This window comes from Peromyscus eremicus, chromosome 1 (assembly GCF_949786415.1).
Source record: "Peromyscus eremicus chromosome 1, PerEre_H2_v1, whole genome shotgun sequence".
Classification (NCBI taxonomy): Eukaryota; Metazoa; Chordata; class Mammalia; order Rodentia; family Cricetidae; genus Peromyscus; species Peromyscus eremicus.
The window spans coordinates 61,348,659-61,584,752 of record NC_081416.1 but is presented as its reverse complement, the minus strand read 5'-3'; the positions used below and the strand labels follow the sequence as shown (position 1 = coordinate 61,584,752).

The 236,094-nt window shown below is 50.1% G+C and overlaps 13 protein-coding genes, 2 long non-coding RNA genes and 1 other non-coding gene across 28 annotated transcripts; 8 read left to right on the top strand and 8 right to left on the bottom strand.

Moving 5' to 3' along the window:
• Positions 1-1,514: 1,514 nt before the first annotated feature.
• On the bottom strand, positions 1,515-13,122 carry Rnh1 (ribonuclease/angiogenin inhibitor 1). 3 transcript variants are annotated; one of them, XM_059264645.1, is made up of 10 exons: positions 12,990-13,122; positions 6,827-6,931; positions 5,583-5,753; positions 5,050-5,220; positions 4,359-4,529; positions 4,113-4,283; positions 3,858-4,028; positions 3,445-3,615; positions 1,896-2,066; positions 1,515-1,770 (listed from the first exon to the last, which is right to left on the bottom strand). In XM_059264645.1, the coding sequence occupies exons 2-10, from the start codon at positions 6,910-6,912 to the stop codon at positions 1,683-1,685; spliced, it is 1,371 nt and encodes a 456-aa protein (XP_059120628.1). In that variant the 5' UTR covers positions 6,913-6,931; positions 12,990-13,122; the 3' UTR covers positions 1,515-1,682. The 3 variants fall into 3 exon arrangements, with proteins under 3 accessions (XP_059120628.1, XP_059120627.1, XP_059120626.1); XM_059264644.1 differs by lacking the exon at positions 12,990-13,122 and adding an exon at positions 8,934-9,064; XM_059264643.1 differs by lacking the exon at positions 12,990-13,122 and adding an exon at positions 8,832-8,945.
• Positions 13,123-29,116: 15,994 nt separating this feature from the next.
• On the bottom strand, positions 29,117-31,079 carry Hras (HRas proto-oncogene, GTPase). Its single transcript, XM_059249884.1, has 5 exons — positions 30,987-31,079; positions 29,962-30,113; positions 29,585-29,763; positions 29,274-29,433; positions 29,117-29,179 (listed from the first exon to the last, which is right to left on the bottom strand). The coding sequence occupies exons 2-5, from the start codon at positions 30,070-30,072 to the stop codon at positions 29,117-29,119; spliced, it is 513 nt and encodes a 170-aa protein (XP_059105867.1). The 5' UTR covers positions 30,073-30,113; positions 30,987-31,079.
• A 1,043-nt stretch (positions 31,080-32,122) lies between these two features.
• Lrrc56 (leucine rich repeat containing 56) lies at positions 32,123-51,373 on the top strand. Its single transcript, XM_059264642.1, has 13 exons — positions 32,123-32,356; positions 32,930-33,000; positions 34,058-34,245; positions 35,347-35,434; positions 36,774-36,834; positions 46,811-46,907; positions 46,988-47,188; positions 47,670-47,853; positions 48,309-48,470; positions 48,551-48,615; positions 48,823-48,959; positions 49,153-49,292; positions 50,720-51,373. Exons 3-13 carry the CDS (start codon positions 34,063-34,065, stop codon positions 51,064-51,066), a joined length of 1,665 nt encoding a protein of 554 aa, XP_059120625.1. The 5' UTR covers positions 32,123-32,356; positions 32,930-33,000; positions 34,058-34,062; the 3' UTR covers positions 51,067-51,373.
• Lmntd2 (lamin tail domain containing 2) lies at positions 51,313-57,158 on the bottom strand. 4 transcript variants are annotated; one of them, XM_059264639.1, is made up of 14 exons: positions 57,050-57,158; positions 55,388-55,594; positions 55,148-55,300; positions 54,726-54,813; positions 54,450-54,605; positions 53,918-53,989; positions 53,732-53,820; positions 53,116-53,390; positions 52,804-52,894; positions 52,497-52,686; positions 52,296-52,415; positions 52,018-52,214; positions 51,604-51,856; positions 51,313-51,527 (listed from the first exon to the last, which is right to left on the bottom strand). In XM_059264639.1, the coding sequence occupies exons 2-14, from the start codon at positions 55,573-55,575 to the stop codon at positions 51,396-51,398; spliced, it is 2,004 nt and encodes a 667-aa protein (XP_059120622.1). In that variant the 5' UTR covers positions 55,576-55,594; positions 57,050-57,158; the 3' UTR covers positions 51,313-51,395. The 4 variants fall into 4 exon arrangements, with proteins under 4 accessions (XP_059120622.1, XP_059120620.1, XP_059120623.1 ...); XM_059264637.1 differs by lacking the exon at positions 57,050-57,158 and adding an exon at positions 55,958-56,030; XM_059264640.1 differs by lacking the exon at positions 57,050-57,158 and adding an exon at positions 55,958-56,030 and having other exon boundaries at positions 52,825-52,894.
• On the top strand, positions 51,492-60,141 carry Rassf7 (Ras association domain family member 7). The gene is given in 9 exon segments (XM_059264641.1): positions 51,492-55,609; positions 55,784-56,109; positions 56,872-57,110; positions 58,181-58,311; positions 58,473-59,185; positions 59,358-59,489; positions 59,563-59,593; positions 59,596-59,644; positions 59,732-60,141. Coding segments are annotated over 6 exon segments (1,119 nt in total). The 5' UTR covers positions 51,492-55,609; positions 55,784-56,109; positions 56,872-57,110; positions 58,181-58,187; the 3' UTR covers positions 59,802-60,141.
• An 8,906-nt stretch (positions 60,142-69,047) lies between these two features.
• Phrf1 (PHD and ring finger domains 1) lies at positions 69,048-102,824 on the top strand. Of its 3 annotated transcripts, none has more exons than XM_059264636.1 (18): positions 69,048-69,362; positions 71,840-71,955; positions 73,247-73,369; positions 79,220-79,425; positions 81,453-81,536; positions 83,229-83,356; positions 86,839-86,936; positions 87,379-87,554; positions 88,648-88,777; positions 95,167-95,294; positions 96,193-96,374; positions 96,466-96,597; positions 96,979-97,133; positions 97,790-100,456; positions 100,708-100,862; positions 100,961-101,293; positions 101,497-101,625; positions 102,488-102,824. In XM_059264636.1, exons 2-18 carry the CDS (start codon positions 71,862-71,864, stop codon positions 102,629-102,631), a joined length of 5,064 nt encoding a protein of 1,687 aa, XP_059120619.1. In that variant the 5' UTR covers positions 69,048-69,362; positions 71,840-71,861; the 3' UTR covers positions 102,632-102,824. The 3 variants fall into 3 exon arrangements, with proteins under 3 accessions (XP_059120619.1, XP_059120618.1, XP_059120617.1); XM_059264635.1 differs by lacking the exon at positions 69,048-69,362 and adding an exon at positions 69,431-69,623 and having other exon boundaries at positions 73,250-73,369; XM_059264634.1 differs by lacking the exon at positions 69,048-69,362 and adding an exon at positions 69,432-69,623.
• A 427-nt stretch (positions 102,825-103,251) lies between these two features.
• Irf7 (interferon regulatory factor 7) lies at positions 103,252-106,796 on the bottom strand. 2 transcript variants are annotated; one of them, XM_059249861.1, is made up of 10 exons: positions 106,727-106,796; positions 105,975-106,387; positions 105,728-105,890; positions 105,224-105,431; positions 104,859-104,914; positions 104,593-104,788; positions 104,306-104,401; positions 103,716-104,102; positions 103,512-103,630; positions 103,252-103,438 (listed from the first exon to the last, which is right to left on the bottom strand). In XM_059249861.1, the coding sequence occupies exons 2-10, from the start codon at positions 105,986-105,988 to the stop codon at positions 103,283-103,285; spliced, it is 1,395 nt and encodes a 464-aa protein (XP_059105844.1). In that variant the 5' UTR covers positions 105,989-106,387; positions 106,727-106,796; the 3' UTR covers positions 103,252-103,282. The 2 variants fall into 2 exon arrangements, with proteins under 2 accessions (XP_059105844.1, XP_059105853.1); XM_059249870.1 differs by having other exon boundaries at positions 104,593-104,671.
• Positions 106,797-108,861: 2,065 nt separating this feature from the next.
• Cdhr5 (cadherin related family member 5) lies at positions 108,862-117,247 on the bottom strand. The gene is made up of 17 exons (XM_059255376.1): positions 117,160-117,247; positions 116,904-117,079; positions 116,518-116,568; positions 114,683-114,775; positions 114,441-114,542; positions 114,218-114,328; positions 113,957-114,127; positions 113,317-113,407; positions 113,139-113,236; positions 112,836-113,027; positions 112,597-112,710; positions 112,435-112,519; positions 112,105-112,338; positions 111,585-111,927; positions 110,129-110,139; positions 109,649-109,809; positions 108,862-109,335 (listed from the first exon to the last, which is right to left on the bottom strand). Exons 1-17 carry the CDS (start codon positions 117,245-117,247, stop codon positions 108,862-108,864), a joined length of 2,595 nt encoding a protein of 864 aa, XP_059111359.1.
• Positions 117,248-118,843: 1,596 nt separating this feature from the next.
• On the bottom strand, positions 118,844-119,576 carry Sct (secretin). Of its 2 annotated transcripts, XM_059249847.1 has the most exons (5): positions 119,503-119,576; positions 119,309-119,410; positions 119,076-119,180; positions 119,022-119,023; positions 118,844-118,971 (listed from the first exon to the last, which is right to left on the bottom strand). In XM_059249847.1, the coding sequence occupies exons 1-5, from the start codon at positions 119,574-119,576 to the stop codon at positions 118,844-118,846; spliced, it is 411 nt and encodes a 136-aa protein (XP_059105830.1). The 2 variants fall into 2 exon arrangements, with proteins under 2 accessions (XP_059105830.1, XP_059105840.1); XM_059249857.1 differs by lacking the exon at positions 119,022-119,023 and having other exon boundaries at positions 118,844-118,955.
• A 10,067-nt stretch (positions 119,577-129,643) lies between these two features.
• On the top strand, positions 129,644-132,673 carry Drd4 (dopamine receptor D4). Its single transcript, XM_059249834.1, has 4 exons — positions 129,644-129,919; positions 131,412-131,524; positions 131,612-132,198; positions 132,354-132,673. The coding sequence occupies exons 1-4, from the start codon at positions 129,644-129,646 to the stop codon at positions 132,554-132,556; spliced, it is 1,179 nt and encodes a 392-aa protein (XP_059105817.1). The 3' UTR covers positions 132,557-132,673.
• A 2,698-nt stretch (positions 132,674-135,371) lies between these two features.
• On the bottom strand, positions 135,372-166,446 carry Deaf1 (DEAF1 transcription factor). Of its 3 annotated transcripts, XM_059264621.1 has the most exons (13): positions 164,859-165,586; positions 162,604-162,693; positions 162,142-162,239; positions 161,108-161,237; positions 160,711-160,857; positions 160,073-160,212; positions 159,204-159,269; positions 155,043-155,169; positions 154,509-154,637; positions 153,928-154,056; positions 149,770-150,017; positions 141,271-141,360; positions 135,372-135,816 (listed from the first exon to the last, which is right to left on the bottom strand). In XM_059264621.1, the coding sequence occupies exons 2-13, from the start codon at positions 162,617-162,619 to the stop codon at positions 135,712-135,714; spliced, it is 1,425 nt and encodes a 474-aa protein (XP_059120604.1). In that variant the 5' UTR covers positions 162,620-162,693; positions 164,859-165,586; the 3' UTR covers positions 135,372-135,711. The 3 variants fall into 3 exon arrangements, with proteins under 3 accessions (XP_059120604.1, XP_059120593.1, XP_059120614.1); XM_059264610.1 differs by lacking the exon at positions 162,604-162,693 and having other exon boundaries at positions 165,581-166,446; XM_059264631.1 differs by lacking the exon at positions 164,859-165,586 and having other exon boundaries at positions 162,604-163,495.
• LOC131912121 (uncharacterized) lies at positions 139,987-141,874 on the top strand. Its single transcript, XR_009379536.1, has 2 exons — positions 139,987-140,419; positions 141,040-141,874. It is a non-coding gene; the product is annotated as an uncharacterized LOC131912121 (long non-coding RNA).
• Tmem80 (transmembrane protein 80) lies at positions 166,443-173,872 on the top strand. Its single transcript, XM_059264633.1, has 5 exons — positions 166,443-166,565; positions 170,602-170,621; positions 171,331-171,424; positions 171,507-171,599; positions 173,208-173,872. The coding sequence occupies exons 1-5, from the start codon at positions 166,547-166,549 to the stop codon at positions 173,411-173,413; spliced, it is 432 nt and encodes a 143-aa protein (XP_059120616.1). The 5' UTR covers positions 166,443-166,546; the 3' UTR covers positions 173,414-173,872.
• Positions 173,873-176,569: 2,697 nt separating this feature from the next.
• Eps8l2 (EPS8 like 2) lies at positions 176,570-198,534 on the top strand. Its single transcript, XM_059264588.1, has 21 exons — positions 176,570-176,732; positions 179,706-179,829; positions 180,022-180,077; positions 180,907-180,971; positions 191,239-191,400; positions 191,936-192,085; positions 192,156-192,235; positions 192,359-192,507; positions 192,596-192,666; positions 192,809-192,935; positions 193,107-193,195; positions 193,296-193,370; positions 193,601-193,749; positions 193,846-193,978; positions 194,287-194,399; positions 196,616-196,721; positions 197,297-197,416; positions 197,668-197,740; positions 197,844-198,024; positions 198,109-198,241; positions 198,380-198,534. The coding sequence occupies exons 2-21, from the start codon at positions 179,786-179,788 to the stop codon at positions 198,452-198,454; spliced, it is 2,151 nt and encodes a 716-aa protein (XP_059120571.1). The 5' UTR covers positions 176,570-176,732; positions 179,706-179,785; the 3' UTR covers positions 198,455-198,534.
• LOC131912083 (uncharacterized) lies at positions 184,379-193,772 on the bottom strand. 2 transcript variants are annotated; one of them, XR_009379515.1, is made up of 3 exons: positions 193,590-193,772; positions 191,221-191,508; positions 184,379-184,618 (listed from the first exon to the last, which is right to left on the bottom strand). It is a non-coding gene; the product is annotated as an uncharacterized LOC131912083 (long non-coding RNA). The 2 variants fall into 2 exon arrangements; XR_009379514.1 differs by having other exon boundaries at positions 191,221-191,490; positions 193,590-193,770.
• On the top strand, positions 190,126-190,232 carry LOC131902828 (U6 spliceosomal RNA). Its single transcript, XR_009377114.1, has one exon. It is a non-coding gene; the product is annotated as a U6 spliceosomal RNA (small nuclear RNA).
• Positions 198,535-236,094: the final 37,560 nt, after the last annotated feature.

The following is a 236,094-nucleotide window of genomic DNA, read 5'->3' as shown; positions in this document are numbered from 1 at the left end:
CTCTGCAGACCCGGCTGGCCTTGAACTCACAGAGATCTGCCTGCCTCTGCCTCCCTAATGCTGGGATTAAAGGCGTGCCCCACCACTGCTCGGGGCTTCACTTGATGTTCTTGATGTTAACCCTTGGGTTATAGTTGGCACACATGTCACTGGTACACACAAGTAAGTGTAATTTTAGCTGGTCATGGCAACAATTCAGGATGCAGGAGGTTGGTCTCTTAAGAGGCCAACCAGGGCCACATAGAGAACCTAGCTTTAAAAGAGAGAAATTAATCTGGGCACTGGAGATGACTCGACAGTTAAGAGCATTTGCTTTTGCAGAGGACCCAGGTTCTAGTTCCAGCACCTACATGGCTTTAACTCAGTTCCAGAGGATCAGACACTCTTCTAGCTTCCTTAGGAGGCACACGGTGCACGGGCATACATACTGGGAAACCATCCGTACACATAAAACATAAATACATTTGCCACTCAGAGACACACACTTTTAATCCCTGCATTTGGGAGGCAAAAGCAGGCAGATCTCTGTGGATTCAAGGCCAGCCTGGTCTATTTAACAAGTCTGAAGTCAGCTGATACATAGTGAGACCCTGTCTAAAAAAAAAAAAAAAAAACCAAATAAGTAAGTAAAATAATGGCTGAAGAGGTGAATCAGTGGTTAAGAGCACTAGCTGCTCTTACTAAAGACCTGGGTTTGGTTCTCAGTATCCACAGGACAGTTCACAATTGTCACTCATGCTACATAAAATACAAATCTTAAAAATAGCTAGACGGTGGTGACACTCAGGAGGTAGAGGCTGGCAGATCTCTTGAGTTCCGGGACACAGAGAAACCTTGTCTCAAAAAACCAAAATAAGTAAGTAAGTAAGTAAATAAAAGTAAAACCCCAAAGCCTTCATATTTGCCACATCACATAGCCAGTCTCTTCTCCAGAATTTGACCAGGCACCCTTCTCTCATTAAGCATTAAGTCATGGAAATTACTTTGGCAGTTTCACTTTGAAGATTTCAACCTTTTATAATTTGGGGGTTTTAAACTTTATAGAGATTTTGATCTCTTGGGGTTTGTTCTGTTTTCAACCCTTTTGTACTAGGAAGAGCTCTACCACTGAGTCTTACCCCAGTCTCCTGAGATTTCAGGTATGAATCTTCCAGAGTCATGCTTGACCATTGCAAGCAGAGATCATCCTCACTCACACTACTGGGTGTGGGCAGGAGGAAGATTCCACTTTGAAAGTCCCTTTAAGACCTGTCTTGGAGCAAAGTGTAAAGCACATAGCTGTACAATGCCTGTAGTCTCAACATGCAGGCAGTAGAGTATGGCCAAGTTTCAAGGCTGTCCACGACTACAGTAGCAAGACCCTGGATTTTTGGAAGGCCGTATTAGAGATTGAATAAGGACCCACTGGGCTGAGCATGTGAATGGACTGCCCCATACACAGGAAGCAGTCCTGTGTCCATAGCATCATGGGTCCATAGAACAGCTACACCAGCCCACAAAGAATGACAAGGACCTTTCTTGCCAACAAAGTACTTTAATAGTTATAAAGTGTCTATAAAGTTTTCTGCTGAAATAAGATTACAATGTTTATCTCTGGTCAACACTAGGACACCCAGAGCCAGAGATCCTGCTGGCTGCCCCTGGGGCTGGATTAATGTTGTGTGTCCAGAGAAGTGCACATCTCAGGAGATGATCCTCAAGGATGGCCTTTCCTCCTCCAGGGCCCGCAGCTGGTCTTCCACCTCCCCCGTCCAGTAAATGTCATACAGGCTGTCACAGACAGGCAGGAAAGAGTGAGTTGGGGTGCTCCTGTTTACTCATCCATTCCCACCTTCCTGCCTGATTCCTCTGGGCTCAGGCACCCCTGTCCCACCACCTTCAGCACATCCACTTACACTAGCTGCTGAAGGGCACAGCTGGGCTGTTTGAGGCTCTCCATCAGTTGCAGGACACCTGAGTCACCCATGCAGTTGTTACTGAGGTCCAGTTCCCGCAGGCTGCGGTTGGTCAGCAGGACTGAGGCAAGGCTGCTGCAACCACTGTTTGTCACGTCACAGTCCCCCAGCCTGGGTAGAAAGGGCAGAGCTGTTCTCCATATCTGGGCTTTAGCAGGAAGGCAGCCCCTCCATACTTCAAGTGCAGCTAAGCTTCCCTCAGCTGGATACAATAGACGGAACCCTAGCTTCCCCTGACAGGAATGGCGCACAGCCTCAGAGGGCACATGCATCTCTTTGAGCACCAAGAGTCTGGCTAGGTCAGAACCCTGTGCACCAAGGCCAAGAACATCAGGCTGCCTATAGGAAGTGACAGGGTAGACAGGTTCCAGACTGAGTAAGACTGGGGTACAGACCAAAGGAAGAACAAGTGCGCAGGGCCAGTATCCATGCTCATCAGCTAGAACCTGAGGAAGCCAAAGGCACTGGGAGTTAAGGTACAGGTAGGCTAGGTGACATCAAGAAGCTGCTATGGCTGGCCTCCCCAAGGTGTGTCTGAGATCAACAGGACCCCATCTGTAAGTGACTGCAGCAGGCCCCAAGACTCCTGGGACAGGACCCTCAGACTTCAGAGTGTCCTATGGCCCTGGTGTCCCTATCCTAAGGCCTGGTTGACCCTTCAGCTAGTGCCCAGTCCAGAATGACCAGCAGTCAATATGTGCCACTACATAAGGCAGGGCAGAGATAAATGGTAAATGAGACTCTGGACTGGGTAGAAAATGGGGAATGTCTAGAAATGCGAACAAAAACTTGAGAAAGTGAGGACAGGAATTGAACTGCCCTTAAAACCTGACGACTGACTCCAGGACCCTGCAGACAAAGGAATGGAGAAGGATGAAGAGAGTACATGACTTCTCAGGACCAAGGCCCACACAAAGGCAAATCAATAGTCCAGAGCACAATGGACAGGAAACTGTAAAAGCTGCCAAAGAAGGCTGGCCCACTTGCTGCCAAGTTCAACCACCTGAGTTCCACACTTGGAACCCCAGGGTAGAAGAAGCAACTCCTGTAAGTTACCTTCTGACCTTGACATGCATGCATGGTATGAGCTTGGGGGCACACACACAAACAGAAATGTGAAATAATAACTTAAAAATCTGCCAAAGAGAATAAGGAGGCACACAGGGAATTTGGGACAGCAGAATCCTCCCTGGAACTAGAAGAAAATGGGAGGAATGAGTAGCTCAGATTCCACATCTAGCTCAATGACCAGGATACACGAGGTTCTGTAGAAGATGTGTTTCTAGTACTCATGGAAGCTGCTAGAATGTGACTTAAGAAAATGAAAGAACCCAGGCTTGGTGGTGCATGCCTTATCTGAAACAAACACTATCAAGAGGCGGAGATAGGATGCGGAAAACCCATGCCTACCTGTGGTTCCTCACAGGAGGAAGGTGGCCAGACGTGGAACTGCACCTACCTCCCAGCACATGCCCACCTGCACACTCACCAAAGCACACGCAGCACAGTGTCTGGCTGGCCCAGGGCCTTGCACAGTTCCAGGACTCCCAAGTCCCCCAGGGGATTGCTGCTCATTTGCAGCTCCAGCAGAGAACGATTCTTGGTCAACACAGAGCAGAAGTGGGAACAAGAGGCAGCTGTGAGGCTGCAGGTCTTTACCCTGTGGGAACAGAAAGGCTGGAGCCAGTAGCTCCAACTAGCCCTTCCCTTGGAGGTCCGTAAGGAACCCAGGTGGCACACCCACTTCCCCATTCCTCCCTCATCCTCTGTGGACCTGCACCTCAGCTCAGCACTGTCCTCTTCCTGAGTCCCTCAGCAGCTCCCAGACCTCACTCCACTCTAGCCTTTCTGCGTGTCTGCCTAGTCTCCATTCTGTCCTAGAAGAACCTCAGGCCCCCTCACCACAGCGACTCCAGCTGACAGCCAGGCTCCAGCAGGCTCTCACACAGCAGCTGGGCACCTTCATCCCTCAGCTCATTGCCAGCTAAGCTGAGTTCCTTCAGGCTCTGCTTGGCCCTGAGGACACGGCACAGGTCCTTACAGCCCTCTGCGGTGATATCACACTCCCACAGCCTGTGGGACATCAACATTCTTGAAGGACGGTCCTCACTCACCATGTCCTCCATCCCCATGCAAGGAGGCTGGGAGCTGACTCACCACAGAGTCCTGAGCCTGCAGCTGGGGAGCAGCAGTCCTGAGCACAGAGCTGCAATGCCCGCATTACCCAACTTGTTGCTGCCCAGGTCCAGTTGCCGCAGTGAGGCTTTGGAGGCCACGACATCACACAGATCCTTGCAGTTAGCTGACGTGATACCACAGCTCTCCAGCCTAGAGACATAGGACATAATAAGAGGAGTACTGGTGCCTGCCCCTACCCCTTTGCCCCTGTGGCCTAGTACATACTTGAGTGACTCCAGTTGACAGGCAGAGTCTTTCAAGCCCTGGCACAGCATCTGGATACCAGCCTCGTGGAGGTCGTTGTTGCTCAACACTATCTCCTTAAAGTCAGGTTTCACCCTGAGCACTGAAGCCAGGGGCTCGCAGCTGGTAGCTGTGAGGTTACAGTATTCCAACCTGAGGGCAGGCAGGGGTCTCAGTACATCAAAAGGATTAAGGGTGGGCCTAGAAATTTGGCCTCAGGGAAACAAGGGATTGCTGGTATCTCATTTCCCATTGCAACCTTAGGCTTCGTCTGGTCAGGCACAGTGAGCTCCAGGAGGACACCAACATCACTCAGGAAACCGTTACTGGAAAGAGCCCCACCTCAAATTCTGAGGTCCTCCCAGAAGCCCCACCTCAAATTCTGAGGTCCTCCCAGAACCAGCGGAAAGAAACGAGTTCCTACTGGAGAGTATCTTCGGCTCATCTGAGGTCACACTACAGAATCAAACCAGACTACCAGTATCAGTTCCCCCTCTCAGAGGCTCGGCCAGCTGCCAGCACCTAGCAAAGGAGAGCCCCTCAAATCTTAGGAGTCCCCTCCAAAGTTCTTATCCACTGTGCTGGTGTGAGGCTTACTGAGAATGGCTGGATGGCTAGGCTCTGGGTAGGGGGTGGCAAGGAGCTCAGGGATCCTGGCAAGACAGACACTCACTGAAGCTTCTCAAGGCGGCACTGGGGGTCCAGAAGTCCTTCACAGAGCAGCTTCAGGCCTGCATCCCCCAGAGGGTTGTCACTGAGGTGTAGCTCACGCAGGGTAGGCAAAGAGCGCAGCACGTTAGGCAGGACCCCACAGCCAGCTTCCGTCAAGCTGCAGTTCTGGAGGCTGAAGCACATGCCATCAGCAGCAGTGAAGAACAGACTCGGCCCACGCCTGCCAGAGCTCCAACCACACCCCATAGGGTTAGGACACTACTTTCCCTCTAGATGGGGTTCCAGGCCAAAGGAGGACACCAGTGTGGCTCAGCCAGATTCTCTCTTGGGGCTGGGACCTGGAACACAGCCACAGTGTGGCTTGTCCCAGCACTGCACACTACACCTGTGTTCTGGATGGAGCTGTGAGTGCCTAGTGCCACAACCTGTCCCTTCCTATGTCACCAATGTCTCAGTGGCTTTCTACATCATGGCTGCCTATCTGCCCACTTGAGGTTCTGCCCTGAACAGGCTGGGCTGAGCCCCTGGACTTACCTCAGCTTCTGGATCTTACAGGTGGGCTTCTGCAGGCCCTGGAGCACCAGGCACACACCAGCATCCCCCAGCTCATTGGTGCAGAGGCTGAGCTCTATGAGGGTAGGGTTGGCCTGGATCGCTGAGCTGATGTCTTTGCACCGCACCTCAGTGAGGCCACAGTCATCCAACCTGCAGACAGGACCCCTGGGTCAGCATGGCGCTGGCCTCAGACCCAACCACCATCCCACACAACAGGAGCCAAGAAATCCAAATGTGGATTATAACTACAATGTTTAAACTTGAAACAGGCATTTATGGTGACAGGTGGATCACTAAGCTCCAACACAGTCTGGGCTACACCTACACAGTGGAAGAAAGCTTTCTCAAAAAAAAAAACAAAAAACAAGAACTAGAGTTGCCTGCCTCGCTTGCACCAAGCTCCAGCACTGAGAGTTGGGGGTGGGGAGAGCAGGAACGGATGTTGATAGCAGGCAGAGGAACTCAGACCTGGTCAGAGCTGCAGCAGCATGAGGACGTGCTGAACCATAGCAAGTTATGACTCAGTTATGTCCACATGGACACAGTGTGGGAGGCCACACCCACAGTCTCTCCACTCTCTCCAAAAGCACATGACCAGCATGAAAAGCCCTCAGACCAGCCAAGGGGACATGTGCAATGTATCCAGACTCAAAACTCAGGTCACTAGGACAAGAGGAAGAGGAACCCTACAGAAGGGGCTATGAGCTGATCAGTAGAAGTCATGTGGGAACCTAAGCAACTAAGGATGGGGAAAGTCACAGGGCAAAGACGGAAACCCATTTCTGACTAAAAGTGCTAGGCAGCATGAGAGTCTTAGGACATGGTCATGGGAAGCTGTAGCAAAAAATGGCCTTGGGCTTCTGATCCTCCTGCCTCCACCTCCCCAGTGCTGGGAATATAGGCTTGTACCATCATGCTCATTTATATTTTGTTGGAAGTCGACTGGCTAGGCAACTACTGAGCTATGTCCCTGTAGCCCAATTCCTTGGCCAGTATGGGCTACAGAGTGAGACCCCTGTCTGATAACAAACAAACAAAAAGGTTGAAGTAACATCTCATGAAGATTATGCAAAACATCTTTGTGTCCATGAACAGCATGCTTTTGGAACACAGCAGACCCATTGGGTGGCTACAAGCTGCAAGAACCACCCATCTCCACAACCGAGTACTACCCTCCCAGCCAAACCCAACGGTACCCACAAGGTCCCCAAGGCTGCCTCTACCTGACCACTTGGTATTGCTGGATCAGGGGAACGAGCTCTGTCCACCTGGCATCACTCAGGTGCTCACACTGGATATCAAGACTCATGGTGGGTGCACAATGTAATCTGGGCAGAAGAAAGAAGGACGAGAACTCTTGAGGAAATTTCCATAGCTTGACAGGAGAGAATTTGTAAGAGGATGAGTCCAAAAGCCAAAAGAGCACATTTTTTTTTCCAGTAGGGGCCCAGCCTCTCCCCAGCAAGTGTGTCCACACATTGAGTCTCTAGACGTAAACAAGGTATCAGGAGAGGGTGCCTACATGGTACCCCTAGCAAATACCACTAAGAGCAGAAGAACATAAGGGCCAGCACTGAGATAGTCTGAAGGACCCCAGCCATCCTGGCACCTCCTTCTTGCTGAAGACAGCATCGGGACACCAAGTCTGGCCTAGAACTCCCCTGCCTCGTATGTACCTGAGCATGGCTGTGTCTGGAAACCCCAGCAGGGGAGCTTCCTGCTCACTCAGCTCATGTTCTTGGAACAAACTGGGTGGAAGGCAGCACCATACTCTACTGTTGCCAAGCCATCCACAAAGTCAGATGCCAGGGAGCCAGGATCCTGGACAGAAGCAACCAGCTGAAGGGTGGGAAGGCACAGGACTCTGGGAGAAAGGGGAGTATTGAAGGGCGGCCACTGAGGCACTTGCTTCCATGATTTCCTTCTGAGGCTAGGGGCTCAGACCAGGCCAGGACTATCTTCTGCAAAACCCTCAGCCAGTTCAGGCCCCACCCACAGAGGATCCAGGCTGTCCATCGGGCTGAGAAAAATGAGACCTATATCCAGGAAAGCTGGGACAAACTGGTCACAGGCTCTGACAGGGATGGGCACAGAGCCTGAATAAACAAGGCTGGCACTGGCTGTGGAAGGATGTTCCTGAGGCCTGGGGGACAGATACCCATGTCCCCACATTTCCTGAGCATCTGTTAAGCAGGTAGTTTGGCCAGCATGTAGGTATCCTGGAGGGCTCCTTGGAAGAAGTGGTCTGTGCTGTGCTGCTAGCACAGAGGTGGGAGAGGGGAACTGGGTTCTGTTTAAGAGCAACAGACATTCACTCCAGCTGCCCTCTCTGATGGTCATGACAATGACCACAGTTCTGTGGGAGGGACCAGTGCCTGGCACACCATGGCCTTGCTAAAGGGGCCTTCCCTTTCCTTCTCAGAGCTGGGAGAATAACCCTGTAATGCCAACCAGGGAGAAAGATTCACGTGACACACCTTGACCTAGGGTTAGTGACAGGGGAAACTGATGCAAGGCATGGATACCTCACTGCAGTCCTAACAGCCACGACACGGAGCAGCCAGTTATCCCACCCCATGAGCCGGTGAGTAAAAGCAGCACAGGCTGGATTCTAGGGTGTGTCATCCAAACACAGTCATTGCGGGAGCACTAAAGGTGGGGTGGGGCAGCTACCGGACTTCTCACAGCACCATCCCCAGGCCCAGGCCCAGAAGTCTGTTCTCTTTTGCGCTATAGACTAGGGGATCCTAGAGTGTCTATCTTCAGGGAAAGTACAGGGCTGGGCTTTGAGGCAGGTGAGGCAGCCAGTTCTGACTGATTATCGGAGGTCAGGGACAAGGGATGTGAAAGTACCCAGGCAGCTGACTCTCCTCCCACACTCCTCCCCTGGCTTGGCCTTGGGACTGCGCCCTTGATCCTTTGGCTGTAGGCCCTGGGAATTCACACAGGTGATGGGAGGACCCACAAGCCTAGTCTGGGGGCAATATTCAGACCTCAGTTTAGCTGTGACTAGGGACTGCTAGCTAGCTGCTCCTAATTAATCCTGGGATCTGAGGACGGCCCCCTTTGGGCCAATAGGCCGCTGGCGACGGAGACATGAGCTCGGCCTTCAAGCACGGAGAAAGGATCCTCCTGGGCACATCATCTGTGCCTCCCTACGAAGGAACAGGCCTCTGAGGCTCGCCGGGCCGGCGACCCCACCCCCGCCCTATTTTTGGTCCCTCGAACCTTCTGGTACAGACGCTCTGCCACGTATTAAGAGGGCCAGGAGGGGACTCGAGAAAAACTCTCAGGGCCAGCCGGGCGCCCCGAAACATGGCCCTAGCTCACCTGGCTCTGCTGCTAGAGGTCCCAGACGTTCCCGTTCCTTCCGCCCAGGGCGGGGCCTCGAGACACTGCCGGTCCTCTCTGGCCCCAGCTAGCCTTTCACTTTGCCTTCAGGAAACCGCCCACCGGGTCTGCCCCTCCCACACGCAAGCTGCACTTTGGGAACAGACTTAAACAAACCTGAGTCACTTCTTTGGGGCCTGACTAAAACTATGTGAAATGATTCACAGCTGCCGCGAAATGGGTGCGACTGAGATGCGAGCTTCGGGCACAAAAAACAGCACACAGTCGCGTCTCTGACAGCCGACGAGGTCTGCACGCATAGAACAGTGTTCAAAATATTTTTTATAAACCAGGCCTGGTGGCCTACACTTGAATCCCTGGGCTCGGGAGGCAGAGGCAGGAGGAATCTTTCTCCCTGGTTGGCATTACAGGATTATTCTCTGTGAGTTTGAGGCCAGCCTGGTCTACAGAGCGAATTCAGGACAGCCAAGGCTCTATTAGACAGAAAAACCCTATCTCAAAACATGCCCCCACCCCCCCAAAAAAGAAATCCTTTATGGCCCAGGGATGTGGCTGCGGGTGGTAAATAGACATCATCTTATGCATGAGGCTCTTGACACCCCAAAAGGGCAAGCATTTTGTCACTGTTTAATCACTTCAGTATTATTTTTATCTATTTTATTTATGTATATGAATGTTTCATTTGCATGTATGTCTGTGCATCGTGCCCAAGAAGGACAGAAGAGGGTATCAGATTCCCTGGGACTGGAGTTATACATGGTTGTGAGCCACCATTCAGGTGCTGGGAACTGAACCTGGGTGCTCTGGAAGAGCAGCAGCCAGTGCTCTTAACTGCTAAGCCGTCTCTCCAGCCTGTGTTTAAACTTTGTAACATACTCCCACATTATGGGAATTGTTTTTGGTGTTTGCATTTTGAAACAAGGTCTTGATGTGTAGCTGGCCTCGAACTTCCAGATTTGCCTCCCGAGTGCTGGAATCCTAGCACTTTGGAAAAGGTCAGCAAAGAGAGTTTGACTGTCACTCAGGAGCCCTGTTCTCCTGCACAGATAGCCACACGCTTGTCAAGGAATCAGCATTCATCCACCTATTTCTTGAGCACCTACTGTGTGCCAGGCACTGTTCCAAGTCCCAGCCCTCCTGGGGCTTAAGTAACACAAGAAAAGAGGACTCCAGCATGCTAACATAGGAGGTCAGGGATTGTCTTCCCAAAAAGACCTGGGGCAGGGGGCCCTGAAAAGGGAAGGGAGGCAAAGGGGCAGGCAGGAGGTAGACTGGATTTCAGCTTCATAAACCCTGCATCGTGGTCACTACAGACCTAGCTTAACCTTCTTGGCGGCAGGAGCCATGAGAACTCAAGACCACAGCAACTGTGAATTAGGGGATCCATTCTATGGGGAAGGTAAAGGCTTTGGCCAGGCCAGCCCTTTCTTGTTGCTGCTGGGAGAGCTCCTGATAAGAAGCTGTATCTACAGAGACTGACTGATTAGAATTTCAGTGCTGTGGAAAGACTGGAATGGTGAAGTTCCAGAGCCTAATTACCTTATCTTGGGCTAGTTCTAGCCCTCCCAGGCAGCCTTTTCTTGCCCATCTCTGTTGGAACTAACATCCCGTGACTGATAGATAGAAACCTTTTAGAATCTTTAATTTAGCTTCCACTAACCCCAAGCTGAGAATGTCATCAGATAGCATCCTGGACCTATAGAAAAGCTTCCCCATCTTTCTGTACCTGTCTCTCTGATGTACCCACCAATGTCATTTGAACTTGCCTTGATTTATGACTTTTTTTCTGCAAAACTACAAAACTTCATGACACCTCTTCCATGTTGGAACATGGAATTTGGGGCAATCTAAATCTATGTTCCCAGGCCATGGTCACTAACAATAACTCCAAAGTAAACTCTCTCTTCTTCCCTGTAAGATGAGAGCTGTGTTTTTTGCATGGGTACTCTGTACTCACATAGGGCAGGGGCTACCAACTTGGGGTCCTGGGTTCCAGGCAAGCGTGTTTCTAGCACCTCACCAGGACCTCGGGACAAACTGTGAAGACAGTGAGCACCTCTCTTCCTGCCACATGCATGAAAATGAGGGTTTCTATAGAGACCACTTGCACTGAGGGAGGGTGAGAAAGGAGAGAAAGAAGGTGCATGGGCTCCCTGGGTATGCTGAGTTTCCACCAACTACTGGATGCTGTAAGGGAAAACTAACAGGGGTGGGTCTGGGTAATCATGAGGATCCTCTTTTTTGTTTTTGTTTTTTTGAGACAGGGTTTCTCTGTGTAGCTTTGCACCTTTCCTGGAACTCACTCTGTATCCCAGGCTGGCCTCGAACTCACAGAGATCTACCTGCCTCTGCCTCCTGCATGCTGGGATTAAAGGCGTGCGCTACCACAGCCCAGCGTCACATGAGGATCCTCTTAAGGAAATGGCAGAGATAATGGGTGGAATGGGCAAAGAAACATTTGTCTTTTGGAGGCTCCAGAAGGAACAACCCACAGACACTTGATTTTTAACTCATTTTGAACTTCTCTCCAGAACTGCAAAGTGACAAATGTAAAGTAACAAACAGATTTGTAATTTTGTTACAGCGGATATGAAACTGGTATTTTTACAACTATTACAATTCTGAGTGTTTAGTTTTCCTTCTAGACGGTCTCACTGTGTAGTTCTGGCTGTCCTCAAGTTTACAGAGATCCACTTGCCTCTCTCTCCTGACTAGGACTAAAGGCATGCACACTACACATAGCTCTGTTTTTTTTTTTTTGTTTTTTTTTTCTTTTTTTTAAGCTGTGGTCTTGCAGCAGGACGTGGGCTGCCTTTAATCCCAGCACTCTACTCTGGAGGCCCAGACAGATAAATCTCTGTGAGTTCCAAACCAGCCTGGTCTACATAGTGAGATCTTGTCTCAAAACAAAAACAAAAACAAAACAAAAGAAGATACAGCCTTGCTATGTACTGTAGTCCAGGCTCACCTTGAACCACGTATGTAACCTCATCGTCCTTCACGCTGAGCTTGGAAGCCTGTGCCACCACACATAACCTACTTTTTCTGTGTACAAACATAAGGCAGCCCAACCTTTATGTTAGTTAATCCCAGCACTTCATCCAAAAGGCTGGGCCAGAGTATCAGCATGGGTTCAAGATTAGTTTGTGTTACATACTGAGTTCCAGGCTAGGCTGGGCTACAGTGTGAAACTTTGTATTTAAAAAGAAGAAAAAAAATCATATATACAATGGCCAGACTACTGAGCAAGACCCTGTCTCAAAAATACGTATTTAAAAAAACAAAAACGTGTATACAGTGCAACTTTCCTCTGAGTACAATTATCTGTTTATGTGGCTGAATCAATCATCCCTCTGGTGGACTGTTTTCAAATTTTCACTACCCTGTAAGCAAGATCTAGTCGGTTCTAAGGTCCTTCCCAAACATGGCCAAAATGACAAAAATTGCTGCAGAAATCTAGCTGTCTGCAAACACAACCCCCACGAGGTGCGGAACCAGTTCCATGCCCTCCCACGGGAGCGGCTTCCACTTCCCCTGGCGTCCTGGAGGCCTAGGGCTGGCCGGGCTGCCTGTTTCAGGCCCCACTGTGGGTCCGCCGTTCTCGGAGGACCTGGACGATCGAGCGATCCTCCCCTCCAGAAGTCGCTCCATCCAGGCCCTCCACCTGCTCCTCGAATCCCGAGGAAGTGCTTGGGGGTGGGGGTGCCGAAGGCCAAGGGCTGCTCGGGGAAGGAAAGCAATTCTAACTGGGCGGGCCCTTGCTTCGGTGACCTGAAGGAGAGACTACGCACGCGCACCCTGACGCGCCAGGACCCCACCCACCCCACCCCCAAGGCCGACCGCGGGCGGGGGCGGGTGTAACATGGTGCGATGACGTCATCCACGTGCGCAGACACCGCCTCGTTCGTCCCTCCCCCCTCCCCCCGGCCCCGCCCCACCCCGTCCCGGAGCGCCCGTTCGCTTCCGGCTCTTCACCGGCTGAGCGGGGCCCGGACAGCTGAGTGACCACAAGCGAAGAGAGCGTGTGAAACTGACCTCGCGAAGACGGAGGCCTGGAGACCCGGGGCGTGATGGCGGCCTTCTGACTGGAGTGGGCAAGGCGAGGCCCTGCGAGGCGTGTCAGCACTGGGGGGGCGGGGTTTGTTGTGGAGGCGGGGCCTAGCGCGTGGGACTTTTGCCTGGTGAAAGGATGCTTGGAACCAGCCCGACTACGGGAAGTCGGTCCCGAGTGGTGGGCGGTGTAGCAGTGATGCTCCAGGGGTGGTTGGCGCCTGCGCTGGAGCTCACGCCTTTATTGTGACGGGTGTTGCTGGCCGATTTCTGGACCTACACGATAAATATTTCCCGAATTTTGCCAAAATGTGTTGGAGAATTTTTTGGTTTGTTTGCTTGCTTCTTTGTTTCAGAGCTAAGGTCTCCTTGTATAGCTTTTGACGGCTTGAAACAATTCTATGTAGCCAAGGTGGCCTCGAAGTCAAGTCCATCCTGCTGAACTCAGCCTCTCTGGGTTCTGGGATTACTATGCCTAACTTGCTTGATATGTTTTTTAACAAACTCTGACTATGTGGCCACCACACCTGACCTCTGGGTTATATCATCATCATCATCATCATCATAATCATATTTGTGTGTGTGGTTTATGTATACTTACTTGTCCAGTCCTTGGGAGGAGGACATCCAGTGTCCTGCTCTATCACATTCCGCCCTATTCCCATCAGACAGGGTCTCTCACTGTCTTTCTACTGCTGTGAGACATCATGTCCAAGGCAAATTATAAAAGAAAGCTTTTAATGTGTTGTGTTCCAGAGGTGAATTCATAACCATCATGGTGGGGAGCGTGGCAGCAGGCAGGCAGGCAGGCAGGCATGGCACTGGAGTAGTGGCTGAAAGCATATATCCTCATCTGCAAATAGGAGGCAGAGAGACCTAACTGGAAACAGTGTGGTGGGGTGTAGAAACCTCAAAGCCCACCAGGCAGTGTGGCACATGCCTTTAATCCCAGCACTTGGGAGGCAGAGGCAGGTGGATCTCTGAGTTCAAAGCCAGCCTGTTCTACAGAGTGAGTTCCAGGACAGCCAGGGCTACACAGAGAAACCCTATCTCAAAAATAAAAAGGCAACCTCAAAGCCCACTCCCAGTGACACACTTTCTCCAACAAGGCCCATATGCCCTAATCTTCCAAAAGAGTTCCACCAACTGGGGACCAAGAATTCAAACATATGAGCCTCTGAGGTCCATTCTCATCCATACCACCACACTCACCAAACCTGAAGCTAGACTGGAACAGGCAAGACCTAACAATCTGCCTGTCTCCTCACCGCTGTGATGTTCCAAGTGCAGAGGTGCTGAGTGACCAGGCAGCCTCCTCAAATGCACATGTCCATCCCACACACCCTCCAAAGTCAAGGCTTTCTGATACAATACTAGGAAAACCTACCCACTTTATAAGCTGGAAATTGATTTTCTTTATTATCTTAAAAGAAGTCATTCATTATAGACAAACTGAAGCCACAGAAGCAGAGTAGTATCTACAGATAATCCTATGATCTAGATGAAAACATTGGCAAGCTGGGGAGATGGCTTACTGGTTAAGAGCACCAACTGCTCTTCCAGAGGACCCAGGTTCAATTCCCAGCACTCACATGGCAGCTTACAACTGTCTGTAACTCCATTTCCAGGAGTCCTGACACCCTCGTACATACAGACATACAGACATACAGGCAAAAACATCAATGCACATGAAATAAAAATTAAAACAAAAAAGTTGGCATTTTCACTGCAGTTACTAGTATTTGTTGTAGACCAGGATTATCTAAAGAAATGTATTGTGCCCACAACTGTGATGTAACAGGACCCAAGAGCAGGAAAACTTATGAGAAGACTTCAGAAAGTGACTGCCCAAATAGTAAAGCCACCGTTGTCAAGTCTGATACCTGAGTTCTCTTCCAGAAACCCACGTGAGGGAGGGAAGAAGCCAGTTCCCCTTGGCTGTCTCTGACTTTCACTCACAGGCTGTGGCATGCCCACATCCACACACCCAAACACAAATAAATACACGTTAAAAGGGAACTAAGAAGAAACAGGTAAAAACTCATCTTTATTTAAGTCAGTATGTCCAAAACATCATTTCAGCATGTAATTGGTATCTTATAAATTAAATTGAACATGATTGTTCACATTCTTTAATACTCAGTACTCAGGCCCTATTGTTATTTTGTTCATGGACATCTCAGTTCAGGTGAGCCCTATTTCCAGTACGCAAAAATCTCATAGGACTTCTTTCTTTTTCGTTGTATTTTTTTTTTCTTTCTTCTGGTTTTTCTAGACATGGTTTCTAGCCCTGGCTGTCCTGAACTCATTCTGTAGACCAGGCTGGGCTCGAACTCAGATCTGCCTGCCTCTGCCTTCTGAGTGCTGGGATAAAGGCATGTGCCACTACCACATGGTGGACTTTTTTCTTGATGTGTATGTGTATGCACGTTTATTTTCTTGGTGTGTATGTGTATGCACGTTTATTTTTAAATTCTATGTCATCTGTTACATTCTCATAATTTGAGGAAGTAGATATGTATGGGCAGATAAAACAGGTAGAATCCAGCCGGGCGGTGGTGGCGCACGCCTTTAATCCCAGCACTCGGGAGGCAGAGCCAGGCGGATCTCCGTGAGTTCAAGGCCAGCCTGGGCTACCAAGTGAGTTCCAGGAGAGGCGCAAAGCTACACAGAGAAACCCTGTCTCGAAAAAAAAAAAAAAAAAAAAAAAAAAAACAAAACAGGTAGAATCCAGAAATGAAACAGGCTGCTGCAGTGATCCCTCTCTGAGATTAGTGAAAGCATTCACCAGCAGGGCCCGCTGTGCAGGGTTCTGGCTCCCTCTAGTGGACACAGCTGGCAAATCCACCTGGCTGCCCAGGGAAGAGGTAATGCTAGGAAGAAGTCATGGAGTTACCTCCACTGATTCATCAGAAACCACAGAGGATCCACAGCCTGACAGGTGAGTGGTACACAGAGGCCAGGCAGCGCTTACCAGCTGGCCGACAGATGGCTGAGCCTGAGTGATGTTTGCTATAGAGAGGATGGGGAATTCTAGAGATGAGGGAAGATTTCCTTCAGGAAAGCAGAACATACCTGCCCTCAGCACTGTGGGGCTATTACCTCCTGAACATCTTATAAAATGACTTTCTTAAAAACCATTTTGTTGTTGTTTTGTTGAGACAGGGTTTCTTTGTGTAGCCCTGGCTGTCCTGGAACTCAATCTATAGACCAAGCTGGGCTTGAATTCAGAGATTCACCTGCCTCTGCTGGGATTAAAGGCATGTGCTACCACTGACCAGCTCCTTAAAAATCATTTCTATAATTTTTTTCCTCAGGTAGGAATGGTACACATGCTAGAATAAATCTTAGAGCACACAGTACAAATAATAAAAATAGGAGCCGGAGAGATGGCTGTTAAGGGTGATTCCTTCGCCGGGCGGTGGTGGCGCACGCCTTTAATCCCAGCACTCAGCAGAGGCAGGTGGATCTTTGTGAGTTCGAGGCCAGCCTGGTCTACAGAGCAAGATCCAGGAAAGGCACAAAGCTACACAGAGAAACCCTGTCTTGAAAAAAAAAACAAACAAAAAGAGTGATTCCTTCTCTTGCAGAGGACCCAACTTCAGTTCCCAGCACCCACTGAGGGCAGGGCAGCTCACAACCACCTGTACCTCCAGCTCAGCTACCCCATACCCTCTTCTGACTTCGAAGGACACCTCCACATATGCGGCATACATTCACATAGGCGCGCGTGCATGCACACACACACACACACACACACACACACACACACACACAAACAAATATAAATAAAAATGAGGGACTAAAGAGATGACTGAGTGGTTAAAAGTGCCTACTGTTTTTCCAGAGGACTCGGGTTGGCTCCCAGCACCCATGTCAGACAGCTCACAACTGCCTAAAAGTCTAGCTCCAGGGAATCTGACACTTGAGCCTTCTTTAGACACCCGCACCTATATGCACATACCCACAGGAACACACATATTTACAAATAACAGAAATAAATTTTTTTTTTCCAAGACAGGGTTTTTCTGTGTAACAGCTATGACTGTCCTGGAACTTGCTCTGTAGACCAGGCTGGCCTTGAACTCATAGAAATCCACCTGCCTCTGCTTCCTGAGTGCTGGGATTACAGGCCTGCACCACCACTGTCCTGCTAGAAATAAATCTTTTTATTTATTTATTTTTTTTCATTTTTCACTTTTTCAAATTAATTTATCCACCTTTCTATTACCAGCTTGATACAGTATGTATTCCCATCTTAATTGTAAAATGTTTCATTGAGGCTTGCTCAGTAATTGAGTAAAACCAAAACTTATTATAAGCCACAGTCGTCCTAGGGTCCCCCATGAGATATATATATAGTCTCCATGGTTCTGTGGGTTGTAGTCTGATTGTTCTTTATTTTATATCTAGAATCCACCTATGAGTGAGTACATACCTTGTTTGTCCTTCTGGGTTTGGGTTACCTCACTCAGGATGATTTTTTCTAGTTCCATCCATTTGCCTGCAAATTTCATGCTTTCATTGTTTTTCTCTGCTGAGTAGTACTCCATTGTGTATATGTACCACATTTTCTTAATCCATTCTTCAATTGATGGGCATCTAGGTTGTTTCCAGGTTCTGGCTATTACAAATAGTGCTGCTATGAACATAGTTGAGCATATATCTTTGTGGTATGAATCAGCATAGAAATAAATCTTTAAAAGTTAAAGTTAAGGGCTGGAGAGATGGCTCGGTGGCTAGGAGTAGTTTTTGCTCTTCCAGAGGATAAGGTTTGATGGTGGGTCACAACCGTCTGTAACTCCAGTCCTAGGGGTTCGGATGCCCTCTTCTGACCTTAGGCACCAAGCATGCATGTGATGCACAAACATATATAACATGTATGTAAAACACCCACACACGGGATTGGAAAGACGGCTCAGAGGTTAAGAGCATTGGTTGCTCTTCCAGAGAACCAGGGTTCAATTCCCAATACTCACATGGCAGCTCACAACTGTAATTCTTGCTCCAGGGGAATCTGGCACACTCACACAGACATACATTCAGGTAAAACACCAATGTACATAAAAATAAATCTTTTTTAAAAGTCCATACACTGGGCTGGAGATGTCTTAGCGGTTAAGAGCACTGGCTGCTCTTCCAGAGGTCCTGAGTTCAATTCCCAGCAACTACATGGTAGCTCACAACCCTCTGTAATAAGATCTGGCGCCCTCTTCTGGTGTGCAAGCAGAACACTGTATGCATGATAAAGTCTTTTTAAAAAATCCGTACACATAAAATAAATCTAAAAATATTTTTCTAAAAATGAATAAAGTTTTAAAAAGAAATTTAAAAACCAACCATAGTCTCATTATTCTATTGGATACTTCTTCCTCCTCCTCTTCCTCCTCCTTTTCTTCTTTTTGAGACAGCATCTCTCTACATACCATGACTGTCCTGGAACTCCCTCTGTAGACCAGGCTGGCCTCCAACTCACTGCCTCTGCCTCCTAAGCTCTGGGATTAAAGGTATGTAGCACCATGCCTGACTCCATACATTAGGTTCTTAAGTTTTAGTGTACTAAGGCCAAACATGGTGATGAAGCCTTTAATCTCAGCACTGGGAGACAAGAGTTAGGCCGAGTTCTGTGAGTTCAAGGCAACCCAAAGCTACATAGGGAGAGCTTGACTCAAAGATACTTTTTTTCAAGAAAAAAAAATTGTGGGCTGGCACACACATGAGCGTTATTGTATATTTCAAACATGTAAAACTTATGCATATGTTTATATGTTTGTGTGAACATGTATCTCACATACATGTGAGACTGGAGGACAGCCTTGGTGTCCTCAGGAACACCATCAATCTCAGGTCCTTGCATTAATAAAGCAAGTGCTGAGCCGGGCAGTGGTGGCACACACCTTTGATACATGGTAGGCAAGCACTCTACCAACTGAACTATATCCTTAGCCATTTATTGTCTTGTTCAGAAAATCCCTGCCTAAGAGATTCTCCCATTTTCATATCTGTCTGTCTGTCTGTATGGGTGAGATGTTCATGGGTATCCATGTTTTTGCATGTGTGAGAGCCCACATGTGTATGTATGTCTATGCATGTGTACATGTGCATGGGGAAGCCTGAGGTTGCGTCAGGAATCATCCTCCATTGCTCTTCCACCTTATTCACTGCAGGCAGACTCTCTCAATCAAACCCAGAGATCTTGGATGTAGCTAGTCTCACTAGCCATCTTGCTCTGGGGATCCCACCTCTGCCTTCTGAGGCTGGAATTACAGGCAAGACGCCACACTGCCTAGAATTTAGGTGAGTTTCTTGGGGATCCAAACTACAGTCCTCACACTTGAGCAGCAAAGGCTTTAACTGATGAGCCATCTCTCTAGCCCTGAAAAGATATCCTATTCTAACTATTTTTAAAATGTGATTTATACAGTCAGGTTTTCAACCCACATAGACTTGAGTTTGGAAGGAATGGCTGCAAGTAGAAATGCAAGAATACAGTTCCTAGAGCAACAGCTCTTTATGTGAAGAAGTATCAAAATGCCAATTTTTTCTGGGCTGGAGAGATGACTCAGTGGTTAAGAGCACTGGCTGCTCTTCCATAGGACCTGGATTCAATTCTCAGCACCTACATGGTAGCTCACAACTGCCTGTAATTCCAGTTTTAGGGGATCCAATGCCCTCTTCTGACCTCCTCAGGCACTATGAACACATGTAGTGCACATACTTACATGCAGGCAAAACATCCATACACATAAAATAAAAATAAATTTTATGTGCATTGGTGTGAGAGTGTCAGATTCCCTAGAACTGGAGTTACAGACAGTTGTGAGCTGCCATGTGGGTGCTGGGAATTGAACCAGGGTCCTCTGGAAGAGTAGCCAGTGCTCTTAACCTCTGAGCCATTTCTCCAGCCCAAAATAAATCTTTTTTGAAGATACAAGTTAGGGGGCTGGCAAGGTGGCTCAGCCAGTAACAGTGCTTACCATCGAGCCTGAGGACCTGGGCTTAATCCTTGGGTTCCACGTGGTAGAAGGAGAAATAAGTAAATGTAAAAAAAAGTAATTTTAGCAGGGTGTGGTGGTGCACGCCTTTAATCCAAGCACTTGAGAGGCAGAGGCAGGCGGATCTCTGTGAGTTAGAGACCAGCCTGGTCTACAAAGCGAGTTCCAGGACAGCTAGAGCTTTTATACAGAGAAACCCTATCTTGAAAAATGAAAAAATAAAAAAAATAAATTTAACACAATTTGGGAACTGGCAAAATGGCTCAGTGAGTAAAAGCATTTGATGTCAAGTCTGACAACCTGAGTTCAATCCCTGGAACCCAGCAGAAGGAAAGAACCAGTTCCCACAAGTTGTTCTTTTACCTCTACACATATACTGCCATGGCACATGCACACAGCCTCCAATAAATAAATAAATATAATTAGAAGCATTAAAAAATTTAAACAGCCGGGCGGTGGTGGCGCACGCCTTTAATCCCAGCACTCGGGAGGCAGAGCCAGGCGGATCTCTGTGAGTTCGAGGCCAGCCTGGACTACCAAGTGAGTTCCAGGAAAGGCGCAAAGCTACACAGAGAAACCCTGTCTCGAAAAACCAAAAAAAAAAAAAAATTTAAACAGAGTATCCAGAATGTTTCACATAACCCAAATGAAGGCAGGAAATGGTAAGTGGATCCAGCTTATTTTGAGCACAGGCATCTTGAGCGTAACCACCGTGATGCTCTGGGTAACCCTGGTCCTCTTTCCCCATGGTTTCCCAGCAAACCATAAACATATAAGCCCACTACAGAGGTGTGCTTTCCTCCCGGACCCTGCCTGCTCTAGTGACACACCTGACTTACTATTACCTTAACATAAACCAGGCATGTTCTGGCAAAATGATGTCACCTCTTTCTCACCAGTATGCACACTTGGCCTTTGACCCTAATCACAAGGAGCCCAGGGCCTTGCTGCTGCCCAGCACCACCCTTCTGCCAGTGAGTACTGTATAGCCTTTACCCTGTGCAATCCTTGATCTATCTTTGTTTCAAAGCACCTTGGAACCAACCAGTGTCTAGACCCTGGGACCAGACTGTTTTGCAACAAAGTGGAAACAGAAATTAGAAACAGCAGAACAGAAAGCAGTAAGATGCTGGAACTAAAGCCAAACATCTCAATAGTTACATTAAATTAAAACAAAGACGGCACATCAATCAAGAGAAAGATTGGCAGCATGTTTCCAAAACTGTGTATTAACTGAGCATGACGGCACACACTGCAATCCTTGCACTCCGGAGGCTGAGGCAGGGGGATGGCAAGTTCTAGAGCATGGGTAGTCTTTGGCAGGAGGGTCACTGAGCAGGACTCCATCCCTAGGGACCATTTATGCAGCTCAGGAGTTGCTGCCTCCTAAGATCCAGTTGGATCTCAAGATTCTATGGCCTGAAGAATGGAAGGTGTGTCCCATGCCATAAAATGAAGCCACCAGCATGACCTGGTCGCCTCAGTGCTCTAAGCAAGAGGGCAAAGTAGTGTCCTAGGTCCTCCCCAAGAAGGAACAACTCAGCTAATGCGATCATTTCTCATGTTCTAGCAAAACTGATGGAAGTTCAGGTACAAGGAAAATAGCTAAGAACTGGAGTCAGTACAGGAACAGCAAAGGGTGAAGTGCTGAGCTGAGATTCCCTCAGACCACCTGTTGCTGTCAGGGTGGGTATTACTTCTATGGCTCTCGGAAAAGAAAGAACATTGTTTTGACCTTGAGGACACAGGTCTTGGTTTCCAGGTTTCTGCCATTCCTGCAATGTCACCTTGATGAGGAAGAACCTTACTCTAGTTCAGGGGCAATGGTGCCACCTGATGGAAAGGAGGAATCGAAGTTCAACTCTGAGCCCTTGTCCATTCTTTAACCATGGGGGCAAAGTCCAGTTTCAGGACTGACCTCTCCTGGGAGCCCTGAGTCAATATGATCTCCCTAATCCCCACACTCTGGTCCTTCCATGATCACCCTAGACCCGCCACTCAGGATTATTATTCTCCCCACATACTTCTCCACGGGTCTGCTGAAGACCCACGGAAGGTCCCTCTTCTGCTAGGGATCCAGAAAGCCAAGAACCAAGGGAAACACCAGACACTATCTTTGTATCCTAGGCAGGAGCAGCAGGAGTCTAGGTCTCCCACTAACCGGGGAGGTAGACAAGAACATGGCCAATTTCATGTTCGGGACACCAGTCCTGCCCTAGTGGCAGCACTACCTGCTATGGCTCTGCCTGATGTTCCTCCCAGGCCCACGTTCCTCATTTTGTGAGAAGCTTGTTCCCAAGTCCATCCCACACTTAAGATAAAAAACTGAGCTCCACCTTCCCAAGGGAAGAACATTAAATGTCAGGGTTGGAGAAGAGCAGGAGCAGGGGCAGCAGATTCCCAGGAGGTACCATGAACAAACTGGGTTAGCCTGGCTTTCTCCTCCCAGGACCAGGCACAGAGTAGCCAATGGCATGGGTACAGCCTCCCCGACCACCCAACACAGGGATAGTCCAAGGTAGCCCCAACCCTGCAGCCTCCCTGGGTATCTGAATTTTAGGAAGAGGTTTACAAATGGAAGATGTGTGTGTGTGTTACATTAAATTAAAACAAACAGAGCACATTAATCAAGAGAAAGATTGGCAGGATGTTTCCAAAACCGTGTATTAACTGAGCATGATGGTACACACTGCAATCCTAGCACTCTGGAGGCTGAGGCAGGGGGATGGCAAGTTCTAGGGCATGGGTAGTCATTGGTGGGAGTACAACCAATGTACAACACACACACACCCAACATAAACAAACAGACAAACAAAAACAGAAAAGAGAAATAAAAAGATTCTTTGGACGGGCAACATTAAAACTGAGCTTCAACTAGGTATAGTGGCACATGTCTTTAATCCCAGCACTTAGGAGACAGATCAGGTGGATCTCTGTGAGTTTAAGACCAGTCTGGTCTACACGGAGAGCCCCAGGCCAGCCAGAACTATGCAGTGAGACCCTGCCTAAACAAACAAACAAACAAACAGATGGAGGAGCTTCTCCCAGCCTGATTTGATTTGCAGATTTGGGAGGTGGGGAGCAACAGGCCAAGCATTCTTAGGGACCCAGAGCCACAGCCTGTCCCAGGAGGCCTGGAGGGAGAGGACAGGGGCATGGGTCCCTGAGTGTATAGGGATATCAGAAGGGATGGGAGTCCCAGGAGGACAAGGGAGGAGTCCTAAGCAAGATTTAGGAGTCCAGAAGGAGGGGTAATACTACCAAAGGACCCTTCCTTATAGAAAGTAGCCACAGCCCTCTGCTGAGTACTGCTAGGCATCAAGCCTTACAAGAAGGGCTAGGACCCAGGTGGCACCCAAGGAGAATACTGGGAAACAAATAATGATGCATGGTGAAAAGCACTCTCCAAGACTTATGCCCTACAGAGAGGGCACCAGGACAGGGCACTCCCGGGCCTCCATGTGCAAGGAAAGACCTATGAAGGACACAGAGCTGACCTGCTAGTGAAGGAGCAGGGTTAAAGGGCGTGACACAGGGGTTGAGGATTTAGTTCAGTGGTAGAGCACTTGCCTAGCCAGTGCAAGGCCCTGGGTTCGGTCCTCAGCTCTGAAAAAAAAAGCCAGGGCGTGACACAGAGCTGACCTGCTAGTGAAGGAGCGGGTTAAAGAGCGTGAATTGCCTGTTGTAGGAAGAAAGTACTCGTGAGGGGAGACTAGGAACAGACCAGAGAGTGGGCAGGGACGCCAGAAGTATGGAGACCAGGTATATGGCTCCTCCATCAAACACCTCCTAGGCCTCCTCCTTGGAAGACCCTGATTTCTTACAGAGCCAAACCGATGACTACCACATGGCCTAAAAGGCTCTACGCTCTGGTTCAAACCTGGGACAATATATTCCAAGGACTGAAACCATGTGCACAACCAACCAAAACCACCAGAATGAAAATCAAACTTCACCCACTGGACCCCTGACATGGTTTACCCTCAAATGTACAAACAGCAGTGCCCTGGGAGACTTGCTGCCTGCTTGGTGCATGGGCCAAATTCAGCCTGGGTTTCTGCCAGGGACTGTCATGGTACCAGTGGGCATGGGCACTCTCTCTTAGGCAACAGCCTTACTTACTACTATGGCCCTGTGACATGGGTCACACTGTATGAGCATGGGTATGGGTGTCCCAACACCATTGTTGCTTCTAGGGTCTGTTTCCTAGTCTCCCTTAAACAGTACTTCTCTTCCTCTTACAGGAAGTGGTTCATTTCCTCCCTTAGGCCTGCACCTTCACGCCAGGCTTCTCTGTCACCATACAGGCAGGACACAGCAGTGAGGATTAACTGCCATCACTGCGGTGGGTGCGGCAAGGAGCTAGGGCTTCCTGGTCTAGGACAGGGATTGACAGGGTGTGGGGGTCCTAGCTCCTGGTCTCCCCTGAACCTCTTTCTTGAGCTTACCCCAGAACCCCACAAGCTTTGCAGCGCTGCAGCATGCTATCCCAGAAGCACGTGGCAGGCTACTGAAATACCCAATGGACGCTACTGGTCCTCAAGCCTGGATCCTGCAAGTGCCATGTGACTACTCCAGCCTAGAGGTTTCTAAGTGCCTGGACCCCATAAGACAACAAGACCAGCAGGCAGTCCCCAAAGTGGCTGCTCCCCTCCCCAACCCAATTTCCAGACCTCCTTCCAGAGGCTGTCCACAGCAGGGCTCCCTGTCCTCTGGCCAGAACTCTGGTATCAGAGGCTACACCTTGAATTTCCCTGGGGCCTTTGGCAGCCTCCCAGGGGACCTCAGCCCCCTGCGTGATCTCCTCCCACAATGATTTTGACTCCTGAAAGCAGGGGCCACTGCCTGGGCATGGGCCAGGTTGCCACTGTCCTGATCATGGTCCTCAATATGGAAGATGCCTTTTGGGCACTGGCCCAGGTGCCAACCCATTAATGAGCCGCATACTGTCCAAGTAGTCAGGTTCTCATGACACCAAACAGCCTGGCTGGGTGACAACCACACTGATTAGTGATGGCGATTTACAGCCATAGCACCTTCCCTTCCCTCCTTCTGAACCACTGCACTGTCTGCTGTAGTCAAGGGACCCCACCATGTCCCTTGTCAGCCAAGAACCCTCTATGCATAAGCAAACCAGGTGACATGTTCCAGCTGGTTGTCCTGCAGCTCTCACCATCTATCGCCAAAATCCAGGGGACAGCATCAACCTATCCATGTCCTCTCCTGATCCTGAGCCCAAGAGGCAGCCACCAACCTCCATCCCTGTCCCTGTCCCCTGCTAGCTTCATGGGCCCAATAGGCTACTCATACCCTATCCACCACAGTCTTTCCTCTGCCTCAAAGGCTACCCTGCCCTTCAGGAACCAGGACACAGTAAGGCAACAAGTCTAGCTGGAACTTGTTTGGGTGTTCCTGCTTCCTTCTCTGGGGCTGCAAATGCCTAATGGAGACTCAGAGTGGGATGAGGGGGAAGTCTCAGGTTCCCGGGACACCTGCTACTGTCCTCAAGCTATGGCTCCACCCCTCTGGAATAAGTTCTACTTGTAGGTTATAGGCTCTCAGGATGCTACAAATGGTTCCAGCCACTGCCTTTCAGCTCCCAGCTTAGGAGAATGAAGTAAAAAAGTGTAAGGGTAATGGAAGGGACTTGCCTCATCCCCAGAGGCACTGGGTGGGACCTGTAATAGAGAGGTTTGGGGGCCATCATGAGCAGGAGACCCCGAGTAAAGCAGGACTGTGAGGAGATACCAACTGTCCAGGGCTTCTGCAGTGTTATGGCAATGAAGTACAGACAAGGAGGGACCTTCCTTGATCCACAGTGCTAGCTTCCCAGCCCAGGGGTCCCAGGAGCTCTCCCACCTTCCAAGAAGGCCAGGAGAGCCCATATCCAACAGATGAGCTAGGCCCTAGACCTCCTGTCCTCCTGCCACACAACCCACAGCACAGGTCAGAGTTTGAGTAAGTGCCACTGGCAGAGCAGGCCAGGCCAGGAGAAGCAGGGAAACTCTGAGTCTTGGCAAGCCCCTGCTAAGTCCAGCCCTGAGCAGTTACAAGCCTGATAGCAGCCTCATGGAATCACCTCTACAGAGAACCCAGAGGTTGTGTGCAGGCCATTGGTCCCACCTGGACAGGTGACACCCTCTCTTGCCTGATGCATTTGCAGACCTCAAGCCCCGCCCCGAAGTTCTGGGATGTCTATATCCTGGAGGATAAAGTTGTGGTCATGACCATGGCAAAAAAACAGCCCTCAAGATACATGGAAGTCACTTCTCAGATATCCAATACAGACCTTGGCTAGCTGTGGGCCATCCTCAAACCAACCATTTGTCTACCTCGCCAGCCCAGAGTGAGCCAACCACAAAGGGTGGGCCAGGCCAGCTGTGGTCAGCTAGGCAGGTGGCAAGGTATTGTCCCAAGCACTAAGCCCATCCCCCATACCACAGATAAGAGTTGAGGTTGCTTTCCTGGCAGGATCTCTCTTTGGCTATGGTCTTATGTATACAAGACCACAGGCTGGTGGCGATGGCACACGCCTTTAATCCCAGCACTCGTGAGGCAGAGCCAGGAGGATATGTGTGAGTTTGAGGCCAGCCTGGTCTACAGAGCGAGATCCAGGACAGGCACCAAAACTACACAGAGAAAACCTGTCTCGAGAAAAAAAAAAAAAAAAAAAAAAACCAAAAACCAGAGTTAGAAACAGAAGGGTACAGTATCCTTAGCAAGACGGACCTAGGAACAGGCAGGTCTTGGGCAACAACCTTTCCCAGGGCCCAGCAGAGTCGAACTCCATACCTTTGAAAATCTCCCAAAGCCTCTCTGTAGGACATGCTGCTTCAGGCTGAACTATACAATGCTGAAGTACCTCCAGGCCTCCATTGTGGTGTCTTGAAGGACAGAATGTGACATTCTTCCCTTATTAGCTCTAGTTTGAGGTCCATTCCTGGGGCAGGCATGTCTAGGCCCCACGAGCTCTGCCTCCATGTTTCCCACCCTACTGCTTCCAGCAGGAACACGAAGCTCCTGTCCACCCTTACAATCACAGCCCAGAATGTGCCCAGCCTACTAAAAACCCCCAAACAGGGCCAAAGACAACTATTAGCATAGCAGGCCCTGTCTCCAACCACCTTCATGACCAACATGGCTCCTAAGGAGCCACTGAAGCCTCAGACGATACCTCAGGAGCCTCAAATACAGTGGACAGGAAAGCTGAACTTTTGGCTGCTGTGGAAGAGGGCAGGAGTGGTGTCTTCAACCACTCAGCAGCAGGCCCTACATCATGTCTAGAGGAGCCTCCTTACATTGCAAGTGTCCTCCGAAAGAGGCCGTTCACTCAATTCCACTTCAGTCTTGAGAGGGTAAAGCATAGCCACCAAGGGCCCCAGCAGCCAGGATGAGGACCAGGATAAGGAGATGGACCCTCCTGTAGTCATGACCTGTGCTAGAATGAGGCCCTGGGCATGGCACGCCCTTTGGGAGCAGTGAGCAGCTACCTGGCCAGCATGTGCCTCTCAAGATGGTACTGGTGACTTGGAGAACAGAATCTGTACACCTCAGAGAAGTGGTAGGAACTGGTAAGGCAGCTTCTAGCTTCTCAGGGTGTTGAGATTGCCAGGCTCTAAGCACTGATGGGACAGAGGCCTGCGGCCACACAGAAAACATTGATGACCTATTTCCAGAGTTCTAGAATCCCCATCACTGGTCAGAGGGCTGAAGGATGTTGGGGCAGCTCTATTTCATGGATCCCAGAATGCAGGAAATGTGTTTCCTGCTGGAGACAAGGGATACCCCCTTACTCTTCAGCCCCCCTCCTTCCATTACTTAAAGGACAATAGGTCACTTTTCGTATCACCTGACTATTCTTTTGTTGCCTATAGCTTTCTGCAGGAAACACAAGACAGCTGGGGCAGGCAGAGGGAAGGGCTACACAGTCCAGGATCCCAGGCTAGTCTCCCCAGCCTCTTCTCAGGAACAGGAACAAGGCAGATGATGAATCCCAGGTTCCCAGTATCTTCTGGGAGGTCACAGGCACTACACCTCTTACTCCCAGCCAGAGACAAGTCAAGACCATCAAATAATTTACTGTGATTCAACCTGTGCCCCAGAGGCACCCAGAGGGAACGGAGAGGGGTTGAGGACTGGGGTGCCAGTGGCAACAGGGACAGTTCATGACAGTCTGTTCAAATTGTCCATGCGAAGGTCTTGGTCACCTCTGTCCACCATCCCTGGACTGGACCGGCTCCAGCATCACTTCCTTCCTTCCTTCCCTGCTCTTTCCTTCCTTCCGTCTGCACCTCCTCCCTGCATCCGGCACCTCCACGTCCTGAGCCTGTGCCGGGACGGGCACAAAGGACACCACTGACCGTAGGCAGGGGGATTGGCAGAATGGGGGTGGGTGGGAGCAGGGACATCAGAGTGGATATGAAGTTCATCTGGCCAGCCGGGGCCACTGCCCCAGATGTCTGCTGGTCCCTGCCTCACCTGGCGTCAGGACAGCACACACTTGCAGCTCATGCAGCCGGGGCCGCTCTCATCGGGAGGGTTCAGCTTCCGCAGTTTGTGCTGCCGAATCTCACGGACTAGCGTGTAGAAGGCATCCTCCACACCCTGGGAAGAGAGGGAGTGCGTCAGAGGGGACTCTGAGGACGAAAGGGGTGCTGTCTGGGTAAGAGACTCCCTGCCTGGATCAGGTAACACCCCAGCCCTGGAAAATAACCCTTCCTCGGCCGCACAACCAGCACAGACAGGGAGCTGGGCTCTGCACAACTGAAAGGCACAGGGCCACTCTCCTTAAGCAGGCTCACTCCAGAGTATCCTTGAAAATCAGAGCCACTCAACTCGGGTATAAGTCTCCCAGACCCCCAGTATGGCTCACGTATGAATACCCTGAGCACACTTAAGGGCTCAAAACTCACAGGTAGCCATAGGACACTATGGGGACAGGAAGGACTAGGCTCCTGGGTCACCGCTCCGGCCTGGCTCAGGGCAGCTCTCTCCACGGACCCCCTCCTACCCTGGCGCTGTGTCAACCCAGAACTGCAGGGCATAAGCCCAGACCCTGACCCTTGCCTCCCTCACAGCCCTGCCGTCTGGGAGACTTACAGCATGGGGGCCGCTGGGTCACATGGGTCCCGGGGGGTCCCAGAGGGTCCCGGAGCTGGAGCCAGAGCCAGAGCGGCTGCCCTGTGTTGAGGGAGAGGGGCGATGAGCTCTGCTCCCTGGCTGGGGTGGGGTGGGGTGAATCCCTGACTAACTGTGGAATGGGGAGCAAGCTCACCTGCCGGGTCTTGGCTGATGTTTCAATGTAGGGGATGCCATAGCTGCGGGCAAGGTCCTGGGCCTGCCGAGACTCAACAGTACGAGCGGCCAGGTCACACTTGTTCCCCACCAGCACCATTGGCACATCGTCTGAGTCCTTCACCCGCTTGATCTGCTCCCTAGAGGGAGATGGAGGGTATGTAAGCCAACTAGCAGGCTACAGGCATGGCGGTAGCCAGGACATTTGGGAGAAGACATAAAGCCTCAGTGTGCACACAGAACCTTGCTCACCTGTGCCCTGGGCTCATGGGCTAGCCATAGATGGCTCACCTGTACTGATGGATGTCTTCAAAGGACTTGGTGTTGTTGATGGCAAACACACAGAGGAAACCCTCCCCTGTGCGCATGTACTGGTCCCGCATGGCACTATACTCCTCTTGACCTGCTGTGTCTAAGATGTCCAGCAGACATGTCTCCCCATCAATGACCACCTGTTTCCGATAGGAGTCCTGCAGAAGAACATAGCTTAGGGGTCCCACCTCTCCTCAGACAGAAGTCCACAGAGCCAGCCTACCCTTGCACCTCTCATGCCCTGATGGATCAGGTTGGAGCCAGACCCACACCACCTTCAAGATTCAGCTGTGTGGGCCTGTCCTGACTCTTACCCATGACCACTGCCAGAGCCCAGGCAGGTAGCTAGAGCTCACCTCTATGGTGGGGTCATACTCGTCCACAAAATGGTTCTGGATCAGCTGGATGGTCAGGGCACTCTTTCCCACGCCTCCAGCACCCACCACCACAAGCTTGTATTCTGTCATCGCTTCTATAGGGACTGTCACTCCAGGAGCTCCTGCCCCACCTGCCAATGAGAACCACACTTAGCCAGGTCCGGGTCACTTGAGACTGATAATAGGTGCCTGGCCCAAAGGCCCTCTCCAGCATTGAGGAGGCAGGCCAGCCACGACAGTAGCCCAGTCACTCACCTGTGGCACCTCCAGCTGGGACAGGGAGGCCCCCCCACCTCCTCCAGCAGCACTTAATGGCTGTGTGAGGAAGCAGGGAGAGGCCCCCAAGGCAGGGCTGACAGCTGAGAGCTTCTCCCAACCACGCACCCAAATTAGAAGTCGCTAGGTAGGCAGAAAGCCTCAACTGGAGGCGCCTGAGGGCTGAGGCCACCCCCCAAAAACAGGTCCTGCCACGGCGGCCTCAGCGTGCCCAGGCAGGCCAGTGCCAGCCTACAACCGGCTCCGGCCCGCCGGCATGTGGGTGCAACCGACAAGTATTTACTGAGCGCCTACTGCATGCCAGGCGCGGTCCTGGCAGCGGGGGAAGGGTAGCTGGAGAGGGACCCTGCCCTCCACTGAGAGAGACCTTCCACAAGGGGCCAGGGAGCCTTCAGCAAGCAGTGGGGGAAAAGCGGCTGAGGGTGTGGGAAGCAGGTGACTGCGGGAAAGACTCACAAGGGGCACGAGGGGTGGCTGGGGAGCAGAAGGCCCTGATTGGGGCTCGACGTGGGTGTCCTTGTAGCCCCGAGGCCGGAGCGTGATGGCCGCGGGGTGCAGAGTCTCCGGAGGCCCGGGCGGCGCCTCGCCGGGAGGGCGGCCACAGGCGGGGCGGGCCCGGTCGGGCCGCAGAGGCGGGCAGCCGGGCGCTTAGGCACGCTGCCGGGCTAAGAGGAGCAAGGAAGCACCGATCACCTGCGCCCCGCGCCCCACCCCGCGCCCGCACTCACCGCTTGCTGGAGCGACTGCCCCCGGGGCCGGGGCCGGGGCAGGGCGGGGGCGCGGACCGGCGCCGGCTGGGCCCGCGCATGGGCTCCGTCCGCGGCGGGTGCGGCTCAGGCTGCGGGCGCCGGGCGCGGACGGCGGGGACTCGGCCGGGCCCGCGCTCGCCCCGCCCCGCCCCGCCCCGCGCCCGTCCGTCAACTCTAGACGGCCGGTGATTGGTCGAGCTCCGGCTCATCTCGACCTGTTGTGGTTGGCTGAACAACCCATCCGTCAGGAGCCGCAGCTAGGCGGGGCTTCCTGGAGTGGCAGGGAGGGAAGTGTGGCGACCTGGGTACTGCACTCAATGAGCGACGCCTAGTTCCGAGGTGCGGAAGAGAATGTGAGGGTGACGGTGCTTAAGAGGCCGAGATTCCTCCGCAGAGAAACTGGCGTACGCTCGGGTTGGGTCGCAGGGCCTGCCACAGAGCCCCCACCCTGCAGCCGCACCAGAGGCCCAAAGGCCCAGGGAGCGGAAAGGTCATTCCGACGGGGACCTGGCGTCGGGGACAATCAGCACCGCGGACGCGGGATACCAGAGGAAGGCAGAGTCCGCCGGAACCCCAAGCTGCCTGTTCCCGCAGGCTGAGGTGGAGCGAAGGTCCCATCTCCGGGCAGCGTCGTCCCATCACACTGTGCTCCTTGTACTTTGGAGAAGACCCCCCCTGCCTCCCCCAAACTCGAGGTCCCAACCCTGCAGCAGCTCATACTGCGCCCCATTTGAAGAACGACCCCAGAAGTCAGAAAAGTTGGTATTAGGGCGAAATGAAGTGTTCCACACACTCAAGCAAGTAGGGTACATCTGTGTCAGACGCAAATAACATGTTTTCAACACTTTTTGAAATTTCAAAGAAACGAGTAAGCACGTCCTTCTCAGAAAACCGACAGGGCTTTACTCAGATGATGCAGGCCTCGGGGCGCGCGCTCACGTGTCGCCCGGGGTCCGAGCTCGGCTCGGTCGATGCGGCCAGCAGGCAGATAACCCAGAGCCTGCCAGAAGCCCCTCACGGGGCAGCACTCGGAACCACTGTGGGTGTCTTCTCTGCGTTCAGAGGTCCCGCTTGCCTCCCTTACTCTGGGGAGCTCTCCCACCTCATCTGCCGCGTGTCCCGGCAACCGTTGCTAGGGGGCGGGGCTCATCTTGCCGCCGCCCTGGATGCCCGGGGCTCACGAATATTTGGATATTCAAATGAGGCCCCGCCCTCGTTGCCATGGCGCCAGGGCCGCAACCCCTCTGCGGTGGAAAAAATAAAAAAGCCCTCACTTAAGAGAGCGACCTCCACGGTGGAGGGGCCTAGGGCTGCGCCCCAGATCTTGGGCACCCTGGCCCACCCCTCAGGTGAGAGCTGGGCACCGCCTCTCCATGTCCCTTATACTAGGGGAAACCTGGGCCAAGGAGTGGGGCCTACATCTTGTGGGGCAAGACACACTGGACTGAGTAAGTAATAAATCATGAAGTGCAGTGGAAGGAGATAACTCTTACTAGAAAAATGTATCTGGGAAAGATAGGTAGGAAGTGCAGGAGTTAGGTGTCGGCCAAACCCAAATGGAGGTGTAGAGGCACCTGAAAAAACTTCTCCAGAGGTATGGGAAGGAGTTCAGGAAAGGTGGGCCTACAGAAGATTAGGAACCACACACCCAGGATCCCCTTTAGGAGCAGAAGAAGCAGCAGGATTTGGATGAGGACCGTGTCTTAGTTTCCACTGGGTGACCCAGAGGAACCCTGACTGTCTTCCTCATTATCTGAGCCTCATCCCCCACTAAAATGGTCACAGGCGGTTCAGGACCAAGCCCCCAGCTAACAGCACTCCATTCTTGTATCTGCTTGCTTCTGAGCTGACCTTGGCCAGCTCAGCCCATGTGCTACAGAGCACAGTGACAGCCAGGAAGCTAATCTAACTCTCTCTTACAGGTGTTACATGTAGACACATGTGGCCCTCTTGCCCGGATGTTTGACCTACAGCAGGAGCCAGCTACCTGCAGGTGGGGCCTCAGTCAGAGAAGTGGGTGGTTGGAGGGAATGTCTGCTATTTTGATTCTGAACTTAGACTCAAGAGATCACTAATGAAGAAAGATCCACAGCCAGGGTCTGGGGCAGTGCAGGAAACTGTCAGTAACAGCTGCCTGCTGGTCGGTACAGGCATCTTGTCCAGTATCCCTAGTCTCATTCTTTATCTTATATATTTGTGCCCGTGTGTGTGTGTGTGTGTGTGTGTGTGTGTGTGTGTGTGTGTGTGTTTGTGTACCACAGAGCACAAGTGCCCTCAGAGGCCAGAAGAGGGCATCTGATCCCTTGGTTACAGGTGTTTGTGAGCCATCCACTATGGATGCTAGGAATCAAATGCAGGTCCTCTGCAAGAGCAGCCAAGTGCTTTTTAACACCGAGCTATCTTTCCAGCCCCAACTCACAGCCTTTGTGAGGCCCAAGATGGCAAAGCCTGGTGCCAGTACTCCTTGCATGGACACTGTGGGAAGCAAATACAGAACCAAATGAAGGAACGGGGAGATAGCTCAGACAGTAAACTGTTTGCTTTGTAAGCATGAAGACCTGAGTTTGATCCCCAGAACTCACATATAAAATGCCATGCATGGTAATACGAGCTTGTAATCCCAGCACTGGGGAGACAAAGACAGGCAGGTGCCTGGAACTTGCTGACCAGCCAACTTAGCCAATTTGGTGAGCCACAGGCCAGTGAGAGACCTTATCTAAAAAAACAAAACAAATATGCACACACACACACACACTAACACATACACACACAAATTATACAACGGATAAATACATCTCTTTTTTTCCAAAATACAGAAGCAAATGGAGAGAAGTTATTAGCACAAGCAGGGAGTTTGAGTTGAAACTAGGGGAGTGGATATGTGCTGTCCAGTTATCTAGACCGCTGAGGTTGCCCAGGGCCTCTCAGGGCAGGCCAAGTCAGGCTAGGATGTGGGGAGATGTCAGAGTTGACCTAGTAGCTTTGTGGGCCGTTGATGTGAAGCAGAGCCTTGTAAACTAGGAGATTTGGCCCTCTGCCTCTCCTAACAGGTTGGATGTGGATGGACCCAGCCTGGGATGGATCCCAGGGGCCTCGGCCAAGCACAGCTAGTGTCCGGGTACGGGAGCTGAGCTGGCAGGGCCTAAACAACCCCTGCCCACAAAACAAGAGACTGGGCAGCCATGGGGATATCCACAGGGAGCAGCGGGTGGAGGAGCACCTTTCCCCTGCTCGGCTGGTAAGTGACTGGGGCCTGAGGCTCCACCATGGGCCTGCATGAGGTGACATACTGGCACCCTTTCTGCTGATATCCAGCTTTCCCTCTGCTGGGTACCCTCTACCTTTCCACCATCAGGGTCCCTGCCAGCAACCCAGTGACACAAGCATCCCCAGGCATTGAGATCACTGGCACTGTTGGGGCCAGGATTCTGTAACTATTGGCTGAGGCCTGTACTTAAGCAGACAAGAAGCCTCTTACTCAAGAGCTAATGTTGTAGCAAGGAGGACTAGGAGATAGCATATTGGGATGCTGGAAGGGCATGGGTACATGGCTCCCCTCCCAAGGCTAGAGTTCCTCAGTCTACTCTCAACCTGCTTGAGGTAGGGTCTGTCCTTGGTATGCTGACTCTATTGGTAGCAGGTAAAGACCTTCCTCCAAATCCAGTAGGAGAGCCCATTGGTGTACCCTGTCCCTGAGTCCTAAGGTTTTGTAGAGTCCATCTGGGCAATCCTGAAGCCCCCAGGACTTAGAGTTTGCTACCTACTCATGGTTGGCCACTATGAAGGAGAGAATATGGATAGATGGTATTACCCAGGACCTCCTCAGAATAAATGTTTGGCCTGCTAGGCCAGTACCTGCACATGTTCCCCAAGGTGTCCCCTGATGCCATAGCAGGTGTGGCCCAGGGTCCTGAGAGACCATGCTTGCATTTCACATACAAGAAGGTCTTGTCTAGTCCATCTACAAGAACAGACAGACCAGTAGGGCTCCCACCCCTTGACTTCCAGCATGAGTGTTTTTCTGTGTCCTCTGGTCCAGGTATGCTGTGGCTGGGTGCTGCTCAGCAGGGCTCTGGGCTCCAACTGCATCACTGAATCTGTTCTGAAGGTCTCATTTGGAGACTGGCACCCCAAGTGCAGGCCCTTTCCTCTCAGCACTCCTTCCCTGATAGTCAGTTACAACCTCTGCTCATGTCATGTCCACCAGCCAAACTGTTATCGCAAACTCCACCTGGATGAGGCAGGGAAACACTTGCCACCTGCTCCAGTAGGCACCTTTACAGAGTCCTCAGCCAAAAGCATGGAGAACACTGGGAGTGACACCTGATGATTTCTGCAGCAGGCCCTGGCCCGGGTAGATGACCTCCAACTGGTGAGGGTGCTGGAGATGTGTGTGGACACCCGTAAGAACAGCCTGGGGAACTTCGGTGAGAGCCGCTGGTCACACCCATGCCCCTGTGACTGTCACAACTAGACCTTTCCCTAAGCCAGTTGTATTTCCTGTTGTAAATGAAAAGCTAGCAAACACCTTGGATAGTATGTCCCTTTCCTTAAGATTGGACTATAGAACTAGGATGTATACTCAGTTTAGAAAGAAGTTTTAGGCCAGGATATATATTCCAGGGACCACACCCAAAGACCAGTACCAGTATGGCAAGATAGCAAAGGTACTCTGCTCCCGTACAAGGTGCTCCCAGAGCTTATTTGTAAAGGACTTGGAATTTATAGACACATTGCACAAATGTTATATTGATCCCTCATGTATTCTTCCTCCAGAATCCCCCTCTGCAATTGTCTTACCATTCTCTCGCTTTCATGTACACACACACACACACACACACACACACACACACACACACCCCTGAGACACTTGTTTTTTTAATCTGAGAGACCATTACACTTGTTCACCAATGCCTCAGTGCCTGCTTCCTAAGAAGGCACTTGGATAAGGATCCAAGTCAGAAAAGGATACTGATAGAACACTCTTATCTGTGTCACAGACCTTGTTCAAATTTCACCAACCATCCCAACAGGAGAGATTCTTGCTGTTCAGGATAGTTGTGCATTTTGTTTGCTTTTCTCTGATTACAAGCGAGGTTAAACACTCCCAATCCTGGTTAGCTTGGTTTTCAGTTTTGCATTTAAGTGTTTAACAGCTCAGTGCAGCATCTCTGTGCACCTGTGAGATCAGGGGACACAAGCTCTTCCCTGGGGCCTTATAGGCCACCTTGTACCTCTTTTTTCATCATTCAGGGATTCTGTCTCATCCTTAGGGCCAGAGTCTCACCCTAAGAAGCTTTGAGAATGGGGGCCTGGAGCTTTAAGGCTGTGCAGGACACTGACAGGGCATTCCTGAGGCTTGCTATCTAATGTTGCATGTTGAAAGACCTCCAAGGGGGTGCTTCAGGCCCTGGGGGCCAAGGAGGGGATATGCTCAGGGTTCACCTTATCCATGCCAACCTGGTTCCCTCCTCAGGTTAAGTCCTTGCCAGTGTGTTCGCCACCTTTTTACCGGTTTTACCTGTGCTAGGCTGCACGTGGGTGGAAGGACATGCAGCCCTACATAGCAAGGGGAGAGAAGGTTCAGAACACCTGGGCCAGATCCTGCAGAAGCCCCTAGAATCAATCCCACTGTGAGCCAGGAAAGGCCATATGCCTGTGAACAGCCCTTCAGATGTTGATGCCTCTCGGGGGTGTGGGGAGCACTGCAAAGAGGTGGGCAGTGTTGTCGGGGCTAGGCCAACCTCTCCTTCCTGTGGTCCACAGGAGTGCACCTCCCTAACCTGATCCAACTGAAGCTGAACCACAGCTGCCTGGGCTCCCTCAGGTGAGAGCCTGGTCTAGGGCAAAGAGGGGCTGGGCCTGGAACTCAGCTGCTGCAGGCTGCCCCTCCTCTCAAGACTCTGCTCCACCCTGTTGACCTTTGGAGGGTGAAGGCTGCTATCAAATGGTTTAGAGACATTTATTCAGGTGTGGGCTCCGTGGAAGGGAGAGAGGGGAGACTCCAGGGGAGGATCCTTTATGAGTGGGTCCCAGGTGTCCTGCCTTCCAAGTATCTTGGAGTCTCTGGCTCCTGTTTTGACACCCTGCAGTGAGGCAGGTCCCTCTTCTCACCCTCAGTGGGAAGCCCCGTCTACATGTGAATGATACAGAAAACCAAAGCCGGTGCTGGTCAAGGTGCTGGTCATACCAGGTCCTGTGGCTGATAAACCAAATGTATTCCCTGACCTTTAGCAAAGTGAGGGGTCTCTGGCAGACAGCCCAAACCAGTCTAGACTTGGAGGCTCCAGAGATCCCTTGCCTCACACTGCAACCCAGGCATTAACTACACCCTAAAGACCAGAAGATGGAGGGAAGTGGCTAGTGTCCCTAGGAAGAAGAGAAGGTAGGAGCTGCCTCCAAGCTGACCGTCCACCTGAAGCCAGACCCAGCAGAACATGTATCTCCTGAACAGGACTGAAGTGACAAGGAAGCTTGATGTTCTCAGAGTTCTTAGGAACTGGCTTAAAAGATGACATTCGAAATGCAAGGCCACCTTGTGGTTCTGTCACACTGGACTAGAAAGAACAAAGCCAAGAGAAGAGAAGACTGTATCTGGTAGTTTGAGCAAAAGGCGCTTTGGGAAGATGCTGCTTCTTCAAGCCTAGAAGTGTAAGGCAGGCAAATTACAGTTAAAACTCTAGAAAGAGGCTGGGATTCGGTTGGTAGAGTGCTTGTCTGTCATGTATGAGGTCCTGGATTCAATCCACAGTAATTAACGTGTGTGCGCACACATGCACACACACACACACACACACACACACACACACACACACTCTGTCTCCGTCTCTCTCTTTCTCAAAAGTTCTTAACTATCTGAATTGGACTCCAAGTGTAGCATCCAGTTGTTTTCAGTTGATTTCCTTACATTGCTATTTAACAAATAAAGCACTAAACAGAATTTAGCAAAGCAATGAAGATATACAAATGCAGGCAAAGACAAGAGAGCTGATGTTTCAGCAGAAACCATGGAGGGACATATGTCAAGGAGCCACCTGGTACTGAAGTCCAGCAGCCCTTTCTAGGGATGACACGGGACATACCTTCTTCCCAGCTGTGCACCTGGAGTCACATGATGTTCTAGCAGATGGCTCTTCCCCCAGATGAACAGAACGTTTTCTAGGTCTGGGTGAACAAATAATCTCAAGGAACAATAAAGGTATATTTTTAAAGAGCACCTAAAATAAAATAAAGGATGGCGGGCATGGTGGCACACACCTTTAATCCTGGCACTCAGGAAGCCAAGGTAGTCTGATTTCTGTAAGTTCAAGGCCAGCATGGTCTACAAAGTGAATTCTAGGCTAACCAGGGCTACACAGTGAGACCCTGCTTCAAAAAACAAACAAACAAACAATAAAACAATAAATTATGGAAAAATGTGACAGAGAAGTAAATGTATTATAAAACTAAGAAATAATGAAACTGGGTATAGTGGGGCAGGCCTGTGACCTCATACTAAGTATCAAAACTTCAAGGTCATCCTTAGCTCCATAGATAGTGAATTCAAGGCCAATCTGGAATACATGAGACCCTGTCTCAAAACAACAAAAACCTGAAGAAATATAAGCCCAGTGGTGGTGACTTGCACCTTTGATCCCAGCACTTGGGAGGCAGAGACAGGCAGATCTCTGTGAGTTCGAGGCCAGCCTAGTCTACAGAGCAAGATCCAGGGCAGGCTATAAAGCTACACAGAGAAACCCTGTCTCGAAAACAAAACAAAATAAAACAAAACAAAACAAAAAAACAAGCATAAGATAGTACTTGTAATAAAACAAAATAATTCTAAAGGAAATATAGTCAGATTGCAAATGTTTCGAAAACACCCTGATCAGTTTGGTCACAGCAAGGAAAAACAAAGTGAAATTTTGAGTTCTTTCAGTTATCTAATCCTGCAACTAGGCTAGTTGGTAGTTACCACCTGGTAATGATTGAAAATGAATAAATATTTGTAACAGGAAACTGATTGAATAACAGCATCCCATAAACTGCTGTTGTAAATGTAGATGACTGCAAAGATGAGCATTAAATATTAAAATCTCAGGCAGTGTTACAAGAGATGGGAAATAATTTTAATGTAGTATCTATCATTTCACCCAAAGCTGAGATAATTTAGCCCCTGAAAATAACTGCCAACATGCACACAGATGTTCTAAATACATGGGCTGGAACTGCCACCAAATGGCTTCATGCTGGCAAGCCTGGGGCAAGCACCTTTTTCTCAGTACCACTGTGTGTGAAACTCCACCTACCTACATGTTCTGATGATACTCCACAGACAATTTAGAAACTGTTAAAACATATTTGGATGCATCCATTTCATACACCTTCATTGCTCATCATTCCTGTGCCATGTGCTAATTTAAGGATGTATCCTCTTCTCTTGTTGATTACCAGGAATTATCTTTTATATCCTGGTGCATTTTCAGCTTTGCAAGACTTCTCAGTATATCCTTTCAGCCTAGAGGTGACCACCTATGCAAGGCCCTTTGTTTTGAGTAGTTCCAGTCCAACCAATTCTGGATCATACCTGTCTTCTTATTGTCTGCAAAGCAATGTCATTCCCACTGAACTATTTGTCTGGTCCGTCATTTGCAAAGACCATGCACCTATGTTAGGAACTCTGGATCATTAGCTGGTCTCTTGCCTCAGTGCTGTGTTATCTGTATCACTTCGGTCTGTGCTACACTTTCCTCTGTTGTCCTTACTCCAGACTGACCTTGACTCTCTTGGGCTTTACTTATCCTTGCACTTGGATTTTATAAGTCAGTCAGGCCAGTGGGCCTCATACACTCATGCATACTAATCTGTGATTTTAAAACTGGAATTTAAAAAGATTTATGTATTAGTTATGGGCATATACTTGTTAGGTTAAATACATCCATGCATATGGCCTCTTTCCATCAGTGTATTTTATGTATTTAAATGGAGTTTTAGACTTTGCTGTCTATAGTGTGCCAGTTAGCATGCTCACAAACAGACTACATCAGCTTACTTCATATCAGCTTAAATTAGAGAAATTATTTCATGCTGCTACCCTAGAGCAAAACCCAGGAACACCTCAGTGAGAAGACATCGCTATGACCTGCTTGCTGTGGTGACCAGAAGCCCTAGGGTGGGTTAGTTCAGTAGTCAGACTCACAGCAAAGGCCCAGGGAGCCTGTAGGTGAAATATGACCCTTTGTGACTTTGCCTGTGCTATCATGGGGCCATTACTACAGCCTTCAATACAGGTGGCTAGGACAGTATAGCCATTTTTCTGGGGCCACTATAACAAAGGAAGGCAAAGGGGGGCACTTTATCTACAGCGGGCACTGTTTCCCCTGGAAAGTATAGGTGATGTGCCCAGAACCCTTTTCCATACCCCTTGTAAGAACTGTACCTGTCACAGTCTCATCCACCAACTATTATCTAGGAGATGGGAGTTACAGTTGTGAAGGACCAATCAGCTCCCCCACCAACCCCTGCCTCAGGACCAGGCGACACTAGACTGCTTGACACTGCACAGTGGCTGTGGTTGTAAATGCTATCTTGTTTCTGGTTTTTCATTGTTGTTTTTTCTTTTTGGGTAATTATTGAAAATGTGAAGAAATACTATGCTGCCAGGTGTGGTGGTTCACAACTGTATCTCAACACTTTGGAAGCCAAGGAAGGGGTATTGCCATGAGTTTGTGGCCAGACTTGGCTACAGAGTGAGTTCTGGCCCAGCCTGGTCTGCAGAATGACACCCTATCTCAAAAACTTGAAAGGAAGGATGGGAGAGAGGGAGGAAAGGAACGAATAGAAAAGCTTTTAACTGGCAGAAATTGGGCTGAGGATATAGTTCAGTCAATAGAGTACTTTCCTAGTGTGGACAGAGCTCTGGTTAGATCCTCAGCATTGTATAAACCAAGCATTGTGATGCATGCCTATAATCCCAGAATGTGAGAGTTCATCCTCAGCTACATATGGAATTTGAGGCCAGCCTGGGATACATGAGACTCTGCCTGCCTACTCCTTGTGTTAGAGAGAGAGGGAGGGGAGAAGGAGGAGGAGAGGAGGGGGAGAGAGAGAGAGAGAGAGAGAGAGAGAGAGAGAGAGAGAGAGAGAGAAAGGAGGAAGAGGAGGAGGAGAGGAGAGAAGAGAGAGGAGAAGGGAGGGGAGAGGAGAGGAGAGAGAGGGAGAGAGAGAGAGAGAGAGAGAGAGAGAGAGAGAGAGAGAGAGAGAGAGAGCAGAAACACTAGTAGTTATCCTTCGTGTCTTTGTGTATCTGAATTCTTCACAGTTCTCTCTCACACACACACATTGCACCATCAGCACATTATAACAGATATATGCTCTGTGTGTGTGTGTGTGTGTGTGTGTGTGTGTGTGTGTGTGTGTGTGTAAAGCAGATATAACAGTCTTGCCTCCTCGTTGCCAACCTTTATGCGATTCTTTTTCTTGCTTTATAGTACTTGTCAGGACCTGGTAGCCAGAACCTTTTTAAACAGCAACAGTGATAGCAGCCATCCTTATCTTATTCCTGCTTTTGACTGGCATGTGTCCAATGTCTCTCTCAAGGATGATATAACTGAACTTTTCCCTTTAGTCTTATTAATGCTGTGTTCTCCCTTAATGAGTTTTTTTGTTGGTGATCATGGTGGGTTTTTGGTTATTTTTGGGTTTTTGGTTTTTCAAGACAGGGTTTCTCTGTGGGGCCTTGTCAGTCCTGGGGCTTGTTCTTAGACCAGAGATCCGCCTGCCTCTGCCTCCCGATTAAAGGCGTGTGTCACCACCGCCGCCAGTGTGGATCATATTTTTTATGTTTTCATAATTTTTTATGTGGATGGGTGTTCACCTGTATGTATGTCTGTGTATCAGGTGTATGCCTGGTACCTGAATAGAGCAGAAGAGGTCTTTGAATCCCATGAAACTAGAGTTACAGACAGTTGTGAGTGCCGTGTGGGTGCTGGAACCCAGGTCCTCTGGAAGAACAGCTAGTGCTCTTAACATCTGAGCACTCTCTCAAGCCCTGGCCTCCAATTTTCATCCTCCTGCACCTATCTAAACCTCCCAGGTATTGGGATCATAGACCTGTGCTACCTCAGGCTAGCCTAGAATTCTGTGTAGCCTAGGCTATACTTAAACTCATGATGATCCTCTTGCCTCTGCCTCCCGAGTGCTGGGATTAAAGGCCTGTGCCACCATTGCCCGGCATCACCAGTTTCATAACATACTTTTCAACTTGACTCAAACCAGGAGAGTCCTACTTTCAAATCAGGTTGTTGGTGGTGGTGATGGTGGTAATGATGGGGTGGAGTGTCTGTGTTTGTGCACATGCATATACTAGTGCCCTTGCCCATGGATACACACGTGGAGGCCAGAGGTCAACATTTTGAATGGCTTCCTCTCTTCACATTATTTTTTGAGAATGGGTCTCTTATTAAACCTAGAGCTTGCTGTTCCAACTAGCTAAGGTGGCCAGTGAACCCCTGGGAGCAGCCTGCTTCCTGCCTCTTGCCTCCCAGTGCTTAGATTATGTGTGTATGCTGCCATTCCTCATTCTTGCACATCAAGCTTTTAGTCACTTAGCCACCTCCCATGCCATGAGCCAAGTTTTCTGTTTCTGTTAAGTGTCACTCTTGTTAAGGCTTAAAGCTGTTGGTGCCTGCTTCCTTCATACTGGTCTTTTATCATCTTACATTGCTGCTATGGCCACCTTGTTTCTCTTTTCAGATGCATTCTATTTGTAATCTATCTATCTGTCTGTCCGTCTGTCTATCTATCTATCTATCTATCTATCTATCTATCTATCTATCTATCTATCTATCTATCTATCTCTGGCTCTTCGTCAGTCTTGCCAGTTAGAAAATCACCCCTGGACTGTTGTCCTTCTCTGACTGTAACAGGTTCATCCTTGTCTTGGCCTCCTTTTTCCTTCTTGGCTTTTGTTACTCTTCTTTCTCCTGGAGCTGAGTGCTTGCCACAGTTGTTCTAATCCTCCAGCTTTTTTCTGTTTTTCAGACAGAGTCTCAAGTAACCCAGGCTGACCTAAAACTCACTGGATAGCCAAGGCTGGCCTAGAGTTCCTCTTTTATTATTTTACTTATTATTTATTTACTTTGTGGATAGGTATTTTGCCTGCATGTGTGTCAACGCACCATGTGTATGCCTGATACCCTCAGAGTCCAGAAGAAGGCGTCAGATTCCCTAGGGCTGGAGTTATGGTCAGGAGTTGCCATGTGGTTGCTGAGAATTGAACTCCCATCCACTGAAGAATAGCCAGTGCTCTTAACCACTGAGCCATCTCTCCAGCCCCTGGTCTTGAACTCTTCATCTTCCTGTCTCTGCTTCTACTTCTCAAGTGCTGAGAATACAGATGTGAGCCACAGTGCCTGGCTTTTTTTGGGCGGGGGGGGGGGGGTTGGTGGAGCAGGGCTTTTTGAGACAGTGTTTCTCTGTGTAACCCTGGCTGTCTTGGAACTTGATTTGTAGACCAGGCTGTCCTTGAACCCAGAGATCCACCTGTATCTGACTCCTCAGTGCTGAGATTAAAGGCATGAGCCACCACATCTAGCTTGTTCTAAGTGATGGGGGTCTCACTAGGTTGCCTAAGCTAGCCTTGAACTGAGGTCATGATGTTGTTTCCTTCAGCTTCCTGAACTTCAATACAGGTATACCACTACAGCAGGTGTGGTAGTTTGAATGTAATTGGCCCCCATAAGCCTATAGGGAATGACACTGTTAGGAGGTGTGGCCTTGTTGGAGTAGGTGTAGCCTTGTTGGAAGAAGGGTATCACTGTGGGGGTGGGCTTTGAGGTCTCCTTTGCTTAAGCTCTGCTTAGTGTTGACACTCAGTCCACTTCCTTTTGCTTCTGATCAAGATGTAGCCAGCACCATGTCTGCCTGCACGCCACCATGCTCCCCACCATGATGATAATGGACTGAACCTCTGAACTGTAAGCCATCCCCATTTAAATGTTCTCCTTTATAAGAGTTGCTGTGGTCATGGTGTCTCTTCATAGCAATAGAAACCCTAACCAAGCAAGACACCAGGCTAGTCTAACTTTTTGTAAGTTCGTATACAACTTCAGACATTCTTTGTGTATTATAAGACTCTACAAAGGGCATGTGCTTTGCCTTTTGCTCTCAACTCTAAGAATTTTATACTTTTCCTGTCATTACAAAGTATGGAAAAATCTAATTATTTCCTGATACTTATTCCTCTACAACAAGAAGAATCCATTTTCAGCTGGCTATGTGGTCCACCAAAAGAAATGGAAGTTGCCTTACTCCCTCAGCACTCAGTCCAGTCATGTGACTCTTCTGAGCTACCAGTGACGAGAAGAAAGAAGTGGGCGAGCTCTGAAAAGGAACAAGAAACACCTCGGGGACAAGACAAAGTGACGGAGACCCCTGGAAACCAGTGTGATCTACAAAAGACTAACTGTCCGTGACAGAGCTTAAAAGAGAGAGAGCGGTGAAGAACGCTTGCCGCTCTCCCAGAGGACCTGAATTCGGACCCCAGTACTCGTGTTAGAGGGCTCACAACCATCTTTAACTCCAGCTCCAGAGTAGAAGGCTAAGCTTCTTCTGGCCTCCCAGGATACCTTCACACACTGCATACACTCAGATACACATACACATAAACAAGTAAATCTTGTTTTTTTTTAAGATTTATTTATTTATTATGTACACAGAAGAGGTTGCCAGATCTCATTAAAGATGGTTGTGAGCCACCATGTGGGTGCTGGGAATTGAACTCAGGACCTCTTGAAGAGCAGTCGGTGCTCTTAACCTCTGAGCCATCTCTCCAGCCCCAAATCTTATTTTAAAAGGACCACAAAGGAAGGACAGAACCAGTTCCAACAAGTTATCCTGTAACCTCCACATGAATGCCATGGTGTCATATATACATGAGTACACACACACACACACACACAGAGAGAGAGAGAGAGAGAGAGAGAGAGAGAGAGAGAGAGAGAGAGAGAGAGACAGAGAGACAGAGAGAGACAGAGAGACAGAGAGAGAGACAGAGAGAGACAGAGAGAGAGAGACAGAGAGACAGAGAGAGACAGAGAGACAGAGATTGCTGGTATGGTGGTACACACCTGTATTAAGAGGCTGAAACAGGAAAACTGCCTCAAGTTCCAGGACAGCCTAGACTACAGAGTTAGACCATCTCAAAAAGTAGGCGGGGTGGTGCTGGAGAGATGACCTGCCCTTCAGAGGACCTAGATTCAGTTCCCAATACCCATGTCAGATGACTTGTCACCACCTATTACTCTAACCCCAAGGGATCTGATATCTTCTTCTGGCCTCCATGAGCACCTACACAAATGTGGTGTATAATCACAGACACTGATACACACACACACACACACACACACACACATACATACACACACACACACACACACACACACACACACACACACACACACAAGAATCTTAAAAAGAAAAGAGGAAAAATGGTGATTTAAGGCAACTGATAGGGTAAATGCTGAATCTTTGCAGCTGAAGGACAAAGACTGAAGTAAAATGTACAGCCTAGAGCAACAGCAGTAAATAAGCCCCAGACAGGCTACATAGTAGATGAGTCCTTGCCAAAAAAGACTTAGGGCCGTGGAGAAATAGTGCCAGTTCATGAAGCCTGAGGTCAGATGGCAATTGTACTAGGGGGCAGAGAGCAGTTCGGCGGCGCTACAAGAAGAGCATCACAGCAGGGAGAGAGCAAGGACCGGTACTCAAACACAGTATCTGTACACACTGCCGAGAAAAGAGGTCCAGGGGTACACAGGGACGGACACCAACAGGGAGCAGGTACAGGGTGCACGTAGGGCTGGATCAAGGCATCAGGTTGAAGGCAGCTCCTCATGGTCAATCTGTATGCCTCAGGCTGGCGCTTGGCCCTTCCAACAAGGTGTGGGTGCTGAGCACCCAGTCAACATGTTTGAGAAGGGACCTCCACACTCCAGGGACCTCTGTGCCCACAGACGAGTGGGCTCTCCAGGGACACATTTTAACCATGCCTAGGATGCCACAACACTGAAGTTAATAGGGATCTCTGGAGCCCAAAGCTGGAAACCACCACAAGCAAAGTCACAACTATCCCTGCACCCGCGGGCAGCCAGAGTGGGTGGTAGCTTGGCATTGGCTTTTGTTGGCTAAAGACAGAACCCTCAACTCCATGACAGCACCAATCACTTACAATAGTAACTTTTTTGGGGGTGGGGGTTTGAGACAGGGTTTCTCCGTGTAGTTTTGGTGCCTGTCCTGGATCTCGCTCTGTAGACCAGGCTGGCCTCAAACTCACAGAGATCCGCCTGGCTCTGCCTCCCGAGGGCTGGGATAGTTAAAGGCGTGTGCCACCGCCACCGCTGCCCGGCTAGTAGTTACTTTTTATTGTTGCTGCTGTGCCTAAATAACTGGCCAGAAGCACTTCACGGAGGAGAGGTTTATTCACGGTTTCGGGGGTACAGCATCATGGCAGGGAAGGCATGACAGCAGGAGCAGCTCCTAGCTGTGGAGTGGAAGCTTGCTCACACCTAAGCAGATCAGAAAAGAGAGACAAGGGAGTGCCAGCCATCTTCTGGCTTTCTCCTTTTCCCTATTCTATTTTCTTCAGGATCCTTGCCCATGAGGAGATGCCACCCACATTCAGGGTGGATTTTCCCTCCTCAGTTAAACCTTTCTAGAAATGCCTTCACAGACACATGCTCCAAATGTGTCTCCTAAGTGATTCTAAAGCCAGTCAAGTTGGCACTGAAGATTAACCATCACACCACTCTGCCTGCCTTCTGCAGAGACCTGGGCACTTCTCTGGGCCACCTGCAGGTGCTGTGGCTGGCTCGTTGTGGCCTGAGTGATTTGGATGGCATTGGCTCCTTCTTGGCACTGAAGGTAAGTCTGTAGCACTTGGGGTCAAGGAATGGAGGAGATCAAGTTAGACTCCAGCTGAGATTCCCCCATGTGGTCCTCAGGAACTTTATGTCTCCTACAACAACATCTCAGACCTGAGTCCACTGTGCCTGCTCGAGCAGCTGGAGGTGCTGGACCTTGAGGGCAACAATGTGGAAGACCTGGGGCAGATGCGGTACCTGCAGCTGTGCCCACGGTTGGCCACGCTCACATTGGAGGGGAATCTGGTGTGCTTGAAGCCAGACCCCGACCCTTCCAACAAGGTATGGGTGCTGAACACCCAGGCAGCATATATCTGGAAGGGACACCCCCCCCCCAGAATGGGAACCTCTGTGCCCACATGCACCTTCTGGCTTGTTGTCTGTGAGACAGAGCTATCTCTTCTGTCACTGGACGCCTAAACAGCCTAACTGTTTGGATATATCAGGCATATGTAAGCTCCTTTGCAGCAGGTAAATCCACATGCACTCACAAAGGCCATGCATGCTCCAACCTCACTGTCCACCTCAATACCTGTTTGATGTTGACCTATAATCAGTTCCACATGCTAGAGGGCATCCCTGAACCTTGGCTATGGGCTTGGGGGGTGAGGGTACCCATAGGCTACGGTAGGATGAGGCAGCATCACTACCCTGTCTCCTCTGTCCTGCACCATCGCAGTCTGGAAGAGGAAGCCCCAGGAAACAGCTGGTCTGCAGGGCCCACCAGACCCAGGTCTGCTGTCCCCCTCCCTCTACCCTTTAGGCACCCCAGGACTACAACTATAGGGCAGAGGTAAAGAAGCTTATCCCCCAGCTCCACATCCTAGATGAGGTCCCCACCACATGCACCAACCTGCCTGCTCCCCACAAGCTGAACCAGGACTGGCTGATGGTGAAGGAGGCCATCAAGGAAGGCAGCGTGCTTGACATTCTCTTCCCTCGGCTGGGTAGGCCAGACACTTACTATGGACCTCGATACTAAGCCCTAACCCCTGACTCTAGAAGAGACCTTCTCCAGCCCTCCAGGAAGACAGGCTTCTACCAGTACCCCAAGAGGACAGGCCTCCTTCATCCCCAGGAAAAAAGACCTCCACTAGTTCCCTAGGCCTTGTAGAGATGGGTGTCTGCATTTCATTCCCTTTCCCAGCCTTATCTCCCAGAACCATGCAGATTGGCCCCAGGTCAGGATATTCCCATTAGCAGCACCAGCTTGCTTCCCCTTTCCTACGTTGAGGGAGAGGAGGGTCTGAGGCTGAGGGTCTTTCTGGAAGGAAAAGGAACCATCACAGGCCAGCCCCTAGGTCACACAACTTGTTGAGGGACAGGGCTGTGTTCTGTGGTCTGAGTTTGAAACATGCTGGCTAGCATGAGCCCAGTGATCTCTGGATCTGACCCTGGACAGATTGTTCCCATGGAACCACCCTACGGAAACTTGACCCAACCTTGCCTGTGCCTGAGACCCAGCCATGGGCTCTGTCCCTGCTGGTCCCTGAGGTCCCCTTGCCTGAAGGTCTGCTTTCTGAGAACCCAGCCACAGAAGACCATGCCAGCAACCTCACCCATGGTAACTGAACCTATTTGGCCCAGAGCTGACCCTGCAGTACCTTGACCCCAAACCAGGCATAGCCACACCCTCTTCTTCAGGTGCTGGTCAAGTTCTCTGTGGGAACCCTACCAAAGGCCTGCGGGAACGTAGATACCAGTACCAGGTATGCCTTCCCCACACTCCACAGTGAACTAGGACTATAGCTCTCCTTCCCAAAGTGGACCATCACCTATTGCCCTAACCCCACAGGAGACCATTACCTAGATTCCTTCCCCCACCATACATCAGTGTTCAGGACTACTGCCATGTCCATACTCTGGCTCTCCCATTCCAGGGTCAGGGTCCCTATACCAGCCCTTTCCCTTCCTAGGAATGGGCACCCCTGGAGCAGCTGCCCCCACATAGGCCTGATCTGGCCACCAGCCCCTCCACCCCAAGGCCTGACCCTGCAGAAAGCTGTGACCTGGCCATGACTGGGCTTCGGGCCTGGAGGGAGCCTGGCCTGCGGTTGGTGTCCCTCACCCTGCCAGCCCTACCACCTTTTGTCTTGTCTTTGGGGGGTGGGAGCTGGGCTGGAAGCTGCGTTGGCTGAGCAGCCATTGGTCCCCCAAGATGGCCACAGAGATCCATCCCAGGATGATGACCATTTGGGACTGGGTCTGAGACAGACGTGGTTGCAGCTCTGCCTTCTCCACCTCAGTCCCCTCCTCCACAGGCAGCTGGAGTTCCAGCAGGAAAGGCTTGCTCAGGCTCCAGCTCAGGACCCACAGAGGGCTTCTGAAGAACAGGAAGACCAGACTGGACCAAAGACTTCCCTAATCCCCCCACGCCTGACCTCAGGTACACTACCTCAGTGTCTGAGAGGAACCTGACCTCCACCACCTGGGTATGGATGTCCCCACCTCAGATCAGTGTAATATAGTTCAGCCCCTTCCTTTGCCAGGCTCTGGGAGGGGCTACATGAGACAGTCCTCTTCTTAGCGGAGTAGGGGTGGGTGAGTTTCACAGCCTATGGATGGTCATCCCAGCTTCTCGTCCATGCCAAGGACACCTCAAGGGCACCTGGGCTAAATGAGAGAGGGAGGCATTCCACAAAAGGATACAGGGCAAGTCCAGAGGCAAGCACCTGTTAGGAGCCTCATGGTGGCCAAGGGATCCAGAAGCAGACACCAGTTGTCAGGAGAAACTGGAAGGAATCCAGGGGTAGGAAAGTGGCCAACAAAACCACCAGGATACCAAGGCAGAGAAGGTTAGGAACATTCAGTGGCTTCAACCCAGGCAGGACTGACCTGTGCTGGCATAGGGATGCAGAATGAAGCCAGCTAGAACCCTTTCCAAGGAAGCCAGAGTGACTGCTGCCTCACTGGAGAGACCCTTACCCAGCAATGCCTTAGAAAGGCACACTGTGGCCATGGACAAAAAGGCTGATGGTATAAAGGTTGCCAACCACTGTCTCTGAAGGACCAAACAACCACACTTTTACCCCTCTGTAGACTGGCTAATGCTCGAGGCAGTGGGCGGGAAGAGGGCCCTGAGAGTAAAGCAGGACCAACAGCAGGTCCTCCAGTGGACAAGAATTGTGCAGGTTAAAGAACAGTAGGAAGGTGACCAGCAGAGAGTTGGCTGGAATGGTGTGTAGCCCTCTTGCTACAGATGTCAGGCCTAGAGGGCACTGGATGACCCTAGCCACCCACCTCACACTATTACAGAAGCTTAAGAACTAGCCTGGAGCTACCAGGCCCTCAGGGATGAACACATTCTCAGGGATGGAGCTTAGGTGACCCAGAGCCAGAGCCCAGCCACTTTGTTTGCCTTAGAGCAGTGCTTCTCAACCGTCCTGATGCTGTGACCCTTTAATACAGCTCCTCATGTTGTGGTGACCCCCAACCACAACATTATTTTCCTTGCTACTTCATAACTGTAATTTTGCTACTGTTAAGAATCATAATGTAAATATCTGATATGCAGGAGGTCTGATACACGACCCCTGTGGGGATGGTGACCCTCAGGTTGAGAACCACTACCCTAGAGATAGCCACAGGGCTGAAGCCATATTTTCTCTGGGAAGCAGATGAAGCAGAGCAAAGGGATGTGGCCTAGTGGAACAGGTTCAACAAAGGCCACTGAGACTCTCTCTACCTGTGGTTGCACTGTCCATAGCCTGCCACCATCTCCAGGCTACAAGATGATGGGTGGGCAGCAGCTGGTACCCTCCACCTTGTCGGCCAGGTCCCCTCTGACATGCTGTTTTCTTCCTTGCTTTCTAGAACTTTCCAGGACATCGGGCTTTCACCTGATCCCTTCTCCCCCGAAGTACCCAATGCCCCCCGAGTCAGGCAGCAGCCCCTCGGGGAGACCTGCAGACCTGCCCTTCAGAGGGCGTAGGCTTAGAGTCCTGGGTAGCTTAGGGCCTAGCCTGGGTGAGGGGTCCGGCCTGGGTGAGAGGTTGGCTGCAGTGACCGCCCTGAGAGCCCTGGAGGTGTCCTCAGGTCCCAGCCATCGAGTCCAGGGATGTCCAGACCCAAAGCCAGCACTAGGTCCAGCAGCTTGCTCTCCAGGCCTCCACTGCCTCCATCACCTGAACCCAATCCCTCCAGCCCATTCTCTCCCTTAGCATAACCCTCTCTTGGCCTGGATGGGACCAAGGCTGAAGTGGCTGGGACTGGGGCTGGGCTCTTTGGATGCCCCAGGACTCTGGTTCACCTATGTGACCCAAGTTCTAAGCCTGCTTGTCCTTAGCCTCAAAAGGGCACAGCCATCCTGGGTGGATTTGCAGGTTTCCCTATGTGGGGCAGTTCCTTTCTCTTGGGACATCATAGACCCTCTGTAAAAGCCAAGTGAATCATTTTCGACTCTCAAGTGTGCAGAAATGTGCTTTACTTTGTAAGCAACGGTTGGTTCAATAAATTCTGCAGCTGGCACTGCCTGCCTGGCCTGGCTGCCCTACAACCGCCGGGACAAATCCTCGGTGATAGGAGGGTAGCAGAGGAAGCGGAAGCCATATCTGCTCTCAGCTGTGCTCTGTACTGACAGGGCCACCATGGGGCAACTCAGGTCCACGCTTTTCCGGCACACCTGCAGAAAACATTGGGGCCGAAGAACTTCGTGGACTGGCAGACCCGAGAACCCGGGGCAACAGTACCACACTCACCTGGACCTTCCGCTCCTGCCTACCCAGCGAGTCCTCGAGGCACATTCTTGAGGCACACTCTGGGATTGCAGGGAGGAGTTCAGATGTCTCAGTCTTCACACCTTCCTGCTGTGCAGGAACTTCCCCAGGGTAAAGAAGCTTGCGGATGCTCAGGAGCGGCAAGATATCCCGTGTCTCGTTGGGGCGAAGAGATCCTGAAGTCCTCTGTCCGTTAGTGCTGGTGCGGGAGAGCCTTTGCTGGCGAATACCTGGCCTGGAGATGTGGGAGGGGCCTGAGGAGTATCCTAGTCAATCAGGGCAAAGGTGGGTGTAATGCAAGATAGTTTGGGCCAGGGTAGTTAGCAGTCCTGTCCAAGGCGACGCCTAGGGAAATAGGGGATGGGTTTCGAGAGGCAGAATCGGGCTTGCACCTACCCCAGCTTCTTGCGCCCGGCCCCAGCACCCCGCACCCTGCCCTTGTGTGGGGATGGAGGACGACGCTGCTCTTCGCCAGGGTCAGCATTGGGCTCGGACTCTGAGAGCGGGAAGCGGTCAATGGACCAGTCAGTGTTGTCTTTGAAGATCTTCGAGCCCAGGGTCATGCAGGGTGCAGCTTGATGCTCACTGAGGACCTGAAAGGCCATCAGGGTGTGTGGTTAACTCTAACCCAGTCAGGTCGGCTCCTCAGCTCCTTAGCTAGGATCAGCACTGACCTGGCCTTGAGGGTTGACTAGTACTGTCACACAGCCTCGACTGGATTGGAAGTACAAGGGGTCCTGGCCCGAGGACACTGGCAGCTGCTTCTTGGTCCTGCTGGTTCCTTCGCCCCATACCTAGGAAAAGGCTGGGTGGTAAGTGAGGAACAGTGTAGGCTGGGGCAAGACAATTTGAGCTGGCAGGCAGCAAGGGTTCACCGTGATATGGTGCTGTGGGGCTAGCAGAGTACCAGGCGGGAATCGGTACATGCACACAGGGAAGTCCCTCACAAGCTGCTTCAGAACAAAGCCACCCAGGTCGACAGTCTCTGCCTGAGACTGGTTGAGGATACGGATGAACTTCTCTCGGTGGCTGACGGCAGCGATCTTCAAGGAGCAGCCAAGTAGGCTGGACAGAAAGGAATGCTGGGTAAGGAAGAGGGGCCCTATCCACCCAGAAAGCCCACCCACCACGCAGTCCTCCCTGATTTTTTTTCTGGTGTGCTCATGGCTGGGCAGCTCTCACTTCAACTGGGGCCTTGCGTACTGGTGGTGAAGGTCTGTACAGGACTCCAGAACAGTCTTGCTAAACGACGCTGAGCCGCTCTTATGGGGATCTAGAAAAAGAAGTCCTTTAGGGGAAGGAGAACACAATAAAGAGTCCAGTGGGGCAGTTCCCCAGGAGGCCCGACCAGGGGTCTGCATAACAGGGAAACAGCAGCAGGGTTCAGATCCTGGGCAGAAGCAGCTGGACCTTGGGGGCTGAAGAACCTGAGTAGGACTTTGGGCAGAGGTGAGAGGTTGCTCAAGGGCGAAAGGGAGATGCACCCAACTCCACCTTCCATGTGTCCACTGAAGCTCCTAGTGCACTCCTGAATCTGCTCAGAAGCAGCTAAGTCTGTTCCCTGGGCCGGGTGGCCCGACACCTTCTTTGTTCCAGAATGCCGAACTATCTGGTAGCTGTTAGAGTCAGAGTCGGTCCCCCCTGAGCTGCTGGAGTCTACCAAAGGCAAGGCGCTCCACTCCAGGATTTTTCCAGGCTTCTCCATAGACTTGATGGCACACTCCGAGTCCCAGGTATCCATATCGTAGGACGGGTGGGGCTGGAGCAGCCTGGGACCATGATATGTTCACTGGCTGCTTTGGCTCCTAAACCCAGGACCCATGCCCCCAACCCCAGTTTGCCTCCCCAAGGCAATGGGTACCCTGGTTTGTGTTCCAGGATCTCCAGAGTCAGACCCAGCTTATGGTAAATTAATGAAGGGAATGATGACCTTGGAGCTCCTCCCCTTGTCTTGAACCCATTCCACATATTACATATCAGAGCTGAGGCTTGAAAGGGTTACATGACTTGTCTGGGAACACTTAAGGATACAATGGGAACTGGTCCACTTCTGTCAAGCCAAATCTTCCCTTCCCCTGACCCCTGGGAACTCCCTGTTCAATGCAGTTACTTTTGTTCTGAGTGGAAACTCATGTTGGAGAAGAGGTTGGGATATCGTTGGGCAACGCTGTTCCAATCTACATCCTCCAATCGGAAACCCTAGCAGGAAAAAAAGAGGTATGTGCCTCCCCGACCTTGCAGGGCTTGAGAGACCTTATCATACACATGGAATGCCTCCTGTGGTAGCCTTGCTCACCTCCGTGCCAGAGGGAACCTCAACATAATCAGAGGAGTCAGTAGGGTCTCTTAGAACCTCTGCAGTAACCACCTGAAAGAAGGAAACACAGGGGGCTGGAGAGATGGCTCAGAGGTTCGGAGTGCTGGCTGCTCTTCCAGAGGACCCAGGTTCAATTCCCAGCATCCACATGGAAGCTCACAATTGTCTACAACTCCAGTTCCAGAGGATCCAGCACCCTCACACAGGCATATATGTAGGCAAAACACCAATGCACAAAAAATAAAAATACATAATTAAAAAAAAAAGAAGAAGGAACCACAGACTAGCTGGCAGGGAACTTGAGGGAGGACACCTTTCCCCAACAGGGCCTCTCACTTTTGACTTTAACAGCACTTTATGTGAACTAGATGAGGAGGATGCTGGTCATATGATTCCTTCTTGTGGAAACATCCCAAGGAAGACAAGGTTTCTCAAGCATGCTGGCTGCCCAAGGAGTGTTGTGGGGGAGTGGGGTTGTCTGAAAGGTATTGGGCCAGGGGCACAAACTCACCTCTACACTGCCAGTCTGAGACCGAATCACGCGTCCCACCCAAGAGGAACGGGCCAGCTGTAGAAGGCATGATTTCTCGAAGGTCTGCAGCTCGGCCTCCATCTGCTGCATTGTACGGAGGTTCTGGCGAAGTTTCTCCTCCAACTGCTCTTTCTCCTGATCAAGAATGCCTGCCAGTGAGAGAGGCCTCCAGCAGCCCCTCCTTTCAGACCAACCTTAGGTGGGTAGCTACTGCCTGCCGAGGCATTGCCCTGTTCCCTGATCCCATGCCCTCACCAGCTGAGCGTGTTCCTTCTGGGCTTTCAGCTCCAGTGTAAGCTTCTGGACCTGGTTCTGCAGGAATTTGTCTTGGCTTTTGGAGTGCCTGGTAGGAGGGGCAATCTCAGCCCTTCTGGATCAGGCCAGGATTCCTGAGAGTAGGTCAGCAGTAAAGGATGCCCCACAGCCACCAAAGCCTGAAGGCACACATTATTGCAGGCCAGGGCAGAATAAATCCTAACAGGTCTGGGCAGAGGTCTACATGCTCAGGGGTAGGGTTACATTTCCAACACAGTAACTTATTCAAAAGTATGTTGGGGAGTCAAATCATGCAAAGACTACAGATAGCAGCAGTCAGGTCGAGGGCTCGGGGTAGAGGTTGGCGTCAGACAGAAACAGCAGAGTAGGACCTGAGTTGGGCTGGGGGTTTCGCCACTGACCGCTCAGGGGGAATCCCTGCCACCTCCTGCAGGATGTGGTAGTATCGGGCATTCTGGCTATTCTGGACAGCCCACCGAAGTGCCTGGATCTCTAGTTCTCTCTGTTCCCATAACAGCCTCAGGGTACGTGGGTCCAGGGTTTCAGGGGCTAACCTGTAATTCCAGTTCCATGTGGTTTGATCAGGGCTGGGTCTTTGGCTGACCCAACCCAGGAGGCTGCCCCATCCCCTGCCTCCTTACTGCTGCTTGAAAGAGCAGCCTACTGGTATGGATGCGCAGTAGGGCTTACTGCTCTGGGAACGCGAAGGAGCCACTGTGTCCATAGGTGTGCCAACTGGGGACTCTAAGTCACTGCTGTCTGGCTTTACACCTGCTGGAGCTGGGGACACCTGCTCATCTTCAGACTCCTGGCAAGACTTAGGGGCCATGCTCGATGTTGGTCAGGAGCTGGAAAGGAAGGAGGTAGGATGGAATCTGCCCTGTGTCCCAGGTGTGGGAAACTCATGGGGCTCTCTTTGGGTGTCAGAGAGGCCCAGGCAGCATTTGCCAGTTCTCTCTGAGGGGATCTACACATGTGCCTACCCAACAGGACACAGGACTGCTGGTCATATGAGTGTCCTCCTCTGTATGTTTCAGGCTAGGACAGCAGGTCACCTCCCAGGAAGCACGTCCCAAGTATGTACATATATTCCCTGATGTCTCCTCTTTGTCCCCCTAAAGCTCAGCCTAGAGCTAAGATCAGAGGTGCTAAGCTTTTGCCTATAACCCTTATTCATGTGCTCCAAACCAGAAACTCACCCCCACACTCACCTGAGGCCTAAACCCACAGAAGGCCTAGAGAGGGAAGTGTTCTATACTGTTGCCATGGATTTCTGCACCTGGGGGGAGGGTGTCTTGTTACCAGGAGCCTCCAGGGAGACGCAGGGCCATGAGTGCATTCTGTGCCAGTGAGGTTTAGATATGTAAGCTCAGCTAAGCCCTGGAACCCATCCCTAGCCAGTGGTGATAGGCAGGTACTGGGGAATGGTGTCCTGTGAGTGAATTGAATATGTGTGTGTGTGTGTGTGTGTGTGTGTGTGTTAAGTGTGTAAATGGGATCTGAGATGATTAAGGGAGCAGTTGAGGATGGTGGTTAGAGACTGGAGTGGCTGTGCTAACTCTAGCCTATAAATGAGCCTGTGTCTGATAGCCATCTACCTAACCCTTGGAAGCCTTATCTTCCTCTGTCTATCTCTGTACCTCTGGGCTCTCCCAATGGTGGTTCCACTAGTGAGCCCTGGGGGACACTGCTTCTGCTTCAGAACAGAAGTGAGACCCAGGAGAGGCTCCTTCTACCTAGTCTCTTCCCCAGCTCCATACTTCCAACATTTGCTTCCTTATGGCCACAAGAGCACGAGTACCTCCTCCCACAGCTCTCTGTGATTGGGACGTGGGGCTGGACTGGCTCGATTTAGCCCTTTGAGACACAGGGAAGACGTTAAGGCAGGGGCCCACTTCAGGGAGAGAAGGGCTGCTCTGGAGGGCACTGGGCCCACTGGGGGAGGGGAGAGGATGGAGCTTCAAACAAAGACCCCAGGGTCTTTGTCGCAGGCAGCCTCAGGAACGGTCCCCTCCCCCACCAGGGCTACAGAGCCCACCAGGTCAGCCGGCCCCTAAACCCCACCTCCCTCGGATGGCGGGCGGGAGACATTCACGTCCTCTCTAACTGGTGTTCTCGGCTAGAGATTCCTAAGAAAGCAGGGATGGAGAGGCCTAGCCTACGGGGCTGGTGAAGGAAGGGCGAATGTTGCGCTCGGGTACATGTCAGAGTGGCAGGGCTCCAGTCAGGATCCCTCTCGGTGGGCGGAGACCAGTCACACTGAAAGTCTGTTGAGGAAGTCCGCTCTGGAGCTGGGAACACACCTGGGCTAACCAGCCCAGAGCGAACGCAGCTGCCGACGCGCTTCCGCGTTGATCACCGGCGGTGAGCATCCCCGGCGCCCGGGTCCTGCCCCTACCCACTCAGGGCCCCGCCCACACCTGGATGCCTGCGGGCGGGACAGAGTAACGAGCCAATGGGGCGTGGTGGGAGGAAGGCCGCCAATGGGAGTGGGCATGGGGCGGGATGCACACGCCTCCGATCTAATGGGGTGTCGTGGGGCGGGGCGTGCGGGCCGCGAGCCAATGAGGCCGTAAGGTTGGGCGCGCCGCAGCGCTGGGACAGCAGGTTGAGGCGGCGCTGGAGCGCCTACGTCCCGGAGGCCAGCGGGCGCCCAGGTGAGCTGTGCCGGGTTCTCGAGCCTCCTGAGCCCTGGGCGCGGCACCCGGGAGCCGTCTCCTTCCCGGGAGAAGCGGATCTGGGCGAAGGGGCGCGCGGTGGCTGTGCTGCACCTGCGTCTGCCAGCTGCGGAGTGGGGACGTCTGGATCCCGCGCGGCCGGGATCAGCCGTGAGGCGGGCTGTGTGCCCCCAGCGGGGCGGGACCACTGGAGCCCAAAGTGCTGGCTGGACGGGAGGGACTGCAGAGGCGGACCAGGGACTGGCGGGGGGCTGCTCAGATCTGGGGTCGGTTCGGAGATGGAGGTCTGTCTGGGTCGTAACTCTCAGCTCCTCCCGGCCCAAGACTGTTCCTTCCCTGGGGGCGGGGGGGGGGGTGCGTTCCCATGACTGTGGACGGCGTCGTATTTGCTTATGGTCGGTGTTAGGTGCCTGGGGACAGCCGCCTGCGTGAAAAGGGTAGTGAGTGGCCCTTGAGCCAGGTGACCGGGGGACAGGAAAACTTGGACCTGGTTAATAATTTGCCCTGTTCCTGGAGTGGGGTGGGTGGGGCAAGAGGAGGCTGGTGCAGAAGGGGACGCCTCAAAATGCTCAAGAGGGCCAAACTAGTTCCCCTGCCACTCCAGGAATGTGTGGCCTGCGGGTGGGGCTGGGCATAGGAGGGCAGGGCTGAAGGGCCATAGTCCTAAGTCAGTTGTGGCAAACCAAGAGAAGAGGAAGGCCAGACTGTGATGGAGGCAGGCCTGGCCTGATCTTATGGCCTGTGTCCTCCCCACAGGACAGGGATGGTCTTGGAGCTTGTGGTCATGGAGCTGAAGGTGTGGGTGGATGGCATCCAGCGGGTGGTCTGTGGGGTCTCAGAACAGACCACCTGCCAAGAAGTGGTCATCGCGCTAGCCCAAGCTATAGGTGAGTTCCCCGGGACGGAGAAGCAAACCAGTGGGGCTGGAGTCCAGCCCTATCTTCCCTCCCGAGGAGGGTGGGGTTGACTCCACCCTTTTACTGCTCTATTCCTCAAGCCAGGTGGATAGAGAGGGGTGATATAGACTGACCCTGTCTTTCCCCCACAGGCCAGACAGGCCGCTTTGTCCTTGTGCAGCGTCTTAGGGAGAAGGAACGGCAGCTGCTGCCACAGGAGTGTCCAGTAGGAGCCCAGGCCACCTGTGGACAGTTTGCCAGTGATGTCCAGTTTGTCCTGAGGCGGACAGGGCCCAGCTTGTCTGGAAGGCCCTCCTCTGACAACTGTCCACCCCCGGAACGATGCCCAGTTCGGGCCAGCCTCCCCCCAAAGCCATGGGCAGCACCAGGCCGTGAGCCACACAAAGCACTGACCTTCAACCTAGGATGTCCCAAGCTGGTCCCCAACCCCTCGATCCCTGAGCCTACAGCTCTGGTAGGACCCACGCCAGACTGCTTTGCAGACCTGCAGGGCCTAGAACTCAGGATACAGAGGAATGCTGAGGAGTTGGGCCATGAGGCCTTCTGGGAGCAGGAGCTGCGAAGAGAACAAGCCAGGGAGCGTGAGGGACAGGCACGCCTCCAAGCACTGAGTGCAGCTACTGCCGAGCATGCTGCCCGGCTGGAGGCCCTGGATGCCCAAGCCTGTGCCCTGGAGGCAGAGCTTCGTCTGGCTGCTGAGGCCCCTGGCCCTCCTTCAGCTACCGCATCTGCTACTGAACGCCTACGCCAGGACCTGGCCATCCAGGAGCGCCATAGTATGGAGATGCAAGGCACCTTGGCCCTGGTGAGCCGGGCTCTGGAGGCTGCCGAGCATGCTCTGCAGGTGAGCCCAGGAGATCTGGACCCCTGTCAATGCCCTGCCTGCTACACAGCCAATTCGTCAACACTCCATCTGCTGTCTAGGCAGTTTGGGAGTTTGATCTAAGACCAGGGAGCATGCGGTATGTGGGAAAGAAGGTCATGGGCTTGTTCCTGAAGGTCCCGTGTGCCCCCAGGCTCAGGCTCAGGAGCTGGAGGAGCTGAACAGGGAACTGCGACAGTGCAACCTGCAACAGTTCATCCAGCAGACAGGGGCTGCATTGCCACCACCTCCTTCCCAGCTGGACAGAAGCATCCCCGGCACACAGGTCAGAGTAGTTCTGGGAAGAGGTAATAGTCCAGGGGCCACCCTAGTTCTCAACTGACCTGCTTTCCCCACAGGACCTTCTGCCTCCAGCCAGAGAAGAGCCCCTCCAGGGAGTCCCCCAGAGCCATATCCTAGTGACCAGCCTGAGTCCCGAGGGTATGTTTCTCTCCCTACCCCTACCCACAGTCCACAGGAAGGGCCCAGCTCTGGTTTCAGCCCATTCAGCCTGTGTCTTTCTCACAGTTCCCCCCATGAGGCAGAGCTCCTGGAGGTAGCAGTTCCTGCTCAAGTAGAGGACACTGAGGACAGATGAGCCAGCACAGCTGGAATGAGCCACCTGGACAATGGGAGAGTATGATCACAGGATTCTTTCCCTAAAGTGGGGAAAACTATAATGTCCCGGGGTTTCTGCTTCGGGGGCGGGAGTGCTAGTGACATGTTGTCCTAGTCTTCTTCAAGTCTCCCAAGTCCCCTGAAGAAGCAATGGGCACAGTTCAGAACTTACCAGGCCCCAAAGGCCACTACTTATCGGAGGAGTGAGAAGTGTGGACAATGCATTCATCCTGTGGGTATGTGTGCCTGCTGTTCACTCCACAGAATGTGTGCTGCCTTCCTTGCCCTGACAAACCTTAATAAACTACCTTTCAAAGGTGCTTAAGTATGTTCTGACGTTGTGCCACTGGGCAGTGTCTGCAGTTCAGAACTTGAGGGCTGGGTTCCTGAGAAAGCAGTGTTTTTAGAGGCCAGTACTCAGTAGGGTCCAAAGCTGGGGCTCCCAGGGTCCCGTGTTCTGACTTCCTAGGGGTATTTATTTGTAACCCCTAGCCTGGTGAGGCTTGCCAGCTCAGCCCTGGCCTGGGTTTTTATCTGGACCCTTCTTCCCTGGCTTTCCTTGTTTGGCCTGTGTGCCACCAGCAGCAGGAACTGAGGATGCCAGGACAAGCTAGACCCGCCAGTCAGGTTTGCTGAGAACTTGTGGGGGCGAGTCCTGGACTCCTGGGTCAAGTCTATGACTTCTGGGTTGGCCAGGCTCAGGGAGTTTTCCCTAGAAAACTTTGCCAGCCCCAGGGTGGATATGGGCATTGAATGGTAGGGGCTGTCCCTCTCCTCCTATAGTGGGTGTGAAGCCTGTTTATGAGCCTCCAACTTGGACACTGGGGCAGGGATGCTTCCACAGCCCAGCCCAGCTACTGCTCTGGCTCCTGAGCAGATAGTGACCACTTCCAAAGTCCTAGTTACCCAGGCAGACCACATGTTCTGAGTTCCTGGGGCTGGAAATGTTTGCAAGGATCAGAACTATGGGTAGAATTGGGTGACAAGATGGGGACACCATAGATTATGAGGGTCTTTATACCATATTGAAGAAGACATTTGGGATGGGCTCAGCTTTCTCTCTGGCTGGCTCCTGAACTAGGTTCAGTGCTCACTATTTCTTCTGGGGCAGACTAAAAAGGGACATGGAAGTCCTGTGCTGGAAGAGCAAGTAAGACCATATTCTTGGTGTGTGTGTGTGTGTGTGTGTGTGTGTGTGTGTGTGTGTGTGGTTTTTCAAGACAGGGTTTCTCTGTGTAGCATTGGCTGTCCTGGAACTCACCCTATAGACCAAGCTGACCTCAAACTCGGAGATCTGCCTGCTTCTGCCTCCCAAGTGCTGAGATTAAAAGCAGGTGCCACCACCACCCAACAGACCATATTCTTGCCTGAAGCAGGAAACAGGGAAGGGGAGAGGCCAGGCAGCAGAGGGAGGCTCCCGATCTGGTGTCAGCGAGCCAGAACTTCCAGCACACTACTCCTGTCTGCATTCCAGCCTGAGCCTGCTGCAGCCTAGACCTGCCTGACCTGTGGCCCCAGACAAGCAGGGTCAAGCAAAAGGTCACATAGAGTAGATCCTAGAGTGCAAATGCCACTACAGCTGTATCCTTGGTAGGAAGACGGGTCTGAGGAACCTGCTCCCCCCACCTAAAGCCCTACCCACACTCAGGAGAGTTGAATAGACGATCTCTTGGCACTGGTCCTGAGCTCATCATGGTTCATCTCCCAGGCTAAGCACACAGTCTAGTGGATGCAATGCCAGGTTCCACCCAGAGACCACCCTACACAAGAAGCTAGGCAGGGGTAAGCTATAGCCTCCCCATTTGAGTCTTTCACATGCTCCCTGTGTCCTGAGGAGCACCTGTTTCTCCTGAGACCTCTGCCAGGTCAGGTCCAGTCTGTAGTATGCTGTTGCTGGTGGCACGGAAGAAGCTACCAAGCCTTCTTCACGTGGCCACTATGCTTTGAGGGGGAAGGCTGGTAGAGATCCACTGCTCATCGGTGGCTGTTTCAGGTGGACAGACTCCCATACTCCAAACAGTTGCTAGACTGCTTTGAACCACCAAACAAACATCTGAGTTGATGAAAAGTTTACTTTGGAACTTGCAACTTTACTTTGGAAACAATGGTGTGATGTATGCTGAAATGAGGAACAGACAAGCTGCCCACAAATGTCTGGTCTATGACAGGGCAGAACCTGGCCAAGTGAGCTACCTAGTCTCAGTGGTCTTGTTCATTTCCAGTACAGAAGTGGAAGAACCCTAGTTCAGAGGATCTCTCCAGTAAGTAGCTGTCCAGCAATGAGTCAGTTTTGCAGTTTCTTAACCCAGAGGCTACATAACACCTCCTCTCATCTGCAGAACAGAGTTTGATACCACTGTGGTGACAAAACAGGGTCCCCTTCAGAGGCCATATCGGTTTGGAGAGGTCTGGACTGAGTCTGTCCCTCCATCTGCAGGGACTGGATCTGCTCCAGATGTCCTAGCCCCGTAGCCTATAGCTTCCCTGGATAACCCTTTCCCTTTCTGCTGGACTTGAGAACACCCAGCAGGAATGTCCCTGGGAGAGGCTTGTCCCAGGAGCCCACAAAGAGGTCCATGGTACAGAAACAGGCAGAAGCATTCAAATTGTCGCTGTCTTCCTGTAGGAAGTTCCAGAGGTGGCCCTCAGGAGGTGGGTCCTTAGGCTCTTGCCCTGTTGGCTGAAGTTCACACCAGTGCCTGCCCAGAGATTCCTTGGATGACTTCAACAGTGGCTGTTCTGGGGATGTACACCACCTTGAACCCTAATACACATAAAAAGAAAGTTTCCTCCAAGAGGGTACCTGACCCAACCTTAGTCCCACACGTGAAGGGCAGAGAAGCCCCCAGTGTGCCCTCAGCCCAACCTGTCTCAGCTGCGCTCCCACACGCAGGCCTCTCTGTAGGTGCAATCCTCTCCTAGTGGCCTGCTACCCTGACTCTCTGAACCCAAGTGGCGCCTGCCTGCCTCTGCCAGACCCAGGTCACTGAAGGGCCAGGGGTTCGCGCTGCCCAGGGACAGATCAGCCGCTGTCACACGCACAGTGGGTCCGGAGCAACGCAGTGTGCTGTGGGCAGTGACTGTCCTGAGCCTGGAAGAACTGCCCCCTCTGGCCTGCAAGTGGAGGGGTCACCCTCTCTGTCCCCGCCCCCGTCCCCTCCAACTTGGACAACAGAGCCACTCCTCTCTTGTCCTGCCCAATCCCCATATCCCCCTGGGAAGGGCAGCCTCGAAGATGCTCCCCCATCCGCCAACCTTGTAACCTTACTGTTTCACCTGCGAACCCGGCACAGGGCCATCGCCAGCTCTTGAATCAACTTCAGTGGCGGCGGTGGCCACTCTCACACCCAAGGCGGGCCCCAATCGGGCCCAGTTACCCCGCCCCATATGCAAATAATCTATCCCTCAGCCAATGGCCGGTCGAGTAGGGCCCACCCTGCAGGGCTGCAGCCAGTGAACACGAGGAGGAGGCAGTACGCCCCGCCCGCCGCCGCGCAACCCTTCGCGGGCGAGGCCGGCGCGTTCCTTTCTGCACGTCGGCTTGGGGAGGGGCCGCCACCTGCTGGGCGGGGCTTGCGGGACGGCATCGCCGAACGGTGTGTGCCGGTGTCGGTCGTTGGTACAGTCCAAGGCAAGTCCCCTTCCCTCGAGCGGTGGTACCGTCCGGGCTTACTGCATCTGGGCCTGGAGTTGGGACCGCTGCCTGACAGTGGAGTGCTTCCCCGGCCCAGCGCGAGGAGACAGCTGGACAAGGCGGGCCCTTTGAGGCAAAGCAGCAGCTGCCCCGCCTGCCAGCCTGATGTTAGGGCGGACCGGTTATCCCCGCCCAGTCTAAGGACCGCCCCTCCGCGGGAACTCACAACACTCCAGGCGCACGTAGTCCTGGCAGTTACCCAGGAGTGGCCTGGATGGCCAGGCACAACATGCCCTCGGGAGGCACGTAGGCCCCTGCCTTTCTCCAACGCCTGTAGATCTTCAGAGATATGTGGGTCCGTCTGGCTGTGAGGAAGGGGCTGTTTCTGTCTGACTTGCTTGGAGATTGCCTTTGCCGCGACCTAAAGGACCAACTCTGGAGGGAGAGTTCCGCGGAGCGCTGGGCTCTCAAAGGGCTTGCCCCTACGTTTTGAAACATAGGCGAGAGGGGCTGCTTGGGGGGACTGTCACCTTCCTTAGGATAAGTTGGGCCAATTATTGGACTCCTAGGAGGAGATCCAAAAGGGTGGGATGAGATACAGCCAAAAGAGAGTTACTTCCCTCCCTACACACCTCCCTCACTCCAGGTCGTTCCTGCGGTGGAATCATGTGACATTTAAAAGCTCTTAATCACTCAAGATGCTGCCGCTGTTCTTTTGCTTCTAAGGCAGAGATCCTTTTTTCTTTCCGCTTTCCCGTCTTCCTCAACCAGTTTTCCACGCTATCCTCAAAGATAGTCTCCCAGGGGAACAAACCTTTCCTTGCTCTAGGCAACTCCAAAGGGCTCTTTTGTCCACCACAGATACCCTGGTCCTTGGCTCAGGGGTTGTGATCTATTGTGTACCCTAATAAAATTTACCTTAAGATCAGAGGACAGAGCAAGCCACTAGATTGAACACAGAAGCCAGGCAGTGGTGGCACACACTTTTAATCCTAGCACTCAGGAGGCAGAGATCTGTCTGGATCTCTGTGAGTTCAAAGCCATCCTGGACTATATGAGATTGACTCAGTCTAGGAGAGAAACAGAGCCAGGCAGTGGTGGCACACACCTTTAATCCCAGTATTTGGGAAGCACACACGCCATTAATCCCAGCACTAGGAAGGAAGTGATGGCTGATCAGAGAAAAGTATATAAGGTGTGAGGAGACAGGAACTGAAGCTTTTTCAGGCTGAGGAGTTGGGAAGGTAAGAAGTGGTGGCTGTGGCTTGTTCCTTTGTCTCTCTGATCTTTGAGCATTTACCCCAATATCTGGCCCCGGGTTTTTTGTTTTGTTTTGTTTTGTTTTTGTTTGTTTGTTTGTTTTATTAAAAGACCATTTAAGATTCAAGCTAGAGGGGCCGGTCTTCTCAGCTCAGCCTCCTGTCCTTCAGCCCTCTGCCCTGCTTTTGTCCTGTTTCTTTGGCCTCCCTATGTCCTGAATCTCATAAAGTCTGGGCTGGAGCCTGCCAGCAGCCATAACCCAGCCTAGTACTGAGGCCCTATCAGGGAAGTATCTGACCCAACCCAGACCTCCAGGGCCTGGAGCCAGGGACACAGAGAAGCCAGAGGATCAGAAATTGAAGGATCAAGTTGGATGTGGTGATGCACCCCTGTTAGCCCAGCAGAGAGACTGATTACACCCCATAACCTTGATCAGAGGCAGAAGCAGGAGGATACGACGATGCAAGTTTCAGGCCAGACTTGAGGGGGTGTGGTTTGAAGGGTCAGCAAGACTTGGCTCATGTGGATCCTGAAAGAATTCCTAAGAGTCATTGGGAATCCTGAAAAGGTTCCTATCTTGAGAACAAGGCCTAGGTTCAGAGGACAGATGTCAGGGACTAGGGAGAGAGAGGGGAAAAGTCTGGTTCCTTCCTGGCTTTGCCAGGATGCTTCCCACATGTGCCTCAAAACTTCCCATCTGAAATGTACTCCTGCCGGGCGGTGGTGGCGTACGCCTTTAATCCCAGCACTCGGGAGGCAGAACCAGGCAGATCTCTGTGAGTTCGAGGCCAGCCTTGTCTACAGAACAAGATCCGGGACAGGCACCAAAACTACACAGAGAAACTCTATCTCAAAAAAAAAAAAAGAAAAAGAAAAAAATGTACTCCTTATCATCCTGTGTGGTGGGTCTATTGTACCATCCAAAATATTTGTCCAAATCCTATTATTTATAGCCTTTAATTGTGACTTTACAAAAGAAATGTGTGTGTGTGTGTGTGTGTGTGTGTGTGTGTGTGTTGGGGGGGTGTCTTTGTAGATGGTTAAGAGAAAGATTTTCCCCTTACTTTACTATTTTTAGACAGGGTCTTATTGTACATGGCTGTCCTCAAACTCACAGAGATCCACTCACCTTTGACTCCCAAGTGCTGGAATTAAAAGTGTGTACCAGGGGCTGGAGAGATGGCTCAGTGGTTGAGAGCACTTGCTCCTCTTCCCGAGGACCTGGGTTTAATTCCCAGCACTCACATAGTGGCTCAGAATCGTCTGTAACTCCATTTCTAGAAGATCAAACGCTCTTCTGGCTTCTGTGGTTACATGCATGTGTCAAACAGACAAACTTGAAGACGAAACACACATACACACAAAGTATACTCCAGCATGCTAAGCCAAGACTGGATTTTTGAGACCATTATGAATGAACTGGGAGGCCCTAAACCCAATGACAGTGTCTTATGACAAAAGAGAGAACACAGGGGGCTGGAGAGATGGCACAGAGGTTATGAGCACTGACTGCTCTTCCAGAGGACCCAGGTTCAATTCCCAGCACCCACATGGCAGTTCACAACTGTCTGTAATTCCACTTCCAGAGGATCTGACACTCTCATACAGACATATATTAAATAAATCTTTAAAAAAAGAGAGAGAGAGAGAGAGAACACAGATACAGAGGAAAGTCCATGAGGAAGTGTAATGTTGCCAAAGCCAAGGGACACCTGGAGCCCCCCACTGAGAGGAGCAGTAAAAACTCTCCCCATGCCTATACAGGGAGCAAGAAAGACCCTGGCTTACTTAGCTTGAACGCTGACATCTGGCACCCAGAACTATGAAAGAATAAATTCTTTTTCTTTTAACCACCCAATTTGTAGTCAAAGAAACAGCTGCCTTGCCTGGTCTGAGGAGGCAGCTCCTTGTCTCTTCATCAGTTCTGGGAGTTTCAAACCCCTTGTTCTTACTCAAACCACACTCACTACTGCCCTTGCTTCAGCTTCCTTTGGGAATCCCTTGACTGTTCGGCATTTTTGTTGCTAGGGATAGGGTAGGGCCGAAGGCAATGCCTAGGCTCAGTGTTCACCCAGCCCTGTGTTGTTTGGTATTCAGGTGACAGGGGAAGGGGCTAAACCCTCTGAGAGAGGCTGATTTGGACTGGACAGAATAGAGGCAACACACAGCCTCGTTACAATGTTCTATGTACCCAAGAATATGCATGCCATTTTTATGTCTGTCTATGCATGCATGAGATTGAGCAGTGTGTGCCAGCATACATTAGGAATCCAGTAGCCACCTACTGGTGCAGGTCTAGGTGAGCAAGTTGCATTCCTGTGTGTACACTAGCAGGAACATGTGAGAAGTGGCCAGTAGACAACTCATAGCAACTCATAACCAGTAGGTAGGTCATAGCATTGATGTGAAGGTGGGGTACGTATAACAGTCCACTATATGCTGACCGGCAATGTTTGTGGGGACAGGTGAGAAGTTGTTTATAACACCGGGGGTTTTTTTGGGGGGGAGGAGGACGTCAGCAGGTAGGATGTAGAGATATTTGTCTATGTTCTCAAGAGGTACTACTACCTGTGTTACCTGTACTTTATGGGTAGATGCACAAAGATTGGGAGTTCAAGGCTAGCCTTGGCTACATAGCAAGTTTAAGGCCAGCTTGGACTGCATGAGGCCCTGTCTCAAAACAAACATGAAAAAGGTACTATCGTTGCTGGGTTTGGCCCAGTTTGGCCATGGGCAGCTCCCTGCAGACACCTCTTCTCCCATGCTCGATGATGAGCATGGACTGGCATGGCTGCATAGGTGGTGTACTGCTCAAAGACACCGAGGAGGAGTTCTTCATGTCTCACTATGGCTGCATTTGCTTATTATAACAGCTTTTCTTATTTTAGCAGCTGCCTCCCCCAACAAAGGCAGCTGCAGAGGGAGGTAAAGGGGCTGGCTTTTGTCTAAGGGGGCTCCAGGTTCTTCGTAGGCTGCCTTAGCCCTTCCTCGGAGATTCAGTGAGTGTTTACAGGTGCTCCTATATCTAACAATCTCCACCAGGTAGGCAATGTCTCCACATAGGGACCAACACATGTAGAGAGTCAAGCTGGGAGGGAGAAAGAGGTGTTTGGTTCAGGGTGAGGGTGGCCTCCCAGGTTCTTTTTTTTTTTTTTTTTTTTTATCATGCTGGACCCCAAATGAAGCTTTCTCCCTGTATTCACCCAACCAGTCCTCACAGTGGCCTCTGAAGCAAGTATGATCAACATCCCTGTCTTGCAGCAAAGGACCCTAAGACACAAAGAGGGTAAGAAGCTCACCCAAGGCTACATAACTGAGAGCCAAACATACCTGAGTCTAGATCCCCTTCCAACTGGATGGCCCACAGAAAGGAGAGGTCTTGTTCCAAGGGAACCCTCTCTGACTCCATCCTTTCTTTCTTGCACTCTACCAGTAGCAATATTTTTTAATTTATTACTTTTAGCTGTGTGTAGTTGTGTGTGTGTGTGTATACACATGAGTGCAGGAGCCCTTGTGTGTGTGTGTGTGTGTGTGTGTGTATACACATGAGTGCAGGAGCCCTTGTGTGTGTGTGTGTATACACATGAGTGCAGGAGCCCTTGTGTGTGTGTGTGTATACACATGAGTGCAGGAGCCCTTGTGTGTGTGTGTGTGTGTGTGTGTGTGTGTGTATACACATGAGTGCAGGAGCCCTTGGAGACCAGCGGCATTGAATCTCCTGGAGCTGGAGTTGAAGCAGGTTGTGAGCCACCATGTGAGTGCCGGGAATTGAACTCTGGTCTTCTGGAACAGCAGCAAGTACGCAACCATTGAGCAATCTCTCCAGCCCCTGCCAGTAGCAATATTAATGTTTCTCCCACTTTAAACTCCTTTGAATTGTCTCTTCTCAGCTCCTTCTACTTATCTCTCCCTTCCCAGCAAATCCACTTCAGTTACTGTGCTGCTGGCTTTCCCTGTTCAGTCTTCCTAGTTTCTCTATATTGCCTCCAGACAGCCTCTGCCCTTGATAGGGCTGATACTCTCAGAGCCTCAGTAGCGCCTCCTCTCGCCGGACTGAATGAACCGGAGGAGACCGCATCTACAGAATCCACCCTGAGTTACAAGCATTCTCCTGGAAGGAAATGGAAGCCCCAGGGGATAGCCAGAAGCTTTCCTCCAGAGCTCCTGCAGCCGCCGGCAGCACCTAAGCACTGCAGCCAGGAGGTGGCGCTCACGGGAAGGCGGGCCAGTCGGGGGCGTGGCCCTGGGGCCGCTCGCATTCATCCGGGCGGCGGATGGGGAGCCGGACCGTACCAACTGCCCTGAAGTGGAGGGCACAGCGTGACCCGGTAAAGTGGTGATAGCTCGGACAGCAAGTGCCCTGCAAGACACCGGTCTCCTCTCTGGGACAGTACTCCTGCGGTAGTCACTGTTCTGAGGGGAAAGGGCCGTTCCGACGTCTCGACATCCTCAGCCGCAGGTTTCTCCCCGTTTTGGCCTCAGTAGTTTCCACCAACGGGCAGGGCGGAAAGTTCCGGAAGAGTGTCGATGCACTTCCGGGTCGAAGAGCTCGCGGCGGCGGCGACGGCGGCTGTCCGGCCTAGTTGCGGTCGCGTTCGGACAGAGGCGGGATCGTCTAGGAGCGTCTGGGAGGCGCGAGGTTCCCGGGTACGTGCAGTAGCCGCTCCGGTCCGGTGTCCCTGTCGCGCCCGGCCGCGCGGGCTACTTACGGTGGCCGTGTGCTTTGTCTGCGGCCTTCGGGGCGGGCGAGGCCTATGTCGCGCTGGCCGTGGGTCGGTCCGGAGGACGGGAGGGCGGCCGAGGCCTCGAGCCGAGCCCCGGGATGCCCGGCTGCGGCCGAGAGGCCCCTGGGCGTGGTGCTGGCCACCTGTCTGGTCGTGCGAGAACGTGGCCTGGTGCATGGGAAAGGTGTGACCCCTAGGTACCTTGTTCTCTGTCCCGATGGCCCTCGCCCGGGTCAGCACCATCTGCACTTGCCCAGGTTGTGGTTGGTGTCGCGGTGATCATATTCCTTACTTCGAAGAGCCCCCACAGCAGCCTCGAGTGGGCACCACTGCTTGTTGGGGTTTTACAGTCGGAGTTCAGAGAGGTGAAGTAGTTGTCTGTGTTACACTGCGGCAGAGTGGCAGAGCCGACATTGCTCTTTTAAACCTTCTGTGGCCTCTGTCCTGTGTCAGAGACCCGTGTTGCCCCGTCGAATCTTACAGTAATGTGTCTGAGGGGATGTCATTTTGGCCGCTGGTTGGAAGCACAGGCTCTGAGTTAGAGATTGGGCTTGACGTGCAGCTCAGCAGTCCTTGATCCTTCTTTCCGTCGACCACTCGGTGTTCACACCTTTGGGAAGAATGTTGAGTGAGAACAGCAACATGTGACTCTCTCAGCCTGAGAGAAGCCTAGAGCTGTATGCTAAGGTTCAAAGAGTTAGTTATAGGTCCCCTTTTCTGAGAACTGGGGCCATGCTCTGGGTCACCCCACAGGAAAGAGGTCACCATCCTGAACGGGCCATAACTCTGTATCCCAGTGTATCTCAATCTGCCTTTTTATATAAGAGATAGTGTTTGACAGGAGTCTGTGGCCAGGACTCCTTTCCTACTTGATTAATTCACCAAGCATCAGGTGAAAGTAAGAGAGCTTATCAAAACTCTTCTTACTTTACCATTCCCAACGTGTGACCATTGACATTCCTTAAGTTATCATGCCCTCACTGTTTAGAGAACATCAGCTCTTCTACTGGGCCTTGGCAGTCCTGGCCCTGATCTGGCCTTTGTCCACTTAAAGAAGGGTTGCACTTTTCCCTTTGGCTTTGAGCATACAGCCCATGTATTCTCTTGAGGCTGTTGGAGACAAGTAAGCTTGTACCTGTAGGAACCAGAAGTGAGTCCCCCACCCCATCTCAAGCCCTACTTTTCATTTTTTATGCTGTTTTGGGGGTTCTTTTTCCCCCTTTCTTCCTTCTGACTGTGAACATTAGGCTTGTGGGAAGCACATGGTGCCACAGCATAGGCTGATGAGTTCTTGAATGAATTCCCTGTGAGAAGGGCTTCCTCTGGAAGCGACTGGGAAAGACCATGTATATGAGTAGGTTCTTAGTTGGAGGACCAAAGTTTAAGAGCTTGGTATAGAAGGAAGGTCATGTTCAGTGACATTTATGAAGTCTTTTATACAGGTATTCCACATTGTTCTTACAGTGGCTTGCAAGGGAGTACTAACAGGTGTTCCCACAGACAAGCCAGGAGAGGGACAGCCCCAGCATCCTCTGCCTTTCAGCCTGGGGCATGGGAATTCTATAGTCCCCAGGAACTTCATCCAAGCTTTATAATCTGATGGTAGCCAGCTGAGCAGAGGCCAGTGGGCCAGCATTGGCCAAGAGTGACTTGCCCACTTGGTGACAGCAGGCGAATGGGCTACTGGAGTCCTTGTGATGACTGGCTCTCAGTTGAAAAGCATTGTTCTGTCTCAGCTCAGATGTCCATTTGGCTCATCTTTGGTATTAGGACTCTCCAGGAATGCTCAAGTGAAAATATTGCTAGTCCTTAGGAATTAAGATCCTCCTTTGCATATGGCTCTGGAAATGAGTCACTCTCTTTTTATGAGGATATTGATATCTTATAAAAATACTTTGTATATTTATTTATTTATTTATTTATTTTTGGTTTTTTGAGACAAAGTTTCTCCATGTAGTTTTTGGTTCCTGTCCTGGATCTTGCTCTGTAGACCAGGCTAGCTTCAAACTCACTGAAATCTGCCTGGCTCTGCCTCCTGAGTGCTGGGATTAAAGGCATGCACCACTGTTGCCCGGCTTGTTTTTGTTTTTTGAGACAGGGTTTCTCTCTTTAGTCCTGGCTGTCCTGGAACTCACTCTATAAACCAGGCTGGCCTTGAACTCAGAGATCCACCTGCCTTTGCCTCCTGAGTACTAGGATTAAAGGTGTATACCACTACAGCCCAGCTATATTTTCTACTTTTTATATTTGCATATGACTTTGTGACTAGGTCTTGTGTATGGTGTCTCACAGCTCAAATTCTACATGTGTGGTGATGCTCGTGTCACTAGGGAAGTTACCTTTCAGAGGGGACTCTGTAGCCAAGGAAGTTTGGAGTTATTTGGCTCTGGTCTCTTTTAGAGCTGAACTCCAATGTGTAGCCATGGATGACGACAGTTTGGATGAGCTTGTGGCTCACAGCCCTGGACCAGATGGACCCCCACGAGTTGGCCCCTCAGAACTGGCCAGTGATGCTGGTAAGCCCCCCACTGATGGCAGGGTATCTGCATCTTTTGCTTTCTCGAGATTGCTAGCTCCCCTTGGAAGCCTGAATGTCAGTTTTTACTTTCAACCTTATAAAAAAAAAAAAAAAAACAAAAAACTGATTAAGTTATAGAAGTGTACTACATTCATTCTTTTTGTCTTTTTGTTTGCTTTTTGTTTTGTTTTGTTTTTGAGATGGTATCTCACTGTATGGTCCAGACTGTCCTTGAACTTCTAGACTTAGGTGATCAGCCCACCTCAATCTCCCAAATAACTGGTAGCTAAGACCACAATCACGTGTCATTATATTGGTCTTTCCATGGGGAAGGAGGTGTGAGGGATGGAACTTAAGGCCTTGTGTATGCTTGGTAAGAGTCTGCTGCAGCCAGGCGGTGGTGGCGCATGCCTTTAATCCCAGCACTAGGGAGGCAGAGCCAGGCGGATCTCTGTGAGTTCGAGGCCAGCCTGGACTACCAAGTGAGTCCCAGGAAAGGCGCAAAGCTACACAGAGAAACCCTGTCTCAAAAAAAAACAAAAAACCAAAACAAAACAAAAAAGAGTCTGCTGCTGAGCTGTATTCTCTATTTTTTGAAACAGGGTCTTGCTGTGTAGTATAGGGTAGCCTTTAACAGCAATCCTTCTGACTAAACCTCCAGACTGCAAGGATTGCATGTTTTGTTTTGTTTCGTTTTTTTGTTTTTGATTGGGTTTCATGTATCCCAAGGCTGGCCTTTTTCTTTTTGGTTTTTCGAGATAGGGTTTCTCTGTGTAGCTTTGGGCCTCACTCTGTAGCCCAGGCTGGCTTCGAACTCACAGAGATCCGTCTGTCTCTGCCTTCTGAGTGCTGGGATTAAAGGTGTGTGCCACCACCTCCCGGCTCCAGGCTGGCCTTTAACTTAATGTATAGCTGAGGATGATCTTGAGCATCTGATCCTTCTGCCTCCACAGCTCAAAGTGCTGAGATTTCAGATGTGTACCACTATATCCAGTTTTGTGTGGTGCTGTGCTGGAGATAGAAACCTGGGGCTTCATCATGCTAGGCATGCACACTCTACCAGCTGAGCCGTATTCCAAGCCCCTGTCTTATTTTTGATAACAAACAGCATAAGTTACAGAGTAAGAGGACTCATTTTTCCCATCATATGCCTCTCTAGCCTCCCCACCCTACCTCTGGTAGCCTAGCAGTCCTTATCACTACCTGTACATTCCCAGCAGTTCTGGCTCTTGGATGCTTAGGTTGTGACAGTGCCCTCACAGGCCTGTGCTTTTCACCCTGTGATCTAGAAGAAAGCAGCGATGGCCACAGTGGAGACTCTGAAGATGACACAGGCAGTGAGCATGAAGATGACACAGATGAGGAGGGAACCGAGGGGCTGTCTGAGGAGGAAGACCCAGAAGATAGATCTGGTAAGAGTGTTGGCATTTGAGCCAGTTCCCTTGACTTTCCTAGTGAGGAGACATCCTGTGTTAGAACATCCACAGCTGTCCACACAGGCTGTCACCTGCCACTGGAACAACTGACCTCCGCCACAGGTTTTAGTGTTTTTTTGTTTTGTTTTGTTTTTGTTTTTTTTTCTTTCTTTCTTTCAGCTTTTTTTCTAGACGAGATTTCTCTGTGTAGCCCTGGCTGTCCTTGAACTCACTCTGTAGACCAGGCTGGCCTCGAACTCAGAGATCCACCTGCCTCTGCTTCCCGAGTGCTGAGATTAAAGGCGTGAGCCACCACCGCCCAGCTGTAGTTTTTAGTTTTAAAGTTAAGTTTAGTGATAGGATTCTGTGGGTATCTCTTCTGGGAGAGACAGAACATGAACTATCTAAGAACATTGAGCGGCATAAGCCATGGGATGATGTAGGTAGACTGGAATTCTAAGATGATGAGCAGGAAGGTCTTGGTAGACCCTATTCATCTCACAAGGGCCAGTTGCTAGCATTATAGGTGCTGGACAGATTAACATGCCATGAGGGGCATGTGGCCTGGGACCTCATTTAGGATATATATAGTTCCATCTTGTGGCTCGTTATCTGCTTATTCAACAAGCTCATTGTGTGGCATTATTAAAAAATTCCAGGCTTATATACACTGGTGAAAGTTTGTGGCGTAACTCCTGTAAACTCCTGCAAAGAACAGTGCTTGAATGGCACACCTCTACTCTGAAAAACCTTCATGGCCACCCTGGCCTGTAGGCAGCCTGTGAGGACTCTACGTGGTTGATTTGGCCCCATCCACCTGTGGCCCCCCTTTTCAAAGTGTCTTAGGGTTTCCATTGCTGAGCTGAAGCAACCTGACCAAAAGCAACCTGGGGAGTACAGGGTTTATTTCATCTTACAGCTTGTAGTCCATCATCTAAGGATGGTAGGGCAGAACTCAAGGCAGGAACTTATACAAAGGACATGGAGGAGTGCTGCTTACTGTCTTGTTCCCTAGAGTTGGTTCAGTCTGTTTTCTTATAGCATGCAGGACAACCAGCCCAGGGATGACACTGCCCACAGTGAGCTGAGCCCTTCCACATTATTAATCAAGAAAATGCCCTGCAATCTCCTCAGTAGGACAGTCTGGTGGTTCATTTTCTCAACTGAGGATTTCTCTTCTCAAGTGAATCTAGCTTGTGTTAACATAAAACGAGCCAGCACACAAACAAAGGGCTCAATTGGACCAGGGTTCTGTTCATTTCAAGTTTCCTTCTGACGTGGTCCTCAAACCAGGAGGTCACAGTCCCGTAACACCCACTCTGACCTGAATATTAGCCTTTCGTTATATGCCTATGGCTGTTAGTGTTAAAGTGGTCCAGAAAGGTAACCACTATAATTGGAGCAGTATTCATCACAAAGGATTAGAACTGATTGGGAGTTAGTAACTTTGTAATTATACTGACTTGAATTCACTCTATAGCCAAAGCTGGGCTCAAATTCCTGGCAATTTTCCTGCCTCAGCCTCCTAAACAACTACGATTAGAGGCATGTGACTACCATGCTTGCCCAGGTGTGTGTGTGTTTTGTTTTGTTTTAATTCTGAGTGTGGACTAGAGAGTGAATCTGTACTGGGTTGAAGTCACAGACATGCTTTTCTACCTGTTTCCAGCCTTGAGGTAGGCTTGTTATATCCTCAGCAGGATTGAACAGTGCTGATGCTGCCAGAGCAGGGGGCAAAAGATGTCAGGCACTGTTGGGTGGCTCCGGCATCCTTTCCTGAAGTTTGGAGACTAGATGCCAGAAACTGATTATGGATTAGATTGAAAGTGGGGCCCACTCAGCCAGGATTCCTGGTATTCCAGAACTCATCATCTAGAGGGAGAGACCAGCTGTGAAGCAGCAATCAGGGCTAGATGCCCAGAGTGTAATATGGGTGGTGAGGAGCTTCAACAGATAGAAGTAAAAAGCTTTTAGAGAAAGAAGCAGCTAAGCCACAGCCTAATTTACAGGAACTAACTATATAATGTCTTATCACAGAAACAAAGTAACTAAGACAGTATCCAAGGGAGGTGCTAACAAGTGCTAGTACCAACAGTGCAGTAGGCAGCTAGCCTGGAAACTAGGTGTACCTAAAGCCAGTCTGACTGGTGAGCAGAGTAGAGAAGGGCTGTCTTGGAATGGAACCTTGGTCCAGTTGAGCCCTTTGTTTGTGTGCTGGATAGGTTTTTGTTTGTTTGTTTGTTTGTTTGTTTGTTTGTTTGTTTGTTTTGAGACAGGGTTTCTCTGTAGTTTTGGGTCCTGTCCTGGAACTCGCTCTGTAGACCAGGCTGGCCTTGAACTCATAGAGATCTGCCTGCCTCTGCCTCCCAAGTGTGCGTCACTACTGCCCGGCATGCTGGCTAATTTTATGTCAACTTGACACAAGCAAGATTCATTTGAAAAGAGAGACCCTCAATTGAGAAAATGTCCCATTATTGTAGAGGTTGGGCTGGGAGCAGAATATTAGTGAGGAACAGATGATGTAGAGACCGCAGCCTCAGCTGAGCATTGTGAAGGATGTGGAGAAGGCCCATTCTGTTCCTAGTGCCACACAAGAAAGTAGCCAGCATCTGGATTAGCTATCAGGAGATGCAGTAGAAGGCAAGGAGAATTGTCCAAGAGTCCTGGGTTCCTTCTTATAGGAAATGTTTTTTTACTCTGCCTCTTACTTTTCCCACACTGTGTCCTGCTGCTAAAGTGTACCTGCTTTTGCTGCCGTTTGTGTGTTTCCCAACTTGATAGGAATAATCTCTTAATATCTTATTCTAAGAAATGAGAATGACTGGGGCCTCGTGCTCAGCACCCATTTTTCCCAGCTCCCCAAACAGTGTCAGTTATTGCAGTGTGTATGGATTGTTTTGAATGCACAGAGCCTTCCACAGTTGCTCTGCTCCAGGACAGTCCTTCTCTACTCTGCTCACCAATCCTGTCTCTTTTCAGAGTGGACATTATTTGAGCCCTGGCATTTCCCCCACCCCCCCACCACCCCCCCCCCATCCCTATTTTTCAAGACAGCGTTTCTCTGTTTAGTTCTTGCTGTCCTGGAATTCACTTTGTAGACCAGGCTGGCCTTGAACTCAGAGATCCTCCTGCTTCTGCTCCCCAAGTGCTGGAATTAAAGGCACCACCACCGCCGCCGCCGCCCGGCCAAGCCCTGGCATTCTTAGAGACTCTGTCTGTAGGTGCACCTAGTTTCCAGGCTAGCTGCCTATTGGCACTGTTGGTACTAACACTTGTTAGCACCTCCCTTGGATACTGTTTTAGTTACTTTTTCTGTTTCTGTGATAAGACACCATGACCCAAAGTAATTTATAGAAGAAAGAGTTTATTTGGTGCTTACAGTTCAGAGGGTTAGAGTCCATCAAAGTGGGGAGCAGGGCAGTAGGCAGGTCAGCATGGCACTGGAGCAGTAGTGAGAGCTCACTGGTAATGATGGTCATCTTTTGAAACTTCAAAGCCTGCTCAGAGTGACACGCTTCTTCCAAGGAGGCCACACCTCCTACTCCTTCCCAAACAATTCCATCAACTGAGGAACAAGTATTCAAATAGATGAGCCATTCTCTTTCAACAACATATTTTAAGGGCATTATTTGGCAACCTAAATGAGAGTTCAGTGAGGGAAACTGCTCAGAACCTTGGCTGTTTGTACCTTTTTTTCTCTATCTTCAAGTCAATAGGACCATTGTTATCAGCATGCAAAGCATTGCTCTGTAGACACTATGGAAATCGGGCCAAACAAGATGGCCAGTTCCCTACCTTCAAATTGCATAAGAAGAATCAGCTTACCTGTTCGATTTTGCTGCCATGAGCCTAATTACACAGAAAAGCTGAAGTTAATCATTCTGTTATGTGCTTAGTAATATTTCAAAATATTATGGACATCTCTTTCATCAGTTTTCCTCTGTGGTGTAACAAATAGCCACAAACTCAGGAGCTAGGAATAGTATGTTTATTATGTGTATGTTTCCATGGGTCAACTGGGTCTCTTTCTCTCTTGGTTTTTCAAGACCAGGTTTCTCTGTTTTTTCCTGGCTATCCTGGAACTTTCTCTGAGTAGACCAGGCCAGTCTTAAACTCAGAGATCCTTCTTCCTCTGCCTTCCAAGTGGTAGGATTAAAGGTGTGCACCACCACCCACTGGGTTCAACTGAGTTTCTTATTCGGTATCACCAAGTAGCTTCACAGTGTCAGACAGGCTATGCTTCCTTTCTAAGCTTCAATCCTTATCCAAGCCCCCTCCCTGCCTGCTGGTAGATTCCTCATGGTTTAAAAGAAAGGAGCCCTATTTTCTAGTTGGTTGTTGACAGATCATTCTTAGCTACCAGGGTTATCAGCTCCCTTAGGAGTACATGTTAGCAATTTGTGTACTTCTAACCCAGCAAGAGCAGCCTCTCTGACTTCTCTCTCTGCCAACAGCCGGGGAGCCTCTGTGCTTTGAAAGTGCTCACCTGTTGCCTACCACTTGGTAGGTAGAGGCAGAAGGATCAGAAGTTCAGAGTCATTTCATCTACATAGTCACCTTGGGATACATGAGACCCTTTCTCAAAAAAATGAACAGTAGCAGATGGTGAGATTGCTAAGTGCTTGCTACTAAGCTTGACAGTTTGAGTTCAGTCCCTGGAATTCACTTGGTAGGAGAGAAACAATTCCCATAACTTACCCTCATCTTGCCCAATAAGTAAACAGATTTTTTTTTTTTTTTTTAAAGAGTTCACCTGGCCGGGTGGCAGTGGTGCACGCTTTTAACCCCAGCACTTGGGGGGTGGGGGGGGGGCAGAGCCAGGTGGATCTCTGTGAGTTTGAGGCCAGCCTGGTCTACAGTGCGAGATCCAGGACAGGCACCAAAACTACACAGAGAAGCCCTGTCTCGAAAAACCAAAAGAAAAAAAGAAAGCAAGCAAGCAAAGGGCTCACCTGGTGGGATTTCAGCCAGCTAGAGATAGTTCCCCTTTATGGGTTGGCAGCAGGGCTCTGGAGAAGGGGGCCAGCACCTTTGCTAGTCCCACCCACAAAGAACTGAATTCTGAGGCCTAGTGAGGATCTGCTTCTCTAGTCCCTATGATTTATGTGTTTAGTAGTTCACAGGAGGATGTTTGCTAGCTGTAGTGGTACATGGAATGCATCTTAAATGTTTTGCTGGTCAGACCCCTGCTTCATACTGCTGAGAAATTGACCACATCTTTTAAAGCCATATCTTCTGGCTGTATCCCACAAGGAAGGAGGTCTCATCTGATTACAGATATTTGTTGTTATTGTGTTGAAAGACTTGTGCAGCCATGCAAGAGGTGTTGTTCCAGGGAGGCATTCTTGGAGGTTTAGTCATTAGTTTGTCATGTGGCGTGTTCCCCCTACCCTCCAGAGCTAAGAGCTGAGGACTGAACCCAAGGCCTTGCACTTGCTAGGCAAGTGCTCTATTGCTAAGCTAAATCCCCATCCCCTTGTGGCTTAGTCGTTAGCTCCATCTTCTTTGAAGCCCATGATAGCTCCTGACACCTTACTTCTTGGATGCTCTGTCTTTACTCTGAGGCTCAGTTGTGAGGACTTAGCCAATATCCCTGTCCCCTTAGTTCAGAGAGCTATGGTCAAAGAGGATTTGGGTAAGAAGACGTGGTTAGCTTGGCTACTCAGAGTGGGCACTTGGTGAGTGTGGCCTTGCAGGTAGATGGGGAGACATGGCCCAAGAGGAGCTGGGATTCTGGCTGGCTAGAGGCTGCTTTCCTGGGTGCATCCTGAGTCTGATCAAGGCTGGTCCTTGAGTATGCACTCGTTCCTGTATTTACTAAAAGTAGAATGCTTCTCTTTACCCAAGGTTCTGAAGATTCAGAAGACGGAGTAGAAATGGCAGCGGCAGCAGTGGAGACTCAAGGGAAGCTAGAAGCCAGCAGTGCCCCCACTTCTGATGATGATGCAGAGAGCTGCCCCATTTGCCTCAATGCATTCAGGGACCAGGCTGTGGGCACCCCAGAGACATGTGCCCACTATTTCTGCTTGGACTGCATCATTGAGTGGTCCAGGGTGAGTTGGCTTTTCAAAACCTGTAATTACTAGGCCTGCTCCTCTGCAGCAAAGCTCAACACAGGACTGAGTCCTAGGCCCTCAGCACTGTCGAGAAGGTTTACCCTGGGGAATGTGTCTATGGGTGACAGGGCTCCAGAGAGGACTGCGGGTTTTTTGAGGATCAGGACACAGATCCTGAGGCAACCTCACATAGTATGAAATGGCCTCTGTAGATACTAAAATACTGTGAGATACTCAGTTCTGACGGCCAGTAATGAAGAGACAAAATTACATCATGCTGCCTACGTCAGAGTGAACTTTTAGAAGCATTGCCTGACTCTTCTCCCCCTGGCAAAGAGCTTTATGTATGTACAGGTGCACGGTGTGTGCTCGTGCTTACCTGTAGATGCTGAAGGATGCATGTGTCCTGCTCTGTCACTTTCCATCTTGTTCCTTTTGAGACAGGATGTTTTACTGAAGCTAGAGCTGCATAGGCAGCCAGTAAGCCCCAGAAATTCTCATTCTCCGTGGCATTGGCATTAAAAAGTCCATGTATAATCTTGACTAGGGAAGCTCCTTGATCCTTGCACAACTATAGTGGCAGGACATAACAGGGAGGTGGCAGATCAGGGTGACCCTTCAGTTTATACATTTATCAAAATGTAGTAGAGTACACAGCTAAAGAGATTGTGTTTTATCGTATACAGTAAAATATTTGTAGCATGAATCTGATCCAGCGTACACTCAGAAAACAAATGCTAAAAATATGCTAGAGATGTTCAAGGTCTTGTGTGTAGTTCACAGAGGTTTGAGAGAGAATGTGGGATAGCAAACAGGCCGAAATGCTGACCACTTGGTCTTTCCTTCCCTCTGCTCCTTTTCCTTCTCACCAACATGCCACCTATTCGGAACATACATCCAGCTTGCTGACCCTTCTCCCTCACCAGCATGGTGGCTTCAAAACACAGACATGTTGCCGGGCTGTGATGGTGCACGCCTTTAATCCCAGCACTCGGGAGGCAGAGGCAGGCGGATCTTTGAGTTCGAGGCCAGCCTGGGCTACAGAGTGAGTTCCAGGAAAGGCTTTAAAGCTACACAGAGAAACCCTGTCTTGAAAAAAAAAAAAAAACGAAACAAACAAACAAAAAAAACCACAGACATGTTTTCTTCACCAAGTTCTAGCATCTTAGCATAGGAACTTAGCCAAGACCAAGGCTTTCAGTAAAAATTTCTTTGTAAAAGGAATTATTATTATCTGTTTATTTGTTGTTGTTTGTTTTTTTTTTTTCCTTTCCCCGAGACACGGTTTCTCTATGTAACCCTGGCTGTCCTAGAACTCACTCTGTAGACCAGGCTGCCCTCGAACTTGAACTTAAGGAGATCCACCTGCCTCTGTCTCCTCAGTGCTGGGATTAAGGTGTGCACCACCACTGCCTGGCTAATAAAAGGATTTTTTAAAATTTATTTTTTTTTTCTATGCAGTGGTGTTTTACCTGCATGTATGTCTGTGTATGGGTGTCTGGGACTGGAGTTACAAACAGTTGTGATCTCCCATGTGGGTGCTAGGAATTGAACCTGGGTCCCCTGGAAGGGCAGTCGGTGCTCTTAACCACTGAGCCATCTCTCCAGCACCTAATAAAAGGAATATTTTTTAAATTATTATTATTATTATTTTTTTTTTTCTGTTTTGAGACAGAGTTTCTCTGTGAAACAATCTTGGCTGTCCTGGAATTCACTCTGTAGACCAGGCTGGCCTTGAAATCACAGAGATCCCCTGCCTCTGCCTCCCAAGTGCTGGCATTAAAGGTATGCACCATCATCGCCCGACCAATAAAAGGAATTTAAAAAATTTTTTGAGACATACTCTCTGTAGATCAGGCTGGCCTCAAATTCACAATCCTCTTACCTCCCAAATGCTGGGATAATGGGCAGGTGCCCCAACATTTAGCTTGAAATTGTTAATAAGTAAATTCTTTATTTTGAAGACAGTAATGATAAATGAAGGTGTTTGTGCAGGATTCTGATATAATCTTTATTTCTTACAGAATGCCAACTCCTGTCCAGTTGATCGAACAATATTTAAATGTATTTGTATTCGAGCCCAATTTAATGGTAAAATCTTAAAGAAGGTAAGTGTAGTTGCTGCCTACCCCTGCTTGTGTCCTTGTAGGGAGGACCATGATCTTAAGTCGTGACTGACTTCTCTCAGTGAGGAGGTTCTCAGGTCAGTTAGGCTTACAAAGGAGTAACTGAGGCACCCATTTGGGCCCTGAGCAAAGCCCAGGCCTAGGGCTGTCCGTAGTTTCTGGGGCACAGCGTAGGAGTCCTGGTGGAGACGTTAGGGTTGCTGGGTTTCTGTCCCTCACCCCTCCTACTCCAGAGCTTTTCTGCGGCCTGCTCCTCAGCAGTTGCAGTCATGGTAAGGAGAGGTTGTCCTAGGATGGACCGTGAACTGGGGTTTGGAAAGGGGGCGTGGGGCGGGAAGGAAGGCGTTTCCTCCTCTCTCACATAAATAAAGCTTTGCAGATTGGTTATCTATTGTCCCTCCCTTCCTCCCTCTCCTATCCCTTTCTCTACCCTACCTTTTCCTCCTCCCTCCACTCCCTCTTCCTTCCTTCCCTCCCTTCCTTTCTTTTCTTTCTCTCTTTCCTGTCTGTCCCTTCCCCTTTCTCTCTCTCTTTCTTCCTGCCTCTCTTCCTCCTTTCCTCCTTTCCATGGATCACATTCCAGGCCTTGTGCATCTAGGCAAGCTAGACAACTAAGAGCTACATCTTGAGCCCGGTTTGGTTTGGTTTGTTTCAGAGAGAGTCTTACTATGTAGATCAGGTTAGCCTGGAACTCACTGAGATCTTCCCGCCTAAATCTCCTGAGTGTTAGGATTAAAGGTGTGCACTACCTCATAGCAGCCCTGTTTTTAAGCAGATTTTTTGTTTTTGTTTTTTGTTTGTTTGTTTTTCAAGACAGGGTTTCTCTTTGTAGCTTTGGAGCCTGTCCTGGAACTCGCTCTGTAGACCAGGCTGGCTTCGAACTCACAGAGATCTGCCTGGCTCTGCCTCCTGAGTGCTGTGATTAAAGGCATGTGCCACCGCCACTCGGCCTGTTTGTTTGTTTTTAGAGCAGGGTCTCTATGTAACCCTGGCTGTCCTGGAAGTCACTCTGTAGACCAGGCTGGCCTCAAACTCAGAGATCCGCCTGCCTCTGCCTCTGAAGTGCTGGAATTAAAGGCATGGGCCATCACTCCTGGTCGGTCCCTCGTGTAGCTCTTTTATTTTTCTCTTTTACCTGACACATGCAGTGGAAAGAACATACAGGTCACCATATGTCTTAGTTAGGATTTCTGTTGCTGCAACGAAACACCATGACCAAACACAAGTTGGAGAGGGAAGGTTTTATTTGGCTTACACTTCTGTATTGCTGTTCATTGTTGATGGAGGTCAAGACAGGGACTCACACAGGGCAAGAACCTGGAGGCAGAAGCTGATGCAGAGGCCATGTAGGGGTGCTGCTCATGGCTTGCTCAGACTACTCTTATAGAACCTGGGACCACTAGCCCTGGGGTGACACTACCTAATAGTCAGTGGCAAGAAAATGCCACCCAGGCTTGCCCATAGGCCAATCTGGTAGGGTTATTTTCTCAATTGAGATTTCTTCTTCTAAAATGATATATGTAGTTTTATGTCAACTTGACATAAAACCAGCCAGCATAGAGTCCAAGTAGATCTTGGGCCAACAGATTTACTCTAGATTAGATACATGTTGTCCTTTGAATTGACCACTCAGATCCTGAGGGTACATTCAGTGACCAGCAGTTCTGTCTTCAGATTCCAGTGGAAAACACTAGAGCCTGTGAGGATGAGGAGGCAGAGGAGGAAGACCCGACCTTTTGTGAGGTGTGTGGCAGGAGTGACCGTGAGGACCGACTTCTGCTCTGTGATGGCTGTGATGCTGGGTAAGGGGAATGGTGCCTTCTACCTGCCTTGCAGGCTGTTAAACTGGTCAGAAGAGCAGGGTGGGGAGGACTGAGGGCTCCACTGGTGTAGGGCCCTAAGAGGGCGCTGTGACTCATAGACAGTGACACTGATACCGCTGTGGCCCTTGTATCTGTACTTCCTTGAGGCTGCTCAAAGGCCATGCAGTTTATCAAGACCAAAGAAAAGAAAGACAGGAGAGTGGGCTTGCCTTAGGAGAGAGGGCAGACAGGCTGAGGGGTTGCCTTACTACATCATCTTGGCTGCTCTGGCTCCTTGCATCTTTTTTTACTATTACTATTCTTTTCACTGTGTGTGTGGTTGGTATGTGGGTATGTGCCTGTGAGTGCAGGTATCTGTGGAAGCCACAGGCATTGGATCACCCTAGAACCTGGAATTAAAGATGGGTTTAAGTTCCTGAAGTACCCTTGTACCCTGCAAAAGCAATATATGGTTCTAACTGCTGAGCCATCTCTCCAGCCCTCTCCATTCACCTTTTCAATATAATGGAAGTCACTCCATCACTCCCAGGACAGCAGGAGGGGAGAGTCAAGAATATCTACTGTGTGCTTTTGACCCTGTCTTCTGGGACCCTGCTCTTTGAGTTGAGAAGGAACTGGCCTCCTCAGCCTCTTGCTGGGTCTTTGGCTTTTGGTTAGAAAGGTTTTTCTGCTATAAAATTATGACTAAAGAGTTTATACAAATACTCTTCCCCAAGTGGTGAGGCTGGTAAATCTGAAATGTTTCTTAGGGCAGGAAATAGCAGTTTTAAGGTTTGTGCAAGAAGTTTTTTCCTATCCAGCTGGGAGCTGTCTTCTGAACTTGCCCTCACTCCTTTCCCTGGAGTTCTTTCTGTCCTGCCATTTGTGCTGGCTCCACTGGCTGTACTGCTGTGTGTGATGCACACCACAGGAACTGAGTTCCGTCATCGCAAGGCATGTGGCCGCCTGTTTCCTCCCACACCTGTTCAATACCTCACAATACTTGGGCCTGCCTGCTCTCAGTGCCAATACTCCATGGATTTGGTCTTCCTCCTTCCCTGAAATTAGTTTGAATCCATGTTTTGCCACAACTTCCTGAATGTCTCTACCTTACTGAGTATAACTCTTCAAGAGTCCTACAAGCATCCATGGCCTCTTTCCTCTTACTTTGTGGATTATTTATTTATTTTGAAACGGGGTCTGATTATATAGCCATGGCTTGCCTGGAATTGTCTATGTAGATCAGGTTTGCCTGCTTCTGCCTTTGCATCCTAGAATTAAAAGCATCTAGCACCTTGACTGGCTTGTTTTACTTGAGATAGGGACATAAACTGGCCACAAACTGTGTAGGCCAGGCTGTGTTGTAACAGTTCTCTTCTCTTGTGGGCACTGCAGGTGTGAACCACTGGGCCTGGTCTGCTAATTCCGTAAATCAATGTTTTGTTTCTAGTCCTAGGAACTTTTATCAGGGGTTTTCTGTCTTCATTAAGACAAGTAACAGGGGGCTGGAGAGATGGCTCAGTGGTTAAGAGCACCGACTGCTCTTCCAGAGGTCCTGAGTTCAATTCCCAGCAACCACATGGTGGCTCACAACCACTTGTAATGAGATCTGGTGCCCTCTTCTGGCCTGCAGGGCACATGCAGGCATACTGTTAAATAAATGTTTAAAAACAAAAAAGACAAGTAACAAGAGTTACTCATTAATTTATATATTTCACTTAACAGATAAAACAGTGCAAGCAGTCCTGTTAGATCTAAAATATTTAAATTAAAACATATTAGTGATTCTCATACTTCTAAGCACTTAAATACTGTTGATTTTTTACAGGTTTCTGTATCTTCATAGTTGTGTTTCAACTCACAAGTCTTAAACTTTCTCATTTCCATTTTGACAAGGAGTCACAAGGCTTTCTATAGATGCTCTGGTTTCTGTGCGTGTATATATGCTTGATAGTTTACACAATAAGGTAAAGATTGTCTTTGAGTTTTAAAGAATTACGGCTCACTTTAAAGGGCCATGTTCACAGGGAGACTGGAGAAAGTGAGGGAAGAGCTTAGGATGGAATTTAGTTAGGTTTCTCTATGGCTTTTCAAGCTTTGTGTTGGCATATGAAGTGTTTGAGAGAAATAAGCCAACTCTTTTTCTGTTTGTTTGTTTTGTTTTTGTTTTTGTTTTTTCAAGACAGGGTTTCTCTGTGTAGCTTTGCGCCTTTCCTGGAACTCATTCTGTAGCCCAGGTTGGCCTCGAACTCACAGAGATCTGCCTGCCTCTGCCTCCTGAGTACTGAGATTAAAGGCGTGCACCACCACCTCTTGGCATAGGCCAACTCTCTTATATATGATATCCCAGTGAGTGTCATATGCCTAACTGCCCCTTGTGGAGTAGGGTTTGTAGAGGAGTGGGTTTTCTCTGGTTCAGTGCTGTGGTCAGTACAGGATAATTACGTCACATTGAATTCAGGGTTGGAATTTCAGAAAAACTTTAATTGGCTTGTGCATTTGTGCTCACCTCGGGGCCACTTGTGTATTCTGCTGTATAGAAAGGTAAAAGGTTAGGACTAGAGAGTTGGCTCAGTGCTTAAGAGTGCTTATTCCTCTTGCAGAGGACCTGGGTTCGGTTCCCAAGTCTACAGCCACCTGGGTAGTTTAAAATCACCCATAACTTGCAGGCATTCACGTAGTACACACTTACATGCATAATATAAATCTAAAAAGAACTTTTTTTTAAAGGAAAGAGAGGTAGAAGTTGCCAGCACAGCACTTCTCAAAGTTTATTGCTGGAAAGCTTGGTGGAAAGAAAAACACCTGAAGCCAGGCATGGTGGCTCACACCTTTAATCCCAACACTCTACGAGTTCCAGGCCAGCCAGGGCTACATAGTGTGATCCTGTCTGAAAAAGACAAAGGCTATAGACAAAGAAAAGCCTAGGGTGAGGTAGAGGATGAGTGTGGGGCTTCTTAGGGGACCCTCTTCAAGAACTCTGTAGCTCAGCTCTTTAAAGCTGTCAATGCCCTGTCCTTGAGGGTCTTGAAGGAGACTTAATGGCATAGTATGATTGAAACATGGACAATTGGGCTGAAATGTGATTGGACAGGCAGGGATAGCCAGTGCTTCAGGCAGCAAAGCCTCTGCCCAGATTTGCATGATCCTCTCTGCAAGCATGAGGCAGGACTTTTTCTAGGAAAGTGTTCTCTCCCCAGCCCCTTAGAACACTCTCTGAAAAGAAAGGTGACTTAGTCATCTGCTGTCAGACATAGTGGCTCAAAGAGTTTCTGTGACCCACCTTCAGAGTGGGAATTGGAGGCAGGGACTATGTTCAAGGACCAGGATATACTGAGCATCCCATAATGTGGGGATGTGGTTCAGCCATTGGCAGGATGCACTGTGGACTGGGTATATGTAGATGCCATCTTTGCAACTTGGCTTGTTGTGAGACTTGAGGTTCGAGGTTAGGACTAACACTGTACCTCTTGTTCCCATAGGTACCACATGGAATGTTTGGACCCTCCTCTCCGGGAGGTGCCTGTAGATGAATGGTTCTGCCCAGAGTGTGCGGTCCCTGGTGTTGCTCCCACTCCTGGTAATGTGAGATCCTTTCCTGCAGAGCACTTGGGTCTTTCTTATTGTCAGTTTTGGAGAAGGACCATGGAAAAAAGCTGGACTTGTTATATAGGGAGTACCTCCATCAGGGGGAGGGTTCTCTCTCTGTGGACTCCTAGGTAGGAGCTGGAGTTACTAAACCTTTGGAGGCCGTGGCAGGTTGTCTTTGTTTTTTTAAATTGGGGTTTGATTTTTTGGGATATTTTTGTTTAAGACAGAGTCTCTCTGTGTAGCTTTGGCTGTCCTGGAACTTGCTCTGTAGACCAGGCTGGCCTTGAACTCCCAGAGATCCTTCTGCTTCTGCCTCCCGAGTGCTGGGATTAACATGTTGTCAATTTGGGGCTTTCAGTTCTTAAGGCCTGTTGGGGAAAGCCTATGATGTGTAGTGCTCATGACCCAGCAGCCTATGGCTCTCTTCCAAGATGCAGCTCCTGTGAGTGATGAGGAGATCTCCCTGTTACTGGCGGATGTCGTGCCTACTACCAGCAGGCTTCGACCTCGAGTAGGCAGGACCCGGGCCATCGCTAGGACACGACAGAGTGAGAGAGTGAGGGCAACTGTGAACCGGAACCGGATCTCCTCTGCTAGAAGGGTCCAGGTAGGTGGCTGGCACTAGGCTGGGTCTACGAAGGGTGGTCTCTTTATCTGGGAACTGGACTGATGAGGCTCCGCTGGCAATAAAGGGCACATAGCATTCTCACATGCCAGGCCTAGCATGCATGCAGTCAGCCTGGCAAGAGAGCAGGTGAGTGCATTGGAGGCACCATACTTCTCCATGTGCCAGCAGGACCAGTGGGACTGCCTTCTCAAACACTTTGGTGGATGGGGTGATGATTTTCCAGAGGAAATTCCCTCTGGTATGAAAAAGGCCACTCACTGGCTCTTCACCTCTTCCATGCACAAGAGATTTTCCTCCTCGTGCCTGGCTCCTGGCACTCAATGTTAGATGTCTGTGGCCTCTGTTCTAGGTGCTGAGGAAGCTTAGAAGGTCTTTCTATGAAGTCATATTCCCGTGGTCAATATAGTGACATCAGGGTCCAAGCTCCAGGGGTTGGAGGCCTGGGGACTATCTCCTGTCCTATGCCCTAACCCTGTAATCTCCACTTTGGCACTTGACTCTGAGCTTATGCTTGCCATTCCTCTTTTGCTTTGTGCTCTGGATGCAGGACAGTGTTGGGGGCTGCTATTTCTCACTCACCTCTTTGTTTTCTATCTGCTGGCTCTTTCCTATTCCCTGCTAGCCCCTCATCACCACATACCTGCCTCATTTGGGGCTTTCCTCTTCCTCTTGACTCACCCCTGCTCCCTTCCTTCTTCCTGCTTGGACCTCCATTTGCTCCTTCATAGCAGCTGAATGCCCCATTTCATTTTTTTTCTTTGGAGCTGAGGACTGAACCCAGGGCCTTGCGCTTGCTAGGCAAGTGCTCTACCACTGAGATAAATCCCCAACCTCGCCCTAGTCCATTCTTGCCCTGACCTTCCCTCCTAGAAACTGCCAGGAACCACTGTCATTGTGATCATGCTGTCCATTCTTGGTAGAAGTGGAGGGAGGTGGTTCCAGTGCCAAACTCTTCTGCTTTTCTGGTCAATTCGATGAGTCTGCACTGACTATCTACTCACATGGCCCGGCTCAGTGTCCCATCCATGGAAAGGGTGGTCACCCACCGAGTGGCTCTGTGTCTTGTGTGCAGCATGTGCCAAGGTACCTCATGTCTTCTCTGCTGGATGAAACCATCGAGGCTGTGGCCACTGGTCTGAGCACTGCTGTATATCAGCGTCCCTTGACACCTCGTGTCCCTGCAAAACGGAAGAGGAAGGCAGGTAAGTTGTGCTTGACTCCCGCCGGGAGCTCTGTTCTGGAGTCCAATTGTGTGATCGTTTCTGATTGCTCCTGCAACTTTCTCAGCCAGAAGTACAGCACACCCTTCATATCTGTGGCTTCCACGCTGACAAACCCATCTAGACCTAGCTAAACAACACTAGGGAAAAGGAAGCACATCTGGGCTGATGGGAACAGATGTGCTGTTGTCATTCCCTGATTGAGGCTATATTTGCTGTTGACATGGCTTCTGCATTTCCTAAACCTAAAAATACCCAGAGCTAGTGTAAAGTGTAAGCAAACACTGTGACACATTGTAGAGGGGACCTAGAACCCTGAGACCACCTCTGCATCCTGATCTTACTGTACTGACCTGACCCTCTGCTTCTGAGTACTGTTTGATGCTTCTAGTGGGCTCAACTCAGTGTGGACTTAGGGATTCCTGCCTCTAGGTGGGTCATAATTAATCTGTAGTCTCTTAAAAATATACTTTAGCCGGGCGGTGGTGGCGCACGCCTTTAATCCCAGCACTCGGGAGGCAGAGCCAGGCGGATCTCTGTGAGTTCGAGGCCAGCCTGGTCTCCAAAGCGAGTTCCAGGAAAGGCGCAAAGCTACACAGAGAAACCCTGTCTCGAAAAACAAAAAACAAAAAACAAAAAACAAAAAAAAAAAAAAAACTTTATTAGGCTGGCAAAATGGCTGAGCTGGTAAAGGTGCTTGCTGCCAAACCCGATGACCCAAGTAGGATCCCTGAAATCTACCTGATAGAAAGAGAACTGACATGTACAAGTTGTTCTTGATAGGCTGAGTCTATGTGTCACGCGCACAGACATACATACATTTTTAAATTAAATTTACTTTCTTGATATCTGTGCACAGTGAAGTGGGTGCACCCACATAAGTGCATAGTTACAGGTTTGACAAATGAGGACCTTGCCAATGTATAGAATACTTGTAAGAGGACATTCCCTCCCATTCCACCCCGACTCATTGGTCATCAGTCTGGGTTCTCACAGGATTCAACGGAAGTCTCTGGTCTTGCTTTGTTTACTAGCACAGACAGCCTTTAGAACATGTGCACTATGTGTGTCTTTGCATTATCAAAGACTCTGTTAATGTGCCAGTTTGTTTACTTATTTTTTGTTTGTTTGTTTTGGTTTTCGAGACAAGGTTTTTGTGTGTAATAGCCCTAGTTGTCTTGAAGCTCACTTTGTAGACTCACAGAGATCCACCTGCCTCCGCCTCCTGAGTGCTGGGACTAAAGGTGTGCGCCGCCACGCCTGGCTCAGTTTGTTTACTTCTTACTTGGTGGTCTCACTTGGGTTATTTCCAATTTAGGTGGCCTAAGGAGAAAGCTACAGCTGGGTATGGTGGCATATACCTTTGATCCCAGCACTTAGGAGATAGAGGCAAGTGGATCTCTAGGAATTTGAGGACTCCCTGATCTGCATAGTGAATTTCAGGCCAGCTATGACTGCATAGTGAGACACTGTTTCAAAAACTAAAAAACAAACAAACAAACAAAAATGATTAAAACTGCAGAAAAGTAAGCAATTCACAACCCCCTACCCTTAGCTTAGGAACTATTAACGTTAGATGGCTTTGGGGGAAGGAGAATGGTCTTCTTTAAAGGTGTGGCCTCTGAGAGATCTTGCTCTAGTGGATGGTCCCCATACCCCTGCAGCTCAAATTGAACTTGGTGGATTATTTAAAAAAAGAAGAGGAAGAGGAGGAAATCATGATGTTGAGAGGGATTGGGAGATAGGGTTTGGTCCTGGGAGGAATGGGTATGAATTTTATTAAAATATGTTATATGCATATGTGAAATTCAAAGAATAAAGCTGCCGGGCGGCTATGGCACACACCTTTAGTCCCAGCACGGGGGGGGGGGGGGGGGGGGCAGAGAGAGAGACGGATCCCTTTGAGTTTGAGGCCAGCCTGGTCTACAGAGCGAGATCCAGGACAGGAACCAAAAACTATATAGAGAAACCCTGTCTCCAAAAACTAAACAAACGAAAGAATAAAGCTGATGGAAACCTCATGCATGCAGTTTATTTTGTGAGCAGATATTTTCATTTTTTTTTCTAGCAGTATGAAATGGTGAAGAAGTTAGATTGTCAACTTATGTTTAACTTTAGAAAAAAATACCAAACTTGCTTCCAACTCAAAATGCTATCTCTTGTATATCTAAAAGACCTAGTTACTCTGCATATTATGAGTGCATTCTCAGCAGTACTCATAACAGTTGGGTTTCAGTTTCTGCTCACCAGAAGGTAGGGGTGTGTGTGTGTGTATGTGTCTGTTTGTCTGTTTGTCTGTCTGTCTGTCTGTCTTTCGAATCCTCTTCAGGAAGCCCCTCCTTTCATCAAGAGCGGAGTTTAGAAGCCATAGCCTTCTCTGTTTTCTGAGCAAGCAATTGGTCATTGTCTAGGTCAGTGACATGGTCCTTCTTAAGGCCTCACACCTGCAGCTGAGGTTTAAGGTCAGGCTTTCACTTCCTGTGTTGCGCATCTGTGCCTCCTGCTCTTCCTGTCACATCCTGCTTCTCAGTGCTGGTTGTTAACAGCTCATTTGCTTCACCAAATCATATAGATTGTGACCAGCATTTGATTAGAGGTAGGAATTTGTTTCCTCTTTAATCCCATTAAGGACATACAGTCGGGCACCCCTCCTTAAAGGGTCTTTTAGTTTTTATTTTATGTGGATGAATGTTTTATCTGCCTGTATGTGTGTGCACCACATGCATGCCTATTACCTACAAAGGCCAGAAGATGTTAGGTCCCTTGGAACTGGAGTTACAGTTGTAAGCCTCATGTGGATACCAGGAACCTAACACTGGTCCTCTGCAAGAAGTGCTTTTACCACTGAGCCACCTTTTCAGCCTTGGTTTTAGTTTTGTTTCTGTGAACTTGTTTTCTTTTCCTCCTCCCTTTCTCTCCCCATTTCTTTTCTTCTTTCTTTCTTTCTTTCTTTCTTTCTTTTTTTTTTTTCTTTTTTTTTTTTTTTTTTGTGGAGACAGGGTTTCTTTGTGTGGTTTTGGTGCCTGTCCTGGATCTCGCTCTGTAGACCAGGCTGGCCTCACAGAGATCCGCCAGCCTCTGCCTCCAGAATGCTGGGATTAAAGGTGTGCGCCACTGCCGCCCCGCCCCCCTTTTCTTTTTTAAAACAGAGTCTCTCTTTATAACCCAGGCTAGCCTTGAAACTCACATCATAATCTTCCTGCCTCAGCTTCTTGAGTGCTAGGATAGTTTATTTGGGGCATGTGGGGGTGGGGAGCCAGGAGGATCAGGAGCTCAAGGTCATCCTCAGCTGCATTGTAAGTTTGAGTCCAGCCTGGGCTACAAATGAAATCCTGTCTCAGACTAAAAATGAAAATGCTCATTTGAATTAAGACTCAAGTCAGATTCATGTTGGGGTATGCATGTTTGCCCCTTCTCTTTGCTCTTCACTGGCTCCTGCCTGCAGACTGTATGCTTGAGCTCAGACATCTGTTGGGCCTGATTATGAGTTCAGTGTGTTAGATTTTTGTGTTGCAAGAGTATTCTGTGGAGCTGGGTGATGGTGGTGCACAGCTTTAGTCCCAGCACTTGGGAGGCAGAGGCCAGACTAATCTATATAGTTCCAAGCCAGTCAGGGCTATGTATTTAACAGTCATAACAATGCCCTGTAGTAAAAGCTAGGTGAGCTCATTCTTCCAAGTGTCTTCCATTGTGATGATGTGAGATAGTGCAGTGCCTCTGAGAAGAGAGGCAGTGGATGGCCCAAGTGCCTGGGCTACTTCATAAGGTTCCCATGAATTAAAGCATTGCAGTCCCAGGTTGTCTAAGAACCAGAACCACAAAGTGAGCAATAGGGGTTGACCCATACCTACACTCTAGGCGAAGACTGATTCCTGTCCTGGACAGGGTGGGCTAGGATATAGCTTGAGATTTCATTACATTACTCCAAACAATACAGTTTAAAATGGATGGATTTTTTCTTCTTGAAGTTCCCACTTGGTATTTTATGGTTGACCATAGGTTATGGGAGCCACAGAAAGGACAACGGGGGAGAAGAGGCACGGTGTTCTGCTTACGAGGGTTTCTGTGGAGGACCACTAACTGCCCTGGTTCTGCCCTCACATGTGCAGCGTAGCTTGCAGGGGCAGCAGGACCCAGCAGCCTTTCCTTATTTACCTGATCAAAAGCGAAGGAGCTTCCAGTTACCTGTTATTCTCTTCATACCCTGCCACATCCTGGTTGAATTCATTCCTAGCTTGTCAGAATCCTAGAAGGAAGTGTCATAGCAGCACCTTTGAGGGTGGGTTTAGAGCACAGCATAGGTGCTTTAGCAATTGACGTCTGTTTTTAGAGTATCTCCAGAAGTGTTCAGAGTGCTTGCTTGTCTTCCAGTCTCTAGGGGAGCTCTCTGTGTTTGGACCATGAAAGGTCATGTTATAGTCGTTGTCTTCAGCACTTGGTTATTGTGTTTTTGTTTTTGTTTTGTTTTGTTTTGTTTTTAATTTATGTAATTTATATAATGGTTCTAAAGTCTGATCTACTCAGAGTAGTGGAACCCCATCCTTGCTTGCTATTTGGATCCTCCTTCCCCCAGGAACACATTACTTTTCAAAATGTTACAGGCTTATTTCTCTAGTTAAAATTTGCCAAGCCAAGCCAAGCCAGTGCTTGGAGCCCAGGCTGCAAAGAAGTTGGCACATACCTGTAATTCCAGTGTTCTGCAGGTGAAGGCAGGGAGGATTAAGAGCTCAAGGTCATTTTCCACTACACAGTGAGAACATGCATCAAAAAAATGATGGGTGAGATATCTTAGCGGATAGAGATGCTAGCTAACAAGCCTGATTTCAATCTCCAGATTGCACATGGTGGAAAGAAAGAACCAATTCCTGCAAGTTCTCCTCTGACTTCTATAACACATGCACACACACATACACACAAATTTTAAAGGGGGGGTTGTGGTGGTTTGAAGGGAAATGACCCCCAAATGAAGTGGCATTATTAGGAGGTATGGCCTTGCTGGAGTAGGTGTGGTCTTATTGGAGGAAGTGTGCCACTGTGAGAGTGAGCTTTGAGGTCTCCTGTGCTCAAGCTACTCCCAGTGAGATAGTCCACTTCCTGTTGCCTTCTGATCAAACACCATGTAGCCAGCACCATGTCTGCCTGCACACCACCATGCTTCCCACCATGATGATAATGTACTAAACCTCTGAAACTGTAAGCTACCACCTCAATTTAAATGTTTTCCTTTGTAAGTGTTGCTGTGGTCATGGTGTCTCTTCACAGCCATAGAAACCCCAACTAAGACGGGGTGCTGGGAAGATGGCTGAGTAAAGTTAAGAAAGAGCACTTCTTGCTCTTGGAGAAGACCTGGGATTGGTTCCCAGAACCCACATGACTGCTCATAACTGCCTGTTACTCCAGTTATAGGGGATCCCACACTGTCTTCTGAATGCCTGAGTATTACACCCATGTATGCACATATAGACAAAGTAGATACACACCCAGAAATAGAATCTTCAAAAAAAGTTTTTTTTAAGTGAGGCATGTGTAATCTTTGAGAAGTTAGGTAGAAGATTTGCCATGAGTTCAAGATCAGCTACAGTAAATAGGGCCAGAGAGATGGCTTTGCAGTTAAGAGCACTGACCATTCTTCCAGAGAACTTGGGTTCAATTCCCAGCACCTACATGGCAGCTCACAACTGTCTGTAATTCCAATTCCAGGGGACCCAATACCCTCACACAAGACATACATGCAGACAAAACAACAATGCACATAAAATATAAATAAATAATTAAAAATCTTGAAAGGAAAAAGGTAAGTCTTTTAAAAAAGTAAATAAATTTAAGTTAAAAAGTAGTAAACCAAGCATACAGTACTTGTGAAACAGAAGGTCATCTGTAACTACGTACTGAGTTCTATGCCAGCCTGGGTTACATAAGACCAGAGTCTGTCTCAAGAAATAAAAAAGTAAAATCAGGAGCTGAAGGGATGGCTCAGCTTAAGAGAAGTGCTTGCTGCTACCCAAGAGGACCTGAGTTCAGTTCCCAGTACCCACATTGGGCAGCTCATAGCTACCTATAACTCCAGTTCCAGGGGTTCTGATGCCCCTTTAGCCCTTCACAGTCACCCACATTTGTGTGCACACACATTGGAGCACATACACACACACACACACACACACACACACACACACACACACACACACAAATGAAAAAAGAAACTGCGTGTATTGTATGTAAAAGTCAAGGCAGCACACAGTCCTGAGGTGCCCAGACCCTCTCCCCAGCTTCCTGGACTCTGCTCCAACCAACAGTACTCGGAGGATCTGGTCCCCCGGTCAGGAAGGGCCCTGCAGATACTGAATCACAGACATTTAATGTTGTCTTTTTAGGGAGACGGAAAAAAGTGCTGGGAAGAAAGAAAACCCGGTCCAGGTCATCTGTGAAAAGTAAGAGTGGGGGTGCAAGAGCCAAGAAACGGCAGCACCGTGTGAGGAAGACAAAGGGGAGGAAGCTGAAGGTGAGGCTGTCCCAGTGTCCATCTTAGCCAGTCTGGTTCCCCATGTGGCTCTGCAGCAGGAGCAACAACATGGCTGTTGGCCTGCTGCTCTGGTACAGTTCAGAGGTGGGTGGGTATGCTTTTGGGTCATTTGTACTGGGCTGTGTTAAGAGTTGTGTATGATGACCCTGAAACATAGAGGCAGAGAGGGAGGACTGGCAGGGCTCAGGAAGGAGGGCTGAGCCACCTTCTTAGTCACTGGCTGGTCAGATCAAAAGGTTCTCAGTCTTACTTTAGGAGCAAGTATGGGCATACTTGAGTTGAAGTCCTCAGGGCAGATAGCCTGGGTCCTGGGGAAGTATATACAGTTGTTAACTGGACATAGTCACTGTCTGTCCTGGGGAGCCTCTCGTCTGTGAGTGAGAAGCCTATGTCCACTGAGTAGTGGTGGCGCATGCCTTTAATCCCAGCACTCGGGTGGCAGAGGCAGGAAGATCTCTGTGAGTTCAAGGCCAGCCTGGGCTACAGAGTGAGTTCCAAGAAAGGCACCAAAGCTACACAGAGAAGCCCTGTCTCAAAAAAAAAAAACAAAAAGGAAAAAGAAAAGAAAAGCCTATGTCCAGTGGACTCATCTTAGGTACTGTGTTCTCTCTCACTTAGCCCTGCTGCCAGGAGACAGATTTGCTACTTAAAGACACAGGAAGCTGAGACAATGTGTTTCCTGTGTTTTTATGTGAATTTATACTTGTTATCCATTGCCTGGTAACTGTAGTATATGCTTATGTATAAAGACATGGATAGCCAGTAGTTTGAACATCTGTTCTGGAGAGTCAGAAAGTCCACAACTGTTCCTTATGTGGCTGATCATGGGCAGGATGCCGCCAGTCATTCATTGAAATGTTTTCTATCACTGATTTAGAATGAAGTCACAGCTCGGTCTCGCATTGCACGAACACTAGGCCTCCGCAGGCCTGTCCGCGGCACCAGCATGCCTTCAGTGTACAAGCCAGTGGACCCCTCTCTGGGGCTGATGAGGGCAGATATTGGAGCAGCTTCTCTCTCTCTGTTTGGAGATCCCTATGAGCTGGACCCTTTTGACAGGTGACTACAGTAGTGACTGTCCCAGTGTCCCAGCTCATCCTCAGGTTTGCTTAGGCTGCGTGTGAACTTACAGAATGGTCTGCTTTGTCAGTGTCCCCTCCAGCAATGAAGAACCATCTGTAGATCCGCCTTCCCCTTTGAGTGCCAAGAGGAGAGTGCTGTCGCGCTCAGCCCTACAGTCTCACCAGCCCGTGGCCAGACCTGTCGCCCTGGGGCTCTCTAGGTATGGGGCAGCAGGAGCATCTGGGGTGGGTAAGGACACTGAATTACTTATCCTTTCTGTGTGGCCCTTACTGATGTGGCTGAGCAGCTCCTCTTGCTTTGATGTGCTTAAGGTTGGCTCTGAGTGCTACGTAAAAGCTAGTTGTCTCGGGGTCAGTTAGCACAGCTACTGGCCACAGTCTCTGAGAGAGTAAGGGTCCTTGAGCAGGGCAGGAGTGCTGGTCCACAGTCAGTTGTAGAGATACTCTCCTGCCAGCTCTTGCTTACTGGTAGAGTGGGTAGACATACATTATAGATGACCTCCCTGCTGAAGGGTGGGGGTTCGGGCCAGAGGAGTGCAGAGGGACCAAGCTAGCAGAGCCACTCTGGTCTGTGTCTACAGGAGGCAGCTCCCTGCTGTGGCCCCAGAGCCCAGCGTGGAGGAAGCACCCGTTCCTGACCTCTTGGGGAGCATCTTGTCTGGCCAGAGCCTCCTCATGATGAGCAGTGCGGATGTTGTCATCCACCGGGATGGCTCTCTCAGTGCCAAGAGAGCAGGTGAGCTCCTGGGGGCTTGCTGTCCTTATGGATTTGGAAATGTAAAATCACAGTCCTAGAAATGGATGAGTTGGACAGGTTCTCAGGCTTTGCTCTGAGTTGGGGCGACACTACTAACAGCATAACCAGTGTGAGTTTCTGTCAAGGTCCTTCCATGACCAAGTAGTTAGGTGAGTGTGGCATTTCCAGGACAGTTCACAGATCGAACCAGCAGTGGTTAAGAGTGGGCAGTACCTCCATCTGCAGCCTCTTGTCTGTGTCTCACTAGCTGGGACTCAGTTGAACCATAGTCAGGTCTGCAAAGAGAAAGACTACATGGCAGTGAGGGCGTGTGTGTGTGATCCCGCAGGGTGGGTAGTGGTCATGGCAGTGTGTGTATATGTGTGTGTGTGTGTGTGTGTGTGTGTGTGTGTGTGTGTGTGTGAGAGAGAGAGAGAGAGAGAGAGAGAGAGAGAGAGAGAGAGAGAGAGAGAGAGAGAGAGAGAGATCCTGCAGGGTGGGTAGTGGTAGAGCTGAGCCCATGATACTCCTGTTTCAGAGTGGCAAGTGTCCTCTCTGGAAACAACCATTTCGGTGTTACTTCCGGTCATACATGACAAATGATTGAACTTCTTACAGGAGGTGGGAAGGGTTGCTATCTGACTTTTGTTTTTTAGCTCCTGTTTCTCTTCAGCGAAATTCTGTGACTCAATCCAGAGAAGAGTCCAGGCCCAGAGACAACCTGCAGTCTGGGGCACTACCCTCAGGGAGCGCATCCAGTGGACTCATGGGAGACAGGCAACAGAGCTCAGGGCTGAGCTGTGGGGACAGAGCAACCTTACGCTGTATCCCTGGCCGCACAGTGGAGACCCCTGTAAGGTTGGACTCATCAGTGACCCCGCGTTCAAGTCAGCCTGGGAATCTTTCGAATGAGAGCAGACCTACCTTGAAGCAGACTAACAACCCCCGGCTTAATGGCTCCAACACACGGCCATTGCCTCTTGGTTCTGCCTCATCTAAGATGACTACTCACTCTAACTTTCCGTCTAGAAATGCAGCTCTTGTGCGTCCCCAGAAAACAGATCCCAGGAGACCTGATTTCTCAAAGCTACCCAGGATACCAAAGATCCACAGGGACCGCAGTGACGGCACACAGGACCAGGCCCCAGCCAGTGGGCAGACTGTGGAGCTCCCCAGCACTTGCATCAGCCGCCTGACGGGCAGGGAAGGCCCCGGGCAGCCAGGGCGAGGCCGGGCTGAGAATGAGCCCAGCAGCAGGGGTCCCCAAGAGACTGGCTCACACACAGGTGGTTCTCGCCCTTCTGCCCCCAGCTCCCATGGCAGTGTGGCCCCCCTAGGGCCCTCAAGAGGAAAGGGCATTGGGTCTACCTTTGAAAGCTTTAGGATCAACATCCCTGGGAACACCGCACATTGCAGCCAGCTGTCCAGTCCTGGCTTCTGTAACACATTCCGGCCAGTAGATAGCAAGGTGCAGAGGAAGGAGAACCCTTCACCCCTCTTCTCCATCAAGAAGCCAAAACAACTCAAGAGCGAAATCTATGACCCCTTTGAACCCACTGGCTCGGACTCCAGCCCTCCTAGCAGCAGCCCTGAGAGTCTTGGCCCAGGCCTCCTGCCCTCTGAGATCACCAGAACTATCTCCATCAACAGCCCAAAGGCCCCAGCCTTCCAGACTGTTCGCTGTGTTACCTCCTACAGGGTAGAAAGCATCTTTGGGACTGAGATGGAACCTGAGCCCCAGCCCCCCGATGAGCCTGTGTCTGGCATGCTGGAGTTCCTGGGCAAGGGACCTGCTGAGGGAGCCTCCGATATGGAACAAGAAGGACACGGGGAGATGGAGTCTACGGAGATCCAGGGCTCTGCAGCCCGAACTCAGCAGCCATCCCCACCAGACCCTTGGGATGATGAAGATGGAGTGTCTTGTACACCCTTCTTTGGTTCTGAGGAACGGACAGTGACATGTGTGACTGTTGTGGAGCCAGGTGTTCCACCGAGCCCAGATGCTCCCCAGATAACCACCCACAGGATTGTGGAGCTCAGGGCCCCATCCCGTTCCCGTTCCACCTCCAGCTCCCGCAGCAGGAAGAAAACTAAGAAGAAGAAGGTTGCCAGAGAGCACCAGAGGACACGCTCCAGCACTCGTTCTGGCTCCAGGGACAGGACCTCACGCTCAGTGTCTCCAGTGGCTGAGGAACACACCAAGAGGCACAGAGCCAAGGCTAAGAGCCGGAGGTCTTCCAGTGACCGTGCCAGCAGCCAGGACAGAGCAAAGAGGAGGAGGGACAGGGACAGAGAGCGGAGGCGGGGCCCCTGGGGTCATGGCAGGTGCTGGAGGAAGTCCAGGTCTCGCTCAGGGAGTCCTGACAGTTCTTCCTGTGAGCGCCATGAGAGTAGGAGACGGAAGAGGCACCATTCGGGGTCCAGGTCTCGAGGCAGGGACTGCTCACCCCACAGTAGCCTGGAGAGGGACCGGAGACACAAGCATCGGGAGCGGAGCCGAGAGCGGATGGATAAGAAGGAGAGTGTGACTCGGTCCCGGGAGAAAAGGAGGCATCGGTCTCGGTCACCCAGCTTGGAGCATAGGCCACGGAGGCCACGTTCCCGTGAGAAGCGGCCCCATTCCCCAGAGAAGAAGGTGACTGTGAGGGAGGTTTCCCCAGCCCCTACTCCACAGGGGGAACCAAGGCAGGATGGAAACCACCCTGCCAAGCCTCCAGTCTCAGAAGTGAGTGTCCTGCCAGAGGTGGTTGTGGCTGACCTGAAGCCCCCAGAAGCCCCTCCTGTCCTGGCAGAGCCTGTTGAGTGTGTGCCTGAGGACCTAGACTATGGTGATTCTGTGGAGGCAGGCCACGTCTTTGAGGATTTTTCAAATGAAGCCATCTTCATTCAGCTCGATGACATGAGCTCACCTCCTTCCCCTGAGAGTACAGACTCCTCCCCTGAGCGAGACTTCCCATCAAATCCCCCAGTGCCCCTAGCCAGCCTTCCACAGGACAGTGCTCTACCTACCATCCAGAGGGAAGTGTTACTGGTTCACAGTGACGATATCTCAAAGCCTGCTGCACCCCAGGCATTGACCCCTTCAGACCAGTGCCTGCTCAGGCAGGACACTGTAGAGGCCACTGCTACAACTCTTAGCACCCCGGGTGTGGTGCCCATGGGAAAGGACAATCCTTTGCTAAGTGGGAGAGGATGTGAAACAGTCAGGCCCAAGGATGCTGTGGCCCAGGCCCCAGTGCTGCGGTCCAGAACCCTGGTGAAAAGAGTCACCTGGAACCTTCAGGAAGCAGAGGACAGCGCCCCAGCCCTGGACAGAGTTCCAAGTGAGTTGGCCCTGCCAGTGCCTGGGTCCCTGGTGGTGGTTGTCCTTGTGGATTAGGGGTGTACAGCAGGCATGAGGCAGGGAGGCAGCCACCCCAAGAGCCTCTCCTGACTCTTTGGGGCCCCTACCTGAGTTCAGCCTCTTAGAGATAGATCTGCAGCTTGGCCTTGGTTCCCACTGCTGGTTCTCTGAAAATGTTTTGGCCAGGGTTGACCACAAGGCACCCACCTTCCCTGTCTGTTGGGTCCTCAGGGACACCACTTCAGAGGTCACAGAGGCCCCAGGAAGGAGACTGGGATGCAGAGGACAGGGCCCTCCTAGGAATTCAGCAGGCACCATTCTCCGACCTGCCCCCTCCCATCCACGTGCTCCAGGAGTCTGGGTTACCTGATGCAGATCCCTCTCAGGTGGGTGCTGGGCTAGAGGAGCATGGTCCTGGTGCTGGGTATTTGGGGCTGCCCTGGTTAGGGCTTAGACCTCATGGCACTACTTCCTTTCTATACAGCCCCCTGGTGCTTCCGGGGCAGAAGGGCTGCCTGCTGTTGGGACTCTACACTCAGCAGGAGGTGTTCTTGCCCAGGTTTACAGCCCCAACATGCCACCACCCCTGGCTCAGCCCTCAAGCATCCTGCCCTATGCACTGGTCAGCCAGCCCTCAGTCCAGTTGCTCCTGCAGGGGACCCTCCCCCTAGCAGGCTGCGGTGCAGCACAGAGCCTAGCCCCAGTGCCCACTGTGCCGGCCACAACCCCAGAGCTAGCTGTCCCAACCACCACCACCAACTCGGAGGAAAAGACTGCTACTCCCAAGTCAGCTGCTGAGAAGACCAAAAAGGAGGAGGTGAGTGCTGCCTTGTCTGTCCTTCCAGGACCCCTGTCTCATTCGGGCCTGATTTTAGGTCTAGTATCCAGGCACAGTGGCTTGGGCAGGGTAGTAAGAGAGCAGCGAGCCCATTGCCTTTAGTGTTCTTGGGTGAAGGGACATCCCAGAATTGCTGACTTCCCACCAAGGGGCCCACGGTTCACACACGTCCTCACTCCTAGTACATGAAGAAGCTGCACATGCAGGAGCGGGCTGTGGAGGAGGTGAAGCTGGCCATTAAACCCTTCTACCAGAAGAGAGAAGTGACCAAGGAGGAATATAAGGATATCCTGCGCAAAGCTGTGCAGAAGGTAGGTAGGCTGCCAGCAGGCAGACGCGTGCCTTTTGGCAACCTTGAAGTTGCAAGGGACACATTGTGACACAGCTAGATCTGTATGTGACAGATAGTTACTGTTTCTTGTTTGCATGGACTCCTGGGTCTCTAAACGTGGAGTCAGCCAGCTGGGCCAAGTGGCTGAAGCCTTAAATAAGTCCTGTCTCTAGTAAGTGCCCATGCTTGGTTTTTTGTTTTTCGTGACAGGGTTTCTCTCTGTAGCTTTGGAGCCTGTCCTGGATCTCACTCTGTAGACCAGGCTGGCCTTGAACTCACAGAGATCCGCCTGGCTCTGCCTCCCGAGTGCTGGGATTAAAGGCGTATGCCACTACCGCCCGGCTAGTGCCCATGCTTGTTAAAACTGAAAAGATGAGGAATTTAAAATTCCCCAGTCCACCCAGTTTCTTTGAAGATCAGAGTCCCTGAGAGATGGGCTGATCTTTCCATAGGAACGAGTCTCTAGCTTCCTACTGACCTTTGACACACGTAGAGAAACGTCAGCAGCTCCGTTAAGTGTGGTTACAGGGGGGGGGGTGTGTGTGTGTGTGAGCAGGGGGCATGTACTCTGTGTGTGTGTGTGTGTGTGTGTGTGTGTGTGTGTGTGTGTGTGTGTGTGAGCAGGGGGCATGTACTCTGTGTGTGTGTGTGGGGGGAGCAGGGGGCATGTACTCTGTGTGTGTGTGTGTGTTTGTGGGAGCAGGGGGCATGTACTCTGTGTGTGTGGGGGGGGGGAGCAGGGGGCATGTACTCTTAACAAGACCAAGGCCAGGGCAAGGATGCCTGCATGGGTTGGTCTCTGACAGGTTGAGAGCATTCAGGGTGATGTGTTCTTTCTTCAGATCTGCCACAGCAAGAGTGGCGAAATCAACCCTGTGAAGGTGGCCAACCTGGTGAAGGCCTATGTGGACAAATACAGGCATATGCGCAGGCACAAGAAGACTGAAGCTGGGGAAGAGCCACCCACTCAGGGTGCTGAGACCTGAGACTGGCCACTGTGGGGAGGCGTCCCCAGTGGGAAAGAAACGGGGCTACCAGCACTCCTGCCTCTGAGCGTCCCATGACACCTGTCTGCACCTGTCTTGCTTACAATTGAAAACTGGACTTTTTTATATGTATATTATAGATACACTGTTTCCATTGTGTTCTAATTTATCAAAAATGGCTTATCTTTAGAAACTTTGCTGTGTGCTCAGTGCTTGGAAGGTGAAGCTTTTTTGGTTTCGGAAAGCCTGATAGCCCAGTGGGAAGCTCCTCTACCTGCCCATAGCCACGTGCCAGCGCTCATGCAGTGAGCCTCTGCTATAGCAGTTTTCTCCCTCGGGTTTATAGGACACGGTGCTGTGGGCCTCAGACTCAGACAGACACGTATCCCACCTTCCCCAGTCCACCTGGCACTGTAAGATGTTCCCGATGCCTGTCTTAGAGCGTTGGTATCCAGGAAGGGGTGCCATAGCTCAAGCCAGATCTTCACTGTAAACGTGAGTGCTGCAAAGGAGGCTTAGTGTGCAGGGATGGGGTGTCAGCTTTTGTGGGGCCCCACCAGGTCCAATAAAGAGGGGACCTACAGCTAGGGAGTAAACCTGACTCGGGACAGCACTGGTTCTCGACTCTTTATTAGGAGTTGCAGTTCTGGGCTAGGTCCACTGACCCATCTCCATGAGGAAGTGTTCAATGTCATCGTAGAGACTGTTGGTGCTAGATAGGCACAGGCCAAGACTGCTGCTGTCCAAGGAGGACACACCCTCACGCTGCACATCTTCCAAGTATGCTTTGCATAGCCATGGCTCCAGCTGTGGAAAGACATCTGTTAGGGCTACCACCCAGCAGCCCACACCCACCTTTGCTTGCCAACCCAGGCTCTACCTTCACCAGAATTAGGCTTTTCTCCTTGGGCCTCCCTGCTGACAAGTCTTGCCCAAATCCCAGGTAGATGGTGTAGTGTGGTGATCCTTGCCGCTTCCGGGCCCGAAACTCTTCCAACTCTGTTAGGAGGTAGCTCTGGTGAGCAGGTTAAGAAAGGCTCCAGGGACCCACAAGGACAGCACCCCAGACAGGCACCTCACTGACCTCGGAAGAAAGTGCTGAAGTCGAAGATTGGGGTATGGCAGTTGCGCTCCAACAGCTGGGCTGGGGTGGAGGGGTTGGTGGAGCCCATGGGGCTGCCCACCTCCCAGTACACCTTGCACTTGCCCATGCGAAGGGCCCACAGTGAAGGCCCCCGCAGCTCCAGCTGAAGGCCTGGAGACACATGCTGCAGAAGTGTCTCTGTGTAATGCAGCTGCTTCTGATCCGGTAGTTCAGCGGGGCTGGGAAAAATCACTGGCTGGGGTGCCGGGTTTATCGCCGTGTTCATGGGGCTATACAGGAACACGCAGCTGGGGTACCCCACCATTGCCTGTAGCACTGTGCGGCCCTTGTACATGATGGTCACATCCAGGAACCCTAGATTGCGCTCTGTGTACAGACAAGGCTGAGTGGTAGGTATGGGTGGGGCACTTTGTTCCACACCCCAGGACCCATTCACCTCCCACTGAGGTACAGATGTGAGGGGTGAGTGGTCCACAGTGTTCTGCCTGGGAGAATAGGTGTGTACCAGGGAAGACCTGTGCTAGCCCCACAGCACTAGCCCACACCAACAGGTCCCCCCAGGTCCTCACCAGTCATCAGAGCTGGGTGTTGAAGCCTGGGGCTGGGGACAGCTTCCACCTGCCATGCTGCATGTGGCTCCTCAGAAGCGTGTTCTTGCTTCCCGCCTGAGGACGAGTTGAAACTGCCTGTCGATATTGCCCTTCATGGTGCGCTAGCTTCCCGCCCACCCCTGTCATCCTAGCATCCTTATCATTCCTCCTCTCCTCTAGGGTTCTGTTGTCCTCTCGTACAGCCTCGGCAGGTGAGGGTTCTCTAGTTTAGCCCCAGCTCAGTAAAAGTTCTTCCTGCCTCTCACCAGGCTCCTGTGATGGGACTGAGTTTGCCCCAGACTCATATTCCAGTAGGTGGTCCTCCAGGAGGTTGTACTCCAAAACCTGAAGCAAGAGGTCCTCGGTATCACTAGAAAGTTCCCCAGTATCCCCAGAAAGCGGAGGGCTTGGGGTCTGGAGCCCAGCATTTCCTCTTGCGGAGAACGGTCCTAGGGACACACCCTGCAAGAGAAAGTTTAGTGGTAGGCAGTTGCCCATCTCCCACACCTAGAAGGAGCAAACCAGATTGTACCTGTGTGGGTATGGCGTTGCTGAGGGTCACTTCCCTATTTTCCATGGCCCGGCCTTCTGATGGAGAGAGGGGTGGGAATTTGGATCTGAGACTGACCTGCAACCTGGTTATAATGCTTGAGTAGTTCAAAAGTTTTTTTCCCAGTACCCTTTGTCCCCAAACCACCAAGCGACTCACTCAGCCCAAGGCTCTGACTTAGGAGGAAATGTGCCACCCGCCCACCCACACCTTGGAAGGCGAGCCACTGGGCCTACAATCAGCCTTTTTCCAACCAGTTTTAAAAACCACAAATCCAACCATGAAGCCACCAAGACAGAGCAGTCCATGTACCACCCCAGCCCATCCCTATTTGTGGCATTCCTCACCAGTAGATCCAAGCTCCAGGCTAAGTTCATACACCTTGTGCGGGTCAGCGGGGTCCCCTGAATTGTCTTGACGCAAGATAAAGCGCCCTGTGCTGTGGAGTGCACAGCGGAAGTTGGTTTTCCAGCCTGCTCGCTCAGCAGCCTCGGCCTCTGGAGATGGCAGGTTACCGCCGCTAGGTGGCCACCTCCCTCGGGCCACAGCCCAGGCCTGAAGGAGAGGACAGAGAACGTAGGTTGAGGATGGACTCCCCAGGAGTTCTGGTTATGATGCTTGAGTAGTTTCAAAAGTTTTCTTCCCCTTTGTTCCCAAACAACCAGGCATCTTACTCAGCCCAAGGCTCTAACTTAGGAGAAAATGTGCCACCCGCCCACCCACCCACACCTTGGAAAGAGAGCCACTGGGCCTACAATCAGCCTTTTTCCAAACAGTTTTAAAAACCACAAACCCAACCGTAAAGCCACCAAGACAGAGCAGATTATACAGAGGGCAGGACTGGGTACCACCTTGAAGATACGTGCATCAGCTTCGTCCAGATCCCTGCGCCCAAAATGCTTCCAGGGCACACGGAAGACTGTGTGAGCCTCGTCCAGCCACCGAAGGCCCTCATACTGGCCGCTACTGACCTCACCCAGTAGCCACTCTCCGAACAGCATGCGCTGGGGCCCCCTGCAAGCAGGGCAGCAACGCCAGGATCAGGGCCAAATACAAGGCATACAGGACCCAACACAAGTAGGGTGGGCATGTTCTCACCTCTCTGTGGCCATTGCTCCTACAAGGACAGTCCGGGAGAATTAGAGTGGTCCGACTCTGTGACAAGTTGTAGTCACTGGAGCAGTCAGCCTTTACTGATGAGGTAAGAGTCCCTCGGGTGTCACTGATGTTTCAGGTTGTAGCCACAGATAGTGTGGCCAAGTGTCACAAATGTGATTATGTGTGTTGGTCACAAGTGGGAATTTAAGTGTCACAAATGTGACCCAGGTGTAGGGTGTTGAGGGTCACAGATGAGGTTTGAGAACTTGTAGCCACCTAGGTTCCGAACCTAAGTGTGGATTCCTCGGCCAGGGTGGCTATAGATGTGACTACAGATGTAGCGGGAGCGCACACGTGAAGTCACAGGTGTTGATCCAGCGTCCAAGCCTGGATGGGCTGTCGCAGGCCGGACCCTGCAAAGACACGATGAGAAAAGGGGGCGGGCCCAGGCGAGTAAAGCGAAACTGCATCCCAGGAAAAGGAAACCTAAACAGCCTGTGGGCAGCCGCGGGCTTCCCTCTGTTCCAGTGGCTACGGGCACAGTCCTCGGCCTCCACCGAACCCCTACACAGATCCCAACCCCACCAGCAGATCTTACGATCGCAGATCTCGCCGGACCCTCTGCCCTCAGGTGTCCCCGATCTCTCTGTACTGCCCTTCCCCGATCGCTCGCTACTCCGTGGAGGGGACAAGAATTTCCCCGTGTGGCACTAGCTCGCTCCCTCCCCGCATGGGCTAAGGGTCCCTCATACCTGGTGCCGGAGCCGCCGGGACGGTTTTATCTCAGTGAGAAGGAGACAGCCAGGGCTTTTATAGGACCCGGCTCAGGGGCGGGACGAAGGGAAACAGGGTGTGGCTTAAGGGCTCTGGACGCCTCTGGGGTGTCACGTGCCCGTGGCATTCCACTCTCGGAGTCACAAGCCTCAGAGAGACAGTGGGAGTAGCAGCCTAGTCTACTTGCAGGGTTCCCTCCACACCTCCTCAGGAAAACACAGCAGGAGAAGGCAGGGGTACCCACGACCGTTCCAAACAAAGTCAGCAACTTTTGTTTGTTTTGTTTAGCTCTCAGGAAAGCAGTGGGAAGTGTAGTCTAAAGAGGCTGTGGTACAGTTTGGCTTCACATTGAGAATGGTACAGATAAGACTATTCCAGCGGGCGATGGTGGCGCACACCTTTAGTTCCAGCACTCAGTAAGGCAGGCTGATCTCTGTGAGTTCAAGGCCAGTCTGATCTACAGAGTGAGTTTCCAGGACAGCCAAGGCTACACAGTGAAACCCTGTCTCGAAACACACACACACACAGACACACACAGACACACACAGACACACACACACACACACACACACACACACACACACACACGAAGAATATTCCAAAGCCAGTATTTGTAATACCATCTCTGGAGAGGTTGAGTCAGAAGGACCAATTCTTCTGGGTTAAAGAGTAAGACCCTGCTACATAGAGAAACCCTGTCTCGAAAAACCAAAAAAAAAAAAAAAAAAGTAAGACCCTGTCTCAAAATGTAAAATACAACCACAGATTAGTGTTGTGTCCAGCCTTTGTTAGAGAAGCTTCTAATTGCAAGGAGCAGAGCCTGTAACTGGCCCAAGAACAGAGGGTAAGTGATGGTGGAGTGTCCACCCTGAATGAGAGAGACCTCTCTATCACCCACTGCAAGGCTCAGGGAACATCTCCCAAAAGTAGGAAGAGCCAGAGGATGGAGAGATGTGCAGGGAAAAAAAAAGTCTTCTGAGCATGACATAGCCATTTGCACCTGAACTCACTGCAGCTGTGGTGATCTGCACACGACCTCCATGAGACTGGTCGCATGGACAGCTCATCATGGATGTGCGAGCGGCCCAGCGCCCCTCCCCCACTATTGGCAACCGTTCGGGTGAGGGGTCTCGTTTATCCAGTGGTAAATTGTCATTGGTCCAGCTGGGTCAAGAAAGTACTAAAACTCAGAGGGCTGCTGCTCGGAAGATATGAGAGTAGGGGGGTGACTTGTTGAGGTTTCCAACCGGGGTAAGGGGGGGGGTGACCTGCAGGCCCCTGTTTCTCACATCTAAGGTTTCTGTGTGAGGCAGATGAGGGCAGTGTTCACTGCCAGAGCAGCCTTTTTGTTTGGGTCTTTTGTTTTGTTTTTTATTTTATTTTATTTTTGTTTGTTTCTTTGTTTGTTTTTGTTTTTGTTTTTCGAGACAGGGTTGAGAAAGCGTTTCTCTACATAGCCTTGGCTATCCTGGAACTCCGTAGACAGGGTTGGCCTCAAATTCACAGACATCCTCCTGCCTCTGCTTCCCAAATGCTGGGATTAAATGTGTGCCCTACCATGCCTGGCCAGACTTTTGAACCAGGCTGTGACCTCCCAGAGACTACCCTCTCCCAAATGAATGGACATGTAGCGTGGGCGGTTCTGGTTCTTTCACTTCGCTCAAGCAAAGCTGTGGACATTGGGCCAAGCGCTGACGATCTGACGATCTCCGGTGAAGACTTCCCTCTTCCCCGCGGGCTACCGTGGGAGCGGAGCTTGCGGTGTGTGTGTGAAGGGCGGAGGGAGGGGGACCGGGCATCCGGAAGCTAGCAGCTGGGCGCTCACAGCAGGTGTTTTACCCCAAGCGCTCCCTCCTTCCCGCGCTTGGAGTGGAGAAAAGGGGACGGAAGGATGGAGTGGGGGAGCAGGAGGGGGCTGGGGATGGGAGGGATGGAGGGCAGGGGCCAGATAACCCGGCTCAAAAAGAGGAGGCATGAGCGATTGGGCTTTGTTGACCGACCTTCCCTGGCACCCGCTCTCGCACACCCGCCTGAAGACTCAGGAATTCGAAAGTGCTACTTTAATTTGCAGAGGAATAGGGAGTGTCTTGGGGAGGAGGGTGGGGTTGCTGCGCTAGATGTAAGTGCTGTCGTCACCGGCGCCAAAGTGAGGACCCTTATTCTGGTCAGGGCCATCATCATCATCATCGCTACCCTCACTTCCCGTGGCACTGGCGCTGTCCATGTCTGCTGTGGGCTCGTTGAGGACCACCACGTCAGCCTCCTCCCTGATGTCCTTGCCGAACCAAACTGCTTTGTAGCCGCCCTCCCCCTCTGGCCGCCGCTCCTTAGTCAGGATAGACCTCACGGCTGAAGGACTGTCTCCGGCCTGGACGGTCTTAGGAGACTCGGGAGCTCTGAGCTTGGGGCTAGGAGGTGCTGAGCTGGGGGGCGTGGGTCTGGAGAACATGGGGCTATGGGGCCCAGAGGGCGGCTGGGCGGGCTCGGGGCCCGACTGTGGCTGCGGGTTGGAGGTGGGCGACCAGCTGGCCTTGTGGTCTGGGAGGAAGGTCACGTTGTCATAGTCATTCTGCGGCGGCGGCGGCTCCTACAGCGCAGCAAGAGCAGAGGCCTTAGCAGCAAGCAGTGTTGTTACTCCCGCCAGGACCCTCTTCCCGCCACTTGGCTCCCACTCTTCCTCTGACACCCCCCCACCCCCATCCCCACCCCCACCCGCACCCCCACCCCCACCCCCACCCCCCCTCCCGCTAGTGTCCGCACATCCATCCCAGCCTGACTCCGCTGCTATCCCCAGCTGTTCCCCTTCATCCCTCCCTCCATGTCCCTTCTCTGTGACTCCTCAGCCCTGGGTTAATCCCCTTTCTACTCTGACTAGCCCAGTACCCCACCGAGGCCCTTACCGAAGCCTTGCCAGAGCAACAATTGAACCGATGACGGTAGTGCTTATGGATGAGGATGACCAGGCAGATGAGAGCCAGCAACAAGAGTGCACCGAGCACCCCACCCAGCACTGCCATGTCCACCGTGGAAAATCGCTGGCTGTCATCCAGCTCGCCTTCTCCTGGTGTCTCTGTCCAAGACACCATGACCACTTACTGTCGGAACACTCCTAAAGCACTTGCCTCTCTAACCTGGGCCAGTCTGAGGTACCATGAAAACAAGACAGGCATGACCTGACCCACCCCCTAGAGCTGAGTTTCTGAGAATGGGTGTTGTGAACTCCACCAGGGAGGCTGCCTGGGGATACCAAGGCCCCTGGTGGCATGGCTGCCAGCTTCTGATACACCAGGATGGCCTTCAAGGGCACACTGTCAACAGTTGAATGTGGACATTGTCTTTTGTGGCTTCAACTCCAATTATGAATATATATTGCACTCGACCAGAAGCAGGGCTCAGTGACGCTTGACATAGTTTTTAGAGAACACTCATGAGAAGTCTGCCATGTAAAACTGCCTCTGGTGGCCATCCAGACTAACTGTCTGGCCCTTGTGATCCTGCACCCTGAAGGGGTGTGTGGGTACAGCTCAATGATGGGTACAAAAAACTTTCGGTGGGAACCTCGTGTGTGTGTGTGTGTGTGTGTGTGTGTGTGTGTGTGTGTGTGTGGTGTGCACTGTTTTGTGTGTTTGTGTATATATGTGTGTGTGCATGTTTTATTCATGTAGTGTGTGTGTTTGTCATGGTGCATGTTGTAGTCAGAGGACAACTTGCAGAAGTCTGTGTTCTTCTTCCGCTGGCCTATGCACTTCCCAGGGATCCAACGCAGGTCATCGGGCCCTTCATCTGCTGACCATCTGGCCATCCAGGCCTTCTCACTGACCTAGAGCTGGCTAAGCTGTCTGGTCAGGGATCTCCAGGGTTATTCCTGTCTCTGGCTTCCCAACACTGGATTGTAAGTGCACGCCCCCACGCTCAGCTGTTTTATGTGGGTTCTGGGACCAAATTCATGTCCTCATGCTTGGAAGGCAAGTACTTTTACCGATGAGTCATCTCCCCAATCTTGATTTTGTGTGTTTGTGTGTGTGTGTTTTGCATTTTTGTTATGTTTTGTTTTTCAGTAGTATTGCCTCTATATGTTGCCCAGGTTAGCCCTGAATTCCTAGGCTTAAGTGATCCTCCTGCCTCAGTCTCTCCATTAGCTGGGATCACAGGCATGCACCACTACATCCAGCCATAATTATTATTTTTTCTTCTTCTTTTTTTTTTTTTCCCCAAGTCAGGGTTTTTCTCTCTATAGCTCTGGCTATCCTAGAACTCCCTCTGTAGACCAGGCTGGCTTCAAACTCAGGGATCCGCCTATCTCTGCCTCTCAAGTGCTGGGATTAAAGGTGTGCACCACCACTGCCACTGGTTCATAATTATTTTTCTAAAGATAAGTTCTCTGTGTGTAGCTGTGGCTGGGCTGGAATTCACTATATGGACCAGGCTGGCCTTGGACTCACAGAGATCTGCCTTTCACTACCTCCCTAGTGCTGGAATTAAAGGGATACATTAGCACAACCTGATAGCCATAAAATCTTAATTTTTATCTTGTACCTCCCTAATTATTGGCCCTAAATATAGATTATCCTGGGAATTATGGGACTCACTGGCTCCAAAATCTGCTGCTGTATCCCCATACCTTCTTCAGCTCACCCCATTCTGCCCCCCTGGAGCCATCTGTCTGGGACTAGACACAGACTCCTTGGAGGGGCCAGTGTGGTCAGGCCAGGTTAGCCTGGGTGGACCCTGTTCTAGAGCACATCCCTGGAACCCCTGTCTGAGTTAAGAAGGGTGATAGTGACTCCAGGGCAAACAATGTGTGGACTACCTGAGGGTGAGGGGCTCCTGATGGACGTAGTGGCTGTCGGCTGAGAGGTTCCTGGTTTTGGGGTCTGTGTTGAGCCTCCACTGGGTGTAGCTGGCTGAGAAGAGGTGCTTGTTCCTGTAATGGGGACCATTGGCTGAGAGGTTCCTGGCTGGGGGGTCTGTGTTGAGCCCTCACTGGGTGTGGCTGGCTGAGAAGAGGTGCTTGTTCCTGTAATGGGGACCATTGGCTGAGAGGTTCCTGGCTGGGGGGTCTGTGTTGAGCCCTCACTGGGTGTGGCTGGCTGAGAAGAGGTACTCATACCTGTAATGGGGACCACTGGCTGAGAGGTTCCAGGTTTGGGGGTCTGTGTTGAGCCCTCACTGGGTGTGGCTGGCTGAGAAGTGGTACTTGTTCCTGTAATGGGGACCACTGGCTGAGAGGTCCCTGGCTGGGGGGTCTGTGTTGAGCCTTCACTGGGTGTGGCTGGCTGAGAAGTGGTACTTGTTCCTGTAATGGGGACCACTGGCTGAGAGGTCTCTGTTTTGGGGGTCTGTGTTGAGCCCTCACTGGGTGTGGCTGTCTGGGGGGAGGTGCTGATTCCAAGAGTAGGGAACCCCTCAGGTGTAGATGAGGCAGAGGCAGGGGGACTTAGAGTTGTGCCTGAGGGTGGAAATGGGCCAGCACTTCCCCCAGAGCTGGTTGTAGCAGGTCCTTGAGAGGTCCCAGAGGTCGTGGGGGCTTCCAAAGTGGTGCTACTTGAAGGCCCAGTTGTTCCTCCAGCTTCTGGGGGTGTGGGGGACTCTGGGGGTGGCATGGACAGAACTTGGGTTTGCCTGTGTCCTCAAATATGCCTGTCCCAGAGGGGGAGCCACCCTGCTTGGGGGCCCTGGGGCTCACCTGTGGAGGGGGGCTCCTGCCCTGACACTTGGATCTCAACAACAGAGGTGGCTGTGTCCTTAGTCACAGTACTGGTAGCTTCTACCTGGGTCAGGAAAGGAGCTTGTTCCTCTTGGGTCCCTCTTTACCCCACACCATTGATCCCCTTATTCCCCACTCCACCTCTACATAGATGACTTCTGCACGCTTCATAGCCACAGTGGTCAGTATGACATCCTTGTCCATCTTGAAATCTGAGGAGTTGGTGATTTGATATGTGATGGCCGAGTTGAGGTCCTAGGTGAGACTGCAGTGAGACCTGGGCTTGGGTGCCCTGCTGTCCATCCCAAGCTGCCCACACAGAGAACCAGAGTCCAGGCATACTTAGAGAGTTCCTAGGTGGTCGGGAAGGGACTGCATACCGGGAAGCCTGAGTACTGAGCCTGGATCCTCAGGATCTCAGAAGGGGAGGTCCTGTCCTTCACTTCTGTACCAGCCTCAGCACCAAGCACCACTGTGCCACGGTACAGGCTCTGAGAGAACTGGAGTTCTCCGTCACGGGCCTCCACAATGGCCTGGGTCATTGAGTAGCGGGCCATATCAGCCTGATCAGCCTGGGGAGTCAGGGGAAACAGGAGTGACTAATGGGACTCATTGGAGCTGGGCTGCAGCTGGGGTTCAAGGGAATACAGGAGACCCATCTGTCATCCAGTACTGATACCCACCCTGACCAGCAGGGTGAAGACCATGGGGCTGGGAATACTTTTGGCCATCGTGAGGTTGCCAGAGTCTGCGTTGATGATAAATGTGTCATCCGTGTTTCCTGGGAGAATTCAGGATGGAGTTTGGCGTCTGGTCCCTCTGTTGTAGGGTCCAGGTGCTGTGGGGCTAGCCCTCACTCACCCGCTACAATGCTGTAGATGATAGGCTGGTTAATGCCCTGATCTCCGTCCACAGCATAGATGGGACCAGGACTCAAGATGAGGGGGGATGGCTGTGGAGAGAGGGATATCTTGAGGTTGAATGACCCCAGTTCTTACTCTTTTCTTGTCCCTCAAGGCCTGAAACATGAATTGGAGCATGGGGGCAGGGTAGTGCCTGCTTGGGGCAGGGCTGCAACCACAGCGGGGCTCAGTGGCAGCAGCGAGAACTTAGGAAGGAAGACTTGCAGCCTCCATGTGTGCCTCTCTGCCCAGTGGGGGCTGTGGTAGCCTTGGCTGGACCCCACCTGCCCAGTAGACTCTCTAGCCTCAGGAGACTGTCAGCTGGGCAAGGATGTGGCAGTCCCATCAGCACCAGCCCAGCCCCTGACGTCCTCCCATCCCAGCTGACATCACTGGTTTGTGTCTGTGTGTTCCCCACCTAAGGCTGGGATAGTTAATGAATGATTATTCATTCACATTAGTTTCCAAAAAAAAAAAAAATCACAAAATTGCCTAAGCCACTCAAAGAGCACAGGACCACTGCTGGATCCCTACCCTAAACTTCCTCTGACTTGGCTCTGGATTCAAGTCAGACTCTGGGCTTTCTTACTCCCCATTACCAGTATGTGTCCCGTGGGGACCACCCCATGGTACTGCGCCTGGATGCAGAAGTAGCCATCTGAGAAGGAGCAAGGCAAGAACCAGGGGGTTCGCAGGTCAGCCGGAAGCACGTTCAGGACCAGGGTGGCAGTGGCCGTGTGGCTGAGCTGTGCCTGTTCATCCCAAGTATCCTGTAGTAACAGCCAGCCCTGACAGGTCAGGCCCACGATGGCTTGGACAGGCCAGACTAGCCAGGACTCAGGTAGCTGTGATCTGCTTACCCGTGCCAGCAGCTTGAAGGTCATGCTCTGAATCTTGTAGAAATCCAGGGCCTGCTGCAACCTCAGAGCAGGGTCGTTTACCCCCACGAGGGAGAAGAAGCTGCTAGCGTTCTGAGAAGGGGGAAGAGGGCACAACATGAGACTCTGGAAGGTGGAGGAACTGAGGCCTGGCGGCATCAGAAGGGAGGGGTCAATAATGAGTGGGGACAGGGGAAGCACTGACCGGGGTCACTTCTTGGAGGGTGTAAAATAGGGTGTCATCTTTATCAGCGTCTTTGGCCTCCAGTTCTGTCTCAGGGATGACGGTTGTACCCACTCTGGTGTCCTGGGGATGGAGAAGAGGTCGATCCAGCCATGCTGTGGCTTCTGTATATGAATCTCCCTGATGGTGTCCCCCAGACACCTCCCTGTCCCCCTTCCTTCTCCATACTCAGAAGCCACCTGCTCTGGCTCCACTGGACTTACCTCTGCTACATCAAAGCTCTTGATTGTAAAAGGAAACACTGGGGGATTGTCATTGACATCCAGGACAGCCACGAACACCCTCAACACTGTCACCTGCAGAAAAGTCAACAAAGTCAACCCCTGGCTAAGGAACTATGCTCTGATGCCCTCATCATTAATTCCTCCCTCCTTTACCAGTTCATTCATTCACTCACTCTTCTGTTCTTTCATTCAACAGACATTGGTGACATCAACAGTGTAGCAGTCTGTGGACTCCTGTTCTAGGAGGAACTCAGACTATATATATAAACAAAAACAAAAACTAGCCGGGCGGTGGTGGCGCATGCCTTTAATCCCAGCACTCGGGAAGCAGAGCCAGGTGGATTTCTGGGAGTTCGAGGCCAGCCTGGTCTACAGAGAGAGTTCCAGGACAGGCACCAAAACTACACGGAGAAACCTTGTCTCAAAAAACAAAACAAAAAAGAAAAAAAAACCTAAACTACATTTTAGAGTGTGGCAGAGCGTGTGTGTATGTGTGTGTATGTGTGTGTGTGTGTGTGTGTGTGTGTGTGTGTGTGTGTGTGTGTGTGGTGAGTGTGCTGAAGAGAAATAAGGGGGCAAGCCTGGGGACACGCCAGCAAAACATCATCAAAGGAAGAAAACTGAGCAGTCTCACGGCCTCAAAAACAGGTCCCCAAGAGAACAGCAGAGAAAGGAGCCTCAGGTTAAAAATCAACTGGTTGTATCCCATGGGAGAGACCTTCCTGGGACCCAAGGAGAGGTGAACACAGCCAAGTGCTGGAGGACAGAGAGGAAAAGGCTGCTCTTCTCCAGTGACAGATGTCAAGGCCATGGTCGCTATGTCTGTGTGTGTGTGTGTGTGTGTGTGTGTGTGTGTGTGTGTGTGTCTGTGATGTGCATTTGTGTGTTGAGGGTGGAGCCCAGGGCCTCAACGATTACTAGGCAGGTACCCTACCACAAAACTATACCTAAACATGAAGTTTATTTTTTTAATTATTATCTATTAGAGACATGAGCTGAGATATGTGTGGGTAACATGTCATGGTACAGGGTAGGAGTGCAGGGTGTGAGAGTCGCTCTTGATGGAGCAGAAAGTGTGTGGGGCCTGTTATATCTGCAAGTTTCCTTTAGTAAAAGGCTGAAAATATGGTATAGGCTGAGGGCTGAGGGTGAAGATGTATGGGGTAGGGTAGTATGCAGAGTAGGAGGGTTAGGCGTCCCCTGAGGAGATGACGTTTCCATGCTGACCTGAGCAGGCATAAGGAATGTCTACCTTAGGCCAGTGTTTGCATACCCTAGCCTTGCCTGCCCAGCTGTGAAATTAGCTTTGAGTTCCAGTAAGAAAATGTGGAAGTTTCTGCGTGAGGCTGGACAGGGTCTGGTTGTCCTTCTCTAGGGACTCACTGAGTGGAGCAGGGATTGAGGAGGGCCAGGGACAAGAAAGCAGTAAGTGCATCTGCTGGAAGGGTCAGAAAGGAGATGTGTTGATCGAAGCCCCATGGGACTCGAGGTAGGAAGAGTACATCTGACTCTGAGGCACAGCCAACCGAGTACCTTGGGTGGAGTGACAGAAAAGTGGGCTGAGAGGCTGGGGTGAAGGTGTCTCCCAGGCAAGGGTGAGGGGCAGACTTGCGGTCTGAGTGTGGACTTAATACACGGCCCTGAGTTAGCTGAGTTTGAGTCTAGAGCTCAGGGCAGTGTCTGGGCTCAAAGAAGTGTGGGTACAGTGGCCAGTAGAGAGCTCATGTCCAGACTCCATGGGGTGAGGTCCTGGAGGAGTGGTCTTGAGGTACTGGGACAGAGGGCAGGGTGGTCAGAAAATGGAGCTGACTTACCGGAACCTCTCCTCTCTTGCACTCCAGGACTGCCTCCAGTGATGTGGTTTCCTGAGGAGGAAGCCAGTGCCCGATGAATCAGCTGCCCCATACGAAATAGAGTGCCCTAGGCTAAGAGAGTGCCACAAGCAGAGCCCATACTTCTCCAGGGCCCCTGTCAGTCACCAGCGGCAAATCCTGGGTGTAGGGGGCATCTGACAACTTTGTCCCCAAATGGTCCTACCCCTCAGTACCAACCAACCAAGCACTGGGCCTGAAGGTACTCCTCACTACCTGGGAGACATAGAGCCATTAACCCCTCCTCCCCTGAATCGTTTCCAGGGTAGGGGAGTGGGTGCTCACGTACGTCCCCATGGGGCACATTCCATCCAGCCTACAGACTGTACCTCATAATCTGGAGTCACGTTGAGAAACAGCTGATTGTCCACGATCTTAAATGCGAAAGGAGTGGATGAGGATCCTAGGGTCACCCGCAGGTCTCCTGGGACCGAAATGTTCACCAGTGGCTCAGAAACATTCGAGTTCTCCTCAACTTGAAAAACCGTTTGGTTCACAGAGCAGACTAGAAAGTTGCAAAGGAGAAGTTGGTGCCTTCCACCCAAGCTCTGCTGCCTACCCACCCTGCCCCTGTCCAGCACATACCTTGGGCCTTGGTCCCCGGAGGTTGGCCAAACAGCACTATGAACAATGGTAATAGCAGCGGAGGCCACAGGAGGGCCGGAGCCCCCATGGTGGCTGCTGTCACCTGGAAGAAGGGTCCAGCTGCCTTCTTGTTCCAGGGCTGGTACAGTTCCTGCCTTGGCGACCTTCGCCCCTGCCAGGCACCGCCTCATTTTATGACTCTTTACTGATGGCCTCTACCAAGGGGGCTCCCGCTGGCCGGCACTGAGAGGGGACGTGAGGTCATATTTCAGCCTGGACTTCCAGGAAGTTAAGTGGGGACTCAACCCATAGACACTACACATGAGGTGTAAAAAACCTGAGAACCACTGGGCGTGGGGAATAGGCCTGGTAAAGCTAGGACAAGGCTGGGGCCGTAGGTCTAAGGAGGCTGAGTCAGGGCTGAGGAGCTAAAACCATTCATAGATCTGGGGAGCTGAGGCAGGCCTGTGGGGGTGGAGCAAGGCTGGGGGGAGCTGGGGCAGGGCTGGAGCACCGGGGTACTGGGAAGGGCTAGGTGAGCTGGAATAGGGCTGGAGGAACTGAGGAGGGATAGAAGGAGCTGGAGCAGGCCTGGGGAGCTGGGGGCAAGGCCAGGGATGTGGGCTGAGTCACTGGGTCTTGGGTCTACCGTAACCCACATCAGGATAACCCCTCATCTTGTCTCTTTCTCTTCAATGTCTTTCAGCGAAATTCCTGAAGCCACATTATGTTGCCTCCCTTCCCTATTCCACTCCCAAAGGAAAAGACTGTGTCCCACTGTGCTCCTACTTGTCTGGGAAATACAGCAGTTCCCCCAGGTAGGGCCTGGCCGGGCCTGGCAGGGCCTTGGTAATAGGATGCAAATGAAGCCTTCCTGCCTTAGCTGGGAGCTGGTGTTGAAGGGGGGGTGGGGGGAGCAGTATCTGATGGAAGACAGGAATCCTGGTGGACACACAGCCCAGGGCTCCATTAGACCTATTCCAGCCTTTCTCGCTTCCTCCCCTCTCCCCTACAAGCCCTCAGAGCCGGGGAGAGGCCTCTAGGTAGAGCCCGGAGGGTGATGGGCCGTGCTGTGCCAAAAGAGCCTGGAGCCCTCACTACTCTGGGCCTCTACGGGGCTGCTCTGGATGCCTGAGAACCTTCCCGAGGCTCTCGTGGCCTTCCAGTGGTCCCACAGCTGTCTACTGGGAGACGGCATCACTATCCAGGCTTCAGGGTTGTGCCAAGACCACACAGACATGTAGAGCCAGGATGTACGCAGATGTACGCAGGTCCTTCCACTCATGGCTGTGCCTCCCCACCATTCCATGTACCCTGACCACACGGCTGGACAAGGGCTGGCATCTCTGATCCCCGGGAATTTTGCTAAGTGGACCACAGGGCAGGCTGGGAAAAGAGGAGTCCAGTTGATGCCAGAGATAAGGAAGAAATATCCTAGCTGACCTCCCAGGTTCAAAGAGCAACTGGGTGTGGTCCCAGCCATTGAATGAGGGCGGATGGACATGTCCACACCTGCCAGGCTCACTGAGCAAGGGCTGTCTTGTTTTTTTTTTTTTTTTTTTTTTTTTTTTATCAGACATCACACACCATGAGCTGAAAGACCAGGGTCTAAATTCCTTCTTTATTGATACCAAGGACAACCAAACCCCAGCTCCAGCCAGCTCCTGGAGACTCCCTTCCTCCCTCATCGGGGTTGCCTGGTTGCTTCAGTCCACTCCGAGACTTCAGCAGCAGGCTTTGGTCCAGGAGGCAGCCAGGGAGACCAGGACCCATCCAGGGGAAGCCTGGGGAGCAGCCTGTGGAGGGAGATAGGTGGTTAGGGGACTAGGACTGACCATCAGAATGCATGTGTGTACCCACATGGCTAGGGAACAGGAAGGGTGCTTCAGGAGTCCAGCTGAGGATGGAGTGCTCACCAATTCTGTAGGGCCTGAGTGTTCGACCACAGCAAGCAGAGCTGGTCCTCTGAGGGCTTGGACCGTGCCAGGCTGTTCTCTGGGATATTTTCTGCGTCCTGCTCACTGCCCCCCACCCCCAACCCAAATTAGAATTAGTGGTAGTACTGGGATGCAGCGGGTTGCTGATAGGGGACCATACCAGGCCTGTCCCATACCAGCAAGTCTGGAGAGTTCTACCTACACCTGCTCACCTGCGCTTCCCCACAAGACCCTGCAGCAGGCGCTGCAGCCTGGCGCTGTCCTGCAGGCGACTGAGCTCGCTGGTGAACGTCCCGTCTGAGTGTCTTGGGATCCTGGGGAGGCGCGGGGCGAGGAGGGTCAGAGTACGACAGTGTGGGCCTGTGGCCGTGGCCGTGGTGTAGTGGATCCCCCTGACCCAGCTCACCTGGGGGGCGCAGGGAGTGCGGCCGAGCCAGCGAGCAGCAGCAGCAGCAGCAGCAGTAGCGGCGGGGTGGGCATGGTCGGGCTCCGGGGGTGCTGAGCGCTGCAGCTGCAGCCTGAGTCCCGCGCCCCTGCTTTATAGCTGGCCCGGCGGCAGGCGGGGGGCTCCAGCACCGCCCTGGCTCCGCGCGGCCGGCCGCGCCCCATCGATTGCGGGAAGGTCAGGGCCGCCCCCCCAGCTGTCGTCCGGCCACCTCCTGTCCCCACCGCCGTGTTGGCGCCCCTCAGCTGGCTGGGCGGGGGGAGTAGCTACTAGGTAGCGAACTGGACACCTCCATCTGGGACCAGGGGCAGCGAACAGGGTTTGGCGGTTCAGGACAGGCGGAGGGAATAGCACTGCGAGGCCTCTGGAGCCTCAGTTCATACTGGCGCCCAGCCTAGACCAAGACCCTGGAGCACTCTTCTTGGGAAGGGGCTGTGGGTGTCTTGAGAGGCCTAGGAGGGCCCAGTGGACAACTGACAGGGAAAAGAGACCAGAGTCCTAGATCCTGGAGAAGCCAGGGCATGGGGAAACAGATGCAGAGTACTGCCTGAAAGGGCAGCCCAGCACCCAAAGCAAAGATGGGGATCCTCTTAGGCCCTGAGGTTGCATTTTTTGGATGGGAGAAAACAGCCTATTCATGTTGGAAGCAGGAGGTAGAGATGGGTTAGAACAATCAAAAAGCAGGCCTTAGAGGTTGTAGGAGAATGGGGAGGAGGAGTTATGGGTGGGAATTGATGAAAACAGGCTTGCAAAAACTTCGTCCCTGGAGTGGGGGACCTTAGTGCTAGAACACTTGTCTAGCATGGTTCAGCCCAGCGCTGAAACCCCAAATGAAAAGACAATCCTTAAAATTAAATTACAGGAGACAGAGGCAAGTGGATCTCTGTGAGTTCGAGGCCAGCCTGGTCTACAGAGCAAGTTCCAGGACAGCCAAGGCTACACAGAGAAACCCTGTCTCAAAAAACAAACCAACAAACAAATCAAAGTACAAACCTAGCAAACTGTTATGAACTAGCTCTTGAGTAAAAATCATGTGGGTTTTGTTGTTGTTGTTATTGGGAATGTTTTGGTTTGGTTTGGTTTTTGGAGACCTTGTATATAGCTCAGGCTGCCTTTGAACTCACTATATAGCCCATGTTGGCCTGGAATCCTCAGCAATCTTTTTGACTCAGCCTCTCAAAAGCAGAGATTGAAATCAGGGACCACCAAGTCCACCAGCTCTGCTTGTATTTTGAGGGGAGGGATTAGGTTTTGAGCTTTGGAGTTCTTCGCTTTGAATCTTTGAGACAAGGTCTTATGCAGCCCAGGCTGGCCTCCAGAATTGAGAATTTGTTACATCGTTTAGGATAGCCTTGAACTTCAGCTCTTCCTGACAGTGTTTCTTGAGTTCCGGTATTGCGGGTGTGCGGCGCCATGCCTGGTTTTATGCGGTGCTAAGAATGGAACTTAGAGTTTCACACATGCCAGGCTGGCGCTCGGTTAAATGAGCTCTCCACCCCCAGCCCTCCACACGAGACTTTAAAAACGGTTAGTAGACTTTTTTTTTTAGAGACGTTTTCAGTTTACAGAAAAACTGAACCGAAAGCATGGCATTCAGTTCCCCAATGCCCCTCACATACTCCCTCCACCCAGAATCCCCTTTTGTTAAGAAGTGGGGAGTAGGAGGGAGGTATTGGAACTGTGGTTAAGAGAGCATACTGCTCTTGCAGAGGACCTCAGTTCAGCTCCCACACCCACACAGGGTGGCTCTCAACTGCCTGTAACTCCAGCTCCAGGGGAGCTGATGCCTTCTAGCCTCTACAAGCACTGCGGTCATACTCCCCACAGGCACACAAGTACACACAGAAACAAACAGCACACTTTTTTTTTCTCCAGACAGGGTTTCTCTATGTAGTCCTGACTGTCCTGGAATTCACTCTGTAGATCAGGCTGGCCTCAAACTCAAGAGATTTGCCTGCCTCTGCCTCCTGAGTTCTGAGATTAAAGGCGTGTGCTGACACTGCCCAGCTATTAAAAAAGGTGGGAGGAAGCAGCCAGATCTCAACACTTAGGAAACAGATGCAGGCAGATCTCTAAGTTTGAGGTCAGCTTGATGGACAAAGTGAGTCAGAGCTACACAGAGGAACACTGTCTGGAAAGAAACAGCAACAAAAAGAGTGTGGGGGGGCACTAGTAACACACTTATACCTTAGCTTTTGGGAGTCAGAGGTGGGAAGAGTACAAGCAAGCTTCAAGCCCAAAGGGCTACATGACGAGACCCTTAAAAGTAAACAAAACTGCCGGGCCGTGGTGGCGCATGCCTTTAATCCCAGCACTTGGGAGACAGAGGCAGGCAGATCTGTGAGTTTGAGGCCAACCTGGTCTACAAAGCGAGTTCCAGGACAGCCAGGGTTGTTACACAGAGAAACCCTGTCCCAAAAAAACAAACCAACAAAGAAAGTAAACAAAACACTCTGGCACTAAAGAGGTTCATTTGTCACAGTTTCTTTGTGTAGTCCTGCCTGGGCGTCCTGGCTGGCACTTGTTCTATAGTCCGGGCTTAGCTCTGTAGTCCAGGCTGGCCTCAAACTCACAGAGATCAGTCTGCCTCTGCCACCACCCACCACTCAGTGTGAACCATGGTCAACAGAGCAGTATCATCAAGGCCTGCAGTTCTCACCAGGGGCCACTTTGGGGGTTGTACATTCTTGGACAGTGTAAACTGCGTGGATCCAACACCACATATCAAAAAGAGTCATAGCCCTGAAAGTTCCCTGTGGAGCCTTCTCCCCCTGCCCTCAGACACCTGATCTTTTCACTGATGCTGGTGGTGGTGCCTGTTCCAGAGCGTCAGGGCTGGAAGTATAGGTTGTATCCTTTTCACAATGGCTTCTAAATTTTTGTTTGTTTGTTTTGTTTTGTTTTGTTTTGTTTTCGAGACAGGGTTTCTCCGTGTAGTTTTGGTGCCTGTCCTGGATCTTGCTCTGTAGACCAGGCTGGCCTCGAACTCAGAGAGATCCACCTGGCTCTGCCTCCCAAGTGCTGGGATTAAAGGTATGTGCCACTGCTGCCCGGAGGCTTCTAAATTTTAAAGACTACATTTGTTTGTTTGTGTGGTTGGGTAGGTGGGTGGGTAACATGGAAGTCAGAGGACAGCTTTTAGGAGTTGGCTTTCTCCTTCCTCCTTGTGGGTTCCAGGGATCAAACTCAAGGCAGGCTTGGCAGCAAGGGCCTTTACCCACCGAGCCACCTTGCCAGTCCCACACTGGCTTCTTTCATTTGGCAATAATCATTTACATCTCCTTTGAGTCTTTTCATGGCTCAGTAGCTCAATTCTTTCTAGGGCTTAGCAAATGTTCCACTGTCTGAATGGACTAGTGTGTTTATCCACTCACCCAGTGAAGGACATTTGCGTTGTTTCCAAGTTCAGGCAACTATAAATAAAGCTGCTATAAATGTGTGTGCGCATGTGTGTGTGTGTGTATGTGTGTGTGGTGTGTGTGTGTGTGTTAGAGCCACAGACACAGCTCAGTGGTACAGTGCTTGCCCAGTGTCATGAGGGTTCAGTACTCAGGACTGCAGGGGGGAAAAGCATCTGGCAGTCCTGACCAATGGAACCATAGAAATTACGCTAGAATCAAATCCCTGAGTAAATAGCAGAAAGAAGAAGACAGGTGCTTGGGGAGCAGAGACCTATAAGAACAGTGGTAGGCAGGAGGGAGTCCTCTGCCAGCCAGGCATCCTGATGTGCACAGGGCCTCATCGGGAAGATAGTCAGGCCAGGGGGAGGCAGTAGGACAATGGTGACCCCCTGCACGGGCCATTATACCCTGAGGTCAGAGAAGGGTGACAGAACCAGTTGAGGCTGTGTTTAGAAAGGACTTTAGAAGGACCCTGAGAGCTGAGCATGATGGCCTATGCTTCTAATCCCAGCAGATTGGAGGCATTAGACTGGGAGGCAGAGACAGGAGGGTCTCTGTGAGTTTGATGCCAGCCAGAGCTACAAAAAGAGACCCTGTCTTGAAAAACAAACCAACCACGCAAACAAAACCAAAAAAGGAACCTACCGTGGCCTGGCATGGTGGTACACGCTTTTAATCCCAGCACTCAGGAGACAGGCATGTGAGTCTCTGTGAGTTCAAGGCCAGCCTGGTCTGTGTAGAGAGTTTCAGCTAGGGCCATACAGAGAGACTGTCTCAAAACAAAAACGAACAGCAGCAAGAAGTGGAGAGAGGGATGCCTTGGCTGTTTTCTTCCATGTTCCTGACAGGCTGGCCTGATTACCAGAGGGACTAATCACCTTCCCCAAATGTTTCTACTTCCGGCTGGTATTTGGCAGCAGCTGATGACAGAATAGTTCTCAGCAGGCGCTGGAATCTGAGGCCTGCGAGGATGGGGAGTAGAGGTGAAGTCTGTGCTCCCCGAAGAGCCTTGCCCAGGAAGGCACACAGATGCTCCTAGCAATTAGCTTCCTGGGGCAGCGCAAAGATGCAGAAAAATAACTGCCACCTCAATGCACCCCTCAAGAAGGGCCAGGTGGCCAGGTGTGGTGACGTGATGCCTGTAAACACAGAGCCTGAGAGACAGAGGGAAAAGATCTCTGCAAGTCCAAGACCAGCTTGGGCTACATATCCGACCTCATCTGAAAAAGTAAAGGACAGGCTAAGTGGTGGGTCCACCTTGTGGGAGACTTCTTATGCATGGTCTGCCAAAGCTCTGTGCTGCCAAGGAAGGGAGCCCAGGCTGAGGCAGAGTACGCTCTGGGCCATGTTGTTGGATTTATAACGGTTCAGCAGCACTGGAGATGGTCAGTGCCCGTGGTCTGAATGGCACAAGCCCCTCACACTGGCCAGCAGTGTCTAGTGATGTGCAAGGGCCACACAGCCATGAAGCGGAAGTCCACAGGTGGCAGTGACAGCTGTTGGAAACTTGCTCATCACCCAAAAACTAGCCGTTCAAATGGATTCTCTTAACCAAATGTAGCTTCTGGTCTTTCCTACAGATGAAGATGGACATTTCTTATATGGGCTTATGAAGCCTCACGGTCCCTAGTCACCAACTCAGTGTCCTTCCTGAGGCCAGCAATCCCAGGGATGCTTTCTGTCTGCGGTTTACATCAACTCTTGTCCACTTCAGAACAGCTTGGAACACAGGGGGAGCCAAGCCCTGGTTCATCAAGTCCACCAGTCCACAGAACGCATACGCCCGGTTGTCGGGAAGGTCACACCTATGTTTTCCACATCCATGCCTTTCCCCAATGCTTATCATGTTCATATGCACGAGGATAGAATGCAAGACTGACCAGAACCTATCTTCTGGTTAAGGGTCGTCACGGGTGTGCTGCTCTTTAGGGACAAGAGTGATGACATGGGTGTCACCCTTTTCTTTTTTCTTCTTATTTTTCTTTTTGCCTTTATTGAGACAAGGTTTCTCTGTGTAGCCCTGGCTGTCCTGGAACTAGCTCTGTAGACCAGGCCGTCCTCAAACTCAGAGATTCAACTGTCTCTGCCTCCCGAACTGCTGTCCTTGGTCTTCCGACATGAAATAATGATGGTTGGGACTCTCAGGTTGCTGGCTCGGCCTGTCCCAGTCTGGATAAATTACAACTCCAAGGGGTTGTTGCATTATAGGCCATGTTTATGTGCATGTGTGTATGGTGTGCAAGTATGTATGCATGTTTGACGTGTCTGAACACATGTATGAGTGTGTATGCATGTGGGTGCTTGTAGTTGGAGGCCCGAGGTTGGTGTTAGGAATTAACCTTGATCATCCTTCTGCCTCATTCACTGAGGCAGGGTCTTTCAGTCAAACCAGAGCTTGCCAATACGACTATTCTCACTGGACAGCTTGCCCCGTCTCTGCTTCCCATGGCTGGAGTTACAGCCACTCACTGTATATTTACGAGGTTTCTGGGACTCCAAAGTTAGGTTCTGCTCCTCACATTTGTGCAGCAACCCTTTACCCACTTAGCCATCTCCCCAGACACCCCATCCTAGGCCTCTTCCCAGCCCCCACCAGTCACCCACCTCCCCACTTATTTCCATCATTTATCTTGTCCTAATGAGTAAGAAAACGTTTCACATTGTCCTCTCCATTCCCCCATGTTGACCCAGGGCCAGGGCATTGGACATGCTAGATAAGTACTTTACCAGTGAGTCACATTCCCAGCCCTTAGTGATTTGAGACAGGGTCTTCCTGTGGAGCCCAGGTTGCCCGTAGACTTATAATCCTCCTGCCTCAGCCTCCTGAATGCTGGACTCAAAGGTGTATGCCACCACATCCGGTTTAGGGTGGTAGATTTTTGCAAAAAACTTTTTCTGATTCAGTTGAGATGACAAGGGTCACATCATGTCTGTGTTTAATTAATAAAATGGGACTTGAGCCCCTGTGGGGGCTTTCTTTGTTCTATTAATATGGAGTGTTATATTAGTTGTGTTTCATCTATAGAATTTCTTTCAGTCCTGGGAAAAATCCTCCTGGGTCATGGTGCATAATCCTTAAAAATTGCAGTGGGATTTTGCTGAGAATTTTTTTTTAAAGACGTGTCTATTTTTATTTTATGTGTATGAGTGTTTTACCTGCACGTGTGTATGTGTACTACAGGTGCCTTCAGAGGCCAGAAGAGGATATTGGATGCCCTGAAACTGGAGTTACAGTTAGGTGCTGCCATGTGGGTGCTGGGAATCGAACCCGAGTCTTCTGGAAGAACAGCCAGTGCTCTTTTTTTGTTTTTTGTTTTTTTTTTTTTGTTTTGTTTTGTTTTTTTGTTTTTTCGAGACAGGGTTTCTTTGTGTAGCTTTGCACCTTTCCTGGAACTCGCTCTGTAGACCAGGCTGGCCTCAAACTCACAAAGATCCGCCTGGCTCTGCCTCTCGAGTGCTGGGATTAAAGGCATGCGCCATGACCGCCCAGGCAGCCAGTGTTCTTAACCAGCCTTTGCTGAGATTTTCTGCATTTACATTCAAAGGGGGATTTTTATAAAGAGTTTTCTTTCTGTGGTCATTGTTGTTGAATTTTGAGAGTTCTCTGTATGTTTTATAAAGACTTCATATTGTTCTTCTTTATTTTTTGAGAGAGGGTTTCTCTGTGTAGCCCTGGCTATCCTGGAACTCGCTCTGTAGACCAGGCTGGCCTCGAACTCACAGAGATCCACCTGCCTCTGTCTCCCGAGTGCTGGGATTTAAAGGCACGCATTGCCACCACCCGGGCAAGACTCTGTTTTGTAATTGCTATCTATACACGATACTTGGTGAACATATATCTTGGTAATATTGTCTTCCGTCCTGTGGCCAGGAGGTTTTAATTTTGACAGTATTCACCTCACTTCCCTCCTCGTTTGTCTGATCCCAGGTCACAAAGGTTTTCTCCCATCCTTTCTTCTAGAGCTTTTAGCTTTAAGTTTTACATTTAAGTCTGACTTAGGTCTAGGAATGTGGCTGAGCTGGTAGAGTGCTTGCCTAGCACACGCAAAGCTGAGTCCTGTCTTCAGCACCAGAGGCTGATGGTGCAGACATCTGCAACCCAGGACTCAGGAAGCGAGGACAGGAGGATCAGAAATTCAACAACTTTGAGATCAGCCTGGCCCTGGGAGATAGCTCAGTCAGTCAAGGGCTTGTCACCTCAGTGTGCGAATCTGAGTTCAATCCCAAGAACCCACTGAAAAAACCAAGGGGCACTGCAGGACACTGCAGCATATTCGTAATCCTAGGTGGGATGTGGAGACAGGAGGAGCCTGGAGCTTGCTGGCCAGCCATTTTCTCCTATTCAGGAAGCTCCAGGCTCAAGAAAAGACCCTTCCTCAAAAGATGTGGTGGAAAGCAATTAGGGAGTCGTCTGATGTTGACCCTCTGGCCTCAACATGCACACACACCATGCACACACACATGCACGCACACACATACAATTCATTTGAAATTTTTTAGTTTTGTTTTGTTTTTTTGACAGGGTCTCCTGGGGAGCCCAAGTTACCGTCAAAGCAGCTATGTATCCACGAATGACTTTGAGCTAATCCTCCTAGCTACACTTACCCCGTGCCCAGATTGCCAGTGTGCACTCCCACACCCAGGTTTTTTGTTTTGTTTTTTGAGACAGGGTCTCACTTTGTAGTCCAGACTAGACTTAAATTCACAAGAGTTCTCCTGCCTCAGCTTCCCCAGTTTGCTGCCACACCCTAACAAGTTGTTGTGGGGAAAATTGTTTGTTTTTTCATATTATTATTAGTAGTATGTGCGTCCTCAAGTGCATATGCACATTTGTGCATACATGTGAATATGAGCAAACAAATGCCACAGAACTTGTGTAGAATCTAGAAGACAACTTTTTTCCATCGTAGATTCTGAGGCTCGACTCAGGTCCTATTTTTGTGTTACTGGTGCCAAGCACCCCTGTTGAAGGCTTTAATAGGGAGGAGAGTCTATCTGCCCCCTATGATCAACCAGCCAAGGATGCGTTAGAGGGATTTAGGTGCTCTAGGCAGGGTATACTCAGATGCCCAGCAGCATGAGCAATCTGTATGTGTTCTTAGAGGGCTGGCCCAATTCCCCTAATATGTTGAATTCAGCTCCTTTTGCCCTGAAAGAACCCCTGCAGCATGCCACACACCCAGGAGCTCTCTGCCTTCCTGCCAGAGGGATGTATATTAGTTAGGGAGTGTTTAGTCCACATCCAATGAGGGGTAGCCCTTCTGTCACAGGATTCCAGGAAATGTCTCTCAGCCTTCCGAAGCCCATACACAAAAATTCTTTCATCAACACAGTCGCCATATGCTTTCACTGCATGAACTCACAGTCTTTCAGGGACTGGCCTTGCTGCCATGATTCTATATGTTATCTCTGCCTGTCCTGCCCTGTGCCAGCCTAGATTCCTGTAGTCCAATGTTGGCACAGGGTGAAAAGTGTGGCCTCCAGATGTGATCAGGGGAAGGAGAGAGAGAAAGAGAGCGAGCCTGGTGTGAGAGCACTCTTAGCTCAGATATTCCTTGTCAGATGTCACAGGTGGCCAGTGGTCCACACAATCTCAAAGGCAAGGAAGTTGGGTCAAGTGGGTCCTAAAAGTGGGAAATGGAGCAACCACTCAGTTGCCCACCGAGGATGGTTAAGGGTTAAGGCTGAAATAGGTGTGGTGGCCCACCTAATTCCAGCACTCCAAGGCAGAAGCAGAGACTGGAGGATCTCTGAGTTTGGTGGTAACCTGATCTGCAGAGCAAGTTCTATGACAGCCAGGACTACACAGAGAAACCCTGCCTCAAACACACACACACACACACATACACACACACACACACACATACACACACACACACACACACACACACACCACATACACACAAAAAAAGAAAGAAAGAAAGAAAGAAAGAAAGAAAGAAAAAGAAAAAGAAAAAGAAAAAGAAAAAGAAAAAGAAAAAGTTAGTCTGGGCCTGGGAGGTGGCCTCGTGTCGTTTTGACCATGATCCAGGGACTGATGGAGATGGCAACACCAGAGACTTGGGAAGAGAGCTAGTAAGAAATGTAGGGTCAGCCACGGCCTGGGTCAGAAGCGTTGCTGCACATCGGTCCATGTGTGAGTGTCGGATGGAGAGTGAGCTCGATGTGCCAGCTTGTTTAGTATTGCTAAACCTAAGGGTAAGTGAGCAGTCCCAGAACTGTCGGAGAAAGAGATGAGGCGCCCATGCCTGTTGCAGAATCCAGAACTGCTGTCTTCCTACGCTGGAAGGACACTGAACCAATGCAGGAGTATAGGTTCCGCCATGTTCTCCAAGACTTCTTGGAGAGGCGCTCCGGACAGGTAATTTGGTGGCCTGAAAGGTCCTAAGCGTCTCCTGGCCTGTTGGCTGGCTCTGGCGAGTCTGGTCCAGCCAACCTGCCCTCCGCGTAGGTTTTTCGAAGCACAAATTAGCCCGGATCACACAAAACACCAGCCGCTGCTGGGCCTGTTTTTGCCAGTCATTTCTCTGAATTCTCGTCTGTTGAAATCAAGCATTCCTTCCTCTGTCAGTTTCCTAGAGTGCAGAAATCCAAGACGGGGCGGGGCGGGGCCGGGAGTGCTGGGGGCGGGACTCCGTGCAGCTCCTGACTGCAAATCCCAGGGCTCAGCACCCAGCCGGAGCGCATTCAGCTGTCGCGCCATGGGGAACGACGACGCGGTCCACGACGGGGGGCTGTTGGCCGGGCGTGGGCCAGAGACCCTGGGGACTGACGCCGGGCTTGGGGGCGCGGGCGCGGCGGCGCTGGTGGGGGGCGTGCTGCTCATCAGCATGGTGTTGGCGGGCAACTCGCTAGTGTGCGTGAGCGTGGCCTCCGAGCGCACCCTGCAGACACCCACCAACTACTTCATCTTGAGCCTGGCGGCCGCTGACCTCCTCCTAGCAATACTAGTACTGCCACTCTTTGTCTACTCCGAGGTGAGCCTCCATGAGCTCTTTCCCCATCTCGGTGCCGTTGCTCCGCTCCCCTCCGCCCCTCCTCCCCTTCCCCTCCCCCGGCCCCAGAGCGGTTCAGCCGCTTGGACCTTCAGCAACCTTGAGCCAGGGCGTTTGCAGGGACTCCAGGTCTCCTCACTCCTGACTGCTCACCGTCTCCCGCTTTCCAGAATCCAGCGCCAGTTTTGCGTCTGTCGGTCACCCTACCATTCTCTGAATCCCTTCCTATTCTCTGTGATCTGCTGACCCAGAGAGGGCTTGTGTCCCTGGAACCAAGGATCTCAGATACTCTTTCCCATTAAAGTCTCGGGTCCCACTCCAGAAATACTGTACCCCTAACCCCCGCCAAAAGCCAGCTAGACCGACAGGCAAGTGTGCAGACACACATCTCTGCCGTCGACCACTGCCTTTTAGTGACACCCCCCCCCCCCAGAGAGAGAGAGACAGACAGACAGACAGACTTGCCAGCCTGTGCCAGCTCACCCTGTGGAAGAAGCCCAAAGCCTGTAGCCACTCAACTGCCAGGAGCTTGGAGCAGTGAAGAGTGTAGTCAGAGAGACCTGGGCGGGACAGTGAACCTAGGAGCGCCTAAGGGCTCAGAACTTTTTGGAGACTCCAGGACAGAGTCACCCCAGACCAGGTCTGGTTCTTAGGTGTGTCTGTTGTGGTGCCAACTCTTCTCTCTGTACGAGGTTTGGCTAGAGAAAAGCTGCTTAGGACAGGAATGGGGACATGGTGGCCTGGACTGGGGGGGAGGGGGATGGCCTGCATGGGATTTCTAAGGAAGACACTGAATTCTGGAGCTAGGGCAGAGGCCAGCAGCCACGCTTGACCCCAGGTCCTCCCCGAGGGACTGACGTCACTGTGATGATTCTTAAGCTCCTAATCGTCCCAAATCAGTATGAAGGGATTTGGGAATGGGTGGGTTGAGATGGCTGTATGCTCCTTTGCCCTTGAAGAAGAGTACGCTATGCAGATTCACAGAGAGCCCTATGAAGTCTTTGTGCTTTTAGAACACATCTGTCCTCAGAACAATTGTCATGTGTATACCGTCCAGCAAGTGAAGGGGCCCATCCAAAGTCCCACAGCAGTGACAGTTGAAGCAGGCAGGATAACTCGTAGCTGAGTCTTGGAGGTGGGTAGGATTTGTGTTTAGTGGGCAGAGGGTCAGGCCTATACCCCTAAGGGCTCCTCCCCTCCAGCAGATGGTATCAATCCCCCCTGGGTCTTCCCCAAGCTTCTTACCTAAGCAAAGGAGACCTGAGTCAAGAGGCAGGTCTGTCTGCCCCCTCTGTCTCCTCTAACACAAGCGCCCCCCCCCCCCACTGTCTCAGGATCACATTGGGCTTGTATATCCCCAATCCCCTCTAATACACAGCCATCGCCTCCCCCACCCCCCAACAAGGATGGGGGTCAGAAAGTCAGCGGCTGAAAGATCAGGTCTTGTGCTTTTCTGCAACCTCTGCGTGCCTAGGTCCAGGGTGGCGTGTGGCTGCTGAGCCCCCGCCTCTGTGACACCCTCATGGCCATGGACGTCATGTTATGCACTGCCTCCATCTTCAACCTGTGCGCCATCAGCGTGGACAGGTGGGTATCCCAGACGACCCCCCTCCCACCCCCACCTCCCAGTCACCTGCCCAACTCGGCGCCTTCACCATGCCTGTGTCCCTCTAGGTTCGTGGCTGTGACGGTGCCACTCCACTACAACCGTCAGGGCCAGCGCCAGCTGCTGCTCATCGCTGCTACATGGGTGCTGTCCGCCGCGGTGGCTGCGCCAGTGCTGTGCGGCCTCAACGATGTGCCCGGCCGCGATCCAGCCGTGTGCCGCCTGGAGGACCGCGACTACGTGGTCTACTCGTCCGTTTGCTCCTTCTTCCTGCCCTGTCCGCTCATGCTACTGCTTTACTGGGCCACTTTCCGCGGCCTGCGGCGCTGGGAGGCAGCCCGGCACACCAAGCTGCACAGCCGCGCACCGCGCAGACCCAGCGGCCCCGGCCCGCCGGTGTCTGACAGTGCTCCTCCGGGCCCCTTCTTCCCAGACTGTCTGCCCCCCTCACCCAGCCTCCTGCAGAGCCCCAGCGGCTCCAGCCCGCCTGAGCCAGATCTCTCTCAGGGACTCTGCGGCCCGGAGTGTCCGCTCCCCGATGCGGTGCTCCCGCAAGCGCCAGCGCCAGCGCCAGCGCCGCCTTCCCGCAGAACGAGGGGCGCCAAGATCACCGGAAGGGAGCGCAAGGCAATGAGAGTCCTGCCCGTGGTAGTCGGTGGGTTCCTGCCCTGGGGCAAGAGCTGGTTGTAGGGAGGGGTCCCGGGCTCCGCGAGGCGGGAGGTGGGAGAGGTCTAGATTGAAAGGGTGAAAGGTGGGTGGGGAGCCCCGGGTGAGGGTGCAAGGATACAGACTCACGCCGCCCACCCCCAGGGGCCTTCCTGATGTGTTGGACGCCTTTCTTCGTGGTGCACATCACGCGGGCGCTGTGTCCGGCTTGTTTCGTGCCCCCTCGCCTGGTCAGTGCCGTCACCTGGCTAGGCTATGTCAACAGTGCCCTCAACCCCATCATCTACACCGTCTTCAACGCCGAGTTCCGCAGGGTCTTCCGCAAGTCTCTCTGTCTCCGCTGCTGAAAAGGTCACTGGTGTCCTGAGGTCAAGCAGATCCAAGCCTGTGTGCGGAGTACGCTGGCGCTCATTCGCCTGATTAAACTAATTATTTCCTAATCATTTACGAAGGCTGGGGGTCGAAAGAGGAGGGGTTTTGTGTTCGCCTGGATGTTGGGACCGGGCTCCTGCCTTTGAGGATGTTGCCGGCTCAGTTCTAGGAGGCTTCTGGTCTCTTCTGTCCCAGGAAAGGTGGAAGAACTTCAGTTGGCTTAGTTTAACCTCAACATGTAAAGCGACCAAGTGACTAGCTGGGAGAGGAACTAGAGGAATTTCCCGGGCCCGGGCGGGCAGCTGGGTCCTGGATCCTGTCCAGGGCAGCTCTTGCTCCTTGAAGAGCGAGGCAGGAAGGGCTCTGCTGTTATTGAAGGGGTCGGGGCACCATTTGGGGAGCTTTCTTGAGTACAGTACACATAGCTTCCTGCCAGCCTCTCACCGGGAGATACCCAAATCTCGCAGTTTCACTAAGGCGCCCTCCCACTCAGGCCCACACAGGCCATCTTTACCCCATGGGTGGTCCAGCAGCAGGGTTCAAGGCGGGACTGAGGGACCCAAGCAGCTCCTGAGCTCTTTGGCTAGGGCCCATCCCATCAAGAAGAGATGGCTCCTGGCAGGGACAGCTCACCCTAACACTACCCCCTCCTGTCATGGGAGAGATGTAAGTCATGACTGCTGAGGGGGTTTTTAGATTGGGGTTCCACACCAACAACAACAGGCACAAAGTGTCACACTCTGTTCTCAGTGTTGAGAAATGACAAGCTATGAGATCTACAGCAGTTAAAACAGTCCTTGTTGGGTAAGGAGCAATTCCCCAGGACTGAGGGTACTATGGCCACACTGGTCTCTGGTGGCTCAGTGCTCCCTGCTGGCCTCTGTTGATCTCTCAGGACTAGCAAGCTCCTGCTGTGTGTGTGTGTGTGTGTGTGTGTGTGTGTGTGTGTGTGTGTGTGTGTCAATGGAGTCATGGGTTCATATTTGTCCACACACTGTCTAACGTTAGTGGAATTGGGGCTCCCTTAAGTTTTACCCCTGGAGACCCTAGGATACCAAATGTGCCTGCCCTTTGCTGACTCCCACTGAAAAGTTCTGCAGATAAAAATGTACGGCTGAAACTCATGTGAGTGGGGCAGAAGTCACTGGAAGCTTGATGCAGCTTGGGGAACTGAACCCTAAGTGCCCATGTCCTGAGACCCTTTGTCTTCCTTAGAGGAAAGGGAAAGAATAAATTGAATCAATTCCACTGCTCTTGAACGGTCACCCTCTCAAAACCATCTTGGTGTTCTGGGACCTTCACACAGTGCCACTCCTTGGGGGTAGACATCCTGGCTGCCCCGTCGGATGTCCTGTGGTTAGCAGTGGCTGGCCATTTTCTTGTTTGGGTAACTCTTGGGTGCAATGACTTTGCCAAGCTGTCAGTGTGCAAACTGAGCTGTGCTGTGTAGTCTCAGCCTACTCTGCATGGCCCTGGTGGCTGGTTAGAGCTGAGAGCTACTCGGCCACCAGAAAGCACTTCTGGGAAGAAGGGCAAGGCCCAGGCTTGATTCCGGCAGAAATAAACAGGGTGGTCATGAAGACCTTACTCAATGGGAAGGGCCTCAGGCCTGAAGCCTCCAGGTGTGCCTGGCTCACTGATAAGCCTTGGGGAGAAGGTGGGGACCCCAGAGAATTGGGATCTCCTTATTTATATACATGTCCCACCCTCAACTATCCCTGTAGTTCACATTGAGGGACCTCAGGGATCTGCTGGGTGCAGAAAGGGCCTTCTGATAGGAGGAGGAACCATTCTTGGTTCAGTGCAGGGGATTGGGATGATATTCTTATACATACCAAGGTGTAAAGCTGGTGTGTATCTCATAGGAACTGTTTTAGAAGTAGGTGTAAGAATTGGTAAGTCGGCCGGGCGGTGGTGGCGCACGCCTTTAATCCTAGCACTCGGGAGGCAGAGGCAGGCAGATCTCTGTGAGTTCGAGGCCAGCCTGGGCTACCAAGTGAGTCCCAGGAAAGGCGCAAAGCTACACAGAGAAACCCTGTCCCGAAAAACCAAAAAAAAAAAAAAAAAAAAAAGAATTGGTAAGTCTATAAGTTCATCCTAAACTTGAAGGCACTCCTTTAGACTCTAGCTAAGTCTGCATATCCCCTACATGGTGAAGGGGGGCCTCAGGCCCCTGACTGTTATGAGTTGAGATCTTAACTCAGGAGGGCATTTCTGAAAAATGAGAGGCTTCCAGAATATGCTTCTCTAACAGTGTTCTTTGTTAGTAGGAACACCAGGTCTCATTCCCAAATCAGCCAAGTCCAGTACCTAAGTATGAGTCTCCCCCAAAGGTCTCCACTCCCTTACCTGCTCCCAGGGACAGTGTCTAGGATGGTCCTGGGTGATGAGAAGAAAGAGTGGAGAAAAACAAGACAACCAGGCCTTTGCATGCAGAAGCCCTGGTCATAGGCCAGATATTTCAATGTGCATCAAACATGATGCCCTGGAGATTCATGGGAGTCCTTTAGCTGCTCATGGCACTGCCTGGACACAAGCAGAGCTGAGAGGCTATGGAGGCAAACCTTGCTAAGCAGCCTCAGGTTCTCCGGAAACCACTTCCACTAGAGAAAGATAGGCTGAGAGCTCCTTGGCTGTGAAGGCCGTGAAGGTAGCTCAAGAGGAGGATTGCTGCAGGCCTGTATCACCACAGCAGGACCCAGGGGAGTGCACAGCCCACACTCACACAATCGGGACATGGCAGGAACCCTCTGGCCATTGGAATATGAAGTGGGCTTTGTAATGGCACCATCCAGGTGGGGGATGGGGGCTTTATTTACAACTTTATTAACAGACAAAACAGATATGTACACGTGGCGTAGGGCACCCCCACAGGTAATGGGACACTCGTGATCCAGGGATGAAAGAGCACCGCGATAGGTCAAGGGCCCTGGGCTGTGGCAGAGGGCCCCTGTTCTGAAACCCACCAGCATTCCTTGGTCTCTGGCAGGAGTTCCTTTCAAAGGGCATAGTCTGTTTGTTAGTAACTTGTCCGGCAAGTTTCCCATGGCCTCACTTCTCAGCAGCCCCCATAGTCATCAGAGGGCCTAAGCCTGTGATGGCCTCGCAGTAGAGCAGGGAGAGGCTTGGCTCAAACAGCAACTTTTTCTATTACACTTTCTTCAACATGGACTTCATCAGCCTGGACAGTGACAGATGTTGACTGGCCACAGACGTGCTGATGGTCTTTCCAGTCCTGGAAGGTATGACAACCATGTTAGCAGGAAGGACCACAGAGACCCACTGTGGTACAGAGCAACATATCACCTGTGGATGGGCCCTGGACTTCACCAGGAGGTGGCTGTGAGCTGTCGGAGTGAGGGAACGTTCAGATACATGAGGATAACCAGATTGAATATGTTTACGCATCATGTATTTGTTGTTGTTAGAATTGTTTTGTTTTGAGACAGGATCTCTCTATTATTATAGGCTCTGGCTATCCTGGAACTCACCATGTAGAGCAGGCTGGCCTCAAACTCATAGAGATCCTCCTGCCTCTATGTCCCTAGTGCTAGGATTAAAGGTGTGGGCCATCATACTCTGCTGCTGTTAGAATTTAAATGAAAAGTTGGACACAGTGGTTCATGCCTGTAATCTCAGCACGTGGGAGGCTGAAACATGAGAAAAGCCACAAGTTCGAGACCAGCCTAGGCTAACAGTATAAACAAATAAATAAATTTATATGTGATATTGCCACCCACCATGGTATTTATAACTGTGAAGATGATACTAACTGTATACACACACACACACACACACACGCACGCACGCACGCACGCACGCACGAGAGCAAAAACAAGCACATCCTGAAGGTGAAAGGTCATCTCAGGAAAGGCCTGCCTTATGTTGATAACAAAAAATTGTCCCAAGTAATAAAATCCCATAGCTGTAGCAGTGTGGGTGAGCAAACTATGTATACATCGGGCCCAGACAGCCACCAGACCCTGGCAGCACTACACAACGAGACACCGTTGCCCGTAACTGGTATAAACTGCCATGGTGCCTTGGAGCTGTGGACCCTGGCCAGTTCCCCAGGGAAATCTAGATGCTTTCTTCTGTGAGGTGAACGAAGGGGTCATTCATGGGTGAGGAAGCCCAAGGCACATGCCAGTGTCCACCTGAAGCAACAAGCAGGCCTCCATCCAGGTCTTTGGGCAAATATCCAAGACTGATTCTTTTTTGTTTTGTTTATCGAGACAGGGTTTCTTTTCTCTGTGTAACAGTCCTGAATGTCCTGGAACTTGCTTTGTAGACCAGGCTGGCCTTGAACTCACAGATATCTATCTGCCTCTGCCTCCTGATTGTTGGGAAGGAATAAAGGCATGTGCCACCACCACCCAGCAAGACTGATTCTTGAAACCTCAAATTCTGAATAAAACAGACAAACAAACAAACAAATATAAACTATTCTTTCAAACTTCATTGTTTGAGGCAGGGTGGTGGTGGCACACGCCTTTAATCCCAGCACTGGGGAGGCAGAGGCAGGTGGATCTCCGTGAGTTCGAGGCCAGCCTGGTCCAGGACAGGCAGCACTTTCGCACAGAGAAACTCTCTCTCAAAAACTAAACAAACAAACAAACAAACAAAATCCCAACAACAACAAAAACTACTTCATTGTTTGAAAACGCTCAGCTCTGACCAAGAAAGCAGGTGCTAATGCTTGACAAAACTGTCTCAGAGAAGCCTTCCTGTACGGACATTTCAGATTCTCCACAGCATTGAAGCAAAAAAGCCTGGCACTATGGTGGGAAACAGACACACCTTCACTCTAGAGTTCCCGGAGACAGGTCATGTCATGTGGGGCAACGTGCAGCATGTGTGTGGCTGAGGGCACAAGCCATTCCTAACCTCAGCTGATACTTCAGGTACCCTGCGGCTCCTGCAGGTGGCTGCATGCTCTTGTGCACAGTCTGTAGATTTACACACATTCTTTCCTGTGTATGCCAAACCCAGTATAACTAAAACTTTAAAATTAACACTGCTTTTCAAAAGTTAAGATGTCAGTCTAGGAATGGAATCCTCAGCACTTGGGATGCTATGGCAAGAAGGGTCACAAGTTAAAGGCCAGCCTGGGATACATAGGAAACCTTGTATCAAAAAAGAAAAACAAGCCCTCCGTGGTGGCACACTCCTTTAATCCCAGCACTTAGGAGCAGAGCCAGGAGGATCTCTGTGAGTTCGAGGCCAGCCTGGTCTACAGAGCGAGATCTAGGGACAGGCACCAAAACTACACAGAGAAACCCTGTCTCGAAACAAAAACAAAAAACAAACAAACAAAAAACCCAAAAACAAAAACAAAACAGAAACTGGAAGGGGGCGCTTTGAGATGACTTAGTAGAAAAGGTCACTTGCTGTCCAGCTGATGATCTGAATTCAGTCTCCAGGATCTACACACAGAAAAGGAGAAGAAACAACTCCTTCAGGTTGTCCTGATATCCATGTGTGTACCATGGCATGTGTCCCTCATAGGGATACTAAATAAATAACGTAATTAAAAACAAACCAAAGGACAAAAAGACCGAGTACAGCTCAGTGGCAGAACACTGGGCACGCACAGCCTGCCTTCAGCCCCCAGTAGAGCAGAACAACCGCCAGTGAGCCAAGGAGCCGGCTGCACTGGGCAGGAGCACTAGCTGTGCACCTTTCACTATGAAAGGTCTAGAACAAGCAATGCACACATGCAAAGTTGATTATCCCCACCAGGGCCTGGGGGCAAGGGAGGCAGCAGGTCGGGGAGCGCCAGGGATTCCTTCAGGGGATGTTTAAAAATGCACTGGGTATTGTAACTCTCTAAAATTCACTGGCTGTATGAATATAAACCAGGGGAATTTTATGGCATGTAAATCACGATCCGATTAAAGATGTCCTGACATACAGCTCACATGGGGTTTGAAAAAAATAAACACTGTGTAAGTTAAAAGCAAAACAGGCTATGACTGTTATCTAGCGCACAAGAAAGCCAAAAATAGCCAACTTTTCAGGTGCGTAGTTGAAAAAGGTGAGGAAGTTACCTCCTTCACAAGTTACCACTTGTTCAAAGTGGCCTCTGGCTTCTGTTCCTTCAGATCTCTGCTAGTGTTCCCTTTGAAGCCAATATGAGAATTAGGGATAGGGACATTCACTTTTAAGAAAAGATTTATTGCTGGGCGGCGGTGGCGCACACCTTAATCCCAGCACTCGTGAGGCAGAACCAGGCTGATCTCTATGAGTTTGAGGCCAACCTGGTCTACAGATCAAGTTCCAGGATATGCTCCAAAGCTACATAGAGAAACCCTGCCTCAAAAACAAACAACAACAACAAAAGATTTGATTTATTATTCTTATTTTATGTGTAGGGGTGTTTTGCCTGCACAGATGTCTGTGTACTATGTTTGTGCCTGGTGTTCATAGAGGGAAGAAGAGGGTGTCAGATGCCCTGGTATTGGAGTTAAGATGGTTGTGAGTCATCACGTGGGTGCTAGAAATTGAACCCAGGTTTTCTGCAACAGAGTACTCTTAACCACTGAGCCATCTCTCCAGTCCCCTACCTTCATTTTATATCATTTCAAATGAAGAAGTTGCACACGCCTTTATCCCAGCACTCGGGAGACAGAGGCAGGTGGATTTCTGCAGGGCTACACAGAGAAGTGCTGTCCTACCCAAAACAAAACAAAACAAAAGAAAAAAGAAAGCTGGAGCATTTGTCTTATTGATGCAGGACATCAAAAAGAGGCTGAAATCCCAGCACTCGGAAGTCAGAGGCGGGGCCGATTTCTGTGGGTTCGAGGCCAGCCTGGTCTATAAAGAGAGCTCTGAGACAGCCAGCCAGAGCTGTTACACAGAGAAACCCTCTCTCCAAAAAAAAAAAAAAAAAAGAAAGAAGAAAGGGGGAAAAAAAAGCAGGCTGACTCAGCATGGTGTGGCTCCAAGAAGTGGAATCTCTCTTCCATACTGTTCCGAGAATCAAAGCTCCCAGAACACGAAGTGAGGGCTGGGACAGAAGCCTGCCTGTGGACAAGTTCTCTATTGAGCCTGTGCCAGCACTTCCGGAAGCTTCTGGCTGGGAGTAAGGTGTGGTGATGTTTTGTGATCTAACAAATAAAGCTTGCCTGAAGATTAGAGTGCGCAGCTAAGCCACTAGTTAGCCATAGAGGCCAGGCAGTGGTGGCACACACCTTTAATCCCAGCACTCGGGAGGCAGAGGCAGAGGCAAACAGATCTCTGTGAGTTCAAGGCCGCCCTGGGCTACACAGAGCCAGTCAGTGGTAGCTCACACCTTTGATCCCAGCACTTGGGATCTCATGCCTTTAATCTCAGCACTAGGGACGTGGAGACAGGAAGTGATATGGCTGTGTGGAGACAGGAATATAAGGCCGTGTGGAGACAGGAGGTCAGGTGCCCTTTCAGCCGAGGTAAGAACTTGAGGCTGGCTGTTCTACTTCTCTGATTTTTTCAGCATTTACTCTGATATCTGACTCCGGGTTTTTACTAATAAGACCAATTAGAATCTGTGCTACCGTGAGGCTCCTTGGTTACCTGTACACTATGATCTCTCTCTCTTCCAGTGGCCCGGGCTCATGTCCCAGCATCCCCAAGTACCAGTGGAACAACTTGGCTGAACTTTTCTCGGTGCAAAAGCTTGTTAGTAGAGTTCAGAAGATGAACTTCCGATTTTGCTCCCCAAATCTCTGGCATCCTGGAGACAAGTGCAGCTACAGAGATGACCAGAGAACATAGGCCATAGCTTCCCTTTAAACCCTAGAGACAATGGCTCCTGTGTGCTCACCAGGGCCACACGGGACTGCCAGGAGTCCACTAGGGTGAGAACATCACACTTTCCTTGTGGATGTCAGGGTGGGGGACACATGTCCACTTCATAAGCTGCCCTTCATGACTATCTTTCCATATCCACATTTTGTTAGCCTGCCAAGTTTCGGCAAGGCACCAGGCCATGGGTTCTTATGGAAGGTTCTGTCTGCCGACACAGCTTGAACCTGCAGTGACTACTGAGCGTGTCTGAGACAGGTCTGCTTCCCTATTCACACACCTAGACCCACCCAAGGGCCTAAGGCTACTCCTCGGCAACCCCAGAACCAGTGCCACAGACTCCAGGTGACTGGGGCTGGGGCTGGAGATGTGTCTCAGGGGGTAGAATGCCTGCCTAATTTAAGGTCATTCTTGACTACATATGGAGTTCTAGGCTAGCCTGAAATACATGAAAGCCCGTCTCAAAGAAAAAAAGGAAAAACTCTCTTTAATGTTCTCAGAGCCAATGGTTAAATAATATAAACAAAGCCACCGTGAACCACGATTCTTACAATGCTCTGTGAGGCCTGCTGGGATAGAACATGATGAGGCACCCTCAGAACACTGACTCCCTACCAGTGTAGCAGGTGTCACCATGGGCACACAGATACACACGTGCCTTCTCATCCCACAGATCCAGTTGGAAGCCTGCAGAAAGGGGATTCAGGAGACTGGCCTTCTGCAGAGCGTCCAGCAGGCAGCTCCAGGCAGCCTCTGCCCAAGACATTCTAGATGGACCACAGCCCTGAAGCCAGCCTTCTGGCCCATAGGGACCTGGAGCGAGTCCACCTGTCTAGGCCCTGTACAGGACACGGGACGGGAAGAAGAGGCTGAGGCAATGCAGGCATGTAAGCAAGCATGGTACCTTGCGCTGGCAGAATGTGGAGCAGTAGTTGACCTTGTGGCATCCGGTACACTCACTCATGGCCTCCCGGCCGCAGTTGACACAGGACTGCTGCAAGAAGGACAAACACATGTCAATGTCACAGCAGGTGCCAGGCTCCGGGGCAGTAACCCGAGACTAAAGGAACACCAGGCACAGCCTTATGGAGTGTGTCCTTCCCAGTGCTCTTCGGTTGTCCAGAACTGGCCTCCCCCTTTATCTGAGTATGCCCTGAATCAGGTGCCAGAACGTCAGTGTCCGAACTCCAAGGAGACTCCCTTTCAGCCATGTGGGTACAGAAAGCCTGGTTGGGGGAGTTCTCAACCCTGGGCACACTTCCTGAGTGCTTGAGGGCCCAGGCTGCAAACATGCAGCCATGCCAGCACTGGGCACATCAGGGTCTCTGAGCGGCCTCGAGTGTATCAACTATGGGGTTTGGGTCCTAGTACCCCCGGTGGTGGCCAAGGCTTCCCCCATACTGCTGTTCAGAGTCATTTCACTGAAACAGCACTGATCACCTGACGTTTGGTGTTTTTTTAAGCTACATTAGGGGAGGACAGTTAATGAACTGAGGTGCTGAACACAACCTCTCAATGACTGATTTTTGTGGAATAAGTGATTATGTATGGCATTTGGCAACTGCAAGATTGCTATCAACGAACACTTTCCAGGATGGAAGGAACCAGAAAACCTGAGACTGGGCTACAGGGTTGGGAAGGATGTCCTTGTGTGTTGCTGGGTCACACAGGATGGAGGGATCTATGCTGGTAGGGCAATGGGCAGCAGCTTGCTGTGACCAACATACACAATATACAGATGTGACTGCTGTGCTCACAATGCTACCCAGGCCAGCTTGACCACAGTTTTTGTGGGTATGCTGGAAACACAACAGTTCCTTGTAGACTCTTGTTCTGAATTTCAGCTTTCTTCTGTGATCTTCACTGTGACCACCTTCCCACTTGTGAAACGTCAGCTACCTCATTCCCTTTAGAAATCCTGGGTGACTCAGCTGAACTCACTAGCACTGAACCAAGTTTCCAAACCCTGCCTCCACCTTGAATGACTAAATACTACAAAAAAAAAAAAAAAAGTCCATAACCACGTAGACTGAGTTGGTAGGTCAGAGTCTAGGAAGGCACCAGCAGGGAGGGAGGGGTGAGGATCCAGACACATGGAAGCTAAGAAGACAGCACAGGCCACAGCCAGAGATCTCAAAACTTCAGCGCATTCACCCTGCTGGAAATACGTGACCAGATAGATCAGCAGTGTGGGAGATAAATAGGTCTGAAGAGTCTATGGCTACTCTGTTCGGGAGAGCCCTGAGTGAACTTGTTCAGTGACCAGGTCTGCGGAGAGAGAAGAGCAGACAATGGCAGACACCCCGGTCCAGGCTGCAAGGACGGCACTGAACACAGGGATGTGGTAACACAGAACACGTTCCTCTACAGGGATGTGGTAACATAGAACACGTTCCTCTTACGGAAGCCACCTGTCGGTTCCACTGTGAGAAGAGCCCGCCTGAACAGTCCAGATAAGCTGCCAGACTCTTCAGAGAACAGGAGAGCAGCCAGGCCTACGCAGCTGGGGAGGACACCCCTCCCCTCCTCGTGCTGGGGTAGCTTGTGTGCCCCAGACAGCCCTGAGCATAAAAACAAAAAAGGCAGTGACAATGAAAGTCACTGTGGAGCTGGCAGTTGTGATCAGAGGCAGGACAAGGGGGCTACGATTGACATGCTCATGGAGGACAGCCTGTGATGGTCACAGGGACCCTCTGTACTAATTCTGCAGCTTTTCTGAAAAAAATGGAAGATGACTCCAAGATCTTTTTTTTTTTTTTTTTTTTTGGATCAGAAACAACCTTTCTCCATGCCAGCAGAGGTGCACATACACTCCAGGGACACCCATCTGTGCTGCAGAGTGACCTGAAAAAGCCCTTTCTGAGCTTCCTAGAAGGCTACGAAAAGCCTCTGAACCAGGGAGTGGCTTTCCATGAATGGGCCTCAGCAGAAGGTCACCACAGTGATCCTCAGTGCAGAGGCCACAGGACTCACTGTGGGGCATGTGGTCCAAAAAGCAGGCCCAGATATGAGGCTGGACTCTCGAGGGCATCATGGCCCCGGCAGCATGCATAACAACTGCTAAAAGGCACGAGTCCTTGGCCTCTGCCTTCGAAAGAATGGGTACCTAGGCCCTGTGTCTCAGAAGGGCCAGTGAACTGTCCATGGGCACAGCAACAGACCAGGTTCAGTGTCAACTTACAGTGTGGCAGGAATATGTACAACAAGCAGCTACGCCACCCAGTACTCTAGGAGTCACTCATTTCTAAATTATACAAAGTGCACATCACAGGTAACTGAGCAATTTCTCACAAAAGATCCGAGCAATAAGATGAAAAAATTACCTATAAAATGTTCAATAATCCTGAATCACTCAAGGAATAATCTCAATAATGTACTTGCCACTGGTTCTGCAAATGACCTTTAAGTCTAACTTGAACTTGGGAGCTGCACATGTCTGGGGTGGTTCAATGCCTTGTCCCTAAACAACTAGGTGTAGCTAGCCTGGAACTCATTTTATAGACCAGGCTTGCCTCAAACTCAGAAATCCACCTGTCTTTGTTCTAGACTTCTTCTTTGAAGGCATTCAGTTCTTTATTACATTTATTTTTATGTGTGTGTTTGAGCATATATGACATGGTACATATGTGGAGGTCAGAGAACAACTTGTAAGAGTTGGTTCTCTCCTTCCACCATGTGGGTTCTAGGGATCAAACCCAGGTCATCAGATCTGGCAGCAAGCATCTTTATATAATCTCACCTCTTTTTTGTTTGTTTTTTTTTTTTTTTTGGTTTTTTGAGACAGGGTTTCTCTTTGTAGCTTTGCGCCTTTCCTGGAACTCACTCTGTAGACCAGGCTGGCCTCGAACTCACAGAGATCCACCTGGCTCTGCCTCCCGAGTGCTGGGATTAAAGGCGTGTGTCACCGCCACCCAACTTTCCTGTACTCTGTAAGGATCTTGGTTTCTCACATCATGACCCCAAGATCTTACAACTGAGAACTATGCCCAGAGATGATGGCCCAGAGAAAGTGAAGCCATTTCCTCCAGTTCCAGTCTTCACGTGGCCCTCGGACCTCTGACCAGCCTTGTTTCTGCTCAGATCCTCAGATACATCTGTTCATAGCACCCAGTGCAGGTCCATCTGGCCTCTCCTGTTTCTGAACGACCCCTCTTGGTGGGACAAGGGAAGCAAAGATGCAGTGAAGTACCTCTCCTCCATCCTAATCCTGCCTTCTTCACTAGCAGTTTATAGACCGTCTGTTAAATCCAATCCATCTTCAGCAGTCAAGCGCTTGTGCTTCTTCTGTGTCTGTGCTTGCTGGTGAAGTTGCGGGAGAAACGTGTAGAAGATAGACATGTAGCTGCTGCCACAGTCTCATTTTTCTAGTCTATTAAAAGCATAGAAGACACAGACAGTCCCAGCCCTGGGGCGGTAGATGCTGGGGAACTGCAAGTTCCAGACCAGCCTAGACTAGCAATCAAGAAAGAAAGGTGTGTGTGCACTTGTGTAAGAGCCCCCATGCCACCAAGTGGGAGTGAAGTGTGAATGAGACACTGAAGACCAGTCTTCATGGTGCTTGGCCCCTAGGCCCAGAAAGGAGTGTGTAGAGATTGTTGGTTGAGACAGACGATAACCGAGCTGGAGAGATAGCTCAGGTTAGGAGCACTGGCTGCTCTTCCAAAGGTCCTGAGTTCAATTCCCAGCAACCACATGATGGCTCACAACCATCTGTAATTAGATATGGTGTCCTCTCCTGACATGAAGGCAGAACACTATATACATAGTAAATAAACAAACCTTCTTTGTTTTGTTTTGTTTTGTTTTTTCGAGACAGGGTTTCTCTGTGTAGCTTTGTGCCTTTCCTGGAACTCGCTCTGTAGACCAGGCTGGCCTCAAACTCACAGAGATCCGCCTGGCTCTGCCTCCTGAGTGCTGGGATTAAAGATGTACGCCACCACCGCCTGGCTTTTTTTTTTTTTAAACAAATCTTAAAAAAAAACAAAAAACGATGGATTACAGCCAACAGCCACAGCTGTGCACATGGGCTTCTCCGACTATCCATAGCCCTGGGTCAGAAAGCAGCTGTACTGGGATGACTGTCCACAACTGTGTCCCATCTAAGCTCTGTTTGATGGACATCTTCAGTGCTGGATACACATGAGCTAGGCAGTAAAGGTAAGGCACATATGAGTGTTGAGTATCTGGAATCTTGGGCCTGTGCACTGATTCTCAGGGTGGTTTCCACGGTCAGTGTCTATTTGTCAGAAACATGCCTGCAGGGGCACCTCTCAAGCTGCAGGTAGCATGGTGAATCTCAGGAGGAGCACTTCCAATTGTCCTCAGAGAACACAAAAGGGACCCTGCACCCCTCTCTGAGCTCCTGCAGTATGTATGAACTAATATGGGGTCAGACCTGGGTAGAGGACAGTCTTCCTTTCAGACACATGCAGGCAGAATTCCAAAGGCTCCTTTTCCAGCACCGTGGCCTGTCCCTTTAAGGTAGCAGCTCTACTTCTGCAGGCTTGGCCTCCAGAGGTTACACAGAGGTTGAGAGGAAGCAGTGGCTGGCACCTGGGCATTGGAAGAACTTGCCAGAGCCTGGTCTACACACATGCCTGAAGAACCTGCCAGTGCCTGGTCCACACACATGCCTGAAGCCTGCAAATTAAGCAGGACAGCTGTGTGCTGGCTGAAACAGGGAACCACCCAACTTACACGATGCAGGCCAGGCTAGAGGCTCTCACAGACGGATGGATGAATGGCCAGGTGGACATTCACCCTGAATGGATAGAACCTAGAGGTTGTTCCTACAACGGTTGGTCACTGCAGGTGCTGGCTATGAAAAAGGAGTCTTGAGCATCCTCCCTTGGCACCACTGATAGAGGGAGCATCTCCTAAGGAGGCTCACGGGGAGGCCTCGACAAGTGAGCACACCCAGGATAGGTGTGCTGTTTCCTAGACAAAGCAACTGAAATAAGAGGAAAGCCGCAAATGCGCAAGGTTCATCAGGAAGCAGGCCTGCCAGCAGACACAGACCAAGGGCTTGGATTAACGGCATCTAATTGGAAGCAAGAGCAAGTCCCTGGAAAGGGTCATAGCTGGCTGATCTGGCTGTGTGGGAGAAAGCCAAGCATTCTAACTACGGTAGCCTGTCTAGCCTGAACTTGCTATGTAGCCCAGGCTTGCCTTCAACTCATTCCCTCTAACCTCTTGTCTGTGCCTTTCTATCCCCTGGGCAGGTGTGAGCACTAACTGTCTCACCACCCAGCCCCTACGGACAGCTCCTTCCCAAGGCTGAGGCCAACAGTTCCAGGTTGTCCCACGGCTGTACAGACAGGAGCTTCGTGGGGGACTCAGAGATGAGCACTGGCATCTGGTCAGCAGCCAGGAAGACAAGAGTGGAGGACCATGCTCCTGCTCTGGGATGGTCTTACTCTAGTGGATGTTAAGTTCATTCCGGAGAAGGCAAGAACAGCCCTCCCTCAGAGTCTGAGCAGATGGGCCTTCACCGGGGCCACTCCTGCACCTGTACCTTTGAACTGCTGCTCAGCAAGTGAGCAAGGGCTCTTGGATGCAGTGGTTGATATAAGACCCCGAGGCTACTCAGCCAGCTTGGCTTCTGCTGGACACAGTGCCCTTGACAGGCAAGGGCACCCTCTTCTCTGCCCTGGTTAGTCTCTGCAGATCTAATTACAGACACACACATGAAAATCTCTCATTGTTAAAACTGGCACACATACACACAAAATCCTGTAATAACTTGCTTCAGCTAGGCTAAATTTGATTTCTTTTAAAATTCCAAATAAAATGTGAAAGCTGGCAGCCTTAGGACCCCTCCAGCTGTGTTAATGCTGCACTCTGTCCCAAAAGCCCCTCAGTGAGGCTTCTCAGCTTGTCCTAGTCCACACACCCCAAATGGAAAGGGTCCCAACATGGTCTTTCCACTCACATGCAAGCATTGTTTGCCCTCTGAACCTCCATTTCCTACGCCGTGATCAACAGGACTACTTGCAAATAAAACTTCCATGGCATGGGAGTGTTTTTTCAGACAGTACGGGCCCAGGGAATGCAAACTCACTTTAACGCCAGCTGGTGTGTTTAGGTGTTAGTGTTTCAGCCAATCGCTCAAGAAAATTCGTACATTCTGCAGTTAAAAAGGAAGCCAACTGAATTGTTGACCTGAGTCCCTCCCCTCACACTCTGTACATTCAAGGATCCCTGTGTAGAGCCTTCCTTGTAGGATTTTGAGTTCATGCCTACTGAGTTGCTAACAAGGCTGGTCCTCAAAGAATCTGAGTTCTAGTTTAGAATCCGCCATTTCACAAGAGCTCAGGGACCAGCTGCTGGGGCCAGCACATTCATCAAAGCTGTCATCATATCTGCTGGGCTGTACCCAGGAGCAGATGGTGACAGGGCTCTTCACTTCCCTCTGGTTTGGTCCCACCAGCCATGTGACTCTGGCCATGGACCAGCAGTCAAGGCCTGTTCCTAACGTACCCAGGTTCAACACAAGCCCAGCCACCTTAGCCAACTGATGGCTAGTAGGTTATTTTTGTTAATATATTTTTAAAATTCCACGTGTATGAGTATTTTAATTTCATGTATATGGGCTCACCACATGTATGCAGTGCCCATGGAGCTCCTCAGGCCAAAAGAAAGCCTAAAGATTTAAATAGTGCCAAATTATTGTGGCCTAATAATGCTACAGAACACTGAAACTAAGCCAATAGAATTAAGCCATTATCGACTACATAGCAACACTCATCAAAACAGAGCACACGCTGCAGCACAAACTGAATCCTAAAGCTCTTAAGCAGGATAAGGTGGCACATTCCTGAAAATCAACACTGAGGAGACTGAGGCAGGAGGATCATGAGATGGCTAGTCTGGGCAAAATAGGAAGATCCTGCCTCAAAAAACAAACAGCTAGGTGGGGGAGCAGCACACGCCTTTAATCCCAGCCCTCGGGAGGCAGAGGCAGGCGGATCTCAGTGAGTTTGAGGCCAGCCTGGTCTACAAAGTGAGTTCCAGGACAGCCAGGGCTACGAAGAGAAGCCCATCTTGAAAAACCAAAACCAACAAACAAAAAACACATCAGGCATGATGGCTTATGCCTATAATCCTAGTATTTGGGGGTTAGAGGGAGGAGGACCCCAAGTTTGAGGCCAACCTCATTTACATAACAAATTAAAGTCTAGCCTGGGCTACATGACACCCTGTCTCAAAACACCAAGGTAGGTGTGGTAGTGCAACTTTTAATATCAGTATTCATCACTCAGCACTTGGAAGGCAGAGGCAGGTGGAGCTCTGTGAGTTCCAGGCTAGCCAGGGCTATACAGAGAGACTCTGTCTCAAAAACAAAAACAACACAAAATATTTAAAAAAAAAAAAAAAAAAAAACTGCTAAAATCTCACAGAGAACATTCTCCAGAGCCAACTGCCATAAGAATTACAGAAACTCCTCAGCTATTGAGAGTTACACCTATTTCTAAGTGATCTAGATTAAGTGTGAAAGCTGACCTACATCAAGCCATCAACTAGTTTTCAGCAGAACTCTGAATGGGGAAAGGAAAGTCTTTCCCACAATTGCTGCTAGAATAACTGAAGGAAAACGAACCTTGAAACCCACAAGTGTTGTGCTGAGAGAAAGAAACAAGACAGGAAGGGCACACAGCTCGGCCTCTGCACTGGTGTGGAGCGCCACAGGTCGGTACTGACCTCTGCAGTGGAAATCGGGCGGGTGGAAGGGGTGGGAAGGCCAGGGGACGACACTGGGAGCCACCGGGGTGGGCGTCTTCAGTGTGATAATGTTTGCCAAAGCTCGGGCAGCCTGCACAGGACACAGGCATTTGTATCCTGTGGTTGAATTGTGCCTTGGTTAAAAAAAAAAGTCCAAAGTACACAGAAAATGTTAATAGTCATTTATCTTTGGGAAAATGATGTGAGGGATGCATCGGGCATTTGTGGTAGAGGAAGCTGCAGGAAAACATGGTGGTCACAAGGTCACACAACCCTTCATGGCCCACAGGAGGCAGGTCATTGCAAAGCAGATGGAAAACTGTGCTATGCATCAGAGCCACACCAAACGACACTTTTCCAAAGTTAAAATATGAGACATGTCTTACTACATAAAGATAGCCTGAATGTAGAAACATCTATGAATACCATGCATTCAAAAGTAACGGTCAGTATATATAAAACTGTCTTCCCTGCTGAAATACACTAATCTTTCACAAATGTTCTATCAGTGTCTGCTACTTACTATTTTCCGGATCTCCCTTCCCAGGGACAGTGGGGCAGTGAGCTTCGTGGGCCAGCACAGGAATCCCGCTATCCCAGGGCCAGGGGAGGATAATGACACAGCTACAGCCTAAGCTCACGGTACCTCTTTCCGCTCGGCTACAGTCTAAGCTCACGGTACCTCTTTCCGCTCGGTGTCAACGTGCATTCTCGCCTGTGTCACAGCGGCCTCCCTGCAAGAGCTCGCCTGCTTGGCTTGTTCAAACAGCGTCTTCAGCTGCTGGGCTGTGCTGAGCAAGGAGTTGACCATCTCTTCCAGGTACAGCCAGCTCCGCTGGTCTGACATCTCCAGCCCACTGACCACGGTGGGAGAGACAGCTTTGGTGGGGGTGGAGGGTGGCACAGCCAAGGCAGGCAGGGATGTCAGGACTAGAGGTAGAATGTGGGACAAATAAGAGGTTAGTGACACCGGGTGGTGGTGGTGGTGGTGGTGGTGGTGGTGGTGGTGGTGGTGGTGGTGCACACCTTTAATCCCAGCACCTGGGAGGCAGAGCCAGGCGGATCTCTGTGAGTTTGAGGCCAGCCTGGTCTACAGAGCGAGATCCAGGACAGGCACCAAAACTATAGAGAAACCCTGTTTCAGAAGAAAAGAAAAAAAAGAGGTTAGTGACCTCAAGCTTCATACAGCCTCACTCAGGTGTGAGGAGAGACAGGTGGCAAGGGGACAAACTGAAAGGAAAAAGGTGAAAAGGTCCTGTCCCTACTCCTTGTTCACATCCCCACATGTCTAATGTTATCAGCCAAAAGTCTTCCTCAAGGGCTGATCACTCACATCATGAGACCTACAGCCCAAGAGAGAGATAAATGGCAAGCAAGGCACCCAGAGAAGGGGCAGCCGTGAAACACGGAAGGAAACAGCCACAGGAAAAGCACACCAAGGACAGGGAATGGAGACTCAACCAGCCCCACACGCAGGAAAACCAAGGCTCATCTGGAAAGTCTCTCTGGGGTCTGCAGTCAATGTGGGCGTTATTAAGGACAGTGGGAGTCATGATTGTCATGACTGGAGAAGAAGGTCACCAGGATAAACAAGGGAGCAGTCATACTGTGATTTTATACTCACTAGACACTGTGAACTCACCCTGCAGGTAGGTCTAGAGTAGACACGTGTGTGTAGATGCAAAGCCCTTTCTACTTTACTCTACTGAGTGGACTGGGAATAGACACACCCTAACAGCCTTGAATACCCCACGTGACAGGGCTTCTGCAGGATGTTGTTTCTACTGCACAAGGCCTCTTTCCAGTCCCCACTGTGAACTGGATAAGGCACACCGTCACCACAAGGCCAGCACTCAACGGTTCACGGCCACTGTGACTTAGGCCAGATACACCACTGGCTTCTGAAAGGTGAGGGGAATGCGGGCTGGCAAGTTTGCTCAGTGAGGAAAACACTTGCAGCACAAGCACAGAAACCTGAGTTCAAATCCCAGGAACCCTGTAAAAGCTAGATGTGACAGTGCACCTCTGCAATCCCAGCATGCCTATGGTGAAATGCGAGGTTAAAGCACGAGATTCCACTCTGGAATGCGAGCTAGCCTGGCATGGGCAGAGGAAAAACAAGAGACCTTCTGTCAGATACGGTGGAAGATGAGGACTCATACCCGAGGTTGGTCTCTGACCTCCATGTACATGTGCTCTTGTGCACCAAAGGAATCATATGTCCATACTCACATACATACAAATGTGTGCAAAAACACACATGATAGGTAGGGTGGTACATGCCTTTAACTCCAGCACTCAGAAGAGGCAGGTGGATCTCTGGGAGTTCGAAGCCAGCAAGTTCCAGATCATGCCAGCCAGAGCTATCCAGACCCTATTTCAAAACAACAAAAAGGCACACCTTCCCTCCCCACACAAAAAGAATGAAGGGGGTGGGGAAGGAACTTGGGATGAACCTCAGCTGTCTGGTTAAGGCAGAAAATAAGAAAGTCCCTGCGATGAGGGGCAAGTCAACACAGAGACCACCTATGGGGTTCCTGTTCGCTCCTACAGGGCTTCCATCTGGGAGGATGAGCAGAAATCAGAAAAGCAGCAATCATGACCCACAGATTAAAACAGGAAGCCCTATGTCCAAGCTTGTGCAAAACATGATGAGGCTTTGTAGACTTCTGTGGACTCAGGAACCTCCCATGAGACTTCCCTACCTCACTCAAGTGCCACGGTTACCCTGAGCAAGAAGAGGACAGGGCTCAGAAGACACAGCAGCCCATGGTCTATCCCAGGTCTGTACCATCATTGACAAAGACACACCAACCCATGCCACAAGAGCCAACGTCACAGAGTCAGGGTAAGGGACATTCTACATGACAGCTGTTGGTAACCTCCAACAAGGCAGACGAGAGGCCGAGTGTCAGGGGACAAAGCAAGTCACTGGGGCCACCAGTCACTGGCTCATGGGTGACCAGTGAGTGCTTGCTTTTTTTCGTTTTTGGTTTTTCCAGACAGGTGCTGGATTAAAGATATGGGCCATCACTGCCTGGCCATACCATCTCCTCTCTCTCTCTCTGTGTGTGTGTGTGTGTGTGTGTGTGTGTGTGTGCGCGCACAGGAAAAAAAAACAAAACACTGAAGCATGTTGTGTGAAGACTGCAACTACTCTTAAATATTTAGGGGATAAAGTTCTTCGTATTTTATTTATAACTTTTTTGAATATCTGAGGTCATTTTCAAATTTTTGTTTGTTTTGTTTTGTTTGAGACAGGGTTTCTCTGTGTAGCCTTGGCTGTTCTGGACCTGGCTCTGTGGACCAGGTTGGTCTTGAACCCATAGAGATCTGCTTGCCTATGCCTCCTGAGTGCCAGGATTAAAGGCGTGTGCCACCACCGTCCAGCCAAAAAAAAATCATTTTAATGTTATAAAATGTGTTCTCCTGCAAGCTGAGTGCCAGATGAGCAGTAAAGGACATAGTCCCCCCAGGGCAGCACAGGGTCCAGCCTGCAGCAGGGACAAGGGAGGAGGCTGAACCCTGTTGGAAGAAGTGGAGTCCGAGTGTGTCTTCAGGATGGAAGGGTTCAGACAGACAGAAGGGAAGATAATGTGAGCCAGGCACAGGCCTGTGGCTCACGCCTTTAATCCCAGCACTCAGGAGGCAGAGGCAGGCGGATCTCTGTGAGTTTGAGGCCAGCCTGGTCTCCAGAGTCTACTGGTGTCAGGACAGCCAGGGTTGTTGCACAGGGAAACCCTGTCTTGAGGTGGGAGGTGGGAAGGAAGATAATGAAGCAAGCAGGAGAGGGGAAGGGATTTTATTTTACTTTAGCTCTTATAGACAAGTTTCTCATGCTGGAGAACCTGACAAATATAAAAAATATATGTTCATCAGCAGGAGAAGGTTCAGGTAATATTTTATCCATAGTATGGACCTTTAAAAAGTGTACTGACAGAAATTCACCCAAAATGTGCTGCTAAGTGAAAACTCAAGGTCAAACTGCCCCCACAGAGAGGGTCATCTCTGCTCTCAGCTACAAGGACACAGATACTGGCACAGTCCCTGTGGTGGTGTGAAAGAAAATGGCCCCCAAAGGGAATACATTATTAGATGGTGTGGCTTTCGTGGAGTGGGTGTGGTCTTGTTGGAGGAAGTGTGTCACTGTGGTGGCGGGCTTTGAGGTCTCATATATGTTCAAGCCATGCCCACTTCCTGTTGTCTTTGGATCGAGATGTGAGGATGCTCAGCTCCAGCATCATGTCTGCCTGCATGCTGCCTTGCTTTCCACCATGACAATAATAACTGAACCTCTGAAGTGTAAGCCACCCCAATTAAATGTTTCCCTTATAAGAGTTGCTGTGGTCATGGTGTCTCTTTATTAAATAGAAACCCTAACTAAGAGAGTCCCTCACACGAGACACAGCTTGATCCAATTCCATGGTTTGTCAAGGCAAGGAGATAGTCTGCTCACACATTTCTACTGGGGTAAACCTGACAATAGCAATATTAGGTCATTTCAGTCTCTGTGGAAGTAGCCTGATACAAACAAAAGCCTTACACATAAGCGAACAGCATGGTTGTGTCCAATAAAACTTTATTTACAAACACAGGCAGAAGCCTGGACCTTGCTAGCCCTAACCCAGCACTTCAAGAGAAAAAACAAACACATTAGCACAAGCCTTATTTCACTCACAGGAAGCAATTCTGTGGCTGGGGCATGGGTCAGAAGTAGAGCATTTGCCTAGCATGTATGAGACCCTGGGTTCCAGCCACAGCACTACAAAGAATAAAAACCAAGCCAAACCACGATTCTGAGGACAACAGCTTGCATACACATGAATTCTTTTATACTTACCGATTTTGGGATGTGATGTTGGCAATGCAGCTTCTGGAAACGGGGCAATCTGGCAGCTGTCCTGATAGCCAGGATAGTGGGGTTCAGGATGGCCAACCCTGCAGGGGGGCTGCACACCTGCCTCTTGCACTGTTAGTGAGAAAGAGGCAGACAGCCTCAGCACTTTGCTATTGGCACAGCAGAATTAATTCCATGTGCCCACAGCTGCATTCTCAATGCAGAGATACCAGCCCTGAGAGGCTGCTGAGTACCCGGAGTGTGAACTTTGAATTGATTGACACATTGGGATTTGGGTGGTTGATGAAATAAAATTTATTACAAAAGATATCATCATGTACTTTGCTAACATGACTCTTAGAATATTTAAAAGCACACACGGGACTGTTTCTAGTGGCTGGTGTCAGCCTAAAGCAACGTCTCCAAATGCTATGTATCTCTGTGTGTTGGTCACAATGCTATTTCTCCAATACCCACCAGGCTCCCAACAGGATCTAGCCTTGCTCAAGGCCCTTGCCGAGAAGCCAGGCAACAGACTGCCATAGATGTTTGGGACATATCAGGCAGATACTGAGACAACTTACCTGTCGCTCCTGCAAAGACATCACCTTGGGCTGGGCTCTCAGAGATGACAGCAGTAGCCTCTACAGTGGATGCTCGGTCAAAGGTTAGTGCTCCAGAGGTAGTGATCTGTCCTGAGGGTGTCACAGTGACTGGAAAAGGAAAAAGGCATTTTACTCATGGCCAGGCCAGGCCCTGGGCCCGAAGCATGCACTGCTGTTTGCAAAGGTGCAGGCTTCAGAGAGATCCCAGGAGCTGGGCCAAAGCATTCACAGTGGCATACCCCACACGTGGCATGACACCAGGAAGCCCATGACCTTGGCACGTGGAGGAGAGAGCCAGACTGGGCAGGACTCAGGCTTCTAGCTATACTACTGAGTCTGACTGTGCTCCAGCCAGAAAATAAAATGTCAATTAACTTTAAAATACTTTGCAATTTGAATCAAAGGGAAAGACTTCATCAGACTGTCTAAGAAATGAGAATCCCTCCACTGGGCTAAGGCAGAAAAACAGGCCCACACCTCAGCAAAGCTCTGCTCTGCTCTGCTATCACTCACAGGTGGTGGCCGCCGTGGCAGGAAGCAGCGTGATGTTCTTGGGGGAATCCTTCTTAACTGGAGTTGTGGGCAGCTCATTCTCTTTCTTGCGCCTTTTGTAAGGGACGAAGAGCCTGACTGGGCCACTCTGGGGAGAAAAGTAAAGCTGACCAAGGGTTGATGGTGCCTGCTTCCCACGCCTTATGAGGTTAGTCTATTAGTACTGCAGAGAGCAGACCACCCCACCCCCACCCCGCTCCCCGCAGCCCTCAAAATGGCAGAGAAGACATTTTCAGAAGAAATAGATGAGCAGCACAGCTGCCAAGCAAGAACACGTACGTCCTCAACATCTGGAGATTTGGATTCTTAGAAGAAGGGAAGTGGGACCAAGTAAAGGAGAACAAGGAAAACCACAGCCTGAAATAAAAGTCAGCAGCAGCGAGGAGAGTCACTCAGAGCCGTCTGCAGACACACGGAAGAAGCACTGGCAAGTTGGCATGGTCTATAATCTCAGCAACCAAGAGGCAGAGGCAAGATGATGTTCAAGAGGCCATGAGTTCAAGTCCAGCCTGGGTTACAGTGTGAGACCCTATGTCAGAATTAAAAAGCTCAGGGCCAGGAGTAGTGGCACACGCCTTTAATCACAACACTGGGGAGGCAGAGGCAGGTGGATCTCTGTGAGTTTGAGGCCAGCCTGGTCTACAAAGCGAGTTCCAGGACAGGTTCCAAAGCTACAGAGAAACCCTGTCTCAAAAAAAAAAAAAAGAAAAAAAAGAAAAAGAAAAGAAAAGAAAATTCCTTAGAGACATGTCCACAAGACAATCTGGCCAAGGTAATTCCTCAACTGAGAGTCACTCTTCTCGGTTTGTTAACAACAATTACCCAGCACATCACATGCCTCCACCTGGTGAGTGCGGCCATCACACGTGTGTAATTTATATGGTGCAAGGCTTTGTGCATGCCAGGCGAACACTCTACCACCTGAGTTACAGCCCAGCCCTTCCCTCCTTCTTCACGTGGCTCTTTGGCTTCTGCACCTGCACCTCTCCCGCACCTCTCCTGCCCACCTCTCCCGCACCTCTCCTGCCCACCTCTCCTGCACCTCTCCTGCCCACCTCTCCCGCACCTCTCCTGCCCACCTCTCCTGCCCACCTCTCCCGCACCTCTCCTGCCCACCTCTCCCGCACCTCTCCTGCCCACCTCTCCCGCACCTCTCCTGCCCACCTCTCCCGCACCTCTCCCGCACCTCTCCTGCAGTTTGCTGTTGTGCTGTGTGGTCAGTTTCTTGCTCATCCCCATGTCTTAGTTTAGTTGTGAATCAGACCTTACAGGCGACACACTGTGGCCACAGTGGGTATTGACACCCACTACACCTGGCTTTTTGCTCTCCTGCAGGGTGTAGTGGTCTCTGAGAGCTCAGCCTGGGTGTGCAGTTGCCTCAGATAAGTAGGCCTCTGACTGGCTGCTTCTGTTGGCTCCTCTGCTAAGCTGGTGCCTACAGGCAGAGCTACAGTAGGTCCCAGAGTCCCTGACAGATCCCTGCCATGTAAATTGCCATTATCTGAGCAGGTCAATCTATGGCTCTTCAAGGGTAAACCTCTGTAGCCTGCTCTTAATCTGAGCAGGCTTTTCTTTTCTTCTTCTTTTTTTTTAACCTGTAGTTTTATTTTATTTTATTTTTTGATTTCTTGATTGGTTTTTTTTTTTTTTTTTTTTTTTTTTTTTTTTTTTTTTTTGAGACAGGGTTTCTCTGTAGCTTTGGAGCCTGTCCTGGACTAGCTCTGTAGACCAGGCTGGCCTCGAACTCAGAGATCCACCTACCTGCCTCTGCCTTCCGAGTGCTGGGATTACAGGTGTGCGCCACCAACCGCCCGGCATGAGCAGGCTTTTCTTGGCTGCTACTTTTCTTGATTCTCTCTAGCTGATGCAAGGCAGCATCTTGCTCTGATGTGGCTATTAGTCTTCCCACTGTTCCCAGAATATTCTTAACTTTAGACATCCCTGTAGTCGCTCTAAAACAAAGTCAGTTCATTAAAGGAGTCATAGTTCACACTATCAGAATGGCAGCCCTGCTGTGTGCACAGGGATTAAGGCAGGGCCTATCACAATTTGGAAACTAGCCCTAGAAACAAGCTGAGCTGAAGATGCCAAGCAACAGGCCCAGCCAGCCCGATACAGGGCTGAGGTAAGGGGTCTCACCCTAGCATGGTTGGGAAGTCACTGTAACCCATAGCTGTCAGGTGAGCAAGGCTATAGCCTACTCCTACTGTGAGGTAACCTATCCCTTGTTAGGGAGCTCACGGGGAAGGACCAATCTTGAGAGGAGCCTCCTTCACCTGAGCTGGAGGAGGAGACCTGGCCCTGCCTCTTGTTCTTTCCTCTGGACTTGGTACTCTACTTAGGTGTTTACTGCCCTGGGGGGCCCTGGGGACAATCTCCAGAGATGTCAATAGTTGTCTTCCACAGTTTTCACCGCTTACTCTTTGGGGGACAGTCTAGTGGAGCACCTCACATCCCCTAGTGCCGTGGTTCTCAACCTTCCTAATGCTGCCACCCTCTAACACAGTATTTCACACTGTGGTGACACCCCATCATAAAATTATTTCATTGCTACTTCATAACTGGAATTTTGCTCATAAAAATGTTATGAGTCATAATGTAAATATCTGATATGCAGGATACCTGATATGCGACCCCTGTGGAAGGATCATTCAACACCCCCCCCAAAGAGGGCTGTGACCCACAGGTTGAGAACCGCTCCCCTAGTGGAAACTGGAGCTTAAAATCTAACAGAGTCCAGTCTACTGAGTGATATTTAAAGACTGCAGCTTGGTTCCATGTCTTAGAAACTCTGGGTCTAAGACTATATCACAAGGAGAGTGTCATGTGTTACCTTCTAAATGTCACAGCCTTGATCTCATGTTCAGATCTTTGCTACAATCTGAATTCACTTTTATCCATAGTGTAGTCTGGGTCAAAGCTCATTCCTTGCCCAGGAACATCCAATGGTTCAGCACCACATGTTGGAAACTTGGGGTTGGCAGCTGGACTCTGGTCAGTTCCCAAGAGATCTCAGATCCTGCTCACACACTGTACTGATTACCACAGCAACATAGAACTCTTACAAGCCCATGGTGTGGGCTTGGCAATTTCAGACTTGTGTCCCGAGGCTCTTGAAAGACTAATCCCCTCATGCTGCTCTGTGATTCCACAGTCTCAGCCATTCGTTTTTTGGGTTTTTAATGATGTTTAAAATTATATTATTTTCACTAAACTTTTTATAGTAGAATCATATTAAAATTAGATAAACTGGGCATGATGGCAAACCCTTTAATCCCAGCACTCAGGAGGCAGAGGCGGGAAGATCTCTGAGTTTGAGGCCAGCCTGGTCTACATAGTGAGTTCCAGGGCAGCCAGACTCTATAGAGTCTGTCTCAAAAACAAACAAATAAACAAAAAGTTTAAATATACTTGGTATTTAAAGGCGAGAGCCAGGCAGTGGTGGCAGAGGCAGGTGGATCTCTGTGAGTTCGAAGCCAGCCTGGTCTACAAAGCAAGTTCCAGGACAGGCTCTAAAACTACACAGAGAAACCCTGTCTCAAAAAACAAAAAACAAACAAACAAAAAAACATCTATCCATGATAAGGTGGGGGTTTTGTTTCCTTGTTGGGGATTAATCTAGGACCCCTCACATGCCAGGTAAGTGTTCCATCACTGAGCTATATCCCCACCTTCTTTCTAGTTTTTAATCCTTGGTGCTGGATTCAAGGTATGCACCACCACCGCCCGGCTTTTAGTTTTTATTTCAAGAGTTTCACTAATTTGCCCAGGTTGGCTTTGAACTCAAACTGTAACCCGGGCAGGTCTTGAACTGTCAGCCCTCCTGCGCCAGCCTCCCCAGTAGCTGGGATTTAAGTTGATGCTAGCAGGCCTGGCTGGTGAATACTGTGACCAAGGTTGAAAGCACGGAGCAGAGTGCCGCAGGCATGTGCACTAGAACCTCTTTCAAAGGGGGTGCTGCTTTGGGATCACGGGGCTCCATAAAGCTTTCCCATTCGGTGTCCTGAACTTCCTACAGCACCTTCTACCCAGTGAAGGCAGCAGCCTTCAGAGATGAAAACGCCTGAGAAAAGGAGGGCCAGAGCTCCACAGGCAGGAGGCACACAACACCTAGTGACTTACGAGAGTCATGTCATCACAACAGGCAGCACAGGTACAGGAGGCAGCGTGGGGGTTCAAAATACCATCCTGAAACACAGAAGTGCCAGAGATATCACAGAGGTATAAATATAGGATTATACAGACAGAAGTACAGAATGAGGGAATCTGCCACTACCAGGAGTTGTTCAGTGCTAGACTGCACCCCCACCACCAAGACAAAAATCTGAGCATAAAATACAGTCACTTCTGGAAAGTTCTTGTCTAGGCTGCGCCACTGACGGTAGGCTTTATTCTCTCTTCCTAGGGATGAGACTCCATAGACATTGACTAGCCATAGCCAGGAGCTGACCTGGAGCAAGAATCAAGTCTTCTTCCTTGGGCTAGGGAGTGGGTGTAGTGGTTAAGAGTAATTGCTCTTGTAGAAGACCAAGGTTCAAGTCCAAGCACCCAATGGCTACTGGCAATTGTCTGTAATTCCAGTCCCAGGGGATCTGACATCACATGTACCATGCACGTAGTACACAGACACACACAGAGACAAAACACTCATACACATAAAATAAAAAAGTAAAGAAAAAATATTTTCTTTCTTCCTTGTAAGGAAAATGGAGCAAAAGGGAGGCAGGTGTGGCTGGGTGCTACCAATCTGACTTCCTCTACCTTTATTCTCACAGGTCTGATGTTTCTCTCTTCTGTGCCTCCTGCTACCCCATCTGCTCCCCACAGCAATTCTGAGTCAGTGCCAGCACACACCCAGCGCACGCCCAAGAACATCATGAGAGCAGATAAACCGCTCTGGTCAGTGAGTACATGTCATCAGACCTCATCTGGTGCCATGTTCTGGGCACTTCCTACTGCTCATCTTAAAGCTGGAGGGTCCCAACGCATACCTGGATGAGGCACTGCAGGGGTCTGCCCGCATAGCGGATGCTTCTCTTCCAGTCCTTGCTGCTGGCTCTTCCCGCCATGGCCTCAAACTCAGTTGGGCTGTACCAGTTCTCTCCCTGCTTGATACACCGACCCCGCCCACCTGGAACGAAGGGGGCTGGTCTTTAGAATTCCTCAAGGCCCGTTGCTCGATTATGTCTTGCTGACATCAGTTCCTTCTCCTGCCTTTTTTCTTTCTCTGCCCTGCCTGGCCTCTAATCTCACCTTCCCTCTGGTCACCCAAGAGGCTGCCTGGCAAGTCATATCAAATCGACACTCCATGGCCACTGCAAGCTTCACTGGGTCCCCAACGAGCATCAGCCCACTTCAGGAATCCTCTGTCACCTGAGGCGTCTGAGATGACTGGGGAATATGGTTGAGCTCTCCCTCTCTCCTCTCTCCCATTTAGGGTCAACTATGACTTGTCCTTAGGTCTGTCCTTGCCTTGTGGCCGCCATGGCCTAGGCTCTAGTGGCCAGAGATCCATTTCTTCTAACAAATTTACATGACAGGCTTGCTTGGCCCCAGTTTACTAAGAGGGCCAAAGAACACCGAGAACCAAGTCTGAACACGGAATGGTGGTAGCCAAGCGCTGCCTCACCTGAGCCGAGCCTGCTCTTGTAAAGAGTGCCACTGATGTTCCGACAGCGCACGGGCAACTCACTGTCATACACGGAAGGGTCCCAGTTGTACTTGGTGCCGCCTTTCTCCTGACCAGGTGCCAGGGGGGTAGGAGGGGACTGAGGACCTGGGCAAAGAGAAGCTATGAGGATTAGAGCACAGAGCGATCACAACAGCCCAGCATGTTCCATCCCCAACCACAAAGCCCCTCACAGGTACAGAAAGGACAGCCCTGAAGGGCAGTGCCACCCTTCAACTGCGGGCAGCATCTCTTTTCGCCTGGAAACTTCTGCCCTTTCTACAAACATCGATTTTGTTTTCAGATTTACCACTAAGGAGAACCAAAAAGAAGGCCTGGGGTCAGGTGCTGCGGGTACCTGGGGTAAGAGGTGCTGCTGGGCCCTTCAGCCCAGTGGTCTCCACAATGCTCCCATCTGTGTGGACAACTATCAGCGTGGCTTTCTCAGTGTTCAGGCTGTCCCCGATCTGCAGGGCTGTCCTACCAGACTAGAAGGAAAGACACTCTTGTCAGCTCCAGGGTAGCCAGAGGCTGATTACTTGACCCCGTGGAATGTGGCCCTACTGCGAGGTTCTCACCATTTATCAGCAAGATAGGATGTTTACCTTGGCCCACACCCTCTCCACAGGAATCTCCAAGGCACACAAGACAGAACCAAGAAAAGCACAAAGGCTTCTAAGTGTCTGCACACCTGTCAAAGCTGAAGTGTTCATATTCACAGTTCCTTTCCGGACACTGAGCAAGTCTGTCTCTCTAAGAAGACTATGCCGTGTCTGAAGGCTTCGTATAGAAAGCAGAATGGTGTGACAGACCACAAAAAGTCTCTGACTGTGGACACGGGTGCTACTGAAAGCATCTTGGATGCTAATGGCTACAGGAGTGAACATGAAGAAAGGACTAATGGATTGTGGGCCTTGGAGAAAGGAGCAGAGAGGTCAGATATAGTGACTCTTCGTGTGTCTACAGATCTCAATGGAGTGCAAGCAAAGCCAGGCACTAAGAAGCTCTACTAGGGGCTGAGAGCAGCCAGAGTCTGGTGAACACAAGCTGTAAGGCCAGCTGGCATGGAGGACAGCCTGACCACAGCCTAAGGGCTCCTGAGAGATCCCTGCCTTTCTAGGTGTATACAGCACCTTTCATGGTGATGACCTAAGGTGAGGGTAATGTCCTAGCTCAAATTGGGTCTTCTGCCTTACCTAGCCCAGCCCTGAGGCTCCTGAGAGCACAGGAAGGCACACAGGCCCCCCATGGCTCCCAGAACAGCAGGTGCTCACCCACATCTAAACCCTGAGAGGGTCTTGAGAATGAGGACTACCCTCGTGGGCTGTGCAGAAGTCAAAGGCTCTGAGGACAGTTGCCAAGCACCCTGAACCACACCCAAGAACAGCTTACCAGGACATGTCCTGATATCGATGCTGCGTTTGCCACTGAGGTCGTAAAGACGTTATCTGCAGAGGACCCCACGTTTGCCACGGTCACTGTGGTCACTTCTACAACAGAATGGAACAGAACACAACTTTGCACATGATGAAGGAAGAGCACAAAAGGCAAAGACTGTGTGAGCTTTAAAGTACCCCACATGGGTATATGCACTCCTCCCAGACATGTTAACACTTGTATGGATGTTCAGCTGACATCTCCTGGAGTCCAGTCTAAAGTACTTGCTTCTCCCAGAAGAGGGGGATTGCTACCCTTCCCCACCAAAGCTTTTCACATGCAGCAAAAATATCCACCATGACCTCCCACCCCCACTTCACCACTGGCCTTTCTCCCTTTGCAAAGAAGCTGCAAGTCTCATAGGCCTGGAACACCTCCTTGACGATCAAGACATGGCAAACTCCAGTCCAGCCTCACCCCTCTCCACTGCCATAGCTCAGGCCATCCTACAGTCTTGTGTCCACTGTCTGAGATCTCCATGCCATCCTTCCCCAGAAACTCTTCCTCCTGAAAAACACGTGAACCTGCCACAGCCACGCCTGCAACATGAACTTGCCTCCTTGGGGCAGACAGGTCTATCAGCAGGTAACTTCACAGAGCAGCTCCACAAAGATGTGTCATGGCCCTGAGACTTTCAACCACACATACCACCAGGCTCTTCTGTATCCTGCTGCCTGCCACTATGTATCCTTTGCAGTTGCCCTTCCCCATCTCTATAAGAGGTTCCCTCTGGCACCCAGCATTCTAAAATGCCCAATACCCAGGGAAGCCTCTGGCATATAGGAAGTAACCAAAGATGCCACCTGGAGTCCTGCCAGCCCCAATAACCCAGCCCTGACCAACCTGCACCCCTGTACCTGTCTAGCTCATATCCACTACCAGTCCATACATGGACACACCTAAATCATCAACTCAGCTAGCACTGAGCCACCTGGACTTCATCTGACTTCAAAAACTTACAACAAAAAGTAGGAATGTTCTGATACATAAATATACAACTAAAATTCTGACACACACACACACACACACACACACACACACCCCACAGTTGCAATTCTCTGATGTCATCATAGACAACATCTTATTTCTTTCCTGAACTCAGAAAAATATGTGCAAAGAGGACAAAAACTTCATAGCCCCAAATCCCACTATCAACCCAGAATTCACAGAAGAAAATGGAGTATCAAAAGTTCCAAGAAGGCCGGGCGGTGGTGGCGCACCCCTTTAATCCCAGCACTCGGGAGGCAGAGCCAGGTGGATCTCTGTGAGTTCGAGGCCAGCCTGGTCTACAGAGCGAGTGCCAGAAAAGGCACAAAGCTACACAGAGAAACCCTGTCTCGGGGGGGACAAAAAAAAAAAAAAAAAAAAAAAAAAAAAAAAAAAAAAAAAAAAAAAAAAGCTCCAAGAAAAGCCAGGTGGTGGTAGTGCACACCTTTAAGTCTAGCACTTGGGAAATATAGGTGGGCAGATCTCTGAATTCAAGCCCAACCTGGTCTACAGAGTTCCAGGATAGCCATGGCTATACAGAGAAACCCTGTTTTGAAACAAAAAAAATTCTAGAGAAGGAACCAGACAGATGGCTCAGCAGTTAAGAGCACTGGCTGCTCTTACAAAGGACCTGGGTTCAATTCCCAGCACGCACATGGTAGCTTACAACTGTCTGTAACTCTAGGCACAGGTCCACAAATATACATGCAGCCACATACTTTAAATGAATTAACTTAATTTGTTTGCTTATTTTTTTCTGAGACAGGGTTTGTGTAATCCAGGATATCCTGAAACTAGCTCTGTAAGCCAGGCTGGCCTCCAACTCACCTGCCTCTGCCTCCTGAATGCTGGAATTAAAGGCATGCACCACCACAGCCCAGCTGAAATTAACTTAAAAAAAAAAAAAAAAAAAAAAAAAAAACTCCAGGAAGGAACCAGAGAGATGGCTTAGATGTTAAATGTATACTGAACTTGCAGAGGACCCAGGTTCAATTCCCATCACCCATTCTGGGTGCTCACAACCATGTTTTAACTCCAGCTCCAGGAAGAATCTGATACCTCTAACTTCCACAGGCAACTGCAATCACATACACATATCCACATACACACATAAAAATAAAAATATTATCTTAAAAAAGGAAAAGCTCCAGGAAGCCTCCCTCACTTCAGTGACGGGGTCTAGACTTCAGGTTGACAAGCAGAACCAAGGCTTCTTCTCCTACTGTTCTGAACAAATACCCAGAGTTGATGCGCCTCAGCTCTGATGTACCCTGAGCAGAATCCCAATGTCAAACCTGCAGAGCTTCAGATTGGAAAGCACCTAACAATACAAAAAGCATAGGAAAATGATGGTCTTCCAAGTACGAGTATAAGACATTCAGGAGTTCCAATTGGTAGGGAGCTCAACACTCAGGAAGGTCAAAGGTTGGGGGATATGGTGGGACTGTAAGAGGTAGTATGGTGTGGCATCACCTGTACAGGGTGATGCAGCTCAGCTCAAGGCTCCATTTGTCACAAAACATGAAAATTAGGGTACTCTATGTGTCAAGAAACCAGAAGAAGCAAAACAGAAAACTAAATAATGGAGAAGGAGGGAATATCTGCATAGGAAAAGGCAGACTTAGAAGACCCAGCACAAGGAGATTCTAATGTCACTACAAAGCAAGGCTGATCTGCATCATTACCTTTGAAAAGCTGCCTGCCTTGAAGGACTCTCCTGGCCCTGGGCTCAGGTCACACTTGAACTGGCCTTTGGGGCAGACAGGTCTACCAGAAGTAATGCCGCTGACCAAACCTGGAGCACCTTCAGAACAAAATTCACATCTGACCCATCTGCGCTATCAGCTCCCAGGAAGCAAGAGAGGACAAGGCAGGTAGTAGGTATTGAGAAAGTTCCAAAAGGGTAAAAACAAAACAAAACAAAAAGAGCAGAGAGGCACATTCACACAAGGGAGCAAATATGTATACAGTGCTGGGCCAAGCGAGTGGAGTGTGCAAGATGTGTATGCAGGGCATTGTGAGATGCAGGGCAGGGACAGAGCAAGTGTGCAAGGCATTATGAAGTGCATGGGCAGGTGCAAAGTAGGTGTCAGGGCATTATGAGGTGCATGGGCAGGTGTGAAGTGCATAGGCAGGTGCAGAGCATGTGTATAGAGCAGGTTTGATGTGCAGGGGCAGGTGTAAGGTGCATGGACAGAGGCAGGGCAGGTGTGTAGGACATTGTGAGGCACACTGGCAGGGCAGGTGCTGGGCAGATGTGCAGGACAGGTGGAAGAGAGCCTTTCCTGTGAGACAGATGTGCATGACAGATGCATAAAGCATATGGGAAGCGGCCTGTACGTGGTGCATGTGTTCAGGGCTTGTACGCGGGAACCCGGTGAGGCGCGAGGCCGGCGGGCGCACTTGCCTGCGAAGGCGGCAGCGGCGGCGGCCTCATCGGGGCTGGGCAGAGCCTCGGTACCCATATCCATGTGCCCAGATTCGGCCGCCATCACCGCCACAGCCGTGACCCGCCGCGTCTCGCGCTCCGCCTCGGAGTCCGCGTCCTCCTCCGAGTCTTCGTCTCTGCTTAACACCGGTTCCTCCGCCTCGCTTTCTGCTGCGGCCGCGGCCGCCGCCGCCACAGCGGCCGCGGCCGCCACCGCTGCCGCCTCGGCCAGGCCCAGCTGTTTTGCCGCCGAGTCCGAGTCCTCCATACGGACTCCACCGAGTCCGCCCGAAGGCGCCGTCCGGGACCGCCCGAAGCGCCAAGCGCCGAGCCCGAAGCGGGGCCCGAAGAGGCCGCCCGAGTTGGGCCGAGGCCGCCCGAAGCCACCGCCCGAGCAGCGACCGAAGAGGCTGTCTGACGCCCGCCGAGCCGAGCCGAAGCCGCCCGCCGAGCCGAGCCGATTTCCCGAGTGTGGAACCGAGAAGCTCCGAAGTTTCCCGAAGCGAAGAGTCGAGTCAGTACGAATGGTTCCGAAGCTCCACGGAAGCTTACGAGCGTTTCTTTCTCGGTGCCTAGGAGGCTCATCTGATTGTGGTTACTGGCCGATAGGGCTGGTCGGCTCTAGGCAGTTTCTCGCTGGCTTCCAACGAAGTTTAGGTTCGCCGACCGACCCTGGCGCCACTGGACTTTTCCAACCCCCTCTGGCGGCGGCGGAAGCCGAGCCCACACGAGGCCTAGCCGAACTCCGCCGAACGTCTCCGAGCAGGATTCTCCGGAGTCTCAGTGCCCGCCTCCTCCTGTCCGAAAGCTCCCGAGTGTTGCCGGACGGGAGAATCGGGCCTCGGCCGCGGTCGGCCGCCCGCAGCACCGCGCGGCGGGAGGAGCGAAGATGGCGGGAGGGTGCGGCCAAGAGGCTGCTGGGATTGTGGCGGACCCAGCGGCAAAATGGCGGCCGTGCGGCCAGGTGAGGCGGGCGGGGCTATACGGGCGCCGGGACAGTGTGGTCGTGCTGTCGCGATGAGAGGCCATTTGGGCTAGCTCCGCAACTCCTCTAATTGTCACCTCGCAATTCCGGACCCTGGTGGCTGAAGCCCACTAGTACGGATTTCTGCGCCGGAGTTGGGGGGAGGGGCATGTCTTCCGGTTGGGCGTGAGCTTGGGGCACTTCGGGGATCCGGCGGTTTCCCTGAAGTTCATCTCTGTGCACCAATGATATACCTGAGATACACACTGGGACCCCCGTGTGGGGGACCCCCGTATACAACCATACAACGCCTGTGCACCCAGGACCCACCGGCGGCTCACCCAGGGTACACTACCGAAGCACACAACCATAGCTCACTAAAACTGACCCGCATGGCATACTTGTGGTTCATCCTGAGCATACCCGCTGCTCACCCGGTGCACACACTTGACACACCCGTTCTCACCAAGCGCTACACCCTTGGCATACCGGACTAGCATACTGAAGTTGCTCGGAACACAACCATAGCACAATTTTCAGCTCACCCCTGGCAGAGCTGCCGCTCACCCCAGGTGTAAGGATAAGTAAGAATTAAGTTTGTGGGAAGAAATAAAAGATGATGATTTAGACTATCTCAGACAGCTAGAGCAGGCTTGTGTCAGAGACATGACTATCATGTCCTGGCCACATGATGATCAGCACACGGGATCCAATCACTCAATGACCAGAGTTCAAGACAACAGATTATGAGCTTTAGGCTGGGTTTTTTTGTAGCTAAGGCTAGGTAGGGAAGGGGTGCTTGTTAAGTGTGTAATAGGTAAGTTAGCTCTTTTCCTTAGACAAACTGGTTTTGGAACTTCAGGGTCTGTTGTCTCTTTTTGCAACCATGGAGTATCTAGGGTAGGGGTCAACTGCTTTTCTTCTGGACTCTGTGTGTCTGGAGTCAGCGCTAGCTGCTTTTCCTCTGCAATACCAAATAGCTGGCTTCCTGGAACTTTGAGCTAAGTTTTAGGGCCTCGGCTTTTGGTGGGATTCTTTTACCAATTATAGCCATAACACACCTGCTGTTTGCCCTGGGATACACCATGACACACCTGCAGCTCACTACAGATTTATTCAAAGCACGCGCTGGGACATACTCAAGATATTCATAGCATGCATGCAGCTCACCCTAAGCACACCTATAGTTCTCCCCAGTACATCCATGGCATACCTAAGGTACCTCTGGCACACCTGGCACACACCAGACACAACCATGATATAATGTCAGCTTACCCTGGGTGAATGCACACCTGTATATTCACACACACTCATGCCCCTGTGGCTTACTTGAGTCCTGGGCAGCCAGAAGCTGCTGTAACCCACATTTCACCATGACAGAGTCCCATGCCCAATGACCCAGGTGATGTGTGGGCAGACAGGGCCAGGTGCCAGCGGTGTGAGTCAGAAGGTGGTCACAGCCAGCTCAGACCTGTGCTTGTCCATCCATCCATCCATTCTCCCAAATGTTCCTTAATGGAACACGTTTCAGAAATGTGATTTACTACACGGGCAGCCTAGGCTGCCTGGCACTTACTGCCATACTGCTTCATTTAGTATCTGCCACAGACTTGGAAGTGCTATTGTTGTGTGCATATTTAGAGTAAAAAGAAGTTCCTATAGAAAATTCCTATAGAGAAACTGGTCTTGGGATTAAGTCACATAAAAGGCCCAGTTTCCAGGCTGGGCTGTTGGCCTACTCCACTCATCCATCAGTTGAGAGGCTGAGTCAGGAAGATGGCCTTGAGTTCCAGGCCAGACAGGTCAGAGCTACTTAGTGATGTCCTGTCTAAAATTAAAACAAACAAACAAAAAAAAGTATAGTCCCAGCACTTGGTAGACTGAGGCAGAGAGTACAAATTCAAGGTCAGCCTGGGCTACACAGGAGACCTTGTTCCAAAAGAAAGAAAGAGTTCCTACCAGAAGAGCCTTTGTCACACCAAGAAAACACTTATTCTTTTACTCCCACAGTGAACATCTGCCTTGTATCTGTTGATAGCCACACTGTGATTACCAAAAATCATTGAAAAAGAAACAGTGTTAAGTCCCAAAAGTCAGACAGCAATTCAGTCAGATGAACTCCTGTAGGTTTGAAAGTGTTAGAATTATTTTAATTAATTAATCAGTTATTTTAAAATGCCATTTAAGCAGGGCATAGTGGAGCACACCTTTAATTCGATCACTCGGGAGGCTGAGGCAGGCAAATCTCTGAGTTCGAGGCCAGCTTAGTCTACATAGGGAGTTTTGGGAAAGCCGGGGCTACACGGTGAGACCTTGTCTCTGAAAATAAATAAATATTATGCCATTTGAGGGTTTTATACAGTATTTTTTAAAAATGTTTTACTATATGCATATGAACAGGAACGCTTGAGTGCAAGATGCCCACAGAAGCCAGAAGGCATTAGATTTCCTGGAGCTAAAGTTATAGACATTTGTGGCTGCCTGATGTGGATGCTGGGAACCAAACTTGGGTCTTCCGTAGGAACAGTATGTGTTTTTACCACCTAAACCGTCTCTCCAGCCCCCTCCCTATATAGTATTTTTCTTAAGTCTCACAATTTTGATCTTTAACAATAAACGGCAGCAGATACAATTTAAATGTTTTTGCTACCTTTTGGGGGGGAGCGTGTACCATTGTTGGGGATTGGGCCCAGGACTTTTGCATGCTAGACAAGTGTCTTTTACATACATCCCAGCCCTGATACTAGGTGTTATAAAAGGATCCAAAGGGTGGGGCGGTGGTGGTACATGCCTTTAATCCCCAGCACTGGGAGGCAGAACCAGGCGGATCTCTGTGAGGTCTACAGAGTGAGATCCAGGACAGGCATCAAAACTACACAGAGAAACTCTGTTTTGGGGGGGTGGGGGTGGATCCAAAGGGGTCTGGAGAGATGACTCAGCTGTTAAGAGCACAGGTTGCTCTTTCAGAGGATTCAGGTTTGATTCCCAGAACCCATGTGGCAACTCACAGCCATCTGTAACTCCAGTCCCAGGGAATCTGACACCCTCTTCTGGCCACTGCTGGCACTTCATGCATGAGGTGCACAGACATACATACAGGCAAAACACCCATACATGTAAAACTAAAGGGGAAAATTGTAAACATTTAAAAAAAGATTCAAAGGGAAGAAAAACCCCAACTGACATAAAACCAACCCAAATAATGACAGGTATCTAGGTAGCCTAGTTTAGCTGGGACCTGGAAAAGAACAGATCAGGTTTACTAGAGCACCCTGTGGAAACATGATGCCACTCCAGTCACACTTGGCTTCCTGCTCCCACACGTGTGCCCGCCAGGAGGCTGTCCAAAGGCTGTTACTAATGTCCTGTGTTTACCAGTTGATGACTTGCCCATGCAAGAGTCCACGTCTCCAGAGTAGGCAGAGTGACCCACTGAATCTCACAAAGCACTGCTTCCTTTTCTGCTGCAACCCCAGGGAGACAGAGCAGAAGATGTGCACAGCTTGGGTTCAGGCGCTGCTGTCTGCTCAGAAGGCAGCTTCTTTTATAGGAGGTTTTGGCCAAATTCGGAGATTTTATGGTGTGCATACACATGTAGAGACGTGCACAGCATGAGTGTGCAGCCAGTGTGAGACTACAGACAGGCAGCCTGACCCAGGTCACATTCCATCTAGGGATGGGCCAGGCAGGTTTTCAAGTACAAAACTTCAGACTCAGAGACACAAGGGAGGTTCCATTACACCCTAGAGCTGACTCTCACAAGATGAAGGAGAATAACACCTACATGGAACAAGAGATGTTCTAAGAGGCAGCATAACGACATGGATGCTTTAAAAAGAACCCCCCTCCTCCCGACAGTTATTTTTGGAGAAGTGAATAAAATTCTATCAGAAAGCAATGTCCTAGGAGGCATGGATGTAGAGGTGATACAGGAACCTAGCTGTGGCCATTGTTCACCTCCATTTATAAACATGGAATCAGAGAACTAAGTGACTGCCATGTTGCTGTTACTTACTGGCAATCCTTTGTCTTCCAGGGAGAGGCTCCTTCAAGGTGGTATCCTGCTGCTGCTGCTTCCCAAGGCCTTGACCAAGCATAGCCCCTTTAAGGGCAGTACCACAGTGATTAGCTGGCCTGACACACCCAGCTCTCTGCCTTTTTGTGCCTTTCATTCTCCCCCCTACCCCCCATTTTTTTTTTCTTAAATTCTGACTAGTAACTTGTAAGAGGGAGAGGTATTCCCTGGCGTGCTGGCTCTGTCACTCACCAGCTCAGCCCTGTTCCCTTCACAGGCCTGGTATGTTACAGGGATTGGCCACTTGCCTGCCACCAACCAAACCAGCATGGCAGGAGGTGAAACCTATTACTTTGAATGGCCAAGTAATACATTTTCTCTAAAGAAAATGAGAAGGACCCTCTTTGTGACTCATGACACAAATCAGAATGAAGAACACCCTCTGTCCTGCCTGCATCTGCTGATAACTGGGGTACTTAGGCCATGCCCTACCAGGGTGGGAGGGGTCCAGCATCACTCTTGTGACCACTAGGTGCCCTCAGGTGAGCACTCCAGGAGCCCATGTAGCAGTAGAAGCCCCAGGTAGGCAGGAGCCAGTGGCTGGGTTCCGTGACCATCTGTAGGTGCCCTGTGGGAACTTACCCAGACCTGCTGATTTGCAGCTATGGGTGGCAGGATAGGCCTCTCTGTTTGGCCATCTGAGTAGGTGTACTCCATTGGTGAGCTTAAGGATCCTTGATGACTTACCAGCTCTCGTCAGTTCCTCTTCAGATGCTGTTTCACGTCAGTGGCCTGTACTATGCCCTGTACTTCCTAGCTACATTCCTGATGATTGCATATAAAAGTAAGTTCTGAGTGCCAGGCCCATCAAAGAAATTGTGCCCCTAATACGCTGATCTGAGTTCTGGCTGTGTGTGTGTTCCTAGGTCAGGTTTTCAGCTATCCTTGTAACTATCTGGTCCTGGATCTGGTCCTCTTGCTTCTGATGGGGATTCTCGAAGTAGCTCGGCTATACCTAGGTGAGTTGGCTGTGAAACCATAAAATGCTTGTGATCCCGTAGGTGTTCTTTCAGACTTTCTGAACCTTTAAATATTAATCGTTTTATAGTGTGGGTCTTGGAGACATTTTCATTCAGGCAGCTTTACCAGGTGCTTTGCAGAGTCACCTATGGAGTCATTAAGTAAAGCATTTGTTCAGAAGCTATGCTCCAAGAATAGACAGGTGACATCCTCCTGTCTGGAAGGATGTGTGTACTGCAGCTGTCCTCAGACCAGAAGCCCAGCCTAAAATAGGGCTCCACAGTGCTCCCCTCAACTGCCCTCTTCCCTATTGCTTTCAGCAGTCAGGGAGAAAGTCTGGTAGAGAGGGAGTCTGGAGTGTTTGCCAGATCCCTGCAAAGACAGGGGACCCTGCCTCCCCAGCCTACTCTGTCACATCAGGTCCCACCTTGAGGTCACTCTTAGCCAGTTACCTCTTTATTTATTTATTCATGTATTTATTTACTTATTTATTAAGACAGTCTTATGTAACTAAGGCTGGCCTTGAACTCCTGATCCTTCTGTCTCTTCCTCCTGAGTGTTGAAATTGTAGGCATGCATCAGCATGTCCAGTTTTTATGCATTGGTAGGCTCAAACCCAGGGCTCATGAGTGCTAGACAAGCACTGTATCCCCATCCCTTCCTTTTTTTCTAAGTCACACAGTTCATTTAGATAAGGGTTAGGGTTCTTCCTCCCAGAGCTGGCTGCAGTGATGGGCACATGTCTAGGTCCCTAGCTCTGCCCCTGCTCTTTCCTATACTTAGTCACAGACATGTGTAAATAAGGCGCCTCATCCAGGTACATGGCACTGTCAGGCTCTGATCCCTCTCTTTTGATTGGATCTGGTACCTTCCCTCCCCCTCTGCTGGGAGTGGCAAGTATCCTCTCTGCTCATCTTAGACAGAGCCCCAGTGTCTGCTGCCATGGACTGTGCTGGATGGAGTTTGTACAGCTTTCTTAGTAGGCAGTGCTGCCCATGGGGTGCAGAGACTGTCACCACATCAATAAGAGTCAGGCCAACCCTTTACAGTGCCCTGTAGGGGGCTGTCAGCATTGGACCTCTCCAAGCACTTGGCATTCAGCAAGCCCTTAAGCACTCCCCACCACTAGAATCAGCATAATCAGACACCCAGGGTTAGGGTCCGCGAACCTTCAGATTCCCCCAGCAGCTGGGGTCAGCAGACGCTCAGGCACCTCTGGCAGCTGGTCAGCTATTGGCAGCTCCAAGTTGGCATTTTCCATGACTGACCCATTTGTTTGTAATGTTTTTCATAAGTATTCATGAAATTTTCCAGAACCAACTTGCCTTAGCCCAGAGTAAAATATTTTTAGATATTTTAAACAAAATCCTTTTGATCCCACTTGGGTTTAGAAAAAGGTGGCAAATGCCCACAGTTTTAAAACCACACTGTCTGTGTCTCAAGAGTCCAGAGTCTGAGGTTGACCATTGCTGACGTGGAGTGGCCTGAGAGGGCAGTTCTCCCGAATCCTGTGACTTCGTGACCCTTAGCGAGCACAGCACCTGGAGCTGGGCAGCTGGTGGGGTGTCCCGCGGCCCCACCTCCCTCTCATCTCTGCTCTTTTCCAGGCACGAAAGGCAACCTGACCGAGGCTGAAGTGCCACTGGCTGCCAGCCTGGCATTCACAGCACTCAGTGGCCTCCTTTCTGTTCACTTCCTGCTCTGGCAGACCTTGGTACTGTGGATGGACTCGGTCCTCAGCACCATTCTCCTGGTGCTGCATGGGCTGGAGGCTGGCTTGCAAGTGGTGGTCATTGCTGACTTCATCAGGTAGACAGACCAGGATAACCTACAGAGCAGTGCTCCTTAGCTTCCAGTCAACTCCTTTGCTCCCAGACACAAAGGGTATCTTTTTTTTATTGATTGTCTGTAGATGGATGTAAATAGTTTATAAATCTTTTTTAGTGAGGGGGGTATGGGAACCAGGGAGGGACAAACTTAGGAGCCTAGATGTTGAAGTTGGCCATCACGGACAGTAGTCAATCCCAAGATGTCCTCATGTCATGTGGCTGGGGTCCTGGCTGTAGCAGCAGGACCACCAGTGATTGCCAGGCCAGTGGAAGGCAAAGCCCTTCAGGAAGTCAACATCTGAGGGCAGCCCAGAGCTCCACCCTGTCTCAGCCCCAGACAGCAGCATCCTGGCAGAAGGACTTGGCTCTGTTGCTCTGTCACCATGGGTTTTCTCAAAGGAATGACTGACTTCCGTGCTTCCCACACTGGCCCTGCTTCTTGTTCTGAGAACCGCCTGTACAGTTTCCAGGCCTTGGTTCAGGCCTGGGATCACTCTGGAGCTGCAGGATGGCACGCCCTGTGTTCCAGTGCCCCCCCCCCCCCCATAAGGCCAGCACTGAATAAAACTCTCTAGTTTCCAAAAGGAAACAAAAGCAAGTATATACCAAGTGTGGTGCCACACAAACACCTTTAATCCCAGCACCCAGGAGGCAAAGGCAAGCCTGTCTTTGTAAATTCAAAGGCACCCTGGTCTACATAGTGAATTGCAGGTCAGCCAGGGTTACATAGTGAGACCTTGTCTTAAAAAAAAAAAACACACAAAAGCAAAAGTAGGGGGGTGGGGCTGAAGAGATGGCTTAGCAGTTAAGAGCACTGGCTGCTCTTCCAGAAGACCCAGGTTCAATTCCCAGCACCTACTTGGCAGCTCACATCTGTCTATAACTCCAGTTCCAGTGGATTTGACATCCTCACACAGGCATACATGCAGGCAAAACACCAATGCACATAAAATAAAAATAAATAATTTTTTAAAAAATAAACAGGCCAGAGAACTGTGTATGTGATGTTTACCTCAGCTACTTTCGGTGGGGTGGAGGGATGGAGGGTGGTTTGTAGGGCACAGAGGCAGAATGGAAGAACAGCTTTTAGTCTAGGAGGCTGTCCCAGTCCCTTAAACTGTAGCTTCTGTCGAGTGCCACGTGAGTTCCGTCTCATCTCCTGCTTTTCTATTCCTAGCCCCCTTTTTCTTAAGAAGTATTTAAGCAGTTTTTTAAAAACAGATTCTTTCATTTGTTTCTGTTACGTGTTGTCTGTTTGGGATACTATGTCTATAATTATCCAGTTTCTCTTTTAAAAAAATAAATAAGTAGTTATGCTGCCATGAGTTTGTCTTAATTATAACCACCTACCTTCCCCCAGGGTCCAGTAGAGAGGAGCGCATCCTGGTGCCTCTTCTCAGCTCTGTCCTGGGACTTGCCCCGTACCTTCTACCTTCTTCTCTCTACCCCAGGAACTATCGAGAAGCTCCCTGTGGAGTGTGTTGAGAGTGGTAGGTTGCTGGGCCATCCAGAACCTTCTCTGGGACCAGGGAACCTTCTATGCTCATGGGTCTTTGGCTGGTTTCCTTTAACCCATATCTCCCAGAGACCATGGTAAATACCAGGATGGCCTGGAGACCTGCTCTCCCTGTCCCACAGGCAGACTTGGGCAGGACCAGTGCTCTAGAAAGCCTAGGGGCACTTCCCTCCCCACTGACCCTGTAGCTCAAGCAGGTATAGTCTGGGTATTGCAGAATGGGCTAAGGCTAGTGGATCTGGGGGGCTCAGCCACTCCCTGCAGATCAAGTCAGGACCTCAGTTGGGAAGGCAGCTTGTCACCTTCCCACATAGTAAGCCAGAGTTTCAAGCCTTTAACCCCTCTACTCTTACTGGCCACATGGAGGTGGTATTTCAGGTGGCCCAGAGTGGACATCAGCTACAACCAGCAGCTTGGGCTGCCTCACAACAAAGTGAACACTGGTAGCAGCTCTAGGGAGCCCCACCTGAGCTGCCTTACATGTTTCCCACACTACCTTTCCCAGCTCTGCCCAGGAATGTCAGGGCCAGCACATGCACCTGCCCCTCCCTTTACACAGCTGATCACTTGACCCCTGCTTTCTGGGCCAGGGCAAGGTCACAGGCAGAGCAAGATTGGGCCAGTTCTGTGAGGTCAGCAGTAAGGGCTGGGAACCAGGAAGCCTCTCTGGGGTTCATCAGGAGCTGGGCCTGGAGGACCAAGTCCACCTCTGCCACCCAGCTTACCTGTGGTGTCCCAGACAGTGTGTCAGGTGGGTCCGTGCCGCTGGCCCTATGTATGGAGCAGAGCACTCAATGCCCTAGGCAGTGCTGACTGCCTGCTCGGGACAAACATGCCAGGGCCCTGCCTTCTGGGACTGTAGCCTGGGCCTCTGACTTCCTGGCAGCACCCATTTCCTCTGTCCCAACTCCGGGAACAATAGCCGGGGCCTTAGGGTCCCTTGTTCACATAAGGGCAGTACCCTTGGCTAGTGGGCCATAATTCCATTTGTTTCCTCCTAGCCAGCCAGTTGACTGCTCTAAATTCACCCAATCTTGGCCCGAGCTGTCAGCAGAGTGGGCAGGGTATTCTGGAAGTCAATGTGGTGGGACAGGTAACTCTCCATAAATAGCCCATCCCTCAGGGGATGCTCCAGCTGGACAGACTTTAGAGGAGTTCCTATATGTGAAGGAGGGAGAGGCCCCCACCCAGGAGCTAATAGCTCTCAGACTCAAAGCCTTGAACCCAATATCCCAGGCCCCAGACTGAACCACTAAAGAGCTCTGTCCCAGTGCAACTTGGGGGTGGAGGGCACCTGATAGGGCTTGGTTGAAAGCTCCGCATGGCTGCATCCCTCATAAGCTTCATCCAGTACTGCCCCTGCAGGCCGGTCCACGTCCCCACCTGCCGCTGCAGCTTAGCCAGTTAGAGCAGCTGGGGCCGCACCCTGAACTTCAGGCCCAGCTGCGAAGGGGCCCCAGGTGCTTTGGGGACCGCTGGGAGGACAGATGGAGACGAGGGAGGCGAGGGAGGCGGAACTGTGCTGTGCGGGAGGAGGGTGGGGGGAGTGGTGCCCCAGGCCCGCCCCCTTCCTTCAGCCTCCCGGGTGCCCACTCCCGGGTGACTCGGTAACCTGTCGCTCAGGTTCCTCCTCTCACAGCCCCGCCCCGGCCTATCCGGCCCAGCAGAGGTCCCGCCTGTCCGGGGAGAGGGAGCTCCACTGCCGCAGAGGCTCTGACAGACGGCCGGGCAGACAAACTGACCTAGGAGACTAGCCAAGCGCAGGCGCTGGCTGCCGGAGCATACAGGTGAGCGCTTCAGCCAAGGAGTTTGCCAAGCTGGGTCTCAGTTTCCCAGAGTGGTCATGGGATGTGGATCTCTGGCCCGAGACTCTGGATCGGGCGTTGGGTTTGGAGGGCAACCCAGCTGAGGACACCTGAGTGTGAGGTTTGGGATGATCTGGATCGCGGGACTCTGGGGACAGCTAAGTCTGGGTTTGGGGGCTGCGGGTGGAGCGTAGGAACTTGGGAGAGAGGCTGGGCCTGAATTTCCCTTGGACTTTTAGCCCAAGAACCGCTCGGCTGAGGCCCGGTCGGTCCAGCGGGCGGCGGCCAGTGTTCAATGATATTTTTAAGCCAGTGGTGTGTGACTCACTCGCCCTGGTCCCGGCCCCCTCCCAGCCCTGGGGCGGATGAGGGGAACCTGGCAGTTGACAGGAGAGGTGGTGAGCACGGGAGGCCCTTCATTCCATCCAGCAGGCAGGACCTCCTTCAGGGTCTGACTCTGGAGTGCGTATACCACCCAGTGCCTGAAGGTTGGCTTTTCCTGCCTCCCTGAGCTCAAAAGAAACCCAGAGCCAGGAAAACATCAGGCTGGGTCAGTCTCCAGGTCAAAGTTGGGGTGTGGAGTCTCGGGGGTAGCGGGGAGAAGCTATAAGTAGATCCCTACAGTGATGGGGGGTCAGCTAGTGGGAGGGCCTATGGACATCCACAGCTTGGCTGCCCAAGGTCCCTGGGACTGACAAGTCTGTGCTCCTACATGAAGGTATCCCCGGAGGCAGTGAAGGGGAAGGCATGTCCACAGATCATCTCTGCTGTCTTCCCTGTGCAGCCTTCCTTGGCTGTTGAGGGAGGCAGGGCACTGCTGGGGCCCCTCCCACCCTAGACTGTGGTCCTCCTTGTGTGTAGACCTCTACTAGACCTGTCTGTTAACCGGGACTGGTTGGCCCGTCACTCCCACCCAGCCTGCCTGGATCTCTCCTGGTGCACACATCCCCTCCCACCAATAGACTTCCAGTTTATCCTCAGCCTCTGTTGCTCCCCCCTGATGATTCCTGAACTTTGTTCCCAGAGTAGGACCCAGCCAGGACCCAAGGGGCTCCCCCATCTCATTCCAGGGCCACACCCAGCTCCCACGAGGACAGCCAAGAGCCCAGGTGACTAAGCTGACCCCTCCCCAAGGTCACTCAGCATGTAGAGCTGGAATTTGAACTTGGAGCCAGTTCTTCCGCCCTCCTTGCCCTGCCAGGGCCTCCTCCCCTTCCACTGCAGAACCTACCAAACACTCCAGCATGCTGGGCCTCCCTTCAACCCGGAAAATGGCTACAGTAAATCAGTAAAACACCTACTGGGCCTGGGTGTTCCGTCTTCACCAGCAGTGGATTATGAAGATTTCCTGCCCCTCACCCACCCCCCTTCAGCTGTAGACGCCTCCCGGGAGTGAGCCTTTTGCAGGCTAGAGGTAGCCTGGTGTCATGCCTCCTACCTAGGCCTAAGGTCCTGGCCTAGATTCCCCCAAGGGCAGGGCTGCGTGTCTGAGCCTGTTCAGAGTCTGTGTGCCTTCAGGCCTGGGTCTCTAGCAGTTTGTTTTGCCCTGGTGTGTGTATTCCTGGCCCCACGTGCTTGGTGCCCTTGGCTGAGCTAGCCAGGAATCCCATTAAGCAAACACTAGAACTCACCTACTGAGGTCATGAGCATTCCGGACATTCTCCATGGATAGGTGGACCTAGCAATCTGGCCCAGCCTCTTCTCACAAGCCAGGACCTGGGGTGTGGGTAGGAGTACAGCAGGAGAGCTGGGCAATGTAATAGCTAAGGCCGTAGTCCTCACCTCCTGGGGGCCCACCCCTCAAGACCTGGTCAAACCAGAAAGTACTAGAATACAGGTCCAGCACCTGAGCCTTCATACCAGCATCCTGGCTGGTGGCCTTACCCTAGCATACTCAAATTCTAAAGCTAAAAGAGATGGTGGTCTTGCTGATAACATCAGACAGAGGTAGACTGTATGTGGACCCAAGTAGACCCAAGACCTCAGGGAGAGCTGGCCATAGAGCCCCAGAAGGACAGTCAGAAATGCTGTCTACCTGTCTCTCCAGGGGCATGAAGGCAGCTTATCACTGAAGGTTCCTCCAGCCCTTTTGATGTCAGGCTTGCCCAGGCCACCAGCTTCTATTATGTTCAGAGAAGGGTCCAGGTCTAGGCTATAAGGAAAGTTTGCTCATACTGATGGTCATGCCTCAGTTTCCCCAAAATGTAGTTCAGAGAGGTCAGGGCTGAGAAGTCTATCATGGAGGGGCCTTGCATGTGGTCACCTGGGTTTGTACTGAGGAGGCCAACCACCCCAAAACTTCTGCCCTACAACCACCCGCTCCAGGGTCACCCAAGAGCTGGCCTCCTTGCTGGATCTGGAGGAGCTGTCTCTGGTGGGCATGTCCACATGTATATGTAGGGGTCTCTTAGAGTGAAGCCTGGGTTAGGGAAGGAGCAGTGGGGTCCCTCTATACTTGCCCTCCTGGGTCTCCAGCCTTACCCTCCCCGCTATCCTCTCACTTCCTCGGAGGGCTTTGTTTGTTTGTTTGTTTTTTCAGGACAGGGTTTCTCCGTGTAGCTTTGGTGCCTGTCCTGGATCTCTGCTCTGTAGCCCAGGCTGGCCTCCAACTCACAGAGATCCTCCTGGCTCTGCCTCCCGAGGAGTGCTGGGATTAAAGGCGTGTGTCATTGCCGCCCCCGGCTCCTCAGGGTTTTTGAAGGAGCTGTCCTCTCTCCTCAAGGTACTCCTCCCCTAGCCTCTCCTTCAAAGCCTCCCTGACAGCTTCTAGGAGCATCCCTGCAGAGAATCAAAGGTCTGAGGCCACCAGCAACAGCGTGGGTCTGATCCTGGGGATCCCCTGAGGAGTCCTGCCAGGCACAAAGGTTCTAGTTCCTGGACCAGGAATAAGAAAGGAGACCCAGGCATAGCCTGCCTGGCCAGGAGAAAGTGTCAGCTGGGCTCCTCTGTCCTTAGGTGGAAGCCAGGAACTGGGCTCTAGACTCCAGCCAGACTGAGGTCTGTCGTCCTTGACACTGGCCACCACTGGGGACACCATGAGCCAGTCAGGGTCCATGAGCTGCTGCCCAGGAGCTGCCAAGTAAGTGTTGTCCTATCTCCCCTCAAGTACTCCGGGTGTGTGTGTGTGTGTATTTTCACACAGAAACTAGAAGAGAGTATTGAATCTCCTGGAGCTGGAGTTACAGGCAGTTAGATGTATGTGTTTGTGTTGTGTGTATGTGTGTTGTGTGTGTGCCGTGAGCCTTGCCCTCACCTGCCTCTCCCCCTCCAGCGGCAGCCTGGGCCGGTCTGATGGTATGCCCAAGATGAGCGCAAAGGACTTGTTTGGTGAGTGAAGTTTAAGGATAGTATGGACTTAAGGAAGATGGATGTGACCATGGTGATTCATCCCTGCTTGGCCCAAGGCTGAGCTCTAGCCTTGGGTCGTGCCAAGTGCCCAGAGGAGGCCTTTGGACCCTAATCCACTGAGAACTTTGGATGTCTATCTGCAAAACTCCCCAGCCACTGAACGCTGTCTGCTATGCTGTAAGGGGAGAGGCCTTTACGAATAATTCAAGGAGCATTAATATTGATTCTCCTGTGCAGCCCTGCAACCCGATCGAGTAGGTGGGGTCAGATGGGACCCAGCTGCCAGGTATCTGCTCCAGGGGACCAGGCTCCTTCTGCCCAGCCATGCCCCTCATTTGTGCCTCTGGATGCTGGATGCTAGATGCTAGAAGGAGGCCTGGAAAGCAAGAGCTCCAGATACTGTGCCGTATTCCGATGGTGGCTTGTAGGATAGGTTAGCCCTGGCCTGGACTCCTTCCCTAGGGAAGTGGACAGCCTCCATTACATAAGACTGAGTTTCCTGCCCACACCCAAACAAACCCTCAGTGAGAGGCTGCCCCCCCCAACACACTCTGAATAAGTCTCTGTCTTCTGAAGCCTCAGGTCCCCAGGGGGGCCTGTCATGGGGCCAAGCCAGAGGGCCTCCTGTGGATCCCCCTTGTCCCCACAGGAGCCTCAGTGCTACTTCCAGCCTGCATCCTCCCTAATGGCTGGGAGGGGTTCAGAGAGCAGCACCCTCATCTCAGTTCTCCTCTGTGGCTCCTGGGGGTCAATCCCACTAGACTGGGCCCTACTCTTTGGGGTGCATGACATCTGTCTCTCCATCCAGAGCAGAGGAAGAAGTACTCCAACTCTAACGTCATCATGCATGAGACATCGCAGTACCATGTCCAGGTGAGGATCAGGAAACTCCCCCTCTTCCCTTTGTTCCTGGGACAGGTAGAGAAACTGAGGCTCGGGGAGAAGTGGGAAGGGAGAGCCAAGGACTGCCCCTGCTGGTTTTGGACCCAGCCAGGGTGGGGACACAGCTTTCCTTAAGCTTGAGGGAGTTCATAGTGGAGCCTGCTCCAGAAGTTGGTGACCGTGGCCCACACCACCCATGTCACTGTGTAGCTCAGAAAAGACCATGGAAGGAAGTTGTCATCTTGGCCCCAAAACAAGGAACTGCACTGGGAGGAACGTGTTGGAACAAAGACACCCTTTATTGAGTTCTACAGGGAGCCTGGATGGCACTGCCGAGTCTAGGCATAACCTGTGCCCTTTGACCAGCTGCCAGCTTGAGTGGCCCTTCTCCTCCTCATTTTCATTTGCCCCAAGAATTCAAGAACTTTTAAAATGTCCTTCCTGGGCCTGGGAGCGGGCTGGCTTCCTAGCCATAGCCTGTGCTTGTAGGATCATGAAGGATGACAGAAGAAAGAAGGGGAGCCCCAGAATAGCCAGCACTGGCAGTGGGTCCTCTGTATTGCTGGCTTTCCCCTGTCTCCTCACCCCACACAAGACCCGTACCCCAATGTGAGGCAGGTTGCTGTCCTCGGGACCTTGCCTCCTTGTCTGTATTATGGACCACAAGAGCCATCAGGAATCCCCATGGCTCCTCAGTCCTGCTGATCACCCACCTGGGCCAATGGACCGTGACATGGTGAGCACAGCAACTCCGTGTCCCAGGACAGGACATGGAGGCACAGAGGGGTCGCCTCTGGCCTCTTCCTCTGCAGACAGTGTGCCACCTTTCTCAGAAGTGGAACTTTGTCCTCCTTGGTGTGGAACTACCTAGAGCATCCAGCCTGGCTCCTGGACTTCGGTCCATACTGCTTAACTCTGCCTAGCTGTTGTGGGGACCTTTCCTGCCTGCTCAGAGGCCAGTGGAGCAGGGGTGTCATTAAGATTCTTCTGCCCCTCTCTGATGGCTGAAAAACAGTAGGGGGGCCACTGAAGTTGTGCTTGCTTCTTTTGGATTTTTTTTTTACAATAAATTAAAGGGGGACACAGTTCTGTTGCCATCACAGTGGGACATAGAACAGTTCCACCACTCCTAGACTTCTCCACACCTCCTTGTGTTCAGTGCCACCCAACCCTAACCCCTAGCAATGCTGATCCGTCTTGCATCCCCAACATTTGTCTTTTTGAAGACTATTGCCCTAAAAGGGAGATGCTGTAGTTCACAACCTACCACCTTTGTTCATTGCTTCATGAACTTATTTTTTAAAAAAAAAAAAAAACATGTACAGAGTGTGAGCAGACTTTCCAATCATCTCTTCCACGGTCCAAACCAGGCTTTCCCCTACCACTGCCCTGCTTCAGGTATACAGGGGTGCCCTGGCTTTATAGAAATATTGGTGCATATGGTTAGACGTGTAGATTAGAAATAGCTTCCTCTATGCTGAGCATAGTGGCACATGCCTTTAATCCCAGCACTTGGGAGGCAGAGGCAGAGGCAGAGGCAGTTGGATTTCTGTGAGTTCAAGACCAGACTGATCTACACAGAGAGTTCCAAGACTGCCCGGCTTACATACAGAGACCTTGTCTTAAAAAAAAAAAAAACAAAAAAAAAAACTTCCTCCATTAGGTAATTTGTTAACTAAAGTGTGTCATAGTCTTTTGGTGAGCAGACATATTTGATTTTGGAGACATCTAGTTATATGCCCATTTTTCTTTTCTGATTATTTATTAATCTCCAAAGAGTTGTTGTCTAACAATGAAGAATCCTTCCTGTGTTTTTGTGGTAGAGTAGTCTTTTGCATCTAGGCTCATGATCAGGTTTATTATTTTATTTTTTGAGACCCTGTCTCTAAATAAATAAGCACATTGCTAGCATTTGATTGGTATTGAGTCAAATCTGTTATCAGTTAAGGAGAACTGGCATCTTAACAATATTTTGTGTTCCCATCCACAGATATGGGATGTTTCTCCATCTTTAATTTTTTTCATTTTTCAAGACAAGGTTCTCTATGTAACAGCCCTGACTGTTCTAGAACTTGCTCTGTAGACCAGGCTGGCCTCAAACTTGGAGATTTGCCTGCCTGAGAAGATTTCTTTAGTTTTTTTTAACAATGTTTTCTGGCTTTTATTGTGGGCGTCATATTTATTTTTAAATTCATTAGTTTACCAATGGTGTTGTGACAGGTTCCCCTAGTGCAACGGTTATTACGTTATGTTTATCACATAAATCATCATGTCAGGTTCTATTGTTGTTTGGTTTTGGTTTTGATTTGGGACAGGGTTTCACTCTCTAGCCCTGATTGATCTGGAGCTTGCTATTTAGACCAGGGTGGTTTTGATAGAGATCCACCTTCCCCCACTCTCCTTGTGCTGGGATTGAAGGCATGTACCACCACATCTGTCACAAATGGTATTGGTTTTGTTTTGTTTTGTTACTTTTGTTGTTGTTGTTGTTTTAATTTTTTAGATTTATTTATTTTATAGTATTTTGCCTGTATGTATGTATGTGTAGCACATGTATGTCTGCTCCCATTGGAGGGCATCAAATTCCCTGGGACTATAGTTTCAGACAGTTGTGAGCTGCCATGTAGGTGCTGGGAACTGAACCAGGGTCCTCTGCAAGAACAAAAGGTACTCTCAACAACTGAGCTATATCTCCAGTCCCTTTTATTTTATTATTTATTTTGTTTGTTTGTTTATTCGGAGCTGAGGACCAAACCCAGGGCCTTGCGCTTGCTAGGCAAGCACTCTACCACTGAGCTAAATCCCCAACCCCTATTTTTTTTGTTTTTCAAGACAAGCTTTCTCTGTATAGTCCTGGCTGTCCTGGAACTCACTCTGTAGACAAGGCTGGCCTCAAACTCACAGAGATCCTCCTGGCTCTGCCTCCCAAGTCCTGGGATTAAAGATGTGTGCCGCCGCCGCCGCCGCTGCCACCTGGCTAATTTTTTGAAATTATAATTACACCATTTCCCCTTCCCTTTGCTTCCTCCAAACCCTCCCATTTACCTGTTCTAGCTCTCTTTCAAATCAAGGGCCACTTTTTTTCATTAATTGTTGTTACATATACACATATACATGTATATACATATATATTCCTAAATATACAACCTGCTCAGTCTATACAATGTTGCTTGTATGTATGTTTTCAGGGCTGATCATTTGGTGCTGGATAACCAGCCAGTGTGCCTTTCCCTGGGGAAGACTGCTTCTCTTGCTCTCAGCATTCCTGGGTTGCCTGTAGCTCTTTGTGAGGGATTGAGGTGCAGGCCTGGGGGTTACCCCATCCTCTTGGGCATGTCCACTGGTGTCATCCTGGTTACGTTCATGTTTGGACAGTCATGTTGGTGAGACTTTCTGAGTGTAGCTTCTGACGTTACTAGGAGACAGTCTCACAGCAAACGCCCCATCCTCTGCTCTTACAATCTCTCTCCGCTCTTCTGCAATGTTCCCTGAGCTTTAGGTGTGGGCATGGTCTTGTAGATTTGTCGATGGGACTGGGTGCCACAGCTCTGCGTTTTGATTGGTTGTGGTTTTTCTGTAATGGTCTTCTTTTGTTGCAGAGAGAACTTTCCTTGTCGAAGGGTGAGGACTACACTTATCTATGGGTACAAGGACAAATATTTAGAATGTAGTTAGGGATTATGCTGATGTAATAAAGTGGCGGTTGTAGTTTCTCCTCCAAGATCCACGACTTTACTAGTCCTGGGTAGATGGCCAGGTTTTCACTACCAGGCATGACTTCTCTCCTGTTTATAGGATCTTAAGCCCAGTAGAGAGCTGTGGTGAACACCAAGGAACGTGCACCACAGTGTTGTTCTTTTGCCTTCCAGTTACCTGCTGTTTAAGGAAGCAGAGGCAGGTGGATCCCTGTGAGTTAGAGGCCAGCTTGGTCTACAGAGTGAGTTCCAGGACAGCCAAGTCTGTGTACAGAGAAACCATGTCTCAAAAAAAGAAAAAAAAAAACAAACAATAAGGGTTGGGGATTTAGCTCAGTGGTAGAGCACTTGCCTAGCAAGCGCAAGGCCCTGGGTTTGGTCCTCAGCTGGGGGAGGAGGGCGCAAAACAACAACAACAACAAAAAACCCCAATAAATAAATAAATAAATAAATAAATAAATAAGCAAACAGCTGGGCATGGTTGCACACTCCTTTGTTCTCAGCACTTGGGAGGCAGAGGTAGAAGGATCTCTGGGAGTTCAAAGCCAGCCTGACCCACATAGTGATTTCCAGGACAACCAGAGCTATATAGAGAAACCCTGTCTTTTAACAAAAAAGAAGAAGCAAACAAAATGTATTAGCCTACTGAATATGGCGGCACAGCCTATAATCTCTTAGCACTTAGCAGGTGGAAACAGGAGGGTTAGGAGTTCAAGGCCAGCTAATTGTGCTTCCAGCCTCCACAGGCACCTGCACTCATGTGCACATACCCACACACAAATACACACACCTACACATAATTCAAAATAATTTTTAAAAAAATCTTTAAAAATGGTTTGAGGCTGGAGTGATGGCTCAGTGGCTAAAAGCACTTACTGTTCTTGTAGTGGACCTGGGTTCAATTCTCAGTGTCCACACAGCAGCTCACAAGCACTAGCAACTTCAGCGCCGAGGGAACTAGTGCCCTCTTCTGGCCTCCATGGGCTGCTGCATGCACATGGCACACGGAAGGGCAAACACACACACACACACACACACACACACACACACACACACACACAGGACAATACATAAACAAACAAATGGATGGATGGATTAATTAATTAGCTAATTAATTAATTTAAAAATTAAATTTTGTTTTTTTCAGAGAGGTTCAGGCTGTCCTGGACCTTGCTATGTAGACAAGACTGGCCTTGAACTCAGAGATCCACCTGCCTCTGCCTTCTGAGTGTTGAGATTAAAAGAGTACACCACCATGCCCAGCCCTGAAATAAATAATAATTTTTAATGGAACTGAGGATATGGTTCAGTGGCAGAGTAGCTGCCTAGCATACATGAGGCCCTGGATTCAATCCTTGGTACTGCAGAAACAAAAAAGATACTTTAGATGTGTTCATAGGCTGATTTGCTAAAATTTCATTGAAGACTTTTACATTTTTTATTATTTATTTATTTATTTATCTATCTATCTATCTATCTATTTATTTATTTATTTATTTATTTATTTATTTATTTATTTTGGTTTTTCGAGACAGGGTTTCTCTGTGTAGCTTTGCGCCTTTCCTGGAACTCACTTGGTAGTCCAGGCTGGCCTCGAACTCACAGAGATCCGCCTGGCTCTGCCTCCCGAGTGCTGGGATTAAAGGCGTGCGCCACTACTGCCCGACTATTACTTATTTATATGTAAATGGATTTTTCTTTGGACTGCCAGCTCACAAAAAAAGAAAGAAAAAAACATGAAGACTTATTATCAATTGTGGAAGCTCAGCCTTTGCTAAGGCTTGTTCCTAACTAGTTTTTATAACTTAACCCATATTTTTTAATTGATTTTTAAAAATAATTTATTTTTATTTTATGTGCATTTGTGTTTTGCTTGCGTGTATGTCTGTGTGAGGGTGTCAGATCTTGGAGTTACAGACAGTTGTCAGCTGCCGTGTAGGTGCTGGGAATTGAACCTAGGTCCTCTGGAAGAGCAGTCAGTGCTCTTAACCATTGAGCCATCTTTCCATCCCCAACCGATATTTTTTTATGTGGCTCAGTTACCTTTATACTGTGCTTCCCATACTGCTTCCTCTCTGGCTGGTTGGCGACTCGGCCTTCTTCCCAGAGCTATCTCTATGCCCTGAAGCCCTGCCTATACCTCCTGCCTGGCTATTGGCCATTCAGCTCTGTATTAGACCTATCACAGCAATACATCTTCACATAGTGTACAGGAATATTCCACAACATTCATGTGTGTGTATGTGTCTGTGTATGTGCCCAAGGAGGTCAGAGAGGTGTCGGCTCCCTGAAGCTAGAGCTCCAGGCACCTGTGAGCTTCCTGATGTGAGTGCTGGGAATTAGACTCCGGTCCTCTACAAGAACAGTATGTGCTCTTAACCACTGAGCTAGTTTCCCAGCCCTGAAGACTTTTTTTTTTTTTTTTTTAACAAATGTCCCTTGGAGATATTTATCTCAATTTTCTATATGATAACCATGGCATGTTTTGTTTTGGTCTTTTTGAGACAGAGTTTCTCTGTGTAGCCTTGACTGTTCTGGAACTGTAGACCAGATCTCAAGAGATCCACCTGCCTAGGCCTCCTGACTGCTGGGATCAAAGGCGTGCGCCACCATGCCTGGCCTTCGAGATTTCCTTTGTATACAAGTTACATTCTCATGTCTGTATGATTTGTAATAATGTCTCTTCTTTTCTTTTGGCTTTTGAAAATCATCAGGGTATTTTTATTTGTTCATTCGGTTTTTTGTTGGTTTTCTTTCTGTTTGTTTTTGTTTTTTTAATTATTATTATTATTGTAGTTGTTTCTTTCCTTTTTCTTTTCTTTTCTTTTCTTTTTTTTTGTGTGTGTAGCAAAGTCTTTCAAATTAGCCCTAGCAAGCCTAGAACTTGCTACATAGACCATGCTGGCTTTGAATTTGCAGTGACCCTCCTGCTTCCACCTGCCTCTGCTTCCCAGAGTGTTGTGATAGCAGGTATACATCATCACCACGTCCTGCTTGGATATCAGTGTTGCCTCTAATTACCCTTGCTGAGGGGCTAACTTTGGACTTCATTAAATTTTTGACTTAATTTTCTGGTTGATTGTTCACTAGTTTGTGGATTTCTGTCCTTAATTTCCTTCCTTCTATATACTTTGGGTCTTGTTTTATTGTGTTTTGCTTGCTTTGTTTGTTTAGTTTCAGGGCTAGTGATGGAAACCAGGGCCTTGTACATGTCAGACAAGATTCTACCACTGAACCACACACCCAGCAGGTTTTTCTAGCTTATTAAGGTAAAAGCTTAGATAATTGATCTTAAATGCTTTTAAAAAAAAACTAGTATTCATTGAAAGCTAAAAGTTTTGCTGAAACAGTTTATCTCACAAATTGTGATATGGAAGTACATTGTGACTTTGTGGCTTCATTTTTTATTTTGTTTTTCTTTTTTCTTTCTTCCTTTTTTTTTTTCCTTTTTATTTGTTGAGACGGGGTTTCTCTGCGTAGCTTCGGAGCCTTTCCTGGAACCCACTCTGTAACCCAGGCTGGCCTTGAACTCACAAAGATCCACCTGCCTCCACCTCCTGAGTGCTGGGATTAAAGGCATGCACCACCACTGCCTGGCTTTTTTTTCTTTTCTTTTCTTTTTAAGACAAGGTCATACTATGTATCCCTGGCTGACCTGCAACTCATAGACCAGGCTGGCCTGGAATTCATAGAGAGCCACCTCCCTCTGTCTTCTGATTACTGGGACTAAAGGCATGAGCCACTGACATTTGCCTGGCTGTGACTTCATTTTTGACCCATAAGTTATTTACTAATGCCATTCATGCATTCATTCATTCATATGTTTTTGAGGCAGTGTTTCACTCTGTAGCCCAAACTGGCCTGGAACTCCTGATCCCACTGCTCCCAAGTGTGAGGATTACTAGCATCTATCCCCATGGCCAGCTTAGTTTTAATTTATTTATTTGATGGTTTTTGAGACAGGGCCCCATAGCTCCCAGACCAGCTAGCCTGGAACACTACATAGATGAAGAGGACTTTGAACCCCTGCTCTCCTGTCTTGTACCTTCCAAGTGTTGAGATTACAGCTTTGCCCCACCACACCCTGCTGAAGTTTTCAGTACTGATTTCTACTCTCATTCCCCTAAGGTCAACGAATTCTGTGATTCAGTCTTCTGGTGTTTCCTGAGTCTTGTTTCATCACCTAGCAGCATGATTTTGTTTGGTTAGTTGTGTGGCTGGATTTGGTTTCCGTGTTTATTCTGCCTCACAGAAATGGAAGACTTGTCTCCTATCCCACTGGCTACCCATTGCTGGACCTGTCTGCAGCCACCAACCTGTACTAAACCTGCATCTGTGCAGATTACCTGCAACAGACTGCTTCTGTACAGATTACCTGCAACAGACTGCTTCTGTACAGATTACCTGCAACAGACTGCATCTGTGCAGGTTACCTGCAATAGACTGCATCTGTGCAGGTTACCTGCAATAGACTGCATCTGTGCAGGTTACCTGCAATAGACTCGGAAGGGGAAGATGCAAACATGCTTTTCAAGATGCCACCAATTTGTCAGTAGAGAGGCTGGGCAGGATGAGAGCAGCTAGCTGCTTCTCTGGGTCTAAACACACAAGTGTAGCTCATGGGCGAGTAGGATAGGTGAAAAAGTCAATGGCCATCTCAATCCTGAAATAATAGTCTCTTAAGAGTGTCATGTAAATAAAATTTTTTTTTTTATTTAGTCAGACTTCATCTAGTTCACTTTGTCAAAAAGTTACATTGGGTCGGGGCGTGGTGGTACGTGTCTTTAATCTCAGCACTTAGGAGGCAGAGACAGGCTTTTAAGTTACATCAGGGACTGGAGAGATGGTTCAGAGCATAGGACCTGGGTTTGATTCGTAGCATTCACATGGTGGTTTGCAACTATCCCTAACTAGTTTCAGGGGATCTGATGCCCTCTTCTGAAACTCATGGGCAGCAGACACTGGTGCACATTCACACATCTAGGCAAACACTCATACACTACATATGTGTGCATATATATATATATATGTATATATATGTATATATATATAGTATTGTGTCACATGTCTGTAACACTGTGTATGTGTATATGTGTATATACATATGTATACACACACATAGTGTGTGTATGTGTGTATGTGTGTGTGTGTGTGTGTTATGTCTCATGCCTGTAATTCCAGAAACACTTGGAAGGCAGAGGCAGGTGGATCTTGGTGAGTTCCAGGCTAGCCAGGGCAAAAATGAGACCCTGTCTCAAAATAAGCAAAAAAAAAAAAAAAAAAAAAATGCTATTTATAAGCCGGGCAGTGGTGCATGCCTTTAATCCCAGCACTTGGAAGGCAGAGCTAGGAGGATCTCTGTGAGTTTGAGGCCAGCCTGGTCTACAGAGCAAGATCCAGGACAGGCACCAAAACTACACAGAGAAACCCTGTCTCAGAAAAGAAAACAAGTGCTCGCTTCAGCAGCACATATACTAAAATTGGGACGATACAGAGAAGATTAGCATGGCCCCTGCGCAAGGATGACACGCAAATTCATGAAGCGTTCCATATTTAAAAACAAAACAAAACAAAACAGAAAACAAAAAAAAGATGTACAAAGCCTCAGTTTGACGCTCAGTACCCTGAATACCACAGATTTGTACAGATATGATGGCACAAACCTGCAGTCACAGTGCTTAGGAGACAGGGTAGGAGAATCAGGAGTTCAAGGTCATCCTCAGCTACATAGCAGAGTTTCAGTTTGAGACCAGCCTGGGATAAATGATACCCTGTCTCAAAAAGACAGAAGAAATAAAAACAAAAGCAATAAGGAAGGTGCCGTCTGTGAGAGAAGGGAGGCCAGGACAGTGGGGGCAAAGGCCGAGGCTCCTAAATGCCACTGTCCCTCCATCACAGTGTCATGAGACACAAGAGGAGTGGCACAAGGCTGAGCAATAGTCTGGTCACTTACTTGTTTGTTTGCTTGCTTGTTTATGTACATTTCTTGAGGCAGGGTCTTACTGTGGGTGGCCTGAAACTTACTATATAGACCAGGCTGGCCTCAACCTCGCAGAGATCTGCCTGCCTCTGCAGATGGGATTAAATCCTGAATGCCGGGATTAAAAGCATGTACCACCATATCCAGGCAGTCTGGAAAACGGTTTAATTATTTTTTTCATATGTATGGGTGTTTTGCCTGCATGTGTGTGTCTGTACACCACATGTGCGACTCGCGGCTGTAGAGGTCAGAAGAGGGCATCAGAACCCCTGGAACTGGAGCTACAGAGGGTTGTGAGCAGCTGTGTGAGTGCTGAGAACTGAACCCCAGTCTTCTGAAAGAGCAGCTACTGTTCTTAACCACTGAGCCATCTCTCCTGCCCCAGTCTGAAAGTTTTTGAGGACTTTAGTCAGCAATCATGACCCACAAAGACACACACCAGAGCAGAAGGGCAGTTCCCCCCACCTGAGGTATAGCTGTGGCTCCCTCAGGGTCCCCAGCCAGCTGAGGCCTTCCCTTGTGCCCAGGGTTTAAGTAGTAGAAGAGCTGTGTGCCCAGCACTGACCTCTGACCCTTCCCTTAGCACCTGGCCACATTCATCATGGACAAGAGCGAGGCTATTGCCTCAGTGGATGATGCCATCCGGAAGCTGGTGCAGCTGAGCTCCAAGGAAAAGGTCTGGGCCCAGGAAGTGCTGCTGCAGGTGAACGACAAGTCACTGCGACTGCTGGACGTGGAGTCTCAGGTACTAGTTGGCAAGAGCAGGTGCAGGGAGTTGATGGGCAGCGGCAGGGCCAGACGTGCAGTTCACCCAGATGTGTGTGGCCATGCTTGTCTGTGGAAGGGAATGGGGCTGAGGGTGGGTAGGGGAAAATGGATCTAGCTGAGAGTCTAGGCCACTTTTGGCACCCTAGGCTGGCTTAGATCTGCATCTGCTAGGTTGCTGAGCAACCAGGACAGCACTGTTCTCTGCAAGAGCCTGGCTGGCTGCATCAAGCCAGACCTGGCTGTGCCTCAGGGGCCTATGCTCTGGGGCATCCCCATTCGTGTCTGTCCCTGCCTATGGGCCAAGTCTGGGCTGGGTTCCTGTTTTGTGCCTGTGAGTTACACATGTGTTTCTATCTGTGGAGCATATTCCACACACGATGGCCAGAACTATCTATCCACAGCTGGGGTTCCCTCCTCAGCGGCATACAATGTTATCTGTGCTCAGGATGGCAGCCTCCAGCCATACCCAGGGCCTGTCAGGCACAGCTGGCCCATCATATACCCTCCCGCAGGAGGAGCTGGAGAACTTCCCGCTACCCACCGTGCAGCACAGCCAGACAGTGCTAAACCAGCTCCGCTACTCCTCCGTGCTGCTGCTGGTGTGCCAGGACTCGGACCAGAGCAAGCCAGACATCCACTTCTTCCACTGTGATGAGGTGGAGGTGAGGCAGGCAGCCAGGGGTGGGCAGGGGGCCAGGGGGCCAAGCTGGCCTGACACCTCTGTGTCCCCAGGCGGAGCTGGTGCAGGAGGACATTGAGAGTGCCCTGGCTGACCACCGACTGGGGAAGAAGATGCGGCCACAGACCCTAAAGTAGGGCCTTGCCCTGGGGGTGTGGAAAGTGAAGGATCTCGCCCTTTCGCTTGGGGCACAGCAGCCTGGGTAGTGAGGGCTGCAGGGTGGCTGGGCTGAGCTGTGCCTTTCCCTCCCCTCTAGGGGACACCAGGAGAAGATCCGTCAGCGGCAGTCTATCCTGCCTCCTCCTCAGAGCCCGGCCCCCATTCCCTTCCAGAGACAGGCTGGAGATTCCCCTCAGGCCAAGAACCGTGTGGGCCTGCCATTGCCAGTGCCATTCAGTGAGCCAGGTAGGCTAAGGGGTGGGTGGGGACTCCCCTGGGGACTCCCCTTGGGGTTTATGGAGAGCCCTTCAGCACCTGCGCCATCCCCCACCAGGTTATCGCCGCAGGGAATCCCAGGATGAGGAGCCACGGGCCGTGCTGGCTCAGAGAATAGAAAAGGAAACGGTGGGTGCCCAGCTTTCCAAGACTCTTGGCCATCCTTGCCCGCTTCCCGTTGGCACTGGGCCTGGCTCGTTCTGTTGCCAAAGTGTCCCCACAGCAGGTGGGGATGGCAGTGGCTGACCCCTGGTCCCTCTTCTAACCTCAGCAAATCCTCAACTGTGCCCTGGACGACATTGAATGGTTTGTGGCCCGGCTACAGAAGGCAGCTGAGGCTTTCAAGCAATTGAACCAGCGGAAGAAGGGGAAGAAGAAGAGCAAGAAGGCGCCAGCAGGTACCGACAGGAATAACGGGGAAAGGGCTGGACAACCCTGGGGCAAGACATGGCAAGCACACACGGAGCTGGAGGAAAGTCGAGTCTGGATGGGGACAGTAGCCAACAACAGGCGGGACCCATCAGCCACCCTGTGGGGTCCAAGGCTCACAGCTTTCCACCTTTTGCTAGAGGGTGTCCTCACGCTTCGAGCCCGGCCCCCGTCAGAAGGAGAGTTTGTGGACTGTTTCCAGAAAACCAAGCTAGCCATCAACTTGCTGGTGAGTCAGCCCCGCCCTGTGCTGGTCGTGAGGGTGGGGTGTCACACAGGCTCACACATGCACATGCCATCTGTCACCTGCTTGTTCTTCCCACCCCCAGGCAAAGCTGCAAAAGCATATCCAAAACCCCAGTGCAGCTGAGCTGGTGCACTTCCTCTTTGGGCCTCTGGATCTGGTGACTAGGGCTGGGGCAGGGTGGGATCAGGGATGACAGAATGACACACCGTGGGTTTGGGGCGGAGGGAACAAGTGTCCACCTTAGCATATTCAAGCTGTGTCTAGGTTCCCAGGAGGCCACAGTCCCTCTCTGAGGGCCAGCCTGTAGAGCTGTGGTGGGTGGGTGGTAGGCTGGGTCTGGTAGGTTTGGTGGGCTGGGCCCCCCACTGAAACTCACTCTGTGTCCAGATTGTCAACACCTGTGGCGGCCCAGACATTGCGCGCTCTGTCTCCAGCCCTCTGCTGTCCACTGAAGCTGTGAGCTTCCTGCGTGGCCACCTGGTCCCCAAAGAGATGACACTGTGGGAATCATTGGGGGAGACCTGGATGAGGCCTCGGTATGGAGAAGGGACAAGATACGAACTAAGATGGAGGTCCCTGGTGGGTTGGTCCCAGCAGGGTATGTGACTGACTTTCTGGACTGCCAACCACAGCTCTGAGTGGCCCCGGGAGCCACAGGTGCCACTTTATGTACCCAAGTTCCACAGCGGCTGGGAACCACCCCTGGACGTCCTACAGGAGGCTCCCTGGGAAGTGGAGGGACTAGCATCTGTGCCCAGTGACCAGGTCAGAACTCCAGCCCAGCCCCACCCCGCCTATGGCCACCCCTCCCCAGAGCTCACATCCTCAGCCCACCTGTGCTATCACCCTGACGGCCCCAAAGCAACATGTACAGCCTACCTTAACCCCTGCAATGTCAGGCCACCTTGGCTCACCTGGGTATTTGACCCTTTGTCCTCAATGGTGTTAGGTCACAGCTAGGTCACAACACATTCATCAAGCTCCTCCCCTGTGTCCCTGGTCCTGAGACTCATCATGGTCCCTCTAGTCCAGCTTGTCCCACATCAAGCCCAGGCTCCCTGCTTTCTCCACAGCTGACCCCTGCGAGGCAACTATCTGTACGGCACTCCCCGAAGCACAGCCTCTCTTCTGAGACCCCAGTCCCAGAAGACATTGTACCTCCAGGCAGCTCCCCACATACTAACAGGTAAGCCCCCTGGAGTGAGAACCCCACACGCAGTGGCAAGTGGCCAGTATGCTTGCCGCCACACGTGGCAAATTCCTTGTTCTGGTGTAAAATACTTATTTTCCAAAGGGGAATCCAATTTTATTCTTTTTTTATATAATTATTACTGAAAATAATTTTTTCATATAATATATTCTGATTATGGTTTTCTCCCCCTAACTCCTCTCAGATCCTCCCCACACACCCAAATCCACACCCTTTATTTCTCTCTCTCACAACAACAACAAAAAACCACAAACAAACCCGAATAGGACAAAATAAACAAGCAAAAGAAAAGAGAGCCAAAGAAACAGCATAAGAAGAAACGTACAGACACAGTCACACGCACACACACAGAGAAATCCCATCAAAACACAAAATTGGAAACTTCTATAAGAAACATACAGCCGGGCGGCGGTGGCGCACGCCTTTAATCCCAGCACTCAGGAGGCAGAGCCAGGTGGATCTCTGTGAGTTCGAGGCCAGCTTGGGCTACAGAGTGAGTTCCAGGAAAGATGCAAAGCTACACAGAGAAACCCTGTCTCGAAAACAAACAAACAAACAAAAAGAAACGTACAGACACAGAAACGCGAGCACATGCACACACACACTCTCACACACACACAGAAATCCCATCAAAACACAAAATCGGAAACTTCTATAATACATAAGCAAAAAACCTGTAAGCGGGGGTGGGGGGTGGGAGGGTGGGGTGGGGAGCCCAGGCAAAGCATTATGTAACAAAAAACCTACAAATATACCACTGAGTTTGTTTTGTGTTAAGCACTAATTTTCTTCTTAACCTTGTAACATACAATTGAAGGGAAAATTTCAAGTTACATATGCTTTTACAACCTTAATTCACATCAGTTCCTTCTGTACTTTCTTGTTTTACAATCAAGGTTAGAAAGGGATGGAGGCTGGGTGTGGTGTTGCACACAGGAGGCAGAAGCAGGCAGATCTCTGAGTCTGCATAGTGAGCTCCAGAACAGCCAAGGCTGCTTTATGAGACCCTGTCTCAAAAAACAAATAGCAAAAACGCCAGGTGTGAGGACTTTTTTCCTAGCACTTAGGAGACTGCAGCAAGAGGTTTGCTCAGACTCCAAGGCCAACCTGAACTACCTGGGCTACATAGAGTCCCAAGCTACCCTAGGCTACAGGGTGAGAACCTGTTCTTCCCTCCCCTAAATAAGGCCAGGACATAATGGTGCCCACCTTTAATCCCAGCACTCAAAGATCTCTGTGAGTCCCAGGCAGCCAATGACTGAACAGTGAGACCCTGTCTCAAAAAAAAAAAAAAAATCAATTTATTAAAATCAAGGTTAGAAACTTACTGAACTAAGAAAGGAAAAAAAGAAACAGACGTACTGAACGGCAGCTGCTCTAGGAAGCACTGCCCACTGTGGTGCTGCTGGGACACAGAGCGAGGGTCCCAGGTTGTCCCCTCCCCTGCTGTGCATCCTACATCTCACAGTGAATAAAACACAAGCCCAAGAAACGGGGGTGCCCCTCCTGTCTCCCCCTCCTCTGCTTCTTACTCCAATTCAGGGTCTACCTGGTGGTCCTGGGGCTCCCTTTCAAGAGCTAGATACAGGAATTTCCAGCAAGCAAGCCCCTTTCCTTGGCCTTCTTTAGCTTGTTTACAGTGTCCCTGCTAGGACCACATGTAAGGATCTTTCTCAGCCTGTCAGTACACTGGGCACACACCTGAATCCCCGAGTCTTCCTTCCTCTCCAGCGCTCCTGAACAGGGCATTGCCCTATAGCAGGGCCTCGCTAACCAGGAATGTGACCTGGCTGAGGGGTAAACCAATAGCCAGAGCCCACCCTGCCCCAAGGATGCAGGAGGGCTTCCAGAGGACACATAGTTGCCTCTAAGGGACTATGACTCTGAAACTATCTTAACCTTGTGGTCAGCTGGGAAAGTGTGACCCTGTCACTCCCCAGGCACACCTCTGGCTCTAGTCCCTCTGAGGAGCAGAGCAAGAGAGACTCCCTGAGACGGTTTGGGCTGGGCCAGCCTCTTGGAGTCTGTTCTGCCCCCTCCAGCCTGCTGGGGTGTCACAGTTTCCGTTCCCAGCTAATGAGCACAGCCTCTCTCCACTGCAACCTGGGCAGCAGAGCGAGAGGCAGCCGCAGCTGGGAAGCTGGAAGAGACCCCAGTCCAGCCCTGGGCCCTAACCTTTCCTGATCCTGCAGGGGCTACCAGCCGACACCAGCCATGGCCAAGTATGTGAAGATCCTCTATGACTTCACAGCACGCAACGCCAATGAGCTGTCCGTGCTCAAGGATGAGGTCCTAGAGGTGAGGACTTGGGCTATCCGGGGGAAGTGGGGCGGGCGTACTCTGGGACCAGGTTGTGTAATCCACCCATCTTCCCAGGGTTCTTGACCTGGGCCCACAGGGGCCTCTCTGGCCCCCCACCACAATCTGGCTGAGTCACTGAGCTGTCTTCTGGTGTCTGGGGGATCCCTGAAGGTCTACAATGGTGGGTGGCCTTTCCATAGAAACCAGCAGGGTCTTGTCACTCATGCCCACCCAAGAGCACTACGGTAGACCAGCTTCTTTGTGCCAAACATGAATCCAGGCCACCCACCGAGGGACAGAAAGTGGAGCAGGATGAGGGAAGCTCTACATTCAGAGAATCAGGTTAAAAGGCACCCTATCCCCAGGACTGGGGAGGCCAGGCAGGTGTGGGGTAGCCCACTAGGCCAAGACGGTGCCCAGAAGATGAAGAGCTGGGCTTCAGGAGACACCTGGAGGACTCTCTGCCCCTCTGTAAAGGGTCTGGCAAGGGGTCCCAGCATCTGACTCTAGTATGTCTAGGGGTCTGCACACAGGTGTTGGTGGGTCTCACGGACATTCTGATACCTTGGCAGGTGCTGGAGGATGGCCGGCAGTGGTGGAAGCTGCGAAATCGCAGTGGCCAGGCTGGCTACGTGCCCTGCAACATCCTGGCTGAGGCTCGGCAGGAAGACGTGGGTGCCCCCTTGGAACAGGTGATCGCCTGCCACGGCTCCATTCTGTCTCCAACACAGTCAGAGCCCCTAAGGTCAGGGGTGCAGCTGGTCTCAATGTGACGTTTGAACCTGAGCCCTGGAAACCTGCTGCCCCCAAGCTGGGCCCAGGGCTGGTGTGGGTTCCTGGGGTCTTACTCAAGGGAAGGAAGGGCTGGCCTACACACCTGGGGTCCTGGGTAAGCCCTAACAGTCCCTCACCTTACCCCTCACCTCTTCTCCACCCTTTGCAGTCTGGCCAGAAATACTGGGGTCCTGCCAGCCCCACCCACAAAGTGCCCCCAATTTTCGCAGGGAACAAAGAAGGTAAGTAGAACCATTTTGGGGTCAGAAGTGCGGGGCGGGGCGCGGGGGGGGGGTGTTGGTGAGAGGCGAAGAACTGGAGGGGCTTAGAGCGTGTGCCCCACAGAGCTAATCCACCATATGGACGAGGTCAATGAGGAGCTCATGAAAAAGATCAGCCACATCAAGGCACAGCCGCAGCGCCACTTCCGCGTGGAGCGCAGCCAGCCCGTGCACCTGCCGCTTACCTTCCAGTCAGGTCCCGACGAGGTCCGAGCCTGGCTGGAAGCCAAGGCCTTCAGTGGCAGGTGAGCCGTGTGTACACAGCCGGAGGGGCAGGGCCAGAACACCGCCACGCCCACAGCCCTGCCCTCACGCCCACCTGCCCCTAGGATCGTGGAGAACCTGGGAATCTTGACCGGGCCCCAGCTCTTCTCCCTCAACAAGGAGGAGCTGAAAAAAGTGTGCGGGGAAGAGGGCAGTCGCGTGTACAGCCAGCTCATGGTTCAGAAGGCCTTCCTAGAGGTGAGCGGCTCCTGCCTGCTTCCTTCACTAGCACGTGAACCTGCTCCTGGGGTCACTGGGAAAGCAGAAAACAGCCCTAACCTGTACACCCTATCCCTCCACCTCCCGGCTGAGGTCCAATCTCTTTCCTAAAAACAGCAAAGTGGGTCGGAGCTGGAGGTGCTTATGAACAAGATTCACACCAAGAACCAGAGGAGAGCGGAGGACAGCTAGACCAACCAGCAAACTTCGCCAGAGGCAGAGGGGAGGCTGCATCTGTCGCAGTCCCAACCCTAATGTATGATGGAGTATTATTTTTATATGTGTATTATTTTATACCAAGGACACAGATGGGCTGGGTGTAGCTGGGTCACCTGTCTCCAGGCAGGGTACTGTGCACAAAGCCCAGCTACACCTGCGGGTGGCTCCTTTGCCACCCCAGCCCCAGCCCCAGCCCATACTCTCCTCTCCAAACCAGCCTCAGCCAAACCTGTGTCTGGCAGTGCCAGTCCCCGCCCCCCAACCTGCTGCCAAGGCCCCAGCACCCTGCAGGTGGACGAGGTCTCTTTCCCTGGCCTTCCCCGTGCACATGGAGGCTCCTGTCCCTTATGATGCTGGGCCCCAACTCCACACAACTCCCTTGTGTTGCTTGCTTCTACATCCTCCTGCCCCTGCATCCACTGTGCACCAACTGCAGGATGGGCCTGAGCTCCCAGCTGGCCAGCTTGATGACCTTGCCCACTCCCTTGCCCACGCTGCTAGCACCCCAAGAACAACCTGGTCAGGGGCTCCGGGACAGGAGGCCTTGGGTGCCCTGCTGGTATAGAGTATGTTGTATTCTTTACTCTTTGGTGATCTAAGCATGGACTAGACATAGGTACTGACTGCAGATGTCCTATCCCACCTAAACAGCCCGGGACAAACAGGGACAACAGCTGTCTCCGCTGGCTGTTCCCGCCAGCCTTCGTGCTGGTGGCTGCTGAGTTTCCCAGCACTGGCTGGAGACTCAGAACCACACACGAGAGTGGGGACTCCACAGCTATGTCAATAAACCAGTTGTCTCCTAGCAACTTACATGTCTGTCTCGGGGTAGCAGTGCTCTGACCTCAGTCTTCAAACTGACTCCTCTTCTTCCTCCTCTTTTTCTTCTGAGATAGTACATTGGCCTTGAACTCTGAGGCATCCCGCCACAGCCTCCTGTGCTGGGATTCCACCTGTGTATCACCTAGCTTGGCCATGCCCCTTCAAAGAGCTGTCCAGCAGAAAGCAGCCCGTTCACAGGTGGTGCTGTGGTCATGCCAGGGGACATCTCTCACCTCCACATCCATCCAAAATAGCCCTAGGGATATTTCTGGGAGAGACTCCAGAGGGTGTCTAGATGGCCCAAAGCCTTCCATCAGCTGGCTTTCAAGGAGCCCATTCTGAATAGCGGCGAAGTCCAACAGACCCAGGAGCATGAGCCAGAGGGGAGGTAGAGGCAGTTTAGAGATGAGGGAGATGTCAAAAGAGGGCTTGGGCCTGAAAGACCCCACTGACAAGTTATCAGGGGGCACTCAGGTATCTGCTCTTCAAGGGCACCTGCCTAACTGGCCAGAGACTCGCCTTTGGAGCAGACCTTTGGTGCCATCTGCTGGCTGCTGTTTATGCATCTTGCATAAACATCTTGCACCTTGTGTGGGTGGGGACTGTCTTGCATTCTAATATTGCAGGAGAACCAAATCCTGGTGAGGGTCTTCTGAGTCCTCAATGTACTGTGCAGAGTGAGCTGCACAGACTCTGTTCTTCAACTAATCCACCACCCAGCCAGGCTTGGCCCCCAGCTCTCAGACCCCCCAGCCTCCCAGCTCAGACAAGTCCATGGCCCAGTCTTTCCAACAGTCTTCGCTCCAAGATGGTAAGGGGTCTCCAGATCCTGTATCTGCCTCCTCAGCTAGCTCTACTTCCACATCCCTGAGTCACCTCTTCTCAGACACTTAATGCTGCTGCCAGAGAGCTGAAGAGACTCCAGACCTCTAAAGCAGTCTCCCCTATCCCAGAAGCTGCCAGCTCCTCACTCCCATGTGCTCTGGCCCCAACTAGACAGTAGCTGGGTTCTCAGAAGTTGTCCCTGCTTCTCTCAAGGACCTTTCACCTTTAAAAAATAGAGAGGGGGCTGGAGAGATGGCTCAGAGGTTAAGAGCACCAACTGCTCTTCCAGAGGTCCTGAGTTCAATTCCCAGCAACCACATGGTGGCTCACAACCATCTGTAATGAGATCTGGCGCCCTCTTCTGTATATATAATAAATAAATAAAATAAAATAAAAAAAAAATAAAAAATAGAGAGCTAGGTGTGGTGGCACACACCATTAATCTCAGTAATTAGGAAATAGAGGCAGGAGGATTTCTGATCTACACAGCAAGTTCCAGGCTAGCCAGAGTTACATAGTAAGACCTTGTCTCAAAAAAAAAAAAAGTAAAAATGTTTACTTTTAAATGTTTTTAGATTTTCTTGTTTTATTTTATGTGTATGAATGTTTGCCTGTACATGTATGTATGTACACCACTTATGTGGCTGATGTCCACAAAGGCCAGAGAGGATATCAGATCCTCTGGAATGGAGTTTTGGGTAGCTATGGATGCTGGAAACCAGACCTTGGTCCTCTGCAGCAGGAAGTGTTCCCAAAGACTGAGACAGCTCTCCTTTTTAATTCTTTTGAGGCACAGTCTGACCTCAAACTTTGATGTGGCTGAGGATGGTCTTGATTCCCTAATGCCTCTACCTCTCAAGTGCTGGGATTATAGGCATGTACCCAGTTTTATGCGGTACTGGGCAGAGAGGCGAACACTGTGCCAACAGAGTTACATCCTCAACCCTCAGGACCGTTTTAAAAAGATAGCAAAGGACCACCCAACCCAGCTGCCTAGTAATGAGATAGAGATCCAAGTGATACCGTGTCAGGCAGGGTGAGTCAGCCCAGGCCCGGTCTTCTCATTCATGGCCTGCTAATGAAGGATAACATTATAACCATGCACCAAGCGCTATCCTCAGCATCGGGAGACCTCAGTCACAACTTAAGATACAGGCCTAGACCAAGAATGAGACCCAAAGAGGCCAGGTCACCTGGGCTGGGGTTCAAGTGGAACTTTCCTAATTGCAACACACCTACACCCTGATCCCTACCCAACAAGTCAGCTGGGGAGAGGGAAGGTTGGCACTCCCCATGGGACCCCAGCTAAAGAGGGTCTGGCCATAGACTAGAGAATGTACTTAAGACCCCCAAACCCAGGGACAGTTTCCAAGCTGCTCAGCCTATAAGCTCTCTGCGTATGGGACTGCTGGTGGCTACTGCTCTGTGCCTAGCTCCACCACCAGCAAATATTTCCATGAACAAGGCCCTTCTCTGTCCAGGGACAAGCATGTCTTTGTGGTCTGCCAACCCCCAACCACCCACCGCAGGCCATGGACGCCTGCAGCTACTCAAGCCAAGCAAGACACAGGGCTTCCCACACCACTCAGAAAGGGCTTTCCCTTCCTTCTTAGAAAATGACTTATAAAATAGTTACCTTCTCTCCAGGGCTGTTACACAGAGAGAAACCCTGTCAAAACAAAAACAAAAAAAGTTGCCTTCTCAAGATATTTGCGGAAATGACGCAGATGGTGAGATGTCCCTCATGATCCAGCGCCAAGATGTACGTGTTACCTAGGGAGAGTGACGCTTAGCCAAAGTGACTTTACAAGTCCCAGGAAGGGACTCTTGGGGGAAAAAGTGGTGCTGAGAAAATGCTTTATGTGTGGAGAAAAGGAAAGGATCTCCCCTGCCCCCTAAAAGTGAATGTGCCCCTAGAAATATTGGGTGTAACACGTCAAGGAAAACTGTCAAGTGCCTGGGAGAAAGTATGGAGACCTGTGACAAGGCAAAGATCTGTGCTCAAGCCAGAAGAGACAACTGTGGTTTCAGGGACCATGTGCTGCTACATCTGAGCATGCAAAAAATAGAGAGGGTCCTTTACCAGGCCTGGTGACTCGTGCCTATAATTTTAGCACTTGGCATGCTGAAGCAGGAAGTTTACCATGAGTTTGAGGCCAGCAAGGGCTTGTAGTGATACTCTGCCTCAAAAAACAACCAAAACCCAAGCTTCTTTTGGTGAGCACTGCTCCTCACAGTGCCATCAAGAGACACGTCACACACTGAGTGGTCTGGAATGCACACCTCACCGTGCCTGGTATTTTGGGAAGACATCTGCTTAAATGTTTCAGGGTTTGAGATAAAGGGGACTAGTAGGGGCTGGGGAGAAGGTTGGGGTGTAGCCCAAGAGGATCTTTGGATGCTTGCTTAGGACTAGGCATACAGGAAGCATAATTCATTCATGTACAATGGACACATAACTAAAATGAGTTCAAAACTCAGAGAATCCTGCTCAGCTGTCCACTTACAGGTTCTGAACAAGAACTTTCTAAGGGGCTGGAGAGATGGCTCAGTGGTTAAAGGTACTGGCTGCTCTTCAAGAAGACCGGGGTTCAGTTCCCAGCACCCACATGGCAGCTCACAACTGCCTCAAAAACAAAATGAACAATTTTCAATAACTTCTCAAACAAAGTGTTTGAAACCATCTTCCTGCTATGAGTGCAACAGAGAAGTGTGTGTGTGTGTGTGTGTGTGTGTGTAAGCTCACATGTGGAGGCCAGAGGTCATTGATTTTTTTTCTGTATTTACATTTGTGGGGTGGTGACACTGGAGATTGAACCTAGACCTTTGTGCATGCTAAGTGTCCCGTTTAGTCTTTTTGACAAGTTGACCAGAGCAGAGTGATTTGGAAAGAGAAAACCTCAACTGAGCAAGTGTTCCACCAGATTGCCCTGTGGGCAAACTCATGGAACATTTTCTTTTCTTTTTGGTTCTTCGAGACAGGGTTGTTTGTGTAGCCTTGGCTGTCCTGGAGCTAACTCTCACAGAGATCACCTGCCTCTGTCTCCCGAGTGCTGGGATTAAGTGTGTGCCACCACCGCCCAGTGGGACATCTTCTTAATTAATGATTGATGTGAGAGGTGCCATCAGATCTTGTATAGTCAGATCTTGTCTCAAGAAGCGGGGAAGGGGCTGCAGAGATGGGTCAGGGGTTAAGAACACTTGTTGCAGGCTGGAGAGATAGTCAGAGGTTAAGAGCACTAGCTAACTGTTTTTCCAGAGGTCCTGAGTTCAGGTCCCAGCAACCACATGATGGCTCACAGCCATCTATAATGAGATCTGGTGCCCTCTTCTGGCATGCAGGCATATATGCAGGCAGAACACTACATAATCAATCAATCAATCTTATTTAAAAAAAAAAAAAAGAACATGTGTTTGAAATGGTATATGGTGATGGTTTGGCTAGCACTGGTTGGTCAGCGCTAGATTGGCAACGCGGAGCTGGTTTGGTCTACGGTGGAAGAGTCACGATTGGAAGAATCAGAAGCCATGGTTACCAGAGTTATAATGGGCTGTATTAGAGAGAAGAGGGGATAGGACAGGAGAAGCCAGGCCTGGCAGAGAGGAAACAGAAAGAGAGGGGCACAGAGAGGCCAGAGAGAGACAGAGACAGAGACTGAGAGAGAGCATGGGGGTGCATGACCGGCCTTTTGGCTGGGACGCAGTCGCCTGCTGACGATGTAATAAGATGCCAGCTGAGACCCCAGCTGAGAATATACAGAATCCTTACAGTGTTGCTCTTGCAGAGGACCCAGGTTTGATTCCCAGCACCCACATGGTGGATTACAAATATCTGTGACCCCAGTTTTAACGAATCCATCAGGCATAGATAGATATGGTATACATATATGCATGTAGGCAAAACATTCACATACAAAGTAAAATAAACAAATCTTAAAAAAGAAAGAAGAGCCGGGTGGTGGTGGCACATGCCTTTAATCCCAGCACTTGGGAGGCAGCGGCAGGTGAGTTCAAGACCAGCCTGGGCTACAGAGTGAGATCCAGGACAGGCACCAAAGCTACACAGAGAAACCCTGTCTCAAAAAAACAAAAACAGAAACAAAAAAAAAAAAAGAAAAAAAGAAAAAAGAAAGAAAGGAGGCTGAGCAAGCCATGAGGAACAAGCCATCAAGCAGCACTCCTCAGTTTCTTCTTTAGTTCCTGCCTTAGTGTGGTGGTTTTCAATAAAAACGGCTCCCATAGGTCCATAGGGAGTGACACTATTAGGAGGTGTTGCTTTGTTGAAGTGGGTGTGGCCTTGCTGGAGGAAGTGCATCACTTGGGGGTGGGCTTTGAGGTCTCAGATGCTCAAGCCTGGCCAATGTGTCACTGTTACTCCCTGTTGCCTGTAAAAAACATAGAATTCTCAGCTACTTCTCTAGTACCATGTCTGCCTGCATACTGCCATGCTTCCAGCCATGATGCTAATGGACTAAACTACTGAAACTATAAGCCAGCCCCAATTAATTGTTTTCCTTTGTAAGAGTTGCTGTGGCAGGGCGTGGGGTCTCATGCCTTTAATTCCAGCACTCCAGAGGCAGAGGCAGGTGGATCTCTGTGATTTTGAGGCTGGCCTGGTCTATAACGTGTGTTCCAGGACAGCCAGAGTTACACAGAGAAACCCTGTCTGGAAAAAACAAACAAGAGTTGTTGTGGTCATAGTGTGTCTTCACAACAAGAGAAACCCTAACTAGGATACCTAGCTGATGGTAGATCATAACCTGGAAGCAAATGAGCCCTTTCCTCCCAAAGTTGCTTTTGGTCATGGTGTTTTATCACAGCAGTTAGAAACCTAGACACTAATCCATCACTCTACCACTGTGCTGGATCCCCAGCCCTGTCCACCATATTTTTTTGAGTTCAGATCTCTCACTAAAACTGGACCTGATTTCGGTGGCTATTGACTGGCAGTGAACCCTTGGGATCCACCTGTCTCTGTATTCCCAGTGCTGGGTGAGAGTATGCCCTGGTTACAGATGCCTCACTTGTTTTGGTTTGGTTTGGTTTTTCAAAACAGGGTTTCTCTGTATTACAGTCCTGGGCTGTCCTGGAACTTGATCTCTAGACCAGGCTGGCCTTGAACTCACAGAGATCCAGCTGCCTCTGCCTCCTCGGAGTGCTGGGATTAAAGGCATGTGCCACCATGTCTGGCTGCTTCTCCCAGTTTTTACATGGATGCTGAGGATCTGAACTCAGGTCCTCGTGGTTTTTGTGAATTCTGAAGCTCAAGCCCCAGGCATCCTGCATGCTAAGCAAGCGTTCTACCAACTGAGTTACATTCTCAGCCCAGTCAGACCTCTTGTCAGGATGGGGGTCCCTGTGTATTCCTGAAGGTAGATAACATCCTGGGCTCTTGAGGCTGCATACCACCCTCCCTCACCCACCTACCTGCTCACTAGGACAATCCTCTCAACTGCTGAGGCTGCTCACCCCTCATGTGACCTCCCCAGCTGACCTATGTGGCAAGGTCCCAGCTATTCAACTAACTAGCAGCCAAGATTCAAGACTAAGGTGCCCTAGAGGAGACGGTACAGATGCAGGCTGAGCAGGGCCTATTGCAGTACCTGTGATGGAGGACACAGGTCAGGCAGGCAGCAAGTCTTGCTTCTCCCTCCCTTCCTGCTTCCTCCTTGCATAGCTCCCCTTCTTCCTACAGCCGCAGGTTTCGGCTACCTCTCTTCCTCCTGGTAAACACGGTTAGAAAAGAGCAGTGATGGGGAAATTCCTACACTGGGCCCCAGGAAACCAAGCTAAATTCAAAGAGCCCACTCAGGTAAAGTTCACACTGGGCCTGTGGGGAATCAGGATCAGAAAGTCGGCTGCCCTACCAGTCAGGCCGCCTCAGTGGCGGAAGAGGAAGATGGTTCTTGCACAAAAGTAACCGGAAGCCTCCAGTTTCTCTGTATGCTTGCAAGGAATGTAACTTCAAAACAACTATTTAATTCTGTTTTGCTTCCTTATTACTGGGGTTTTTAGGGTCAAAGCCAGGGCCTTGGCCCCAACAAGCTGGTTCTGGCCACTGGGCCTGGCCACTGGGCCTAAATACACCAAGTAGAGAGACAGTAATAGTTCAAAAGCAGAAAAAGGAGATTTAATTCAATGTGGCTACATTAAGATCATAAGTAGAACAGACCAGACCCTCATGTCTATCAGACAGGGTTTCTCTGTGTAGCTTTGTGCCTTTCCTGGAACTCGCTTTGGAGACCAGGCTGGCCTCGAACTCACAGAGATCCGCCTGCCTCTGCCTCCCAAGTGCTGGGATTAAAGGCATGCGCCACCACCGCCCGGCCCTCATGTCTATCTTTATCTTCAGGGAACTGACTGGAGGTTTAGGTTGAAACTATGGTCTGAGAAATTGTGAGAACTGCAGAAATCTCTTCCTGGAAGACAAAGAACTTCCTCTTCTCTGAGTAACACCAGGACTTCAGAGGTTCCCTCAGGTTCCCTTACGCCGTGTTCTGGCTAGTCTTATGTCAACTTGACACAAGGTTATCGGAGAGGAGGAAGCCTCGATTAAGAAAATGCCTCCATACTATGGGGCTTTAAGCAAACCTGTAGGGTGGCTGGCGGCATCAGGGGAGGAAGCTGTAGTTGTCACCAAGATCTCGGAACTGGACTTTTGGCGTCTTTCCTCTGTTCAGAGACTCTCTGAGCAGCAGGGGTTTGGAGAGAGACAGAGACAGAGACAGAGAGAGGAATGGTGCTTTCTGGACCAGACCTTGCAGAGGCTCCAACCAAACAGGAAGCTCTGTGCTTTCTTGCCCTGTCACACTTTCACTTTTCATAGTTATTCTACATCATGCTCAATTCTCTGCTCAAGACATGAAGAATGTGTCGTGGAAGACCCCTGAGACAATGCCCTCCTGTAACAATTCCAGGGTTGAAAATTAAGACCTTTAAAAAATAGTTTTATTTAGCATTTAACATAGAAATTATTAATTTATTATGGAATTATCAAACATAATTTGTTTTTTGTTGATCCTCCCTACCAAAATCTTTATTTTCTTTGTTGATAGTGTATGTATGTATGGTATTCCTGTGTCTGTGTGTGTGTGCATGTGTGTACACGTGTGCAATAAGTGTGTGCTTGAAAGCAAAGAGGTTAGTTGACATTTGGTATCTTTCTTACCCAGATGACACAGGAGAAATCAGGGCTCCCTCCTGTGGTTCTTAGTCTCACTAATAAAATAATTTAAGAATGGACTCATGGTGGTGGTGGTGGCACCTGCCTTTAATCCCAGCACTCAGGAGGCAGAGGCAGGCAGATCTCTGTGAGTTCAAGGGCAGCCTGGTCTACAGAGCAAGTTCCAGGACAGCCAGGGCTACACAGAGAAACCCTGTCTCTCAAAAACAAAACAAAACAAAACAAAGAACAAACAAGCAAAAAAAATGAACTCACACAGAAGCTCAAGAATAATTTTGTTAGAGCTGAAAAGAAAACCGCCAGGGCAGGCCAGCTACAAACCTCAGCAGCTGTCTGGAGGGGTGGAGGAGAGGAGGTTAAGACACATGCCTGGGAGAGAGGCTTTAGAGGAAGTCAGGAAGCCCAGAGTACCAGAAAAAAAAAAAGTATAATTAGGTTCTGACCAGCATATGAAAGAGAGCCAGAGGAAAAGAAAAGGCCATGTCTTTCCTGCCTCGAGTCTCATGTAGCCTAGGCTGGCTTTGAATTCTGTATCGTCAAGGATAACCTTGAATTCCTGATCCTCCTGCCTCACCTTCCAAGTGCTGGTATTATTACACACACGTACCAGAATGCAAGGCTTTATGCATTGCAGAGGTTCAAACCCAAAGCTTCATGAATGCTGGGCATCTCCACCCTCTCGTATTAACCATATATATGAAACCAGCCTGAGACACACACACACACACACACACACACACACACACACACACACACGGCCACCATCAGTGAGTTAGACTGTAACATGGATCACATAGGAATCAAATCTACTGCCTCATGGGACAGGATCTCCCCCTCCTCGCTCTACTTCAACCAAGCCTGGTGTGGTGGTGCAAACTTCCAAGGAGGCAGAGATAGGTGGACTCCTGGGCTCCCCTGCCAGCCAGCCTAACTATGTGGACTAGTCCAAGTTCAGTGAAAGAAAGACCCAATCTCAAAAAAAATAAATAAATAAAATTTTTTTAAAAAGGAGCTCTTTCCCATGGCACCTCCGATGTGACAGGCTTTGTTAAGTCTAGATGAAGCTGACTATCTTCTTCTTCCCACTGGCTATCAGAAACTCATTAAAGTGGACAATGAACATAAGCTCCAAGTAGTTGTTGATGCTCTGGTTGAAGAGTGGGAGGATTATGTGGTCTAACTCAGTGGTAGGAACCACAAACAAGGTTTTTTGTTTTTTTTTTTTAAAGATTTATTTATTTATTATATGTACAGCATATGTGACTGCCGGCCAGAAGAGGGCACCAGATCTCATTACAGATGGTTGTGAGCCACCATGTGGTTGCTGGGAATTGAACTCAGGACCTCTGGAAGAGCAGTCAGTGCTCTTAACCTCTGAGCCATCTCTCCAGCCCACAGACAAGATTTTTGCATGGAGCAAGGCTGTTGAGTCAGGGTCATTCTTGTTATAGACCGAGGAGAACTGGAGAGAAAGCACAAGTTTGTTCAGGGATACATTGTGGATGCTGGTCTGAATAATCACAATGTGGTTATTGTAAAAACAAAAACAAAAAACAAGAGAAGGGTACTCCTGGACTGACAGATAACTACTGTGCTTTGGCAGCTGGGACTGGAAGAAGCTAGCAGAACCTGAAAGCTTTTCAATCTCTCTAAAGATGATGTCTGCCAATATGTTTTCAGAAAGCCCTTCAAGAAGGTAAGAATCCCAGGACCAAAGCCCCTATTGTGGGTCTGAGCTCCAAATTAACCCAAGCAGACACAGAAGTTCCACAAAGCAAGATTTATTACTGGATAGCATGACAGAAACTGACCAGTCAGGAACAACAGTACAGACTTAGGAGCTATGTCCCCAAATGTTCATTTCAGCAAGTATTTAAGCACAAAACCCTCAAACATCTGTGCCAAGTTGCAGTTACATTTTCCCACCAATCAGTATTCAAAGATAAGGGCTTTCCCTATGTGTTCCATCACTGTCAAATGAGACAGAATGTAAGCTTTTCAGTCCAATCAATCAGATTCATTTATTTTGTTTTGTTTGTTTATTTATTATGTAAAGAGTTCTGCCGGCATGTATGCCTACAGGCCAGAAGAGGGTGCCAGATTTCATTACAGATGGTTGTGAGCCACCATGTGGTTGCTGGGAATTGAACTCAGGACCTCTGGAAGAACTGACAGATGCTCTTAACCACTGAGCCATCTCTCCAGGCCCTGATTTGTTCCTTTTTATTGTTAAGAACAGCCATAACATTTTGGAGAACTAAAGATGCATAACAATCTATTTCTATTGTTTAAGGAGGAAGTTGGTCCACTGTTGGAAAGTCCCCAGATTCCCCAGGTGTAGGTTAAAAAGGGCCAAGGAAAGAACATCCTGCCCCTGACTTGACCCAAGACCTGGGCCAAGGAAAAAACACCCTGACTTGACCCCAGGACAGGGCTTGAAATCCTACCAATCCCTGAGCTTGCCCCAGAATCAGGTTACAAAAACCCACCAATCGCAAGCCACCCTAGAGAAGTATGCCCCACCACCACCACCCTATATAAGCTCTGTACTCTGTTCAGTTTGCTGCTACTTCTCACCCTAAAAGCAGCCACCCTCCTGGATTTTTCCTTCCCAATAAATCTCTTGAGTGAGGTTTGTTGTGTGGTGTGACATTTTCGCTGGAGCAGAGCCCAGCTGTAACAACTTTTCTCCCAGCCTGAGCAAAGCTGAACTGTAACCCTTTCCCTGGGGAAACATTCCCCTAGTGGAGCAGAGTTGTAATACTTTTCTACAGAACAGAGCAGAGCTGTAGCAACTTCCCTGGGGAAACCCTCCCATGTGGGAGCACAGTTGTTACATTTGCATTGGTGAAAAATTTCCCTGGGGCAGGACTATAAGCTACTGCACTTAGAGAGTAAATTTGTGGTATTCCTTGACTCCCAACTGCCAGGATACCTTTCCATCCAAGCTACAAGGCTTACCGGGACCTGGGAACTTGAACTTTTTTTCACTCTCCTGAATTCAAAATGGCAGTACTCAGTGTTAGGGTCCTGGAGAAGTCCCCAAAAAAGACCACCAACCATGTTTACAATCAACAAGAGCGTTTATTATCTCAAAAAGGTACCAGTATGCTGGGGCCATGCATCCAACAAAAAGGCAAAAATGATAATCCCCAAGAAAAGTTTGCAGGCTCTTTTATATATAACTAAAGGAATTCTAAAAGCAGTGTGATCATTCTACCTAGGATTGGCTTATGCAAGTGGCAATCACTTTAGTATATTTCTAATTGGTTAGGGCTAGTAGGGGTGGATTAAGGCTATAGCTTTTCCATTCTTGGGCAAGTCTGGACAAGTCCCAGGCCTTAGCCTTATTTGGTTATTGCTTTGAGGTACCTGTGGAGCAGAGGAAGTTGGCTCAGGCATAAGTGCAATTCTTCTTCTCCTTATTGTCAGGGGTATTGGTGATTGATTGCCTTTTGTTTGTGAACTGAGGCCTAGTTATTAACTGAGTTGTGTTGGTTAAACGGTGGCGCACTGCTCCTTGTGGCTGGCCGCCGCCCGCAGCGGCCATGCCGGCGGAGGAGAGTGCTGGTCAGAAGAATCATAGGCCATGGTTACCTTTTAGAGCTTTACTGGGAGGAGAGAGAGAGAGAGAGAGGGAGAGAGGTCAGACAGAAGGAAGGAACAGAAAGGAAAGAGAGGGACCCCAGAGGGACCCCCTGCTTTTTCGGCTGGGATGCCATTGCAGGCTGATGACATAATTAAGGACTGAATCCTTACATCTCAGACTTTCACTTATTATAAAAAAGGCAGGTAGATGGTGAAGGGTTTACAACACGCCCCCATGGTCGGGCGTGTTCGCATATGCCCGACGGACACTTCCGCCTAGCCAGTTCCAGGTAAGGATAGCCATTTCTGGGTCAGGGCACCTCTCGTGACCAAGATCCGTGACGTTCCATTGGCTACGTAGGTGCGCAACGTGGCCATGTGATCTACGCGCTTGCGTGTAGTAGTGACGTTGATCTGTCCACGCTCAGCCTTTAAAATCCAGCGCCATGTTCCCGGTTCCTTTTTCTTCTTCTTTTTCTTCTTCTCTACATACGTGTTTCCCGCAGGCCTGTTCACTCTCTGTCCCTTTATCTTTAATAAAACTCTTATTAGCAGATTCTGTCGTGTTTTGTGATATTTCCGTGCAGGGTAAGAACACAGAGCAGCCGAATAACTAAAAGATGGGACTAGGGGTGTCGTTCCTCTCAAAAACTGCTTCCAGCTGACTTTTGGACGTCAGTTGGCTCTGGGGGAATGGAGAAGGGGAGTTTTCCGAGGTAGACAGGTGTTGTGGAATGCTGTCTGTCATCCGTTTGCTCTGGAGACATGTATCCCTCTTGGCTGTGGCTGGGAACTTTTTGTTTGACAAGATGCTGGTGACACAGAAAAAAACTTAGAGAGAAAAGAATCATTATTATTTTATGTTGGTAGATCCGGCCTGTCCAGATGGATTTTGAAACATGTTAAGCTTTATCAGAGACAGATTATTTTAAGGCACCTGTTTCCTTTACTAGTTCAGCATCTAGAAGACAGGTGATCAATTGTTAAAAGCATCTTATAGTAATAGATGTTTATATTAAAGTCTTTTTATAGCGTCCAGATGCTTTTGGGTCTGGGGGTGTGAATACCTTTAGCTGTTACAGTTTCTTACTTGTTGATCTCTGAACTCCGGTTCTGTGGTGGTCCTGTATCATTGGCTGAACAGTGAAGAGAAAAGCTTGTGGTGCATGAGAAGTTATTGTTTTTGGAACTAGGGACAAGGCAAAGATCAGGGCCCTGTCTGTATGCACGTGAGAAACACAGGCAGTGGATTTGGAGTGAAGCAATGAGCTCTTATTTTAGGTGGAAATCTTTTTTCATTAAGTAACTCTGAAAGTGCAATTAAATCAGGTGAGGTATTAAGGCTGTCCTCTGTACCTGACAATAAAGGAGAGGTGGCATCCCAAAACTCCCAGGACTGAGTCAATGGCTCTGGTGTCCAGAAGGAAAGAAACGGATCGCTTCCCTGCTGCGTTCTGGGTTCCCTGCCATGTCTGTATCCAAGCCTAGGTCTGCTGGAGGTCTTAGCTTGATGTACCCATGCGTCTTGGTGCCTGGGGGCACTCAGCTGACTCTTTGTCTTTCTAGGAGGCACTTTTAACAAGGCTGTCATGGCCTGGCAGGGCATTTGCTAGCCCGTGGCCTTTTCCTCACTTAAAATAGGGACCCAACAGCTTTTGGGAGTCAGCGAGTGCCAGCACTTGGCAATTTTGTTTTCTGGCTTTTATCTCTTCCCTGGCACACCTTAAATGCCACAGAAGACTCTTATCTGTGGGGTCAGGAGCCTTGCTCTCCAGATGTTTAAGTTTTAGTTGGGGAGGTGTGGGGAACAAGAGACGGATTTTGTTCCATGTCCTGATTTTTTTTTCCTGATGATTGATGGCTTAAGGGCAGCTTTTGGAAGATCTACCAGGAGGCAGACTATAAACCGATCCTTTTGGAAGACTTGTCTGAGGCTATAAGCTGATTTTTGGCTTAAGAGCCATCCTGACTACTGTAAACTTATTTGTATAGATCTTAGCCTTTACCAGACCTGTCTGTGCTTCTCAAGGCATTTGAGAATGAGTGGGTGGAGTTAAGGTGAGTTAGGGCGAGTCCTAGAAACCGCCCAAGCCTGCCCATTTGAGCCTGCCCACTGCCGGCAGAAGACAGACAGAAAAGGTTGCACATGGCAGACGCAGAAGTGGGGAAGGAGAAGGGTTTAGAGCTTTAGCAGAAAGCTTGGAGACAAAGTAACTCTTATTTGCCCGTTCACTGGCAGTCCTGTGACGCTGTTATGTGGCCTGGTTTACCGGTGCCCGCCCTTATCCGCCAATGTAGGTGGCAAATGTATCCACCCCTTTGTCCCATGGCTGTAGCCGAGAGAAAAATAAAAAATTAAAATAACAAACCGGGATCAGACTCCAATCTCAGGCGTCCCTGAGAGTGGAGAGAGATCTGTGAATCAGCTCAAGTCACCATTCCTCTTGATCAAGGGAAGGTGAGGGCTTAGCTGTACTGCAGTTGGTCCATGGTGGACCCGAGACAGCATTTACACCCTCGTCAGGAGCGAAAATGTGCCTGCTGTTGCGAGTACAGCCCGAGGACAACCCCTGGGGTGTCCGTCGGAAAGAATATAGCTCAGACTACAGCCGCGAGAACGGCGGACTCACTGTGGTGACGGCAGCTGTGTGGGGGTCCAGCGGAGGTGGCAAGGGACTCAAGCGTGCTCGAGGTCTCGCTGGATGAGGGAGGAGGCGGCAGGCGGCAGTGGGCACAGCAGGTCCTCGGTGCTCCATGGTATATCCGAGTCTGAACAGCACCAATGTTGGTTTAACAGCACTGCTCCTGGCTGGCCACTGCCAGTGGCAGCCATGCCATCAGAGGAGAGTGCTGGAGGAGAGTCACGAGCCATGGTTACCTTTTTAAAGCTTTATTGGGGGGGAGAGGGAGAGGGGGGGGCAGACAGAAGGAAGGAGCTGAAAGGAAAGAGAGGGATGCACAGAGGGCCCACCTGCTTTTTAGGCTGGGACACCGTCGCAGGCTGATGATGTAATTAAGGACTGAATCCTTACATTAGGGGCCTGTCATAGTATTTGCCTGGCCCTCTCACTTAGGACAAGGTGCTTTTTCCTGTTCCCAGTACACCCAAGGCTCAGCATCCTTTTACTCCCCATGTCCTGCAGGAAATACCAATGAGAAGAAATGGACTAAGAAAAATATGGTGGAGGCTGCAGAATATGCTAAAATCTTGATCAAGAGAATGAAGGAAACCAAAGCAAAACACCAGAAACAGATTGAGAAAAGACAGAAGTAGGCTGAGAGCTTCTACTTCTAAGTCAAGTCAAAAATAAGCCTTGGGGCAGGAGAGATGGCTCAGAGGTTAAGAGCACTGACTGCTCTTCCAGAGGTCCTGAGTTCAGTTCCCAGCAACCACATGGTGGCTCACAATCATCTGTAATAAGATCTGGCACCCTCTTCTGTATACATAATAAATAAATAAATCTTAAAAAAAAATAAGCCTTTAGAGCCAGGCAGTGATGGCACATGCCTTTAATCCCAGCACTCAGGTGGCAGAGCCAGGCAGATCTCTGTGTGTTCGAGGCCAGCCTGGTCTACAAAGCAAGTTCTAGGACTGTCAAGATTACACAGAGAAACCCTGTTTAGAAAAACAAAACAAAACAAAAAGTCTTTAAGAGTAACAAAGAAATGATCAGATCATTTTGTTGTTGTTTCAAGGCAGGGTTTCTCTTTATGTAGTCCTGGCTGTCTTAGAATTCATTCTGTAGACCAGGCTGTATCTAGAAATGAACTCAAACTGGACTATAGAAGGATTTTTGGTGGTTAGATAAAAGCCAGCATTTCTCAGAAACTTGTGAAATAGGTTTTTCAGCCCCAAAAGTAATCCCTCAAATACTAGTCCTTATTGTATAAACTAATGACATGAATATTTTTATTGTAGATATGAGAGAAAAAACAGCCAAAGGCATTTGGAAGAGTCCAGAGCAGAGAGAGAAAGTCAGTCGGCTGAACATGGTCAGCAGACTGGACATGGCCAGGGCTAACTATGAGGGAGGGGAGAATAGCAGGGGACAGAGAAAAGAGAAAACACAGTGAGAGAAGCAGGAGCAGAGCAAGAAGGGGAAGGAGAGATAGCATAGCTGAAATAGCAGGGTTATAAGGAGAATAGGGGCCGGGCGGTGGTGGCGCATGCCTTTAATCCCAGCACTCAGGAGGCAGAGCCAGGCGGATCTCTGTGAGTTCGAGGCCAGCCTGGTCTACAGAATGAGATGTAGGAAAGGCGCAAAGCTACACAGAGAAACCCTGTCTCGAAAAAAAAAAAAAAAAAGAAAAGAAAAGAAAAGAAATGTGTAACAGGTATTTGTGATACTGAGGGAGGAGCCAACATGTGCTTTTATATGTTAATAGGCACCACGGGTAGCCATATGTCCCTTCTGCCAGAAGTAAGGAAAATGACTCCTTTTGGTAGATGGGAACCAGTTTCACAAATTACTGAGGAATGTTGGCTTTTATCTAACCACCAGAAATCTCCCTATAATCCAAACTGAGCTCACTGTCTTTTGGAGTTTGGGGAATTGGGGTTTCCTTTGTATCTGACACATATAATTGGCATGATTTGTCCACCCTGAGCTACTCTCCCCACGGCTCTCTATCTTCTGCTCTCAGTTTCCTCCCTGGCAGACAGCCCTGGCTGTGACCAACCTACTTCCCTTTCTCTCTGCTCTGGACTCTTCCAGATGTCTCTGGATAGTCTCTCTCTTACAATAAAAAGCTTCCCCTAAGGGGACAGTCAGGCCAGCAGATTCTTTACTGCACCCCATCACATACAAAAGACACTCCAAATTGACCTCTGGCCTTCAGACATATGCCTCCCTGCTCTCCTGGGCCTCCTAAATAACTGAAGGAAACTAAGGCAATGGGGTTTATAGATCAAAGCTTCTGGTTACAACTTCCACCTTCATTTTGTGTCTGGCTTCTTAACATTGACTCAGACTCCTGCTGGCCTCTGCACAGGCTTGTTAATCACACAGACTGTCTCTGACATGCTCCACTCTTCGAGGTGGAAGGCATTGTCCTGAATGTTTCCTCCTGAGTCACTCTGGATTTCAGGACCCAACTGACTGATAAAACTCTCAATGATTGGACTGAAACTACCTCTCAGGCAACAGTCGGCCTGAGGATGCAATAAGCATGGGGTGCGGGGTGGCAATTACTCAGGATGGCGAGGTTCAACCTGAGACAGATTCTTTTTTTTTTTTTTTTTTTTAAAGATTTATTTATTATGTATACAGTGTTCTGCCTGCATGTATGTCTGCAGGTCAGAAGAGTGCACTAGATCTCATTACAGATGACTGTGAGCCACCATGCGGTTGCTGGGAATTGAACTCAGGACCTTTGGAAGAGCAGTCAGTGCTCTTAACCTCTGAGCCATCTCTCCAGCCCGACAGATTCTTTTTTTTTTTGTTTGCTTTTCGAGACAGGGTTTCTCTTTGTAGTTTTGGTACCTGTCCTGGACCTCACTCTGTAGACCAGGCTGGCCTTGAACTCACAGAGATCCTTCTGGCTCTGTCTCCAGAGTGCTGGGATTAAAGGCGTGCGCCACCAACCGGCAAGTCAGACTTTCTTATAGGAGCCTGATTAGTCCCCTCCGTAGATGACAGTGACCGAGATTAAAAACCTAAAGCTCCTGTCAGTGCTCTGAAGACAGACTAGAGGATGGAGTGTAACCATCCTGAAAAGAATGCACACCTGTAAAAGGAGACCCTAGTCCACCCGCCTTTGTCTGTTTCACTATTGAAACAGTGGGTTCCAAGAGACTGGCGTTTCCCCTGGAATCCCAAGGTGGGAGAAGGAAAAGTCTAGGGCCCAGGTGCCAGGAAGAGGGAGCTTACTTATCTCTGTCAGAAATGTTTGGGGTTGCTGGCCAGGTGGTGGTGGTGGTGGTGGTGGTGGTGGTGGTGGTGGTGGTGGTGGTGGCGGCGGCGGCGGCGGCGGCGGCGGCGGCGGCGGCGGCGGCGGCGCACACCTTTAATCCTAGCATTTGGGAGGCAGGTGGATCTCTGAGTTCAAGGCCAGCCTAGTCTACAGAGGGAGTTCTAAGACAGCCAGGGCTACACAAAGAAACCCTGTCTTGAAAAACACAGAAAGGAAAAAAGAAAGGAAAGAAGGAAGACGTCACTCTCAATCAAGAGGGTGTGCTTGGAAGAGCTGACACAGTGCTTTATTCTAACTCAGATGGTGACTGTCTCTCCCCACTGGCTAGGATCCCACCTCACAGTCCTACTTGATTGGCTAGTCTGAAAAGAGTCGGAACACAGGAAATGAAGGAGGAATGGGAGGGGTCTCTGCTCCAGACCATCAAATTCCTTGGAATGGGGTGGGGCTTTGTGGAAACAAAGGTTTTACAAGGGATTCAAACATTTGCATAAAAGTCTTACCAGGTGATGGAGTGGGGGAATAAAAGATTTGAATTCCTTGTCCTAAACACAAGTTTTACAGTATTTGAAAGAAAAGATTCATATTTAAGGGGCTGGAAAGATGGCTCAGTGGTTAATAGCACTGTCTGATCTTCCAGAGGACTCAGGTTCAATTCCTAGCACATGCTGGCTTACAACTGTCTGTAACTCCACTGTCAAGGGATCTGACACCCTTTCTGGATTCCCTGGGCACCAGGCATGCATGTGGTACGCAGACATACATGCAGGCAAAACACACATTCACATACAAATAAAAATAAATCTTGTTTAAGAAGACTTTTTGTATTTAATATTTCTTACATCTCCTGGAAAGAAATTTTACAATCACTTGTCAAACTACCTTACAAAAGAGACTGGAATCAAAGCAGTGATGGCCATTACTTAAACCTACACCTCAGGTCACGACACTGAAGATGGATTGGGGAGGTCACTGGACCCCTTTGTTCCTCTTGCCCACATGACCACTTGGAATCAATCTCTTTTTTCTGTTTTTTTACTATTTTTTTGTCTCTTTAATTAACCTGTTGAGGATTGGTTGCCGAGCTTAAGAGTTGTCATGGCCCAGGCTCTGATCCTATCAACTCAGTAACAAGTGAATGCTTCCACTGCTCTTCCTAATGTGGCCACATGGATGAACCTCTTTCTGCTTTTCACCAAATTCCTTCTCTCTCTCTCTCTCTCTCTCTCTCTCTCTCTCTCTCTCTCCCTCTCTCTCTCTTTCTCCTTTTCTTTTCTTTTCTTTTTTTCTTTTTTTTTTTTTTTTGATAGGGTTTCTCTGTGTGGCCCTAGCTGTCCTGGAACTCGCTCTGTAGACCAGGCTGGTCTTAAACGCAGAGATCCACCCGCCTCTGCCTCCCGAGTGCTGGGCGTAAATGTGTGCCACCACCGCCTGGCCCTTGTCTCTTTAATGGCCCTGGGATAAGTGGCCAAGCCTAGCCTGTTGAAGCTACCACTGCTTCTGCCCCCAAACTCCAGTTGCAGGTTGAAACGGGAAACCTTGGTTAACTCTCTGCTCTGCTGGCTTTCATCCAGTGTTAGAGGTCACCTACTCAGCAGTTCATTCCCAATAGTGTTGCCACAGACCATACCTCTGTCACATGGGACACAATGGCAACTGGTACCTTGGTACTGGCTGTCAACATTGATTCAGGAAGCTGGAGGCCACTTTTGTCTATCTCAGATGGAATGAAAAAACCCCCCTTCATAGGAGACTTGGTGACCTTTGGTAACAGAGCGACAAACTCCACCCTGGAAGGCCTTTAACCTGAGGCAAGAAAAACTTGAATTAGTAAAATTGATGCTATAGAGAGAGGGTTTGCTGCTAAACTCAATTAAAAACTATCAAGTTATATAAAATAGAATTTTGCTAAAGGAGCGCCACCTCCAATACTACTGGGAGCTAGTAGTACACTGACTGGGCTTGTTAGAAACTAACTGTAGGGAAGAACATTGGTGCCATAATTGAAGTCTAGGGTACTGAGAAAGTTTCTGCTAATGTTTGTTCACCAAGACTGACCTGCAATTATGTCCCATCCCCATAAAGAAAGGAGACAGCCCTGACTTATAACCATCCCCTTATCTAAGAACATGCCTCCAAGGGGCAGCTCAAGGGGACAGGCAGGATCACAACCATCATTAAGTCCTGGTCTGCCTTTAAGACCCCTGAGTCATTATCAGGAAATCATAATTCTGCCAGGTGGGCAAGATGGCCCTGGGTAACAACTACCAGAAAAGAACAACACAGGTATACTTAAAAAAATAATCCTGGCAATATCTTTGCTGTGTAAATCTCCCATCTGCCCAAGTGTCCAGACTTGCAGTCTCCTGTCTCTCTTTAAATTGTTCTAAGTGTGACCTGGAGCCGGGACCTAAGAGACTTAAGGGTGACTATGTATGTAGAATGCATACATCTAAGGCCTATATAAATTGTTAAAGCTTTCTGTTCCAGTAGCTGGGTGTGGTGGTGCCCACCTTTAATCCCAGGCAGAGGCAGGTGGATTCTTGTGAGTTTGAGGCCAACCTCATCTATATAGTGAGTTCAGGACAGCCAAAGCTACATAGTGAGATCTTGTCTTAAAAAAAAAAATCAAAATGAGGGCTGGAGAGATGGCTCAAAGGCAGAGCCAGGTGGATCTCTGTGAGTTCCAGCCCAGCCTGGTCTACAGAGCAAGATCTAGGACAGGCACCAAAACTACACAGAGAAACCTTGTCTCAAAAAACCAAACCAAACAAAAAAAAAAACCAACCTTTTCTGTTCCAGGCTGGTTCTCTTTTGTGCATCAGCCAGACCAGTTATGTGCTATTATTAAAGAGCTCATGCCTGGGAACTAGAGAGATGGCTCAGAGGTTGAGAGCATTGACAGAAGTCCTGAGTTCAATTCCCAGCAACCACATGGTGGCTCACAACCACCCATAATGAGATATGGTGCCCTCTTCTGGTGTGCAGGCAGACATTCAGGCAGAACATAAATAAATCTTTAAAAATAAGAGTTCTTTTCTTATTAATCTCAGTGTGGAGTGAGAAATCACTCCACATATTTCTCACATATTAATTCTATAACAACCATCTTCAGAACACACAGGCTCCTGTTTTGTTAACCCCAAGAGGCTAGGTTCTGCCAGCACCCCAATATGCAGATCAAAGAAAGAATAATGGTGAAAAAGAGGGACATATGTTCAGTGTGACCACATTAGGAAGAGGAACACACATAGGGGACAGTTACCCCAAGTCTATCTTCCAGGCACTGAAGAGCTTTATGTAGCTAGAGTTTTCCTGCCTGGCCCACAGTCAGGACAAATCTCTGTCACCCGCCAGTCCCACAGCCGCTCAGACCCAACCAAGTAAACACAGAGACTTATATTGGTTACAAACTGTATGGCCATGGCAGGCTTCTTGCTAACTGTTCTTATATCTTAAATTAATTCATTTCTATAAATCTATACCTTGCCACATGGCTCGTGGCTTACCGGCATCTTCACATGCTACTTGTCATGGCAGCGGCTGGCAGTGTCTCCCACTCAGCCTTCCATTCCCAGAATTCTCCTCTCTTCTTGTCCCACCTATACTTCCTGCCTGGCCACTGGCCAATCAGTGTTTTATTTATACAGAACAATATCCACAGCAGCTATAGGTTGAAATAGAAGAGAAAAATGGGGCAAGAAGCATTCGTAATTAAGCAGTCCTGGTCTGTGTGTGGTCCTGCCTATCACTCTCAGCTCTGGCTTGGCAAGGTAATCTGAACAAGTTGCTTAAGGGAATAAAATGGTTCTCCACCACTTCAGCTTAAGGGTGCAACATGGCCTTCAGGGATAATTTTCTCAACTGGTGCCTGTCTTGGCAATTTTCACTCTTCCTGGAATCCAAGGTGAATGCAATGGCCAATGAGGAATGAAGACACCACACACACACACACACACACACACACACACACACACACACACACACGGGGTAGGGGGATGGCAGGGAGAGAAGCTGGGATCAGGTAGGCTGTATGCTTTCACACACACACACACACACACACACACACACACACACACAGAAAAGCTGGGATCCAGTAGGTTGTATGCTTTGATGGAGATACACCAGCTGCCTGGAAACTCAACACATTTATTATATACAGCCAAAGGAGGAAGCAGGTTAGCTAATAGCTCTGTAGGGGTCATCTATAAGGGAACAGCCTCAGGCCTCAATCATCAGGAAAGAGGAAGCTGTGGTTAGTACTTTCTGCACACACTGTCAACATCTTACTCAGACTAGAGGAAGGCCTTGCCACTCCTGAGCCTGACCCAGGGAAGGCCTTGCATCTGAAGTCTAAGGCATCAGTGCCCTTGACATGACTATGCTCATGTCAATGATACTCACTCACACAAGGGTACACTCACTCCCCATACTGCGGGTTTGGCAATGACTTATCTCTGGGCCTTCTGTCCTGAAGAGGATGAGATGGGTCAGAAGGAGACTCCTGAGTGATTACAGGCTGACAGGAGAAGTAAGCAGTTGACTCATGGTGAAGGAGACAAACACAAAATGAAGGTAGTGGTGCCCTCATTTACTCTTCACCTTGCATTTACTAGTAACGTAAAACACAGCTCTCATCTCAAAGGGAATAATAGAGAATTTACTCCTAGCCAAATACGAGTGTTTCAGGATTTCTTCCAAGGTAGATTGGTTACAGGAATCTTCGTAGTCAGAGGACAAAAGTCGCTGCAGAGATGACTCAGCAGTTAAGAGCACTTCCTGCTCTTCCAGAGGACCCAGCTTCAGCTCCTAACACCACATGAGGCGCCTCACAACAGCTCCAGGGGGATCTGACAATGTGTTCTGAATCCCACCAATGAACACACACACACACACACACACACACACACACACACACACGCACACAAACACACACGCACAGCTTACATACACACAAATAAAAACAAAATCTAAAAATAAAGAAAGAACAGATTCCAAGGCTGGAGTTATAGCTCAGCTGGTGGAATGCTTGCCCAGCATTCACAAGCACTTTGTTTAATCTCCAGTAAACCTTAAACTAGGTGTGGTGGCACAGGCTTGGAATCCCAGCACTCCAGAAGTGGAGGAAGGAGGATCAAAAGTTCAAGTTCATCCTCAGCTACAAGGTCTAGGCCAGATTGAGATGCAAGAGACTGTCCCCCAAAACAAACAGAGCTTGGGAGATGGCAATGGGTGAAGGGCTTGCTACTGAAGGATAAGGACCCGAGTTCAGGTCCCCAGCAGCACATATGGAAAAAGTCAGTAGGACAATTTATACCTGTAACCCTACCCGGGGGTGGGGGGTGGGGTATGGGATGGGGGGCGGGGGACAGAAAGAAAACTCTAGGTTCAGTGAAAGACCTCATTTCAAAAAATAAGGTAGAGAAGCCATTGAGGAAGACATCCTGATGTCAACCTCTTCCTCCATATGCGATAGGTAATCACATACATAGCCACACACCTACACCATATAAGCACACACACACACACACACACACACACACACACACACACACACACTCAAAAGGTTTAACCTAAAAAAAAAGATGTTAGGTCATACCTACATGTGGACAATGAATGACTATTCAGGGATCTAAAGAAAGATCAAGATGATTCTGCTCTGGAACTGAAACATTCTAGCTCTCCACAAACCATAAGGATCTAACCAGTCCGGGCATGGTGGTAGCTCAAACATTTAATCCCAGCATGCAGTAGGCAGAGGCAAGTGGATCTCTGAGTTAGAAGCCAGCCTGGTCTACAGAGTGAGTTCCAGCACAGCCAGGGTTACACAGAGAAACCCTGTCTTGAAATACCAAAAAAAGCAAAGATCAGCTAGATGTGGTGGCACATGCTTTTATTCTTAGCATTTGGGAGGCAGAGGCAGACAGATCTCTGTGAGTTCAAGTCCAGCCTTGGCCCTACATAGGGAGTTTCAGGACAGCCTGTCTCAAACTCCATAAAAAGAAAAACAAGCAAAGATCTAACTAGATCATCAGCCTTGTAGAATTTTCAATAGAAGCATTGGATTCCAGCCCCCGCCCCAACCCTCACCTACGGGAACTTGAGTTCATAGTTCCCCCAGTTGACCAAGCATCACTTTTTGTTTGTTTGTTTTGTCTTTCAAACTCAGAGATCCTTCTGTCTCTAATTCCTGAGTACTGGGATTAAAGGTGTGTGCCACCACCGCCTGGCTAGGCCCCAAGCATCACATTTTAACATGCAAAGGCTAAATGGTACCAGGAAGGCTTGCTCATTCCTGGGATCTCATAAAGATGAAGCTGAGAAGGCAGAAGAACAGTCTTCAGGAGCGAGAAATAACCATAAAAGCCATTAAGGAAGAAGCCCCTGGAAGGTAGTGAAGCAACTGTCCCCTCTTTTGACAGGACTGACCTTAACAGGGCCAGTTGTTTTGTTTGCTTGTTGGTTTTCCAGGGGCCAGTTTGCTAAGACCTCTGCCCAATATTACCCCACCATCCTATGTTGACTCATGTCTAGCTTCAATCAGACCCTCAGGAAGTATGTCCAGTCTGGTAGCCAATCAAGGTCCTACCCGGCCACAAGCAGGAACTGTTCTTGCTATTTTCAGTCAAACAGACCCTGGACACAGCACACAGACCCCTGACACAGCAGACAGACAGACCCCTGACATAGCAGACAGACAGACCCCTGACACAGCAGACAGACCCCTGACACAGCAGACAGACAGACCCCTGACACATCAGACAGAGAGACCCCTGACACAGCAGACAGACAGACGCCTGACACAGCAGACAGACAGACCCCTGACACTGCAGACAGACAGACCCCTGACACAGCAGACAGGCATACCCCTGACACAGCAGACAGACAGACAGGTCCCTGATACTGCAGACAGACCCCTGACACAGCAGACAGACAGACCCCTGACATAGCAGACAGACAGACCCCTGACATAGCAGACAGACCCCTGACACAGCAGACAGACAGACCCCTGACACAGCAGACAGACAGACCCCTGACACAGCAGACAGACAGACCCCTGACACTGCAGACAGACAGACCCCTGACACAGCAGACAGACCTCTGACACTGCAACCACAGTTGCTGACCAGAAGTCATGAGCCAATCATAAGATGATTCCTGTACCAGTAAGGGTCTATACCCAATCACTTCAAAGTACACTTAACCACAGCTGGAATTCCCCTAATCCTGCTTAAAAGGAGCCTTTGAGCTTCTCTTGGAGTCACCATTTGCCACTGTGTCAAATGGTTGACCCCTGCATGCTGGAATTTTTTATTAAATGCTATTGTTGATTGCATATGTGACTGATGGTCTTCTATGGGACTTCTCGAGGACCCAAACAGTAGTAACATTATCAGTCACCATGATCCATTCTAGCCTCGTTCTTCTCCACCATCTGCATCTGATGTAACATTTACGTGGATATAAAACAGGAGTATCTCATACCTACAGTTAAAATAACCAAGAGAACAGTATAGCTGTTAGGTTTATTTCAAATGACTATCATATCCACACCAAAAGCAAAGAGATATAAGCACACTCAGTCTTTCTTGCTTGGGCTCAACTCTATTTCTCCACAGTTCAGGAGTCCTGCCTAGGGAATGGTGCTGACCACAGAGGAATCTGTCCATCTCTACCCACTCTGTTCTGGAATTTTTACATGGATGCTGGCGATCCCAACTCAGATCCATACACTTGTATACCAAGCACTTTATCAACTGAGCCCCAACACACTACCATTTAAATTCTTTCCCAGGCCAGTCATGGTAGCACATGCCTTTAATCCCAGTATGCCCAGAGACAGATCTCTGTGAGTCCAAGGTCAGCCTGGCCTACATAGTGACTTTGAGGACAGTCAGGGTTATGTAGAGAGACATTGTCTCAAAAATGAAATAAGAGGAAGAGGATATGGCCTCTCTTAAAGTATTGAGAAGATTTTTATTATAGATACAAGAAAAGAAGCAGGCAGAGGGAAGAGTCCAGGCTGAACATGGCCGGCCAACTAAACAGGATCATGAGAAGAGAGACGGGAGGGAGAGCAAGAGAAGACCCTCAACCAAGAGAGGTGGCCAAAGTCAAGAGACCTAGAGACCAATGTAACCAAAATGGCTGATTTATATAGGGATCAGTCTGGGGGAAGGAAATCAGAAGCCCAGCCCCTGGGAGGAAGAAGTTTAGGGTAGGGGGCGGGCTGAGAAGTGCTGGGAGGAGGCACAGGTACTGAGTGATGCTGCAAGAGCAGACCAGTGTCTGCTCTGATATGTTAATAGACTCCTCAGTTAGCCATTTATCCAGGTTTCTAAGACCTAACACTTTCCCCACGTACCAAAGTTATTAATGGCATATATAGAGTCTTATAAGAAATCAGGATTGCGCCGGGCGGTGGTGGCGCACGCCTTTAATCCCAGCACTTGGGGGGCAGAGGCAGGCGGATCTCTGTGAGTTCGAGGCCAGCCTGGGCTACCAAGTGAGTCCCAGGAAAGGCGCAAAGCTACACAGAGAAACCCTGTCTCCAAAAACCAAAAAAAAAAAAAAGAAAAAAAAAAAGAAATCAGGATTGCATAGATTATAAACAAATCACATTATTTGACAATCAGAAAGAGATGAGCTGGAAAGATGCTTCAGTGGTTAAGAGTGTAGACGGCTCTTCAAGAGGTTCTGAGTTCAATTCCCAGCACCCACAGTGGTTCACAACCATCTATCATGGGATCCAATTCCCTCCTCTGGCATGCAGGTACACATGTTGATAGAGCACTCATACATAAAATACACAAAATAAAATAAATCTTAATGAGAAATGGACGTCCAACACAAGTCAATTTGTAATATTACCCATCTACTTCCCATTGTCATTTTAAGTAGGGTTTAATATTTTCCAGTCCAGCTACACTGTACTAGAGATGCCCTGAAGACTCAGTTTATTATGTTTAAACTTTTTTACATTTTCTTTTTATTAGATTTATTATTATTATTATTATTATTATTTTGGTTTTTCAAGACAGGGATTTTTTGTGTGGCCCTGGCTGTCCTGGAACTCACTGTGTAGACCAGGTCGGCCTCAAACTCAGAGATTAACCTGCCTCTGCCTCCTGAGTGATAGGATTAAAAAAATGTATCACCATGCCTGGATTTTTTTTGTTGTTGTTGTTATTGTTTTTGTTTTTCGAGACAGGGTTTCTCCGTGTAACTTTGCGCCTTTCCTGGATCTTGCTCTGTAGCCCAGGCTGGCCTCGAACTCACAAAGATCCGCCTGCCTCTGCCTCCCAAGTGCTGGGATTAAAGGCGTGTGCCACCACCGCCCGGTGATTTTTTTTTTTTTTTTTAATGTGCATTGGTGTTTTGCCATGGGTGTTGTGTCCCCTGGAACTGGAGTTACAGACAGTTGTGAGCTGCCATGTGTGTGCTGGGAACTGAACCCGGGGTTCTCTCAAAGAGCAGTCAGTGTTCTTAACCTCTGAGCCATCTCTCCAGCCCCTAATGCATGGCTTCTTTATTTTGTATGTGTACATAGTGAGAGGGCATCTGTGCCATATATATATTTAGAGAGAGAGAGAGAGGAGAGGGGGCAGTCAGAGGACAACTTGAAGGAGTTAATTCTTTCCTTTGGCCATGTGAATCCAAGGAATTGATCTCAGGTCATCAGACTTCATGGTAAGTGACATTACCCACTGAGCCGTCTTGCCAGCTCACCCATTTCAAGAGGTAGTGCGTGTGTGCGTGCTTGTGCCATGGTGCTATTATGCCCAGATCACGGGGACCCCCAAAAGACCACCACGGAGACTGAATCTCACATGTAAAAGCAAAGAGACTTTATTTCAAGCTCCGGAGCTTGGTCCTCTATCTGTCTGACACAGCGGTGAGAGCAGAGAGCCCTGAGCTCAGGTGGGGCAGAGTTTTTATCCTCGCAGTGGTTGGGGTGAGGGGATTTCCCAGGGTCCAGGACCCTGATTGGCTGACAATTGTCTAGTGGTATCTGTAAAACAAAAATAGGTGTGTGCTAGGCTCAAGGGCATTTGGCCACCTTATCTAATAGTTAGAATGTTTGGGATGTCAGGTACTTCCTCATCCATGGGTGGATCCCTGGGTGGTATCAGCTTAAGGCTTTTCCTGGATCTGGGTGTTGCCTGCCAGTAAGCCTGTCACAGAAGCTGTGTCTAGGCTGTGTGGTCAAGCTGTTTTGGGGCCCTTCACAGTGCAAATGTGGAGGTCAAAGAAAACATGCAGCTGGGTGTTGGTGGTGTACACCTTTAAACCCAGCACTTGAGAGGCAGAGCCAGGCATATCTCTGCATTTGAGGTCAGCCTGCCCTACAGGACAGCCAGGGCTACACAGAGAAACCCTGTCTGGAAAAACAAAAACAAAATCAAAACAAAACAAAGAAGACATCATGCAGGACTCTAACAAGCATCTCTCCCAGCTCCACACAGGCTGCCTGTGAATAAACTCTTTCTTCTCTATAATCATCTTTTTGGTGGCTGGCACTGTGTAGCAGGCAGTGTGGACTGCCAAGGGACAGGATCTGTGCCAGGCAATGTGCTAAGTACCTAGGAAGCTCCCCTTCATTGTTTTAGGCAGGAGGTCAGAAGTGTCACCTTTGGAAACCCAGATCTGTCACTTGCTCCAGCAACTTCTAGAGTTCTAGGGAGTGTCAAGGTTCCTTCACAGTAGGCTGCACAAAAAAGGAATGACTCTGGTGGTTCCTTGAGTAAACAAAGGGGTCAGGTACAAAGTCCCAAGGCACTTCTCTCTTCTATCCAGTCCAAGCCTGACCTGGCCAGTTTCTGAGTGACAGGCTGACTCACCCAGCAAGATTCCTCTTCCCCTTCTGACACAGCACCTCAGCCTCCTTCTACAAAGGGGAACCAAGGGCCAAGTGTGGTAGCACAGATTTGTCCAAGCACTTGGGAGGTGGAGGCAGGTCTGTCAGGAGTTCAAGATCACCCTCAGCTACACAGCAAGTTTGAGGCTAGCCTGAAACATCCGAGACCCTGTCTCAAAAAACAGGTGGGAGGGGTGAGTGAGAACTGAGCTGGACACACCTACTTGTTAGCTCTGCTTGCCCCAAAGTGATGAGAGAGCAAAGGCCAATAAAGCACAAAAGATCCTTTTTTCCCCCCATCAATTGCTATAAAGTGTGTGTGGTGGAGGAGGGGGTGGGGGGTGAGGGATGGGGGTGAGACACTACTTATTTAGCTCTCTGTAATACATAATTGTTTCCTGAGAGCCATCCTGCATCCTCATGCTGGAGCACTGTGCATCTTTCTACCTTTGAGGGATCTGTCAGGGTGGATTACTGCTGCTCTGTCTGGGGCCATGCTCTGGCCTGCTGCAACCACTCAGATTCCCTAGATCTGACAAGCTCTAGTCGAGGACCCTGTGAGCTACTGAAAGGACCCCCCAGGCTGAGCCACCAATCTCCAAGCCTGGGGGAGAAAGGAACAAAGATATTCTGGGGAGATAATGGCCCACCTGGAGGACAAACTCAGTTCTTTTCATCTGCTCCTATCTCCTTGTCTGTCTTCCCTTCCCTCTTGCCCAGATACTTTTGGAGGCTGCTAGGAACCAATCCAAACCAAACAGCCTCAGCATTCACTCAAGTCTAAATAATCTGCACAGTAATATGGAACCAGAAAGTCTTCACCTTGACATACAGCCTCTGGATGTCCTTCAAGGTCCTCACCTGCAGGTCACTTTAGCCACCCTCTTAGGAAAGCTGCTGGGACAGATCCACCCAACAAAGTCTTCCTCCAAAGCAGCAAGCACTGCAGGAATCACCAGCACATCTTTGATGAAAGGTCACAAGGATAGCATTTGACTTCCTGTCAATTTTCGCCCTATGACTCTAGCTCAACGTGAATCTTCACACATTTGCTTTCACTGGACCTACACAGTAACTGTTACTTTTCTCCCTTTCATTTCCTCTTGAGTTCTTTAGCATCATCCAAAGCTGATTTATATTCTAGTCTAAGTCATTCAAATCCAACAGGGCTTTTCCTATCTGTAAAGATCATGTCCCACAATAGGGCTCTGTCAGACCAGTCCTAAGGTCCCTGCTGAGTCAACTTCTTTCTTAACTCTCCACTGAATATGGTTCCATCTGGCTTGATGACTTGGGCATTGCACACCATCCAGTTCTGGCTTGGTGAACTACCATGCCTGATTTCCTCGGGAACATCCTCCCTCTATTGTCCTGCAATCTCTGATATTCATGGGGACCTCAGCTAGTGACGATCAAGTACTCCTAATGACGTCTATAAGCCAGTCCTTCAGAAACCAATCATTCTCATGTGGCCTCAGATTATGCAGCCTTTATCTCAAGGAGGGAGGAGTAGAAATATCACTCAGTCCCTGCTTTCATGGCATTCAGAATGGTCCCATCCCCTCACCCAATAATACCCTTCAGACTGATCGCATCCCCTACCCAACACCCACAGACTCACAAGCCAAGCTGTGGGAGGCTCTCTCATTGCTTCTTAAAAACTTCTTGTTAATTTATTTTAAATTTAATTAATATGTAAAATTTTATTTTTATGTGTACGAATGCTTTGGCAACATGTTTGTATGTGCGCCGTGTGTGCCTGGAGCCTGTAGAGGTCAGAAGAGGGCACTGGATACCCTGGAACTGGAGTTCCAGCTGTGAAGCACCATGTGAATGCTGGCAACCAAACCCAGGTCCTCTGCAAAAGCAATAAGTGCTCTTCACTGCTGACCCATCTCTTCCGTCCCTCTTTCCTTATTTAAAGAGTCTTTCCCCCCCAGCCAGGGGGTGGTGGGCACACCTTTAATCCCAGCATTTGGAAGGCAGAGACAGGCAGATCTCTGTGAGTTCAAGGCCAGCCTGGTCTACAGAGCGAAGTCCAGGACAGGCTCCAAAACTACATAGAGAAACCCTGTCTCGAAACACCAAAAAAAAAAAAAAAAAGGCATTCCCCAATTCAGGTATTTCAGATGCAGAATATTCCCTGATTATAGGTTTCCTGTATCGAGCATAATTAAGGACCCCCATCTAAACGCTGAGTCATAGAATCCCCTGGGGCCTGAGGGGTGTCTTCTCTGACTTCTAGCTTGCTCTCTCCGTTTCCCACTAACTCTTCCCAGGAGGAGCACTTTAGGAGAGTTCATTTGCACTGCCTTTCCACTGCTGCCCCACCCACCCCGTCACATGAAGCAGAGCCAACACCTTCAGCTCAAGTTGTCCCCTCCTCCCCACTTTCAGACCAACTCAGTGGCTAGTGCGGAAGAGAGCATCCGTCGTTGTTCCCCCAGGACTTCTGCCTTACATAGCAGAATCCTTTCTGTGCAGACAGCTGAGTCTCAGCTTCCTATCTTTTTTCATTTGTTTTGTTTTTTGGGGACAGAGTATCACTGTGTAGTGAGAGGACCGAGCAGATACCATTACAGGCTGCTCAGTCTCCTGTCAGAGATCAGGCCTCAATTTCAGTTTCCTGAGACTGACAATTTCTGAGGAAGCCAAGAACAAAGGACAACCCATCTTCAACGCCCCTAATTGCACATGCCAGGCCTGAGCCAGCCCCCACAGTCAGCAGCTCAAGGTAATAACCAAATAAAGACAAAGCCTGGGACTTGTCCAGACCTGCCCCCAAATGGAAAAGTTGTAGCCTTAACTAGCCCCTGACTAGCTCTAGCCAATTAGAATGTACTAATATGATTGCCACTTACTTAAGCCAATCATATCTGAGATGACCTAACTGTCCTAGGAACCCCCCTTAGCTGTGCTTAAAAGGAGCCCGCGAGCTTCTCTCTGGTCGTTGCCATCTTGCTTTTGTGTAGGATGGACGTCCCCAGCATGCTGATATAATAATAGTTCTTGCTGATTGCATATGGGGATGGTGGTCGTTTGTGGGATTTCTCCAGGACCCTAACATGTAGCCCTAGCTGTTCTGGATCTCACTCTGTAGACCAGGCTGGCCCTGATCTCACGGAGATCCTCCTGCCTCTGCCTTCCTAGTGCTGCAATTAAAGGTGTGCACCACCGCCTGGCACAGGTTCATATCTTATCAGTTCTACAGCAAAGGCCACACAAGCAGTGTCACAGCTTGCTCATTGTTCTGGCCCTTCCTGTCTTAGGGTTACAATTGCTGTGATGAAACACCATAACCAAAAGCAACTTGGGGAAGAAAGAGTTTATTCTACTCACAAGTCCTCAGTTCATCATCAAAATCAGTGAGGTAAGGAACTCCAACAAGTAGGGCGGGAACCTGGAGGTAGGAGCTGATGCAGAGGCCATGGAGGGGTACTTCTTACTGGCTTGTTCCTGCTGGCTTTCTCAGCCTGCTTTCTTTCTTTTTTTTTTTTTTTTTTGGTTTTTTTTCGAGACAGGGTTTCTCTGTGTAGCTTTGCGCCTTTCCTGGAACTCGCTTTGGAGACCAGGCTGGCCTCGAACTCACAGAGATCCGCCTGGCTCTGCCTCCCGAGTGCTGGGATTAAAGGTGTGCGCCACCACCTCCCGGCTCAGCCTGCTTTCTTATAGAACCCAGGACCACCAGCCCCAAGGGTAGCCCCACCCACAATGGACTGGGCCCTCCTACAACAATCAATAAGAAAATGTGCTACAGCCTTGCCTGCAGTCCAATCTTAAGGAGGCATTTTCTCAATTGAGGCTCCCTTCTCTCAAATGACTACAGTTTGTGTCAAATTGACTTAAAACTAGCCAGCATACTTACACACTATTTTAGAGACTGTAATATATCTTCTATTCCATCAGGAGTTTGGGAGCATTCTCACATTGGTGTGGTGGACCCCATTCATTATTAAGAAGGCATGCCTGGTGGTGGTGGTGGTGGTGGTGGTGGTGGTGGTGGTGGTGGTGGCAGGGGTGGCAGCGGCGGCTCACCTAGCCTTTAATCCTAGCACTCAGGAGGCAGAGGCATGCAGATCTTTGAGTTTGAGGCCAGCCTGGTCTACAGAGGGAGTTCCAGGACAGCCAGGGCTACATGGAGAAACCATCTTGAAAAACTAAGACAAAAAGAAAAAGAGGAAGACTGCCGTCCTCACATAACAGCTTAGGAATCCATATATAGCACAGACTGGCCTTAAACTTGTGGTAATACTCCTGCCTTAGCCTGCTAAGCATTGAGATTACAGGTACGAGCCACCATGCCTAGCTTATCTTTCTTTTCTACTTCAGTGTTTTATCATCCATGGCAGGGAGAAAGCAACCACTGGACAGCACAGAGGCATGCTGCCCCATACTACATACAGTAAAATGGCCCGCCTCTTCAGGATTGTTCCCCAGTTTCCAGAGTTCACTCTCAGATGGTTTAGGTTCAGTTACATGTCTCATTCCCTCTTCCCTCTTTGTGAGACTGATCCTGAAGAGATGTAAACAAATGTCTACTTACCCCAGATTTGGAAATGACAACAGATCAAAGTACAGATACCTCCAAAGTCCAATTCGGTTTTATTGTGGTTCCTTACAGAAGCAGAAATGACTCAAAGACAGCTATATCTCTAAAGTCACCCTGGCATGGGTGATAAGACATAAAAGCTGGGGATCTGGAGGACACTGCACAACCTGCAAGAAACTCAACAGGCTGAAGAATGTCCTTTCCAGGTGGCTTGGTTGGTCTGGGCCTCTTCCAGAAAGCTCTGCTGGTCTTTGTGTCTTCTAGATCTCTGCTTCTTCCAAGCAGCTGGGATTGTGAGATAGAGACAGTCTTCACTGCTTATAAACTACCCTCCCTAGTAAAACCGCTCAGTTTCAGGGACTTCCTGAAGCTATTCTGAGTTGTTTACTTCTCGTCTTAGTGAGCTTCCCTGAAGGATGGAATGGTAACACCCCCATAGCAAGAACTGCATCTGGTCCTCCCAAACTCAGTGTAGCTGCTGTTCTGCCTATTTGGATAGTAAGTGTTGTGTGATCTCTCTTTGACAGCACTGTCCTCTGAGCCAAACTGCCACCATCTTTGCCAGTTCTGGTTATGCTTGTTGACTGCTGATGTTCCTTTATAGGAGGAGGAGGTGGAGAGGGTCATGAGACACTCACCTAAACATCCAACCACTCTTCCCAACCAGTTGTAACAATTCTCTAACTACATGGGCCTCAGGCCTGGGGTCTCAAAGGGGGTTAGAGTATACAGGTTAGGTAGGACTAGAGAAGGAACTCCATCTGTGCAAGCCATGGGAGAGCCATCATCCCTGAGGGGTGCAGACTTTCCAGTGTGACTGCTTGGGTTTGACTCTTGTCAGTAACCTCTTTGATAGGCTCTGTAAGAAAGCCCAATGATGCCAGGCAGGAGTGGCGCACGCCTTTAATCCCAGCACTCCGGAGGCAGACGCAGGCCGATCTCTGTGAGTTCGAGGCCAGCCTGGTCTACAAAGCAAGTTCCAGGACAGCCAACCCCTGCATAGGTGATGACTTCCTGAAAGTTCTATCGGTGGAGTATCCTTTTATTTAACCTAACCCTCCAGCACAGTGGTTCTCAACCTTCCTAATGCTGTGACCCTTTAATACAGTTTCTCATGTTGTGGTGACCCCCAACCATAAATTATTTTCATTGCTACTTCACAACTATAATTTTGCTACCAATTTTGTTATCAATCTTAATGTAAATATCTGTGTTTTCCAATAGTCTTAAGCAATACCCGTGAAAAGGTCATTCGATCCCCCTGGGGGTTTGTGACCCAAATGTTAAGAACCACCTCTGTCGCACCTTCTGAGACCAATGCGGCTGGGAGAGGCAGAAGGGAGAATGAAAAGCCAAAGGATCAAGTGAGGGGCTTATGACCTTTCCCTCACGAGTGGCTGTTAATAGTCCCAATCTTGTGAGGGTCCTCTGCAGAAAATCACATCTGTTCTGACTTCTAGATGTAATGACCATTTCCTGCGAGGACGACAGAGTTCTGAGCCCTTCTGGTCAAGAGTGTCAAAAACAATGGTAACTGACAAGCAGGTGCTATCAATTGAGTTTGTTTGTTTTGTTAAATTTATGTGTTGTAGAATGCAGTGAGGTGAGGGTAGATAACTGCACCTGAGTGAAGCTCCACCTCAGGAAGAGGAAGACGTAGCATGGAACCACTGAAGCTTGTCTGCTCATCAGGCTGTAGCCTACTCACATGCTGCTACCTGGAAGTCCTGGGAAGACGTTTAACAAGTCTCCAGGGGGTGATGCTGCAAGCCAGAGTCCATGCTGTGAAGCCTAGATTCTGAACCTTATTATCACAAATTATTTAGCACACCCCCCCACACCCCGCCTTTTTATGAGCGAGTCTAACAAGGTGGCTGGTGACCCATTTCCTAATGCTGATGAAGTCTTTCTCTGCTTTTCACCACTACTTCTCTCTTTAATTGGTGTGCTGGAATAGATGATGGAGCAGAGCCAGCTGGGGCTGCTGCAGCTGAGGCTCTACCTCGAAAACTCTGAATACAGCACAAGTAACCAGCAGTATTCACAGGGAAACTGGGTTGGGTTGCTCCAAGCCCACTGGCCCATCCAGAGGTGGCTGTCCAGAGGAAGTAATTGGTACACAGACTGCAAGGTGAAGACATGTCTTGGAGCTCCTCTTGCCCACCAGCTGGAGCCCTGGCTACGACCCCATATACCTGGCCAGCCAGGCCACAACACAGTGGTGCTCAACCTTTCTAATGCTGCGACCCTTCAATACAGTTCATGTTGTGGTGACCCCCAACCATAAAATTGTTTTCATTGCTACTTCATAACTTTAATTTTGCTACTGTTATGAATCAGGTTTTTGTCATTTGTTTGTTTTATTTTCTTTCTTACTTTTTTCTTTTTTTTTTTTTTTTTGAGACAGGGTTTCTCTGTGTAGTTTTGCGCCTTTCCTGGAACTTGCTCTGTAGACCAGGCTGGCCTCGAACTCACAGAGATCCACCTGCCTCTGCCTCACAAGTGCTGGGATTAAAGGTGTGCGCCACCACCACCCGGCTTCTTTTATTTTTCAAGACAGGGTTTTTTTGTGTAATAGCCCTGGCTGTCCTATAACTCACTTTATTGACCAGGCTGGCCTCAAACTCACAGAGATCCATCTCTCTCTGCCTCCTAAGTGCTGAGATTAAAGGCATGCACCACCACTGCACGGCTACTGTTATGAATCATAATGTAAATATCTGATATGCAGGATATGTGATATTCAACCCCTGTGAGAGGGTCCTTTGACCCCCCAAAGGGGTTGTAAGCCACAGGTTGAGAACTACTACTCTAAAGGCAGCCTCTGTGGCTAGTATGTGAAAGTCCATTTCCAGTGAACTTAAATGGAGTCAGCAGAAGCCAAGTATGGTGGCCCATGCCTGTAATCTTAGTACTTGGGAGGCAGGCACAGGAAGATCAGGAGTTCAAGGCCAGTCTCCTCACCTGGTCTCAACCCCCTCCCCCAATTTTTTTTTAACGGATACTGAGAAAAATGGATAGTGTGCTGGTTACTTTTTTTTGTCAACTTGACACAAGCTAGCGTTATCCAGGAAGAGGGAACCTCAAATTTGAAAATGCCTCTTCCATCAGATTAGCCTGTAGGAAAGCCTGTGAGGCATTTTCCCTTTGGCTTGTCTGGAACTCCCTATGCAGACCAGGCTGGCCTTGAACTCACAAAGATCCACCCCAACTGTTGGGATTAAAGGTGTGTGCCACCACCGGCCCATTTTCTTTAATGATTGTTATGGGAGGGCCCAGACACTGTGGGTGGTGCCAACCCTGAACAGGGGGTTCTGGGTTGTATAAGAAAGGAGGCTGAGGGTTGGAGAGACAGCTCAGGCTGAACAACCAAAGACCAGGAAGTGATCTGAGCAAGCCAAGAGAAGCAAGCCGGGAAGGCGTCTTTCTCCAGGTTCCTTTCTTGAGTTCCTACCTTGACTCCCTGAGTGATAGACTGTTACCTGGTAGTGTAGGATGAAATCAACCTCGCTGAGTTGCTTTTGCTCGTGGTGCTTATCACAGCGATACAAAGCAAACTAGGATAGATGGTAAACAAAATATTGAGAGGAAGTATCTGACGTACGTGTGCGTGTACTAACTTGAGCCAGCATATTCAAAGAACTGTGAATCAATAATGAGTGAGAACACCGTAAGAACGTTGTCCCCACGGTTCTTATTATTGACTGAAGAGACAGCTCCCTTCTCCACATTCTCAACCTGCTACTTATTCATTCGGGACGGATTTCCAGGAGAGATGCAGAATCGAGGGCAAGGGAGGGATCACCCGGCAGCCTAATGCAACACCAGGAACACTCTTATCTGGGAAGCAGGAACTGGTGGCTTTGGCAGAGGTT

Bases quoted from the DNA above. Each gene is read 5' to 3' on its own strand.
- Rnh1 (XM_059264643.1), bottom strand. From the start codon at position 8,920: ATGTTTCGGGGCGCCCGGCTGGCCCTGAGAGTTTTTCTCGAGTCCCCT. The intron at 4,530-5,049 runs GTGAGTGTCTGT...GCCTGCCCTCAG, and splicing joins TGCCGCCTTGAGAAGCTTCA to GTTGGAATACTGTAACCTCA. The intron at 1,771-1,895 runs GTAAGTGGATGT...TGTCTGTGACAG, and splicing joins TGTGCCCTTCAGCAGCTAGT to CCTGTATGACATTTACTGGA.
- Hras (XM_059249884.1), bottom strand. From the start codon at position 30,072: ATGACAGAATACAAGCTTGTGGTGGTGGGTGCTGGAGGCGTGGGAAAG. The intron at 29,764-29,961 runs GTGAGCTCTAGC...GTTCTTCTGCAG, and splicing joins AGTATGACCCCACCATAGAG to GACTCCTATCGGAAACAGGT. The intron at 29,434-29,584 runs GTGAGCCATCTA...ATCTCCCTCTAG, and splicing joins GAAGACATCCATCAGTACAG to GGAGCAGATCAAGCGGGTGA.
- Lrrc56 (XM_059264642.1), top strand. From the start codon at position 34,063: ATGTGGATGGACCCAGCCTGGGATGGATCCCAGGGGCCTCGGCCAAGC. The intron at 36,835-46,810 runs GTGAGAGCCTGG...TGCCTTCTGCAG, and splicing joins AGCTGCCTGGGCTCCCTCAG to AGACCTGGGCACTTCTCTGG. The intron at 48,960-49,152 runs GTTGGTGTCCCT...TCTCCACCTCAG, and splicing joins TGGAGGGAGCCTGGCCTGCG to TCCCCTCCTCCACAGGCAGC.
- Lmntd2 (XM_059264639.1), bottom strand. From the start codon at position 55,575: ATGGCCCCTAAGTCTTGCCAGGAGTCTGAAGATGAGCAGGTGTCCCCA. The intron at 52,416-52,496 runs GTGAACCCTTGC...GCCTTTTCCTAG, and splicing joins CCCCACAGCACCATATCACG to GTATGGGGCGAAGGAACCAG. The intron at 51,857-52,017 runs GTAGGTGCAAGC...CCACATCTCCAG, and splicing joins GCCGGGCGCAAGAAGCTGGG to GCCAGGTATTCGCCAGCAAA.
- Phrf1 (XM_059264634.1), top strand. From the start codon at position 69,538: ATGCCCGGCTGCGGCCGAGAGGCCCCTGGGCGTGGTGCTGGCCACCTG. The intron at 81,537-83,228 runs GTAAGTGTAGTT...TTCTGTCTTCAG, and splicing joins ATGGTAAAATCTTAAAGAAG to ATTCCAGTGGAAAACACTAG. The intron at 96,598-96,978 runs GTATGGGGCAGC...CTGTGTCTACAG, and splicing joins GTCGCCCTGGGGCTCTCTAG to GAGGCAGCTCCCTGCTGTGG.
- Irf7 (XM_059249861.1), bottom strand. The intron at 104,402-104,592 runs GTGAGAGGCAGG...ACTCGTCCTCAG, and splicing joins AGTCCCATCACAGGAGCCTG to GCGGGAAGCAAGAACACGCT. The intron at 103,631-103,715 runs GTCAGTGAGGTG...ACCTCCTAACAG, and splicing joins CTTCAGCACTTTCTTCCGAG to AGTTGGAAGAGTTTCGGGCC.
- Cdhr5 (XM_059255376.1), bottom strand. From the start codon at position 117,247: ATGGGGGCTCCGGCCCTCCTGTGGCCTCCGCTGCTATTACCATTGTTC. The intron at 114,329-114,440 runs GTCAGTGCTTCC...CCCCCTTCTCAG, and splicing joins CCCTCCAAGAAGTGACCCCG to AACGCTAGCAGCTTCTTCTC. The intron at 111,928-112,104 runs GTGAGGGCTCAA...CTTCTCAGCCAG, and splicing joins CCCCCAGACAGCCACACCCA to CCACACCCAGTGAGGGCTCA.
- Sct (XM_059249847.1), bottom strand. From the start codon at position 119,576: ATGCCCACCCCGCCGCTACTGCTGCTGCTGCTGCTGCTGCTCGCTGGC. The intron at 119,411-119,502 runs GTGAGCTGGGTC...GCGCCTCCCCAG, and splicing joins GCACTCCCTGCGCCCCCCAG to GATCCCAAGACACTCAGACG. The intron at 119,181-119,308 runs GTGAGCAGGTGT...GGTGGGGGGCAG, and splicing joins GGTCTTGTGGGGAAGCGCAG to TGAGCAGGACGCAGAAAATA.
- Drd4 (XM_059249834.1), top strand. From the start codon at position 129,644: ATGGGGAACGACGACGCGGTCCACGACGGGGGGCTGTTGGCCGGGCGT. The intron at 129,920-131,411 runs GTGAGCCTCCAT...CTGCGTGCCTAG, and splicing joins CACTCTTTGTCTACTCCGAG to GTCCAGGGTGGCGTGTGGCT. The intron at 131,525-131,611 runs GTGGGTATCCCA...GTGTCCCTCTAG, and splicing joins TGCGCCATCAGCGTGGACAG to GTTCGTGGCTGTGACGGTGC.
- Deaf1 (XM_059264610.1), bottom strand. From the start codon at position 165,869: ATGGAGGACTCGGACTCGGCGGCAAAACAGCTGGGCCTGGCCGAGGCG. The intron at 161,238-162,141 runs GTAAGCTGTTCT...CTTTCCTTCTAG, and splicing joins CGATATCAGGACATGTCCTG to TCTGGTAGGACAGCCCTGCA. The intron at 160,213-160,710 runs GTGAGGCAGCGC...CCTTCGTTCCAG, and splicing joins CAAGAGCAGGCTCGGCTCAG to GTGGGCGGGGTCGGTGTATC.
- Tmem80 (XM_059264633.1), top strand. The intron at 170,622-171,330 runs GTATCCTGCTGC...ATGACTTACCAG, and splicing joins GGAGAGGCTCCTTCAAGGTG to CTCTCGTCAGTTCCTCTTCA. The intron at 171,425-171,506 runs GTAAGTTCTGAG...GTGTGTTCCTAG, and splicing joins CCTGATGATTGCATATAAAA to GTCAGGTTTTCAGCTATCCT.
- Eps8l2 (XM_059264588.1), top strand. From the start codon at position 179,786: ATGAGCCAGTCAGGGTCCATGAGCTGCTGCCCAGGAGCTGCCAA. The intron at 192,086-192,155 runs GTGAGGCAGGCA...CTGTGTCCCCAG, and splicing joins TCCACTGTGATGAGGTGGAG to GCGGAGCTGGTGCAGGAGGA. The intron at 197,741-197,843 runs GTAAGTAGAACC...TGTGCCCCACAG, and splicing joins TTTCGCAGGGAACAAAGAAG to AGCTAATCCACCATATGGAC.